This window comes from Sesamum indicum, linkage group LG11 (genome assembly GCF_026168435.1).
Source record: "Sesamum indicum cultivar Baizhima isolate 11 linkage group LG11, ASM2616843v1, whole genome shotgun sequence".
NCBI classification, from domain to species: Eukaryota; Viridiplantae; Streptophyta; class Magnoliopsida; order Lamiales; family Pedaliaceae; genus Sesamum; species Sesamum indicum.
The window spans coordinates 10,188,484-10,409,082 of NC_142667.1; the positions used below are offsets into that span (position 1 = coordinate 10,188,484).

The window sequence follows — 220,599 nt, forward strand, 5'->3', positions numbered from 1 at the left end:
AATTATAAATATATTATATTTATATTAAATTATTTTAAATTTTATCAAATTGGATTCAAAAATTATTATTAAATTAAAGGAAAAAAACACACACGCACACATGGGGAGCCGATCATACTACACCAGCAACGGTCCCACTTGGAGCCCTCCGCCATTGGCGCAGGCCACCTCGTCATCATCAGCATATATAAAGAGCCAGTCTTTGTTTTTCCCTCTTTTGATCAATGAATTGCAGAGCACCTCCCCACCTACGCGCTTTCTTCCTTTTCCATTGCTCTCCGTCTTTCCACAGTCCCCGCAATCTCTCGTTCTCTCTCTCTTCTTGATCCTCTCTCCCTCTGTCTACTGGCTGTTCAGGAGAACTGAAGCGCAGTGTTTTTTTCTTTTGCTAAATTGCTTGGAAGTGTTCTTTTTGGGGGGGAAATGAGTTACATCGGAATTCTGAGTTGGCCCTAAGGATGATCACGCGCGCGCACGCAGACTCACACACAGACACATGTTCATATGTATATATATTGCTTTTTTTTTTTTTTTTGGGATTCATTGGTTCGGTTTTTGCTGGGATTATAGTTGAGATGTGGATATTTTTTCGTTGGTCTAGTTATTCCTGGGAATAAGGGGAGTCTGCTGTTGCTTATGGTAATTTGTTGTTGTTGTTGCGAAACTAGGCAGGTATTGTGAGAGCAAAATCTAGAAGGACAGTTTCTGCAGCAAAGTCATATTCGTTATCCACCATGGCACCTGTAAGTTCAAACGCATGCACATAGGCCATTTGTCCTTGTATTTGGGCTATCATGGTATGGGTACTGCTAAAAGAATAGGTTTTATGGAAGTGCATACTAGAGTGAAACGAACAATTAGCTTTATTAGTTTGGCTGACTGGATCTGGATTTGCTAACACTATGTCAAGCAGGATCTACAGAGTGCTGGGAGTGTTAAGCAGCAAATAGCAAAGCTGTTTGAAGAGTCGCTGAGGACTACTGTTCCTGATGAGGGAGACGTAGAGCCTGCAATTGCTCCCTGCCAAAATCCTAAATTTGGTGACTACCAATGGTATGAAAATCTGGTACTATCCTGACAATGGCAGTAATCTTGGCATTGTTACTTTTAGAAGCTACAAGCTTCTTGCATTAGAAATGTATAAGACTCTCTCATGAATTTGCTTGCTGACAGATAGAACTGTTTCATTTGGTGCAGCAATAATGCCATGGGCTTATGGTCAAGAGTTAAAGGCAAGGGTACCCAATTCAAAGGTCCCCAACTCGTTGGGCAGGTAGTTATCTTTGCCCTAGCTTGTCTAATGACTCAATTTTCTTTTTCCTTGTAGATATGAATCAGGGCTTCCATTGACAATTGATACAGATTGACATGTATTCCCATTTTTAGGCCATTATGAATAATCTTCCTCCATCAGAAATGATAGAGTCCTGCACTATAGCTGGACCTGGCTTTGTAAACATCATATTATCGAAGCATTGGATTGCCAAGGTATTTATCTTATTAGTTCTATGTGTGTTCGGAACATCCATATATTGTGAGATGCTTTGGGTTCATATATATCTAAGGATTGCTTTTGCTGTTATAGAGTATCCAAAAGATGCTTGTCCATACTATTGAAACTTGGGCATCTGAGATTCCTGTTAAAAGAGCAGTGGTGGATTTCTCTTCACCAAACATAGCTAAAGAAATGCATGTTGGTAATTTGAGGTCGACCATTATTGGGGACACTCTGGCCCGAATGCTGGAGTTTTCAAAAGTTGAGGTTCTTCGCAGAAACCACGTCGGAGACTGGGGCACTCAGGTAAACACAATCCCCTGAGAATTCAATTTGTGGTTGCTATTAAAAGCATATGTTCCTTTGCTTGTGCTACTGGTGAAGCCGAATGGTTGATCTCCTTGGCATCCTTAATGTAATTGTATTTTTTACAAGTAAATATATTTTTATTATTATAATAAAGCATACAAGTGGCACAAAGAGGTAAAACCAAGCAAGACCTGATCAGTGATCACTCAGCTCATATCAAATGAACTTGATTTCTTAATGCGGAACATAAGAAAAAAATAAATAAATAAACAATTTTTTGCTTCCAAAAAGGTTCTCCGATCTCCAAATTCTATGTGATAGGCACAGAAGGTCTTACATTGTCTCTGCTTTTATAGCTTAGGAACAACTCACTTTCCACCAAAAAAATGATTCTGCAACAGAAGTAGACAGTATCCCTGTGATTTGAAATGCATCAAAATGAGGATCTTGATTTTACAACCCACCTTCCTAGTGCATCAGTAAAACATGCATCACCCTGGTTTTTTTCTGCAAGCATAACATATTTCAGCATGAGCGCTTCTCCTTTGGGATGATGATAGCACCTCTACCTGCAAACCACACAAAAATGCAATCTTGTTGACAGCCGAATACCCAAATTAATTTCCTTGGAACAAATTCCTTGGCGGTCTTAATTAAAGGGAACTGGTCTCTTGCTTTGTCTTTCCGTTGTCTTCCATACAATTCTTGCCTAGTAGAGCTTCCTTAACAGCACTTGAACATATAGATATCCTGATTATTGACAGCCTTGTTAGAATTATTTAAATCTCGCTATATGTTTTGATCTGAAGCTCTCTATGCTAGACAATGCAACTTGATTCACTTAGTATGAGGAGCTGGGTAAATGTGCAATGTAAAAAGCGATCATTTCAAATACCGTATTGAGCCTTTTTGCTTGCCAATGCAAATCCATCAGAGATTTTTATAATTCCTCACCGCGTCTACTGTATGCCGATACAAACACCTAGAAAGGCAAAAACAATAGTGGTCTCTCCTGGAAAGGGTCGTACTCTTTTCAGCTGATAACACCTCCCTGTGAAGCATGCTCCTCAGTCTAAATGGTATACATTTGAAGTCCCTTATCTATAGGCTTGATGAGTGTCGAAGTCACCAAAAATAATTCTTACTACACTTGTGATAGTGGGAGTAGGGTCGATCCACAGGGATTGGTTTTAAGTTAATTTCTTATTAGAAAAATAGAAAATAATGGGGAAGGTTGTTGATGAAAAGGAGTAATTGGAAACTAAATAATTAAAAATATCTGGTAAAAATATGAGAGAGAGATTTTCCGGTTAAGGCTAGGATCATGCTTGATTCTTGTGAGTTGATCATTGATGCAAGAATAACACATGTATGGACAAATAAACCAGTTATGGTCGTTGGTACGACCTAACAACCTCACCTTTCCTTACCTTTTCGTTAGCCAAGGTACGACCGTTGGCTAGATCTCTAATTAACAGACAACCTTGGAAACGTTCATAAGATTTAATCTATTAACAGCATTAAGAATTAAAAAGGCCTGATTCTAATCAACAAACTCCTACGAGGACAATTCGTTTAAACTAGATCATGCATTCCCCATAACATAATTAAATACTGTGACATAACTAATCATGCTACGTTGCCACTAAGTATTGAACTAAATAAACAATTACACGGATTTATAAAATTCAATTAGCTAAGCAAACCTTCTTGATAATGAACAACCGGCCGAATCATTCATAAATCAGACGTTTGTAATTAAAGCACAGAGAATAACATGAATATTTGTTTGACAAGTGTAGAACGCAGATTAAATCTCACAACATAACGGGAATCAAGCAATCACCATACCTTAACCAGAAAATAGAGAATTTAGCCGGACATATTAATGGAAGAACACACTATAAAGTGGAATTCCATTAATTCCGGTAGTAAAATAAAATAAAAGAGAAGAGATGAACAGAGAATTCTATAGAGTTCTAAGATAAAAACTGAATCATTTCTAATGAAGAGATCCCCCCTATTTATAATAAAAGTCTCTTACGAATCTAGACGTAGTGGGGGGATAGATACGTGATAAACTCTAAAAAGGTGAATAGATTACAAAAGATAAGCTTAAAAGAATCCTTTTTAAATCTAAACACTTGATTCCTTTATCTCTTGGGGAAATCGCTCGTGCTTATCCTTATCCCGAGTTGACTACTTCATTAAGCGTGGGCGCGCTTTGTCAATTTTGCAGAAATTTTCTTGTAATCTTCCTTTTTTGCTGAATATGCAATAAAATCACATAATTAGGAATATTTTGGATTAAAAAGGAAGATTAAATTGCTATAAAATCATTATAATTGCAGAGTTATCAAGGCTATACTTAAATGATCAGATTGTAAACCTGACCTACCATATTACCCATCATTTGTAAGATACACTTAGAGATTATGAAATCAATATGTTGTCATGATTTGTGAGGTGTTTTCTTTTTATCAACAGTTCTGCGTTGCACTTCCTTTCCTTTTGGTTCTTTGAAGCACCACTGAAATGGACGTCTTTGACTTGCTTTTGTATCTACGTTAGCTGCAAAATCCAATTATGCGGATGGTCTTGTCAGAATAACAGAAGACGAAGATTTACGTGGTTCAATCATATGGCCTATGTCTACGAGACAAATGCCCAAAGGCTAAATTATCTTATTCTCTCTTAATTTGAGGATATAAACCCCCACCTATTTATATAGGTGAATTACATATGTCAATAATGAAAATGGAGGAAATCTCTCTGAAATCAAATTATTTAAATATCACAAGAATCACTTAGATATTCTTTTTCTTATGATCTTTAATATGCTCCAAGAAATTTTATCTATGATCAGTATTTTAAAATGAATTTCCCATTTTCTCAATTATATAGTGCAACCTGCTTATAATATGTTTCATGTTTTGCAGTTTGGCATGTTAATTGAGTACCTTTTTGAGAAATTTCCTTCTGGGGAGGTTTCCGGTGATCAAGCCATTGGAGATCTTCAGGTGAGGAAATAACTTCATGCATCCTTTAGTTCTTGTTGATGTTCACACTTGCTTTCGTTAATTATCTTATTAGTTAGAGTTGGACTGAATGGGCTTGATATTGCTTTCCTTATCTACTCGATATTGCTTTCCTCATTCATCTTTGTTTGGAAGACTCAGTTCAGTAAAAGCATCACCAACCCATACTAGTTGGTTCCAGGAAGTATTACTGCATGCACATATTAGGTTTCATAAAGTGCTCTCTAATATGACCACTGCATGTTGTTTAATATTGAGTTTGGATATAAATTCTGTCAATTTTTGTCTAGATTTCTAAAACATAATTACCTATCTCGGATATCTATTTTATTGTCGTTAGAACAGTGTATTATCACCTCATCATGATATTGATTGGGGTTAATAGCGCTGAAGAACTTTTATAATCAGATCTTGTACTTTGAGCTATTTGGATGATGTTTACGCTAGTTCTATACTTTATTTATTTATTTAGAATTATTCCTTTTACCACACTTCGCCAAATTCAATTAGAAGTCTTGCAGAAAGAGCCTCCTTTGACTTGGTCTTTCCTTTTTCAGGCATTCTACAAGGCCTCAAAGCAGAGATTTGATAGTGATCCTGCGTTTAAGGAGAGGGCCCAAAGGGCGGTAGTCAGTCTTCAGGTGAATAAAATGAGAGGTTATATTTTTCATTCTTTCCTATGTTAAAGCTTCTAACAAAGATTCCCATTTGGCTTTGATAAATGAAACAATCAGTTCTACATATCTAACTTGCCAAATGGTTAAATAAGTCTACACTTTTTTGTAATTCCTCTATTTAACCATGATGCTATGTATTCTGCCTCTTATAGGGTGGGGAAGAGAAGTATAGGAAGGCATGGGCAGAAATCTGTGAAATAAGCAGGAGAGGATATGAAAGTGTTTATCAGCGGCTTGGAGTTCAATTAGAGGAAAAGGTGCTCCCAGTTGCTTCTTTAAATTCTACATAGAAACTTGATATTAGTTTATCAGCAGCTTGCACATCTCCAAATGAGGCATGACATATCTCATTCCATGATGATACAATTCAACAAAATAAAGCTTGTGCAAAGATAAATTAGCATTTTGAATAATCACAATTGAAATCTTATTTCTCCAATTAAATCCAATTCAATAAATTCATAAGGTATAGAGCATCTATAATTCCAAACATGTATTAGAGGTACAAAGCCACCAATTAACACACCCCAATATTTACATACCTTGGGAGTATTTTCAGTGACCTTGTAAAAGATGGTAGATATTTCAGATGGTGGATGAATAAAAACTCAAGATCCCAAGCACCAGCATCAGAAGAAACACTTTCTCTCAACTGCATTTTGTTTTGCTTGCTAGTTAAATTAGCCACAGAACTCGTAGAAATATAGACTGAAGTAACGTCAAGTTCGAGTTGATTCCTGGTAGGTATCTGACCTTTAGAACAATTTACCTTTCATTATTTGCTCCTATAATTATTTGTTATAAGTTCTAAACCCAGTTACCTTGTATGTAGTATATGTCCTCTTGTGTCCATATCTAGTCGTGGTTTTAAAAGCTTATGTTGTAATTTATACCTTTGCTTACAATTATGCTACACTCTCTAAAGTTCTTCTCTCCAGGGGGAGAGCTTTTACAATCCATATATCCCAAGGGTTGTGGAATTGCTAAATGAAAAGGGATTAATCGAAGAAAGTGAAGGTGCTCGTGTAATCTTTATCAAAGGGAAAAAGATACCGCTTATTGTTGTAAAGAAGGATGGTGGCTACAACTATGCTTCAACTGATCTTGCGGCCTTATGGTATTTTCTAAAATGTTTACTGTTCACTTATGTGTCATATAGTTCCTTTTAAATTTATCAGTAACTATCCTTATGTTGATGATCAGTAAACTAACGGGCCTTGCTCTTAGTATTCTATCACTCTTTTGAAAATTTTAGTTAATCCATAGATCATCAGCTCTTTTAGTCAATAGGGTAGAGATATTGGATCATTGGTGATGATGGTGTCTTCTCACCATATAGAAGCTCATTTGTGCCATTAATACCTGATATGTTATCCTATAATTGGTATGACAAGTTGCGGCAATTTTGTATTCACTTTCATTATATGGTCGGAAACAATTGACTTTCAGTTAAAATCGCTAATCCTTATGCCTAGGTATCGACTATATGAGGAGAAGGCAGAATGGATTATATATGTTACTGATGTTGGGCAACGGGAGCACTTTGAAATGGTTTTTACTGTAAGTTCTTCTTTTCTATCTATATGCAATGTTTGTTTCCACATTTTTTCAAGTGTTTCTCTGCTAGAGGCTGCATCCTTTTCATCCCAATTTCAGGCTGCCAAACAAGCTGGTTGGTTGCCAGCTGAAGATAATAAGTACCCTAAAGCTAGCCATGTTGGTTTTGGGCTCGTTTTAGGAGAGGATGGAAAGCGATTTCGAACTCGCAGTACTGAGACTGTCAAATTGGTCGATTTACTTGATGAAGCCAAAAATCGATGTAGAGAAGCCCTAGTTCAAAGAGGTAACATGATGATTACTTAATAACTGCAAGTTCCTAGCCAGAGAATCTTTTAATTACTACCATATTTCGGATTTAGTTAGCATGGATGTTAATATCTAATTTCAACATTCTAAATATCAAAGCAATTTAAATCTTCGTAGGTAAGTCTGAAGAGTGGACTGCAGAAGAACTCGACAAAACTGCTGAGGCAGTAGGTTATGGAGCTGTCAAGTAAGTTCCTTGTTTGATTGTCTTCTGAGGTTTAAGAAAATAGAAACGTGGTGCCGCACTCATTTAAGGAAACTTATATTCAAGAATTCAAATTGTTGACTGGTGACTATTTTTATGCCCACATTGTTTGCTTGTATGAAAACACCATTTAGCGCTGCATCCAAAATTTCCTTCTGAGCAGCATTATTGTTCAAGTCATGGAACAGTCACGCTGCTTGCAGGGGAACGTGAAAGATCCACACCTTTCTTTTGTATTTTGCTTTAAACTTAGAATAAAGGTTTATTAAGAAAAAATATCTTCAGTTGCTACAAAGCTACCAATTTACCATGTCTTGACTGGTTCTTTAGATCGACATAATACAAAGTGGACCAGCCTTTTGTAATCCCAATCCTAAAAGAAACCACTGAGTCACATAATTAGCATAAGAATTATATCAAAACAATTCAATTTTTATTCAACTCTATGGAATTAAGGCTTAGTTTGACTGGTTAGAAAAAGAATGAGGTCATTCCCAGCATTGGCATGTCCTGTTGACTGAAGTATATGGCAAGAAACTTTTATGGTTATATATTTTTGTGAGGGATCTGGAACTGTGTCCAGGAGTACGTTGCTTACACTTAAAGAGTTGATAGAGACATCTTTTAACTGTCATTCTTTATTTTCTTCAGCACGTATGGTTCTCCATTTGCCCCCTGGCTGGCTAACAAATTATGTGTTTTTCTCTTGATAAACAGATATGCAGATTTGAAGAACAATAGATCGACCAACTACACATTCAGTTTTGATCAAATGCTTAATGACAAGGTCATTATGGATTTTGATCGTATATTCAGTGTGAATGCAAAAGTATCTTCTTTTGTATTTGCCAAGTCCTTTTTTCTTTACGTTCTATTACCTTTATATTTAACCTTCTTTATTATAATGCAATAATTTGTCTCTTGTCATGGCTGCTGAACATTGTTGTCAGCTGGTTCTTGATTGTGCTGGCTGTTTCTCTAGTCAATTTCATTCCAACAGGAAAAATCCTGTTTAACATGCCTTCACTTGGTACCATAGTTTAATGCAATGTATTGTGGTAGGAAATCTATTTTACCATAATGTCTTTACACTTTGTTACCTTCATGGATTTTTGAGCAGGGAAATACTGCTGTGTACTTGCTATATGCACATGCTCGAATATGCTCAATCATCAGGAGATCGGGTAAAGATATAGAAGAGTTGAAGAAGGTAAACAGTCATTCTCTGTTGATTAGTGATCTGTTATCAGTGGAATGCCTTTCGGTTTTTTACTATGCCTTAAACTCTATAGGTGATCTTTCTCGAAGGACTTCTTAATGATCACATGCAAGTATACTATTTTACCTACTATTTTCTTGGCAATTAACGTTTTCGCATTATGTGATCTAGAGTTGGTGTAATGTCCGTTCGCGAATATCTTTATCTTTTTTATATCTTGGGCGCCACTTACATTCTTTTTTTTATAGAAGAAAGTACTGAGAGTTTGGTGAATAAAAAGCCACTGTAGAGTTGGTCAATCTGGTGTCCGACGGTTTTTCAATGAGACATTTTCCAATCTAAAGGAGAGATTGTGTTGAATGTCGGATTGAATCTTGAGTATGTGTAGTTATCATTTCCTCATGAATCTGTCTACTGGTTCTATTAAGACTACGACTTAGGTCATAAGGTAGCTTCTCTCCGTCCCTGTGAGGTTAATGTTGTGTGCAAGTATCGTAAAAATGTTGGTGCCATAGCTCCGTACTCTTGGCTATAAGGCAGTGATAGTTGAGGCAATATATGGAAGACAGTCAAATTGTATTAGTACGCGATTTGCATTTTCGTACGAATTCATGCGTACATGTGACAGATTGGAACCATGGAGTTGGATCATCCGGATGAACGGGTCTTAGGACTTCATTTGCTCCAATTTCTGGAGGTATACATTCATTTTAACTTTTTGTGACTATCTGGGTAGCTCCTCGAATATGCCTTGGTTATTTATAGGGTAAATTACAACGATCTTCCCTGAAGTTTCGCATAATAACGAATACCCACTCGTTGTTTGGAAAATTACTAATACCCTCCTGATTTTAACGGCCGTCTAACAATTAACCCAATTTGTTATGTTTCCATCCATTTTTATGGTGAACTGACCAAAATGCCTTTATGAATTAAAAATTATTATTTTATTTATTTTTTAAAATTTTCTATTTTGTTTTGGACTAAGTGGATAATTTTTTAAAAAAAATTCATCCACCTTGTTCGATTTTTTTTATAAGTTTTTAATTTTAAAAAAAATAAAATAATACAGTAAGGATAAAGTTTACGATTTCATACTTCCATCCAAAGATTACATAATTTCTACAAACATCAGGGAAGTATTAGTAATTTTCATACAATAAGGAGATATTCGTAATTATGACAAACCTCAGGGGAGTTTATTGTAATTTTTCTTTATTTATATTGTAAGTTATGTTCTTTTTAGTTATTATGCTCTTGTTCTTTACCTTTTCAGATCGTGGAAGAGGCATGCACCAATCTTTTACCAAATATACTGTGTGAATATCTGTATAATTTGTCTGAAGACTTCACAAGATTCTATACCAATTGTCAGGTACGAGATTATGTTTAGTATGCACATAAAAATGAAAAAATAAAAAGTTGAATTTAAGGCAAAATATTCAATCATTTTGCTATATGGAATCAATTTATTGCTTGAAAAGAGTGGATTAAGAGTCAATTGCCTGCTTGTAGTGATAGCAACCTCACCAACTCTTAGTATAGCTTTGTTTTACCTGCATAAAGACATTAAATCGTTAAAGTAGTTATGTCCAAACTAGTATGAGTTATTTAGAAACACAGGTAGCTGAACATGACAAAATTCCTTTACGTTTTCTCCTTTTCCTTCTGAAACCTAATGAAAAAAGAATACATGTTCGCTTTAAATTCTTGTTTTCAGACGAGAACTAACCAAAATGTACAAATAAAACCACCTTTGCGTTTGTTAATCAATCAACAGGGAAGTGCTAAAACCTACTTTAAGTTTTAACTTTTAAGGTGTTGAGGTCTCTCTGAACCTTCACGAGGATGCCAGATCCACTCATTGGACATTAATAAGTATGTGGTGACAGAATGACACCAAAAGTTGTATAAATGTTCTTTTCCTCTATATAACTTTGGATTAATGGGGAAAGAAGTCTGTCATTTATGGGCATCTGTTCAAAACATTTAAACTTTTTCGAAGATAAAAGCAACTAGGGTAATTCATAGAGCTATAGGAAGATGATTTTTTTTTTCCATGAGAAAGCAACAATGCTGATGCATCTTTGAAACAGTGAGTTGTATCAAATAACCTAAAACCCTCAAAATGCACTTTATGACTATTACTCTTCCATGGCCTGCCTGGTTTACTGATGCTGTTGCACTTGCAAATTGGTCTTGTCGAGTGTTATTCTGGAACAGTTTGAAGATTTCTCCTTCTATTACACGGTTTTTTTGTCAGTACTTTTGGTATTTTAAGTTCTCTAATCTTGGAGTTATTAGTTCGGACTAATGGAAGAACACGTAAAGGGTATGATGAAAGTCGAGTTTTGATGAGAAAGAGAATGGAAACCGGTAACCTGTGGTGACCAATACGACACATTTTATCATCCTATCTTTTCATTGTCATCTGTTATTATCTTAAGTCTAAGTTCCTTTGATGATAAAGAAATGGGAATAAGTTCCTCTTGTGTGTTCGTGTTTAGCAGTTCTTCTATCCATAAGTTCCAATTACATGCCAGATTTTCAATGTTAGAATAGTATTATCATCTAATTGCGTCTACTTGAAACGAATGGACCTATCATATTATGGTTCTGGTAATGCAGTTTGCTCAAGAGTTTATTTGTGCAGGTTGTGGGCTCAGCAGAGGAGACGAGCAGACTGCTACTTTGTGAGGCAACAGCCATTGTCATGAGAAAATGCTTCTATTTGCTAGGAATCACCCCTGTTTACAAAATCTGACCTATTATTTTACACTATCATTACCAACTTACATTTTTAAACCAAAAAAATCTGATACAAATCAAATAGGTCAGTATATTGTATATAAATACTTGTAAATTATATTAATATGAATATCAATTTATTTTATAAAATTATTATTATTCTTTTGTTATGTCCTTGCCCTCCGTCTTGCCTCCCGCATGGCCGCTTCCCTCCCTCCCTCGCTGCATACTCTCCCTCTGCCACCCTTTCTTGGTGTGGCGCGGCACGACCGATCACCCCCCCCCCCCCCCTTCTCTCTGTGTCGTGTGCGATAGCTGCTAGTACAGTAAATAATATGTATAAGTGTGTATGGATACGTCTATATATAAGGGTTAATTACACTTAAACTCCTATACAAATATCAAATTATACTTTCCTTTTAAACAAGTTTTAAAATTATACTTATATCTCTTTTGAAAATTTATTGTTTACACCCGATCTCTTTTTATTAGGGGTTGGACAAAAAATGCTAACTTTAGCAAAAAAAAATTCATAAATTTTCATTTTACATCACATTTTAACATTCTCATGCAATAATTTTTGTACTTATAAGGAAAAGAATATAATAATGTTATCTCACTCCATATATGTATTACATTTACTTTTTTATAAGTACAAAAATATACATAGAACTGTTAAATAAGGGCAAAATTAAAAATTCATATATATATATATATATATATAAATATATTTTTTATTTGCTAGCAACAACAATTTTCATCTAAATCCTAATGGGAAAGGATTAGGTGTAAATGAATTTTTTTTAAAAGGAGTGCAAGTGTAATTTTAAATTTTTTTGAGAGAAAATATAATTACACATTTTTAGATGAGGTTTAAGTATAATTAATCCTATATATAATTTTAAATATGAATCGGTGATCTAAATAATTTAGGAACAGTTGGTTTGTATATACGAGAATGTCAATCATAGATTTATACAAATAAGATTCAATGGTTCATAAATTAAAAGCAAACAAATACCTTTGTCGATTAATAAATATTTATGTTCTACATCTTTATTATATTAGAACAAAATTATTACTTAAAATTCATTTTTTGAGGGGACTTATTTGACTATTAATATAAGTGTTTAACAATGAATTCTTTTTAATATATATATATATATATATATATATTGAAAAATAAAGATGGTCAAAGAATTTTGAAATAATGAAAATAAATAATCTTTTTAACCGAGTATGAAAATGAAAGTAAAATGATTAAAATAAAGATAAAATATATTGATTGATATTTATGCAACATTTTCTTTAGTATATTCATTATTTTATATTTTAATAGCTAATGGTAAAACGGCTATTACAATGAAAGATAATAGAAAAAAAAATTCAAATTGGTATCAAAATAATATTAATAATAAAAATTGAGTATCATTAAATTATTTATAATTGCTTGAATACGAAAATAATATTAAAGACAAAACTCGACTATCAGAATAATTTTCTTTTTGTTAAAAAAGTACCCCATGTTATAAGTAGTAATATTACCACATACATCACTTTGAAATATTTCATAAATTCTTTTTTCATTTTTTTTCCCAAACTCTTTGTCAAGTTCAATTTAAAAAAATGAAAATAAAATAAATAGTTGATCAAAATTGACAACAATTGACATTGTTAAATGATTAAAGAAATAGATACTTGTGCATAAATAAATATGATGAATGATACTTTTGTTAATAAATATCTTGCCAACTAAATGAGTTACTTTAGATATCTCACATCTCAAATAAACAATAACAAGTACAAGCATTTCCAACTTTTCTTTTATTCCCGATGTGATTCACTTAATATGTTCAATTCTTTACTTAAATGAGACAAATTTGAACCTAATTGCAAATGTAGAGCTGGTTACTTTATATGAATATACCACAAAATGACGATAGCTGATGATAATACTTGACTCAACAAAGACTGAATTTACTAATATGATAGTGGAACTAAAATGACCGAAACAAGTGCTATCTCAACTTGTTTCGACAAAAAGAATGCATTTCTTTGCACTTGCTTTTGTGTACAGTTTAATCCTTAAATATAAATATTAAAATCGAGGCATTGAGACGCAGTTATAATTAACTTGTGATTTACACACATTTCTGAATTTCAACCATAATTCCATTCTTAAATTGTATGCTTTATCTCAGCAATAATAAAATATAGACTCTTGGAGTATTTAATGATTTCCTGAAGAATTTCAATCGTACAGTACCTAACTCAACAGATTATTATTAAATTTCATCCAACGAAGTATACTGAGGACATCCATTTTCTACTAAAATCAATATATGATGAAGCAAACTTGTCTACTTCAAATTAAACCAAAACTGACAAATACCTCACAAGATTTTCACCAACAGAAACAACAATGAAACTACGATTAATCTTTTTTTCCTTATACACTATTTCTGAAGTAAATAATATAGACTCTGGAGCATTACATGCCTTGAGCCACTGCTGATTATACAGAAAATGAGCTTAATAAAGCAATAGCTCATAGAAGTATCGGCTTGAGAATTTGGTTTATTCTTGAGACATGATAACGGACACATATCATTAGTAAGTAATATGACCCAAAATGTTCACAAGTTTACGACAAAATATGTAGGAGGCTTGAGTTTGTTTTATGTAAAGATAGAGTACATACAACAGCTGATACAGTATATGGAAGAACTTACACTTGGACCCCCGTTAAGAAACATGATTATCTTGGAAAATTCACTGGTGGCTCCAAGCTGCCAACCAAAATGCTGAGATCAATATCTTTGTCTTCAAACTTCTTGATAAAAGGGTGGCTCTGCCAGTACCAGTGTGTTGTTAGTTAAAGATTGGTGAAGCATGGGTACAGACAAAGTATGTTGAACATAAACTAACCAGTAGTTCCAAAGATGAAGGCCTGTCTCTGGGATCCTTCTGTATGCTGCACATCCAAAAACCAATGCATAAATAGGATGATGCTTGAGGAAAAATAGCTTACCAGAAAATGAAGGAGAATTAAAGAGTTGTGAATCATTTTCTATAGTGGTCCTAGCTTTCAAGTTAATTTACTTAGCAGAAGAACCACAAGAGAATCATTATCAACAAGTCGGAACATTCGTGCTAAGAAAGAATCATTCATAGGTGTCAGACAACCGAACTTAGACATTGTCAGTTTTCATGGCATGGCTACTTTTGATGAATGAAAAGAAGAACTAAATTAATGAACAGTAAGGAAAATGGAAAAAAGAATTTTCCATCTCTGTCCAGCTGAACTCCAAAGCTTTCTAATACTTTCTCTTTTTCGTACTTTACTCTCCCATTCTTCAAAGCAAGTTCATCTTTTAGCTTGATCAAACTTTAATATTTAAAATAGAGATCCAGCAATATGCATCCAAACTAAAAGGAAATTATCATTTTTCTTTCTTCACTTGTTTTCATCAAATATGACCTAACAATGTAAAAGGTTATTGGGTGCATATCAATTCCTGAAATAATTTTGGCAAAGAGGAAAACAGCAACCCATCCCCTAGAGCTCCTATAACTGTAGAGGGCAGACACTTGGACTCATAGTCATGGAACATAATGCTTCTCTCTCAAGATAAGAAAACTGCTATATTCCATACCAGGCTGAAACAAATGAACAGAATTCTGGAGAGAATTGATCGGGTGGAGCAGAAGGAGGGGGACTTCCAACAATAGCCTGCAAAAGCTCATAGAAGCCCGGTCCACTTTGTTGATCTTCTGATTTCATGTAAGGAAAGCGCCCAATGGCGCATTCAAGAATTACCATGCCCAGACTCCAAATATCACTTTTATAGTCATAGGTGCTTCCACTGATTCTTTCAGGCTACAGAAAGTTTCAGATGGGAAAGATCTGGTTAGGCATCAGTGTTATTTCTTGCTCTTACATGATTTTGTTACGAATGATCCAGAGTCCATAATTAAAAATTAAAAGAAAGGCAAAGCAGTTCTTGTTATATGATGCTGAAGATGACAATTTATACTCACTGCCATGTAATTGTAAGTCCCAACAAATGTGTCCCTTTGGCCCATAGAGTTCGCCAGCATTGCACTAACACCAAAATCTGTTATTTTTACTTCCCCTCTGTGGTTGACTAGCAGGTTCGAAGGCTTTATGTCTCTATGTATTACATGTCTTTCGTGATGCAAATAAACTAGGCCTTGTAAAACCTGAAGTCAAAAAAAAGTTCATTGAGAATTGAAGGAACTGAAAGAATTATGGATTTAACTAATCTGAGATCATACAGTGAGAAACTGACAAACCTGTTTGCAAACAACAGCAAGATAAGGTTCAAGGATTGTCTTAACTTGTCTGATTACATCAACCAGTGATCCACGATCCATGTATTCAAATACAAGAGATATAGCTCCATTATGATAGAACGAATGGTAGCAAACTACAACATTTGGGCATTGTGATGCTTGATTTATTTTAAGCTCCTGAACAATTTGTTTGCGGATCTCCTCCTGTATATTCATTTGGATAACCTGTGGCAACACAAAACAAAATTCCCAAAAAAAGACTGAAAAAGAGCAACTATTTCTTATCTAAGAACACTAAAAACTTACAGAAGTTATTGAGTATTCAGGTTAAATAAATAAATGTAAGCTGACCTACTCAATGATTGAGCACTAACCTTCAAGGCAAATAATGTTCCGACCCATTTGTGGCGAACAAGTTGAACGACACCACCGCTTCCCTTGCCTATGACTTTGATGGTCTCAAGATCTTCCAACGAGAATTGAAGGTCAATCTCCTTCCCTTCTGATGGCTATATAGTAAGCCCCAAAAATGCAGGAGTAAAAGGGGGGGGGGGGGGAGCAAGACCAGTTAGCTCCAGTCTTACAGTAGATCTAATCTAATTTGACTTCAAAAAACTTTTATGCAGTCTCAACATGTATGACCAAAATAATAGCATGCTACAAGATATTGCTATCTCATTTTGTTATTTGCCGTAAGCCATACAGACGTGTTTCAGTTGCAAAAGTCTAGGCATAGATTGATGGCCTAATACAGATTCTTACTTTATGAGCAGTACCCTATGCCACACTACATGGACAGATAGGTTAAGGTTCAAGTACAAGGAAGTCAACAAGCACAACAGACAGGTTAAGGTTGAAGTACAAGGAAGTCAACAAGCACATCGTTCCATGAATCAATCAAACAATGTTGCTCACACAGAGGTAAGTTGTGACAATATTTTGACTGAGTATTGGACAAAAAGTTGTAAGCAAAGTATCAGGGCGGAGAATCTCCATCGAAACACCATGGAAGTGGAGTAGACACTTCTTGCTAAGCTAGGGCTTAGGAAATTAGGAAAGAGCATAGAAGTCCTAATATCCAGTCAAGATAATTGCAAAATCACAAACCAGAATAAGGAACACCACAAAAAGGTACTTCCCTAGTTTAAATCACCATTCCAAATGTTCTTCAGCAGAGAAAAAATATATATATATCATGTTGCTATGTCTTATCAGTCATCTACTCATGTGTATTCATTCTTCTTCCTAATCAAACCGAAAAGCAGAAGGTGGTCTTTTTGCATAGACTCAACTGCTACAATGCACGAACAACCACAATCACCAACTCTATAGGCATTTTACCAGCTGACATTATAACTAGGGATCTTCGATTATTCATGGGGTTGAAAAATTATAAATATTAAAAGAATACTGGACTGAGCATCCGTCAAGTTATTTCGTTTAAATTGGAGCCATTTTTCTCAGAAATTTAGTAGGTCTACTTACAGATAAAATTGGGGCCAAGTTGGAATACGCTAAACATTGATTAAAATTTAAATTAAACTTCCCTAATCTTCTGCTACAAAAGTCAGCCTAATTGAAGCAACAGGCCACCAGCACTCTGCACTTTCATTTCAAACAACGAAAACAAACAAAACAAGGAACTTACAAGGGATTCATTCTCGTCAGAAACCAATCGGAGCCCTTTCAGATTCAAAAGTAAATCCCCATCATGAAACGTTCCACTCGCCGTCCTGCGTCACAAAAATCAGCAAAAGATCATGGAAAATATATCGAAAGAGAAAATTTTCCCAACAGAAATAAAGGGGGGGTATTTTTTTTAAGGGTTTAAATACAGGAAAGTAGAGATTGGGGAATTCTGAGCTGGAACAGAAAGCTTGAGCTCCTTGAGAGGTTTCTTGATCTTCATGATTTCGTCTCCTTCTTCTAGCGGAGATAGGGTTCCTCCGTGTGAATGCTGTGCTGATGAGGAGCACAAAAGTTGAAGAGATTCAAATGTAAATGACCGCCAAACAGTACACTCAATCAACGAATTGAAATACAATCTCACTCCGCCCCGAGACCCGCCCCGGATTAAAACACCATTCATTTTTTGCTTTTCATTTGCTTTTTTTGTCTTCGACTAATTGAGAGGAATGGTTGGTAAGTCAAGACAGTTCGCGAGCTTATTTTAAGTTTGACTTGAGCTTCTAACGAGCTCGAGCTCATCATATCGGTCCGCGATTTTTTTCTATTTTTTATAATTTTTTTATGTATTTTTATATGTTTAATTTCATATTCAATACTTTATCAACTTTATATTCAAAATTAACCATATATTATAGTTATTAATTAATATCATATATTTTAATTTTAAATAATAATAAATTATGGTACTTTCATCTATACATTTAATTTTTATACAACAAACAAGCTTAATCAATAATTTAGTAAATTTTATATTTTTCAAATAATTATTTAATATGAGACATAAAATATTTGTAATCTCTTATACTTTTGCGAATTGATAAGTCCTAACAATTAACTTATATTTTTTTATATTTATATACGAGTTTTATATTTATACCAAGATATATAGTAGGCAATCTATTTTATTACTTATAAATTTATGTTGAAATTTAGTAATTTTTATAAATTAATTTAATAATAGTAATAATAATAATGACGACGATGATGATGATGGTTGAACAATTTTAGTTTTTTTTATTGTTCTTTTATTATATATATAGTGAAATCAATCACTATCTTGTGTTTTCTATTTCATTTCATGAATTCGATAAAATTTGTTTGTTTTTGTAAATGGTTAGTTAATTATCAATAAATTAATTTAAATTTTTAAATAAATGCGTTTAGATTTACAATTAAAGCAAGGTGTTAAATGAGCTCGAGCTCATCACACATAATTCGAGCTCGAGCTGAACTTGAGCTCGACTGATTTACACCCCTAATTGAGATTGATTCTTTTGACTAATATAATAAAAAAATGATTAAGAAATATTTTATTCACTTCAAATAATCAAATTTATTGTTTTTATTCTTTTGAATTTGTATTGTAAATGTAAGTTTAATTTGAGTTCATATTTTAACAACACGATACATATTTAAATCTTTTAAGCCAAAGTATTTTCATAACATGATATAATTGTTTAAACACTAATATTGAACTAAAAAAAATTTGTGTAAGAATTTCAATCCCATTTATTTAATTTATGAATTTACCCTGATATAAGATATCAAATGATTAAGTTATCCTTTATAGAAAAAAACAATAATTAAAAATAAAACAATTTATCCTAATATTTTCAGTTTTCAATAATAAAATTACATTTGTCATCCTATGTAAAGAAGGGTTGGATTACTGCAGCAGAAAAGAGAGGTAGGTGTATAGTTTTCTACCAAAAATTGGAATTCCATTGATTGTCCTGCAGAGAGAGCTAACTATTTAGCTTGAGCTCTAATGGTTGTGAATATATGAAGCGAGTCCCAAACTAATTATTCCACTCATCTATGAAAAAGATAAACATTGGGTTGTGAGACAAAATAAGAAAAAACCCTACTATTCCATCACTGCAACTCCACCCACAGCTTTGATTTTCTCTATGATATTGTTTGCCTCATCTTTCGTGATCTGTTGCTTAAGAATGACTGGTACTTTCTCAACCAAATCTTTGGCTTCCTTCAATCCTAGATCTGTGAAGGACCGAATCTCTTTGATCACCTTTAGTTTTGCACCAGCATCAAATTTCTCTAACTTCACATCAAAAGTGGTTTTCTCAGCTTTTTTCTCCTCAGCTTTAGAAGATCCAGCACGTGCCCCGACTTGGGAACCCAAATCTATTCCTTCAACGGAAATAGACTGCAACACAGGATGCATTACCTTATCCCTCAGTGCTGGGCCGATTTGCATTCGCTCTTCTGGAGGCAGGGATGCAATTTTTTCAGCAAGCTGAACAATCTTGTCCGAAGGTGGAGGTCTCGGTCCATATGGATCATAGAAAGCAGGGTATTTGTATCTCTTTGGCTTGGCTTTGGGATCTCTCGGAACAAAGTCAGGTTGAAAACACCGATGTTGTAAAAAGTTGGTATTTCTGCATAGGGTGGGGCAAGAACAAGCAATTCGACACATGGTACCTATTTTCATGGTTTGTGGATTAGTAGTAATGATGAGCCAGGAACAACCACCAATGGCCTGACAGCAGCAAGATTATATATTTGTAGCACTCAGTGCAAATGAGTAGCGTACCCACACCAATCTATCATCACCAGCAATCTTTGCTTTTCGCACCAACTTTCCACTTGAAAGGGGAAACAAAGAGACAAAGCAAGAGACATCATATACTTTGACCAACTTAACAAAGATAATTGGAAAATAAAGAAAGAGATCGCAAATGGGGAAGAAAATATAGGGAAACAACATAATATACTGGATACAAAACATTTTGAAAAAATCACATGCTTCTTCGTTGATATTTGCAAACACTTATCATAGAAATAACACGATTTCAAAATGAAAGATGAACAAACGGAGCCTCACCTAAAGAAGTGGACTTGTGAATATTAATGACCTTAAGGGAGTAACTTTATCTACTTTCTCAGTACCAACTTTCTCCACAATTGCTCAGCCCATGAAAACACAACCTTCTTTAGGCCCTATTCTCAGAACGCAACCTAACACAAACTATAACAACAATATGCTCACCAAAATAATAACCTGATAAGCAAAATAATAAGAAGTCCTAACCATTTTGGAATGAGTTCATATTCTAATAACATTGCTTCCTACATGGGACGAATTAATATTAACATTTAGACACATAAGAAGTGAGGTTCTACCACATATATAGTTTATGATACCTCAATAAAAAAATTGAAATTTTTGTGAGGAACAAATAGTTTCAGACTTTCAGCATAATAAAAACTTGTATTAAAGAATTAGGTGATCACTTAACTTCACTTGATGAAACCGTAATCATCCATCCATGTCAAAATAGAAAAGATGACAATAATTTAAAACTGGCATCGAATGCAATCAACATAAATTTTTGGCGAAAAAAATTGCATATTTGTGTGTGTTTGTGCACGTGTGTGTATATATACATATATAAACTTATACATCACCATAGCATTTTAGTTAGCTTCATACGTAATCCACTAAAGAACTAGCTTCATACATTTTCCTTTCCATAGTTTTCCTTACATAGATTGTGATAATTTGTCATGTTTTCTGCATATACAAGAATTCCAAACGACAAAGCAATAGAAGACATTCACTACGGAATCAAACAATTTTTTATTTTGTCGTGATTTTCTAATATTATCAGCAAATACTACTTAATTCAGATAGGTTTGCAAGCTAATAATCTACCTGATTCACTAGAAGGGCTACTGAAAATAGCAGGTGCATATTGCTTGAGACCACTGAGAGAGACTAGAAATTTGGCCAACAATTTGAAGTGGTTAAGATAATAGTCTCATGAAGGAGGATTAACAAAAATTGAGAACAAAAAAACAGACTTAACTATGACTAAAGACTTTATTAGGAGTAATGTGAACAAATAACACTTTCCGATGTGGTGTATCTGATAACATCCTCGTTATCAAAATACAGGTAAAAAATTCAGAGATGACACTCTTACAAAAGTATTAAATGCAGAAATAGATGACTTAAGTGTCATACGAGATGGTGATCACTTGTTTCTTGTGCCAAACCTATGGTGAGATATAGATAGTGGTGGGTTGAGTGATATCAAAGACTACGTGACATGGACATGCATAAACCGAAGGTAGAAGTTATAGTTCAAGAGAAACTGAAGGAACCGAAATGAACTAGATAAACCATATACCATACAACATATTAATTTGACACTCTATTATAGAGGGTAATTCTGTATTCTTTCAATTAAATCTTCCAATCCTTCTTTATTCACTCATGAGGATTCTGTCTCCTCTGAAATTGTATAGCATCTTCATAAAAAGCAATTATTCATCATAAATATCGCGCGACACTTCTGCATGTTTATTTGTGAACAGAGCAACTGCACAAGTTCACTTCTTCCCATTATAATAAGATTAAGCAAATGCCACTCACTTGCCTCCATTATCAAAAACTTTCTCATGTCAATAACACTGTAGCAGCTTTCAACAATTATTCTCCACTTGCTGACCATCAATAAAACGAAATAACAGAGACATCCTTCTCATGATGCATTCAACGAATCAACACAAAAGGGGGAAAAAAAGAAAAAGAAGCATGACCAATATATTCACCCCCTGCACTTAGTTGGACAATGTCAAGAAACACCAAAAAACTTAACTGGAGATCAATGAAATATATCTTCTTTCTGCATAGTGCCTAGCATCTTAAAATAAGCTGATCAACTTGAGTCAAAAGAAGTTGAACAAACCTAAAGCACTTCATATTAGTTGAACAAGGGAAAAGAATAACTTCGACGCTTAATTACACACATCTGTTTGGCAATAGGACAGAGTGAACTAAGAGATCCCACACATTCCCAGCGAACACTAAGCTCATTGAAAATTTCATACACAACGTTTGAATATCACATAAAGAATCAGTTTCAATCCAATACCATATTATCTGCAATTCGTTTGACAAATGATAATATACAACTGCCTATACTCTAATATCATGAACAAAACACTAGCGCAAGCTACTAAATCCAATCGTGACAAATACAAAAGCATAAATTATTTTGCATCTAGTTTATATAACCTCTAATTCGAAGAATGGAAGTCAGACTGAAAACGGGTTGGACTAGATGCTTACCTTGGAACTGATTTGTTCTTAGTGCTGCGGTCAATGAATGAAGCCAGGGGCTCGATGGTGGCTATGGCTGAGACGGCGCTATCGGCGGCGATGACGGTGATGACGGCTAAGGTAGAAGAGAAGTGGATGACGAGAAATGGAAGGTATAAACTTTTTGCTGGGAAGGAGGGTTTTTGTGTTTTTTAATTGATATTTTCTATTTAATTTTTATTTTGATAAATTGCATAACTCCCCCTATTTTTTAGAAAAATAGCACGAAACCCCCTATTGGCAAAAAAATCCCCTATATTGTTCAAAAGGCAGCAAATTCCCTTTTTGTTAAAAATTAACGAAGAATGCATTTCACACATCGAAAATGAGAGTGAATTTCTTTTATATATTTTATATTTACAAATATCTTTTTTACCCCTTTATTTTATATATAAGAGAAAATTACTATTTTAGTTTAAACATATTTTAATAAATTATATATAATTGATTAATTTTAATATTATTTAGTTTTGATATATTTAATAAATTATATTAACTAAACATTAAAATACCTAAAATATATGTAATTTTAAATTATGTAAAATACATTTCTTTCAAATTTTGAAAAATTAAATTACATTTACTCATTTTTTCAAAAATAAAATTTTCAAATTCAAATTTGTTTTATATGTATATATTTATATACAAATTTATATAAAATAAAAACTAAAACAAAAAAGGAAAACTGTCGTCTTCCCCATGCTTCCAGCTAGCGCCACTACCTTCCCCGATCGCCTTTCCCCACCGCCTCGCCATGGATCCGTCGCCCATTTTACCTGTGGACGGCGACGATGTTTATATATATATTATGTATAACTGTATATAGATATAGTAATGTACATATATACACACATAACTATAAGTATATATAATATAAAATATATATTTAAAATAATTTAAATTTTGGACCGTTCATTTTTATCTAGTGAAGATCAATGATCATTGTCATAAGGGCATAACGGTTAATTTTTTTAAAAATTTAACACTATTAATCCTAATTAACAGAGGGGGAGCGTGCATTATTTTAGAAAACATAGATATTTTATTTACCTATAAAATTACCGCAAGGGATTTTTAGCTAAAAAACTAAAATATGGTGGATTTTATGTAATTTACCCAAATATTTTAGATAATTAGAGACCGTAGTAAAAGGAATGTTTAAATGCATAAAAAACCACTAAAAAAACCTTCACTGTTTTAAAATAAAAAAAATTAATAATCTATTTTGTTAAATATTGCTCAATCTCCTACCTTCATTAAATATAACTAAGGTTGTTAGTATTTTTATAAAATAAATGTTATGTCCTTAGCGATAAATAAAATTTTAGTCAATTTTCTTAGGGCGGTGATAATTTTGGTCCAGGACCAACCAAAATGGTGAATTAACACAATAATTTTTAAAAAATGGCGACTTAAGGACAAAAACTCCAACTTAGCTGGAATCATGCACATGGCGCGCATGTGACCCCCTAAATTTGAGGATTTCTCCAAATTTATGGTGAATTGGCATACATGATGAAATTTTTTAGCTTATACTTATGTGGCAAGTCGAAACAAATTAGGACAGTCTACGAGTATGAGTTGAGGGTAAGGTTGAAAGATGAATGAATTGGTTGCAGGAGAGAATTGGTTGAAAACATAAATAAACCATGAGAAAATGCTCGTAGTGAGGATATGAAGTGGTGGTGGTGTCCATCGGAGTAGGTAAGGTTGATGGTGATTGGCGAAGAGAGAGGCGGGATAATAATGTGAAGTCGTGAATGAGGAGATGAATTGAGAAATAGCAATATGGTAACCAAAATGGATGGGTAGAGGCTCAAAATGGTCATTGTGAGGTGAAAATTATTTTCGTGGTGGTCTGACAGAAAATGGAGTTTAGAAGGTGGCGAATCGACAACGAGGAAAAAAAAAGAGAGTTTAGGATTAGGCTGAAAATTGTTGGTCGCTAATAAGTGCACGTCTTTAGTCTAATGATGACACGTGGGGTGGAGTTGAGGCCACCTGTGGACGGCGAGGTAGAGGGTGGTGAACTTGGCTGGAAGGTCGCTGAAAAAAAAAATTAGACTCCGACTGTCAGCAATAATAATAGAGACTGCAGTTAGTGAGATGGTGGTGGTGGTAGGAATAAAATGAAATTAAAATAAAATAGGTGATTTGGCAAGCATGGTGAAGTGATAATAGTGATATGTTTTATTTTAATATGTTACTATTATCTCGTCAGAAAAATCAAATTATTTTAATCCATACAGTCAAAACTCACTGAAATAATAAAAAATCCCCAATTTAAATAGGCCACACGCGACGCACATAGTGCATTCCAATCAAATTAGGACAAATCGGATTAAAATTGACACATTTAGTTGAATTATCGTCCTTAATCGTTATTTTAAAATGATTTTGGGCCAGAGGTGCTAAGGCCTCTAAGAAATTTAACCAAAATTGCATGTTTACTTTATTATATAGTATTTCGTATTTTAATAACTGTTAAATTTGTATTGATTATACGAGAGTCGAATTTAATCAATTAATATTAACTGATGATCTTAATTTTATAAAAAAACTAATTATTAATATAAATAAAATCAAACACCCCACTCCTCCTCCTGCCACGGCGCCCCAACCAATCCTCCCTCGCCCACCCCTTGGCACCGCGGCCCACACCCACGGCCCCCTTAGTCGCCGTCGCCTCGGAATTTGGGCGGTGAATTTGTTTTTTTATCTTTTACTTTTGGAATTCTTTTGTGATTTTGTTTGGATGAAAAAGTGCTTTTCTTGGCCTTCAAATGTCCTGTTTGTTAACTGCTGCCCCTCTTCTTTGCTGTAGTTAGATTGATAAGTTTGAAGGGCCATTTTTATTTGGGTCTGTAAGGGAAGAATTAAGTCAGTCTTAACATTTTTAAACTTTTCAGGTGAATAGCTTGTTAGGGTTCACAATGGTGGGTGCATCTTCTGCACAAACTTCGCTTAAAGATTACCTGAAAAAGTACACGACTCAGGATGATGAGGAGAAGAAAAAGAAGAAGAAAAGGAGAAAATTTAAACCTGATGCTGGTGGAATTCTTGTGGTGGATGAAGATCCCATTTGGCAGAAGCCGGTTAAACTCGATGAAGAAGAACAAAATTCAGCAGGTTACTGAAATTATGTTTTTTTGGTTATAGAATACTTCACATTCTCGAATTTGGCTCAATCATATGAAGTGCTTACAGATGAAGAGACGCCTCAAGTTGATGAAGATATTGAAGTCAAGCGCATGAGGAGATTGGAGCAACTGAGGTCTAGACGCCCTTTTGGTGCAATTTCTGAGGATGGAAGTGGCTGGGTGTCGGTGTCCGATGCTCCTAATAATGTGAAACCAGAATACCAAAATTCTGATATTTCTCCACCTCGCAAGAGGAGGCTACGGAATGATACTCCGTCTCCAAGACCTGAACAACAATGCGATGTTCCAGCAGAGGCTGATTTGTCTCCACCACGACAGTCCCGCAAGCATTGCCAGAGTCCTCCTCCAAATGACACAAGAACATCCCCGTCTCATGGTGGTCGGACTGCGCGGTTTGATACACCTTCACCTGAGTCATATGTGGAAGCTTCAGCATCTGATAGAGTCACAGATTTGTCCCCACTTCGACGGCAACGAAGAGATAAGGATGAGTCACCTAAACCTGATAGAATACCTTCACATCCTAAGGCCGCGGATTCAGATATTTCTCCTCCTCGACGCGGTCATCATGGCTCTAGATATCAGAATGATACACGTGCGTCTTCGAAAGCAGATCTTTCTCCTCCTAGGAAGGTCAAGAATGATAGATCAGGTTCCATTGTCTCTGCAAGGAAGTCAATTCGCGACTTGGATGACTATGACACAGTTGACCCCGGTCCTTCAGTGTCTGACCTTTCTCCTCCGAGGAAGAGGCGGAAAGAATCACCAGTTTTGATACATCGACCGAAAACTGGATTAGTTTCTGGTGCAGATATTAAAGATGATAATGATAAAAAGAAAAAAGAAGACTGGTTGAGGTAACTATCTAGTCTTCCTTAGCATGCACCTTATCACCCCCTTCGTACCCCACTTCACAACACCTTTCATTACCACATTGAGTCCTTCTACCTATCTCTCCGCTGTCCTTCATTATACGCTTAATGCTATTGGTTCATCTCCTTTAATAGTTATGCAAAGCAATTTTCTTAACTTATATCTGCTCTGGTTTGTAAGTCCAAGTGCTTTATTAAGATAATTAGACTTGCTAGTTAATATTAGCATTTGGTCATATAGTCTAAAGTTTAATAGGTTCTTTAAAATTTGATGTTTGTTGCATTTTCTTGAATTAAGTTTTCTTTAACAGTTTGGTCTTATGTATATTGCTTGTTTTCTCATTTCTTCATTTCATTGAGGTGCTAAAAAAAAGTCAATGGTATATGTTATTGCAGGTTTAAAGAGATGGATCCTTCCATGAGTGGTCGAGCTGCTGAACCTATATACCGCAATAAGACAACTGGTCCGCGAAAAGTCTTTATCATCTTTTCTATTTTATGTTAACCAAGAAAGTAATTGTATCCCCTCTGTTTCATGCACCAGGGGAACGTATGTCAAAGGAGGAGTTTCTGAAGTCTCAGAAGAAAGAATTGAAGAAAGAAGAGAAGCCCAAGGTGCCTTTGATTCTCTCATGCACTTAAGATGTTTTGAATAATTTTGCAGAAACTTGGCATCCTTTTTCATCTGATGATCTTCTCCGGTCCTCTGTGTTCCTGATCTTCCTTCCCCACACTTCTTGCTTTCTCGGTCAGCTTTTTATTCTTTTTCTTTGCCCTTGTGGATGGAATTACAAGGGGAAAGAAAACCCAACCTAGAATTTTGTGGTTACCAAATTGAAATCTGCCAGTAGTAGCAACTCAAAATCTCGTAAATGTCTACCCATTTCTACTATCTGATGGCTAGCAAATGTCTCGTAAAAGGAGGCCTGATAAATGTTGTCTTTTGCATTAGTTGTTTGTGGATGATTTTAATTGATCCTATTGCTAATAAAGTTAGTAGCTCTATAGTCATTTTCCCGAGTTAATGCCATCCCAGTTGTCTTTCCTAATTTAGCTTAGACAGTTATCACAGTGGACAGGTTCTCTTTCAGAGTTCCTCTAACCATTTTATTAGTCTCGGCCAAGTTTCTGCGGTATTGTGTTAGTGACAGGAATTGCAATTCTTAGTGTAACGGATGCATAGAAAGTTGTATTAGAGGTTTGATGTGAAGTCTGAGATTTCCCAGTATCTGGTTTGCCAGACCTACCAAGAAATAAAAAATAAATTTTATTTAATCATATAGATTGATTTATTGTTACTGTGTAATGTTCACCGCTAAGTTCTCACCATAGTATTGATTTATGACTGATGTTTTGCATTCAGGAAATAAAACTGGAATGGGGCAAAGGGCTGGCTCAAAAGCGGGAAGCTGAAGCTAGATTGCAAGAGATAGAAAAGGAGAAGTATAAACCATTTGCTCGCGGCAGGTAATTCTTAATAGTAAATAGGAAAATAATTCACAGCCGTGCTAGTTTAGAATATGATGGGAATCACAAAGAAATTTTGCTGAATCTGGAATGCACTAATTCAGGTTTTCTGCACTCATTGATGATTCCTTTTATCTTCTATATACATCTCCTGAGGTTTTTAGACTTGTGGCATTCTGGAAATATGTAAAGAAAATCAGTTTGGGAAACATGCACAAAGGGAATAGATAAAGGGAACAATGTGCATTGTGGAGCTACTTGGTTGAAATAATTGAAATTTGGTTATAGTGAATAATGTGTTTACTTGGTTTGTGAATTTTTGTATTTAATGTCCAACATTTGTTGGGAAGTGCTATACCGATTGACTTGTAATATGGTTGATCTAATATTACCTTTTCCAAAACCTTTCAAGCATCAAAACACAATCTCTGATGCACGTGGTGACTCTATAATAAGACTGAGTTGGTTATAGGGAAATGAGCTGTCAAAAGGTGAAAAAAACAAGATAAAACACACTCATCAATGTTTGGTTTTGTGTTTTCGCATTTCCCAAGACAAGATAAAACACACTCAATGTTTGTTTTTGTGTTTTTACGCCTTATCAGTGTGTTTTTTTGTAATAATTTTCTAAATTCATTGATATAGCAATCCTGTTTATGTGCTTAAATTGATCGTTCTCCCTTTTTTGAGAATTTCTTTTGTAACGTTCTCATTTGTAGAATGGATTTCATATGTTGTGAATTCTCTAGTGCAGGGATGACCCTGATCTTGATGCTATGCTGAAGGAAAGACTTCGATGGGGTGATCCCATGGCACATTTAGTCAAGGCAAGTTGCCTATTTGCTTTATTCTAGTGATGAGTATCTAGAACTTTAGCTTATCTTCGTTTTATTTAACTTAGTGTACTTGACTTCTTAACTGAAATTTACATGTCGCGGTTTTGATTTCCACACCATATGGGCTTTTGCTCCCTCCAGCTCTCTAAATTTATCTGCCAAAATTTCAGAAAAAGCATTTGGAGCCAGTTCTTCCAGACTTAGGTGATAACGAGAAGATGAAAGAGTCCGGCTTCATAATTCCCCAGGAGATCCCAAGTCACAGCTGGATAAGAAGAGGACTGGATGCGGCACCAAACCGCTATGGGATCAGACCAGGCAGACACTGGGATGGTGTGGACCGCAGCAATGGTAAGCTCGTTCCCTAACATTTATTCAATGCTTTTTTTCTTTTCTATTATGAGCATTTTATGCAATCTCTCTATGCTGGTTGTCGTCTCTGTTCTTGCTATTTTGATGCCCACAGCGTCTTTGTCTTGAATCATAAACATGAGAAGATCGGACGAGCAGCACCCAGTAACGTCTAATTAAAAATGCGTCACATAGTTTATTCTGCCACTAAGAAACAATCTTTGTTTGTTCTTCTTGTAGGATATGAGAAGGAACTGTTTAAACGGATGAATGAAAAAAGAGCTACAGAGAGAGAAGCATATCTGTGGTCTGTTTCTGACATGTGACTTTATCAAGCAATTCGGATACTCTGACGAACATATGGTAGATGCTCGACGTTTTATCACATAGAATGTTAGCGGGGGAGCGTCCATGGTCGAGTTTTCACTTTAAAGGCCTTTGGCGTTGCTTTTCTTTTAACTCTTACAGATTGAGTTGACCATGTTCCTTTATTGCTTTATAAATCTTAATGTGAAACGAGAATATGTTTGAATTAATTAATGTGATTATAGTTTATATAAATTGTGGTGTCAAATTAATATATTTTCGATAAGCATACCTATAAACAAACATATTTTTATTTTAATTAGTGTTTCAGAAACTGAAAACTCAAAACGAAATCATAAAAATCGATTGTTATTGAAAATAAAAATTATTAAAAATTATAATTACAATTCTTATTTATTTTTTAAAAGTAAAATAATAAAATAGTATACAATTAATTAATAAATATAAAATATATAAAAAGTAATATTTCGACAATTCAGTATGATTTATTAAACAAAAACTACACACTGAAATTAACATCAAATATCAAAATTCTAAAAGGAAAAAATTTTTTAATACCAAATTGAATTTATCAGTGAGTTTTGATTTGGATTTGATATTGAGTTGTGAAAAGTCCTGCAGCCGACCCATTGCAAGGCTTGGGTCGTTTAGATGGAGCCCGAATTGATCCAACCAACTAGCGGAAACGGGTTTGACAGAGAGAAGGTTCTGGGTACTCGGAGTCCGACAAAACTACTCCCACTGCCATTTCGTCTCAATTTCCCGATTCATCCAACAGCTAAAACCGGCCCTTATTGTTTTCGTTTCTTTCTTCTTCATCAAGCAATTCTTCTTCCTATTCTCTTCTCGTTGCATATCTATATCTACAAATTGAGTTATCAGTTGAAGATCGTTTAGTTTGATTGTTTTTTTTTTTCAATCCAGTTGCTTTTCCGGATTCGCCATGTCTTCCCCTGCTGAGTAATTTTCTATCTCTCCCGCGTGCTTTGTTTATGTAGTATTGTGTTTTATGCTTCTGATTACGATGCGTTATTGCGTGTCTTTTGGTGCGTTGGAGTAGGTTGCGTGTCCCAGGAGTGGGTACCTCGTGATTGACTAGTTTATTTCTCATTTTTTGTGTTTGGCTGTGAGGTTATAGTTCTGCCACGGGTTTTCGGAGATGAATGTTATGAGGAATGAGATTTGTTCTTTTGCGAGATGTTAATATTGATTTGAATTTCGTGATTTAAGACTTGAGAGATTGACCTAGATGTGATGTTCAATATGCCGTATTACAGTTATTAATGATTTGGTTAACTCCGCAATTTTGAGGATGTTTTGGAAATTGACAGAAAGGTTGAAGTGAAGAATATAGTTTACATAAATGTGTGTGGAGAAAGGGCAAGGGTGTGTATGGGGTATTCTATGAGTGATATGCAGGCTAGTTATTCATGAGTGATTCATCAGCCAATCTCTCCTCTCTCCTCTTAGAGGGGAAACCATTTGTGGATACTTTTTGGTTCAAATTTCTAGACTTCAATGCTATTTTTTGTATTTTAGTATACACTTGTTACTGCTTATTTGGCATGCATTAAAGATGTATCTCGAGTAATTGATGTGAAGGAATTTGTATGACACTGGAGGGAGCACCATGGTTGGTGTAAATTCAACTTGTGGAAAATGGTGATGCTAGAGTTGCAATCTAGAATCTTCTGTCCATAAAGGGAAGTGTGGCAGATTATCACGTGCTGCAGATAGGAGGGGGGAATGAAACTTTGTGGTTGATCCTCAAGGAAAGAGTCTACCCATATATGGATGTAAAATAACCATAATTCAGTAAGTTGGGGAAAGGCAATATGGCAAATAATCATGTGGAACAGTTGCAAGGGACATCTAGAGTCACTTTAATCAACACGGTTTCAGTTACTGGCTTACTCTGCATGCTAATTTGACTAGTATTTGAAGTATGGTATTCAGTCAAGCTTCAAACTTTATTTTCAGTTGGGTGAAAACCTGACAATGACTTTTTCCACGATTGACGCTAATGCTGTTATATTTTGCAATACACCCTTACCAAAAGTATGAACTCTTCAAAGTATACTTGTTGATAGATAATGGCCATATTTAAGAATAATTTTATTGGAGCTGCATGTCTATATCCTTATGTAGATCTTATTTCTCTGTTTCATGTTATTTATGAAACTAGTATCTTACTTTCTACAAATTTCAATTCATTCTGACTGGTATAGGATCGTGGTAATGGTTCATGAATGTCACATATATTTGGTTTTAGAAGTAAGCTTTCTATCATCTGTTGATTTCCTATCTTCATCCGTCTCTCTTTACAGATACTATAAGTCTCTTCCACCTATAACTAAAGCTTATGGGACTGCGTGCTTCTTGGTCACCGTTGCATGTCAACTTGGGATACTCAGCCCTGGACTAATTGCACATGTGCCTTACTTATCAATCTTTCATTTCCAGGTAAAGTTTAACTTCTGGCTGCAATCCTGAATGCTTGTAAATGCATATATAGAAGCAACATCTCATTGAAGTAGCTTTCCGTTATTCTTCTGTTGTTTGAAAGTGGATATCGTCCTTACCATTCATATTAACTTTTGAATTTGAATCTTTCATGTCAATGGAGACAAAATAATAGTCCTTCTGATTGTTTCTTGGAATCTTCTAATTTCGGCTTTTTGTGAAGTTAGCACAAATGTACCAATTCTACTAATAAGTTTGTTAGAGTTTTCCTTATGTTTCAGTTATCCCGTCGTGTTGGCACTGTTTGCAGATGCCACAGGAAAGAGAATCTTTACCTAGAAAAGCTTGTAGGAGAAGTTGGAGAGTGTGCATGTTTCGAGGAAGGTATGTTAGGGAGAAGAGAACCTGTTTGCCATTTCATGACCTCAAAAAATCTGCTGTTTCAGAGCATTCATTAGTCAATGTCCAGCAGTTTTACATGTGATGGCCTCACCTTGTGTCCAGTCCACTTCTACTCCAACTGCGAATGCCCAATCACACCCTTATCGGGAAACAATTAATTTAAGAATAAAAACATAACTTAAGAACAAAGATGTGGAGATACTAAGGTGTGAAACTTTTAAGTTATCGATTAATGCTATTGTAACTGTGGGCACATGAATATGTGGTTAAGTATGTTGACTTAATTGTATGATGTTTTGGTTTTGGAAAACCACATAAGATTAGCACCTTAAGTGATCTTTTTCATTTTAAGTGGATTCTGTCCTTGTCCTATTAAAGGGGACAAAAGTTGCCTTAGCAAGATCACAATTTTGGAGGATCAACTAATTATTGATCGAACAGCAACTGGAAGGGCTAGGTATTTTGACATGGGGTTCATGGCGACTCGACTAACTTGGAACCTTGCCTACATTTCCTTCATGCCATTCAACCCAAAGATACAAGCTATATTTGGCTCAGTGGAGACAAGACAACAGAGTTGATATTAGTTCAAAATAGGGATTTTCGAGAGGAACATTATCTGAATCAATGATTGAAGACTTTGGATTATGTCTTGACAGACTATATTGCTAGATGAGCTACACATTGAGGTAAATAAATGTTTTGGTATATTAACTAAGAAATTTGGATGGTAGTTCAGAATAGATACTCCTTGAGAGACTTATGCAAGAGGTGCATATACTTTTTGGGAATATAACAGGTGTAGACTTTGAGAGACCTATGTGTGGTCTTTCTTATTTGCTCCTTATATTCAAAGAAGGAAAACCAAGATAACATTTTATGCGAACAAGTCCGTTGCTTCTGATATTTGATACAAATTTAAATTTTAATATGAACAGAACATAGAAATATAACAATGGGCAGAGAGAGAATAGCTGACCATACACTTGAAAGCTATCATCCTCTCTATTACTTGTAACCTAATTTGAAGGAAATTATATCAGCATTTGCCTTAGCGAAGGGAAAGTATGCGATGGTGGTTCTTTCCTTGTTATATGTCTACACATAGGACTGCAGAACGAGGTTGCACTCAGTGTGTCTACGTTCATTTTTAGGCTGTTGACAATCGCTCCTAAACTGACATGAAAACTCCAGATCCAAGATTTTTGCAATTACTGGTGGGCCTGTCAAGCAGGAAATAGTGGATTGAAGAATGTGTAGTTGTGGTGAATCAGGGGAAAGGAGGCCCAAGATGCTTCACTCTTATGGCTGATTGTGGTCCTAAAAGGTTCAAGCACGTGCTAAGAAAAATGAAAATATTGAAATATATTTGTTTGAAAGCGACTAGAGCTGGGTGACTTCTTGATTTTAGAAAGCTTAAGTTATGTTCTTTTGGCAAGTTGTGGTGGTCTCTCTGTGAAAGAGACTATTTTGTCTTCCTCGAATATCTTGCTTACAGGGGATCGATTATAAAGCATTTGCGAAAATACTTGATATTATGTCAAAGAAAGTTTTGCAATTTGCATTTCATAAAATGCATATTCATGAAGTTCATCTCATATGAGGTTTGCAAGATTTTTGATTCTCTGTCTCGTCCTCTATTTTCCTTTTCCTATCCCCTGAATGTCTCTTTATTTGAGAACAATAAAGGACAAATGATTGAAAACTTATTTATCAAAATTAGTTTTGGAATAGATACTTTGTTTGAGTGTTCTTTGTTTTGCAAAATGTACATTCTCTGATACTGTTCCAATCTTGTCTTCAGGTGTGGCGACTGATTACCAACTTCTTTTTTCTTGGAAAGTTTTCTATCAATTTCGGGATTCGCCTCCTGATGATGTACGTTACACTAAATCCTGATTAGGTCTTGACGTGATCAATGTTTTAAATTTGATTCCTAGATTTTGCCACTGAAAGTTTGGAACTGCTGAAATTTACTTTGCGGACTTTTATCATTACTTATTGTTTCCACAGAGCAAGATATGGAGTTCAACTGGAAAATGGACCTTTCCAGAGACGCACAGCTGATTTCTTATGGATGATGTTGTTTGGTGCTTTCTCTCTATTGGTATGTAAGACTGCATCTGGCTGTGCATGTGCTATATTTGTTTGCATGCCGTGTTACTTTTCTGTAGATTTATGTTTAAATTTTAAAGCATGGCAATTCATATGTGATATGCTCAAGCTTTTATATCTGAGATATTCTTTTCCTCAGTAAAAGGTTTGTTAAAATGACTTATACTAGTGTTTTTTCCCTCAATATATCTGCTTCCATTATGTCTTCTAACATTTGTGATTATTGATTCCTGTATCATATCGTAATCTTCAGATTTGCCCTACTCTTTTAGAAGTATTTTCATGGCTAATGTTGGTGTGCTTTGTTATTTCATCTTGCTTATGGTTCCTCCCTTACCTGCTTGTTTAGGTTTTATCTTCCATACCCTACTTCTGGTCGCCGTTTCTAGGGATATCTCTTGTTTTCATGCTTCTATATCTCTGGAGCAGAGAGTACCCAAATGCCACCATCAACATATATGGTCTTGTGGCTCTTAAGGTACTTTACCCCCTTATTGGATTCTGATCTTCTAATTGGTTCTTAAGGGATTAAGGTTTTGGTTTTAATGACAATCTTGTCTTCCTCAGGCATTTTATTTGCCATGGGCAATGCTCTGCTTAGATGTCATCTTTGGTTCTCCAATTGTACCAGATCTATTGGGTATTGTAGCTGGCCACCTTTATTATTTCCTAACAGTGTTGCATCCGCTTGCTGGTGGGAGGAACATATTGCGGACGCCTGCGTTGATGTATCCTTTTATTTAACTTCTCGGTTTCGTATATATCCAAAGTAAACATAAACATGCATATGCCCATGCTTGTGCTAGCTTGCTTGTTTACAGGTGTAGCGCTTCTCATATGGGGAATGTTTCCATCATCTGATGATTTGTCTTAGGCATTTATCTTCCTGGGAGATTCGATGCGACAAGAAAATGTCATGCCTAATTTTGGTTTCTGTTTATCTGAACCTGTTAACCCCAAATATCCCACATCTAAGCAGCAAAATATAAAACAATGATTCTGAATTCTCTCTGAAACAGTTGCTGGTTGCGTTCCTTAATTGGTGTTCTTAGACATAAACTAGTTGCGAGGTGGAGAATTGGTGCTCCAGTCAACAATGTACCTCAGCCTGACAGAACCTCTGGTGTGGCATTCAGAGGAAGATCTTATCGGCTTGGTGGTTGAAAGTTCTTTACCAACTCTTCAGCACTACAGGAAGTTTTATTGTGTATGTTGATGCACATATTCTGGAAACTGCTGCCTGCAAAAACGGTGAGCATTTTGAGCCAGCAAAGTCAGACGTATGCCCAAATTTGGTATCTGAGTAGCAGATACCTTGACTTTTATTCAGTACTTGATTTTCAAGGAAACAAATCATACAATAGAAATGTCCAGGTTAGACTAATGCATTTTATATGGGGATAAATGTATCTGGTAAGACTCCCAGAAATGGGTATATATCATTTGTGGGCAAACAGCCCGACTGGGAGCTCTGATAGTGTTCCTTGAGGATAATCTGACGATTTTCACTTTCTGTTCAGCAAGCCAAGATTGCTTTTGGCTACAGGGAACTAGGGATAATGATTTTGGCCGGTCTGGCCTCGAGTGACGTAAAACCCTTGAACATTTATGTTAAGTTTTTTCTGAACACCGTAAATACTCCTCTTTTATTACTGAAAAAATGAAATGTTACCAGAGTAAGTTGAAGTTCCGGGCTGGGGGAAGCTTGTAGGACGTAAGAAAAGAGATGAAGAAGTTTAGGCAGATATCCCACTCTATGCTTCGAAAAGATGATGATGCTCCTCGTTATGCAAAAAGGTCTCTCATTCCGTTTGCCTTGCAACGAAAGATGTGTCTTATCTCTTGGAATTTTGTCAAATTCTTTTGGATTGCAGTAACCCTGTGTGATGATTCACGCTCCTGCAAATAGTATATATTGCATTTTGGAGTCATAAATGCAAGAGTTATTCCATTTTTCTTACTTTAGCCGTATTGTCAGTGTGTATTTTGAAGATCCAATCAGAATTACCTTTATCGTCTCTGAATTCTGATAATACTTGCACAACTTGCTTTACCCGGGCTCCCAGTGGCCCACCTATCAGTATTAGTTTGAAGAGCTTTTTGGTGGAGCTTTGCATTTGCTGTTTATGTTTGCATAAAATTTTTGAGTTTGTATAAATGAATTTCAAAATTAGAAAAATATAGGCAAACAAATTGGAAATAGAATTAAATTGAAAGAAATTATGTCCTGATTGCGATCCAAGAGTTGGAAACTTATTTATGGATGTGTATGAGTATGTTGTATGTTATTGTTCTCGTTCTATAGGATTCTTTTTATAGGCATGAGTTAGGGCTTTGGCGCTAAAACCGCTATTTGAGAGTATTGGTTGACCTAAAAACAAAGACTTTGCTGGGGTATCCCTAGCTAAAGTCTTTCAAGGTTTGTTCGGGTTTTAGAATAAACTAGATTACTCTGAAGAGCTAGATTCATATAGGCATAATGACATTTACTTGTGGACGAGTCGTGTGTTAGGATATGTACACGAATGAGTAGGTTAAAATCTCACCCAAAAAGTATGTTGATTCCTCTAACTTTTGAAGTTAAAGACAAGCCCAAACAACTTAAAAAGCATGCCAAGCAGCTATCTAAATCGACATGGGTTTGGGGGAAGGATTGGCTCAACCTGGAAGGCCTCAGCAAGTAAGGGACATGTGTTGACCGTGTAGGAAGGCACTTGGGTTAGTTGGCGCCAATGTGGCCAAGAAAGGTGAAAAAAGCTGGTATCATGTCTCTCTAATGGATAGGATACATGGCAGAAGTTGAGGGAGACTTGAGATCCCCTCTACTACATAATAATTGTCTCCCTAGAAAGCAGGAGACATATTGTAGAAGTTGAGATGACCTGTCCCAACATAACACCTACTTTTTTGGAATTTGCCTCTGTCATACTTTGTCCATTGAATGCGTATAAATAACAAGTCAAAGCACCAAAAAAATTGTAACTTTACACACATTGAACTGTACTCTGCAATTTTTCTTACTTATATATTTTTTATTATAGTATTCTAGTTTTATGAATAACTTGAGTGTTGGAATACTAATATTTGGTTTGTAGGTTTTCTTGATTAGGACACAACTCATTGGACTTGAACGTTTTTGGTCGTATGATTTGGCACCATTTGGGAACACATTAAGATTTTAGGAGCATGGATTTTATAAAAGCATCAAACTAGAGTGGATAGAGTTATCCCAACTGGTAGTAAAGACGTGTGCCGGGCCCCCTGACAGGAGGTAGCTCCTAGTGCACTTTCTCTCAAAGGATTAGTGGCTGCTGCAGACCAGATAAACTGAGCAATTCACTCAAGGGCCTGCAAAATGAGACCATAATCCTTGATGAATTTTCTATATTAATATGTCAACTCCAAGTATCTCCTCAACCCTTTACATGTCATATAATTGGGAATAGGCCATGACTTCATGCAATCAACCTTACTAGGGTTAGTGGAATTGATTCTATCTCAATAGTTGAAGAGTAGTAACAATGTAAATGTTGAGACCAGGTCTTACAGTGAATTAGAATGTCTCCAAATAAAACCAATGTGAATTTCCTCAACTGTGGTGCAAAGACCATATTCATTAATGATTGGAATTCATAGTGGCCTTAGTAAGTGAGAGTACTATGCAATTCATCCAAAATCTCATCTATAATGCTTATGGAAAAATTGTATTTCCAAGTTATTTGGTTCAATTCAAATACCTGTAATCGACTGGTCTCCAAGTCCGATCCTTCTTCTTGACAAGCAAAATAGGCGAACCAAAAGGACTCTGCCTGTGCCTAATAATCCTAATTAACATCGAGCATGCCCTTAACTATGGTCTCAACATCCCCTTTCTCAACATAATTGTGCCTGTATCTTCTTAGGCATAGCATCAAATTTCAAAAGCATCCCTCTATGTTACAGGTTCTTCTTCAAATCAAACAAAGAAACTCAATCTACTCCTGATTCATAATAAGCCATGTTGTTGAAACTCTTGCTCTATCAACTGTTGTGCTCTAAACTAGAGAGATTGAGAAAGTGGTGCCAACTAACAAGAACAAGGGCTATTTGTTTATTGTAATTTACGATATAAAAATAGAAAGATATATTTTTATTCACAAACCGTAGATTTCTCAAGTTATTTTGTGGAGGATGCTTTCTTCTTCCTCCAGTTAAGAGTCACTGCAACAGAGGGTCCGGGCGAAGGGCGATGGCCATGCGGGGAAGGAGCCTGGGCACCGGCGATGAGAAGGCAGACTGGCGGCGGTACTCGACGGAGGAGGAGGGGTCATTTCTTGTTTTTCCTTATTATTTTTAATTTTTATAACTATTTATTGTAAATTTAAAAATAGGGGATAACAAATAATAATTATTAACTTAAAAAAATTCTGTTAGTATTATAAATTTATAATAATTGTAATTAATTCATTAACATGTAAAATATAATTTCATGGTTCAACTATTAAAACTGTAATTAATACGATTTTAATTTAAAACCTATTAATTGAGTTCATAAATATATATTTTTTTCTGTAAACTTAAATTAAAAATTGGTATAACAAAAAACATTTATATAAGTCATATTACTTTTCCCCAAAATATTACCCAAATACCTCTTTTGCTTTTTGGTAATTTAAGAAATACCTTATAAAATCAATATTAAAATTTGACCAGGTTAATAAGGGTACTTTTGGATGTTTCAAGGATTTTTTGATAACATCATCATGTTTCAGTATGGAGGAGATGTATGTGTAATTAATTAAAAAAATAAAAGTAATTTGTATAAATCTAAAAATATAAATATAATTATTTATATTCTAAAAAAAGCAAATCACATTGAAAAGCTCATTGCATATATAATAAATTATCAAAATTTCCTTGAAGTGAGATATAATTATTAAAACACTCCTTCTAGGCCTGTCGATGGGTTTATATTACATTACTCGAACCCAATAAATATTCATACTTATTATTTATATATTTTACTCGAATTTTATTTCTAGAATACTCACGGAGCCTACTATTCTATACCAAATAATTGGATTTGATTTGGGTCTTGCACATATTAAAATGAATGAAATAACTATACATGTTTCTTTGTTATGTTATCATCAAAACATATTACTAATTAATTAAAAATATTTCGTGAACTTGTGATTGAAAAGAATAAATTAAAAGCAATTTGAATATATTTTTGTTTTGAAGTTCACCGTTCTTGCCAGAAAAATACATATTCATCTCACGCGGCCTTTTAAAATTGGGGTTACTATTCCTATTGCCTCATTTTTATTAGTATTTTTGTTCTTCAATTTTTTAAAATAACATTTTGGTTCTATATTTCTTTAATTTTCGTGACTTTTGTCCTTCTTCTCGACGGGAAAAAGGAGTAAATTAAAAAGTTAAAATTAAAAAAATGAAAACGCTAAGAAATATAAATTGCGGGACCAATTGTACATTTAACCATAATTTTATTACGATTGGACTGAAAAATAAATTAAATTATTTTTAAAATACAAAATGATTTAGTAAAGTTGTGAAGAAAAAGGTAATGTAATTGTGAATAAAGAAAAGTGGGTGTAGAAAATGTCTTGTTGGACTAAAACAGCATTATCACATATATACTTACTACAGAATAGTGATTGGTTGGTTCAGAGAAATAGGGATTTTGATGAGTTATGTATATATGGTTTGGCTGAAATATAGGTGGAGTTGAATGGAGAGGAATAGAAGCGTTTATGGAGGGTCCGGAGAGGATGCACTGTGCCTCATCACTCACTCTTTCAAATACTCCCTTTCTCCAACACTACTCCACCACAAGAACCATTTCATATTCTCTCTCTCTCTCTCTCTCTGGAACTTGGGGAAAATACACAAAAAAGTAAAGCAAGAAAATGTCTTGGCAAACGTACGTTGATGAACATTTGATGTGTGATATCGAGGGGCATGCCGGCCTCCGCCTCTCCAGCGCTGCCATCATGGGACACGACGGCTCCATCTGGGCTCAGAGCTCCGCCTTTCCTGCGGTGATCTTTCTTCTTTTTCTTCATGTGTGTGTGTGTGATCAGTTACGTGTTTATATATGATGAAGGTGATCTGTGTAGGGAGTACATGGATTGATGTAGTTTATTCATTACATGATTGATTTGGATTTGGATTTGGCTAAGGTTGATGAGTGTGTTTGCAGCTGAAGCCAGATGAGATCACTGGAATACAGACTGACTTCAACGAGCCCGGGCATCTGGCGCCGACAGGCCTGTTCATTGCTGGAACAAAATACATGGTCATCCAAGGAGAACCCAATGCTGTCATTCGTGGAAAGAAGGTACTAATCTCTCTCTCTCTCTCTCTCACTGGCCGAATCCTATACTAAGCACTTGCCATATGATTAGTTCAGATTTTGGCACCATGAAAGTGGGATGTATAAATGAATTGATGTTGGCAGGGATCTGGAGGGATTACTATAAAGAAGACAGGTCAAGCAATGGTGTTTGGGCTGTATGAGGAGCCAGTGACACCAGGACAATGCAACATGGTTGTTGAGAGGCTTGCTGATTATCTCATCGACCAAGGCCTTTAGACTCAATTCATTTTTTTCTTTCTGAAATTTTGCATCTTTTTAGTTTATGTTGTTGATTTTTTATGATATGTGCACGAGTTAGGCCGTGTCTTCTTCTACATATCTTCATCTCTTCAAGAGAATAATAAAGAGAAGAATAAATTCTCTGTTTTTAAGTTGCTTACAAATTTAACCTCTCTTCCTTTTATCCTCTTTTAATTTAAGTTCCACAATGGGTTTAATAAAAAATAATAGCAATTTACCCCATACGTTCATTTTGAAGAATATATGGGTAAATTGCTATATTTTTAAAAATATAGGGAGATAAAATATTATTTTTTTATTTATTTACAATATCATAAGGGAGTTACTTGTATTTTTCCTAAAAATATTTTTATATCTTCTATCCTAATTAATGATCTGATATGGGAAATACTTCCCTTAAAATACGTTATCATTGTACAATCTCTAAAGATACGAGCTCTCCAATATTATTATCAAATACTGAAATAAATTTGTACGGTACTTAAATTTATTGAAACTAGCAACTCATTTCTTTAACATAATTTGTAAATTTATTTATTTAATTAATTATTCCTTTTCACTGTAAAAAATGGCGGCAAAGGGTGACAAAAGTTTGAGGTGGTAGTAGGTTTTCTTGAACAAGGTCGGAAGAATCAGATTATGGATGGAAAAGAGTAGTTATGTTGGCTTTCGACATAGTTGGATGGGCAAATCTGTCACACAATAAAAAATAATTTTTTGTCTTGTTTTATTTTTTATTTTTTCTAAGGCTTTACCGCAATGACATAGTTGACATTTCATACTTTCAGGCTATTTTTTCAGACGAATGGTTAACTTTTTTGGCAAAATTGCACACTTAGTCCAATAAGATAGATTTGTTTGAAAAATAGCTTTGTGAATTTTGTAAAATAGTCCCACATTTAGTTAAAATAGACAAAATGAGGATAAAATGGTTGCAAAGTTGGTCGTGCTCATCTTCTACCACTAAAGCATAATGACAAAAGGCACGTGAGAAACACGTTCGCACGTGCCCGTTAGTCAGTTGAAGGGAGGGAAAACTCTTAGCCAAAATTGCAAACTTAGTCTGGTAGGATAAACCCATTCCAAATATAGTCTTGCACTTCTTGGATTTCTGAACTAAAGACTCAAGTAATTAAATTGTTCCTCCAAGCCATAATTTTGTCCTGATTTTGCATATTTTAACGGAAGATAGGACTATATTTAAATATTCGTAAAGCTCAACACTATTTTTGAAATGTGTTTATCCTATGGACTAAGTTTGCAATTTTGCCAGAGTTTTTTTCCCTCCCTTCGACCGACTAACAGGCACATGTTTGATCTTGTATTCCTTTTGCCATTATATTTCAATGATAGAAAATGACTCTACATAAAATACTGGATTTAGAACGAAAATTTTAGAATGGGTACCATCTATTACAGATTGGAATGGTTTTTGTACGTTTTTGTAACATATCACTAATGCTGACATCATCTAGCCCTTATGTTAAATTTTCTTATTTTTGTAATGGGTAATGTGTTGCAACACCCATTCCAAAATTTTTAAAAAAGTGAATATATGTAAATCCATTCAAAATAAATGTTGTTCAAAATGTGGAATACTATTTGGAATGACCAGTATTGTGTTGGAACGACAAGTAATATTTATGTTAAGTATATATATTATTAGTGGCAAGAAATATTTTGTAATTTATTGCTCGAAGTATAATTATATATATATATGTGTATGTATAGTGATAATCATGTTAAAACAATTGAGGAGATAGATGTATGAGAAAAACCTGCTAGGGAGGGCGAGTCTTAGGCCGGAGTCTCAGGATGGTTTTAATACTTTCACAAAATGGGCCAAGTGCCAATGTGGACATGAACGGCAAGAAGATTAAGTGTCCGCGTCGGAAGTACAAAAACAAAAGGTTTAAAACACCAGACAACGTAAATTTTGACTTTTGTATAAGAAAATTTATACCAAAATATTATAATTGGACTTCTCATGATGAGAATAGGGTGCAAGATTACTTTACACCTACTAATGGTGATCTAGACTTGCTAGATGAGCTCACGTCTGAGCAACAAAAATAGTAATGGAGATTGATCGAATAAGCGTATTAGAAAAAGCAACGATCCAGTTCGGATATATTGACACACAAGGGGTTCAAACACCCTACCACAATGTCATTGTAATTTCAGCTACTAAACCCAATTACAGCGTGTAGAAAATCTTTGTAAATTATTGTAGCCCAGCAGATATTAATATCAAAGACAAATAGTGAAATTAAAAAAAAAAAAAAGAAAAGATAGGTTGTTAAGTACATTAATATTATTTACTATCTAATGTTATTTTTAAAATATTAATAATTTTTTATGACACAAATATAACGTCATTGATTCGGCTACGATTGACCCAACAATTGAACCAGTGACTCATAACCCACTTAATTTGTCAATTCAATAAACGGTTGGAATTACAAAACATTGTTGGGACAATTTATATATACTAGCTGTTGTGGCATGTACTTTTTACATGCATACAATTAATAATTTTTCACGTTTTAAAATATATTATAAATAAGAGTCAAATATATAAATCAATACATTGTATTAATAAAAGAAAAAATATAGTAATTTTTCAATTAATGTAAATTTTAAAAAGTTGAATAAGTTAGTTATTTTATTATAAAGGGCATTTTTGACTTCACAAAAAATTGGTGTGGAGGTGTTGTTAACCGTCGTTTGTGAGTGCGGAAGGATTTTTCGTATTATATTAGTATTAGATATATATAATATTTGTAGTTATAAACAAAATATGTGTAATTTATTTATACTTACATATAATTCATAAATTTAATACTTTTATAAAATAAAATAATGATATAAATAGTTTATAAATGCTTTTAATGTTTATATAAGTAATACACATTTTTAAAAATATTAATATTTTAATACCTAAAACATGCATATATATAAATTGACAAAAAGAATGTTAATCTTTCAATAATATCATTATCTCATTTATAAAGTTATGGTAATATTATTTAAAAATAATATATTTTTTTTAATATTTTAAAAATATTAAACAGGTCCATCAGGTTCGACTCAGTGCGAGTCGGGTCTGGGATAGGGGCGGGTCCGGGTCCAAAAATTTCTTTGGCTGGGCAAGTCTCAAGACAAATTGGTTGGACAAAGTTGCCCAATTCCATAAATAATAATATAGTTTTAATTATATATTAGTATTTTTAATATTAAATCATTATTTTCAAACTAAATATATATTTAGTCCAAATATTTTGGGAAAGACTAATGGTCAACACTAAGTTTAATCATTTTAGAAAACTTGAAAGTCAAAATTGATGACGTCCAAACATGGAGTACCAAAAGTAATTTAGTGACTAACTATGAAGACCAAAAGTGAAATTATCCCTGTTCAATTCTCACGGTCAAAAGTAAAAAATCATTACAGATACGAATTAGCCACGATTATCAGCCGTTGATTTTACAACGAGGCCACACAGCTAAAGATCATGACAAATATTATATACATAGCTGAAAATATGGCAAATATTGAGTAATCGTGGTAAAATATTGTTTTACTATGATTTTAAGCTGTAGTGATTTATCTATATTTAACTATAAATAAAAAAAAAGGCCTCCACGCTTACGAACGACGTTTAATTACATCCCCGCGCCAATTTTTTGTGAAGTCGAAAATGCCTTTCAACTGATAAACAAACTAACTTATTCAACTCTTTAAATTTTACCCTAGTTGATAAATTCATTTTCTTTTCTTTCTTGCTTTTTTTTTTAATGTAATGTATCGATATATATTTTACTCTTACTTATAGTACATCTTAAAGTGTAAAAAAATATTTATTATATACACACAAAAATAACACGCTACAATGACTAATATAAAAAAAAAAATTTTCACACGAACAAACAACGGTTGGTGACGCCAATGCACCAATTTTTAAATATAATAATTATAACTCTAATTAAATAATTTTAGAAATTAATTGGAATTACTGTTTTTTTTTTTTTTTTAACGAAAGTGGCTCTACATCATTTTAAGATCACTACACCGATTTTTTTTATTGTGCCGATAATCCCATATATAAAGTTAGTTATCTTTTGTTTCTTTCTTTCTTTTTGAAATTTGATTTATTTATAAAAAAATATTTATTATGTGTATATAAAAATAACGTATCATTATATGATTTTTTTTTTTATTCGCACCAATTTTTTCTTTTTATATTTCTAATAAGATCCAGATCGAATTCTTTGTCCATTTTCAGATAAACCGATTAGACGATCGATCTGATTAAATTTAAAAGCATTGATTGAGAGAGCTGTGGAATTGGGAACAGAATTAACTGTCAACAGTGCTTCGTTGCAGTCATAAATGATTGGTTTTTAGAACATAATCTTTGGGTAATCAAATTAATTATTCTTGTAATTAAGAAAAATAATTGTAATAGTCCTTCAACCGACAGCCTCAAATCCTCTACTTAGGATTCTATCCATAATACAGGTTTGTGTCTGCTTTCATGACAATATCTTCACAACGCTGAATAACTAATAAAAACTTTATATAAAAATGTCCAATTATGCTGTGATTGTCGTTTCCATGTATATTAAATACGTACAATATCTTAGGGTTAATTAAACTTAAATCCCATCTTACAGAAATATGGTTAGTGTTTTTCTTTATTTATTTATTTAGGTTTTAAAGCAATTTTGGTTCTGTATCTTTAGCATTTTTTTTATCAGGTCCTATATCTTTTTGGCCTGCCAATTTGGTCCTTTATCTTTTAAATCTGTGCAATTTTGATCCTTTAGCCAGATTAGGACACCTTCTATTGGAAAAATCGTTATAGTCCATACACATGCTCTTAGTTTTGCCCAACATGCTTCTAAAATGAAATTAAGTCCTCATAATTTCGTACGTTTTTTCGACCGCCTTGTTCCCAGGTATTCCAAGCCCTCGATTTTATGGTCTTTCCTAACCATACTACCGTGATTGATGGTTCGCAGGTATTTGGCTCCTTTAGCAACAAATGGTACAATCCTATTTCGTTTCCTACTTTAGGACGTAGAAGACACTCTAATATACTCCTCTTTTCTTGTCCTACAACTAGAATTTCATAGTCTACTATTTCTAGCATGCATTTATATCTACCAACAACAAGTTGCTGCAAATGATATAAGTTAGAAGAAAAATATTTTTCTTTCTCAATGATGTCAAATATAACTTTTATTTCTTTCCATCCTTCAAGACATCTAAGTTTTACGTTATCTACCCTAATTTCTTCAGGAGTTAAAAAGTATTTAATAACTCTTTCTCCTTCTCTTTGTAGCATGTGATCCTATCTTTCGAAAAGGACATTCTACTACTAAACACAATTCTAGAACTAAGTGTTCGGTCTAAAACTTGGTGAATTTTATAACGGTATCGACACCACCTATTCTAGTTGAGTCCAGTCTCCGCCTGCTACCAACAACCCTCACTTATTTTTTGTTTTTTGTTCCTGTCATCAAAAGAAATATAATTTTTTAGTATGATTAATTATAATAGTTAAAAATAAAAAATTGTGGTGAATACTAATTAATTACAATAGCTGGCCAATATATATTACTACAATTATATACTCTAGCCATAGTTAAAGTTGATCAATCATTGTTAAAATTTAAGTTTTCGCGTCGATTTTGTTTGATTATGATAAATGATATTATAGCTATGATGAAGTGATTAGTGGTTTAGAGAATAATCATTTTCTTTTTGGAGTGTATTATTTTCAATGCTATCTATTAGCTTTAATTTTTGACTTTATCATTTTTAAAGTTTAATTTTATTGTTCTATTTCAATTCCTCTGTTAACTTTTCAACAAAAAAATTCACCAAAATTCAATCTTTTTATTTTTTCTAAGGGTAAAATGGTGTATTGAAGTTTGAATTTTGCACTTTAGTACCTGTAGACATTTATAATGAACATAATTTGTGGGTAAAATGGTGACTTTTTTGCCAAAAAATTGGTTGAGAGATTGGAATGGAATAAAATATGAACTTTATGATGATAAGATTAAGAAATGAGGTTGAGAGGCTAAATGATTTTAAATACAAACTTAAAAGATTATTTATGATGCTACCCTATATATTTAGTATGCGAAATTACGGTTTTAGTCTCGTATGATATGAGTTTCAACATTTTTAATTCTATATTTCTGAAATTTTTGAATAATTTCAAAATTGAGAAAATTCAACGGTTTCTAGTCCCATAATTTCCATAAAGCATATGACTAAATGTGTCGAATTTTCTCGATTTTAGGACCATTTTAAAAATTCAGTAAAATAGAGAACTAAATGTGTCGAATTTTTATAATATTCGAACTATTTTAAAATTCTCATAAAGTAAAAGACTAAAAATATTGAATCCCTATCCTATGGGATTAAAAGTATAATTTTTTGCTAATTCAGTACCTTCTTATGTTTCCTTTTTTTTTTTTCTTTTTTAATTTTTGACTTCTCAATCATCTTAAGGCCTATTGCACCCAACTCATTGAAAAAATAAAAATAAAAAACTTAAAAAAGATGCAAAAAAAAAAGAATAATTACATAAAATAAGAAATAATAATAACAATAATAATAATAATAATAATAAAGATAATTCTTGACATGTTGTGTGTCGTTAATGTTATTCAAGAAAGTCATAATTCGAAATAAAACTCCAATTTCTAATTGGACGCCAACATTACATATGACATGTCCAGATTTATGCCACACTAAGTTGCAAATTGAATAATTCCCATCCCTCAAATCTCATAATTATTTATTTATCATATGTAAATATAATTATGATTTAGGCGCTGACCAATAATTACATAAAACTTATATAATACTTGGCCCAAAAAAAAAAAAACAATTCTTTAAATATTTTATTCTGTAAAGAAAAGGACAAAATAAAATTGGAAAAAGGGACAGTGTCAGGTGGAAAAGGTGTTTTTAAATATTTAAAATTGTTGTGAGTTAAGTAACTGACAATTAATTATGTAATTGGTGAGAATTAATGAAAATAAAAAGCAATAAATATTAGAATATGGAATTTGAAAGGGAAGGAGTGCAGTTTGTGCTGATTTGGTGTTGGCAAAACTTGAGCCAAAAATCACACCACCAACCAATCATTTGTTAGGGATATTAGTTTATTTTTAAGAGTGAGTTATATTTGCATTATCTGAGGTTAGATTTAATTACAACATCGATTCTTATTTTTTTTTCTTAAAAAAAATTAAAGTTACACTTTCTGTGGGATGTTAGTATAGTGTATTTCAGGAGATGTATATGTGTGAAGTCATGCCACTCAATAGGGGTATAATTGTAATTGCAACTGCAAATATCCAGGGGTGTATTGGAGATTTTGCAAAGTTTAGAGGGTGTTTTGTATAATTTACACCTAACCTTACAGGGTATGGATGTAATTTATTCTTTAATGAAATCTCGAGAAAGAAATTTATTTTCTATGTTAATATGTAAAATTGATCAAGATTCGTAATTTATGTAATAAATATCGATGTAGGGATCATATATACCTCTAAAATAATTAAAATGCACTCAGGTGTCATTAAAGTAATAAAACACTCCAAAAATCTATCCTATTTTCGCTCTGGGTTATTTGACGTAAAGCCGATCTGATGATATCATCGAGCTTTTACGATTGTTTGAGTTCAATGAGTAAAACTAAGCTCGTTTAATCCGCTTAAACTTCTAAAGATAGGTTCAAAAACAAAGAGATGAAAGTCCAGAAAAGCGAACAACAAAGATTTGATCTGGTACTCGATATAGGCACTTCAAAACATTTATGTTCCAACAAAGATTTGTTCAATGAATACACCGAGACAACATATGAAAAAGGTGCTTTCGCGGACAACTCTTCCATCGCCGAAATTTATGGTATAGAATACATCTTTCTTAAATTTATCTTTATAAAAATTTTAATTTTAAATGATGTGTTACATATACCTTCATTACATAGAACCTTAACTTTTGATAGTCTTCCAAGTAAGGTTGGTGGTTAACTTACCTGCAAAATAACAAGATTGTCACTTTAATGACATGTTGGGTATTTCCAAAATCAAGAAAACTTTTAGAGGACAAAAAAAAAAAAGCATAAATTAAGTTTTAATGACATATTGGGTATTCTATACTTTTTGCAACTACACCTAAGTTAAATTACATCGACACCCCTCAAATTGTCTAATTATAATTTTATAAAAAATAAAAAATATTTATATAATTAAGCCGAAATTCAATTAATTTGGAAAATAGAAAACATAAATACTTTAGTGATAGCGCCGTCATTCAACAGACGAATGGATAATGCAAAGGCTCCTGAGTCACTGTCCTGACAGCGCTACGTCAGAATCGATTTCTTCTACAAATATCTGCAGCCAAACACAGCATAATTCAGCTTCAGAATTATAAAGTAATTTTTAAATAAAATTTTAAAAAAAAAAATTGGAGCTGGAAATATATGCAGTGGTAAGTGGCAACGTGGTGCCAGCCGTAGTTGAGCTGTTTGGCTGAACAGTTTTTCGCAACCAAATCGCTCTATTTTGTCGTGACCTATAAAGTTTGCAGCATAGTATTTCTGCCCAAATGCAATGTTTCCTGATCAGAGTGCTCTAATTGTAAATAGTTAACGTGGAAAAAAAAATATAATTTTGGGATAATAATTAGTGTAATTATACATAAATTTTTAATATATTACGTGGAACCAAATATATAATTCCTGATCAGAGTATTCTTTCTTCAAGATTTAGTGTAATTATACTTAAATTTTTTATAGTTTAAAAAATTACATTTAATTTATTTTCGTCTAAGAAATTAGTTTTTTCGTTAGTTGAAATTCACCGAATTTGCTGATATTAACAAAAAAAAAATCAGAAAAAAAATATTTACCCACGATTGGCTTTTTCACTGACTTATAGTATGTCATAATTTTTTTTTTATGATCAAATTAATACTTATACGTCTTCACGTATTAGTACATGTGAGTAGGTATATCGTCACAATTATAAAGGTAGTTTAGTCTAAAAAATTTATTTGACCTGCAATAAGTTAGTGATAAGTCAACCGAATGTAAATATTAATTTTCATTCAAGTTCTTTTTGTTCGTATCAACAAATTAAGTAAATTTTGATTAATGGGGGGATTTATTTGTTAGATGAAAACATACCTCAGGAGTTTTAAATGTAATTTTTTAAATTATAAAAAATTTATATATAATTATACCAATTTTAGAGAATGAGAACGTAACTATCCCTAATTTTGTATGATCTGGTCAAACTAGACTATAATAACTTTTAGGTGATCTTCAATTTTTTTTTTTATACTTAAATAGGTAAAAGAGACCGTGGCTCCGAATTAATTAATTAATTAAATTGTTCAACTCCCAATAATATGAGACCTGGTCTACTTTAATAATGATTGCTATTTTATTCTAATAATAATTACTTATTAATTATATATTTAATGTTAATAATTGATATATATTAGTTATTAATTTAGAAGGAACAATTAATTATTGAATAAATACAATAATCACTAATATATAATTAATAAACCATAATCCAACAAAAATTTCGTAATTATGGGATAAAATAGTTTAAATAATTCCTTGAAAATTTGACCATAAAATAATTTCTCACTTGTCCGAACTTATTGTTGCAAATTAAAAAAAAAAAAAAAAATCTGGAACATGGCAATGGAGTTTTGTTTGACTAATAAGATTGAGGCTTTAAGTCCTATCATCATGAATGTATGTCTATTTTTAAAATAATTTATTTTTATTTTTTGTCTTGTAATCTTATTTGATTGTATCCGTTAATTTGAATTATTGATTAATATATCGAGTCAATCTTAGAATTTGAATGTATGGAACTTTTTTAGAAAAAAAAAGAAAAAGAATTTGAATGTATAAAAGATGTAAGAAACTTATTAATGTAAAAAAAGATAAAATTACACTTTTAATCTCATTGGACGGGGTTCAATATATTTAGTCCTCTATTTTATGAGATTTTTAAAATGGTTCAAAGATTGGAAAAGTTCGACATGTTTAGTCTTCAGTGGTTTCAAATTGAAAAATTTTGACAATTTAATTCTTTATTTTGCGTGATTTATGGGACTAAATGTTTGTCGAATTTTTTTAATTTTAAAAAATTCGTAAAACATAAATTTAATTGTACGAATTTTTTCAATTTTGAAACTATTTGAAAATTTTATAAAGTTTAAGGACTAAAATGTTAAGGATGAAAAGTGTCATTTCGGAAAAAAAGAAAAAGAAGGAAGAGTATGAGAAACTGGCAATTTTTAATATCGTGGCGAGATATTCACGACACACTTCCTTCTTAAGACTAACAAACCAACCAGCAGAAAATCATTTTGCCGAGACAGAAAACACGAAACAGCCACCCCTCCCTCCCCCCCAGCTCCTAATCAAAAGCCGACGTCGTTCAATTCCCATATCCTCAAGCTCTCTCTCTCCCGCTGTCCTCCTTTATCCAACCACCATTTTCAACTGATCAAAACCCACAGCTATTAATTCTCGCACAGTTATGGATCCATGCCCCTTCGTCCGTCTGATCGTAGAATCACTAGCCCTCAAACTCCCCTCCGCCACCAGGCCCGCCGGTTCAGGCGTTCACCCTTCCGCCACCCCCTGCTACGCCAAACTCAAGATCTACAACTTCCCTTCACAAACCGCTCTCCTCCCGCTCTGCAGCGCCGCCGCAGCCGGCCCACCGGAATCTTCCACGTTCGCCCCCGGGTTCCACCTCGACCCAGAAGCCATCCGCAGCCTCTCATGCAGGCCCGCCGTCACGCTCAAAATCTCGGTCTTCACGGGTCGCATGGGGCGCACTTGTGGGGTCACGTGCGGAAAGCTGCTCGGCTCCGTTAAGGTGTCTGTCAACCTTGGTCATGCTCAGACGAGGGCGTGCGTGTATCAGAACGGGTGGATGAAGCTCGGCGGGGAAGGCGGCGGCGGCGAGCCGGTGGCGATTCTGCACATGATAGTACGGTCTGAACCGGATCCCCGGTTCGTGTTCCAGTTCGGCGGTGAGCCGGAGTGTAGCCCGGTTGTATTCCAGATTCAGGGGAACATAAGGCAGCCGGTTTTCAGCTGCAAGTTCAGTGCTGAACGGAGTAACAGGTTACGGTGAGTCATAATCATTATCATGCACGCACCCACCGCGCATTTTTAGCGAATGATTTGCATTCTTGTGCTAACGTAGGCCATGGCGATAGAGAGTTTGCTTGCATAATTGGACGTAGGACCCACCCAATAATTTGGAGGACAAATTTAAATATTTTATTTTGATATTAAGAACAACAATCATTAATTAATATTAGCTAAGTAAGAATTCTCGTTGTTTTCTATGGAAAAAAAAATAAAAGAACTGAGCTGTATTTAAGAAGCAATAGCGAAAATTCTTGCTAAAATAGGTTTGGTCGAATAAAATCAATTACAAAATAAGTATATTCCATCTATTATGTTATTGGTCATATTTTCTGAACACTATAATAATCACACTATAAGTATATTGCACTTGCAATATCAGTCGTTCACCTTTGGTCTAGTTGGGACTGAGCTAGAATTTTTTGAAATAATATATACATATATATGTGTATATAAGATGAGCTGTGCATGATTTGGAGTTGATATGCATGTAAATTGCTTGGAGGGATGTTAATGTGTCTTTACGTTGGCTGATCAGTACACAGAACATGTGAATTGGTCACATGACCTTTGAGTAATTAAGGATCAAAAGTTAGAAACAGAAATAGAAAGAAAAAGAATCTGGCTACATTCTTGCTTTTTTTTTTTTTTTTACTTTTAAGTCATTGGAGTTGTGGTAATTCAGATTTATTCTAATTACGTAAAGGATTTAGAGAAAGAATTATAAAAAATGTCTTCTTATACAAGGAATTTTAAAATTTATTAATATTTTACAAAATATAATTTAAAATAAGAATCAAAAGATTTGAATTCCCATAATGTAAGTGAAAAATGTCTGCGACTTTCGTTTGACATTCTTGATAATTGCAATATTCATAAATAAATTTTGGTTGCTCTTCACTATGACTTACCTTTCATTATGTATATAGCATTCTTACTTGAGTTTATAATTAGCCTCATCATTTTACTATGTAAAGCTAAGGGGAGATTGCATTTTTCGTCCCATATTTTAATTTTAATACACCGAATTTTAGAAAAGAGTTCCATAACATGCAAAAGTCTAATTTTCAATTTTTGTATATATGAACTTCCATTAAGAAATTGGTATAGAAATCGTGTGCAAGTCATGTAGCCATTATCGTTTTAGAATGGACAGCAAACGGCCACTTGACTTGCAACAAGTTTTTTCCAGCAATTCCTTAAGCAAGAAAACTGAAAGTACTATACCAAGTCTAAATTATGCAACAAAAAATACAATTTCAGCATAAAACCAATTACCTCCTCCATTAGACTGTGGCGTTTACTTCTTTTTTTCTTTCTCAAAAGGGTTTTTCGAACTATTAGTATTTAACCTGAATACTTTTGTTGTTATGGGACAGAAAGAAAAGACAAGACATATAAAATCTTGGTAAAAAGGGATTAACTGAACCATGTTATAAGGAAGAGTAATTAAGCTACAATTAAAGGATTTAATTATTTTTAATTCAGGTCCATCAGCACCTTGCTTCAGCCGTATCTCCTAATTAATCTGCTGTTGGGATCTGCTGATTTGGTCAAACAGACAAATAATCAGCTCATCTGCTTACTTTACTATCCTCACAACCACCCTTGATTCCCTTTGCATGTGCAGAAGATTTTGTCTTAATCTTAATTATGATTAAGCTTCTTGTTTATATGTTTATATGAGCATAAGACTGATTATTTGTTCTTATTTACTAGTCCACGATCTTACGCTCGACGAATGTGCAAATTAAATTAGATTCGATCATATTCAATTGATCACTTTCTTTTAAACTGTACACTCTGACTGCACGGTGGGTGTTTTTATTGAGTGTGTTGAGTTCGGTTTAGATAATTAAGAATTTATTGAGAGATGACAAAACTACCCCTGAGACATTTGGTAGTTGTTGTTAGGTAGTGGCTATGATAGACCAAATGGCTATGTAGGATGAAACTCCTAGTATCAACGATTATAAGATGTTGTAAAGTGTTTAATAACTTTTGAAAAAAACAGGTAAAATTACACTTTTATTTCTGCAATTTTAGGTCATTAGCACTTTTGGTTCTGTCACATTTAGTCATTTTTTGATGAATTTAGTCCTGAACATATCACATTTAGTCATTTGATCATTTGATCATTTTTTTTTCAAATTTAGTCCTGCTAATCTTGGTTACCGGACTAAAAATCAGATTTATATTATTACAGTGTGAAGGGGACCAAAATTGTCAACACAGGACTAAATTTGTCAAAAAAGGACCAAATGTTATATGTTCAGAACTAATTCATCAAAAAAGGACTAAACGTGTAAGTCGAGTAAGTTATAGGACCAAAAGTATTAATCACCTAAAGTTAAGGACAAAAAGTGTAATTTTACCAAAATAAATTATAAGATTTCAAATAAAATTTTAGGAGTTTCCAACTTATTTTCCAAATTGTAACAAATTAGTTCATTTTTCTTTGAATTTATTATAAATTTATGGTTGGTAACGTGTTATAAATTGAATGATTTTATTTTATCCAACACTTGAATAGTTTTTGCTTTTACGACTTGGCCAAATCCTCATAATAGTATAGACATTGCATACATGATGTACAATGATCTGAAGCAAACTTCTTGTTACTCAAAATCAGATCTCTCCCGTCAGATTTCAACATCAACAATAGAGGGTGGATGAGGACCTTTGCTGGGGAGAAAGGCAGAGTCGGAAGGGAGCGCAAAGGGTGGATGATAATAGTATATGACCTATCCGGCTCGGCCGTTGCGGCTGCCTCTATGATCACCCCATTTGTCCCGTCCCCAGGCTCCGATCGTGTTTCACGCTCAAACCCCGGTGCTTGGCTCATCCTCCGCCCCAACGGGGTCTCCATCAGCAGTTGGAAGCCGTGGGGTCGTCTTGAGGCGTGGCGTGAGCGAGGGCCAGTAGACGGACTCGGTTACAAGTTTGAGCTCATAACTAACAACGGCCTCACTAGCGGAGTTCCCATTGCCGAAGGAACGATGAACATTAAAAAAGGTGGTAGGTTTTGTATTGATAACTCAAGAAAAGACTCAGCGTTGAGTTTCTTGTCCCCGGTTCGAGGGTTTGTGATGGGATCGAGTGTGGAAGGTGAAGGAAAAGTGAGTAAGCCCGTCGTTCAAGTAGGCGTGCAGCACGTGACGTGCACTGCCGATGCTGCCCTATTTGTTGCGCTCTCGGCTGCCGTAGACCTTAGCATGGATGCCTGCCGACTGTTCTCACACAAACTCAGGAAGGAGTTTAGCAACGACGAGCAAGAATTTTTGCCCTAAAACGATGTGGGCAAGTCTCAGAATCGCTGTTGAAAATCATTGACGATGCGTAGACAATTTTCTCTATCGCGTTTTATGGGAGTTTTCTATGTTGAAGGTTTGATCTACTAAGCTGATACAGATTTGGCCTTCATGTGAAGATGTCATATTCTTTTATATTCTTTATTCTTTGGTGAAAATTTATTTATTTTTTCCAACTCTTTTGTAGTTTATATCAACTTTTCTTCAAGTGTATTAAATTGATGTATCACAGGCTGACATTGTACAGATATGGAAAAAAAGGAGTGTTTGTTTTCTAATATTAATTTATTTTTTCATTAATTATAGATTAGACTCACAAGTTAAGGAACCTTATGCGGAGTATTTTCTTTCTTTCTTTATTTTTTAAGTTTTTGTTTAGTTTGGTGTATGGATAGAAGCTTGGTTGTGTATATATTTGCAATATGAGTTGAAGATATTGTGTAATGTGGAAGTGATTTGGTCAGATGACAAAAATTACTATTTATTGAACTAAAATTAATGGTGGAATCCATTTTACTTTTAAAGGATAAATACCATTATAAATATAGTTCAAAAGTGCAACATGTATTTAACCAATAGATTGGATTTGCAGATATCTAAGCATATATAAACCACCAATAACAAAAATTAAAGACATAATTACACTGTCCACTCGTTTTGGTATAATTTAAAAAATTACTTTTATTTATTTATTTTCATCCAAAAATATTTGCGACCAAAATTCCCTTATACCTTCACATTCTAATATATGTAAGAACCAGACATCAATCTTATAAAGATATATCGGTTAGAAAATATTTATTTGATCTATAATAAGTCTATAAGTCAATCATGGATAAACATATAAATTTAAATTCAATTTTTCTTATGATGTCAACAATATCTATAAATTTTACTAAGAAATAAATTTATTTATTGGACAAAAATAAATATTAAAAATATTAAATTTAATTTTTTAAATTATAGAAATTAACGCATAACATTGAATTTTAGAAAAAAAATCATATAACTATCCCAAAATTAAAAAAAAAATGGAAAGACACCTTTTCCAATCAACGGTAATGAAGTTTTCCCAAAATTTTTCTAGTACACATGTTCGTGTCTTTTGTTTTAAGGAAAAAGTACTCCTTGTTTAATGTTGCTCTATTTGTAAGGGAGTAGTACTCTTTATTTATGACTCTGCTAAAAATTTCAGGTAGGTAGTTCTCCCACCTATAATTATTTTTGTGCATTTTAATATAGAAAGACAGTTGACTCCGAAAAATTCTCCACATCTGGGATGATTTTTGTTAAAAAAAAAAAAAAAGAATTTCCCAAACCTTTTCTCGATTTAAATCCATCTCTTTAAATCAAGAATTTCCCAAACCTGCGGGTAGAGAAGGGCACAGGCCTAGGCAAATCTTGGAGTAAATGCACAGGGCCACCAATTCACTGTCTCTTCACGTGTGTGTAGTGGAACCTATCAGGGAAAGCTTCACCACTTGAATGTGCATTAAAATAATAAAATATCTACTAAAATTGTTATATCATAACTTCCTATTATATGTGATTTTTATTTTTAATTTAATTTATTTTAATTTTTGAAAGAAAAAAAATACGTATCAATTATTTATTAATATGACACCAATATACGGCATAAATTATAATAAAAAATTCCTAAAAAAGATATAGTTTCTGTACATATTCAGCATCACATTTGAGATGCTATATAAAGCAACCTTATACTGAACCTTAATTTATTCGGACAAAATGTGATTGGATTTGCATTATTAATATCATAACATTCTATTTATCTCAAATTTTGTTTATTTTTTACAAAATCCCAAATATAATTTTGGAAAATTGCTTTATCAATTAAACTAATGATGTGGTACGGAAAACAACACTTTTCATCTCATATTTTAGGATCCGTATATTTTCCGTCTCATTAGTTATGAAATTTTCATTAATCATGTAATACGTTACAAACTCTTTTTACTTTTAGTCATTTTATTAAATTCCGTTACTATTTTAATAGAAAATCTCAAAATACCATGTACCGACAACATATGACAGAATGACTCAAAAATAATAATTTTTATAATTTATGGGACCAGTAATAAAAAACTCGTAACTCATAAAATAAAAAACTATAGACCTAAACTAGGGGACGAGAAATGCAATTTCCCCTGCACGACACCATTAATTTTCAATAGTAATTCTATTCATCATTATTTATCAGAATAATAATTCAAAAAGTTGTACAAAACTTGACAACTTTGTCTGTTTTGGACTAAAGAAGTTGAATGTGACTGAACAGCAGCAGGAAGTGATCCAACTTCCGAGCACATGGCAATGCTAACACAACCAAAATATACTACATAAAATAATTGTCTATTTCAGGTACCATCTTATCCAAATTAGATGACCTAAATTTTGGGACTTACCCATGCAATGAAAAACAAATTATATGGCAAACTCCAGATCATTTTTACTTCCCTTAAATTACATACAACCAATAATTCTAACCTGTTATCCTCCAAATAGGTCATGGGGTTGTGGTAATTTGTGCCCCTAACAATGTCCCACAAACGAAAGGCCTAGCTGAAGGAATTCTGAGGCAACTGAGTCCACCTCCAGGAACCGCTGAGCAATCTGGCTCAGGCCTCTGCATCTCCTTTCCCGGAATGCAGTTCATGGAGAAATCAAATCCCACATTTCTGAAGAACAAATTGTCACAATCTTGGCTGAGCCCGGAAAAGAAATTGGCCGCAACTGTCAAATTCAGGAGCCTCCTCAAAGAACAAACCAAGTCGGGCAACTCCCCAGACAGCTTGTTGTGTGCAACGTTGAGAACTTCGATTGCGCCCAGACAAGATAAAGAGTCTGGCAAATGGCCCATCAATGAATTTGAGCTCACGTCCAAGACTTGCAGATCGGCCCACATGCCTACTCCTTGAGGTATGCATCCGGTGAGCTGGTTGTTGAGGAACAAGATTTCCTTTATGCCCATGTAGCCCAGGCTGAAAGGGATGGTCCCTGTGAACCTGTTGTTGGCCAGGTTAATCACGGAGGCTGGAGAATTGCCTAGATTCTGAGGGAGTTCGCCGTCGAACAGGTTGTTGTTCAGGAAGATTGCGTCGAGTTTCTTGTCGAACAGATCGTCAGGGATTGGGCCTGAAAAGCTGTTGAATCTGAGGTCTAAATAGACAAGATTTGGAATGTAAACAACTGTTGCGGGGAAAGCCCCGGAGAAATGGTTGTTGCTGAGGTCCAATTCAGTCAAAGACGACAGTTCCCTGAACGACAAAGGGACACTCCCTGAAAACCTGTTGCTGTTGAGGTGAAAAATAGACAAATCAGTGAGAAGAGAGAGTTCTTTGACAAGGATTCCTTGCAAATTGGCGTGGTTGAGATCTATGGCCGCCACAACTTCACCCGCTGGATTTCCCATGAAATCTCGAGAATCCGAACAAAAAACCCCTTTGTAAGAGCAAACATTTGGACCAACCCACGACTTGGTAACTCCAAGTGGATCATCTGTAATGACAGATTTCCAGGCCTGGAGAGCAGTATAAGCCCTGGAAGCAGTGGGGGTAGACGGAGTGTTGATTCCTCCACCAATCCACACACCTCCGCCCCCGCCTATGCCGCCGCCGACCCCAATGCCCACGCCGCCACCAACGATGACCGCAGCTTCAGTTGCGATGACGGGGAGGAGAAATGCCAGAACCCAGCAATTCCCCATGCTCTATTCAGTGAAAACCGAAGCTTTTCACCTCTATGATGGGCTTGCTCGAAAGATTTGTGTGTGAATTAGGTTGGTGCATTGATGAGTGAAGCTGGTGAGATTAATGTGTTTTATATGCAATTTATTGCTTTCATAGAATTGGTTTGTTTGAGTTCAGTGCTGATAAAGTGAGAAAGTAAAACAATAGTTGTCTTCACACCTCATTTACTACTTTGTGGTCTTCTTTAGTTTTCAATTTTTTTTTTTATATGGTTTTGATTTTTTTGAATGGAATATCTAATTTGGAGGTACAATCATTAATAAATATTTTTCTGAGTTTCATTTTCTACATTTGAATATTATACTTAATTAATAATAATATTTCATTAATTTATTTTTTTCCTAAAAGTAATATCCAAAATGCATTGCATCCATAGAGAAGTTGAATTTGCATTCTCAGATTTTTAAAAATTAAAATTTCTGAAACTATATCTAAGTTTCATAATCAAATTTAAATATCTCGATTAGATGAAAAAATATATTTTTGACGATGAAAGTTTTGATTCCTTAGGACTTGACTATTAACATAAGTTATTTAATAATGAATTTTTCTACATATGTTGAGAGATAATGACAGTAGAAAGCATCAAATTTTGACAATCAAATATGAAATTTAAAGTCAATTGGTTCAAATAAATATATATAGATACATAGGTAGAAATTTGTGTAATTTCTTTTGTGATATTTATTATTTTTTATTTTAATATCTAAGGGCAAAATTATCATTATATAAAAAAAAATGAAAAAAAATAAATTAAAAAAAATCTATATTGTGTACCAAAGTGATATTAATGATAAAATTCGGGTACTGATTAAGTCATTTATAATTATTCATGTACCAAAGTGATATTAATTACAAATTTTTGCCCATTGGACAATTTTTAAATTTCTTAATTGATGTTAAGAATGAGGTAAGTTTTGAAATTTAATTACGAACTGAAACCAACGGGACAAGCTCAGTAAGTAACTAATTTGCAAACACTCTCATTGCCACATTACTCTGTACCTTATTCAAATATTTTCTTTATTTCGCTTTTTGGTTCTTGAATATTTCGTATTTATTATTTCTTTAATCTTTCCGAATCATTACCAGCTTAAGCAATGAAGTGCTAACCCTTATTTTATAAGTTAGTCCCTCAAAAATTTTAGAATCTTCAATCAGGTCTTTAGATATTTTATGATGCTGTTGAAATCGAGTATGTGTTACAACTGTCAAGTTGAATTAGGGAAAAATACAATTTTAGTTTTGTAAGTTAGAGTAGTTGGCAATTATGGTCCTATTCAAATTAAAATTTGTATTTTAGTCCTGTAACTCTAATATTACGCCCATCCCTCGAGATTTTATATAATTACGCGTAGTCTCCATGTCATATCAAAATTTTGGCTAATTTTGCATTTTTTTGTGGATTAATGTGCCAATGTTGTTAAATTGCAAAACATATTTGGTCGAAGACGAAAAATTATAATTTTGATTCGATAACTATAAGTGTCACCCGCTTTTGTCGTGTTGAAATTTAATTTGTCAATAAAATCCTATAATTTTAAAAATATATATAGATATATATATGTTGCAAATCAAGAACAAAATCGATCAAAATTGCAATTTTGCTTGGAATTTGGGATTCTAATAAGGCGCACATTTCAAAGTGTGGCCAAATTACAATTTTCGAAGTTTTCTTTACTTAAATGAGCCAAGCTTTTTAAATTGCAATTAAGTGTATATACACTAAGCTCGGCCCAAAAAAATATAATTTTAGTTCTGTAAATTACAGAATGACAATTTTAATTTTATTATTAAAATTTATAATTTAGCCCTATAATTTAATTTGGGACAATTTAGTCTTTTCCAACCAATTTGATGGGAAAATGACATGCCATCAGTTAGGTTTGCACCTAAATTGGGGGCTTTCAGTGAATTTTGATGATGTGACAGTTTAAATTATAACTTTTAATTACAATTTTAGTCATGTATTTTTAAAGGATTGACAACTTTGGTCCACTCTTTCGTAAGACCTCTTAATTTGATTACTCACTCCAGTTCCAAACTCTTAATTTTTAGTATTTCTACCAATCATACTTAGATGATTTATAGGTATTTAGCACTTTTAGCAACAAATACAGTAAGATGTATACAATACACCAAGATTCAGTATAAAATACCTATAAAAAGTGATTGAGAATAACTATTTATTATCATCATGACTAAATCATAACACCTTTATACACAACTTTTTTTTTGTCAATAATTCTTGCTAGTGTCATTATTGCCACACAATAAAAATTCATATTACTTAATACATATAATTAATAACATTAATTGCCACTTGAATTGTTGTTTCCAATCTTTTTTTTTTTTAATATTATTGTTGCTTTTGTCAATATAATAAGATATAATTTATTAGTGATAATTTTAAAATTATTACTAAGAATATGTATTAAATGAAAATAATTTTTTTATCTTGTTTACAATATAATTATTATAATGACAGAACATATATTGTCATTATAAATAATTAATGACATATTTATAATGTTAAATTAGTGATAATACAAATACAGCGACAAAAATAATCATTGACATTAAATCGTCACTATAAATGTGTCATTAATTATTGTTAGTGAAACTTTATGCACAATTGTTTTTCATTTTTCTTGTCAATGGTACTTTTCACAATATAGTTATGACTATTAGAACAATAACATTTATTACTGTAATAAAATAAAAAAATTATCGCTAAATATAATTAGTGATGATATTAAGATAATAATGTGATACTTTTTGTTGCCAATCTTTTCTTTTGTTTTACTATTTGTCCCTCTCTTTTTTTTTATATATATATATATTTTAGAATTCGTTGGTTCAAGTGAGAGAAAAAAGGAAACGAAGGAGGGAGGGACAGTGAAAGGAGGAGGGGGTGAGGAAGAATAAATAGTTTTCCTTCAAGTTGTTTGGTATGATTGGAAGGTGAGTAAATTTAAAAAACTTCCTCTTATTTGATACGGAGAAAACAGATTGGAAAAGAAAAATTAATTTTTATAATTTTACTGAATAACTCTTAATTTTATTTTATATAAAAAAAATAAATAAATTAATAATATATTAATATAATGTAAACAAATATCATAAGGATTATATATATATATATATATATTAGTAGCGATTTTGACAACGGTTTATGTTAGTTTCAAAAGTAAATGTCAAAATATATTTGAAGTTAACATATGCTTGGGATTTTTAATTTGAATTGATATTTCTCCTTTTATATATATATATAAATGAAGAAATATCCTCATATAGAAAAAAACTAATTTACCTTTTTGTGCTTTTTAAAATACAACAATTTATCCATTATATTTTTTAAAATAAAATAATTTACTTCCTAAGTAAATTGCTTCATTTTAAAGTGTAAAGAGAAACAAATTACTAATTTTTTTATCAATAAAAATAATTTCCTCATTTATAATATCATACGAATAAATTGCATATAAAAATGAAAGTTCCATTCTAAGATAAAAATCCAGATTGTGAAAAGGTACATAAACACCAAATTGTAGCAAAATGCTGAGTTCAAAGTCAGATTTGCATTAATGATTTTCTGAGTTCTGAGCTTCTAAGATTAATTGGTTATTGCTGGATTGTAGGTACGTCACATCGGTGATTTGGAGGGAACTCCATCACTCTATCAATAATATTTTAATCTAATAATTAAGATTAATATTACATGATTTAATTTAAATTCTATCAAGTATATGTTTATTTATTAATTAATATGATCAATTTGTTGAAGATGTGGGCTTATTTTAATTTATTTGTTTATTAATTTATTATTATATAATTTTATGAATTGAATTGATGTATTGATCAATTTATAAATATTAATATAATTACATATTACTATTTTTTTCGGGGAACGGTAAGTTGCATAAATAAAATAAAAGAAAGAAAAATAAAGTTCAATCATCTAGCGGTGTATTCCTTGATCGGCCAAGGGATTCCCACAGTCTAACAAGATAATGATCGATGTGATCATGTGAAACTATGAATACACTATCTAAAAAGCCTCAACTATTACTAATGCCATGGTGGTAGGTGTTTGTTCGGTGTGCTTTAAGAGTCTGTGGTTGCTCTTCTTCCAAAGGAGGTTAATAAATGGCGTAGTGTCTGTATTCCCGTCTCTGGTCTCACGCCCCTAGGTGTATCTTCTGCATCAGCTAGCAATTGTAGAGCATCAAACGAGTCAGACACAGCAATTGCCTTGCCTTTTTCCTCACGACTCAACATTCTTTCTCGAGAAAGCTCTTGTTCCTCTCTGCGGTTGTTGTCTCCTTGTGCGACAGGGGTACTTGGAGTCTCAGATACGATAGGCTGCTGATTAATATCTCCACATGAGTTATTCTTGTCTTTCTCCACAGCCTTACCCGATTCAGCTATGGGCGGCTGCACTCGTGTCTTCTGCATATAAATATTGACTGGCGGTTTCGGTACTTTCATGGAGGGGCAATCCTTCGTGGCATGTCCGAGACTCATGCAAGTGGTGCATTTAGGGGGGTAGCCACTCGTATTCTACGTCAACCTTGCAAGCAATTTCTCCACCTTCCTCTGTTGGCGACATAATAACCAAATGCTTCGGGAGTTTGGTATTGATGTCAAGCATGACACATACACGAGCGAAATCCAGTCTCGTGCATGCGCGTGTGATCGCATCCGGATAAAGAGATCGTCCAATGCCACTTGCCACCGTACTTAAGCCATCATTAGTCCACAATTCAACTGGCAAGTGTCGAAGTTTAACCCAAATTGGGACTTGGGTATGTTTCAGCTTATGTAAGACCATGCCTGGCTCCCATTTCTGCAACACGATTGGTTGTCTTTGGAACAACCATGGTCCACCCTCTATAACTTCTTCCATTTAGCAGGACTAGAATAACTGAAAAAGTCCATTACTATAAATGATCGTTTAGCAGCGGTTCATAGCATTAGAAACTAGGTGAATATTGACGTAAACATTTAGACTCCAAGTTCAATACAGGTATAAGCCTTCCATCATCTGTCTCATGACCTTAATTTAGAGCTTGGAATAGCACGTCAATTCTCATTCTTAACTAGATAACTATACTTCATACTTCAAATACAGTTACTCTATTGATCTCATAATTCCTATACAACAAATATAAGTAATTGAAAATTGAACTTCAGACTTATTTGAAAAGTTGATAATGTGAAATGGTTACCAAATTACTATTGCATTTTTTCATTCAACTAGTAAAGGTGCACGTGCGTTGGGTTAGACAATTAAAATTTATCTTTTTTTTGTTATTTTTTTAAAAAAGATAATTATAAGATTTTAATGAATTCTTTGACTGTTAGAAATTACTTTTTAACATTTTTTTTAACGCGTCGGTAATTTTGTTGAAAATTTAGAAGTCACACAATTTGTAGCTAAAATGGCATTTTTTTCAGTGGCATGCATGCATCTGAAATTGAGCGTTAAGCGGTGAGAAAATTCTAGTCAGGACCTGGTTCAGTCGAACTTGAATCAATCATATGACAAGTGTAATATAGTTGTTGTGTGATTGATGTACATTTAGAAAAAGTGATCAATCACATAGCAAGTATAATACACTTACTTTATAATTAATTTGATTCAGTCAAATCTGGTCCTGCTAATACTTTATCACCATTCAACTAGATTTCAAAAGAGGCTCATTTTCAATATAACTCATCCAAGAAACAAACTAGCATCCACTTGAACCATGATACACATTGATAAAAATTATTAACTTGTAAGGACGAAAAAGTAATTTAACATATATGAGGCACACATTAAACAAATACAACCCACCACACCATATAACTTCCAACACTACTATAAATATCAAAATATTAATTTTTTAAGAGAGGATACTATTCATTGATTGTGACTTTTTTTCTTGAAAACAGCACCTCTCTCGAAATCGTATTTCACCATGTGTAATTGTGCCGTGGTAAAAATTTTCAATTTTATCCCTTAGTAAAAAACATCGACCACATCAAACCGGTTAAAAGTAAATAATAACTCTGGCATGAAAGTTAACGATGTTTTCCTGAAGATACTCAGCAGGATCGGTAATGTTAAAATCAGATCCAAATGATGAAGCACCACATGAAACAATGGTTGAATCTGAATTTACAATAACTCGTCTTTTCTTAAACTCAGCATTTATTAACCCACTACAAGGCGTTGAGCCCAGCAATAAATAGTACACACTACCTAACAACAATTTTCCCAAATATAATAATAAAATTACATAACAGTTGTCCCAAATATAATGATATCGTATTAAACAACAATTGTCCCAAATACCACTACAAAATAATTTATTAAAATTATTTATAAATTTGAAAAAAAATAGAAAAAAAAATAACTCTATTGTACCTAATTGTGTAAGACGAAATATTAACATTCATGTTACAACTAAATTGAATTGTATAAAAATAAAAATAAAAAAATGTTAAATATTTACTAAGAAAAAAATACAATAATCGAATAATATTTACAGGCCAGTTGTTGTTATCAACCATCAATACAGTGACTCATTCGATCGAGCCATCTGATTTTAGATTTGATGTTAGATATGATTATATATTACTTTACTTGAAGTATAAAACTAATTTGAATAACAGATGTCTTATTGGGAATTTATCTTAGTAGTGAACCCATAAAAAAATACAATTATACAGCGGAATACAAATCAATATAACAAGAATCACAGATTATAAGGAACAGTGAGGAAAAACAACAACGATAGATAATTTCGGCTCAGGAAGTCGGATCCGATGGGGAAGCCCACAACTATAAAGGCTGGCAACCCAACCACCTATTGCTCAAACCTACCAACTAACCCATGCCACCAAGGCACCATTAAACTAGTCAGGTTTACCTATCTCTTTTATTTTTTCCTCACTTATTTCTTCTTCTTTCTTTTTTTTTTATAAATAGAGAGAAGCCATTAATGATGGTGCAAAAAATCGAGAAAGAGGGAAAAATACGAGAAGGGTGAATAAATTTGGCCAAGAAAAAAGAATAAGAGTGCGAAGGTTTCAGTCATTTAAAAATGGGAATCGGGTCGGGTAATGGGTGCATCAGGTCAGTAGGTTGGGTCAGGTCTTCTATGTGGTGGGTTGGGGCTGTGGGCTTGGGCGTATCGAATTTGGTCCTAGGTCAATTTTCCAACATATCCCCCCTTGGACGAGGACCCGAGAAAGGGAACATAATCTAAAGAATGGATCCGAATCATCATCGCCAATTTTGCCTGCAAAAAAGGAGATGTAGCAACCAATGCAAATTGATATAAACAAGAGTAAAATATCAATAGATAATATTTTCACATAGCAGATAAACTTGAACACAACAGGATTTACAGATATCATAAATAAGTATTATGTAGCAATCACAGAATTGCACAAAGAAAAAAAAATGCAAAAATTGCACAAATCGAAAAAGAATAATTTTATTGGTCACCAAAAGAAAAAGAACCCGAAGGCTCTAATACCATTGTTGGGAGTTTATCCTCACAGTGAGCCCACAATGAAATACAACTATTACAGCAGAATACAGACCAATATAACAAAGATTACAGATTAATAGGAACAGTGAGAAAAAACAGCAACGACAAATAATTCTGGCTCAGGGAACCGGATCCGATGGGGAAATCCACAGCCACAAAGGCTACCAACCCAACTATCGGTTGCTCAAACTCATCAAGGGATTACAGCCACCACGGCACACACACGACCACCAAGGCACCATCAAACCACTCAGGTTTGCCCATCTCTTTTAATTTTTTTTCTCACTTGTTTCTCTTTTTTTTTTCTTCATGAAAGTAGTGTATAAATAGAAAGAAGCCATTGATGATGGCGAAAAATATCAAGAAAGAAGCAAGAATACGAGAAGGATAAATAAATTCGGCCAAGGAAAAATAATAAGAATGCGAAAGGTTTCAGTCATCTAAAAATGGAAACAGGGTCGGGTAATGGGTGGATCAGGTCAGTGGTCTGGTCAGGCCTTCCAGGTGGTGGGTTGGGGCTGTGGGCTTGGGCCTAACCGAATTTGATCCTTGGCTAATTTTTCAACATGTCTATATATCGTATTTGAAAAATTAGACTATTATTAACAGACGAAAAAGAATGCATTTTAGAACAAAATTTAAGAATGCATTAAACCCCAACTCTTGTAGGAAATTTGATGAAGAAAATAGAAAATAATTTTTCAGAATAAATGACATGGAACATGAAACATTGCGTGACACAGATTTTCCTCGATGGCTACTTGCTCATGTAAGTAATAGATTTGTTTCAATTATGTAAATAATAGCAAATCCAAGAATATATTACCTTATCAAGTATTATTTCCTTCGTAGATTCGAGATACTCGTAATGAAATTGACGACATCATAAGAAAGTTGGCTCATGGCCCCAGTCAGCGAGTTTCCGGCTATAAAGGATACTTTGTTGATTGACCTAAATTCCACACTTTGAAGTATGGACATTTTAAAGAAATATCAAATTATAGTGTATGTGTTTTTTGGACTACCTACAATGAATATGAAGTGGATTACTATGAAAAACTGAAATAATTAATTTATTTATTTATTAGTCATAGCATATCCTAATCATCAATCATCAATGCAACCTAACTATTTTCTGATTAAATATAAAACTAGATCAGGCTCGTGGATATGCTACATAAAAATGCTCCTATCCATTAATTATATCATTTAATATTCTCTAACAAAACCCAAGTATCCATAAAAATGACAAAAACTTTATAGGGGAACCACACCCACAACGTTAGTGTTGTTTCTTCATCATCTTTTGAAATTAACGGTGTTAAGTAGAGACACGTCGGAAGGACATGTTTTGATTGAGATTCAATACTATTACTGCTTCTATGATTGTTGTATGCAAATGAGTATGATTACATCCACAAGAAAATGTGAACATTTTTCCATTCTAAATGACTTATTGAATTAGACATTATCGAATTTTTTAAATGTTATAATTATATCTTTGTGATTATTATGATTTGCTACATAAAGAGATTTTATAATGTACTTTGGAATTTGTAACCAATAAACAAAGACATAACTTATAGAGAGGGCAAAAGAAAATAATAATTGTGTCACCCTCTTATTTAGTTATACATCAATACAAATTTCACATAATAAAAAAAAACATGAAATATCACTGCCCTTGTCTCTTACACAAATATGTCTTTCTACGCACTGTGAGTGGTATGAAACAAAGTACACACCCATACGATGGTATCAATTAATATGCATAAAGTAACTTGGGCCAAATTATTAATTTATTGCGGGGGCAATAAAAACTTTGGAGGGTTAACAACCACCACTTAAGACACAAAGAACTTCCGACGGTATTTTTCCTCTGCAAAATGATTGAACTCAGCCTCATTTGATCTTGTTTTTCTTTCCAAAATCTTACCACTTGTGTCAGTTATAGTGTTCAATACAGTAATTGAACATTGACAACCACCACTTACAGCACAAGAGCTTTAGGCGGAATTTTTTCCTCTCCAAAATAATTAAGCATGGCCTCATCTGATCTTGTTTCTCCTCCCAAACTCTTACCACTTGTGTCAATTACAACGTTTGATGCAGTAGTTGGATATTGCCAACCACCAATTAGAGCACAAAGAGTTTTTGGAGGTATCATGTTTTTTCCCAAAAAGACTAGAATTGGCCAGATTTTGGTTTATTTCTAGAAGATGCCGAGCATCACCTTTACAAGAAAAGTTGATAGCTAACAACATTGTTAGTTGGTTGAATCGTAGTACAACTGAATTGTGACTAAATTAATGAATACATTAGCAAGCTATGTAAAAGTATATCTTGTTCAAGGTTAAGTACAAAAATCAATAGGATTGAATATACTGTGGAATGAATTTTGTTTAGCATTGTGTACATGTTGGAAAACTGAAATAATTAACATATTTTTTAGTCATAGCCTAATCATCAATCGTCAGTTCAGCCTAGCTACTTTCTTATTAAATATAAGACTTGATCAATCGCGTGGTTGTGCTGCATATAAAAAATGCTCTCATCCATTCATTATATTATTTGATATTCTCCAACAAATATCCTACTATCTATAAATTAAATGGCTGTTGTTGTGTGAAAATTCTCATAGTTTGATGTAACTTTGAATAAATATTTTAATGTCCGTTTTATGAACGCAACAACTTGGTTTTGAAAAAAAATTTATTGCATGATCATAACCGCAACATTGGTGTTGTTGCTTCATCATCGTTTCAAAATAACTGTGTTAAATAGAGATACATCAACAGTAAATGTTCTAGTAGAGATTCAATACTATTACGCCTTCTATGATTGTTGTCTCTTAATTACCTATGCACACGAGTATGATTACAACCACAAGAAAAAAAAATATATATACTAAATTTCTATTCAAAAAATGAATGTGTTAAGTAAAGACACATCGAAAGAACATGTTCTAAAGGAGATTCAATACTATTACGCCTTCTATGATTGTTATCTCCTAATTACCTATGCAACACGAGTATGATTACAACTAAAAGAAAAAAAATATACTATATTTCCGTCCAAAATGACTTATTAGACATTAGGGGAGATTTAAGGTTTTTCCACAAAAACTCATCGAATTATCATGAACTATAATATAATTCACCATTAATATGTAATTTTGCAATATATATCCTTTATCTAGTGTTTCAATATCGTGTAGCAACAACATGAACTTCTAAGCATGGTCTTCATCATTTTCATGCATTATGAATATATTATTATGATATCGGATTCTTTGAATGTTATAATTATATCTTTGTGACTATTAGAATTTGCTACATAAAAAGGTTTTATAAATGTATTTTGAAATTTGTGACGAATAAATAAAGACATAACTTATAGAAAGAGCAAAAGAAAATAATAATTGTGCCACCCTTTTATTTAGTTATACAAATTTCACATAATAAAGAAAACATGAAACATCACTGCCTCTGTCTCTTACACAACTGTGTCTTTCTACGCACCGATGAGTTGCATGAACCATGTGCACACGCCGTAAATGGTATTAATTAGTGTGCCTAAGGTAACTTGGGCCAAATTGTTAATTTATTTGAGGGCGCAAAAAGTTGGAGGTTTAACAACCACCACTTAGAGCACAAAGAGCTTCCGTTGGTATTTTTTTCTCTCCAAAATGATTGAGGTCGACCTTATTTGAGCTTTTTTCTCCTTTCAGATTTTCAGCACTTGTGTCAATTTCAGCATTCGATACAGTAACTGAACGTTCACAACCACCACTAAGAGCACAAAGAGCTTCCGGCGGTATTTTTTCTTCTGCAAAATGTTTGAGCTCGGCCTCATTTGAACTTATTTCTCCTTCAAAATTCTCAGGACTTGTGTCAATTTTAGCGTTTGATACAGTAACTGAATGTTCACAACCACCACTTAGAGCACAAAGAGCTTCCGGCGGTATTTTTTCCTCTCCAAAATGATTGAGCTCGACCCCATTTGAACTTGTTTCTCCTTCAAAATTCTCAGGACTTGTGTCAATTTTAGCGTTTGATACAGTAACTGAATGTTCACAACCACCACTTAGAGCACAAAGAGCTTCCGGCGGTATTTTTTCCTCTCCAAAATGATTGAGCTCGACCCCATTTGAACTTGTTTCTCCTTCAAAATTCTCAGGACTTGTGTCAATTTTAGCGTTTGATACAGTAACTGAATGTTCACAACCACCACTTAGAGCACAAAGAGCTTCCGGCGGTATTTTTTCCTCCCAAAAATGATTGAGTTCGACCCCATTTGAACTTGTTTCTCCTTCCAAATTCTCAGCACTTGTGTCAATTTTAGCGTTTAATACAGTAACTGAATGTTCACAACCATCACTTAGAGCACAAAGAGCTTCTGGAGGTATCTTTTCTCCCCAAAAAATACTAGGATTGGCTAGATTTTGGTTTATTTCTAGAAGATGCCGACCATCACCTTTACAAGAAAAGTTGATAAATAACAATATTATTAGAAAAATAAAGTCCCTGAGACAAGCCATATGTGAGTTGATCATTTTCCAAAAAACAAGAAAACTACACTGGCTAAATTTTGCGAACAGTATGTTTATATAGAGGAAATGAAGCTTTAGGTTTTCAGATCCAACAACCTACATTCGACGTGTCTACGCTGTGCCATCTATAGTTAGTTGAATCGTAGTACAACTGAATTGTGACTAAATTGATGAACACATTAGCAAGCTATGTAAGAATATATCTTGTTCAAGGTTAGGCACCAAAATTGATAGGATTGTGATAAGGGTAGAATTACCAAAAGACGAAAATACCCCTCATTAAGGGTAAAAGAGGTATTTTAATTCAAAGTATGCCTTCAAGCCTAAAAACCCGCAACAGCTGGAAATCCACATGCGAGATCTACGGCTAGGATCTTGGAGACATATCCCCCATGCGATCCGAACACTAGAATAACAATGGGACGTCCGATGGGAAGCTTGGGGGCCTAGGATTGTGACACGTATCCCTACCCATGTCCAATATCAACATTATAAATACTATATGTCTGATTCATTGAGGTAACTTTACATTCAATCACTTTACCAGTTATTTTAGCTCGCATATATCTATTTCGATCCCCTATTGACTTCGGCGTTGGAGGGTCTTCGTTGGGGACGAACTCGACAAGTCAAAGTTTTTTTCTTTGATCCTCAAGTCCCGTTGAAGGTTCGCTTGGGGACATGGCTTGATTGAGATCGTTGGACCGGGTCATATTATTCAGATGGATCAGATTGAATACACTTTAGAATGAATTTTGTTTAGCACTGAGATCATATCGGAAAACTGAAATAATTAATATATTTTTTAGTCATAGCATATCCTAATCACCAATGCAGCCTAGCTACTTTCTCATTGACTAAAAGACTAGATCAGGCTCGTGGATTTGCTAAATAAAAATGCCCTCATCCATTAATTATATCATTTAATATTCTCCGACAAATATCCAACTATCTGCTTTGAATTAAATGGTTGTTATTGTGTAAAAATCCTTGTTGTTTGAAGTAACTTTGATAAAAAAAAAAATAAATAAAAAAATTTAATGTTCATTTTATGAAAACGTATCAACTTGGTTTCGACAAAAACTTTATTGGCCGACCACAACCACAACATTGGTGTTGTTGTTGCATCATCTTTTGAAAACAACTGTTTTAACTAGAGACACATCGAAAGAACATGTTTTGGAGGAGATTTAATACTATTACGTTTTCTATGATTGTTATCTCTTAATTACCTATGCACAGAGAGAGGAATACAACCAAAAGAAAAATATATATTATTTTTTCGTTCAAAAATGACTGTGTTAAGTAGAGACACATCCAAAGAATATGTTCTGATGGAGATTCAATAATAGTACGCCTTCTATGCTTGTTGTCTCTTAATTATCTATGCACACGACTACAATTACAACCTCAAGAAAAATATATACTATTTTTCCGTTCAAAATGACTTATTGGATAGAATTTCAATATAAATAAAGATGACCTAGATGGTTCTACCAAAACTTACAGAATTGCAAATTGAGAAGCCATCGTCCATTTTATAGTAGTAAAAGCTCAAAGCTAGTTAAAATGAAAGTTCAAAAGCGAAATACACTGTATAAGGCTAAAATAGGCAAATAAGTAGAATAATACAAACCAAATCACAAACTTTTGGGTAAATTACAACAACCTCTATTGATGCTTGACATAAATACAAATATCTCCTCACTGTTTGAAAAATTACAAACACCCCCTTGATTTTAACGTCCGTCTAACAACAAGAGCATTTCCTTAAGTTTTCATCCGATTATTATGGTGAACTGACCGAAATCTCATTTTGCATTATAATTTATAATTTTATATATATATTATAATTTTTTAAAATATTTTTGTGAACTAATATTCCCTCTAGATTATTCATTTTGCCCATCCGCAAATGGTTTTATATTTTCTCAAATACTTTTTTATTTTTTAAAAGAATACAACAAGGATAAAATAGTAATGCCCACTTCACCGTCTAGAGGTTACATAATCATTTTTTATTTGAGGGGTATTTATAATTTTTCAAATAACAAAAAAATATTTGTAATTATACCAAACCTCATTATAGGTAATTGTAATTTACCCCAAACTTTATGAAAAACTAAATTTGTAGTTAGACGAAAGGACATAAAAATCAAAAGGAGGAGAAAAATTCAGCTGAGAGGACAGAGAGACGAGCAATTCACAACCAACAACAAGCGCTAAATTGAAGATACCAACACAAGTTGCATATCCTACCGTGCATCTCTAATCAATGACTAACTATTTTGCTTCTTTTATATGATTTATAACATTCTAACCACAAAAGCTTGTATGAAGTTGTTTACAGTTTTTTTATTTAAATCAATTTAATTTAATATATGGATAATTACACTTTTCTCTTTTGAGATTTGATATAATTACACGTACATTTCTTGTGGTTTGAAAAATTACACCTAGTACTCCTCAAGTTTGTTTTCGTATAACAAATAAGTCTTTTCATTAGTCATAATTCACTGAATTTGCTGATATAAAAAAAATTAGTATTTACCTTCGATTTATTTATTGTTAATTTATTGCATGTCAAAATAATTTTTTTTCGACTAAACTATCCTTTTAATTGTGAAAATATACATCATCATATGCATTAATGCGAGAAGACATATGGGGTGTATTTGGTTATAAAAATATTTATTTGACTCATAATAAATCAGTAATACATCAATCGGAGGTAAGTATAAATATTTTTTTTTTTTGTTAATATCAGCAAATTCGATGAATTTTGATTAATGGAAGAACTTATTTGTTAGACGAAAATAAACCTCAGGAATGCTAGATGTAATTTTTCAAACTACAAAAAATTTAAATGTAATTACACCACACCTTAGGCGGAGGGAGTGTAATTATCTATATATATATAATATGAGATTGGAGCTAAATCTCATGAGAAATGGGAAACCCAACCTCATAACTCGTCCGCTAATAATATATACTAGTTGAATGTGGCACATTTGATGCATGTGCATTTAAAAATTATAATAATTAAATATTATTTAATAAAAAAAATTGTAGTAGAAAAAAGATAATATGAAAACAAATAAATAATTTCGCAAAAGAATATCTAATGTAAGAAAAAGAGAAAAAAATATTAACTAAAATAAATAACTATTTAAAAAAATAGTTTTTACCACTTGTAGATAATAGGGGGAAAAAAGGAAAGAAAAAAAGCATGCCAAAAACAAGAAAGATACTAAAGAGATACTCTCAATTGAATTTCAACTTTATAATGTTGAAAATCGACAACTTATTATTTTTTTATTTTATTCTATTGCATGTGGAAAATAAGTCTTCTACGACCACACAGATCCCCTATTACACTTAGGGTTCATTTGGTTTAACTGAGAGGAAAAAGGAAGTGGAAGGGGGAGGGAAAGTGAAAGAGAAGGGAAAGAATAATAGTTTTCCTTTAAGTTGTTTGATATGATAAGTGGGGGAGTAAATCTCAAATACTTTCCCTTATTAATTTGGTACGAGGAAAATAGATTGAGAAGAAAAGATAATTTTTGTAATTTTACTAAATAATTATGCACTTCATTTTGTATTAGAAATAAATAAATTAATATTATACTAATATAATTTTACTATATCAAAAAATTAAAAATTTTATTAATAAAAATACCTATCAAATAAGAATAAAAATATTTTTTATCGATAAAAATATTCACCGAAATGAGTATTGTTTAAACTATTTAGTTTAAATAAACAAATATTACTAACAAGATTGTTTACCTAATTGTTGACTTCGATGCAGTAGTTTTTCAATGATTTTGTTATATTTTTTCCGACTATTATGTACGGTATTATTAGCAGGAAGGAAAAGAAAAATTGGAAGAAAATTATATATGGATGGATAGATATGGGTAATATAGCAAATAAAAATAACAACGGTACTTTTTTATCTTTTAGGCCTTATACTTTCAAATTGGGCGGAAACAAAATTGGACACTTGAGAGGTTTCATATATATCGGGTTTTACTTCACCTCCATCTCTCCCCTCTTACCAAACAACAAATTATCTCTTATATGTTCATTTTTACTTTCAGTTCTCTTATATTCCCACTTTTTACCCCAACCAAACACACTCTTAATTCCCTTCCTAGTAGACGTAATGCAAACAAGATTATCCTTCTCTTTTTGGGTGAAGAACAATTTATTCTTCTGTAAATTTGTAAATAAACAAATTATCTTCCTATTAAAAAGAAAATAGCAATTTACTTCCTAAATTTTTTAAGTCCCATCTTTGGTACTGCTTATTCCTGTGATTCGCGGGAGATTTAACTCTAATTAAGATGAAAAGCTTCATTAACCACTTATCTTGTCCTTAATTAAAATTAATAAATCCTAATGCATAAACTAGGGGAAAAAATATTTTTAGTTCCATAATTTAAAGTATTTTTACTTTTGATCTCATTAACCACGGGATTCTCACTTTTGGTCTAATAACTTTTAAAAAGTAGCAGTTTTTTGCCTCCTGACACCTTTTCGTTAGATATTTAATGAAAATGGTACATGGTCGTTAAGTGCATAGGACTGAAAGTGCTAATTTTTCAAAGTTATGAAACCAAAAGTGTAAAGATTTTAACTGCCATGTGCTAAACACGTGGTATTTTTTGTTAAAATATATAACGAAAATGTGTTGTGAAACCAAAAGTGTTAAATTTTAAATATTACAAGATCAAAAGTGAAAATTCCATTATCAATAGAAATCAAATAAAAATACCCTGAATTACAAGACAAGAAGTATCATTTCAGCCTAAATTAAAACATTGTGGAAAAAAGAAAAAATTTTTCCTATAACTTTGGTTTGAATTCATTTTGGTCCTTTATCTTTGGTACTATTAAATGTAGTCCTTTATCTGTCAATTTTTAATAGATTTGGTCCTTCAGTCTAATTTATAACTCTTTTGCCCTTTTGATGATAAAGGCTAATAGTCCATCCTAATGCTCTTATATAATATAAACAAATATTTTTTCAATAAACATAACTCTTGTACCACTCTAGGCGAGCATGAGCTACAAAATACAAAATAAATGGATATATATGGACTAAAATTGCTCTTGAAAAGTTGTGTTGGGGTAAAGTTGTCCGAAATTGGATCAAAAAATTAAAATTATGCAATTTTAAAAATTACTAAATTAAAATTAAAATGGATAAATTTAAAAGACTAAAATTAATCACAAATAAACTTAAAGCATTAAACAAATAATTTTTCCCAAACATTTTTAATTGGGCTGATCTTTTCCCTTGATTTCCCCAGAAACTACGATGAAGCTGCATGTAGATTTGCTTTTTACTACATGCACGCCCACACCTCTCTCTCGTTAAGTAAAGCATATATATATATATATATATATATATATATATATCTTAAAGAATTGGAGGGAAAGGAAAAGTTGGAATCTCGAATAGAATAATTGAAGCAGTACCAAAGATGGCACTTACCTATGACAAATTCTTATTCGAATTAGGTTTAGTTAAATCAAATCAATTACAAAGCAAGTGTATCATACTTACTATGTGATTGGTCATTTTCTTTAAACTACACACCAATCATATGACAAGTATATTGCACCTGCCATATAATTAATTCAAAATTTAATCAAATTGGATCCGAACTAAAATTTACCTATACTAGCTAGTACCAGAAAAGCTTAGATCAACATAAAATACCACTCGTAGTAAATAGGATAATACTTGAATTTTGTAATGAATTGAGCCAAACCTAGTCAGACTAGATTTTTTATTCTAAATTCTACTGCATTTCATATTAAAATAACATATACACGTCGCATTTACAAATATTATGTTATTTATTTATTTAAAAAAAATATACACGTAGTAGGTGTATATTAATTAAAATTGAAGTCAATTGTAATTACAGAATTTGAATTAGAAAAATCAGGCTGAACCCTAATTTTGATCGGGGGTTGGCTTTCTCTTTTTCATTTTGTTATGTAATCATATTAATTTTATAATTTCAATTATAGAACTTTCTTAGTTTTTAAAACATAATACAAATTAACGAGACATTTAAAATTTAATTTCGAGGGGCTATCGTATATACACCACAATGTATATACAGCGTATATACGATCGATGTTCTGATTTTCTTGAACAACAGTGTAGCAAGGCCCCAACGTTAATTATCGAAGACGACTTAGCTATTAGTTAACGTGCCAACCTCTTGTGAGCCGGTTCTTGTTTACGTAGGCAAATATTCAGTTGATAAATCATTGTGTTTATTTACCTAATTGTTAAGATATATATATATATATATATATTAAATAATTTTCTTTTCTAACAAAATTTAATTTTTTAGATGAGATGATCGTTTAATATGGCGTCAAGTCAGATTAACTAGAAGTTTCGGATTTGAAACTCAATGGGCCTTTTTTTTTTTTTGTTTTTTTACTGAAGCCGTTTGTGCCTAGGCAGGGGGTTGGTGGACCCCTACCCGTTTATTCATCCCAAAAGCTCCTGTACAAAGCTATAAGCAATAAATTAGGAATACTTACTCCCTATACACATTAATTACTCCATAATATCTAAAATAACAGTCATTTAACGCGAAAATTGAGAAAGTATTTATAGAGAAGGGTTTTACATAAAAGTTTATATAAGAGTAGGGACGAAGTGTTAAGATACTAATATTAAATTATTTGCCTTTTCTAATGAGCTTAAACTTTTACAATACCCAAATGCTTTCTTTTTGACTTTACTTAATAAAGAAGATTACGTAGTCATCTTCTAAGAATCTTCACCTGAGAAATTTGAGCAATAAAATTCAATGCAGCCTTAGTCGTAAAATCCCACATGAAATATTCATGCATGGTGTTATATTTAAAAAAATAAAATGACAAAAAATACTAACATCAACACGAGAAAATTATCTATTTTGATTTTTTGGTCTACGTCGATCCATAAACACTCGTCATATTTATACTCTCTTAATATGATATATTTTATAAAAAAGAAGTATGTATTTATTTATATATATATAGATGAGTTATGAATGAGATAAATAAAATAAGTCAACTATAAAATTTTGAGCATCACAATAAATTCATATTTAAATAGATACATTCTTTTAATTATTTCAAAAAATCTCGTCTTTATTTCTTTCCCAACATATAAAAAAATGAGTTTAGTGCAATTTACCTCCTTATAATATTAAAAACGAGCAAATCATCCTCCTACGAAAAAAATAATAATTTATTTCACTGTGTTTTTTAAAATATTTTTAAAAATATTGAGATAAATTACTTTTTTTTATTATAATGCTATAATTTGTTTATTTGCAATACTACATAAGAATTACTTATATTTTTCCTTATAAAAAATTCTTATTCAAACGCAAATTTCATCAAATCTATTTAATTACTAATAGACTCTTGAAGCTCATTCAAGAATTTCTCCAATTCCTAAACCCAAATACATGTATGGAAAAGAAATCGAAAGCAGTTAAAGTCATCTATAGATGTATAATTAATTCAGCGTTTTTACAATTCAAAAATTCCAAGTTTCCGTTCGTATATTGTGTCCCTAGGAAGTACGATAAATGGCCCTAGCTAGAGAATGCTACCCCCCCCCCCCCAACCCCACCCCACCCCACCAAAAAATAAAAAATAATAAGAATAATTAAACATATATATATAGTGTATCTATCTTCTATATATGTATGTGTGTATATAAAGATGATATAGTAATGATGACAAGGGTGACGATTTTCATGCAGGATGGTTTTATGCTTTGTGGGTGTTTGTCCCCCGACCTTCTCGTGTTTGTCAGACTAAGCAAGCACAAGCAGGCAGCAGCCTTTTCTTGCCTCTCTACTTTCCCTTTCTTTTCCGCTTTTCAACGCTTCTTTGCTTGCTTTTCCAACATGGGTTTTGCTCAACACTTACTTCGGTTTAACCCTTACAATATGGGACCTGGACCTGATCCTCAACCTCAGCCAATAATTCGGACAAGAGATATGGAAATCGGACAACAATGATACGTATATATATGCATGCATGCTCCCTTGTCACCTTATTCTTCGGAATGAAGTCAAGCCGGAGGAGGAGGGCTTCAAGTAGGTAGCAATGATGAAGGAAATTATGACTGTCTGTGGGGAACTTGTCCCTTTTGCTTCGTATATAGCTAGTCCTCTACTTCTTTTATACTATATGGATGTGGGGGACACTCTAATTCATATTGGGTTTGGTCGAACTAGTTGACGAGTTAATTATATTGTAAGTGCAATTCACTTGTCGTGCGATGTGATGTACCGTTCAGTAAAAATGATTAATTATATGACAAGTGTATCATATCTGCTCTGCAATTAATTGGTTCGTCGAACCTGATTTGAGTAAGAATTTTCGATTTATATGACTTTTGCAACTATCCATGATGATCCGGGTTGTCAGGGTCTGCCCAGAAAGTGGAGTACTTCAACCATTCTGCTTCATGTGGGTTTGTAATGGATGATGATTCCTGCAAACCAAATTCATATATATGCAGGATTAGGTCTTTTTAGTCTACTCAGTATAATTTTATACATTGAAAAAAAAAAAAAGGTATTGGCTACAATATTAGCGGCTATATAAAAATCATGATAAATGACTATTATTAACTAGGGTTGAATAAAATTGATGCAAAAAATTAACTTTTCCACCATGAAAAAATTTGGTAAAAAAATTTGTCATGGCAAATGTTCTAGCCACTATTGCAAAAATCACGGCCAACAACCGTTACGTAGCTGTGGTGAATTACTATTTGTTACGATTATTTGTTATTAATCATGATAATTAGTCGTAGTTGAATATTATAATTTTATAGTAATATATTAGTTTTGACATCACTAGTTCGACCATAATTCACCAAACAATTGAACTAGTAACCCATGACTCAATCAAGCATCATAACGTAATTTCTCCAATATTACCAATAAAAGTTGTTCTTCAAGATTATAAGAAGAAAAACAAAAGAAGAAACTACAGAATTTTTTTTGGTACCACAACTATACATTATTTACTATACTCACCGTCAATTTTTCTTTAATTTTTTTTTATGAATGTTTTTTTCTTAAAAAAGAATCATCAAGAGTAAAGTAGTAATTCCACCTCACTATCTACGGGTTATATAATCATTTTTCATTTTGAGAAGGATATTAATAATTTTATAAATGGTGTAAAATATTTTTAATCAATTATGTCAAACATGATAAAAGACAGCTACTTTACCCATATAATAACTACATACTTGTTGTTAAGTAGAGACATATATATAAGGGTATAGCTTTAATTTCCTCAAACTTGATAATATTGGGTTGTGAGAAGTGCTGGAATTCTATCTCACAAAATAATCATTTTAAAAACAGCCTTTGAAAAGATTTTTAGGTGCATCAATTTCATCACTTTTGTTGTTCAAAAAGTAGAGTAAAGGAGGATTCTATTGGTTCCTGCGGCCGCTCCCACAATCGGCGGCTTTTAGTTTTGTTGAAAATTTTAATTTAAATTGAATTGGATTAAATTTGAACAAATTAATTATAAAATAAATATAATATATTTATTGTGTGATTGACGTGCAGAATAAAGAAGTGGGACCAATCACCACTAGATATAATATATATGTTTTGGCTTAAATATATTTTTGGTATTAAATATTGGCACTTTGATATTTTTATCTTTTATCTTTCTAGGATTACAAAATAATCTTGTAACTTTTTTATATTTCACAATTTTGGTCTTTTCAAAAATATAATTCGTCAGAATAAATCATGTGCGCCTCACATGGTTCATTTAAACTAAAATTTTTTATTCTAATTAGTTCATTTTTGTCAATATGGATCGATGAAATTTTTTAACAAAACATGACGTGGCACATGATTTATTCTGACAATTTCTACAAAATTCAACGTCGGAATGACCAAAATTACAAAATCTATAGGACTATTTTGCAACCCTAAAAAGATAAAGGATAAATGCCGAAAATTACAGAACTAAAAATATATTTAAGCCCATATGTTTTTTGCTTATTTTAATATACGTATGGAATCACTAGAAAAAAAAATTACTATTGGCTACAATTTTAATAGCTATTGACTAAAACTAAGTTAAATCATTTTTATTGACCATGGTTAAAAGAACTTGATGCAGAAACATATATTTTCCACCAAGAAAAAGTTATTTGTCATGGCAAAAATTTTAGCCACCCTCGCAGATATCATGGCCAACAACCATTTGCATGGTCATGGTCAGTGATTATTTACTACGACTATTTACTTTTAATTATGGCAATTAGTCATGATTAAATGTTGTATTTTTTTGTAGTAAACATAAAATTAAAATATAATAATAATTGTAAACTAAAGTGAATATTCCTATATATATCTTTTCGTATCCGATACATGTTAAAATTAATTTAGGACTATAATTTATTCTCCCAATTTTGCAAGATCCTTTGTTGAAGAAAAATGTGAACTAAACACACTAGATTGGACAAAGAACCATAATATTATCGCCTATGATCTTGTAAATAAGTAAATTATCCTCAAATAAAAAAAATATAACAATTTATTCCCTTGTATTTTTTAAAATAGAACAATTTACTCCCCTATATTTTAAAAAAATAAGAAGTAAATTATTAATTTTTTTTCATAAGGGAGTAATTTGGTCATTTGCAATATCATAGAGGTTACCAGCATGTTTCCCTTAATTAATATAATACATCACTATGAAATAAAATCAATGTACAAATATAAGTTTCGACAATGGTTAATTAATATTTGCCATAGCCTATAGAATCGAAGGCTAGTAACTAATTGTAGGGGTGCTCACGGTGTGGTTTTGATTTTTTTAAACTTATTTTCAAATCGAATTTCCATTGGTGATTTTATAAAATAATTTTTTTTATTGTCACTTTTAAAACCAAAATCAAAGGTGTTGTTTCGGGGGGTTGAGGGCAGTTTGGCGGTTTTAATACTTATAACAAAAATAAGACGTTGAAACTAATAAAAATTAATAAATAAAACAAGTGTTTGTATGTAGCAAAAAAAAAAAACCAATATTTCGCACTATAGACCACCAACACCCTCCATAAATTTAAGTAGATTAAAACATAAGATCATATATATTAATCCAATAAAAAAATACTTAATCCAACAAAGACCAATGGTCAATTTTAAAGAGAACAGATATAAAAGATAAAAGGACAAAAAAAGAAACCGGTAAGGCGGAAAAGATAGTAGAGGAAAAAGGGAAGAAAAAAATAGAGGAGAAAAAATGAATGAAAAATTGGGACAGTCATTAAATGGGCTTAAAACTTGAATGGAGTTAAATAATTAAACATTACGTCGTAATGTGCATCTTTGATAATATATGAATTTTGAGATTATATAATTCAAATATAATATTCTTTTAAAAAATTAATTATGTGCGGTTCGATTTTTGGCGATCTTTTTAAGCTCTAAATTAAAACCAAACCAATATTACGGTGCAATTTTACTCTAAATTTAGAATTATGGTTTGAAACATAAATCACAAAAAAAAATTTGATTCGTGCGACTTTGGGCAGTTTTAATATTTCTTTTATTACTCCTAATCAATTATTATATAACTGTGGTTAATCGGTAATATTCATCGTAATTTTTTACTTTCAACCATAATAACGAATCATAATAAATAATTATATTTATTGCGGCGTTTGCATATGTATATATGGGTTCCATTTATGGAGAGAGGAGGTATGCATTTCATGGTCAAAAAAGTAGATAATTGTGATACTTACTTGTTTGGGGGCAGTTGAGGTGCAGCCCATGATGAGTTCCTCCAATCCAGAAGCAGACCTTCCCCCAATTTTATGATGCTGTTCCTGCTGCTGCTGCTGCTGCTGCTGTCCGAAGATAATAAATAGTGTTCATTGCAAACAAAACAATAAGAACACAATCATCGTTTTCATCATGTAATGTCTGCAAAAGACAGGATTTCCAATGTGTAATATATATACATATTTGTGGCTGGTCTAAACCCATTTTTTTTCACATCCTAACTAACCAAGCAATTTAAGAAAAAATATGTTAAACATAAAACTTCGACCATTTTATGCATCGGATCAGCTTGGGGTCCACTACATACTGATGATCGGATATGGATGTTGTTTTTGTAATTATATAGGTTTTATTGTATTTTAATATTATGTAATTATAGTAATTTAATATTTCAATTATGTAACTTATTAGAGTAATAATTCAGTCCTTCAATTTTTAGTTTCCACGATTTAAGAATAAAATTGGCAAGAGTTTCAAAGTTGTCAGTTTTCGGCCAGCTTTGGAAATTTCGATCAATTGTATCCTAAAATATTACGAAAATTAAATATATATACGACGAAATTGATACCTTAGTAAGTTAAATAATCAAAATATCAAAAGACAATAATCACGGGACTAAAATTGTATTGAAGATCGATCTAAAACTTTTAAAATCTTAATTTTATAATTAACTTTTAGTTAACTCAACGCACAGTGCTACATGTTTGGTGCCTTCATTACGTTCTGGGAAAATCTAGTCGGATCGGGTTTAATCAGATCTAAATAAATAACATGATAAATGTATTAGATAAAAAGTATATTATATTTTTGTGATTAATTCCGTTCGACGCTTGAGTTTCAAGGAAAGGCGCAAGCTTTCATTTACTAAACAAGATCTTTTCTTCCTTAATTTATCTTAGTATTAAATGTCCAAGAAAATTACGGGTAGGGTTTGGATTAACACACATATATACATACGTACCTGAAAATTTTCATCCGGGAGCAAGATTCCTGGGACATGGAAGGAGTGATCATCATCAAGAATATTAATGGAGCCGGTGTGATGGAGGGGTACTGGCTGAGAGACAACAGTCGAGATGGATTCCGAAGGTCTGCTGATATGGAATGCCGCTGCCGGAATCCGGTGGTGATGCTGTGGGATGTTACTCACGTGATGCTGTCCCATTTCACGCACTTCGCACGTGCCTGCTGCCCCTTGCTGTGCTTCCCTTGCAACTGAAGCCTCCCCAATATTCCCACCCTGCAACTATTAATCATCAAAAGATCAGCCGGGCTAGCTGGCCAGTCCTTTATCAAACACCTTGCACCTCATCTTTTTTCATTTTTTAAAAACTCAATTTGTTGATTTAATTTGGTGACTGATAGTCTCTGATCACAGCCTACGCCGGCTGTTACTGTCAAGCAAGCCGGCCATTACTTTCATGCTTTATCAAGAAGCAATACCGCACGCAGACACTGTTATTTTATGTATTTCTTCAAGTGTTCTCCATTACCTGATCACCAAAGGCTTTCCCGAATGGGAGAAAGCTGAAACTATCGATAGCGGTAGTGCCGTAACTTGAGATATGAGGAACAGCATTGGCAGCAACAGCAGTGGAGAATTGATGATGATGATGATGATGATCATCTCTTTGAGGGATGATTATTTCTTTTGAGGAACAGCTCCCACTTCCACTCTCTATCCGGCCTTTCGGATCGCTAGCTCCCTCTACAGGATTAGCACCGATGCTGTTCTTGTCAGACCAGTTGCATTGCCTGGGCTGAGTCTGGTAGAAGATCTTGGAAACCACAAGCTCCCCCTCTTTCTCCTCCTCATGCTGCCCTAAATGGTATTGGTGCATAACCCAATTCGTTTTCTCGGGCTTTCGATTTTTCCCAAAGTTCGTGTACAACACCAGGATTTTCTTGCACCCCTTGTGCTTGCCATTCACCATCACAGGCCTGGTTTTGCCCGTCTTGTGCCACCGCGTTTCACCCCCTTGCATATCACAGTATTCCGTCTGGATTTTCCTCCTCTTTCTCGTACCGGTGGTGTACGCTTTAGACGGCCTGTGGAAGAAGTGCCTGCTCAATCCATCTCTTGTTACTCCTGGAGGAAACGGACAACGTGTTAATTTAGTGAAGGAAAATCCTTATCTAGCTAGACCAATATTAGTCGGATCGAGCCAGCCACACATAACAAATTCAATGCACTTATCATGTGATTGCTTCGAGTCTAGTCAGATCCTGTTGGGAAGCTGCAAATTGTTGCACCAAGAAAATTGACGAGGGAGGAGGAGATGATAAAGAAAACCCTAATCGAAACAATGATTTTCCTTACAACTTGTGGATCTATATATATATTCTTTCATCAAGAAAAGGGCATAGTAAGACCTAACTTGTTGAATATTTGTATGCAGAAAATGAGAAGAAGGGGTTGGAGTAGGTGTGACCTGGAAGCTTTTCAGGATGGGTGTAGCAAATCCCATCTTCACCTTCAATAGTAGGAATGAACTCATCTATCAAAGGATGCGACTTTGATTGTTTTCCTTCTACTTTTGCTGCAAGATGTTCTATCAGCTCCTGGTCCGTCGGGTCGAACTTCACTCCCGCCGGCAGCCCTACCCAATCCTGCAACCAAATTCCATCAAAATAACAACTTCAAACCACTAACTACACATGATAATTAAAACCTTAAAATCCGGAAAAGGGAATTATATGTATAGAGGAATTACAGACACACACACACAAACACATATATATATATATGTGTGTGTGTGTGTGTGTGTGTGTGCGTGTTCCGGCAGCAAGCATAATCCTTATCTTATGTTCGATTCTTCCTTGTCAAAATCTTGCAAGTGAAGCCAAGAATATTTTCATATGCAAAAAAGGATCCTCACCGGTTTTCCCTCGAGCTTCTGTCCACAACTAGGGCACTGTTTGGATCCACATAGTTGATGCTCCTCAAGCTTCGCATCGATGAGATCAGAAGTACTGCTGACGAACCCCATCTGACTACTACTCTTATTCATGGCTCAAATTAAACAAACAGCTCCTCTTTTTCTCCACCGTGTATCTATCTATCTATCTCTATATATATATATATATATCCAACTTTAAAGAACCTGAATCCCCAGCTTCTTGTACATCCCCATATACAAAAGCTAGCTAGCTACTCTATATCTCTAGAGAGCAGCAGCTCGCATATATCAAGAAGATCTTCACTTATGTACAAAGATTCTGAGTAAAGTGAGAAGGTTTACAGCACTGTGCATGGTCATGAAGGGGCAATGAATCTTGAAACATATGTCGAACCATAAACAAGTGCAAATATGAAGTTTACAATCAGCGAGATGAACCGGGAGAGATTATTGATTCATATATATTACCAAAATTCAACCTTAGCCCGGAATTCTTTTTGAACAAAAATCAAGGCTCAACGAGGGAACCATAGACAAACTTCATGTGATGGGGGTGGGAGGAGAGAGAGAGAGGGGAGGAGGAAGAAGAAACCAAAGAGGTGGGATTCAGCTATAAAACCTCTGCTTTAACCATGGAACCAAAAAAAAACACTAGAATTCCATTCACTTTAACTGAGATAAAGGAAATTAAAGGTAACCCAGAACCCACCTTTAATTCTTTGCTAATTTCACACTGTGTGTGTTTGTGTGTGTGTGTGTGTGAGAGAGAGAGAGAGAGAGTTGGTTTTTGTTTATATTCTACTTGGAAAAAAACATTATTAAAAATCTGGGTGTGTAAAGGGGACTATAGTATATATAGCTATCTCTCTCGCTCACACACCTTTGTGTGTGTGTTTTTGACTGGTAAAGCAAAAGCTAGCACACTGACTTAGCTGTTACTTAGGCAAATACTCAAAAGCCACAGCAAACACCGAACTGTTCTTTTGTAATTAATTAGTACAATTAGCCCATCCTTCAAACATATATATATATACCAGTTCCATGATTGACATCACATCAACAAAATGAGCTACGTATATATCTTAAATAATTTTTTTTTATTTTTAATTTTTCAATATGTTGGTTGATAATCATGTATACTTGACCTGTATATATAAGAATATAAAAAATAGAAAAACATCATATTTTTTAAATGGTAAATATATAATTATATCAGAATTTAAATAAATAAAATAATACTCTCGATTCAATTAATACACTAATATTTGATTTATTCATCAATACAATTTAAAAATAAATAACATAAATTATATCTCAGAAAAAGACCATTTGTCTATTCGATAATTAATATATTAATATTCGATTGTCTTCACTCTTGTAAATCATTAGGTCATATAAGACATATATATATATATATATATATATTTGGGAAAATTGTAATTCTAGTGCTGTAATTTAGGGGGTGGCATTTTTAGTTCTGTATAAATTAATTTTTTTCAATTTAGTTTTATAACTTTACAGTTTTGACAAATTTATATTTTTCAGTCAATTTGACCTAAAATTGTAATTTACTTGCAATTTTAGTCTTGTAAATAAATTTATGAAGGACCAAAAATGTCAACTCTGTCAAATTATAGGACTTAAAATGCCAACGCTCTAAATTTATGAAGGACCAAAAATGCCAACTCTCTTAAGTTATTTTGCCAATGCTCCCTAAGTTACGGGACTAAAATTGCAATTTCATTGGGTCATATGTAAGTCACATACAATTTTCTGACCAAATTGACTGGCAAATGATGAAAATTGTCAAATTTTTAAAGTTACAGGACAAAATTACAAAAATCAATTAGTATAGGATCAAAATTGTCATCTTCATAAGTTACGGGACTAAATTGCTCTTTCCTCTCTCTCTATATATAGATATAGATATATACATAATTAATACATAGATAAACATTTATTTGGTTTGATTTGACATATATAGGTACGACGCTTTCAACCCAAAAGTTTTAATTAAAGTTAAATATTGATTTATTGATTAACAATTAATCAATTAGTGGCATTCTAGCTAACCCATGAAACATGACGTACAAGAGAATATTAATACAGTGAACAAAATTAAGAACTTAAATTTAGATATATATATATATATATATCCCTAATATTAAATTTTACACCTTCAAATATTTTTTCTTAAAACCCAAGACGGGAATACAATTTTGGTTCAATTTTTTAGTGGCGATGGCACTTTTAGTCTAGGAGTATTTTAAAATAACGATTAAGGACAATAATTTTCAAAAAAGTGTCCATTTTAATCCAATTTGCCCTAATTTGGCTGGAATTCGTCACGTGCGGCCTATTTAAATTGGGAATTTCACACTTGTCCAACCACCTTTGTTGATCTGGATATTTTTTAAAAAAAAATAAAGTCTTATGTGCAAGTTGATATGATAAAAAAATTACATCACCTCTGCCACCTCCCCAATACTTAATTTATATAAATAATATATACAAAAATAAAATTATCTACATATATATCTGAATAATAAAAAAAATATTTAAACATTTAAATTGATAAATTAAATTAAATCACCATAAAAAAATTAATTTGTAAATTATAGTTTAGTTTGAATATATTTTAATATATTACATTACTTAAAATAAAAAAATATTTAATTAATGTTTCGATATATGTATTTAAAATAAACATTTAATACTTTTTTATGTATTTAAAATAAACATTTAATACTTTTTTAATTAAAAAATTAAATAAAATTTCTTAACCCTCTTGTTTATATTTTCTTAAACACTATAAAAAAGTAATTTTCAAATTCATTTAATTACTAAAATTAATTTTAAAATAATAATTAAAAAAAATGAATGAGGCCGCGGTGGCGCGACGCCCCCAATCTAGGCAACAGTGTTGTCATCCCCCTCTATTTCCAATTTGGGCAACGCCGCATCGCCCCGATCTAGAATCGACGAAGCGACGCGATGTCGCCCAATCAAGAAATAGAGGGCGACGACGAGGTTTTAATTATTTTTTTATAATTAATTTAAGTAATTGAAAGAATTAATTTTTAAAAAGTTTAAGAAAAATATTTACAAGAATGTTAAGAAATTTGATTTGTTTTTTTAATTAAAAAAGTATTTAAATTTTATTTTAAATACAAGTATTGTAAATTTATGTAAATATTTTTATTTTAAAAATATAATTTATTAAAATTATATTCAAAATTTAAATTAAACTTTTAGTTAAATACTTTTTTTATATTTAAATATTTAAATAATTTTATTTTTGAATATATTATTTATATAAGTTAAGTATTAGGGAGGTGACAAAGGTGATGTGGGGGGGTTTTTACCACGTCATTCTTTCCACATAAGAATTTTTTTTAAAAAAAAAAATATCTAGATCAACAACAGTTGTTGGGTAAGTGTGAAACCCCCAATTGGATAGATCACGTGTGGTGCACATAATGAATTCCGACTAAATTTAGGTTAAATTGGGCTAAATTTGGCAGGTCTAGGAAATGAGTCTAATCCAGCAAGATGAGTCATCATACAACAGAGATAGCACATTAGTGAAATCGTTCACAAGGATAACACATCATACTACACGATCTCTAAGTAATCAGATTGGAATTAAACTCTTTAATTTAGTCAGCAGGTAACAAATTGCCGGATTATTGGACAAGATGAGCAAGCGTAAGTCAAAAGGTCATAATTCTTTCCAGATAACTCAAATCCTAAATTAATTTTTTTATTTAGCTTAAATGTTCAACTATCCAACAATATATCAAGTGCCGTAACTATTCTTTGAATCTTGCTCTACAGACGTCGATAAATTGGCACTCTGTGTAGACACTTCGGATAAATTTATTTTACCCCGCCAAAAAGAAAAATATAATTTCTCATGTTGCAACTTAAAAAATCATGGTTAGTCAAGACTATTTATCACAATAAAATAAAATTAGTACGAGAACTTTAATTTTGATCATGACCAACATTTATCATGATTTTAGCTATGATTAGAATGTTTGCCATGATTTTTAACTATGACTAATATTTTAGCATCACTTGCATAAAGCAACGACTAATATCTATTGTGTAGTCATGATTAATTTGTACTCATCACAATTTTCTTTGAACATTATATAAATCGTGATAAAAAATTTAACATTTTTATCATTTTTTTCTAGTACAAACTTGAATTTTGTATAATTATGTATGACGGAGAAATTGATAATTTCTTCAAAATTCATCTCAAAATCACCTTTAATAAATATTTGCCATGATTTTAACTATAGTTAAAATACTTATTATTATTTTTTTACTGTGGCTAATATTTTAACTCCGCTTGTAGAATTAACTGTCAATAGCCTTTATGTAGCTGTAATTAATTAGTATTCGCACACTTTCACTTTTAACATTAATAATCAGTCATTATAAAAAATAATATTTGGCATGTATGTGTTCACTTACTAACGATTACGGTAATCTCACTTTAAGGATAATATTTTACATTTTATCTGATTTTTAGTCCCCTCATTAAATAATTGACGAAAACATCCACGTGCATGGGACTCACGTGATTGTTAAGTCGACGTTTTGGACGGAAAAGAGATATGTGCCTCTTATAGAAAAAACTCATTTTCTATCCCGTGACTTAGTTCTTACTCACATTTGGTCCAAATGATTCATGATTTTTACTTTAAGGACAATAACTTAAGATTGTTCTCACTTTTCCTCCTACCATTAAGTATTTGATTGAAATGATCATGGACGAGCTCGAGTCTGGGAAGAAAGTTCTATAGCCGTGATAATATAACAAGAGGGTGTGAGTTTTTTTTATTTAGCTAAAATGAAGCAATTTACCTCCCTGCCTAAGGAGGTAAATTGCTTCAATTTTAAAAGTATGGGAAGGTAAATCGTTACATTTTGAAAAACAACGGAAGGTAAATTGCTATATTATTTTTTATAAAAGAGTTATTTGCCTATTTTTCATAACATGAGTAGATAAATTGCAATTTATCAATTTCCCTCCAAAACATTAGGCATAATGTTACCAAAGTTGGCACATCCTAGCACCAATTGGCAAAAAAAAATCAGGATTTTTCTAAAATTTCCAATTGCTTTGCCGGATTTTCGATTGCTTCGTGGTACGTTACTCACAGGACGACGGTCGCCATCCCACTTAACATACATGACTAGATTTATAATTTTACATTAATTGAGATTCTTAATGACCACTTTAAAGCGAGAATCTAATTTGCCATAATTCTCACTTTTCTCAAACACACGTTACCACTGCAGTAACATATGATACTTGTTTTTGCATAAATTGACTCACTTGTTGAAATTATATTTCTAGTATAAGAAGCTCAACTCTCACAAGTTTGGGAAGACCCAAATGGTGTTAGCCCCAATTTTGTTATTTTTCCTCTCTTGCTAAAAGTTGCAGTTTTAATCCCTCAAAAAACAAAGTATTGCTTCTAATTCCCTCCAACATTCCCCAACTTAATGGCAAAAACGGTGTCACGTGATAGTTTTTATCAAATATAACGATAAATTAAAAAAAAATCATAAGTTATCGTCCTTAAAATGAAAATAGTGCTAAGTTATAGGACCAAAAATAAGATTTTCCTGTGAGAGACGCACGCCAAAAGCTCACTTGACGGCCATGCGAGACATTTTCATTAATTATGTAACAGTCGGACTAAAAGTGAGATAAAATATAAGATATTGTCCTTAAAGTAAATTTTCGAATTATTGGACCAAAAGATAGCAGGGCCTAAGCTATTGGATAAAAATGATATTTTTTTCAAGAAAATATATATAGGGTAAATTACAACAAGTTCCTCAAAGGTTTGGTAGAATTACAAATCCCCTTTGTTATTAGAAAAATTATCAATATCCTCGTGAGTTTAACGTTCGTCTACCAACTAGTCAATCCGTTAATCTTTGTTAGTTTTTCATCTATTTTATATTGTGAACTGACCAAAATGCCCTTGTAAACTACGAATATTATTTTTAAATTTTTTTGAAATTTTCTTTATGAGTTTTTTTATAAGTTTTTAATATTTATAAAAAGAAAAAAGTACAACAACGGCAAAGTTGACAATTAGAGACTCTCATCCAATAATTATATAATTTCATCAAATATTGAATGTATTAGTAATTTTTCAAATAACGAGTGAATATTTATAATTATATCAAACATCATGAAAGTTAATTATAATTTATCCAAAAATATATATATATATAAAGAAATTAGGAAAATGATAGGAATTCACATGGGGTTTGAGCAGGTGGAGTGCTGATCATGATTCCTTTACCATGAATGGGGGAGTAAGGGTAATGTAGCTTGATATGCAAGGTAACTGAGCACCAATATTTTCCTTTTATGAGTAAGTTACAGTACACTTATGGGCCATTCATCACTACTGTCCCTCCCATATTTAGAGGGTGAACTGGATTATATTTTTTTAAAATATATAAAAACCATATATTTAGAGTTTAAAAGACACCAAATTGAATTTAAAGAATAAGTTATTTAAATATTTGGGATAAAATAATTATTAATTACAATTTTAATAGCTATGGACTAAAATCGTGGTAAATAATTTTTATTGTCTATGGTTATTGAAAAACATAGATTTCTACTAAGAAAAAGTTAATTGTCATAACTAGAAGCCATGGTAAAAATATTTATCATGACTTTTAGCCACTCTTGCAGGTACAGAGCCAACAACCATTGCATGACCATTATTAATGACTATTTTATTTTTAATCATGACAATTGACCATGATTAAATATTGTGTTTTCCGCAGTGTAAGTCAGAGAGCCTTACAAAAACTAAACTGATATACATTACGTAAAATATTAAATGTACAAAAATACCCTTATTTTTCTTTACTCAACACATCTCATATACCTATAACTGTGATTTCTTTTAAAATATGTTGACTATCAGCATTTAATTTCTATTTTTCTTAAAAAATATTTGTATATAAATGTATCGAGTAAAATGCATTTTACCTCATGTGATACAAGAAAAATGAGCAAAAAATCCTGTAAAAAAAATTTAGCAGATTACCCTCTGTGTTTTAAAAAATATAGCAAATTACCTAATGTCTAAATTGTTACGGGATTATAATTTGCTTCATTTTTTAAAATACATGGGAGCAATTTATTTTTTATTTTCCAAAATACAGAAAGGTACGTAATTTACTTAAAAAAAAAATTCACATGAAAGTTTTTACTAATTTCTCATATTATAAGGGAGTGAATTGCATTTAACTCATCTCTTAATTCTACACTACAAGAAAACAGGGTATCAGAGATGGACAGTTTCGTCTCTAAATTTTCGTGTCTGATACTCTATTTTCTTGTAGTGCTAGGAGAGTGTCATTGTCTAAGTATGTTGAGTTAACAGGACTATATATACCTGTAATTAGGCAACTAGATGAGCTAAATTTGAAGCATTTATGTCTGTAATAATTTATTCCCTATAGGGTCAAAGAATAAATGATGAAGCCCCCCACAAGAATGTTGTCAGACAACATATTTCCATGATTCTATGTTTTTTCATGCAATAATTTCCAACCATTTAAACATCAACAATAATTCTAATCCAATCATATATATATATATATATGTTAAATTCGTTTGTCTCTAACTTTATTAATTTTTTGAGGCTAATTTTTACAATTTATTATTGATTAAATTAAACGTATTAAATTTTCATCAACTATTCTAATTTTAATCAATGATGAAATATATTGAACACAATACCTATTGCAAACGTAAAGAAGAAAAGTATGATTTTTCGTTAGGTTTAATTATCACAAATTCGCAACGGCTATACAATAACTGTTAGCATTATTTTTAATTGCTAGTAAAGTTAAAATATTAGCTACAGCTAAAAATAATAATATGTATTTTTATTATAGGTAAAATCACAGAAAATAGTGATTACTTGTGATTAAAACTTGCATTTTTTACATAGAATTTATTTGATGATAGTAAATAATATTGATTTAATATAATTTTTAATTTATTGTAGAAAATAATTTCGTACAATTCTCTTGAATATAATATATATATATATGTACTAATTTAAAAAGAAAACCCCTTCTACACTCACAAATGAAATTTTGTGATACCATGGTACTAATATTTAAATATGACCATTATATTTCTAATCAAATTATTTTAAAAATTAATTATAATCATTATTTTTTTAAAAAAAAAAAAGTAACTCCACATTATTTTAACATTAATATACTACTTTTTTTAATTGTATCTAAAATATAAAAAATTATTTATTATATACACACAGGAATTACATACCATTTGAACTGATCTACTATAAAAATGAGACTATATATCAATATCATCACATCATATATAATAATATTATATCTTTGCTTTATACAACATCATTATTTGTACATCCAACAACGAACATATCCATATCCGATGTGGGAGGACTTTAATTCGACCTCTCTTTTTGCATAGAAAAGGTATTAGCTACAGAATCAAATTAGAAGCAACTGACCAACCCAATCTACCTGTGGAGCCCCCACATAAATCTTAAGATTCTTGTTTTTTTTTTTCTTAAATATAGTTAGACTCCTTTTAAAATATAAAACTATATTTTTTTAATAAATTTTTAAAATTATATTTAAACTTTTTTCAAGAATTTTTCATTTACAATCGAACCTCTTTTGTTATGTTTTGTACGAAAAATGCTGACGTCGAAAAATAAAAATTGCATAAACTTCTAATTTTATGCCTCATTCAGTATTTTATATAAATATATGACTAGTTTTTTTCATTCGTCAATGATTACTATTTATCCAATAACAATAATTCGGGAACAACTTTTATTATAAATTTCATCCTTTTAACTTTATGTATTATTAAATTTACCTCTTTACAAGTATAAAGATATTATGATATTTTTGTTAATAAATTATATGGGGTGTCAAATAATGAGTGTAATAAGATTTATGTAATTTTTTTTATTACTGTTAATATTTTTCGTCCAAATATTAAAAGAAATGGTACAAGTGTTTGAAGTTTTCTTTAGAAAAACATATAATTTCATAATTTTAAAGGGCTCTTTTACTTTGTATGACGGGATTAAGATAAGATAGATAACTTTATGATTTCAATCATGCCTTTATCGCAATCAATGACGGGCCAACCAAATTAATATCGAGCTTATACTAAATGAAATAAATAAAAAATAGATCTTAATTGATAGGAATATTAAAACCAATACCTTTTAGTAAAGGAGGCCGAAGGGACTTAAGCATGATTAACTCTTTTTTTTTTAATTTATATGTACACATCAATCTAGTAGATATTCCATATGTCCCTATATGTGATCTTCTTGGCATTCTGTGCATTGCTTTTCATACCCACTTCTTTTCTACTATACTCCGTCCGTGTCTCTGAAACACATGGGCCAGACGTAGGACATGGACGAGAAACCCCCTACTCATGGGCCGAGACTCTTTGGGACCGACTAGGCTATTTCATCATTAGGGCCACTTAAACCTATTACTCAATTCCTAGATTTAGGGGCTTCAAGTTTCTATTATTTTTTATGCCCCTCAAATATCTTTTATTTAAGGATAAATTACAATAATTTTTTCTAATATTTAGTATATAATTAAGAACTTTTTTTTGTATTTGAAAAATTACTAATATCCTCATAATTTAACGAATATTTAACAATTTGCCCAATTTGTTAGGTTTTCATTTATTTATAGTAAAATGACTAAAATGTTCTTGTGGATTAAAAATTATAATTTTATTTATTTTTTTAAATTTTTTTCATCCATTCTGTTTGATTTTTTTTATAAGTTTAAAATTTATAAATAAATTACTGTAAGGGCAAAGTTAACAATTACATACTTCCATCCAAGGATTACATAATTTCATTAGATATCAGGAGTATATTTATAATTCTTCAAAAGAAGATGGGGTATTCGTAATGCAAAATCTTAGGGGAGATCGTTGTAATATACCCTTTATTTAAAGCTCAAAATTAGGGAGGTGGCGGCCCCATCGAGTAGCCTAACATATTTGATTTTGCTGGCTATGAGCAATGTATCGAGCCCATGACGTCTGCATTTTGCCTATCTTGGCAAGCCAAAAAATTAGCCCAATTCAATTAGGTGAGTTAGCATACAATAAGGATGACATATTATGTGCATCATTGACATCATAAGTTATGTCATATATGAAAATCTATAACTTGTTACACATAGGCCGGCTGAAAACAACTCATCAAGCAGTAGGTCAATAGATTTCTAGATTCTCAGGTGATTATTGATTAGGCAAGACTCGGTGAAAATGTCATATCTTTGTCCAGATAAGTCTAAATTTTGAACCATTTTTTTCTTTTTTTTGTTAGTTAGCTAACATGTGCACCTTCTTAATAGTGTATGATTTTTTCTAACTACCCTTCAAATCTTGTTCTGCAAATGCTTATAAATTGAGGTTTTGTACAACCACTCTGGTAACTAAAAATCTCTCGTACTCTTATTATCATTTCCTCTCACGTTTTAGCTACTTTCAAACTTAATTTTGCACTCCATATAAAATTTTTTACTCTGTCGTATTGAATTATTACTGTCACATTATTTTAAGTTTTCCCTTTAAAAATTTAATAAAATTTTTCACCTTAAAATCAAAATGCTAATATCTATTTTATAGGTTGATCCCCTATTAATTTAAAATTTTCATGAAAAATTTTCAGTATTATGGTATTGCTGAATTTTAGTATGCATCAAATTTACTAATTAATACTTATTTATAAAAGTTGAACTTCACACAAACACTCTTGTAATTACAAATAAAAAGCATGAGGAAGATTTTTTTTTAAATATTTTTTTTTTGAGGAAGACTACTTCCTTTCGCACGTGTAGAGCACAGGTTGAAAGTACTCACGTGTGGAGATCCTCATGCGCCGTTCTCCCCACATACAGTCTTCTCTCCTCTTCTTTCGTGCAGTCTCTGCATCCCCCAGCGCTCTCCCCGTCTCCACTGCCCCGCCCCGCCCCCCCAAGAGACACAATCAAACAACATTTGCCTTTTGAATTAACCGATCGACAATCAATTTCAGTATGTACAGAACGGCGGTTTCTCGAGTCAGAGCTCTCAAGGTATGTAATCATCTCTAGTTCTCCCTCTTAACCCTAGCCTCTAGTCTCCACACCACAAGCACACACTCACGCAGGCACTTACTCGCTGATTGATTCTGTGCGCGTATTTGTGTTTATATTTATCTTTGTTGTCTGTGCGCACGATTCTGTTCTTTAGATCTAATGGCTGCTCATCAATGAGTTGCGTATTTTAATTTGTCAGTGGTTATTATTTTTGTGTGGCTGGAAATTTACAATAACAAAAGCTGCTGCCTTGTATGAAAAAATTAGATCTTTATTGTTTATGCTTAACTTAAGCTCGGGGAATAGAATGAAATTTTTCTGTAGGAGCATTTTTCATCAGTGTCGTTTTATATGTGCTGATAAAAATGCTGCTTGCTATAGCAATTTCTTTCAGTTCGGTTTTATATTTGCTGATAAAAACTGCTTGCTATAGCAATCCAATCATTTTAATTACGATACTTGATTCTGAGCATTGTGTTGCTGCTAACAAAGTGATAAATGCCTTATAGGAGTATTTATTTTCTATATGGCTTCCTTTTCATTGAATTAATGCTGCTTAGGATAAGAATCGGATCTTTAGTTGCCTGTGGAGGTTGGGGACTTTTGGCTGTAAGGATAGGTGTTTTTATTTTATGGTTTTAGAGCATAAAATTGTAATTAAGACCCTAAAATAAGTTTATTGGTAATATAAAACTTTGCATTCAGATGGCAGCACATAACTTACAAAAAGAATGGACAGCATAGCAGTGAATCCACATCAAAAGTGTTAATGATTATAATGAAATGGCTATATAATATTCTTGAATGATTTGTGTCTCGATACTCGACAAGAGAGTGTAGTTGTCTATTAACAAAGATCAATTGACTGGGTTCCTTTTATCTCAGGGCCGAACAGGATACAGGGGATTGGCTAGATATGCAAGTACAAGTGCTATTGCAACCAAGTCATCATCAGGAAGTCTTTTTGGTTGGCTGACGGGTGAGAAGTCGTCTTCGCTTCCACCTCTAGATTTCCCACTTAACGATGTTGTTCTTCCCCCTCCATTGCCGGACTACGTTGAGCCTGCAAAGACCAAGATAACCACTCTTCCAAATGGTCTCAAAATTGCCTCTGAAACATCAGCGGTAGGAAATGATTTTATGCTTTGTTTTTTCTGTTAAAGGAATAATTATTATTGTTATATTTGTAAAGCATGTGTTGATTGGTTAATCTTGTTTATCAGAACCCTGCAGCTTCAATAGGGTTATATGTTGATTGTGGCTCAATATATGAAACTCCAGCTTCATATGGGGCCACACATCTCTTGGAGCGTATGGCCTTCAAAAGTACCACTAACCGGAGCCACCTGCGTATTGTACGGGAGGTTGAGGCAATTGGTGGCAATGTAACTGCATCAGTCTCTCGGGAGCATATGAGCTACACCTATGATGCACTCAAGTCCTATGTTCCTCAAATGGTTGAGCTTCTTATTGACAGTGTTAGAAATCCGGCTTTCTTGGATTGGGAAGTTAGTGAACAGGTATATCTTTTCGTCTTTTTCTCAGGAAATGATACTTATACTTCCTTTGCCATTTGGTTATTGAAATAAGATTTTATGATGCCCTCTTTACAGCTCCATAAGGTGAGCGCTGAAATCAATGAATGGTCAAAAAATCCTCAGCACCTGCTTTTGGAGGCTATTCATGCAACTGGTTATTCTGGTCCCTACGCAAATGCTCTTGTGGCTTCAGAATCTGCACTTGGCAGATTGAATAGCAGTGTTTTGGAGGAGTTTGTTGCTGTAAGTTTCAAGAAACATAAATCTTTTCAGTTCTAAGTTCTAACACTTTCTTTTCTGAATGCATGGCCTTGTTGGTAATCTTTAGATCTTTTTTTCAGTGCACTGTCATACCATTATTTAGATATCACTATGAAATTGTCTATAACGTGGTATAGGAAAACTACACTGCTCCTAGGATGGTCCTTGCAGCATCAGGTGTTGACCATGACAAACTTCTAGAATATGCAGAACCACTTCTATCCGATCTGCCTAAAGTTTCTCGACCTTCAGAGCCAAAGCCAATTTATATAGGAGGTGATTTTCGTCGTCAAGGTGATTCAGGGGTGTGTATCATAAGTATCCCACTTCACATTTTGATATGTTTCCTGCCTGCTTTGTGAATGTTGATTTGGAAATTCTGGAATTATATAATTTTCCCATTTTGTCATCAGATAACTCACTTTGCTCTTGCCTTCGAACTTCCTGGTGGCTGGGTTAAGGAGAAAGATGCCATAACATTGACTGTTCTTCAGGTTTGCTTATTCACTTTTTATTCCTGTTTTTAATTGTTAGTATAAACCCCTTCATGAATTTGTTCCTTCTGAACAAATGAGAAACTGGAAGTCTTTTGCTTTATTTCTATTTTCTATCTATTCATTTGTCCAAGTAAATGCTCGTTTACTTTGTTTAATTGCCATCTGGTTTCTGTTTTTTTTCCCCCCTAATTTGTATCTCATCTTGTAAGAAGGTGCTGACTGTAATTATGTCATAGATGCTTATGGGAGGAGGTGGATCTTTCTCTGCTGGTGGTCCTGGAAAGGGGATGTACTCAAGATTATGTAAGTTGTATTATTAAATTGTTAACCAAATGAGTAACTCAACTCATGCATTACATGCATATTCTATTTGGTTATGTTTTAAACCACGTCAGGTTTAATTCTCACTGTAAGGATTTTAAAGAAGCATCTACTCAAAAAATGGCATAATGTAACATTACATCTTTTAATTTGTTAGCCCATGCTTTTATGTCTTCACAAGTCCTAATTCAATATAGTTTTTTTCTGTTTTACATTTTGGTGTTGGATAAATTTTGTTATAAATAGATTTATCATCTGGTGTTATTTTTAATTGATACACAGATCTTCGTGTCCTGAACGAGCATCCTCAGATACAGTCCTTTTCTGCATTTAACAGCATTTACAATCATACTGGATTATTTGGAATTCAAGCTACCACAGTAAGGAAGTTTTTAAATTCACACGTACTTTTAAACTTTAAAGAGCTTTTTTATATGAATTGCTTGGGGTGGCTATATTGCAATATTGTTTGGGCAAATCCAGACTCTTTACTTGTGTTTTCATTTTCAGTTTTCAGTGGCAAATATGTGTTTTCAACTTTGTTTAAGATTTCGTGTGAAAATGAGAATGCGTTCGGATTAGTTATGAAATTGTGTTTTATATTGAACAGTGATGTTAAATCAATATACTTTTTAAAAGAATACGTATAAATAGCCATGTTTTCACTTTAATTACTGATTCAAAAACTGGAAATGAAAACACAAACAAACAGGTGCATGTTTCTATGTTCTTTTAGCTGAGTCATTGTACTATATCCTTCTTTTGGCAGTTTCTCTTGTTTCATGTTTAGTTGGTGATGGTTTACCAAAAAACTGATGCAGTTCAGTAAACATTTAAAATGGCACTTTGATGTATGTCTGGTTATGCATTGCCATGTGTCTTGTCTGAGCAGAAGGGGCTGTACCGCAATGACTGGGTGATGAATTGATCTTGAGATACTTATTAAACCTAGACAAATTGTTGGATGGGCAAGAGAAAGGGGAGATGTTTACCATTGCTAGAAGCGGAGATGTTGACAGTTGCCCATTGCTAGAAGCAATCATTAGTGAAATAAGAGTAACAGCCAGAGGAGCACCTCTGATTGTGGAAGACCTTAGGACTAATGAAAACAGAAACGTGTTTCTCTATAGGCTAAAAGACCAGGGTGTCTAGTTTCATCTATTAGACACAGGGTTATAACTGACAATAGAAACGAGAGAATAGAAAGTGAGGTTTTGGCTGAGACCTAGAGCCGATGTTAATTCAGGAAGCATAAGACTCGGCAAGAATAGGAAAAACAACTTCTTGCTCTCTAACATTATTATTAATCTCAAAAGATCTTTTTGTACTAGAATATCCAAATAAATCCTAAAAGGTCTTGAACATGATCAGTAGCCATGTTAATTCATTAATATGTTTGTGGACAGCTATATTATCTTTGTTATTATGTTTATATTCCTCCATAATGCTTATAAGTAAGAAATTGTCTTAGATAAAAAGATTATAGATAACACTGACTGAGTACAGTTATCACTTGTAGAGATTAAGAATTCTGATCTCCCTAAGTTGTTTCTAATCATTGTTCAGCCAACTTGGAGAGGTGCATATTGGGGTTTCACTTCTCATCTATGATATAAATAAAAGTTGGATTGGTATTAATAGTTTTGTTGACTGGATTGATGTCAGACTTGAGTTGTTAAACTTTCAACGTTTCAATGTCAACTCCACACCATATTATCAAATTGTTATTTCCTCCTAGAGTTTCTCAGTATATTACATTGTCAATTTGCACAATTGTTTCTTATACACCCATGTGTCTTACAATGAGGTGGACATATATGATACCTCTGTAACTCAAAAGCAAATTGTGATCATATTCAGCATGTCTGACTGTATGACCTGTTTTCAGAATTATGAAACAAGATTTTGGATTGTGACAAATGTTCATCCACGCTTTCTCCCCAATAGCATTTCAGTTCAATCAGTATTTTTTCTTAATATCTGTACATTAGTTGTAAGAGGCCATCACATGAATACTGATTATCCTTTTTATGTCATGGTTATACATCTCATGGTCATGGTTGATGCTCATAGAATTTTTTTGGAGTTTGAGGTGATCGGAATGACTAGGGAACTTAATTGCATAATGAATATTGAAGTTCATAGTGGTTTTTCACTTGCTCAATTTGCAAAGATTCTCCTGTCAAGTTGAAGGTGATGAAACCATTCCTTTTAATTCAGGGATCTGATTTTGCACCACATGCTATTGATATAGCTGTTAGAGAACTCGTTGCAGTTGCAACTCCAGGAGAAGGTTTTACCTCTAACCTTATTAAATATTTGTCTTTTAATTCAGCTGCTTTTCATAGTTTGTCTATTTTTTCTGGTGACTGTTGATCCTGAAAGCTGTAGGCCCGATGATTATTATGCATCATATATTTCAGTTTCATCTTTCCTTTTGACTACTTGAGTGTATTGAAGCTATACCTTCTCCATTTTGGGTGATTTAGAATCTTTTATTTCATTTGAGCTAAATCAAAACTTTGCTAAACATATAGATCTTCTCATCCAGTTTGTTTGATGCTTTTGTTTTTCTGCTGAATTTGCTGAACTTGTTAGCCCCCTCATTTTGATTTTGCAGTTGATCAGGTACAACTAAATCGTGCAAAACAATCAACAAAGTCTGCCATTTTGATGAACCTCGAATCAAGAGTATGAATTTTGCCCATGCATCATATGTTGTTGTATTCTTATTCCAGAAATTCTAAAATCATTACTCTGAAGTTTTCTTGCAATAGAAGTGAATGATTTTCTTATTATGTATGCACTTGGTTTTTCCTATTCACTGTTTCGGTTGTCATTGCAGATGGTTGCATCAGAAGACATAGGTAAACAAATTTTGACATATGGAGAGAGGTGCGTCCACTATGAGTCTTTTACTTGAGAATTACTTTTTAGTGATTATGGACGGAAACTGCTATGGGATTTGTGAGGATGTTCTTCTTGAATCATTTAGAAGAGCGTCCACTATGTTCAAATAGTTCCTTTCATACTAAAGTTAATTGAAATTTTGTAACTACTACAAGTTATGCATATCAGCACACACGAAAAGAGAAAAAGAAGAAACAAGAAATGATGATAAAAAATATAAGAAAATGGAGGAAAAAGAATCCAAGCATTTGACATATAAACAGTATCCTAGTACATTTCAAGCTAAAAATCAAGTGCAAATTTTTCATCTTTCTTGTTCCTTTAATACCTATTTTAAGTGTTTAAAAAAAATTAGGTGCATAAAGAACAAGTGAACTAAAAGGCAAGCCATCAAAGAAGAGCCATTTATTTAGCATGAACGATCAAAAGTGACTTGAGACTCAAGAAATAATGTGATGGTTCTGAAGGGACATTGAAAGGGTTAGGACAATGGTAGATGATAAAAAGTCTGACCAAAAGTAGCAGATATTGCTTGCTTGATGAAATGATTTGCACTAATGTGATCATGAAGAATGAAAGAGGGGTTAAGTTTTGAAAATACATCTTGAGATGCATCTGCACGTTTGATGTTTCTATTTTTATGGATAATTATAATGCCTCCACTGAGGTGTCTGTCTGTCTAATTACACATAGACTTCCTGAGGTTTATAAAATTGCATCTAGTATCATTAGTTATTATCTAACAAATTTTTGTGACCCAACTGAAGTCAACACAAAAATTGAATGAAAATCGAATTTTACCCTTGAGTTGACTAATTTAATTATTTGATAATTACATAAATCTCCATTAAAGTTTGAACTAAATGCAGATTCACCCCTCTAAACTCCAAAGTTACACATGCCTTTACAAATATTTATCATCATCCTACAAATAGTCTTAACGTTTTGCAATACTATCAGCATCATTATTTTAGTAATGATAAACCTTAAATTAATTATTAGTCTAAATTTACAAAAGTTTCTCTAAAAGTTTGACTATGTTTAAACTAATTTGAAACTTATTCGATTTATACCTATCTTAAAGATTTACTGTTACTAACTTGTGATAAAAAATTTAATATCATATCTCATAAAAATTATTAGAAAATTCTAAATTACTGCAATCAAAATTATTTTGAATCTAATTCTGATTGAATAAATCATTTATATTTTAATCCTTTTATCTTGTTTTGAATAAATCTTTTAACTTATTTTTTATAAAGAAAGTAACAGAAAAATGAAAAAGAAAAATAGAAAAGGAAGAGAATCCCTCACTAGTTTATTTTTTTATGGTATAATGATTAATATGATTTCTAGTATTTATATTTAATTACTTGTGTAATACTGATGTTAAGAGATATTAAGGTATGAGTATATAATTTACATATGCAAATATGCTGAGCTTTAAAGAGGCGAGCGTTGCGCCATGGCTCCGGGGCACATTTGCGCCATGACGCATCGTCCGCCTTTATGAACTATGGTGGGTTATATGCTAAGCCCTTAATTCTCCAATTATGTCATGAGTTCAAACCTTACTGAAGGAAGCAAAGCTAGCCATGTTATACAGGTGTATTATAGGTTGGCAGTGGCCATCCCATATTGCTTGAGGAAATTAGGTTTAGTGTATTTAGTATGTTGGTGGGCTACAACAACCAAGTTGCGCAATATCTCGATGAGTTTTTGGGGAAGTAACATGATGGTTAGGTTTCTTTAGTTTCTTGGGAGAAAGAAAATAGAAAATTTTCAGTCTACGAAATCTTTAGTTAGCTCTTTTAGTATTTCCTCTGTCAATTTAACCCGTTTTTCTTGAGCTAATAACTAAATTAATTTATGCTAGAGCCAGGATTAATTGTAATTTATTCTTTGGATTCTGAAACAGTGCAATTGGGTTTCTTTTCAATGTGACAAAACTTTTAGATTTGTACTTGCTTTCTGGAGGCATAACTACTAATATCGGTGTTAGATTTCTCTGTGTAGCTGAAATTTTGAAAGCTCAGAGGTCATTAACCTGACGATAAAATGGCTACTTTCTTTTGCATCTATAGGAAACCCGTGGAGCATTTCTTGAAGGCTGTTGACGAAGTTACAGCGCAAGATATTGCTAAAATTGCACAAAAGCTTTTATCATCTCCCCTCACAATGGCATCTTATGGCGATGGTAATTAATTTCTCCTAAAGACTTGATGTATCTCGCAGCATATGATTTGTTTATATCCTATTTCTCATCGCCCTTTCATTCTGCAGTGCTTCATCTGCCAAGCTATGATGCAGTTTGCAGCAGATTCCATTCAAAATGAAGTTATTCTTGTCTTGCTCTGATCTGAAACCGTCCCTGACTTCCCGTATTTAGGGCCATTTGAAATTGTTGAGCTGCTTTTTTACGGAATAGATAGAAATAAGATGAGTTGAATGCTTAACATGACAAATAATTGGTGAAATACTTGGCAAGAAGCACTTCAATACCTGATTCATTGTATGTTTTGTAATTTAGCATGAAATTTTTGGGGCTTCAAACTTCTCTTGGTTTTGTCATTGCTGAAGTCGTCGTAATGGAAACATTGAATTTTGCTGCCCTCTCTTTGGCTTATTTATTTGCAAGCTTGCCGTCAACTCTGGTGAAAAGATAGTCAGCCTGGACTTGCCTCCACTTCAAACACCCATGACGATGAGTCTTCTGCTTGTGGACTGTTCTTATATGGAATCTGCATTTGAATGCTCGTAATTAGATGTCCACATACTTTTGCACCTGTGGGTTGTGGATATGGCAGAAACTGTAATAATAGCCTGTGTTTTATGGTTGGTACCTTTCACATTGTTTCAACTTTCTGTTGTCACCAGATGCTACATTACATATTTCGTTAAGGTTGATCATATGCAGACTTGACTGAGTGCCCCTGAAATTCTCTGCGATTGTTTCCAACTTATATGCAAACATTTATGGTATCTTCTAAAATCGTTGTCTTGTGATACTTTTTGATTGTATTGGTTATTAGTTTATCTAGGTAATTTTCTAAGTACATCTATTGGTTATATTTAATCTAAATCTAAATATTCTTTTCTATTTGTCTATATATTATATACATAAATGCATTCTACTATTGTAAGAGTATGAGAATCGCGTAATATTTTATATATATTAACTTTTGTAAAAAACAAAAATATCTCTATTGAAGAGTTGGTAAAATATTAAACTGGTAGACCTCTAGTTAATTTTTTATAATATTTAATTTTTGTAGAATACAATATAGAATTCTATAAATTTAGGATTGAAAAAAAAGAATAAAATACTTACATAGATTTTATTTATACAAATTCTAGTTTACATGGAATGAAAAAGAAAAAGAACAAAGACTAAAGTGTGCAATTCAATTCATGTGGGGTTAACTAACTATTCTCTTTCTCCGACTTTTTTAGCTATTTCCAGCAAAAGAAACAACATGCTAATTAAATGAAACGAGCTAATAATTTTAATTAAAATAGTAGTATAAAAGATGACTATGATTTCGCAATGCATATTTTATTAAGTACGACAATAAGTATGTTGAATACAATTTCATACTACATTGAATACAAGTACAACACATGGATGCTTTTTACGAGCAAAAATGTGAATAAAAATATTATTACTTTATCGTTTTTCCAAAACTTAAAAATGCAATTCTTTTATTTTATTCAAAATTATATCGATTTTATCAATATAAATGACACAACAAATGAAAAGAATTGTTGTTAAGAGTATAAAATGAGGGAGTAAATATGTCGATGAGAAATTGTTGTGCAAACAAACGCGAAATTGAACAAAAGTTATGATGAAAAGCCAAATTCATTTTTATTGAACTATGACATATTTTCAATATATATTTTATGTTTCTTAACATTCTTATGAAAACAAAGCATTTCTGCATAAGATATTAGTAAAGTATCAAATAAGTATGATTACTGGACTCACCATTCAACACTCCAAAGAATTTGAATTCCAAAAGAAACAAAATAATTGCATTAGAGAAAATCAAAAAACACATAATAACTATGCAATTTAATGGAGGAACCATAATATTGTTATATTATTATTATTTGATAAAAACTATGGGACCTATCAATCTAATTTTTCTAAATCAAATCGAGTTTAATAAAAGATAAAAAAATAAACAAATTTTGATAAATTTTTATTTCATTATCTTGTTATCATTAATAATTGATTTTATATCCAAGTAAATTGGCAATTAATATTATCTTCTCTTTCACTAACTACGTTGCTCAGTGGATGCTTTTTAGTTTTGAACTTTTGATGTGATAGGATATTTATATAAAAAAAATAATCAGGCGAGTTATATATATAAATATTAAGAAAACTCCATACACAGTTCTAGAAGCTATTTTACAGTTTTTAAAAATATTTTTGAAAGAGTTTTTTAGAGCTCGTGACCACTCCATTAAGATTAATCTTCATCATTCACTCGAGGAGACCAAACATATAAATATTGAATATGAGTTCATTTAACAATCTAGTTTTGGTATCAAATTTTTCTCACCAAAATCTTTTACTTATTTGTTTTATTTTTGCAAATCTACGTACCGGCATAGAGAAAATATTAGTAATTTGCGTTAAAAAAATATTATTATAAAACAAGAGTAAATTCCAATAAAAACCACACTTCACGCACAATGCATGTATGTTTTCCTAGTAAATTAGAATACCTTTTTTACTATAATCATAAGTTCTTTTTATATGTTAAGGCGATATTTATAATGAAACAATGTGAAATTGAAGAATAAATTGGCGAAGCTACTCAAGGAGGATGACTATATAGATGCCCCGATGGAGGGGTCTGAAGCCGCCATGCTGAGGGGGTAAGGATCCGACGGAGAGGAAGAGGTATTGCCTAACACGCAGAAGAGGATCCAACATGTTGTGCAGTGAAAAAGACGAAGTGGGGAGAAGGATTCGTGTTATAGGTGATAAAAAAAAATTAAAATTACTCAAATCGTTTGAAATAAATTGAATCGAATTGTTTTTTATAATTTATCCTTAAATACAATTCTTAATTTAGAATAAAATCGTATTGCATATATATCATAACAAACTTACATAGTGTTCTTAAAATAGAATATAATACTACTATATTGAACAATTCTCAAACATGAACCACATTTCGTACATATAACAATTCTCAAATAGGGACCATATTTTATACATATAATAATTTTATAAAAATTAATCAGAACATAATATCCTAAAATAGAATATAATACTATTAAAAGAATATAATAGAATACTTAACAAAATATAATAGCAATCATAAACAGTCTAATCCACATCATTAACAGAATATAACAACAATCATTAATAGAATATAATCCACATTGCACAAACAAATATCGTCTTGCAAAAGCCCAGATCCTAACATGTTAAACAATCTAAACAATAAAGACAAAAAAAAAAAAGTGAGAGAAATAATACTGTCTCTCTCTCTTTTTTTTTTTGTTAAACCCACACTGGCATCCACAGACACATGCTGTCAATAGATTTTGAACCTAATATTTTCATAATAAAATGTTGAGCCCCAAATCATTGGGTGCCTCCTAAGAGACAATACTATCATTGTCTTGCACAAACCCAAATCCCAAAATTTCTCTTTTGTTTGTCTTTATATCATACTTGCAATAAATAACTAAGCATCACTTGACACACAAACTAAAAAAAAATACATAAAACAACACGAGATTTTATGTTCAAAATTTTTTTAAAAAAATACAACAAAAAGTACAAATCCTACCTTCGTTCAGCACAAAAAGTATAAATTCCTAACTCAGTCTCAGATTGCTTCCACTCTAACAATAGAAAACCATAAACAAAAGGATACGAACCACAAAGAATTTAAAAACTTAACGGAAAGTAGAAAACCTACCTCTGCTACCTTTCTCCCTTTGATTCTATCGGTATCCTTCCAAATTTAACGGACAAATTCGACTTTTCTATCTAAATAACATAAGCCCCTTAAGAACTAAGGTCTTTTCAGATTTTCTCTCAAAAAAAATTGAAATAAGGCTCCGGTCTAAACCTAGCGAAACATCTCCACATATATATGAAGGGGTATTTTAATCATTACATTTAAAAATACATTTCTATTGATTGGGAAATAATGTGATTCATTGTTGAGAACGTAGGGTTGAAATTTAAATTTTATTTTTCATAAGAAAATTTTTAAACATTTAGCATATATCAGAATAAAATGAGTTTAACCCTTTTTGTGTATGTATGAAATCAACCCTAAATGAAAAATGATAAGGAAGTTTATATAATTTGTTTCTCCTTTCGTATTCTTTTTTACCCTCTCCCCTCTATTTAATTTTATTGTTCCTCACAAATTTCAACATATTGACTGTAAACGCATGAAATACATGAATACAGCCACATTTTATTTATTTAATTTTTTTAAAAAAAAAGGCAGTATAACACTTGTAACTAAAATTATGTAATTAAAGTTGCATATCTACACAAGTACTGAGCAAATTTTCGCCAATTCCACACACATTGAGTGTACGATAACAGCTAGTTTTGATTAACTTTTCACCTCAGATAGATCTTTAAACCCTTGGGCAACTATAGACATTGTGTAACATTTGTCGTTCACTCAGGAAATGGAGAACACAGACAAAGCTAGCCACAGTCTTATTCATTAAGATAATAAAACCAGTTTGCAGCCACTCCAGAAGCAGCAGCCGTAGCCAAGATATTTCTGGAGTAGGCATCAAGCATGCAAAACATTAAGCCGTAGAGAAAGCACAAAAACATTCAATTTTCCCAGTACAACTTCAGCAATGAAAAACCAAGATAATTTTGAAACCGCAAAATTTTAACATGCTAAATTACAAAGCATACAATGAATCAGGCATGAAAGTGCTTCTTGCCAAGTATTTCACCAATTATTGGTCATGTTGAGCATTCAACTCTTCTTATTTCCATCTAATACTTCAAAGGGCAAGCTCAACAATTTCAAATGGCCCCAAATACAGGACATCGGTGAAGGTTTCTTATCAGAGCAAGCGAACGATTACTTCATTTTGAATGGAATCTGCTGCTAACAGCATCATAGCTTGGCAGATGAAGCACTGCAGATTGAGAGCACATGAGAAATAAAGGATGCTGATAAACCATATGCTCCAGGAAACATTAAAGAATCTTTTAGGAGAAATTAGTTACCATCGCCATAAGACGCCATTGTGAGGGGAGACGATAAAAGCTTTTGTGCAATTTTAGCAAGATCTTGTGCTGTAACTTCGTCAACAGCCTTCAAGAAATGCTCCACAGGTTTCCTATAGATGCAAAAGAAAGTAGCCATTTTATTGTCAGCTTAATGACCTCTGAACTTGCAAATTCTCAGCTAAACAGAGAAATCTAACACAAGTAGTGGAGTTATGCCCCCGGAAGAGCAAAGTACAAGCCAAAAAATTTCAAATTGAGAACTCAAATCTTTCAGAATTCAAAGCATAAATTACTTATTAGCTCAATAAAAATAGGTAAAAAAAAAACTGGGGAATAGCTGACAAATGATGTCATTCAGTGAAAAGTTTTCTATGTTCTTTCTTCTACAGGTTTTTGTTTTTTCCTTTTTTCATTTTTTGGGGAATGAAAGCTTAGGACAGGTTAAACCTGGTCTTGACTCTTGATCAACCCAAATTTTCAAATTGAGAAGAAACTCCAATGCCTATATCTCTCAGAATTCAAAGAACAAATTAGTTATTCACTCAATAAAATTAGGTCAAAATAACGGGGTATAGCTAACAAAAGATGTCATCCGGTGAAAAGTTTTCTATGTTCTTTCTTCCACAGGGTTTCGTCTTTTTCTGTTTTCATTTTTTGGGGAATGAAAGGTTAGATTGGGTTAGACCTGGTCTTGATCAACCCAACAAAGGAAACCTAACCACCACAAAATGTTTCTCGGGCAAAAGTTCATCGAGGCTTTGTCTAACTTGATCACCATAAGCCCATCTACGCATTAAATATGTTAAATCCAATCTCCAGTTCTCCACTAGATCAAGTATTATAGGCCGGCAACCACCAACCTACAATACACCCACATATAGTTGCGAGCTCTATGTCCTCAATTAGGTGTGTACTCATGACATAAGTGGGGCACTAGGGGCTAAACCGTTAAACCAAGTTAAATAAAAACATACACATCAAATGTGAAATAGACCTCCGTCATATCTGAATTTTACTTACTGATAACCCCCCCTTTCCCCGGTTGGCACTTTCTCTTTATGATATACTAGGTAAAAGTTTTCTTGAGCACTTAAAAATAGATACTAAGTGGCAATCATGACGAATAAAGATGCACATAATTTAGTTTTACAGGTATTATTATATTGTTATAGGCCAAACGCTGGGATTCTTTTTCCTCCATTTTCTTATATAGGTTATCATTTACTTTTCCTTTTGTTCTTTTTTCCTTTTTGTGTGTGTTGAAGTACATAATTTGAACTAGTTACAAAGTTATTTCTGTTAACGCTTAGTATGAAGGGAACTATTAGAACATAGTGGACACTCTTTTGAAGGATTGATAAAGAACATCCTCTCACAAATCCATTTGCACTTTCCATTCATAATCACTACCAAGTAATTCTCAAGTAAAGAGGACGCACCTCTCTCCATACGTCAAAATTTGTTTACCTATGTCTTCCGATGCAACCATCTGCAATGAAACCAAAAACAGTGAATAAGATAAATTACAAGCATAGAAAGAAATGTACTCACTTTTAATGCAAGAAAACTGCTGAATTATTATCTCAAACTTTCTGGAATAAGATTTAAAAGCCATATGATGTAAGGGCAAAATTTCATACTCTGGATTCAAGGTTCATCAAAATGGCAGACTTTGTCGATTGTTTTGCACGATTTAGTTGTACCTGGTCAACTGCAACACCAAAATGAGGGGCTAACAAGTTGAGGAAATTTAGCAGAAAAACAAAAGCATCAAGCAAACTGGATAAGCAGATCTATATTACCAAATGTTTGATTTAGCTCACAAATGAAATGTAAATTTAATCGAATCCCTGGAAAGGGAGAAGGTACAGCTAGAATACATTAAAGCAATCGCATATGAAAAATAAAATGTTTATATGATGCATAGTAATAGTAGCAACTATTCAAAAACTTTCAGGATCATCAGTCACCAGAAACCAATAAAAAAACTGCGAAAAGCAACTGATTTAAAGACAAATATTCAGTAAGGTCTTTACCTTCTCCGGGAGTCGCAACTGCAATGAGCTCTTTAACAGCTACATCAATAGCATGGATTGCAAAATCAGACCCCTGAATTCAAGGAAGTGGTTTTGTCACCTTCAAAGTTTGACAGGAGAATATTTTGCAAAATTGGCAAGTGAAAAATCACTCTGAACTTCAATATACAGTATGCACATGTTCCCTACTTGTTTTGGTCATCTCAAACACAATATTTTCTGAGCACCAACTATTAGATGTATCACCATGACAAAAAAGTAATTGTCAGTATTCATGTGATGGCGTCTTTATAGCTAAGCTAGAGATATTAAGAAAAGATATTGATTTAATTGAAATGCTTTTGGCAGTAAAAACATGAATAAACAATTGACATAATTTAAGATATTGTTTCATAATTCTTGAAAACAGGCAGAATTGTGTGTTACAGAGGTATCAGATATATCCACACAGTTTAAAATAGATGGTGCATCAGAAACAATGATAATAGACAATGAAAAATATGGAGAAACTCTCACAAGAACCAAACTAATTAATAATACAGCGTATCCACACATTGGCAGTTTAAGGGAAAGCGACCGAACAGCATCTCAAGTTTGACAATGATCAGTCAGAACAACTATTAATATTGACCAACTTTGATTTATCTCAGATCAGAAGTGAAACTCCAATATGCACATGAACATCCCCTAGTTGGCTGAAAGATGATTGCTCATTTCAGTAATGATTGCTTCTAGAATGGGTAACAGTCAACATCTCCCCTTTCTCTTGCTCATCCAGAAATTTCCCCAGGTTTAATAGTTTTCTTTGATCAATCCATCACCCACCATTATGGTACAGCCCCTCGTCTTCAAAATTATTAAGTCCACGTCAATGCATCATCAGACATACATCAAAGTGCCATGCTAATGTTTAAAATTTAAGCTCCATCAATTTCTTTATGAAACATCAGTACATCACCAGTTAAAAATAAAACAAAAGAAAATGCCAAAAGTATGATACAGTACAATGAGTCCACTAAAAAAATAGAAACATATAGATCAAGAAAAAATTGCAGTATTAGCAACCACAAACAATATATATACAAAAGCCCTTCAAAGTTCAAAAGTATGTGCAAATTGAAAAACTTCCTTACAGTGGTAGCTTGAATTCCAAATAATCCAGTATGATTATAAATGCTGCTAAATGCAGAAAAAGCCTGAATCTGAGGATGCTCGTTCAGGACACGGAGATCTGCATATGAGTTAAACATAACAACACATGATAAATCTGTTTATAATAAAATTTATCCAGCACAAAGAGTAAAACAGAAAAACACTATGCTGAATTGGACTTAAGAAGACATTAAAGCATGGGTTAAAACTTAGAAGATAAAGTCTTAAGTTGTGCCATTTCTTAAGTAGGGAATTAAACGTGACGTGCAGTTAAAACACAATTAAAGTGGTTATGCATGTTATGCATGAGTTGCTTTACTCATTTAGTTTAACAGTATCATAATACAACTTACATAATCTTGAGTACATCCCCTTTCCAGGACCACCAGCTGAGAAAGATCCACCTCCCCCCATAAGCATCTATGACATAATCAACATCAGTATCTTCTTAAGGAATGAGGTTCAGTTCAAAATTAAGAAACAACAGATGGCCAGAAGGCAGTAAAACAAAGTAAACAAGCATTACTTGATAGAAAGTAGACATTTATGCAAAAGAGTTTTTCAAAAGTCTTATTTGTTCAGAAGTAACAAATCATGAAGGGGTGTTAGTAATTATCCAAAAACAGAGATAAACAAGTGAATAAGGAAACCTGGAGAACAGTCAATGTAATAGCATCTTTTTCCTTAACCCAGCCGCCAGGAAGTTCAAATGCAAGAGCGAAGTGAGTCATCTGATTACAAATTGGGAATATTATATAATGCCAAAGTTTACAAACCAACATTCATTCAGGAAACAAATCAAAATGTGATCTGGGATATTTATGATACGCACCCCGGCATCACCTTGACGACGAAAATCGCCTCCAGTATAAATTGGCTTTGGCTCCGAAGGTCGAGAAACTTTAGGAAGATCAGAGAGAAGTGGCTCCGCATATTCTAAAAGTTTATCATGGTCAACACCTGATGCTGCAAGGACCATCCTAGGAGCAGTATAGTTTTCCTAAACCACAACATAGACAATTATAAGTGATAATGATACCGAATCAATGGGAAAAAAATTCTAAAGATGAACAACTGCACCGCAGCTTCAGAAAAGAAAGTGTTGCAACTGAAACAAAAAGATTTATTTCTTGAGACTAACGGAAACAAACTCCTCCAAAACTGTGCTATTCAAACTGCCAAGTGCAGATTCTGAAGCCAAAAGAGCATTTGCGTAGGGACCAGAGTAACCAGTTGAATGAATAGCCTCCAAAAGCAGGTGCTGAGGATTTTTTGACAATTCACTGATCTCTGCGTTCACCTTATGGACCTGCAAAGAGGGCATCACAAAATTTTATTGCAATTCTCAAATAGGAAAGAAAGACTAAATATGTCTTCCCAAGAAAAGAAGAAAAGATATACCTGTTCACTAACTTCCCAGTCCAAGAAAGCTGGATTTCTAACACAGTCAATAAGAAGCTCTACCATTTGAGGAACATAGGACTTCAGTGCATCGTAGGTGTAACTCATATGCTCCCGAGAGACTGATGCAGTTACATTGCCACCAATTGCCTCAACTTCTCGTACGATACGCAGGTGGCTCCGGTTAGTGGTACTTTTGAAGGCCATACGCTCCAAAAGATGTGTGGCCCCATATGAAGCTGGAGTTTCATGGATTGAGCCACAATCGACATATAACCCAATTGAAGCTGCAGGGTTCTGATGAAGATAAGCAAGCTTAATCAATCAATACATTCTTTACTAAAATAACAATAATAATTATTCCTATAACAGTGAAAAGAAAAACATAAAATCATCCCCTACCGCTGAAGGTTCAGACGCAACTTTTAGACCATTCGGAAGAGTGGTTATCTTGGTCTTTCCAGGCTCAACATAGTCCGGCAATGGAGGGGGCAGAACAACATCCTTAAGTGGGAAATCTAGAGGTGGAAGCGAAGACGACTTCTCACCGGTCAGCCAACCAAAAAGACCTCCTGATGATGACTTGGTTGCAATAGCACTTGTACTCGCATATCTAGCTAATCCCCTGTATCCTGTTCGGCCCTGAGATAAACAAATCCAATCCGTAGAGCTTCATTAGTAGACGACAGCATACAAACTCTTCTCAAGTACTATTTGAGGCACTGATCATTCAAGAAAATCATACAGCCACTTCAATATAATCATTAACAGTTTTGACAGGGATTCACTGCTATGCAGCCATTCTTTTAATGCTAACCATTATATGACCATCATAAACTAATTTTGTGGACTTAATTACAATTTCATGTCCTAAAAATGTAAAGTAAAAACACCAACTCGTACAGCGCAAAGTTCCCACCTTCACGGGCAACTAAAGATTCGATTCTTATACTAAGCAACATTAATTGAATAAAAAGTGAAGCCGCATAGAAAAATAGACACTCTTATCAGGCATTCATCACTTTGTTAGCAGCTCCACAATGCTTAGAATCAAGTATCCTGATAAAAATGATTCTATGCTACAGCAAGCAGCATTCTTATTACAACATATAAAACCACACTGAAGGAAGAATGCTCCTACCAGACAATGTTCATTTTAAGCTTAAGCTAACCATCGATAATAAAGATCAAATTTTCTTACAAGCGACGGTATTTTCCATCAAAACTTTGCAGCCGCGCGAAAATTCAGATAACCACTAACATATTAAAACACGATAGTCCTCGTTGAGCAGCCATCAGATCTAAATAATAGAATCATGCGCACAGAAAACGAAGATATATATAGACCTAAATACCAATAGAAAATCAATCAGTTCGTACATGTTCTACGCGAGTGCGAGTGTGAGTGTGAGTGCGAGTGCGAGTGCGTGTGGTGAGGGGATAGAAGCTAGGGTTAAGAGGATTAGAGATGATTGCGTACCTTGAGAGCCCTGACTCTTGACGCCGCCGTTCTATACATACTAAAAATGCTATGGCCAATCGGTGAATTCAAAAGGGAAATGTGGTTTTTGTGTGTGTTCGGAGAGAGAGAGAGAAAGGGCTGAGAACTACAGAGAGTGCAGGAAGAGGGAAGAAGAGGAGGAGAGAACGGCGAATGAAGATCCCCACACGTGAGAACGCTGGCCTCGACCTGGGCTTTACACGAGCGAAAGAATGTAATCTTCCTTAGGCTTTTTCATTTTATCTCTTTGATAAATTGTATAAAACTTTTCTGTATTATTTTATTTTACCTAAAATTTTTCTTATATTATAAAAATAGACAAACAATTTCTATATTTTTTGAAATGTTGCACACTCTAAAAAATAAATTTAATTATATTAAAATTTGTGTTAAATTATCCCTTATACCCTTTTTATAATTATTATTGAACTTCAATTATTAAAAAATAAATGATTTAGCTTTTAAATAATTTAAAGTAAATATTTTTAATATGTAATTATATATACACTATGTATACATAATATAATATATATATATATATAAAGACACACGTAACGAAGGCCGTCTAGAGTCGTCGTTACTCAGACTTATTCTCCTTTTGACGATGAGGAGACAGAGAAGGAGACGGCAAAAAAATATATCATTCTTGAATTTTTAAAAAAAGTTATAAAAATAATTTAAGTTTTTCAACAATATAAAAATAATAAAAATATATCAAAATTTTAGTGTAAATAATAGTTTTAATTTAAATATTATTTTTACAGTAAATAATATAACTTAAAAAATTGATATAATTTTTTGGTATGTTGATATTTAATTAGTACATTTTATAAATAAGTATATAATTTATTGAATATATTTAAACTAAATATATTATTATAAGTGACTTTTATTCATATTCATATAAATTTTTAATTTAAAAAGTGAGTTTTAGTATATTAATTTTTGTATATTGATTTGTTAATTTAAAACTAAATAATAATTAATCAATCAACAATATATGATTTATTAAAATATATTTAAACTAAAATATTAATTTTCTCTTACATATCAAAAAAGAGGTAAAATAGACTTTTGCAATTATAAAATAATATCAAAAGGTATTAAAGAATAAATACACACATTTTTGGCGTGTGACATGCACTCTTTGTTAATTTCTAACATAAAGTGAGTATTTTGCTGCCTTTTTCATAACACGAGACGGGGGATTTATCTAAAAAAAATAATATGGGGAGGTTTCATGCTATTTCACCAAAACAGAGGGGCTGCTATGCAATTTATCCTTTTTCTTTTTGCTTTTCATTTTCTCCAAACTTTGTTATGAGTTTTCAATTTTGAATTAAAACTTGAGATCCCATAGAAATGAAATATTAGGTTGTAATATTTTCTTTTACTATTTTTAAATTGTCATTTGATTGCTCTTAGCAATATTTTAAGAAAAGTAATTACTAAGGTCTGATAATTTATAATTCTATTTTTTTTATGCAAGTAAGAATCGCTCGTTTGAATAATCACGAAGTTTTTGGATCAAATCCTTTCAGGCCTGAAAAAGGGAATTCGTAAAAAAAAAAAATATTAGTACACCGACATTCGAGTCAGTAATACAGTCACAGAAAGTTAAAATTAAAAGAAATAAGGTATCAATGAGTGCTTAGGAGATGACAAAAGAATATGATTATTAAAATGCTCTAGCAATGTGTTTGTACGTGTGTTTGTGCAAAAGAGGCTTTCCCTTAACCGAGGGGGAAAGCCTAACTTTTATAGCCATAATCTCCCAGTGGATGAAAAAGTGTAATCCCTGAAGACTTGGATCAACAGTTATTATGGATAAGTCTCCTCAAAATCTGAAAGTCGTTAATAAAGATTTCAAAAAGTCCGGCTAGGAGGAGTTTTGATTGGATAAGTCACGAGTTCCTAAGAGGTAGTTGGGGCGCATGCAATACTTATCATTATCTTTTTATACTTGTCACAACCTACGTAGACATCTATTCTCATTTGGAAAGAATGATCTTCCACCACTTGAGAACGTGGCTAGCATGGCGACGAAGTCAGCTCCGAGCCCCCTGGGCCAATAGGCGTTTGATCATGGCCCACTCTTCCACAAATCCATATTCGAGTATCTGGATCATGGAGGCTACTCCATATCAAGCCCCGGACATCTCAAGATTTTCTATTAGGCTTGTGCATAAAGTGAGCCTCTATGTTGGTCAAGCCTATATTTCCAATGGGTGCATCTTTAAGCCACCATTATTTGATATTATAGTATCACATAATTTACTAAAATCTAGCATAAAATTTTCAACTTAAAAAATATATAATTTTTGGAATCCGTCCCAAACACACACGATTCAACATTTTCTATGTGGTCCATTTTTCATTCATACATGTGAATCCATTTTGGGTTGAAAAAGATTTTCAAACCTAATCTTTTGGGCTCAACCCAAACCCTACTCTATATAGCCTTGTTTGGTTTCATTTCATTTTCAATTTTTTTCAATATTTGAAACAGTAATGAAAGTAAAACACTATTTGTTAGACTAATTCTTATTTGAAATATTTTACCATCATTCTCATCATAGTCATAATTTTTTTATGTAATTACATACATATAAGATTTTCAATTTTAATTTTACCAATTAATTGAAATTGTGGATTGCATCACGATTTAGAGTTGTGGATGCCGTCGACGATTCCGTTTTTTTCTTTTAAAAAAATTATATTTATTAATTAAAAAATGTTAATTATAATCAATAATAAAGTTATAAATGTATTAATTAAAAAAATTATAATCACCTATTACAAATATGACAATAATTATAAATTTTAAAAATGCCAGTCCGTCCCACAATTGCAATTGGTGGCATTGTCGGCGAGGTCTTCTTATTTCCGCATCCACATTCTATATTGACTTATTTTCTTCATAATCATCATTACTAGCATTAATATGCAATCGACTTGATGATGTTGCAAAATCAGATTCTACATAATCACAATATGTACTAAATGATGAAAATGAAATTGGTGAAATATTATATCCTGGTGCATCTGGTTGCTTAATGCTACGGTCAAGATTAATATATGCAAAATAAGCTTTTGCATGGCTTAAAACGTATGGAGCTGATTGAAACCAATCATCTTATTGTGGCGATTGAGATATGTAGTAATATTGAGGTGTACACTATTGAAGGACTAGCTATACACTCCCCAACATTTTCACGTTCAGTCGAACTAGTAGGCATTGGATTGCAACTTCTCCTTTGTCTATAGGCTCGAATGACGTTGCATTTTGTGGTTGTGTGATGAACTCAACAAGATTTTAAAATTTTATTCTCGAATCGGTCCACCAATTGACTGTATCCTTCCATACCCTACAGTTTAGGACGACAACTTAATTGAAGGAATTATAGTTATTCAATCCGAAATATATATATATATATATATAAACTTATAAACACATCCATCATATATATAGATGGGAAAAAGAAAGACATAAGAATACTCTTAAAATGATAGTCAAATGCTAATATTGTTTCGTTGTAGTAAAAATAAAAAATACTTTAAAAAACAAATAAAATTGAATATTTAAATTAAAATTACTCATTCAAATTATCTTTTCAATGAAAGATAGATAAGCATTTAAAATAAGCTCACCTAAACACTCTTTAGCCGACCTTCTTAAGCACGTTGGTGGTTTGCGTACAATGTGTGTGTTCAAAATCAAGCATTCAACCCATCGTTTTCACTTGGAAAAATCCCATATGCTAAATATGCAAATTTCCAGAAAAACATGTTGACCGGACCAGTGCTTGGACCAGAATATTCTATGGGAATTTAATATTATTCGTTTGCTTTAGCATAATAAATCAGGTGAATAGTAATTTACTTCCATGTGATATTGAAAATGAATACATTATTCTTTTATGAAAAAAATATAGCAATATATCCCCCTATACTTTTTAAAATAAAACAATATACCTTCTTATACAGGGAGGTAAATTGCTTTATTTTTAAAATTATAGGGGGATAAATCGTTGTATTTTAAAAAATAAAGGGAGGTAAATCGCTATTTATTTTTTCATAAGGGGGTAATTTGCTTATTTGCGATATCACAAGGGGTTGTCTGTATTTTTCCAATAATAAATCTATGTGTAGTTGATAGAATACACATATTTATGAACACATGCTATGCGTATGTAAAATTTAAATTTTTATTGTATTTATTTACTTGAGTAAAAAAGTTGAATAATTAATCTACATTGATAAAAGAAATTAACTTTAAATGTTGTAAGAAAAGTTGATAGAACTGATTACTTAAAGAGACCATTATTTATGAAAAATATATAAATAAAATAAGAGTATATTAGAAAATCAATATTTTTGTTTTTGTTGAAGTAGGTATTTTAAAATCTTGAAATTTATTAAATAGGGCAAATTACAACGATCTCCGTTTGACATAATTATGAATATCTCCTCATTATTTGAAAAACTATCAATACCCTCCCGATTGTAATGGTCATATAATAATTAGCTCATTTTATTAGTTTTCATTAGTTCTTCATCCATTTTTTGTGGTACGGTGCATTGACTAAAATGTCCTTGTGAACTAAAATTATAAATTTATTTATTTTTAAAATTTTTGATTTTTTATTGATTAAGTGGAATATCTTTCTATAATTTTTTAATTTTTTTCATCCACTCCATTATTTGTTTTATTTTTTTTCAAAAAAAAGTACAGTAAGGGCCTAATCGATAATTTCATACCTCAATTAAAAATGATTTTACCCCCCCCCCCCCGACCCACCCACTCACCCACCCCATTAAAAATTGAAAATGTGAACTTTTGGCAAATGAGAGAAGAAAACAAATTACAATTTATAGTTTTCATGGGTTCGTGTACTTGGATTGTAAGCTCTTGATTTATTTCCCATCACTTATTAATTAAATTTGGATCTATTTCAATAAAATATATCTTAGGATAAGTAAATTTATTATTTAAAATTATTTTTATTTATTCTGTGCCCTAAAAAAATAGAATCCTAATATCTGAACATTAGATCAAAATTTACTCATTAAACTTGCAGAACAACAATCGATGATCGTTGCAAAATTGTGATTAAATGAAATTCACCATAATTTTATCTTTTAATCATAATAATTAACGGAAGTGAAAATTATATTTCTTAAAATATTGTATGCTACGCTACATAATTCAACGTCACATATACTCTTCCCATCAACCTATATTTTAATTTAATTAATGATTATTTAACCAAGGTCAACCTTGTCCTACCACTAATGTTCTTTTGAAATAAAATTAAATAATAGAATCTAGAAATCTAAATAAAACATTCAACATTTCTAGAAACACCACTCAACTTACTTCATGAAATCATAATTACACCAAGCAAATATTTTCCTTTTCCTAAAGTTAAAACTATTTTTAATAAAATAATTATACTTAATATTATTAACTTAGAATTACCATTTAATAATATTATTTTGAATATATATACGACTTAAATCTTTTTTTCTTTAATTAACCCCCGTAAATTTTTCTATACAGGTAAGAAATGTCCCTCATGAACAAGTTCAATATTTATGAATTTAAGTTTCAATAATATGTAGGTATTTATTTCATTTTATATAAATTTATTATAATTTATGTCATTGTTCTTTACTATTAATGTATTAATATGGTGTATTGCTGATAAATCGATTGAGGTATTAATATAATCATTGCAAAAGAATAAAAAAGAAAAAAAATATTTGTCGTGCAATAAGTTCTCTTTTGAAAAAATAGAGTAAATTACAATTTACTTTTCTAACGTTTGTTATAATTATTATAAATACCCATCGTTATTTAAAAATTTAAAAATACATTAAAAAAATTAATGATCGTGTAACAAATATTCTCACATAATAGTTATAGGAGTAACTTTTAGATAATAATTAATTTTAAAGAAGTATTTATAATTTTTTTAAATAATAAAAAATATTATAATTATGATAAATCTCATAAGGGCAACGTCATTATCTAAACTTTTTAAAAAACGAGCAACGAGACTCCATCATTTTCAAAGTTTTGGGCCGTGTTTGTTATTTTTATTTATTTAGGGAGACTTTGTATATACTAATATTTTAGGGGAGTAAAATGCAATTAACCGCTGATCAGCATGTTGTCCTAGACTTGGACATCAACGTATAACCGCGAAAATTCCGTTTGGCAGATGCCGTTTCCCTTTCTCCATCTGGATGAAGTTTCCACTCGCTTTCGGTTTTCCATTCAGCTGTGAGCTCCATGTTTGCTTGAACTACTCGAGAGACCGTTGCCGCCTGTTTTCCTATTTCAACTCAACCCATATAAATATACAAAGGATAACTTACCAGAATCAAACTGAACTTGTCCGTAAACTATCCGATTTAGTTATGTAGTTTGAATCTGGAAAGAAGTATATATTTATTAGGATTCTACTTCGGTTGTAAGCTTATAAATATATGAGCCCAACTCTTGGCTGGAAAAGATATTAGCGAACAGACGTTCTTGTTCAAACTTGAAAACTTCGTAATCTACAGATCGAGAAAACTTGGGCGGGCTGCCAAGTTTTGACTTCAATCATCAGCAGGTGTTTCGCACATACATATATACAGATAAATAGATATTGCGTTTGGAGCAGACTACTTGCGGACTGCAAATCGATGGGGTCGCTGTGTAATGGAACTGATGGTGGTGCTGTATACACAGCCGTGCCGAGGTCGCGCTCCGGCGGCGCTGAGGGAAACGGTGAATACTCAAAATCAGGAAACGGGTTTGCCAAGTTGGCGCCTATGGAGCAGGAGAGCGCTTCGAAGACTAAAAACGTGACTTCCGGATTTGGTTATGTTCTAGAGGACGTGCCACATCTGTCTGACTACATTCCTGATCTTCCTGTATGTCTCTCTCTCTCTCCCCCCTCCCCACCTTCCACACTCCAAGTATCGTTCTTTGTGAGTTTGTATAGTGTTTGAAGTATGCGTAGGAATGTTGTTTATGTTACGTACTCTGTTTCATCTTCTTTCCAATTCCCTGTTCTTGATCCCCTATACGACCACAATTTTGGTAGGAGGTTAGTGTAATGTGGATGCGATTAACTCAATTCTAACAACTTGCATTATGCTTTGAAATTATGGAATCCCAGAACCGTTATGATTAAACTGGCTTTGTTATGTGTCTGGCATATGTGTTTCTGTTGCAAGAAAATTTCCGACTATTGATATGCTACCAATACCTACTAATCAGCGTAATGCAGTCTTCAACTAAAGATCCTTCAGGACGTATCGTTTCTTTAACTTTCTTCTTGTTTTTCTCCGTGACAGACTTATCCCAATCCGTTGCAAGACCATCCTGCATACTCAGTTGTTAGGTAAGTTGCTTCAGTTCATGTCAGTTTTTCTGTAGTTCTTCAGGATATTGTGGTATGAGAATCAGTAGCGAAGACGTTGGCTAATGGAGCTTGATTAATTCTTCTACCAGGCGGTATTTTGTCGATGTGGATGACACAGTTGCACAAAAGGTCAGTCCTGTCTACCAATATTAACTTCTAGAAAATAAAAGTTTTCTTTTCAAATTCCTTTCTACTTGTTCTTGCAAGAACTTTTATTAAGGGGACATGCACCGTTTGTTGTAGTACAAATTTGTAGTTCTTACAATGCTAAATGCTAAAGACTAAACGGGGTTTGAGGAGGAGGTGCCTGGAACTCCTTTCCTAGCATGTATCGAATTGGAGTTAGGGGGGACTGTGAAATGTTTATTTTCAATAAAGAAAACGGCCCCTTAATTTGTTAAGCCCTGGTTTTTCTCTCTGATCTTGCAAACTGTATGGATCTGGCAATTTGCATGCATGTGTGCAGTTTTGTATCATAGTTGGAGTCTGATGTCCCCTTTTCGCCTATAGATTGTTGTTCGCAAGGATAGTCCAAGAGGAGCTCATTTTCGACGTGCTGGTCCTCGCCAAAGAGTAAGTAGACATTTATAGTATGTCTCTGTTTCTGCTCGCAATGGCCTTCATGTATTGGGAATCTAAGAAAGTGCACTTTTCAGGTTTATTATGAGTCTGACGATGTGCGTGCTTGCATTGTCACCTGTGGAGGCTTATGCCCTGGTCTCAATACAGTTATCAGGGAAATAGTATGCGGTCTACATCATATGTACGGCGTAACAAGTGTTGTCGGAATAGATGTAAGTGAATGCATTATCGTGTCTCTATGGTTACATCAAGCTGAGCATTTCATTGTTTTAGACTTATCGCTTTTCTCATGGAGAAAAAGTCGTAATAACTTGTTTATAATTCAAGAATGGGAAATAGCATCTGATTAGGAGGAAAATGATCTTCTGAACACTAAGTTTGCTGCCACATTGCTTGATCAAGTAGCCCAAAAATGTTTAGAACATCGCAACCACTAGAAATGTGAAGAGTTTACATTATAAGACGCTTTTCTGCAACTGAAAACATAAAGGAAGAACGAAAGACGGATAAAATTGAAAATCTAGTTATTGTTTTAGTGATGTACTGATGGAGAGGTATGGAGATATTCATTAATTCAAAAAGTTATAGTTTGTTGAATAAGTTTCTTCAGATTTCCAAAAGTTACTTCCCAAAGTATGTACTGTTGGTTATATTTGTTCTCTATATATGTTCAGAGAAACATAAGTAAATACCTGCTAATTGGCTACATACTTTTTGTAGGGAGGATATCGAGGCTTTTACTCTAGAAACACCATCTCTTTAACACCAAACACTGTCAACGACATTCACAAACGTGGCGGGACGATCCTAGGGACATCTCGAGGTGGGCATAACACTAAAAAGATAGTTGACTGCATTCAAGACCGTGGAATCAATCAGGTACACCTAAATTTATATTGGATATTATTGTCGAGAGTCATAGGATTCAGGTGAGCAACTTGGTGCTAATTTTGCATTGTTGGCTGTCCTTCAGGTCTACATAATAGGAGGAGATGGAACCCAGAAAGGAGCATCAGCAATCTTTGAGGTATTGTTTTGGTTCAACTGAACATGTTTTTCCTCATTATCTACACAAACTTTACAGTGAAATTTTAATTCATCAGTTCTAGTCTTCTTACTGAAGTAATCATGTCGAAAATATTTTATTACTGTCCTACAGGAGATCAGAAGACGCGGGCTTAAGGTTGCAGTTGTTGGAATACCGAAAACAATAGATAATGACATTCCGGTACTTACTCTTTGAGCACAACAACTGCATACATCCGACTGAGATATTGCTTTAATTCCTCCAAACTATGCAATACTAACTAAACCCTCTTATGCCGACTTGTCCTCTGCTGCAGGTGATAGACAAGTCCTTTGGTTTTGATTCGGCTGTTGAGGAAGCCCAGCGTGCCATTAATGCAGCACATGTTGAAGCTACAAGCACCGAGAATGGAATTGGTCTTGTCAAGTTAATGGGGAGATATAGCGGTACATTTTTCTACCATTTTCTGTCAGTATACAAAATACTATTGTAACATGCTTTTCAGAAAACGACATTGTTGTTCGATTCCATGGAGAACTCATTGATGGTTATTCTTATTAGCAATCACTGCTTGTTCATCACACAGTGTGAGTTTTTCGTCAAATTACGTTTGTTTACACTAAGTGCCATGGCGGTGCTGCAGGCTTTATCGCTATGTATGCTACCCTTGCTAGCCGAGATGTCGACTGCTGCCTCATTCCAGAGTCACCTTTCTATCTTGAAGGAGCTGGTGGACTTCTTGAATACATTGAGAAGAGAATTAAAGAAAATGGGCATATGGTGATTGTCATAGCTGAAGGGGCAGGGCAGGAGCTACTTTCTGAGAGTGCGGAACTGCAAAATCAACAAGATGCTTCGGGAAACAAGCTTCTCCAAGACGTTGGACTGTGGATATCACAAAAGATCAAGGTTGGATCACTTTCTTCCCTTTTTTTTGGGCGTTGAGCCTAATGAAAACCATAATTCAGAGATGAAATGGTAAATGGTTGCTTTTGATTTGCAGGATTATTTCTCCAAGGGAAAAAAGATGGCAATTAATCTCAAATACATAGGTTTGTGCTAAGCAAATCCTGCACTTTTGTGACAGATCAATGACCTGAAACTCAAGACAGTTCTCTAACATGATATTGATTCTTTTTTTTCGTTTTTCTCACAGATCCAACATATATGATCCGGGCTATTCCTAGCAATGCGTCCGACAATGTCTACTGCACGCTTCTTGCTCAAAGTGCGGTTCACGGAGCAATGGCTGGATACACATCTTTCACTGTAGGACCTGTAAATGGGAGACATGCGTATATACCCTTCCATGTGAGTAAATCACTACTTCAAAGCTCCCACTTCTCTAAAACATAGAGCAAATACAAATACACTGATTTCTGGGTGAATCTTTGGGAATATTTCATTTCTTGACTAATAATATGTGGAGGCCTTCATCTTTTCTCAAATCCTCTCACCACTTGACCGCGCCATGTTCAACTAGTGTAGCATCATCTTTTTGTTCTTTTTTATTTTTTAAGGAGGACTTGAACCTCTGACTTATCTTTCGCAAGAACAGCCACTATATCATCCCTGTCTTTCTGCTCTTAAAATGCTGTATTGTTACAGATGCTGGTTTTTGAAAGCGTTTCGTTTTCATATATACGTCTCTTGTATTTTCACCAGAAAACAGTGGACCTACGCTCCCACTTCAGTACTTTTGCTGGGAGAATTTTGTTTTAGGAATCATTATGTTTACGTTCTCGTTTCAAAAAACTATGTTTGTTCCATTAGTTCCCTTCTTGATAATGAAATTCAAATTGTGAATGCAGAGAATCACTGAGAGGCAGAACAAGGTTGTGATCACAGATAGAATGTGGGCGAGGCTTCTCTTGTCGACGAACCAGCCCAGTTTCTTCAGTAAGAACGGCGTTATTCAAGCTAGCAACGAGAACGAACCACTCTCAGAACTGTTGGATGATGGCTTTGCATACAGTTCAGTAATGAACAACGATTTTACGTGCTAAACGACAATGCTCTAGTAAAAGTCAGAGATTCGGATACATCTTCAATTAGCTTTCTTAGGAAGTAGTCACACTGCAGCAGTTGCATGTCTAGTAGTGTAAATTTATAGCCACCATTGATATAGCTAAGAGAAGGACTTCACAAAGGTTCTTCAGATTCTTGATGTAATGCAATATTTTGCAACATCAATTCTTAATTCTTTTACCTCATACTGATCAAACTTTCGAGCTGTTTCTGAAAGGAGGCTTCCACAATTGTCGTTCGTTAAGCCTTGGGCCGTTTTTATCGTACTTCAGAAGTGAATTTCCATTACCATATAATAGGGGCAGTGAAATCACGGTTCAAAACGTCTTTACGAAAGTCAGATATTCCCAACAAGGACTGCAGCTTCTGCACTGAGAGAATGAAGTTGCAGTTATATATATAGATATATGGTCTAATGACCATTGCCATAGTGACTGTTCCTGCTGTTGCTGGTTATAGAATGCATCTCTTCATTCACTCAAAAAGTCCATATATAAAACCAAATAATTGATTTCTGGCTAAAAGATTGACTTCTTATTAGATTAAGAGGTTTCATGAGTTGATATTTTTAGTAGAAAAATTTTGTGTAGATTGTTTAAATAGGTAATTAATGATGATGATAATGATTTTGCTTTTTCACGAATTAAAGTTTTGGAGAAAAATGTTCTTTATATTAAAAAAGTATAAGCTATTATCTTAAAACTAGGGATAATTAATTAGTAATATTTTTTGTTGATATCATAACAAAAAAAAACATGCATAATTATTTTATTCATTTTAGTATGTATAAGATCTAACGGGTAAAACTCATACCGGTCCCAATTAATTGAATATATGACAGCTACAAATATTTCTTGAATATGGGGTCCTCTAGAATAATACCCACCCATCGACATGCCTAGAGTGTGTCATTGCCATCCCATAATATATCCATATAAAATGGTGAGCTCTATGTCCTCCAACTTGATCACTATGAATCCATCAGCACATCGGTCAGCAGAATCAGACCTTTATTAGGTTAAGCATTATAGACCCACCACCACCACCACAAACACTACATCATGAGTGAAGTTTAAATCCATCATATTCAAGTAAAGAATTGAACATTTGGCCGTCATATCACCACAATTGGTATAGAAAGTTAGTAGTTCAAAACATTAACAACAATTTTAATGGGTTCGGGTTAGTGAACTTAAAATAGTTAATGGAACACACGTTGGTGTATTTATTTATTTATTTTAAAAGAAAATTAAATTACGTTGTATTTGGATTGAATATGCAATCTACATTATCGATGTGGGGGCTATCTCAAAATTTCGGGAGTTTACACAAATGCCCAATTTGAAGTCGGATATGTACGGACTTATGACAACCATGCGGTCGTTCTTGGATCAATTTTTTCCATGTGAAATTGTACAACTTGAAATATCTATAAATACTAGCCATCCATGTCCCAAGTAATTGTTAACACCCTAAGGACTCTTGCAACCTTCATATTCTTCTTCTTACAACCTTGCTGACTTAAGTATCAGAGGTCTATAACTAGAACCGTCTAGGTGTGGTTTTTTATAATTTCTTGTTTTGCAAGTCAAGTCACAAGCTTCTAAATTGATTTAAACATGTTTAGATTGTTTTCTTATTTAAATCAGAGACCCATATGGATTTTTTAATTTTGAATTCAATCATGCAAATATTCATTCCGCAAATTATTTGTCAAATGATATCTTTTTTAAACCTTTTGCTTTTTAACTTTGAATTTGCACCTAAAAGACTACAATTTTTCGAACTTACCTTTGTGGATATTTTGAATATAATTTTATTGGAAAAATATACGACCCTTTTTCCAAATTTGTCCATTTTTTATGAAAAATAAATTATATATTTTAATTCATTCATACTTTATTATTAAAGAAAAGCACCAATTTTGTGTCTTTTTTTTTGTGGTATGTCAATTTTGTGTCCAATACCAGTATGAGATGTAACAATAAAATAAATAAAATACACAAAAAATAAATATTGTTCAGTATCACTGAAAAATATATATATATAAATGTTAAAATACACAAAAAATAAATATTGTTCATTATTACCGAATATATATATATATATATATATATAAATGTTGGGCGAGGGCTATATACAAATTGTTCAAGGTTTTGCAGCAAATTCAAATTAAGTAAAAGTTCAGGGGCCAGAAGTGAATATCACGTTAATTTAAGAACCAAGGACTATGAAATTCCGAATCTTGAATCTGCAATTTCTTCATATCGACAGAAGTAGACGGTTGGAAGAAGTGGTGAAGGAAAGAGGCGATCGACATGGGAATAAGATTCGTACTAATGGTGAACAAGCAAGGCCAGACCCGTCTAGCACAATACTATGAGTACCTAAACCTTGAGGAACGGCGCACTCTTGAAGGTGAAATTGTGCGCAAATGCCTTGCCCGCACTGAGCAACAGGTCCCCGTCGCTCTCTTCTCGTTGTCCCTCTGTATATATTTGACGTCATTTGGGTTTTATCCGTGTTCTGAATTATTGGGTTCGCTGATTGATTTGCTTCTCTTAGCAAAGTAGGTTGATTGCTGGAAATTTGTGATTTAATGCTTGGTTCTATGGGGTTGAGAAAACGCATTCGGATTATGCTATATGTTTCTTAAATATGTGCGTATAATTTAGATAAGAAATTCTTTTACAAAGAAGTTGATCGAAAAGGTATTTGACAGTACTTGGACGTAATCAAATTGTTAGCTACATCTGATGATGTAACTTAGAGTCTTAGTGCCTGATTGACGCTTGATCCATCTGAGATGCACTTTATGGGCTTCTTGATTGTGTTGAGGGTGATACAAGTAAACCTTATAGCGCAGTTTGCAGCCACTTAATTGGTATTCATAAGACGCTGAAATTTGAACTCATTCATGTCTAAATAGCATTTTTGGGTCTTAATATTGCCTTGTTTATAGAGAGTTCCGAGATGCTTGGTTAAAGTGCGGGCCTTGGTTTTACTTTCTGAAATATGTGCTGTAAGATGTTGGACTTCCTTGCATATTTTCCTCCACTGGAGTCCTTCAGAAAATAATTACCAGGTTCAGTGGCATTTTTGGTTTTGCAAATAAAGTTTGGGTTGATCTGCTTGCAGTAATTTCACTTTACAGCTGCCTGGGAATTAATTAAAAGTGCTCTGCTCATATCGTGAAGGGGTATAAAGTTGTCATCTTCTAATGTTACTTTCAAGTTGCAAACTTACAGTGAATGTGTTCTCTTTAGTCAGTGGAAATGTAGTTAAAATCTAGATCCTGTGTTATTATACGCTAATGGTCTTGCATTTCTTATGCTCATTGGGAACTACACGTCCATCTATATTTACCCTGTTTGCATCTTCCTATTACTTCTGTTTCTTCACTTAGATTGTGGAAAATGTTGACATTTTAAAGAAATAAATATACTCTTCCCTGTCAAATAAACAATATAGTTATTTTTTTTGTACATGCTATATTCAATACTTGCTAGCTTATCTTTTTCCTACTATGCTGAACAGTGTTCATTTGTTGAGCATCGGAACTACAAAGTCGTGTACAGGCGATATGCATCATTATTTTTCCTTGTTGGAGTGGACAATGAAGAAGTAAGTCATACTTCTCTTAATGGAAAATCTCTGACAGCTTATATTTGCTAGATTTTGCAATTCTTTCTTCCATAGTCTGATTGGACAACTCTGCTGTGTAAAAGAACACTGCATGACAAATTTTGGTTCATTAATCCTATATCATGTCTGAAGAGCTCACTGAGTTCTGCTCTTGCAGTAATCTTTTCACTATTTTAGTTCTTAAGACATGTTGCCAAAAAGGAAAACAAACAATAAAATAGGTTCCAACATATTGTACATAAGGTTTAAACTTCATTTGGTGCTAGTTAAAGTTTATCTTATTTCCAGCTTCTTTGGCTGATGGTCAGGAACAAGATTGTGTATGCTGATGCAGCTATATCTCATATTGAGTCAACCATGCAGAAGTAAATCATTGGGCGTGTCTCTGATGGACGACCCTTCATGATATATGTTGCTCGACTTCCTGTTTTTACTTCAGCGAACAGTTAGACTTGCATATTGATGGGACTGTATCTTTTATGCATAAAAAAATTGGAATTTTGCATTTTTCCTAAACTAACTCATTGATCATGAATGAAGGTGTTGCTTGCTTCATCTAGGCCTGATGAAGTGATAGTCCTTCACTATATTGTTCTTAACTCATAAATACTAACAGATATATAGGAAAGAAGAAAAAGAAGTTTCTTGAATATTGTGACTAAGGTTTGCCTTTATAACTGTGGGCTTTGGAAAATCTGGTGTTTTCTTGTTAGTTTGGTGAAGTAACTTATATGTGTTGTTAATAATTGGAAACTGTTCTGTTAATTAATTCTTCCATATTTTGGACGTTTACACAAGTTTACATGTAATTAAAAGTTGCATAATGTATCGGCAGGAAATTCACGTAGTTTCGTACTGAGAGAAGAGTGTTGGAAGTGTTACCATACTGCTGTTACCATATCAAAAGCATGCCCCTCAATCTAAACAAATTCTTTCAGGTACAACAGCAGATGATTTTGATGGTTTAGATCATATGTGTAGAGAGGACATGGTTCGTTCATTGAGGGGCAATGATTGAATATTGCAAACTGAGGAATTTGAACTTTGGTCATGACCAGCATAGAAATAAATACATGAAACAGATTTCAAATTATGTTCAGAGTTTTGAAGGGGAAATTAAGGATTGTTAGAGGCTTATCTACAAATGAATCAAGTTGACTTGGGGAGAGAGCTCTTTCAGTTTATTGGTTGATTAGAGTGCATCATGATATGACCTAAAAATTAGGAGTGGGAATAGTTAGTTGTTGGAACTGAATGAGATGAATTATAGTCTTAATGCAGCTTGTTTTTGGGGTCTTTAGAGCTTATAGTTCTGTGTTAGAATTTGTTGATTGGCTTTCCACCAAAGGTAGAGAAAATTTATGTTACTATTGGAGTAATGAATTGGGAACAATGATCCAGTTGAGATATTAGTGGGTGGATGATCAAGAATAGGACTTGAGAGAGGAGAATTTTCCTCATCGAATTAGCATGTGATGATGATAAAGTTTTTTCTTTAACTTGAAACAAGCACTGGTTAAGAGACAATTATGGAGGTCGATAAGACATCTTTTATGATTAATGGACAACGTTAGTGGAATGAACATATGGGCACTTCTGCAGCACTAGATAAACATAGTTATATGATCTTGTGGAAAACCAAAACCAAGTCATAATAGATTACATTTGTCTGATACTGGGATATCACAGTATAAGATTTTTGGATTAAACACATTTTGTACCTCTGAAGTATGCATGTACTCTCATTCATCCCCGTAAAGTATGCAAGGTAACAAAAACACCACCCGACGAAATAATTCAGCATTGATAGGACAAAAATGCCCTTTACCCTCTAAAATTTTTATTTTACTCCCTAAAGTATGTGTTAATAAAAAATCTCCCCCAAAACTACTTTTAGTGATTTTAAAGTTTTACTCAAATTTTATTTAAAAAATAATGTTTGAAATCTATATTTTGGTATAAGTTATATAATACAAAAAATATTTACAAGCTCAATATATGGTAAATTATTTATGTTAAAAAATACACGTAAATATGTGTAAATCGTGATGTAACTATATACATTATGTGTATAATTTTATAAAAAAAGCATGTTATATAGCTTATATACTTTATATTCAATTACATGTGCACATAATTAAAATATCTCATATCATTACTCCAAAATTATAGAATAGTATAGATTAATTATATGTATAGATTTGCATATTTTACAGTACATGTATATTTTGATATAATATTTTAAAATACAATGACAAGTTTTTTCTAAAAAAAGCTCAATATATATAACAACACAAAGCAAAAATTATGTAATTCTTTTAACAGTTATGTTATAAATATAAGGATTATAGTTTATACAAATTCTATACTAATTATAAAAATCATAAAGTTTCGGTAATATTTATTTTAAATAATTTTTTTATAATAATCTAAATTATGTTTTTGGGGAATTATTGCAATAAGCATATTTTAAGGGGTGTAGATAATAAGGGCATTTCGTCACAAAAAAATTGGTCCATTACTATGAGGGGGTATTTTGTTACTTTTTATAATTTAGGGGAGTACATGCAACTGCATGCATACTTCAGGGGTGCAAAGTGTATTTAACCCTAGATTTTATTTCAATGGATATCAGAATCTCTTCCATTGTTGTATCTCTCACATATCTATACACCTATGTATGGGTGATATTGTAATTGTAATGATAAGAGGAATAACATGATTAGGTCGGATGGCCAAACGCCATATTTGTTTTCTTCTCTCTTCACTTTGTCCAAAATTTGACGTGGTAATACAGCAAGTTTTTATCTTGCTTCGACTTTGCTTCTATATTTTAATAGCAAAATGTTGATTCTGTGCATAATATTCTTGTTTACACTTTAATTATAACGATTGTGGCTTTTTCCATATTAAATTGCAAAATGTGTCATTTTTTGTCGTTTTCGTCTCATTATGGATCTTCAACCATCAAATGGAGTATACAAGGTTTACTCAAAGCCCTTATATACAATTTTAATGTTGATAAAAATTCATCTAGCTTGGAAAAGTGTCCCTTTGCTCAACTTATTTTTTTTTACTTATGTTTAGGTGATGACTGAATTATTGAGGCAGGATAATATAACTTGATAGAAGATTGGGATTATTTGTCCAATATTTTGAGTTTAATAGCAAGAATGTGATGTTGAGTTCACATAAAAAATTTGCATCTACTCTATGAGCATTGATTTTGATTAAAGTACTCATGTGGTTGAAATAGCCAAAGATGAATTGAACTGAAACCTCATTCTAATTATTGACAATGTGGGTTATCAGAAGTTCTGCTACTTGTTGGATTTGAAAGTTATTTTTTCAGTAGAATTTGTCACCAATAGACATAGTTTATTCACTTGAAACTACAAGTATTTGAGGGCCTTGTAATTAATTTATCACTTGCACAAGGAGTTAATTCTCAGAATATTGCATTGTTTCGGGTTCAGTCAATATAGTTGTGGTCTGACAACATGCTGCTCCTAATGCTTGGTAGCCTTTTAGTGGATGTACTATTAGATGGAAAGCTGCTGGTTCTTTTTTCTCCCCGTCAGTTCATGAAAATTAGTTTCCTTCTAATCATAAATCTTGTAGTTATTGCTTGATTAAATTCTTGGGTTTCTGTTGGCCGTTGTTGCAGAATGAGCTTGCCATCTTGGAATTTATACACCTGCTAGTTGAAACTATGGATCGTCATTTTGGCAATGTGGTAAGTCACTGATCAGAGAACAGTCAAATGGAACCTTGTTGTCTCCACATTTCAAAGTTTTCTGTTTTCTGATTCTGCAGTGTGAGCTGGACATCATGTTTCATTTGGAGAAAGCACACTTCATGCTGGAGGAAATGGTCATGAATGGTTGTATTGTTGAGACCAGCAAGTCCAACATCCTCTCTCCAATACAGCTGATGGACAAAGCATCATAGGATGTAAAATTTGATGAATTCAGAAGTTCTGGACATTGGTTTGTGGGTTGTATTTGTATCATGTATCTCTGTAAGTTCTTTGGTTTCAGCAAAGCAGGATATTTGTCTTGTTATGATGAAGCTGTATTCTTGTCTATGCTGTTATTTAGTGTAGAAGCATAATCATTAAGAAATGAAGGGGGCCTCAACGTGGTAGAATAACTTTTTCTCAGATGTATGGTCTTGGTTACTTACAGGTTGAACTTCAAAAATGGTCAATAGTACGTCAATATTTCGTTTCTTTGCACATAATTCTCCTGGCTTTATGGATCTTTGTACAAATCCATCATTCAATACCTCTACTCATTTCAGTTGCTGTATATTGCAAGTGAAGCCAACTTGGCTGGAGCCTACAGGCAGCTTCTGGCCGTTTGGTTTTGTTTCATTTTTATTTTCAGTTTCCAGCATTTGCGTACTCTGCCTATTCTGTGTGGGACATTCAAAAGATTAATGACTGCATGGTACATACAACCACATTGAACATTATTCACTGTATCAAGAATCAGGCAGTTTTAAGCCTTTCCCCAGCTCTCTGCTTCAGAGTCTTTGAGGAGTAACACAGTGGCTGAAGCCCGTAGCGAAGGATCCCAGCTACTACACCAGCATCCATGTATATATATTTACGAATGCCTAAATTTTACTAAGCTAACAACATTGTCTCATTGCATAAAACAATAAACAATCATGTGTTTTAAGGAAGTGGAGCATCAGATAGCTGCCGGCCAGCCGCCTTTCCTAGGATCACTGACAGCAGTTAGTATTCCATGGAACACATTCTCATTTTTCACTTTTCGGCCCAAATACTCCACTCTGTTTGTAAGATTTTGGACAACAAGCTGACATATTGCACCCCCTGCTTTTGCCCGCAGTTGATGGCCCCTTTCTCTCAAGAATTGCTTTCTCTCTTCAGAAAGTTCGATGTGTTCTCCATCGACTACTGTCCAGTTTTCGTACGAGACGACGTTTGGTATTAACTGCACAGTGTTGGAAAGAATAAGATTGTTTTTGGGTCCCATAATGGCAGTCAAGAGAGGGTATTAACTTATCAAATTAGTGTACCCGGTGGTAGATTCTTGCATTCTGAACAGCTGCTAAAGGCTCCATGCCCAAGATAAAATGGTTTATAAATACCTGGACCACTGCAGGAATAATGTTTAGACCACCACTGCCGCCGATAACCCCAGCTAACTGATTGTCCTGTAAATGGTACAAATGTCGTGTAATCATCCATAAGCTGAAGTTGTTTATGATGTAGTCTTGTTGTAAATAAAGAAGGTCAAAAGTTTTAGGAAAATGACGGTTAAACCAAATCAATCACATGACAAGTACATCACTCTTGTTAAACTGTTTACCAATCAGTAAGTGAGTGTAACTAATGTGCCATATGATCGGCTTGGCTTTCACGAACTTGGTGAGAACTAGAATTTTCCCTGTTGGGAAAAGTCAATGCAACCATACCTTGAGGACAATTATAGGGTTCATGGAAGATAAGGGTCTCTTGTTTGGCCTAATAAAATTAGGCGGAGCTGGAGGGAGCTTGTCCGGGGATATATCAGTTGGTATGGAGAAATCATCCATTTCATTATTGAGAATGATACCGGTGGAAGGGGAGAGCACCCCACCTCCGAAAGCATAGTTCACTGTCGTTGTCATTGATACAGCATTTCGATCTGAATCTACAACACAAAAGTGGCTAGTTCCGTGATCTCTAAGTTGACTCCATCTGAAAGGAAAAACTATATGCTTAAGAATCATTTTAGAGAAATAATCAGATAGTGAGGTTGGATGGACAAACCTAGGCATATAATATTCAGGAGGGAATGTGGTGTTGTCGAATATCCTTTCTCGAATCCTCTTAGCAAAAGAAGGGGAAAGCATCTCGGACACAGTTTGAGTGACATCAACAAAACGAGGATCTCCAAGGTTCATCCGAACAGCAAACATGTGTTTCAGCGCTTCAATCAGACGATGCAAGCCTAAAGGACCTGCAGCAGCATCTCGACTTCCATAACTATCTAAGATATTCAGGACCTGTGCAGAGTAATTTGGATCAATTACAATTCTTGCTCTTTGCAGTTGAGTTGAGTTAAAATCTAACAAAATAGACGACGCACCAGAGCAAGCCCAACTGTTCCACTAGAAGGAGGCGGCATTCCTAATATTTTATACCCCATTGCATCTACAACGACTGCATCTGCGACATTTACTCTGTAGTTCCTTAGATCCTCCATCGACAATATTCCACCTGCTTTTTTCACATCTTCTATCAGTTTTTCACCAACTGTTCCGTTATAAAAGGCTTCCGGTCCCTGTTCTGCTACTGCCTCTAAGCTTTTCCCAAGCTCCACATTGTAGCATGTATCACCAGTTTTTAACAGTTTCCCATTTGGGGCATAGACTTGACGTAGGCCAGGGTCAGCCATTATCTTTTTTGCATTTTCAGCAATACTTGCTCCAAGGTAGGCACGCACTGTGAACCCGTCTTTTGCAAGTTTAATGGCAGGTTCAAACAAAGTCCTCCAACGCATACGCCCGTATTTCAACCAAGCTGTATGAAGCCCGGCTAACTCACCGGGAACACCCATCGACAGAGCACCCTGATACTTGGCTCCCGCATTCTTTTCATACATGTTCTACACAACAATATATACACATAGCATCAGTCTGCAATCTGTTATTTCATCCGTTGTAAGAAGCTTTGCAAATTGAAATTTTACACAAACAAAAACTAAATTTGCTGTGTCTCCTCAGTATGTATGTTATATACTGAGTCGATGTCCTTCACAACTTGAACTTGATTAAGGAGCAGCAAATAGTTTCGACCAAACTACTCTAGTCCAGCCAATTGATTATTCTTGATTTCTTGTGGAATTTAATCACATGGCAGAGTTTGAGGAGACAGGCAAAAAACAGTGAACCTGGGAAGCAGCTGCTGGAGCAGTTTCCCTCATATCAATAGCAAGAGCACCTGGGGTTGCTGAAGATCGAATGACCATAAATGCCCCACCTCCAATTCCACTTGACATCGGACCAACAACCCCAAGGCACAGTGCTGTTGCAACAGCGGCATCAACAGCATGCCCGCCTTTTTCGAGTACAGTCACGCCAATTTCAGAGCAACGGCCATCATCAGCAGCAACAACTGCTTGCTCCGACTCAACAACATCACTATTACTAACTGGAAATCTGCCTCTGGACTTCTGATCATTTCTTCCCTCCAAGAAGTTCAAGTCCCCTCTTAGAGCAAGGCCTGGAACAACTCAAACACTGAGCTTAAGAATTAAGGTGCCAATCTGATCCGTAACGTGCATGATCATGTTATCCACACATCTAGTTAGATTTATCATTTATTTTTCTTATGATTTGACTGAATTAAATTCCAATTCACCCACATAGACAATTGCTGCTTGCTAAACATAATCCTCTTTCGAATTGAGATATGCATGTTAAGACCAAAGACATAATCCTCTTTTCATTAAACTGACCATTATGGTGATATCGCTACACATACACATAATCAAGATTCACATTGATTCCTGTATCACTGAAAACAACTTCCCTGGGATTGATGAAGTTAATCTTTCCAGTGCCAAGAAATAATATATTGTTTAATGTTTTCTCTCCTAAAATTGATTTGACTTTCTTGATATCAGGGATAGATTAAAATCTGCAGGCAGAAAGATGGATGATCTCTAGTTAGTAGGTAAAATTCTTGAGCCCATATGGTAAAAATCCATAAAATTTAATTTTGTTCCAAAAAATGGCAGAATTTACACTTCGTTCTTTAATCCGAAGAACCTTGTCCCTCACTGTCTGAAACCCATCAACACATCCATAATGTAGATCTTTCTCCTTTCTTTTTCCTCTCCTTTTTTGTCCCTTTTGGTGAACCAGCAGAAATCCAAGAAACCTCGAATTTCAGAAAAGATCAAGAAAAAGACAAAATAAAAAAGAACAAGTAAGACTCACAAGATATGGCTACAAGTGCAAGAAATAGCAACCACAAAGCTCTGCTCCACCTTCTCTTTCTGCTGGAATTCCCATCACTTCCCAGCAGTGAAGCTTCATATCCCTCTTGCCCCATAAATCGCGACAAACCAGAACACTTCTCTCTCTCTCTCTCTCTCACACACACACACACACGCACACGGATAAAGACACACACTAAAGAGTGGGTGTCTGCATACGGTATACGTATGTCACTGTTCTTGAGAATTTTTCTTTCTGAATTGCAGGCTGCAGGCTTCTGTCACACACAATAATAATAATATCATCAGTCACAGTGATAAGGTGCATTTTGTATGAGGAATGTATATTGAGGATTAGTTGTCAGGGTGTGCGGGATCTTCGCTGCGGGAAAAAAGAGGAAGGAATCTTTCTCCAAAATTGTTTGATTGACATTACAAAATATCTGAGCTCACCTGAATCTGCACCACTCTCTCACTCTCTGCCCTGCACTTACTGTATACAAATTAGTCAATAACATAAAATATAGGGAGAATTACACTTTTCTTCTCTAAATTTAATGTAATTACAAATAAGTCTTTTATAGTATGAAAAATCACATTTAGTATTTTTTATATTAACAAAAAAAAATTGAATAAAAATTAATATTTAGTCTCGATTGACTTATTATTAATTTATTACAAATCAAATAAATAATTTTATGATCAAGTTACCCTCATACGTTTTCATGCATTAATGAATGTAACTAAGTATATTTTCACTGTTATAAGGATAATTTAGTCGAAAAAAATTATTTAACATGCAATAAACCAGTAATAAGTTAATCTTGGTTAAACATAAATATTCGTTCAGTTTTTTTTTTTTTTTTGTTAATATCAGCAAATTCAGTGAATTTTGAGTAACGAATAGATTTATTTGTTAAAAAAAAATAAACCTAAAAATTGCTAGATATAAACTATAAAAAATTTATGCGTATTTACACCACCTAAAGAAAGGAGAGTGTAATTATTCCTATTATATATTTGGCTTTTGGTTTTCTACAAGAGAAAAAAAGGAATTTAGTGAAAAATACTTTTGGCTTTTGGCTTTTGGCCTACCACGTTAACCATATGTTCTTTTAAAAAATTTCAATTTTGGCCCAGGATTATATAATTAATTATAAAATAATTAAATATGAGAGAATTCATTTTAGTATAATTAATTTTATAAAAAATAATTATAATATTTCTGTTCAAAATTTAATTAGTTATATAAATATATTTATTAATTCATAATTACTATTTTTTTTGAGTTATTTTATAATACAATATCATCACCAGTAGTTCCTGTCTTTTATAAGATATGCTTTTACTATATTGTTTGTTATTATTATTCAAAATATCATTATTGTTAATTTTTAGTCTAATTATTGAGATTAGTACGCGAGTGTTTTTTTTCTAAAGAATTGATGATCTGATGTGGATTATGGCTTTTTGAAAATTACTCAAAAGTTGTTCCAAATAATGGGTTCTTGAACTTAAGAGCTCTTTTCTTAAGCAGTTGATTTATTTTATTTTATTTTTATTTTGTAGATCATTATGTTATTCTTTTTTTCTGAATGAAATTCGGTATTTTCTCTGGGTTTCTTGCAGAATTACTGATCGTACTTCTTTAACATTCTCTTTGCAATTTGTTTATTAAATTGTTGAGCTTATTGTCCTTCTTTTTATGTACATTATTCACTGTTTTTGTAACATAAAATATTACTGTTCTAATTTGCACCAACAAAAAATACAAAGGTTTGATTTGCTTTTATATATCGGTATTATTAATCAAAACTCGCATACGAGCAGAATACTAAAACTTATAGGCAATTTGGCAAGAAGATAGCATCCAAGATTATTCACAGTGGTGGAAACTATTTCGACTCTATTATGTATTTATTTATTTGTGAGTAGAATGTTAAGAGAGGAAAAACAGAAGTTTGTGAGGGAAAAAAAAAATGTGAAGCAGTGGGTTGAGACAATTAAATAAGTTGCAATTATGTGGGGTTACTAAAATTAATTGAAATTTCTATTCTACCTAACTTTTTTTTTTTTTAAAGAAAGGAATAAATAAAAGAGTACAACAAAAGAATTTATTTAATGCATGGTTAAAGTCACCTGCGTAGTATATTAGTAGCAGACGTCGTCATTAACTCACCTTACTTATAGCTGAAGAGCCCAATTAATCATAAGTCTCATATACTAAAGGTCTACAATTTTTTTTGTAATAATTAATTGTCGGTCGCTATCTATTAATTTATTGTCGTACAAATTTTTAAATACCTATATTTTTAAAAAAATTGGTCATAATAGTAATTTTAATTTATTTTAATAATCTCATAATTATATATATATATATATATATTGTTTCTCTCAACCCACTTCTCTATGTTTCCCTCTCACATTCTTCATGTTTTTTTTTTACTCACAAGCTTTTATCTTTTTAATAAATCCACAATTACAGTTTATCTTTTTTTGGTCTTGCACCGTACTTTATATTTAGTTCTTCTCACAAACTTCTTTCTTTCTGCTCATCTTATACTACGTTTATATTTTTTCATAATCCCAAACTATGATTCTTTTCTATATACTTACAGGGACTGTCCGACAACTACTAGTGATATTAAAAATAGAACGCACTGCCTCCATCTTAAATTTGAATACAACTTTGAAGGTGCAACGACAATAATGTCCTTGACTATGTTAAGCCACCGTTCAGATTTAAGTTAACAAACCAATGACTTATATTTAATTTGATCTAAACATATAGTCCAAATTGAATTTTATTTTTCTATGCAAATATATTTATTTTACAAAAAATACTAATTAAATATTTATAAATAAAAATAATATTTTTGAAATTATCAAATGGTCCAATTTCTATATAATCAATTATCCAGATTTATATATAATGAACGGTCCAGATTTAGAGAGATTATTTTATATATAAAGTATATATGATATTAAATATTATATATAAAAAAATAGAGAAAAATTCATAAGTTTAAACTTGTTCATAAAGCTCGAACCATAAATTTGCTGTCTATGCAATTCCAAGAAGAAGTTTAAATTTATTTGGTGGGCCCATATAGTAGTTGAGTTTGAGGGATGATTTGAATTTAACAATGCCCTCAGCATAGGCTTTCATAGCTCCACTCCAAAGCTTTATTAAATTTCTCTGTACCTGAAAATGACTGATTAGAAGATTTGCTATGTATGTGTCTTATTTTATGTGAGTATTTATTTTATTTTATATGAATTTTTATAATGTATTTATTATTTTTAATTATATTTAAATTGATGTATTTCTTAATTTAGGAACAGGTTTATATAATTATGTACACAATTACTACTTAAAAGAAAAAGGAAAAGCTCTTCTATGATTCCAGCTAATTTGGCCTTCCTCCAACAACTACAACAAAAACCCCTCACAAAATTGAAGTTATAACAGAAATTTAATGATAAAATAACATAGCAAATTGTAGCAGATGAGGTCTAGTTTAGTTGGCGAAATTGAGGCCTCATGATCTTAGAGGTTACGGTTTCGAACCCTGTCTTATGACGTGGAATGTTGTGTATACTGAATAGTTTGCGTGTTGTTTCTAATGTAATATAGTAGGTATAGGTCATTAGGAATGATTTTGTAATCAATTTATTTCAATTAATAATAGTTACTAATTCAGAAAATTTGTTGGTAACTGGAAACGTTAGGTATGTTTGTTTTTAGTTTGTTGCTACCTGACTTGGCACAAAATCGGAATACGTAAATTAAACTTAGACACTAAATCAAACCTTCTGAGTTGATGGAGAATTCCATGTACGAAAATGAAGTTGCTAAAACAACATCACTAATGATGCGATCAGACAACGACTAATAAACCAATAGCAACTTTTATGAAGTTGACATAACACCAACTAAATTAATTGGAGAAATGTAAAGATAAATGATTGGTAATGTAGTGTCAAAATTGATGTGGGTGAACTCAATTGGCTTGCTTATGTTATGCCTCTGACTTCACCCTGCTTTTCTTTTTTATTTGAATTACCTTTTCATTTTATTTTAAAGAACTAATAATTGCAGCAATCTGGTAAAAAATTGTTTATTAAACAAAAAATTGCTGGACATATTCACAACGCAAATCTGGTAAGAAAGTTGAGTCAATTACATTCTTTTGGAGCCTTATGTACATACATCTCCCTTCCTGCCCACTATTCAATAAAATTTGGGAGCAAGGAGAATGAGAATGCAGGTTATTTTCTGATTTTTTGTGTGTTTAAGGACATTGTAATGCTCTTCAGGACTGCCAGAAAACGTTGGGCTCACTGCTGTATAATGTCTTATCCTGAATCTCAAGATTAGCGACATGGCAATCGATCAGCCGTGCTTGGAGAATTTTACAGAAGATAAGTCCACAAGGCAGCATCCACCAACCATTTTCATCCCTGCACCAATTGTCCGAAACCCCATCAAGTTTCACGCTACAGAAGGTTGACATGGCTATTGACGAAAAACGTAAAATGTTCTTACATGCTAAAGTTCCAGGATTGGAAGGTTGCATGTTTTTCGCTTGATGAAGAATGGGTCTTGAAATGAACAAGTCCACATATGAAGGCGACAACCTGCTCAGCGTAATCAGGAAAACAAATAAATGCTAAAATTTCATAATTCAAGAGTGACTTTGAGGCCCCATAGCCCCATTAAAATCACACGAGACAGTTAAAACTGAGGAAGAATCTGAAAATGGATGGCAAAGCACAGAAAGAGAACCCATTTTGTCATAACATGAAGGCTTAACTTTTCAACAGATATAATACATTATTTTACTTTTATTTTTTATTTTTGGGTGTTTTGGTTGAGATCAATTACACATCCACTTCAGGCTCCTCCCCGCTCACTCACTAACAGTTAATCTTCACCTCAAGGTCACATTATACCATCAGTACCAGAATTGTTACTCCTAATTGACCAGTCTATACATACACCGAGAAGCATTGCTTAACTTTCGTCTAAATGTATTAGAAAGCTGTCATATCTATTCCTTATCATTTATTAACTTAAATAGGCGAGAAGCAGGCAATTCTGCAAAAAAGAAAAGCCGCACAAAACTTATATTTTGGACATAAAGAAGAATTACCATATACCAGTCATATAAGAAGGCACCAAAAGACTAGTTCCATTTCATTGGTCTATTCCATATACATAATTTCATAAAAAATATGAAGTAGAGGATGCAAGACAATTGTTCTTATGAGTAAGTCATACAAGATATTTACTCATAGCAATAAAAAGTTCTGCTTCCCACTGTCAGTTTGCCATTGGCCTCACTAAATAATGGAAATATAATCCGAGTTTCACAAGATATGTACCTTATTGAATGTTTGGGAGTGCCTTATTCTCCCTGTACAAGCAGTACAACTCACTGGCACTTGGTATGCTACACAACTATGCCCAATGTAAAAGGAACAATGGTACTGAGAGAAGAAAGAGTTCTCTTTCCTTTCATTTCCACCAACTTTTTATTTTATTTTTCGTGAACTCTGAGGCACACATGTAAACCCCTCCTCCTGGACTAAAATTGCTTTAAATGCAAGTTGTTCTTTCCTTTCATATTCTATTAAAAAAGCTGAGAGGAAAAGTAATCCAAGTGTTGAGATTTAGGGAGATTCTACCTGACAAACTTAGGCAGACTTGATAAGTGCTCCAGTGGCTTGTTATAATTTGTACACTTCCTACAAGTGGTGGCTAACCAGGTACAAATAACTTAATGTAGTATCTATGAGGGTCAACTAAAGCAAAAACAAGAAAAGAAACATTGCAGAATTCTTGGTTAATTGCAACTTAAGAGCTCATTTTTGTTATGATAGTATATAAGAACCTAAAATTTTGGGTATTTCTCCTAAATGCTTTCGTAAAAGAAATTAACTTAGAAGTTTATGAGTAAAAACCTTTATATACAGGAGAAAACAAAGAGCATCCAGAATTTCTACTTACAACATTAATCACTGAGATTATGTTCCACAAAGCATATACACGTGCAAGTCCAGCTGATCGCCTAGGTCCATGACTAAATAATGCATTGATCCCAGCTGGAAATGGGAGAAGTATGCCAAGAGGAGGAATAAACAAAACCAAGAAGACATCCAGCAACGATATGGAATAAAGCTGAAGCATAAGAAGCAAAACTAAGCTAAAATCTCCCAGGAGAAGTATTGAGATGATTAAACCAACAAGATCCTGCAATACCCAAAACGGCAAGAGAGAAGGAAAAGAATCTCAGTGTCAACGTATGCGTACTTTGATTAACAACAAATTACATTCAGTGCAGTAGACTACAATCAAATTTACCTGATGGCAAACTGGCTTTATGTTACGAATTATGTAGTAGATAGGATAACAAAATGTTAATCTGTCGTCAAGTTTTTGTAGGTTCTTAGCATGTAAAACTTCTCCAGGTATCCTCTTCTGCATCATTCCATGTTCACTGACTCTAACAAGATCTAAAGCTTTTTTCCAGCGACTAGCAGGCAAACTGCACGTTACACCCAGAAAAGACGCAGAATAGAGAGAGAGAGAGAGAGAGAGAGAGAGAGAGAGAGAGAAAGTGGGGCAAAGTCATCAATTAGCAGTATCTGATGATCTTTAAGGAACACAAGAAAGTAACTTTACCGTGGCTGCTTCTGATGTAATAAGGACCTGTCTGGTGCTTGACCGGATGAGCGGGAACTTTCATCCTCTATGGCACACACCACAAGTCCAAATTGGCAATATCCACTAGCTGAAGGTTGAAAGCGCGTCAAATCAACACGTACACCATGAGCACGTAATATTCTGTTTGCATGTGTCTCAAGCCAGCGGATAACTGGATTAAAAGTTGTTCGTAGATGTCCACGACGGGCTAAACGTAGTTGCGCATTAAGACCAGCCACTAGTCGATACCAAATGGTTGGGGGGATGGACTGCAATTGGAAATAAAGGAACACTAGATGGGACCTCCATGGAGCAGTACAAGCTGATATAGATTACAAGTTAAACTTATAACAAGTAGTATCTTAATGAGTCGACAGCCAAACCTGACTCATTAGGCTGGTTAGAATGTTATCACTGTGAAGAGAGAAGGGAACCATGTAAGATCCATCTCCTCCAAACACTAAAGACATTGGAAATCTTTGATGAAGCCGAGGAGGAAGGTCATCCCTCTTCTCATCGCCGCCCAGGAAGAAATCCACATAAGCTAGCATTAAATCAGAAGTTGCAGCAACCTGTGGTATGAACAGAATCATTGGAGTAATTGGGATAAAATGTAAACCAATATTCCAAGTAGAAGCTGTGGAGTCATGTACAAGCAATCTTTTTCTAGTGAATTCCAAGGATGAAATATTGTACGAAAGCCCGAATCACCAGAACATTACATGGCACTAAAATCAACTTGATAATACAATCTAGGAAAATTGGGCTTGGTAACACAAGACGCTGCAGTCTATTGCTTATACAGCAAGTTACTTGATTCATAAAACGAAGCTTTATGTTTCCTGAAGGCCATCATGTATCATTTAGGCATGCAAAGGAAACATGTGCAAGTAAATACCAACACATTAGTGGTTTTTGCATTCATGTATGTTCTTTGGCAAACTTTATACCGGCAGGTAGTGCAGTTAAATTTATTTTTTATTCTGGGATTTACTAAACTGAATGACAAGATGAGATTATGTTGTCTTTGAAGTACTATTAATCACGGGCAAACTAATTATTTCCATGCTTCAATTGAGCTAATCAAATCAATTCTTGCACCTCAAGAAATTAATTCTGTTACTTGTCCATGTTTGCCAATTAGATGTAAGTTGACCTCTCTCCTAGTGGTATGCATAGAGGAGCTCCCAAAGAACCAAGAGAGGAACAATCTTACAAGAAAACTAGAAAGAGATTGTGGAAGGTATTCTCACAATTTCACAACTTACTAGAGAGAGATTAAAGAAGGTCTCAATCAAGTTTTCTCATTTCTTTACTTTCAAGTAGACAGAGATTGAGAAAGGACTCAACTACATTCTAAATAAGCAAGAATGCCTAGTTATATTTCCCAGGTCCAATCCATGGCCAAACTTATACCACACCATACCTTCAGCCCTTCGTAGAGAGCTCGTGAACGGCAAGAGCGCAAGCAAGCATGATCATATTCTGAACGGACGTATTCACGTAGGTGCTGTACTTTTTCCTTCCGACGCCACTGCAGCCAAGACCATGCAACTGGATAGGCAATAACACAGAGGATGCCATATACAGATCCTTCCCACCACTCGTAAGAAGCTAATGCATTTATCTCATCAACAAATATGTTGAATGCATCCTCATATCTATCACCAAAACAAGGTAACAAGGTGCATCAATATGTGTCTAATCTCCATACTGAGGAGGTCAATCATGACATCTTAGGCTCCAGTGAATTAATCGATATACCAATAATTGTCATCCACTCTTGTTGACAAGTATTCGAATTCTTTATGAAAAATGGAAATTCATCATAGTTAACAAATGAATGTTAAATATCGAATTAATAATAGAGATCATACACTATATCTTTCACTTCTTTTGGAGGGGAATGAGGGAGATGCCAAGGCTCACTGAAAGTATTAGCCCCCAGAAAGTACATGCGATGGACGTGGGTTTCCGATTCTTCAGTTCTGTTAGTTTCCAAAACCTAAACCAAAAAGGAATGGTCTCGTAAAGAAAATAAGCCAATTTTTGTATATTGACATTGACAAAAGAAGCAGCATAAATCGAGAACCTCATTTAGCGACTCTAGAAAAGGAAATGAGCGATCAATTGTGGAGGCACGCTGGTTTGGCACTAGACCTGGCAATTCATCTCCACCAGCAAATTTCATCCTGGCAACACTAAGAACAAGTGCCAAAAGGATGAGGAAACTTAATAGTATGAAACCAAATAACCATGGCCCTCCAAAAGTGTATATCAGTTCTTCAAGGGCAGTATAACAATGAGGCATATGATATCTGTCAGATATACACTTGTATGGACATGGTGCTTCCGTGACGCCTCCTGTAAAGTAAACGATCATTAAGGGTAAGAAAGATTCCACAAAAGAGTAAATAAGTGCAATTGTATGTGACGCGATCTTGGGAGGATTCCAAAGACATTGATAACATTACAGATAATTAAGAAATCAGTTATTCTTCAAATTTTATGGTAGGTGTATGACTAGATAGAAAGTGGGTTCTAGAAAGCTGGCAAACTAAAACAAAACTTCTAAGTACCTCGAACAGCAACATATATAGCGCGACGGGGAAGCTCATTAGCCAGGCAATCACGACAAAGGGCTCTATTAGACCCCGTCATATTCTTATATGTCCCAAGTGGGCATTCCTGCATTTTACACATGCATTAGAAGATGATGACATTTTTAGATCATATCAGAATGAATCACCCCTGTCGGGAACACGAAGAGGTCATGAAAATATAGAAGAATGACCGACCATAAAACAGAATTAAGATGCAACGATTTACATAAAATTACATACTGCACCAATCATGTAATCATTTATGCAAGTCACTTCAGAAGAGTAAGCTTAATTCTGATTATTTTGGTCTCTTCACAGAAAATTCTAATTTTATTCTGCAACTTGCATAAATAATTAGTGTCTCCTAATTGCTAATTTCAAGAGTAAGTTTAGGTAAAAATAGTTGTGAAGTGAATAAACTCTTAACTTACCTAGATTTCTACTTCACCTGAAAATGAAGACTAGTGGTATGCCTATGAACTCCTAAAAGGACATAAGATAACATTTGAGCACATAATACATACATATATATCAAAACTGCAAGTAAAAGTTGGTTTATGAACCATATAGCAGGAATACCTGTGACCCCTAATTGATAAGAAGTATTTGACTATAAAGTCCCATCAAACAAGAAAATGAACACACTGAAGCATATACAGCAGTTACCTCACAAAATATTCCATAGAGACCCTTTGGACAGGCTTTTCCGCTCAGAGTACCATTCTCACCTTGTCGCCCAAGATCTCTACCAATCCCTCCTCTGCAATTCCATCATCAGAAGCAGAGTGTGAGAAGTTAAAGAGCATGAAAAAATGTACTGAACATGGGAATTTATTCGGCACAATGCTAAAAAGGTAACTCAAAAGTCCTCAACTGTTTTGCAAATGATATTATCTAGAATACTGTATGTCTGTTGTACACAGCCAAGAACTACCACGGGATTGTCTCCCAAGTGTCGGTTTATATCATTTTCCTTCCACTTCTATGATATTCTAAGTTTGTGTCCTTCTTTCTTGGGTGAAACCATCTCTGTAGGTTCAAGTAAGATCTATGCTTTTTCCTTAGGCACCCTGCTACTATTTTGGCACGACCGCGTGAACTGTTTTCAGGTTGATAAATTAGGAAATTATGCGTGGGTTATATCCATTTCATTTTTGGTCCTAGGGCCGCACCCTGATTCCGTGACTGGTATTTTTCCCTGCTTCAGATATGCTTTTATTTTCTATTCCAAATTTAATGCCTTTTGTCCTTTGGGACCTGCTCATTTCAGTCAACCTAGTTGTTAACATTTCAGAGAACGTTCGTAAATGTAGGTCGTGAGGCTGTGTCTTATTACATCTCTATCTCTAATTTTACTATTATAAAAGCAAGAAAAAGAATATCTTTACATTTTGTATGTCCATATAATAATTTCATTCTAAATTGTATTCCTGTCAGTTAATATTATTATTTTAAATGTTAATTTCATATTATTTGTAATACTTCGAAGTATTGAAATTAAATTTATTTTGTGATAAAATTTTAATATTTCATAGAATTGTATAAGGTTTCCTATAGAATGACTAAATTCCTAATAACTAATTTGGATGCATGCATATGCATTTATTTAAAAAAATATAAATATACTTAATAACATAACTATAAAAAAATTACATTTTGCTAGGGATATTATCTAGCATAAAATCATAATTTCATCATATTGAAAGAATTCATCACAAGCATCTCACACATAAGCCTTCACATTATGCGCAATTTGAGATAATGTGACAAAATTTGATTTCTTCACATATATATTTGTGAAAAAAACAATTTCCTTTCAAATAAATGGTGTAAGTGATGATTATATCCTGGTATAAAATATTTTCCTTTCTCATAATAAAGTTTTTCCTCGCCAAAATGAAAATATGCTATTAAATGTGACCAAAATTGTAACAAAACATGACCATAATTTTCTCACATAGAATTATCCAAAATTAATTTTTAAAAAAAAATTCAAAAGTTGAATGTAACTCAAAAGTTTTTTTAAAAATATATAATTTTTAAATTTTAGATATGACTTGAAATATTCATATTACTTTAAATGAAAATACTTAAATAAGTGAAAATATATATAGTTCGCTTTTCAAAACTTTTTCCCCCTCTCATGGATCATGTAAAAAAAATAACATATGACACTTAATTCAAAAAACTATGAAAACTTACTTCAATGAGAGCTTGAATCGAAATGTTTAAACTTACTTGGTGGAAAACTAATGCATTTGTTTCCTATTCTCCTTGTTTTCTTAGGTTCTGTTCTATGCATTACTTAAGGCACTCACATAATAAGTATGTAATAATATTATATTTATAGTAAATACCAAAATAATAAAGCAAATTGTTAACAACAAAACGAGTATAAAATAAAATGTGAGAATTAACACAACACAATTTCCAAAAATTTGACAAGATTTAAACTTATATTGTTGATAATCACTCATATTTGGATTTTGTGTATAAGTGAAGATGCTGAACATTGTTATGAATTTGAAAATTTACTTCAACATTAAATTGAAAATAACAAGTTTAACAAGTTTTATGATGCGAATTGCCAAAAATAGATAATTGATTCATGATATAAACAAATATAATTGTGCTGCATGGATATTAACTTTTTAAGTATTAGATGTATAAAGTATAAATATAATGTATAAGTTCTATTATATTTTGATTTAATAAGACGTATTATTTGATCAAAGATGTACTAATAGATAAAATTTAATTATTCATGAACTTAAAATTAATCATGAAAGAATTATAATAGTGGACATCTAGCTAGCTAGGTTAGATAAGAGAATTTAAAAATTAAATATTATCTTCATAAATTCAAAAAACATCATAATATGACTACACGCATATTATTCTCCTCAGACCATTAAAAACTCATAACCTTAATTGACTTATTACTAATTTATTGCAGATTAAATAAATATTTTTATGATCAGATTACCTTTATACATCTTCATAAGTTAATGCATGTGAGGAAGTATATCTTTACCGTCGTAAGGGTAACTTAATGAGATAAAATTTGTTTGACAGTAATAAGTCAATCGACGCTACATATCAAATTTCAATTTTTTTATTAATATCAATAAATTCAGTGAATTTGACTAATAGAGGGACCATATTTGTTAGACGGAAGCAAACTTCATGGTACTAGATATAATTTTTCAAGCCACAAGGGCTTTACGTATAATTACACCAAACGTTAGGGGAGTGGAGTGTAATTATCCCAAATATTAATATTCTTTTGTAGCAATTAGAAAGATATATAACCTAAACAAACGTAAAATTTATTAGTGGAAAACTTAGCTACTAAAGAAAAATTGACAAGCAAGGTCAACAAATTATTCTAAGAAGGATATATGTCAAACAAATTTAAATAAATATAGTACTTCTACATATGTATATGTAATATATCCATGTACATAAATATATGAAGTAATGCTGGAAAAATCCAAAGTACAACCCTTGATATTGAAAAATTAAAATAAGTATAAATGTGTTGAGTACATAAATTTTAGACCTTAACTATGATTATAGTTCTACTGAATATATGTGAATTATGTATCAGAAGAATAAAAGTATTCCTATAGAATATATATGAAAAATATATTAATCTAAGAAACTAAAAGTGTTTGCAATACCAGTGAAATTTTATTGCAATTAATTCATATTTTCTGTCAAAATAATTAAAATACTTTTGAAATGTATTTAACACTAATAGTGTCATTAATTCATAGTTTTGGTCAAAGTAATAAAAATAAATTCAAATTGTGTTTAACATTAATAATGATGAACTTAAAAAATTTTAAAAATTATTTGCAGCACGTGCAACGTGCGTTCATATTACTAATAATATGTGTGCGTATAACGTATTATCCAAATATCATCCAGTCATTATCATAATATAAAAATAACATAGAAAATAAAGATACTTGAAGAAAATAGACATGGGATCTAAGGTATAAACTGTCTCCATAAAATAAAACCAAACATGACCTTCTTCATTTTCACCCATTCCCAACCAAGAGCACAAATCGAACATGCTTACAGTCCAAAATTCATTTCCTAATACCCATTTTGCCCAAAATTCTCCCAAAAAAACCAAAGAGACCCTGAGTCTCAAAGTCATCAAGTCATCATGAGTGGGACTATATCTTTTAACACTATAATAGAACAGGTAACTGAGTTTTTTAAATTGATGGTTGCTTGTTACTTGAAAATCTTTGGAGGTCCATTTACCCATTTCTAGGCGCTCCTATACCACTTAGGACCTGTGATAATGCTTCAATGCATTATATCATATTCTTAGCTGCGAAAGCTCCTTATAGATGACCTTTTAAGTTGCAACACATTCTAGGACTTAAACTTCGACACAAGAAATATACTTGTATTACCAAATGCTAAGTGGTCTATAGGCAAACAAACCTGACACTGATAGTTCCTTTAACAATGGCCATTGGCATGTATTCATCTCCAACAGGAATGTCTGACCAATGGAAGTGAATCCTTCCACCACCTCCACCACCGCAGTTAGGGCTTCCATGTCCTCCAGAGGTCGAGATGGTAGCAGTATCAGAGAGGATAAAATTATGGATAAACAGAAGAATAGTTCCTCCAGATCCACCCCCTGGACCTACATCTGAAACAACCCCACCATCCTTCCCTCCAACATATTTTCCATAACTTTCTCCATCAGCTTTAATATCACCATGTGCAACTAATTTCAACAAAGAGTGCTCTAGTGAACCCATCACTGTTTGAGGAAACAATTCAAAATACATTAGTAAGCAAGCTAGCAGAAACTGCGGATTAAAATCTTTCCGGAGGTTAATGAATGAGGAACAAGAAAAGAAATGGTGACTGTCAAGTTTTATTCATAAAATGAATGACCTCCAACTCAAACATTAAAGTCATAATCTTCCCAATCTTTAGACAATAAGGAGCATCCCTGAACTTCTAACGACAGACATGCAATTCCATGTGATCAGGCTGCCGAGTAACAATCAGCAGTATGTTGTAAATAAGTGTTTTTATGCTAATTGAATGATGCATGTCAACAGATGAAAACATGCATGACTGAAGAAGAGAGTAAAAAATAAGTTATTGGAAACACAAGTACAAAATCATGATCCACCAAAACAAAATGGAGAATAATGCTACATAAAAAGAATTAAGGGTTTTGGCAAAAACTGTAAAAGTCAACTGCTACCTGTAATAAGGCAAGACAAGACTCATAAAAATGGTAGTTCAAAAATAAATTCTTGCAAATGAACCTCAAGTTGCCCTTCATGATCAAGCAAACTGAGAAGACTGCTACTTTGTTGTAAAGAATCAAGAGTTTTGGCCAAAATTTTCCAAAGCATATAACAGGTATCTTACCTTTCGTAATGGAACAAGAGTGAAGCCATGAATTCTAACTTGTATCAAATACATTCAGACAGTTGTGAATTCACATGAATAATTGAAAAGAGACAATGGAAAGACACACAACATTTACTCCCTTCTCATCCTAAAACATTACAAAAAAGAGCACTCAATAAACTGGCACATGCTAAACGCATTGTTTTGAGGGCTTACCAATAACACCACCACCAGCAGTTGCACCAGACAGACTCTCGTTCCCACTTCCACTGCCAAGTTCACAAGGCAACTCAGCATCCCCATATGCAATACCACCACTGATATAAGTTCCCCCATAATACGCATCCCCTCCTCTACCACCATGTCCAGCACCACTACTGAGACCATTAGGCAGACGTGCCCCATGACCCAACCCACCTGTGCAGCCTGTATCCTTCCAAGTTAAAATTTCAGATCTTGGACAGTGCTTATAATGATTTGCAAAATTGGAAGCACCAAGATGGTGAGGAAATTATGAAATAAATTTGGCAGGAAAACAAACTAAATAGATTTTAGAAAGTTTGATACAAATGCAAATGAACTGGAAGTCATAGCATTCATTCACCACTTCGAGGAACAACCTCATTTGTTGTCAAGGGATAAATAGAAGCATCTAGTAGATGAAAATAACGTACCCAGTCCTGATGCACTTATTACACCAGAAGACTCCACAACCACAGTTCTGACCAAATGAAAATGGACAACAGAACCTTCTATGGAGCCTTCAACAATAATGTCCTCAACTCGACATATCTGCAAAACAAAAGTAGCTTAACCCAACAATAAAGGGGCAAATGTGACACAGGAGTAAAGAACACACACTACTATGACCAATATTAAGAACTTCTAACCAAAGAAACTCCTCAGAGTGTTGAATCTGAGTATTGGAACACCTGGAGAGTGAAGGACAATGATGCATTCACATTGCAGTCCTCTGGTGGATGAAGCAGTTCAACAGGGCAATACTTCTGCTTGCAATAGAGTCTTGGAGCCCTACATCGTCAAATCCATTATAATTAAGTGTATGAGTACAAGTTGATCAAGCGTACAGTATTTAAGCACTTACATGGCATTATCACTCGCATTTTCTAAGGGACCTCGCAAAACTGATCCAGGACCAACCTTCATGAGAAAAGCAGTAATAAACATGAGTTGGTAAAGGTTGTAACCACACTCTATTGAAGACGGTGGATTACCAACAGTTATTCAAAAGCATCTATAATCATCTTAAGTATGACAAAAACTCAATTCATTAATTTGATTTCACAATTAGAAAATAATTAATTTCTGCTAATAAGGGACTTCACAAAGAATGTTCGAGTTCATTATGAAAGCCATCCCATCTAAAGGCTCGGTTATAAGAGAGAAGGGGCATTTAATATGTAATGGCTCAACTGCAGGTCAAAGTATTTTGCCTAGGTCAGGCGCTTGATGTTTTCACAAATGGGCGGCAGAGAGACTTGAACTCCACGTCCTCCTCTCTCCACACTCCAATAATACAAAAGCCTGAGCTTGTGAGCGAGGACAAAAGTCCACTTTCAACCTCTTTGACAATACAAATAAGATGACGAGACATGGTAGGATAAACTAGTTCCATATTTGGTTTGAACCAAGATCTTTTGGGTAATCTACACCCTTTTATCAAACAACAGCAGAGAATATGCTTGACGATGCCTTGCACTAATATGTGATGCAATTAAAATCCGAGTGGGGTTCAGTGGAATGATGCTCAACTCTTTCGTAAAGTGGCCTTATGTATTCAGAATAGTGTATAAAAGTACTTTTCAGTTCCAGGAAAACACGAGATCTGAGGAAGTTGTTTGTACTCTCATAGCATAAGTTTTTTCATCAAAGACCATTTTTATGTAACAAAAAGAATAACATTTTCTTCAGAATCAAACAGTTAGAATTGATGTTTACAGATGTGTATTTAATAGCTGGACCAAGAATTGAATCAGATCAAACAAGAGAACCAACCCCCAAAAGAAAACATGTTCAGGTTAAAACAGCAAGCAATATTCTTTAATGAACAACATGAGTTTAAGAGTTCTGTCCACATTTTTGCATAATCACCACCATTGTCAGATGTTTAAAGTGAGTGGCTTTTGAGTAAAATTTAATGTAAATGCTCTAGCCTATCCTCAAAAATGCTACATAAGAGTAGTAGAAACACCGTGGAAACTATTATATAGATATTGACCAGGCAGATTTTCAGTTTCTTATATGATGTTTGGCTGACAGGGATTGTGGGAAAAACTGTTGATGGAAATATCAAATGAAGCCCAATCGTCTGGCATCTCAGAGGGAAAGCATGTGTTAAAAGAAGTGAGGAGCTTTACACTGATGGCATAAAATAAAGACAAAACCAAATGCTGAGCTTCAATAATATCGCCTGGCCCTGACAAGTTCAATGACCCTTGTCCATGAAGCCCCAAATTGGCAGTTGAATGTATCATTGATGATCCCTGGGAGACATTAGTATCAAATAATAAGTCATAGCAAAAATGACCAATCTTATGAAATAAAGACAGTTGATATAGAACAATTACCTTAAGAACTACTAAATTGCTGGCTTCAAGCAAAGAAGTAGCGACAATTGCATCACTATCACCAGCTATAAGCATTTTGGAATTCAACATCAGGTGGATTTTGACAGACATTCGCAACGCCCCATAGACCTAAAAGTAATTCCATGATGATCATGCCACTAAACTGAAAAAGAAGTGACATTAACAAGTATAATAAGTCCATCTCATCAGCAGCGGGCAACACTAAAAGCTTAACTAGAAGTTCATCTGTTGTTCTATAAAGGACTTGATAAGAAGCTCCTGTACAAAATAACTCGGACTGCACCTTCCCTGCTTTGGTAAGATGAGACAAAAGACAGAGTGCATGCTGGTTCCTAGACCCAGGCATCAATGGCCCAAGAAGATCACACAATTTTTAAGTAAAAATAATTGTTTGAATGCTATTCTACATAGAATTGATGTACTAGTGCCATAGTTGTAAGGACCCCAAAATTTTACTAGATACACAAGCCTATCATTTTATTTTGTTTTACTTTCTCTAACCTCTGTAAAGCGCTCACAGTAGCAACAGCAGGCAGGTATTGGAGTCTAGGCCTATGATATCGAAGCGTTATTGTCATATGCCAGTAACTAGACTGGTCATTACTGTTCAGTCTTTTACAGAACAATGTGAGTAATGGTAGTTTGAAAGAAGGCGTTCCTGAGGACATGAGCAAATTTTCAGACTCATGCAGACCCTTCACTGGTATCAGGCCCCTTTTTAGGCAGTAAAAAATCCTGTCATCCACAAAATGGCAATCGTAGTATCACAATATGAATCTTCCCTTCATATGATCCACCCAGGGAGTAGATTTGCTCAATTTTCATTTATGCACAATATCTCATGAATCGAATTTGACAATCGTACCTATTTGGAATGAATTCTCAAGCATTTTCATTCCAAATACTCGATCTGCCCCATGCCCTAGAAGCACTCTTATTGCTTTATCTCCTGCATGTCCTAAGAGAGCATAACGTAAAGGAAGAAGCCTAGAATGGTTGGCAAAAGTATCCTTACATTTTATCTCATTACAGTCTCATTAGTACTTTAAATGCCTTCCTCCTCAAGGTCTAGATCATGGATCTAGCAAGATCCTTAGAATTGTCATCAAATGTATGATGAGCTCTTTCTCACAGATATACAATCTCCCAGGTCCATGTCATGTGAAACACTAAAGGTCCAAGTGGGAAAAGTTCGCCTTATTCTCATGAAAAAGATCCTGAAATTCAGCAGAAGCGTGTCCAAGATAACCCGTGACCATGACCCACGGGTTATCAGAAATCCGATTGACATCCAATTTACAGAATCGCAGTGAGTCTAACCCATGACCCATGGGTTATGAGATGTGTGGTGGTAGGAGAGCCCCCAACTTAGCTGCTGATTTAAAATGTTATGTGGAGCCACCTTATTTCCTTGTAATTATTTGAGAAGTTTGGTGGGAATAGTATTAAGAAGGAAAGAAAAAGAGTTTGATGGTATGAGGATTCTTTTCCTCATACGGAAGGAGAAACAACTTTTTGCTAGAGGCAATTCTGAAAATCATGCTCAAGCGCAAAGAGAAGACGACGAGACAAGTGGAGAAATTGATCTGGCGCTAGAGCGACAGCCGTTCAAGCCCGACTTTCTATTCCATGAGTTTTTCTGAATTTTCTTCCCTGTGTTCAACTTAGTTAAAATGAACTTACTTTTTGCTAAGGCTTTTGGGAAGACAATGTTTTAATTATTTTACCAGATTAATCTACAGCTTTGTTTTCGAATTTCCACGAGTTATTGTGCTTATTATTATAATTTGAGAGTTTATGATGTGAATTGAATAATATGTAGACATATATAGACACGATTCATCTAGTTGCATAGGTTTTTAATAGATATGCATTATTATAAGGAGGAATCCACTAATTCCTAGATAGTATTAGGTTGGTATAGCCCCGAAAAGTATATTGGATTAACTTGGGAAGAACCTCAATATCTGAAAACACTTGTTTGTTAGATTAATTGCTTGTTAGATTAATCTGTTAGTTCTGCATTCATTAGATCAATTAGGTGGATTCATAGCCTTAGCATCTCATTCACTCTTGAAATCTTCTCCAACGCATTTGTTCGCTTATTCTTTTCACTTGCTAGTAATATATAGACATTTTGCCAATCAGTAATACCCATGCACCCACCTAAGGAATTGCATCAAACCTGGAGACCAGAGTATGAGTATCTTAAGCGTGACCTTAGAGTTACATCCACCTATCCTTTCTTTGCACATAAATGAAGGTGCCTAGTTCTCTCAGCTAGGCTTAGTACTTGAGTTTCCTTGTCACATGTTGGTAACTTTTAAGAACGCAAATTAAGAGTGTGTTACATACACCCATCATCCAATAACAGAAGTCAGAACATTAAAGGGGGCACAGTATCTTCTATAAAAGATCTCATGGCTTAAGCATTCAAACACCAAACAGAAATAAAGAAAACTAGAGTACCCAATTTGACTTGACTTCAAAACAGTTTGGCTGGGATTTGATTATAGGCATGGGTGTAACTGGATGGCATGTGAATTATCTGAATTAGAACTTCAGACACTCAACAGAAAGGTGTCTTCATACAAAACTCCAAAACTAGTCCATAGTATTGTAAATATACTTGAAGTAATGCACCAATAAATTTTGTAATTGAAAATTGATAAATATGAGTACATAGTGGTAGCTCGTAATAACTGACATGCAATATCTACCAAGCAGAGGTGTTTCCTATAAGTTGTTCCCTTTCCTGTCAGATAAAGCTTACTAATCTTTTTAGCAAATAAAGATAATAAAAAGATATACTGATACTTTTATGAGGTGGTGAAAATTCTCTTCCATTTACAAGGATCCAACATGAGGATGGTATTGTGCCACTGTCATGTCAATGAGGAGGTATTAATCTGATTTCTTGAGCAACTTAAGCCCAGAACTAAATTGGCATACATGAGAAGGAAGTTGAGAGGTGAGGCAATCAAAAACAGTATGTTAAGCTATAACTCCAACTCCCTTCCCTCCACCAGAAATAGAAAACAACATATAAGAGAAGAAAAACAAAAAGTAGTACCAAGCATGCAAAGAGAAGAGAATAAGATCAAGATATATAACCTCCCTGCTCCCCAATAACTAAAATATATGAACAAGGCAAACAAAAATGATAGGAACTTGCCTTTACTATCGAGTCACTCATTAGAAGTTCTTCAGCCATCAGTTCAAACTCCGACAAAGCATAATGTACGAGCCCAAAGCTCAGAACTGCTCCACACGATAAACTAAGTTGTCCTCTAACCTATCATTAAGGTACATATAAGAGTTAAACATGAACATATGTCTGGATGATCAGATATGGAATACTTCTATACAAGATCAGAAACTAAGAATACATAATATTAGTTATGCAAGTCAACACAAGACATAATCAGCTGTATCCAAGATAAATAATGAAAGACAAAAAGAATTAGAAGTAACCTTGCAGACCATCAGATGGCTACCACAAATTGCAAAAGAATTGTCCAGATGCAGTTGAAATGTTTAGGCTGTGACTTTCAAGATTTTTAGACACTAACATAAATTCTAAAAAATGAAAGCACACACAGTTGTGAATATAGATTGAGAGGATCAAAAATTAACAAGAAGAAACAGAATTAGGAGAAACTGCAAAGCAGCAAGAAAGACAATAAACCTTAGAGCTCAAAGAGAATCACATTGTAATGACGTTTTAAATTCCTTTAATACAAGAATCCAATGGAAAAAGCATCAATTTTTTTCAGATTCCTTGCAACCAAACTCTGCTTCTATCTTATACCTGGCTTAATATATCAAGACAGGACTTCTGAAATTATTATAACAGTTAAACAGCTTTAAAATGTATTTCAAACAATGTTGTGAAGTGCAAAGTTGACAAGGCTAGTGTCTCCAATACGCATTGAGGCACAAGTGATCCAGAAAGATACATTGACTGCAAGACAAAATTTTGTCTCAAGGATTGAGGTGATAACTCAGATACAAAAGATAGTATTTGCACATCACATTGTGATTACCCAATTACATGCTAACAGTGAATTGAGATGTTGCATTATGTTTATGACTAAGGTAATTCATGTATTCAAAATATTTATTTTATCTCTGTAAGTACAACAGGAACTGAATTAGCTCCTCTGATAGAACATAGCTGAAAAATTTTAGTGCATCATAGAATTCACATCCCAAAAGTGCATCTCTTGGTATCCTTCTGAATAATTCATAACTATCATGTTTTCTTATATTTAGTGAACAAATTTCTGAAGTCATTTTGTCTCTGGCTCTCAAAGTAAAGAAAACAAAACTCAAAGCACTGGTGCCTGAAACTTAGCTCTCGTACTAACACCTTTGCTTTTCAGAAAGACAGTTACTGCCACATATATCAATTAAGAAAACATACAAACATGAAAACCAGGAATTACTTAGAAAAAATATGTTGGGGACTGAGATTGTTTACTTAATGACCTGAACACGACTCCATAATAAAGGAACAATAGCTTTAGCACGATTCTGAATGTAAACATTTGTCCAGAGTGGCTGATTCGGAAATTGTAAAAGAAGTGTATCAGTATCCGTTGACAAATTTTGATTGTTGATGATAAGTCTTCGAGGAACAGCATCAAATAATGTTCCAGCAGCACCTGCATTCATGGGACAGCCAAAGCTGCTTCCTCCTGTCACAATTTGGACAAAAGTTTAGCCATAGGGTTACTGGCACATAGAACCACTAAATACTGGAAGGAAGCAAAATTATAACAAAATAATGATATATTCGAGTTCCTAAAGACACTTAAAGCACCTCAGAATGCATGCCAAGCAAAAACCCATACCCAAGTAAATCATAGATTATGAAGGCAAATGCCTGACATATGTGCCTGAAAGAAAGGGGAAGATAAATATACAGCAGTAGGAAAATTGTTCTTTTACAAAAAATCTCCAGTGGAAAGACAAGGTAAAGGTGTATCATATGGGAGCATCTTAGGTGCAAAGGCAACAGAGATGCCTAATTGTGTAATCTCTAAAAGGTGCTGTCCTTCAACCCAACAACAAGATGAGGTGGCTAAAAAAAAAAACTTGCACCCTCTTGATATTTTCCAGACCCTTTTATTATAGTCGTCTGTGCCTTCTTGATTCTGGTCTGAAGCTCTCTCCACAGTTGCTTACCACATTATCAAATTACCCTCTCCTGCTTTAAACCATATCTCTCCATTCACTCCGTTATTTGGTCATGCACCACATTATTTCAATCTTAGTACCTTTGGTTGTATATTATGTTCATCTTCCCGCACATCAATGCACAAAACTAATGTTGCAATCAGTTAAATGTGCTTTTATAGGATATTCTTTAAACCAGAAAGGTTTTCTTTGCTACGATATGATCCAGATCTACGTCGTATTCGAATATCTAGAAATGTGATCTTTCTAGAAAATCAAAATTCTATTCCTCCACTTACCAAGATCATATTTTTCTCTGTTCTATATTACCCTTGCTTACCAACTCTCCTGCATATTCTTCATCTCCAAAACCTCTCTTGGTATATCAGCGACACAACTCGACCATTAAAAATCAGCCTACCACGACAAAAAGCCCCTCAAGTTGATTTCCTCACTGTTGATCATGTTTCAGCAACTGTACTTGCCACCTGCATACTAGGTACCTAGATTTATAGGCCCCCAACCAAGTATGGGTTTCCAACTCCTGTATCCTCATAGCCACTCTATCCTCTATTTCCATTCCCTCATCTTATAAACAGGCAATGGAGCATGAGCGTTGGAGGCGAGCTATTTAACCAAACTTCTTACACCTGAAGACAACCAGACCTGGGATGTTGCAACACTTTCCCCATCTGTGAAACCTCTTGGCAGTAAGTTTGTTTTTTTATATCAAGCTTAGCTCCAATGGATCTATATGAGTTCCACAAGACTCAGTTGGTGGTGTTGGGAACAGACAAGAGAATGGCCTCAAGTACGATGAGACCATCGCACCAGTAACCAAGATGACCACTGCGCACACCACATTAGTCCTTGCTGCATCTCAGTCATGGCCTTTGCTTCAAATGGATGTCAAAAACACATTCTTGCACAGTGATCTCAAGGAAGAAGTTTACATCCTTTTTATGGTTTGATGCAAGCACTGAGAGTATGGTTTGAAAAGTTTTGTTCACCCCTCATTAGCCTTTCATTTACTTTACAGCAAATATAGTTTATCTCTTTTCTACAATAGACATCTAAAGTCATAGTTATTCTCCTTGGTTATGTGGATAATATCATTGCTGGTTCCCAGACAGAGACCATTATTCAGATTCAGAAGTTGTTACATTCAGCACACCTACTTCTTGGGGTTATAGACGCATCATAGATCTCAAGGTATCTTCTTGAATCAGCACAAGTATATTAAGATCTGGTCCAATTAGCTGGACTCACTGGTAAAAATTGCTGATACCCCAATGGAAATTAATGTGAAACATCAACGAGATGAAGGCTAGCTTCTCAAAGATCCTACTTTATATAGGAAGCTAGTTGATAGTCTTATCTATCTAATTATTACCGTACAGGATAACTCTTATTTCGTCCATACCATTAGCAAATTCATGCAATCTCCTTGGCATCTTCATGTGTCAGCAGCTTGATGCATCACTTGGTAAATTCTTGGCACACCAAACAATGGCCTATTCTACCCTACTGGTTCTTCGCTTCAGCTACAAGCCTATAGTATGCTGATTGGGCTGGCTACCTGGACACTAGGAAATTTACTATTAGATGGTGTATGTTTCTTGGTGGTGCTCACATCTCATGGAAATACAAAAAGCAAAACTATGTATGTACGTCGTCTACTGAGGCGGAATAACGTGCCATGTCCGCCGCATGTTCCGAGGTCCTTTGGCTATGTGGTATCCTTATGGACTTGGTTTTTCACAAGCTCAATCAACTCCAAGACATGCTGAAAACATTAGTGTCATCCCAATTACTGCCAAACCTGTTATAAAGAAGCCAATGACAACCAGTTTATCACCCTCCCACATATTCCCACCAATCTACAAATTGCAGATATCTTAACTAAATCCATGACAAGCCAGTGCCAAAATATCCTTATTGTCAAATTGATGCTTGTAGATTTACCAGCATCAAATTGAAGGTGGATGTCAATAGAATCAGCTGGTCACTTAAGACAACATATTGCATGCCTAGTACAGCTCCATTTATAGCTAGATCTCTAGCAAATTTCACGCCTTGAACAGCTCCATTTGCAGCAGATTTCAAGCCTAACTCTTTATCTATATTTCATGTATATTGTATTCTGTAGGATATGCTAGTGGTAGCTATCTTTAGTTCTATAGGCTAATAATAAGCGTGTATTCCTGATATATAATGAGATTTCCTACTTGTAGAACATACTTTTCTGCTCAAAATATTCGAAAATTTTTCCAAAGAATTGATCCCTAACTTCCTTTGCTGATCGTTTTCCCAAAGATATTTTGTATGATTGGCAGATTTACTTAAAAGTATCCGCCACTTAGGAAACCAGCTTAAATTCCAATCTCCTTCTAATGGTGATCTGAGATCCACTTTAAGCACGATAGTTACACAGCATAAATATTTTTCTTTTCTATACTAATGCTCAAGTTATGAGTAAAAATTACTAGTGTTAAACTTCATTTTGTAACAGGTCTCACCATGTACCAGGAATATGGGATCATCATGCCTGCTAAAAACATTGACAGAAACTCTTCCACCACCTCCCCCAGCAAATCCATTACCTCCAGAAGCACATATTTTGCCACTTCCTGTCCTGCACGTCACAGAAGAAGTCAGTCACAATATGATTGTGGCCATGAAACAAGATGGAAAAGAAACGACAAGATAACCTGAAAAGCTCACTAATAAACTACCATATGATTAGTCTAAAAAGCAGAACTCCCACATAAAACAAGTAAGAGATAAACTTGGATGTTCAATACAGCAAGGTCATGCTCTATTATTAAGTTCTATTTGCCAGCATTTGGTAATTCCTTAGAATATCCTGGTTGAATGGCCGGCAATGAATTTTCCGTAAAATAGACTCCATACAAGAACTGAGAAATTAAGTGAAATTTTTAAATGGGATGATTAGAAAAGCTTTCCCTGAGTCTTGGTCTAATTAAAGGTAGACCGCCTCAAGTTTCCAGAATTACATCGACCTCACCTAACATCTAGGGAAAGAGTTAGAGCCAGCTAGAAAACTTAATGGAAGTCCACTCTACCATCAGCATTACTATACTGTGAGATTGGAAAGCTCTAATCCCCCTTTATTTGTCCAAATTTTCAAAGATATCCCATGATATTTATCTAAGTATACACTAAATCCCCACACATAGGTAAATTTGACAGTAAATTTCCTTGAAGTTTTAGTATTTAATGTTTTGAAATGATATTCTTCAGCAAAAGTAAGCAAATTTCAATGTTTTAATTAAATAATCTCATTCACTTTTATTTACTGCTAATTGCTAACTGCTAAGGATAATGTTTTACTTGAATTTTACCACGTTGAGCATGATTCGACTCGCATGCCATACCTTTGAATTTTATCTACACAACGGCCTCATGTATGCCATTCAATTGTGAAGCATTCTGACACTTGAAGAAATGTACTCCAAGACTTAATTTGTTAGATTGAAGAAAGGAGATGAAAGGTTTTTCAGTCCATACATTAATGGAATTTTCATTTTTTAGTAAGGAATATTTGTTAGTATGAGTTAGCCTGAGTAAATATTTATGCTGGTTTGAGCCTACGTTCAATAAACCCGATGATATTTTGACCTCGAAAGAGTTAAGCTCCGAACATGAGGCCCAAAATGATATGAAAGGCATTACCAAGATTAGTTTTAATTGAAAATGACACTTTTGTGTGGTATTCAAAAAGCGACCAACGGTAGCTCTATTATACCCAAAAACACATATGTTGCAGCTACTCATCCTCTTCTTTCTGTCACTTTTAAGAGAAAAAAAGGGGCTTTGTGCTAACTCCTGGCTTTCTTGTTATACTCCGCTTGTTGCACTCTTATCTAATATATTCAACTATCCTGCTTGTACAACCTATTATTCTTTGGTTTTGTAAGATTATTCCTTACCTTCCTCTGAGCTCCTAGACAACATATCTTAATCATTGCTTAAGAACTGATCAAGAGAAGGATCCATTAACAGGTATTGATGCAGATTCATAGGTTGACTTGGCTATCCATAAGTGAAGTTGATCGTGAATTTGGTCCAGAGTTATTAAAGGGGGTTTGCATATGTAAGAAGATCCAAGGATAATGCTTTATTGGTAACACATAAGTAATTACATTGGCCAAGAACTCAGTCTTCTGCTAATGGAGCAAGTCAAGGATACAAACTTCTAACTGGAGTCCAGAATAGGATTGAGGTAGCAAAAAGTCAAGCTTGGAATCACTGACATTGTTACCGAGCTTCTCCACAGAAGTTGTGAATGCTCTCAGTCCAATAAATTTAATACAGGAATAGAATACATCTAAATCAATATACATAGATTGATTTTCAGGTAGATGCATGCTTGACTTCTCATTGAAGGAACTCAATTTATTGTTTTGATTACAAGCAAAGAGAATGAAGTTCTTCAGATGAACACAGATTTTGTCATACACAAAAGAGTGTTTAGCTTTATGGATCTCTTGAAAATTCATAAACGGCTATCTTCAAGATGCGAATTGAGCACTTATAGATCTAGTAGAATGCATCTATTCTCATTACTAAGAAATATACAAACTTCCTGCATTCTGCTTGACCCCGCATCCAGCAGCACTCATATCAGACTTAAGTATTTTGTGATCTAAGTAACATAATGTTCGGATAAACTCAATGCATAAGTCCACGGATGACTCAAACTGATCAGAGACTTGAAGTATTTAAGTTATGTTGTGCTAGCACATATTCATCAGTTCAACAACTAAAAAACAGTTGAAACCACAAAGACAAGAAAATTTCTTCAACATATGAGTTAACTTTACACAATGATAGGAAGTTCAGAAGTAACCAATGCATAAGTTCACACATAAGACAAAGTGACCAGATACTTAAAGTATTTACTTTATGCAATGGTAGGAGATATGATCAAGTCAACAACTTAAAAACATTAAAACCATAAAGACAAGACAATTCTACGACATATAAGTTCACTTTTCAGATACCAGGAGAGAAATAAGGGTGAACTTGGTACATTACATTTTCTGTGAGATGATGTAAATGCTGCCGCCAGAGCCCCCTCCACCCTTGATTCCGCCATCCCCTCCATCAGCCAAAAGCTGTCCACGCACGTCTGCAATATGCTTCACCTCCAACCAAATCCTTCCGCCCCCTATCCCTCCAAAATCCTCCTCTTTATTAGTAGTCCCACCTTTACTGCCATAACTCCAAGGCTTATCCAAAGACTCCCAAGAATATGCATCGCCGCCCCAAACGTCTTCTGGCAGCTTCTTATTATCCATGACACAGCTAGCACCCCTTCCACCATGTCCCGCACCGCCACCCTGAGCATCGTCAGGCGTTCCTGTCTGTGGGTCGGGCAGCACACCAGCTCTCGCTGTCACATTGATCACAGAACCCCCAAACAAGCTCGCATTCCCAGATACTATATAAACCGACCCGGCAACAATTTGAGCAAACGAGTTCAATCTCAATTCACCCGTTATATTAATCTCAATCGAACAACCCAATTTGGGGCAGGTCAAAGCGACCCCCTGGAGAACAAAAAGATTGCCCCTGCCTTCAATATAAACGTCATCTGTGAAATTCAAGCTGTAACCGAGCTCACATGTGGTGTTGAGTGAACCAATGCCCTTCAAATCCACGCATGAGACGGACGGGGGGTGCGGTGGCGGAGACGGCGGAGGGGGAGACGGCGGCGAGTAATCGCCCCTGAAAAGTTTGGTTGCATAATCGTACTCTATGATGGAAAAATCATTCTTGGACGCAAAAGCTAGTGAATCTAGGCCCGACAAGAAAAGGAAACAAGAAAAATAAAGAAAAAAGGAAAATGGGGTGGCCATGAAAGCTCATCAGAGAATTGAAAATTCAGAGCATCTGGGAAAATGTGAATTGTTCGTCCAGGTATGGTATATGTATGTGTATGCGTGTACTCGATGCGTGTGAGTTTGCATGAACGTGTAGGTGGAGAGCCAGTAGAGGCGAGAGGGGAACAGGTGGAGAGAATGCGAGGAGTTCGGGAATTACCTCCGATTTTCATTTTCATCCAACAATGTCCACGTCTATTCCCCTTTAATGTGCATTACGCACCCTCAAAATATGTCTATTTACCACATCACACCGTAAACTATAAAAATAGCACTTTTCACCCTATAAAACTCCTAGAAATTGGCAATTACACCCTTTAGCTTTTTTCGTCCAAAAGCATTTTTCATCAATTTACTCTAAAAATTAATCTACTACGCTCCTCCTGGTCTACACCATAACAGTTATCTGGTTGTAATAATTATATATTATTAAACTCTATCTATCTGTATTATTTTTATTAAGACAGTGTATTTTTACACTAGTTAAAAAATTAATCTAAATACTATAACAAAAGAATGTTTAATCATTAAGGTTGCTTTTATTTGGGTTATCAGGTTGGATGAGATTTTTAGTATAGTTAGTAGGCCGTTTATATTACGAAATGGGGTCTGAATTGGAGTGAAAGTTGCTGCTTTACTGTAAAATCTTTATATATAACTCAACCCGTCTAAACTAATTTACTATATAATTATGTCATTCACTTAATTATGAACCTTTCTTCACAGTTGTTGTGAGTATTATGAGGTTCATTATTGAAGTTTATCATTTTTTTAGATTTACTTGTATTATCTATTTAATTAATTTAATGTGATATTTCTTAGCCAGTTGCAGTCTCCCAATTAAGTGGATGTAATCATGGATTATTATTTTTTTTATTGCCATTATTTGGATGCCTATACTTTTATTGCTTCGTAACTAATTTATGATTTTTTTCACTATGGTATCTAGAATAAGTCTATGTATTCACGCTTAAATTTGCACGTCCACATCTCTCCCTATTCATCACCAGGAAAAGAAAAAAATAATAATAAATTAGTCAACAAATAAAAAGGTAAAAAGTTCTCTCTTCATACAAGACAGTATTTTCCTAATTGTGTCTTTCGAACATGTTTTCTCAACAGAAAAGTATACATAAGAGTTGCATGACCGACGCTTCTAGAAATTCATGTCAACTAACTTATAATTCAAACTCGTTACTCAATATTTTGAAATAGATACTGCTATATTATCGTGTATCATCTATATTGCAAACGTCGTTCTCTTTTGATGCATGCCCTTCACTAGGACAATCACTTCCCTATTTCCTTTGAAGACGTCAGATGGTATGATTGAATCATTTTTTTCATGCAGTTTTTATAAGTTTTTTATTTTCCACTTGTTTTATTTCATTATCTGAGTTTTGTTTATTTCTTTTAGCTTTTGGATCGATATGGATGTCCGAAAAATATACAGTAAAATAATTTACTAAGTCAAATATGATAGAAAAAATAAAGTAGAGGAATTTGCATCTCTGACAAATTAGTGAAATAGTTCTCTTTGGAGAAACTTATTGCTAAAAGAAATACAAGAGGATACAGATAACCAATCATTAGACACTTTTTAGGGTGAAATTGCTATTTTATAATTTAAGAAGTCAAAATTCCAATTAGACCTACTCTGAGGGTGCATAGTGCAAATTAGCCCTTTTTTGTCACCGAAAAGGAAAGAAAGTAACAGCAATGGAAAGCTTGGTTGCACTTTCGAGTCTGGACCCCACCTACTTACATCTTTGGATTATGTTTGGTGGTTTTTTTTAATTGTTATTTTTTTTATTTTTTAAAATATTGACTTTGTCAATTGTGACATTTTTATCGAATAATTTGCAGTTTTTATATTTTTACGTAATTAGAAATCAATCCAGAAAATGATTTAATAAATTAATAAAATAAATATTTTCTTTAAGTCTCGATTATATAATTCAAAATTGATTTTAAATGGTGTGAAAATCAATTTATGTTTATCTTTTATCACATCAGTTTTTAAACGCAAAATCAAAATTATTTAGGCTTTGTTTGGTTTTATGTTTTTGCTTTTTCCAAAACAAGATAAAACATACTTAATGTTTGTTTTAGTATTTTTTTACACTTTATCTGTGTGTTTTTTTATTTTTTAACTTTGTATATAATATATATATACACTTATATATATAATACATAAAAGAGGTATGATTTACAATAAACATTGATTTTTGTCTCCCAAATACCAACATCAAACCTGCAACACTTATTTTAAAATATTTTAAATTATCTCAAAACACAAATCCAAATATATCATCTATTACACACACTTATCTCTATTTTTCTCTCTCGATCTCCAAAATACAAAACAAAATACTCAAACTACATATCTAAACACTATGTTAGATATCTCCTTTAAGTGTCTTCAATGGTTTCTATATATACTTTATTATTTACTGAGAGTACTTTTTTTTGTATCTCATTTAATTTTAATCTGTCATTTATTTTTAAATTAATTATTATTTTTTAATTCTTTCATTTATCACGATTTTTCATAATTATCTTTTGGTAGTTTATTTTTTTCCTCATGCATATTTTGAATTCTCCAAGCCGAGGATGCCAACAGCTCCTTTCCTACCGATTGTGGTGGTGCGCAACCGCCAACTGAGGATGTTGCAACCCCAGCCAGCCAACGAGCTACCACCAGAGCCATTAGATTAGGATTTTCCTTGGTAATTTTAATTTATTCGCATTGTAAAATGTATAATTTTTTTTAAATTAATTATTATTTTATTGTACAAATTCTGATCTCCAAATATTTATTTTTCATAAAATACTAAAAAAATTAAAACAATTTAATAAAAAAACATAATAAATATTTGGGACGGATATGGGGACGACAACTGTCAGACATACAGTCCTCATCACATATTATGTCTCATACTAATGTGGGAAGGATTTTGAGACAACATCGGTCGAAAATTACTATAGAATTTTTGGGACGATAATTGTGACAAATTCCGTCACATATTCCATTCCAAATTTATTTTAGTTCTCAAAATAATTTGAGGCGATTTTCGATGACTTTTCCATCACAAAATCTATGTCGCAATGTTTCCCACTAATTTTTGGACAAACTTTTCAAATGATTTGACAATTATATATAAGATTTTCTACCCAGAGGCCGTAGAAAATTCTCTAGTTTTATCCTTCCATCTGAAATTTCATCCTAAATCAAGCATTAATTTTTTATCCTTTAAACAAATTTTCCAACAACAATTACCAGACCATCCAAAAATCAATACAAGTATTCCGACGACAATGCTTTTTCATCAAAATTTTTAAGTGGATATTACTATTTTATCCTCGTTGATTTTTTTGAAAAAATAAAAAATATTTTAAAATGTGTAAAAATTTTTAAGAGTGGATAAAATAAATAATTCATAAAATTATTTTATAATATATATAATTATAATTTATACTCCAAAAGAGTATTTTTCATCTTTTTTTAATTAACGAGAGATTTTACGTTCAAACTCAAATTCCCCACCGCTATCTCCATTGTAATAAAAAAGAAAATGGAGAGTGAAAATATGAAGTAACAAAAGGAGATGAACAATTACACCGATACAAAGAAAATGATTACTACGAAAATAAAAAAAAAATTACAAATACTGCGAAGGGAAAAAAGAAAAAATAATAAAATAAAATATCTGACCATCCAACCAATGTATATACATTTAATCCTCTGATCCCCAACCACAATCATCTTTTAATGTATTAATTTTTGTTGATCGATGGATGTTGTTCTTCCCTGTCCTCAATTTGCGAATGTATTTACCATTTCAGCTTTGCTGGGAAATACTGCAATAAATTAAAGTTTTTTATATTAGAAAAACAACAAAAATTGACTAGGAGTATATATATGTATATATATTTATTTAATAAAAATTACCAACAAAAAAAAAATATTTACTTACCTTTTCAATGAGGGAGAGGTAGTACGGCTTCACTTTGTCAACATCGACCCGAACTTTGCTCTTGCTGTATAGATCGTATTTGCTGCACATTTGAATAATTACTTTAAGTTATGTAACGCTCAAATAATAATGAAAATGATGTAAAATCTACGTTTATATGGAAAAGGGTATATATAAATATATATATATATATTATTTATTAATATTTACTTGAATATCTGCAGCCACTTCAAGTTCTCTTTATCCTCCTCATTCATCAAGTGTGTGTAAGCTCCAGCTCTGTGCAAGGCTGCATTGATGGAACCATCACATATTAGGCTAACATATCTTTGAGTTAGGCAAAATTGTAATTTCAGTTCGATAAGTATAAGGGGCGGTAATTTTAGTCTCGTATGAATTCATTTTAGTAATTTTTTCATGTAAAAAATTTTGCATTAATGACAAAAATAGTCGAAATATACTGAAATGCCCAGAAAAGGGCACTTTTCAGACCATTTTGATCATCAATGGCCAAAATTTAAAATTACAGAACTAAAATTACCACCTCCTCTTACATACAGGACTAAAATTATAATTTTTTCTTAAGAGTAATAATTAATTAAAAGAATCCTAAGTTCTTACGATAGAACGAGTGGTAACGGACGATGAACAATGCAGCTGAAGGTAGAGTAGTCCCGTTTTCCTTAGCCACCTACGAGTATCAATCACAAAGTTTTGGATTAATTGTTGATTCCAAATAGCAAAAAGTCACTAAATCACCAATTTTTTTACTATGTAAACTTACCAAGTACATATAGTCGTCGTGCCCCCACGACATGACAACGTTCTCTAGGCCACATCCTTCTTCGTAAATCCCATTCTTGGTGTTGTATGCAGGATTGTGAGTGTCGGAATTGTCCTTGAAGTACTGAAATTTGCATGGATATATGTTGTTACCCAAATTAACATAAGTTGCTAATTTTATTACATTAACATGGGATTTATATCAAGAAAACTAGCTATATTTTTGGATATTGTCTATTAATTTACCTTGTGGTGAACAATGGACTCATCAAATGCACATCCAAGAGGGAATGTATCACCAACAACAGCCCATTGGGGCAACCCTCCAAAGCTAGGAAGAAGCAGCACTTTTCCAAGATCTGCAGTCCATATGCAAAATAAGATTACAATTACGATAATATCCAAATAATCACAACCCTTCATGTATATAGAACTGTATATGATACCGTGGATGAGGGCAGTCAAATGCAGCCAATCCTCATGGGGGTAATCCTTTCTGATGGCCTCTGCAGTTTGCAGCAAGTGCTCAATCTGGGGTTCATCCAAATCAGGATCGCTGTCATCTACCACATCGTTCAGCAATTCGCAGCATTCCCAAATGCTCATCTCCACTCTATCAAGTTTTCCGTACTTTTCCCTCATCTTCTTCACCTGCATTGCATTCAAAATTAGCCAAATCCCAATCTCTAAAAACTATCTTACAACTTCACTTGCTTGTTTAATCTAATCAAACACTTTTCCACTTACAAAGTCATACGTCTGATTGATGTGGTTCAGTCGGTAGAACTCCTCAACAGTCTTTTGTCTCTCGCTTTCCGCATTGTAATCTCTTTATAAAATTTCAACAAACATGTAAGTCGTTTTCTATAGCATATGGTTCATTTACACTCAAATTTAATCAATGTTTCAGTATATGAATAATTTAAATCAACAAATACGTTCAAATGAGACCAAAAAATAATAAACAAACTACTATCGAAGTAGACATACAATTATTAAAATAATAAACATGAATGTGGGACCCGAACTCAACCTTACCAATTCAGTAAGAAAGTAGTATTCTAGTTCCAATTTGAGATATTTTGACATATGTAGGATGTAGTTGAAAGGAACATACCTAAAGGAGTGGCCAAATGAGTTGATTTCTGGGGCTTCAAATCCAACTTGTGGTTCCAATTTGGGAAGGGCAAATCCTCCATCCAAGATAAGTTCATTTGTGTCAGAAGGGATTTTCTTGGCATCCACTTGTAAGCCTAAAAAAATAAAAGAAAAAATCAATGTATCATGTACTATTATTATTATTAAACAAAATGTATATAAAATTTTGAATCGATCGATACAACTCGACAATTATAAAAAAAATGGGTATAATTCGAAATCTGTCAACAAAAACTAAAGAAAAAACAACAGAATCATCGTCTTAATAATAACGACTCATTTATCATACAAAAGTTTCTAACGTGTGTTGGACATGCGTTGAATCGCAAATGATATTTTGAATATATTCCAAGAAAAAGAAATGAAAAATTGAAAATTACCAAGATCAGGCTGCTCAATAGCAATAGTCATCTTCTCAAAAGAAAAAAGATTGATAGCAACAAGGACAAGGGGACAAAGAAATGTATATAACTTGTGAATATATGTTGTAGAAATGCGATGATGGGGTGTGGGAAAATGGAGGGTATTTATAGGGGGTTAAAAAAGTCCTTAATTGACAATTGAAATATCTCAAGTCCTCAACTGTAAATCTATTTCAAGTCCTCAACTGAAAATATGCACTTCTGTCTTAGCTGTTTTTTGCTGCTTCTATCCCCAAGGAACCGCTCAAACTTGGACCACTATTTTGATCTTCTCTGGACACTCCCTTTTAGCGCGTGCACTTCACGACGCTTGAATATGCAGGACACTAGGAAGGACTTTGTGGACACGCGCTCGTTTGAGAGTAGGGAAAATTGGAAGAAAATAGGTGATGAGTCAGCTGAACGTGTACGTCGGTATTATCTATATCTGAGAGAGAGCAGAAACGGGGGTCCCAGTGACGCGGAACACAGTCATATCCTACGCCCTTCACGTTTTCTTTATTACCTACGGATTTCGACGGCTGAGCTGTGAATCACCAACCCCATCCAGTATGCTTAGCCGACGTCCACCCTTGCGCCACGTCATCTCCCCTCATTTCCCCACCGCTCAGAATAATTAATTCCAGGTTAATTTGATTAACACGCTATTCTGTACTTGTAATCGTACTCAAAGCAGGTGGAGAAGTAATATTAATTTCCAGCGCTTTTCAAATGTTTGACTCATATTTTCCAACTAATTGTAGGCCTAAAATCGTGTTTTGTTGAGTTAGAAATACAATTTTCAGATTTTAGCATATTCTATAAAATATTCCTATAGAGATCATAGATTGTATTTGGATCGATTAATTTGAAATCCATAATTTTGCATCTGTAATAATAAATTTCTTGAATTTGTTCGAATAATTCCAAATTTACATTTTTTTAATATTTCGTCTTTATATTTGAACTATAATTTATTGAACATTTATGAATTTTAAATTATTTAAATAGTAACCATCCACATATTTGGTTCGAATTCAAATTCATCAATTCAAATGTATCTTGGCGATATTTTGAGAGAAATCTACATTTTTACTTAATTTTGTTTGAAAAATTAAATTTGTTCTTTCAATTTTTATGTTTGTCGTTCATATTTTACTCGTAGGTCCCACAAACAACTGCGAGCTTGTAAGCTGGTCGACGTCTCTTTTCTCTAACAATGCGTATTTTCAAAACAAAATTGTGAATCTTATACGAATTAAAAAAAAAAATAATACATTATACAGTGGAGCGTCAGTGGCGTTGCGCACCACATAAATATTGAAATTGAAAATTTTAGTAATTTAACATTATAGAAAAAGAGAATCTATATAACAAGTAAATTAAATTAAAATATTAAAGAGGTGGAATTCGTAATCAATCAAGTAATTTTATTAGAACTGCAAAAATGCCCTTCATGAGATCGTGAAGCTGGTGGCATTACGGGGAAAATAAATAAATTACAATAAACTTTTTTAAAGATTATCGTAACTATGAATATTCTTTTATTATTAACAAATTACAAATACCCTACTAATGTTCGATATAATTATGTAATCATTAAATGAAAGTTTAAATTATCAACTTTATCCTTACAGTAAAATAAAAATATTATAAAAAAAATGAGACGAAGTGGACGAAAATTTTTAAAATTCGTAAACAAAAAATTTATTCAATTAACCATAAAATTTTCTTAAAACAATAAGTAGGATTATAATTCATAATTCACAGGACTTTTAGTCAGTTCCAAGTAAAAAAATGGATGAAAATTTAATGAAGACTAATGAATTTGGCTAATTATTAGCCGATTATTAAAATTAAAGATAACAGTATTTTTTAAAATAATAAAAAATATTTATAATTAAGTCAAATATTAAGAAAATTCGTTATAATTTAGCGCCAAATATATATATATATATATGTTGGTGAAAAAATCTAAAAATTTCATTACTGTACTAGAAGTGAAGTGCAGGGCGGAAATATCTTGAAAACTGTTCATTACAACTCTGGAGTTGTGGTGTGACGTGAAACCACGTTTCAACCAATAAAATGTCCAAATACTACAAGAATCTGCATATATTTTTTTTTCGATATGGTATAATTATAAATACATTATTATTCTATAAAAAAATATAAATACCTTTTAATTTTAATTTTCGTGCAACAACAATCTTATTACATTAGTCTCTATTAGAATTTTTCATCTAATTTTTATAGTAAATTATTCAAAATATCGAATAATGAGTTATACTTTTATATATTTTCTAAAAATATTTATAATATTTTTGTGAACTAATATTCTCTATAAATATTTATTATATTTTTTAATATTTAAAAAATAAAAAATTTCAACAAATGTGAAATAGTAATTTTCACATCACCGTCTAAGAGCTACATAATTATTTTCAAGAAAAATACATGCTACATTCCTGTGATATGGGTAATATTGGGGTGTTAGAAAGGGGAGGGGGTTTGTTGGGGTGGGCATTGGGGAAAAGAGTTGGCCGAGGGTGGGGAGGGGAGGGAGGTGGGGCTGGGCATGGGGAAGAGGGGGTTTAATTTTATTAATTTTTTTTAAAATAATATTTTATAATTTGTAATTTATAATATACAATTGAAAATTGATTGAATCTAGACATTTAATTGTTTATAAATCTGACGGATGAGATGAATACACTAGATCCAATGACTTTTATGCCAACAAAAAAGATGCAATGATTATTGAAATAAGAAATAAAATATAATAGCAAGGATATAATGATTATTTAATAAAAAATTAACACCGTTAAGTGATTTCAATAGAGAGGGGGCAAGTAAGTATGTTTAGGAAATCAGACGGGTTATTTTGCTTATTTTTAAAACATAAGAGAATTTTTAACTGAATTTTTAATACTCAGAGGAATTTTATGCAATTTGGTCTAATTTATAATACATACAAATATTTATTAAAAAATAAACATACTATTTTATATATAATATGTATTATTTTTTATAATATAGACATTTTTATTTAAAATAAAAAACAAAAAAAAACTACCCCTTACCCACCCACCCACAAACCAGCCCCCGCCCCTAAACTTGCCACCGCTCATCCCCTTCCCCCTCTCCTCCATGCCACTGCCCTCCTCCCACTCCCTCTCCCCTCCCCGTAGCCATTGCCGTCTCCTTCCCCCACGCCATCGCTTCCCCTCTCCCCTCCCCTGTCGCCGCATCCCCCTCCCTTTCCCCCTCCACTGCCTCTCCTTTCCCCTCCCTCCGCTGCCTTTGTCCTTCCATCTTCCCTTCCACGTCGACGTCGTCTTACCTTTCCCCTCCATTTTTTTCCCCCTTCTTTCTTTGTGCCGTCTCCATTGCCGGCCCCTCCCCCTCGTGCCCACCGCCCTCTCCGTTCTTCTGCGCTCATCGTCGCTGTTCTCTTTATCTCTCTCTCTCTCTCCATATATATATAACTATTAATTATATGTTTTTATATATATTCATTTATGTATTTGTTAAAAATTATAATCCTCAATTGAAATAAATCAAAATCTAGGCTGTGGATTTACTAATTCAATTTGGACCTAAAATTCAAATTAGATCCAACGATTATTAAATAAGGTTATAAATATAATTTTATAATTAAAAATTAAAAAAAATATATGAATTAAACGAACTTGCTTGAGAGGTGTAATTGCTCTATTTTTCTTTTCACAGGAGTAATTTGTTATTTTTCTTTCAGGAGGTAATTTGCTCATTTCATATAATATAGGGGATATATGCATTTAACTCAATTATTTTTAAATAGTAAAAAAATATTTATAATTATATAAAATTTTTAAAAAAATTAACTGCAATTTACCCTTACATTTAGTACCTACTCAATATTGTTCCGATCTTGACTTTTATTGCAAACTTAAAAGATTAATTTATCAATAGGATATGCGAACAGATACGTACATACAAAGATCTTTGATAAAGACAACTTCATTATCCACCTCAAATAGGATGTTAAGTCCATTGATTGAAAACCATATTTTCCTACAACTTGGGATATATAAATATATGTTCCACCTTCTTCACTTGAACAAAGGAAGAAATAAAATAAAATATAAGGGGCTACTGTAATTTATTTTATCTTTTACAAATGAGAAAATTATTCTCTTATAAAAAAAATAGTAATTTATCTTCTATGTTATTGAAAATGAAGTAATTTACCTTCATGTCAAGGGCGGTAAATTATTTCATTTTAAATAATATAGGGGGGTAAATTGTTATATTTCAAAAATACAGGGGTGTAAATTGCTATTTTTTTCATGGGGGTAAAATAAAATATAAGGGTTTAATGCAATTTATCCCTATACAAATGAGCAAATTGCTCCTTTATGAGGAAAAAAAAGTAATTTATCTCCCTGTGTTATTTAAAATGAAACGATTTACCTGGGTAAGAGAGGTAAATTATTGCATTTTAAAAAATATAGTGGGATAAATTATTTTTTTTATATAAAGAGATAATTTGTTTATTCGCAATATCACAAAAAATTTATTGTGTTTTTCTCAAAATATAAGTGTCGGACACATTTTTATTTTGCTATACACACTACAAAAAAGGCGGGATTTGACATGGATCCAGCAGACCGTTCAAAAGCCAGTTCCATATTGGAGCGAGTATTGGAACATAATAGGAACGGACCTTGGTAGATGACGTCATGATCCCCATTTTTTATGTGTTATTTTTTTGGAACGATCAAACCATGCCAATATTTTTATTCATTTGCAGTTGGAGCGGGTTGAGGGCGACTGAGGTAGCGTAAGTACCTTACTAATATTTTCTCAAAAAAATAAATTTTGGTTAAAAGTACTAATGATTTTATTTGTTTTGCAGAAGACGTTCCAGAAACTGATAAAGCATCATCAACCTCAATTTATCGCCGATAACCACCATCACCCCACTGTATCGAATGCTTCGGTGGTGATGGCCTAACAGTAAATCTGGTTGACTGCAGTCGGGAGCAAGAACAAGGGTCATGTAACTAGCCTTGGTTTAGAGGCCCAATTCTCCAATCAAACCTATACAACACCATTGTCACCCCCCACCGGCACAACCAAATCCAGCCATGTTGAGGGAGATGCAGGCCAACTCCACGACTTTTGGACCGCGACAGCCGACCGCCTCCACTAAGCACAGCCTCCGACAGAACTGTTCCAAAATTGTTTTAACATCCGATTCAAATTAATTCCGTCAAATTCAAATTATTCCAAAGGAGATTTTTTTTTTTTTCTTTTGGTGGTAGTGACAGTCTGATCTTTGTTGTAACTTTCTGATATTATTTGCCATTCACATTAAAAGTTTGCAAGTTGGCCTATTTTTTTGTTTTTATTATTTATATATTAGTATTATTTTGTTTTATTGGGGTTTGCAAGTTGGCCTAGTTGGGATATTTTCATATTTCATGTGTGTCTTTGTCTACACATATATGTAACCGACATGTAAAATATGTGGCGCGTATTTGTCAACGTTTGAAATTATTTTCTTACATATATTGTGATATTTAGGTAATTCCAATGAATTAATACATGCGTTATTGAATATAATAGTTATTTGTGTACAATGATTCGATATTATACATGAATATATTTAATTAGTTATAAAGCATTGATTGATGCATGAATATAATCAATGAAACATATATGAATTCATTTATTTTCAATACATATGTACTAAATTTGCTGAATTTAAAAAGGCCCTCTTTTAACTAATAAAATATTAATTTATCGATAAATTAATATCTCTCTAAATTAATAAAAATTCATGGTGCCAAAGTTATTAATTTATAGAGTTTTTACTGTATAATGTAATTTTGAGGGAAAAAATATTATAATCATGATTCCAGGTTGAGTTTAAAACTTCAACTAGATGATTGGCCCTTCTTGGGTTTAATGATATTTAATCAATCAAATGTTATTTTGGTTAATTATATTTGGACCTTTAGAAAATGTGAATTTACATGTTCTTTTATGAAGTTTAAAAATTATACTTATACCTCTTCTGAAAATTCTCAACCGACCTCTCACTTAGAGTTTGGACGAAAAATACTAACATCAATAAAAAATATTTATAAAACTTTAATTTTACCCCTCATTTAAAAATGCAGAAAAAATAGTTACTTGCTGCTTCCAACAACTTGATCAAATTGAATACGAGGTCTTTGTTGGCGCCCTTTTAGGGTGACGTGTGGAATTCAAGTGACATGGCACCTTGCTGATTGGGCCCTGGGCGGTACAAGTACTGTGCTGGAGATCTTTGTTGTTTGAGAATGATGTTCAAGTCACTAGGGTTTGAATCTGTTGGGTTGAGAGAACGAGAGCCTGAATCTTTAATTTGATTTTTGAAAATTGTTTAATAAGGATATAAAAAATATATATAGAAACAAAAGGTATAATAATTATAATTACATTTTATATAATTCTTTAAAATTGAGGGGTCTATTTATAGCCCGTAGTTTTATGATATAACATAATCGTTTAAAGTTCAATTTATAATTACTAACAATAACAATTTTAATATTGTGGCTTAACATTTTATTACTAACAACTTTCTTTCTTCTTGAAATACTCATCAGGAGTGACCAACAAAATCATCGGACCGTCCAATCAATCAGACCAACATGAACTGTATCGTAATTAACGGGCTAAAGGAGAGTTGGGTTGATCTTAGACTAATATAAAATACCAGAATTCAATAATCAAATCCCTTTTTATAATTAGTTGAAATATGAATTTTCATAAAACTTATTTTTTCTATGTTGTAAGTCTGTAATTCATAAAATTACAATACATTGAAAACTCATACGTTAGTCAATGATTCGTACTGATATAGTTTATATTGCAGAATATGTTTTAAAATTTTCGAGAGACTCATAGAATGATTGTAACTAATTTATTTGGCATGTATATTTTTATTTGTGACTTTTAGTATATGTGTTTTGAGTTTAAAAATTTTATGTATTTAATTAGGATAATTGAACTTTGAAATTTATTTATTATACATGTAATTGACTTTATACTAAAGACTGCACAACCTTTCCCAATCCAATTAGATTGCAAAGTGCGGTGGATGACTGTCGAACTGGACTTGGATTAAAATTTTTAAAATAAAAAATATTTGTTAAGCCAAAAAATTACTTAAATTGATCCAACCTGTATCGCGACTCTAGTACTCATATAAATTTTATCAAATATGAGATGAATAATTTTTTTTTCCAAAAATAATTATAAAAAATTAATTCAAATGACACAGTATTTGCATTAAGAAAAATAACTTTAAACCGTTCATCCATTCTAATATAAAATAGAAAATCACTCCTCACTAACAACTGACAGTTTATAACACTAAAATATCAAATTTTTAATTTGTAATTATACCCTAAAATATTAATTATCAACATAATAATTTATTTATTTTAAATAGTCCACCTTATTATTTGACCAGCAATACCATATGTCATCCATATTTATTCATATTAATCATTTGATCCACTTCAATTATACATAATTAAAAATATTACAACTATTGCACGCCATAGTGGCTAGTTTATAATAAAATTTTTTGCTCAAATCAAATTTAATTAAACAAAATCAATTACAGAACAAGTGAATACACTTGATATGTGTGATTGGTCACTTTTTTAAAATTATACACTAATCACATGATAAATATATTACAGTTAGGACTCATTTACTTAGCGTGATGAGAATTAAGTGGTACAGATAACTTTTGAATTCCAATTCAGCCATAACGGCCTGCAATAGCGGGTTTTATTATTAATATCGAGCTAATTTAAAATAAATAAATAATTAAAAATGATAAAAATAATTTTATTATATAATTAATTTACATTTAATGAATAGAATTAGAGTTTCCCATTCACAATAAAGCAAACGGTGGAGTAAACGAAAGCTGACAATCAGTTTGGTGCAGAAGTGGGCCCACGCTGGAGGTGCATGGAAGAATTTCAGCTTCGGTTGCCTCAATTTCTGCGGCTGACGTGGTTCCTTTGCTTTAATCTCTCCAACCGCATTGTCACCACTCACCTAAACTTCAAATTACATTTTTGCCCCTCCAGTTCTGGGCATGTCGTACACTTGGCAAGCTCCCGCATTTGTCTGCTTCTGTACGTGGAAATGTGCTTTTGTCCATTTAGGACCTTCTCGGGGTAAAACTGTCATTCTATTTAAATATTTTCTCCTCTTTTCCATTTTTATCCCTCAATTTATACTACGGCTGAGTGCGGGTTTAGGGGATCTTGACTCTCACTTAGAGCGCGTGGCTCTTCACCTCTTTGCAACTCCTCTTTCTTTTTTATACCACTAGACTTTTGTCCAAATTACTATGCCAATATTTACCATTTATTAATTTATTCTTGATTTATTTATTACATCAATTACTGAAAATTTAAATTAACTCTAAACAATAAATAAAGTTAAAATTTGAACGCATACATATAGAGTTTTTTATATTTGTAGTTACGTGAGACACGCGTGTTGAAATTTCAAATAAATAAAAAAAAGAATAAACTTTTTTGAATTTCAAAATGACAATTATGGATGTTTCTGCAAGTAACGACTCATCGTCATTGCTAACGGGTCCAAAATAGAAAAAGTTAAAAATACTTGTTAGTCATGTCGGTAATTGATTGATACAGATAACGTGTGCCTGCACATTCGAATCAAGGAAAAAAGGTCAAGACCGATGAGTTTGCAGCGCGTTCAAAATCCTATAAATGTTGGTAACGATCTTGAATTCGTCACACAACAATCATTAGTCACACATAGTGTTCTGATTGTGTCGAACTTACACACAACATCAATCATATCTAATATTCAATGATGTCATATCGAACAAAATCCGTTATAATAATTGTTCTTCAATGAAATAAAAATAAAATGACCCCGTAATAAATTTACAATACATAATCGATAATAACAATTCTTTATTCTCTAGCTGACATTAAATTTATTTTTTAAAAATATATCCCATTTATCTTGAGTATATCACTCTTCTTATTATTTTGGGTAAATTACAGCTACTTTTTATGTGATTTGGTATAATTATAAATACCTTCTAGATCATCTTTTGAACTGTCCAAAATGTCATTTTAAAATATAAATTATAATTTTTTTTATATATTTTTTTCAAAATTTTTAAAATAATTATATAAACTAATATACTCTATAGATTATTTACTTCACCAAGATTTTTTTTTAACATCTTTTCAAACTTTTTAAAAAAGGAAATTACAACCGTAAAGCAACAAATTCTATCTTACTGTCTAGAAACATCTACATAATTATTTTTTATATAAAAAATTAAAATATTTATAATTATATCAAACCTGATATCAATAATTCTCCCAAATGCTCCAAAACAAGGCTCCATTCTCTACTCCAAAATTTTCAAACATCCATTCCATTAAAATTGTGTGAATTCAGGCGCGTGACGCAAACATTCTCCCTTTTTCTAAAACCATAATTTGAGGTCAACAGCCAATTCAGACAACTCTTGCCTATAAATAGGGAACCCGCCATGCACTTCTTTCCCCACTCCATCACTTCTTCACTCTCTTTTAGCTTCTCAGCACCCAACCATGACTGTCATCATTCATGGTAAAACCAATCCTCCTCATCATCCTTTCTACATTTCTATTTTCAAACGTTTAGCTATGTATCTTGATTCAAATTTGTTGTATTTGATTGCTGTTTGCTGAAATTCTGTTCGAAAATATTATATTTTACGTCCCACAAGTTAGTAGTTTTGTGATTTCAGTCCCATTATTTTTCGCATTTCGTAACTTCAGAAAAATTGCAATCTTAGTCACAAGTTTTAGTTTTGTAAAATTTATGATGGAAGCATACCACGGAATAAGCTCCCTCAAGTCTCGAGGGGGCGTTGCTGATGATTCTGTCAAAAAATTAATGAAATTAATACTTGGGACTAAGATTATGATTTTTTTGGAGTTACGGGACGCGATATTGTGAGTTCAAAAATAATAGGATCAAAATAGAGGACGTAAAATACAATTTCTCCCTCCAATCCATCAATCTATTTTTTTTTTTGAATAATATGTTCATCGATAATCTCAACTCTTAATTACGTTGAGATTCATTTTAACCTAATATGGCTCACATACAGCCAGTAACTTGAGTTCACTTGTCATGTGATTAATTTATATACACAACGCTAATATTCTGCTTGTGATATACATTCATATTTATCGTTTTTACCAAGTTCTTTTACTAATTGACGTTAGATCCTTTATTCTACGGGAGCGACGACGAAGCCGACGAGCTCTTCCTGCCGGAGGTTGTAGAGGAACAAGCACCGCCACAGGAGGAGGAGGAGAAGCGTGAAATAGCCATTGTTGAAGTTGGCTTCTTCGCCCCTGAAAACAATGCTTTTGGCAATTCGTTCAGGTTCATATGCATTAATTAATTATATATTAATGTACTTATATATATTTTTTACAGTGATTAATTAAACACTCATTAATCAATGTTTAATTTCTTGGTTTAATGCATTATATATATATAGGAACTACCAGCAAGAGAGCCTGAGGAGGATTATCGTGGAGGAATTCTACAGGAAAAATCACACCTTCCAGACCTATGATTTTGTAATAATAATAATTAATCTTTATAAATATATTATATATATATATATATATATATTCAAGCATGAAAAATAATTTATATATAAAATTAAATTTTTATATTTGTTTAATTGAATGATAAATAAGAAAGATAAAATTAATAACCAATCAAAATTAATAAAACAAATTTACTTTAAATGTATATGCGATTAATTAATTTCATTATAAAAAATATGGAAGAAAAATGACATTTTAGACAATTTATATATTTTTGTGATCCAAAGTAGTCATTACAGCAGTCTCCGATTCAATAATATTTATACAGATACATAGATTTTATCAAAAAATTATAATCTTTTTTTTGTTATATTTAAAATTAATTAAAAGGCGATGGCAAAGAAAGAAGAACATGGGAGATTGAATAAGGGAGTGATGAGCATATGGGAGTGTTGCGAACTGCTGAATGAGTACGTAGACGAAAGTGATCTCGATTCGGACGAACCCCCGATGGAGCATCTTCTCCAGACTGCCGAAGCTATCAGGAGGGACTATCCCCATCAAGATTGGCTTCATCTCACTGCACTCCTTCATGGTATTTTAATTTAATGAATACACACACCACATACTTACACATCTTAAATAATGGGATTAATTAAATTTACTCTCTATATAGAAATGTAATTAATTTCTCATGCATGCAAATTACATAATTAAGCTTCATTGTACGTACTGTATTTTTTCGTGCAAGTATCGGAAAATACTTATCCAAATCAGGTACTGATAATTGATTATGAGAATTAATATGCGTACGTAATTTTTTTTTCCGAGCCCTTTATTTATTTTTAATTAAAAATATTTTTAAATTAATAATATATATAATATACTTGTGATTGATGCAGATTTGGGTAAGGTTCTTTTGCATCCAGCATTTGGAGGGGAGCCCCAATGGTGTGTTGTTGGTATGTTAATTGATCATCTCTCTATTTTTTAATTTTCCCTATTAATTAATGATGTTAGGGTAAATCACATCGGCACACCAAAGGTTAGATTTAATTACATAAATATTCTCTTATTTTTATAAAATTATAAATACATCCCTGAAGAGGTATTAATGTAAATTATAATTACGATCTCAAGAGACGAACTTGTAATTTTTCAAAAAATATGGAATATTTATGTAATTAAATTTAATATAAAAAAGTGTCGATATAATTGACTGTAAATGCTAATAAATTAGTTTTTCAGGTGATACTTTCCCTCTGGGGTGTGCATTTAGTGAGGCTATAGTCCACCACAAGGTACAAATTATATACATTGAATATTTTGCAATAATTGTATTAATTAATTAATTAATTATATAGTCTACAGAAAATTTTATTTTAATTACTTAATTATACCTTAATTAAATGGTGAAACTGATTAATAATTATTAAAACCTGCAGTTTTTCATACAAAATCCAGATAGTCGCAACCCCGAGTACAACACCAAATTGGGTATCTACATAGACAACTGTGGGCTTGAGAATGTCACCATGTCATGGGGCCATGATGAGTACATGTACTTGGTAATTGTTAATTAACTACTTTAATTAATTATACTTAGCACTAATTAATTTTATTAATCTCACCATTAATTAATTAATTATCGTTAATTAATGTATAATAACAGGTAGCAAAGGGCAATAACACCACTCTCCCACCCGCTGCACTCTTCATCATCCGGTACCACTCATTCTACGGTGAGTTAATTATTATTATTAGAGTAAATTACATCGACGTCCCTAAGATTATGTCTAATTATATAGATATTCCCCACTCTTTATAAAATTATAAGTACACTCTTGGAAGGTTTTGTGTGGGGTTTTCTTTTTTTATCACAGTTTACAATGTTAAAGAAATGTACTTGTAATTTTTCAAATGATAAGGGGTATTTGTGTAATTACACTTAATTTTAATTTTTTTTATGTTAATCGATGGATATATAAATAGCTCTGCATCAAGGAGGAGCTTACACTTACCTCATGAACAACGAGGACAAAGAGATGCTCGAGTGGCTGCATGTCTTCAAGTAAGCATCCATAACTACATACACGCACGTAAATGTCTTTTATATCTGTGCATGATTTAAATTTTTGTGTAATAATAAATAGGTTTGAAGGTATTTCAGTAAATGTATATTTTTTCAAGTATAGTTAAGTTATTTCAAACCCCTCAATACAGATTTATAACAATTAAATTTACATATACATTATGTGCAATCGTTTTGGTGAGACAGAAAGTACGATCTTTACAGTAAGAGCAGAGTGAGAATCAACCAGGAGGAAGTAAAGCCCTACTATCTTTCCCTCATCGAGAAGGTCCAATCCACGTCTATTGAATTAATTATAATTAATATATATTTTTTTTTCTACTCCAAAATTTTGATATATATATGTGCAGTATTTTCCGGCGAGGCTGAGGTGGTGATCATCAAGGGTAGTCATGATGAAGATGGAGGCAAGAAGTTTGAATGAATTAGTACAATAAAACATGCATGGCGTACCTACAAATAATGCATATTGAGGTTGCAAGTCAGAGGCTTACTGCATGCCGTGCATGTCTTGTGCTTTATCTTTTTCAACTGTTGTAATGTAATCATCATTCATCAGTCTGTTTTGTGAAATGAAATGTTTGAACCCATATATGCACTAAGGGCTGATCTCATCCTAAGATAATTTGAGCTTCAAAAATTAAAATAAACTATCTAGAGAAATTTTGTCATCAAGAAATTAACAAAAATTTCTCAGCAACAAGATTAAGAAAAAGATTAAAAACTTTAATTTCAATCAACTAAATTAAACCATAAAATATAAAATAAATCAAATCAAATTAAGTTAATCTTTATAAACAAAAATATAAGAAAATTAAATATTAAATACTAACTTTTGTGTTTCCTAAGTCTATTTACCCTCTTCTTGTGATATTTTAGGAAAATTAAAGAAGATTTGAAAATAATTTTTTGTTGGGTGGGAAGAAGATTTGAATAAAGAATAAAAGTAAGTTTTTTTTTTTTTTTTTCAAGTGTATGGTATCCGATCAAGTAGTTCAGTTGGGGAGCCCTACTTGAAACCCGACTCAATTAACTTGACATCCATTTTTTTAGAAAAAGAATACAATAAAGATCATCTCAAGGCGGGAAAAGGTGCGTTTTCCCCCCCTTTTAATGCTTTGTTCGTCCATACTAACATCTAATTTAATGGTAAGGACAAAACATGTTGAAAATATAACAGTTTGAGGACTAATAATATTAAGCCTGAAAGTTTAAGAACCAAAATCACAATAAATGATTAAGTATAGGGATCAAAATTATATATTTTTTTTACACAAAATCGATGTGGCGATCCATAATCATTCGGATTGAATTTTTTCTATTTCAATTCATTTTACTTCTTTTATTTTAATTAATATATACATATATATATATATATAAAGCACATACAGAGACTATATTGTTTATTTATTTAAAAAAATATTTTATATACGCGATATTTATATTTTAAATAAAATAAAATAAGATTATTAATTTCGTGGATTATTTCTTCGATTGGGAAAAACTGATAACTGAATTAAGATTTTTCTGATTATTAATGCAATGTCGGAACCCTTTTCCCTCATCAAACCATGAAATAGTTAGCCCCCTTCAAGCAAACGGATTTCTCAGCCTCAAACGTCAAACCGTCTTCAGTTTTCTCCTCCGAAATCGCCGTTGCTCAGGCCGCGTGAAGCCGATTCTAGTGGCAGTGATAACTTGGAACATTGGAACGATTTCGTCATCCGGCCGCAATCGGGCTAACTGTGATGCTCAGAGCACTACTTTGGAGGTCTGCTGTTGGGCAATGCACCGCGGGTGCTCCTTTTTCCCAGTTAATGTTGTGTGTAAGTTCTTTTATTGTTATATACCAATGTTATGTGCTTCGGTGACTTTCTTAGCTTTATTGTTTTGTTTACATTTTTAGCCGTCTTTGCTGTCTTTATGTTGCAGAGAGGAATGCACAGTAGGAATAAGAAGGCGATGGAGTTCATAGCCAAAGGGTATAGTGCTTTGCAGGAAGTTGATCGAGTTATTGATTATTGTGAACTTAATGACAAGCGTCTCATCCCTTTACTTAGGGTAATTTTCATGCTTGAATACGAAATTTAGATAATCGAATTCTGTTATTATCATATTTCTGGCACCATGATCCCTTTTATTACATTTCTTGAAATTAGATTGGGGTTTCTGGATGTGCTGGAATGGTCAACTCGTAGTTGGTCAGATTTCAGTAGAATATGGAGTAATTGTGTAGAGGTCATGGCTTGATTTGGTACTTAGATTAATTCTTGATACATGATCGTTGATCCTATAGTATTGTGATCCTATAGTTTGTATATCCACTTTTTTTGAATCATGTGGATTGTTTTGTGTAATGGATTTTCATTGAATCATTTGAGACTGTTATGAGTAAGCTTATGGACTAGCTGAAATGCTTGACCGGTTATCTGCTAACATATTAAACAAGTTCCAATCTCTTACTGGATAAACTCTACTGAAATGCATGTCTATTGTGCTCGTGGTTTTTTGTTTTTTGTTTTCTTATTTATTATAATTTATTTACCTGTTTCTTCTTTGTGTGACTTGTGTTACTTGCTGATGAATCCCATGTATATTTATGAGGTCACAATGTTGGATTCTTCTCATTTTACAGAGAATTGGCAAGCTTGCTCTGATCTAATATTTGATCCATGATTGAATAAGACTGCACTTAGGTGATAATTGATATAGACCTGAAATTATTGCGTTCTTTTTGTTTCTTAGGCTATTGCTTGAGCTTTTGTTGTAGATTAAGTCTTTCTATAGCAATTTTCTCTTGATTTAGGAAGTTTTAGAAGGTAAATGTTATTTTGTTAATTGGGTTCCAGAGGGCGCATCATCTAATTTCCCCTCTGCCTCCACAACTTTGTTATAGTGGTTTAAGTTTTCTTTACCTAACGGCATATCTGGTTTATTTATTATCCCAAAGTAAATCTTACATGTCCTGGTTTTTTTTATGCCTAATTGTTCCAGCAACATTCTTTGTTTTGGTTCCTGTTGTCAGGCAGCAAAAGAACAGTTTGAGTTGGCCCTGGAAGCTGACAACTCGAACACTCATGCTAGGTATTGGTTATCCAAACTGCACCTCAAATACCATGTCCCCGGTGCAAACAAAGCAGTGTAAGTAGCAACATACTTTCCTGATGTATCTAGTGATGTTTCTATTTGACTTATTGGGTGGGCGAAAATGTTACATTTGTTAATGTTGTTCAGTACTTTGTTCGAACTCCTTATATTTGTTTACCCTTACTCATCATAACAGAGGGGCTGCTTTGCTAGTGGAAGCTGCTGAGATGGGTGATCCAGATGCACAGTATGAACTTGGCTGCCGCTTAAGAGTTGAGGTTAGACATCTAGTAAACCAAGGAGTCTTGTGTTGGTTGAAACCCTCTATTGCCACTTTGTGGAGCTAAAATTACTTCGCAGATTTTAACCGTATTAGTGCGAAGCTAAAAATAATAATCTTCTATTACCACAAACTCATCCTTTTCAAGTACAATGAAAATGAAACAAGTTATACGTGCAAATATCAATAATTGATAACATCTGTTAGTGTATATATATATGTGTGTGTGTGTATAGATAGATAGATATGTATATCTCTAGACATTTCGACCGCAATAAGTTGCAAGCAGAACAATAACAAAGAATAGTCTTGTCTAGAACTGGTGTTACTTTAACTTGCTCCATCTATGTTTTAATTATAAATAAATTGTCATATGCTTAACATAATAAAATAATATAAATTAACATTATCAAATAATATAATATTTCTTATGTATATTATATTTCAAGTATTAGAATGTCAATAGTAGGAATATGGTATAAAATTCATTTTCAACTCATTCGATTTGTCACCTTGTAACGTCATTTCATTTTATGGATTTGATCAATTTTCATTGAAAATTAAAGAGTAGAAATATTATGGAAGATGAGAACTAAAATAAATTTTTCAGAAAATATTAGAATAATTTCTTTTTATATTTTGCATTTTAAATTTGACCCATATTTTGACAAATATAAAAAAACTAGCCCCCATCCCCAGAAATGTATTCGAAGCTCCTGTGGAGTTATCTGCTTTGTATCTGTTCTTTGCTCTTTCAATTTTTGAATACTCCATAGGTATATTTGATGCATATTCTACCTCTATTTGAGATGTATTGATATCCACTACAACGTATTTAATATTATAATATATTGCCCTTTTAGTAGTACCCATGCATCATAGGTAGGAACCAACTTGGTACTTTTGACATTAAACTATTGTAATCTCTCCCACATAGATTCATCTTTATTCATATGTCGCTGCTGGACTCTGAGCTCTAGTACTTCTTTTCTGGAATTCTTGTCAAACGAAGTCTCTGACAGTCTCATGGGATTTTCACCTTTCAAAACGTATTTATTGGTTATGGTTTTTTCGCCACAACCGCACCATCTTCATGTCCACCTTCCTTTTGAATTTCTGAAACGCATATTAGAATTGATTGAAACATAGTTCGTGGAAAGATGGTGGTGTCTGTAGAAAGATTTTAAAGTAGTATTTTAATCTTTTGCTCAAGAGAACTTTAACTGCAATTTTAATTCTGTTGAGAAAGTAATGTTGCTTATATTTTTGGTCATTTCTTTATCTTGTTCAACAGAGAAATTTTTGTTCTTCATATTTTGGCAGAATGATTATGTTCAATCTGATCAACAAGCATTTTATTATCTGGAGAAGGCAGTGGACCAGGTACTTTCTGATGGCTCGTAGAAGATACTGTATTCTTTAGTGTCATGCTGGAACATATGGTGGATGAGACCTTACTAGAACTTGTCATTTTAGTTGCATCCTGGTGCTCTCTACCTCTTGGGAGCTGTGTATTTGAGTGGGGATTGTGTGAAGCAAGACATTTCGTCTGCATTATGGTGTTTCCACAGAGCATCTGAGAAGGTAGTCAAAACCTATGCTTGTTGAGATATAACTGGTCTTGGTACAGAAATAGGGTTGTCAAATTCAACTGCTTGCTACTACATCTCAGCAAAAAGTTGTGGAAAGAATTTGATGGCTTATGATTCCTCGTTGTTTAGCTGTTAGATTTGTCATATTGTTCTAGTAAGAAACGTTGCATCAAATAACATTCTCTCTTTGATTTCATTTAGGGCCATGCTGGTGCTGCCATTGCCTATGGATCACTTCTTCTTAGAGGTTAGTTCTTTCCCATGGAAAGCCGCAATTTGTTTTCAAATGTTCAAGAATTATGTAATGTTTGAGGAACTTGGATTTTGATGGATATTAACGCATTAGCTCCTGCTCTGATTGCTGGTAAAAATGGGCGAAAAAGAATGAACTGTTGAATAGCTGAAGAAATATGCGTATCTTAACTTAATAGGAACGATGGTGGATTTCTATTTCATTAATATCTTCGTCCATCCCCTTCTTTTTTCTATGGTAAGGTTCTGCTATGTGCATTGCCCATACCTATGTGTTACGTACTTGTACACCGTATGTCTACCATTGATGCTCGTATTTCCCTTTTAATGTCCTCAAATAATGTTCCATTTGCTTAGATAAGACTTTTCTCCTGAAGTCTACTCACTTAAAAGTAATGTTGTAACCCATTCTCTCAACCATTGAATTGATGTTAACTTTTAAGGTAAATTACAACTTCCCTTGAGGTTTGGCATAATTAAGAATACTCTTTCGTTGTTTGCAAAATTATAAATACCTTCACGATATTTGATGAAATTATGTAACCCTTGGATGGAGGTATGAATTTGTCAATTTTGCCCTTACTGTATTTTTTATTTTTATTTTTTGAAAAAAATTGTAAAAAAATCTTACGGGGTGGATGGGAACAATTGAAAATTATAAAAAAAATCCATTTAGTCCATAAAAAAAATATTTTTTTTAAATAAATAAAATTGTAGTTCTTAGTCTATAATGGCATTTTGATTTTATGTAGCTACTTGTCCTTCCCTTTGCAGTTGATTTTATGTGTAGAAACCACAAACATGATCATCTTTCAGGTTTCTTTGTCACTTATTGATTTGACATTTTTGTTACAAATGGTCTAGGTGTTCAACTTCCTGAAACACTTACCAAGTTCAATGTAAAGAAAGGATTCTCAAACAGAAAATCAAGGAAGGATGCTGCAAGTCCAGAGTCTAATCCCGTTGAGTTGGCGAGACAACAATTTGAAATTGCTGCCAATGCAGGATGTGATCTTGGCTTGAAATGGTTACAACGACTGGAGAAGGAAGAGAAAAACCTGCTGAGTTCTTAATGTATTATCAGAACATTGTGGGCGGATGCCCTTCAAGTCATGCATAAGGTTAGATTACAAATCTGCTTCTGACGATCGTATAATCTTGCTAGATAGCCCATGAATCGTGGAATGAATTTCTACTAATTCTTTTTGAAATAGTTTAACTAATTTAAAAAAATTCATGACGAACATCAACTTTACAGAGGTAAAGTGCGCATTCCACGGTTGCCATTGTCCGGTTATTTATTTTTTGTTCTTTCTGGTATAATATCAGAATGAAAAATTGTGTTAGGCACTCCTAATAACTATGTAGGAAGCTCACTAGTCATGCTAAGATTTATAAGTTTTTAAAGAAGCTATTCATTCAATAACCAAAAGTGTTGAATAATGTGTACTTATAGGCTTATATGGAAGATAAACACTGGATTGGCTAGGCTAATTAAGTCGAATCATATTTAAGTATGGCCGTTGGTTGATGGATCTATCCAAACTCATGACGTTCAAGCTTAATAAAAGTGAGTCAATGTTACTTAAGTTACATTCACGCTATACAAAGTTACTTTCGCCACAAATAATTCATTCACGCTATAAAAGTGACTTTTATATACACAGAATAAATTCACAAAAAAAGGCAACTCCCAAAGCTTTTTGCTATGATGAACTTCTACTACCATAAGTTCCACCTCTTCATTGACATCAAACCTCAAGATTTTGATATTATATTCTAAATTACCTCGTAATTCTCCACAAATTAGGAGAAGATTGCATATCTAATTCAAGAACAAGTTCCATCTCTTGGATTGACGTTTAGAGGGTGATTGTTATGTGGGAATGAAATGGATATTCCCAAGTTCATTTTGACATCTATGATTGGTATGCTTTAGGTATAAGAATACTTATTTTTTTAGATAAGGGATTGCCATTTCCTCTCTCAACATGTTGGGAATGAAAGTTATTTTATCTTTTTTTTGTTGTTGGTATTGGATTAATATTTAGTTTTAATTGTGGTTAAATTTAAGTACTTCTTGTGTCTAGTATTGAAAAATAATTATGTATGTATGGTAATAAAAAAGTGATATTTAATTATTTTACTCATTCAAAGTATTTCTCACTTGGTATTGAATAAATAATGGTAGATGTGAATATGAGAACGATATAACGAATTATGACAAAAAGTTACTAATAAGAACGAATTTGTATGCTAGAAATTGCTTATCTTAGAAAATCGTCCTTTGCTTGAGGGGGCTGAACTTAGTTTTATAGCTGAAGTTTCCCAGTGATGAGGGAGTTTGGTAGGAGTGTTTAAAGTTCGGTTAAACTGGTCGAATTGAATCGATCGTATTTTTATTTTTTTTTCCTTTGAAAAGTTTTAGTTTTCGATTCGGTTTTTTTGGTCATACCGAACAGAATCAAAAATCAAATTTTTTTTATTATTAATTATATTATATTATATTTATATATTAATATTATAATATAAAATATAACTAAAAGTAAAAGAGAAAGGAAAGATCAAAGAATAAAAATGCAGACACAGTAACAGAGTGCTCTTCTCGACTTCTCTTCTCCTTCGCCACTGATCCACTCTCTCCACTCTCCACGTCCAGTGGCAGCGAGTCTCTCTCCTGCGATTTAGGCTTCGTTGTTTGTCTTCTTCGTTCTCAGGTAATTTTTCTTTCTTTGTTAGTAGAAAAAATTCAAGAAATTTGACTTACAAATCTTACTTTCAAGGTGTTTGAAGAAATGCCTGATTCAAAATTTTTGAAATTTTGATTTGTATTCATAAATATTCTTTTATGATACATTTTATTTTTTAAATTTTGATATTTTGGTACATGTATATCTGGATAAAATTGAAAAAATACCAAAATTATTTATATACATATTTAAACAAGAATGGTTTTTTTAACCAAAAAATTGAACCGGTTTCGGTTAAAATTGAACCTAACCTATTGGGTTCCATTTTTTAAAATCGAACCGAAAATTCGATTCAATTAACCGCACTAAACACCCCTAGAGTTTGGCCTCTGAGGAGGTCAAGGAGGTGGTGTGGCTAGTGGATAAGGAAGGCCTAGGATGCCCTTTCGTGTTTTTCTGGACTTTGGGTTTTTTGGGTTGGTTGTTGAGCTGAGAACTAGATTTGACTTTGAGCTTTCTATTTGTAATCATATCATAGTTTGTGGGAGTGTTTGCAAAAATTTTTGCTTTTAGAGAAGTGAGTTTTGTAAAAAAAGTGGAAAGTTGTGGTAGAATCAAAAGTGGGTAGCGTTTGTATAAGAGTCAAAAACAGATAAAAGCTAAATTAGATAATATTTAGAGAAAAATCACTTCTAAAATAAACTTAATTGATGAAAGACCATTTTCTCTTTATGTGTTAAAAAGATATTATTTTTAACTTGTTGTTTGTCAGTAATAATTATTTTTTGAAAAAAATCATAAATTTATTTCGATCAGTATTTCATATTTATATTTTTAAAAATATTAAAGAATATTTTTAATTTAATAATGCTCCACTAAGCAATATAATTGTTGATTCATGCACAAGAATTAAACTTGCATGGCTGAAAAAATATTATTTTATTAATTAATCAAATAATAATATGTGAATGAAATAATATAATTAGATAATATAGCACATATAAAAAACTTAAAATATTAAATATGTGCAAGTGTAAATTTAATTATTGTGAAATTTTAAATTAATATTTAAAAACTTCGATATCAACTTTAAATATATAATTTTAAAAATAAATTAAAAATAGTAAAGTTGAATTAAGATTAGGGTAAAATACACTTTACCCTCTTGAACTATTCGTTATGTAACATTTAGCCCCTAAACTAACAAATATAACACTTATCCGCTATAATTAGATTTTCGGATAATATTAACCTTATATTATATATTTATATTTGGTTCAAAGAAATTTTTTTTATAATAAAATAAAATATAATTAATGAGTTGACATTCCAAACACTTCAAAAAAAATTTTTTTTTAAACCAGAAGGTGAAATCCACTTTTTTAAAAGCGTTGGCAAACACTTCCTATATTGGTTAACTTAATTTCTATTCTTTAGTTTTCTTTTATTTATTTTCATATTTTATTGAAGTTAAATTTTTTAAATTTTACTTCTGCTTATTATACTAAATTACTCAAATGCATAACTTATGAACTTAAACTAAAATTCGATATATTAAAAATAGAAAAACAAAAAAATTGGATACCCAAAGTTTGGATTTTTGAGTAGCCGTATGAGGATGGGATAAGTAGTCAAAAGTAGTGTATCTAAAACCCTCCGATATCTGACATGATGTGACTTCCAAACCCTGATTCTGACCTTCACAATTGGTCGCTGCCTGTCCTCTTCTTTTGCAACGACCAGACCCCAAAATCCAACTATTAATTGTAGAGAATATATATGTGTATGTATTACAACTACACTATTTATTAACAAAAAGATTCTTCCAATCATCACGGTTGCTAGAATACGTATCGTTTACAATATTCTTAATCTGAAAATAATTATTCTCTATTAATTAATTTGCTACTTTCAAAATTAATTAAGCATGGAATAATGGATGGTGGTTTGATGGCTACATGATATGATATGATATTGGATTCAAATTATACTACATCTTTATAAAATCGGATAATCATATCATTCTTTCGTGAGATTTGATATAATTATATGATTTAAGAAATTATATTTAGTATCCTTTAGGTTTGCTTCCGTTGGTCAATTCCACTGAATTTGTTGATATTAATAAAAAAAATTGAATGAAAATTGATGTTATTTTCAATTGACATGCTAGTGACTTATTACAGATCAAACAATTTATTTCCGACTAAGCTACCATTATAACAGTGAAAATATACCTCATCACATGCATTAATGCGTGAAGACATATAAGGGTAATTTGACCATAAAAGAATTTATTTGAACTGCAATAAATCAGTAATAAATCAATTGAGGATAAATATAGATTTTTATCCATTTTTTGTTATTCGACGAATTTTGACTAATGGAGGAGCTTATTTGTTGGGCAAAAGCAAACTTCAAGAGTGCAATACGTAATTTCCCAAACCTCAAGGAGTCTACGTGCAATTACAACAAACCTCATGAAAAGATTATCCCTTATATAATATATGCACATCACGTTTATAATTATTATAATTTTATTTTATTTAAAATTTTATACACATATGATATATATTAAATAAATAAAATATGTAACATAATTAACAATAAAAGAATATATTATACCACCAATTAATAAACCAATCATTTTGTGCATGTGGGGAGAGTGACAAAGGAATCACTCTGCACAGCCAGATAGAACGTGCAGCCACTACTGGCCGTCCACGTGTCCCCCATCGACGGCGCTAACATGGGTCTGGGACCCTTTATGATCAGCTGTGACAGAGAGGATTCTCTTCCTCCGCCTCCATTGATTTGAAGATGCTAATACTATATAACTTCCATTCTTCTATATATATATATATTGCTTCGAAGTATACAGAGAAGAGTAGAGCAAATTGTGTCAGGATTTTCATCAATTTCTGTTTTTTGGAAGAAAATGGAGATTCCGAGATTGTTGGTTCTGGTCGCAGTTTTTGCTCTTCTTTCACTACTCCTGGTTGTTCCTTCCGTCAATGCTCAAGTCTCCGCGCCAGCTCCTGCTCCTTCAAGCGATGGTATCTTCTATTCTCCCTTCTTCTTTTGCAAAAATCTGATTCTCTGTTTGGATCGAAGGATTTGAGGTATTGCGATTTTGAAATTTGAAGTGATGGATACGAATCTGAGTTGTTGAGATTTGTTTGGGTAATTTTGGTTTAATGACGGATTCTACGTCTTTTCACACTCATTTGAATGAGCTGTTTTCTCTAGTTTGCATTTCAAACCTCAATTTCAAAACCCTACAGCAAATCCAATTCCCTGAATCCAAACGTTTCTTCTTTTTTCTTTTGAACATATGTATATCTACTTCAATGAAGGTTTTGAATTCGAATTTCTTTTTAATTTTTGTTTTCTTTTGGGGTGTGTGTGAGTACAGGGGTAGCGATTGATCAAGGAATAGCATATGTGTTGATGCTGGTTGCTTTGGCTGTCACCTACATTCTTCATTGATGCATTTGAGTGAAAGCTTATTCTTTCTCAAGTTGATGAGTTGATTCGTTCTGTATATGTTCGCCAATTGACAGATCTTGTTTTTTTGGATTTGTTCTTGTTTATTCCTTCCTTCCTTCCCCATCTTCTCTACACATTTAGCTGTCGCTCCCACGTAAATTTTGTAGTTGGTGACGGAGTCACTTTGAGTATCCACTATCCGTCTACATGCCCTCCAAATAAAGAAAGGCTAAATTGTTGATATTAATTAATTTTAAATTCACAAACAGTATCATTTTTTTAATAAATTATCATTACGCCTTTTAAAACTATAATTATAATTATAAATACATTTCTCATTATTAGCAAAAGTTTTCGTAAATATCTCCTAAAGTACGCTATACTGTCACTTCTTAAGGGAGTGTATCTATGGTTTCGTAAAAGATATAGAATATTTATATATTTAGATATAATTTTTTTTTAGGTAAAGTAAATTCCGTAGATGAAATAAATCTGTGTACAATCGGGGATAGGCATGCTACCGCTATGTACAACTTAACCAATAGCAAGCCAAGAACAAAAATACAAACAAATTAGACTAAGCTTACCATGCTATCTTCCATAATCTATACAAAATCGAGGCTTGCAAACTCGGTTGCAGATCCTCACTAACAATCTGAAGCCGTACTTTGCTCTAGGATACTCCAAGCTGATCTATCAGGAGACATGGACTTTCCTTGGAACCTTCGTTGGTTTCTCTCTAGCCATATATTGTACACAACCGAGGCCAAAAGTGATCGATAAGATGCATTGATGAAACGTTGTTTGCCTCCATCGCAACACACCTTACTGCCACTAATCATATGGCCATTGGAAACTAACCTCTTGCTTAAGGATACGGATGCAACGTGTGGAGTAGTCACATTGAAAGAAGAGGTGCATGCGCACGAGTCTCAATCATCTGATCATTAGATAACTCACAATTCTTGTTATCAAGCTGACATCAGATTTTGCCTAGCGTGAAAAGCCGCTCCAGAATTGCTAGCCACTAGATCGATGAAGGTGTGTCTAGCAATTTTGAAGGTGCCGAACTCCACAGGACCTTAGAAGTTGGTGGATTGAACTAAGAATATGTTGCTGCAGTGGTGAAACAGCCTGAATTCCCCTTCCATATAATCAAGTCATCGCCTAGAGTAATGTTTTAGTGGTGAACCCGCCTGAATTCTCCTTACGTCTAGTATCCATCATATTTATTTCCATCTAATAAATATAAATCTAGTTGAAATTTACGGAATTTATTATTGATATCAGCAAAAAAAAAAAAAAGAAATTAAATAAAATTTTATATTTACCTGCAATTGACTTATTGCACCTCAAATAGATCTTTTCTCAAACCACCCTTATACATCTTCATATGCTAATGCATGTGAGGACGTACATCTTCATCCTCATAAGGATAGTTTGGTCATAATCAGTATGGATATAAATAATATTTTTCTAGTACAAGTAGAGTATTACTTACTCATATGAAGGTCTACTCCGATTTGCACGTAGTGTTGGTATCAATTAAGCCTCCTAACTATAAGATATACATTTATTTACTTGAATTAATTATTTGAACAAAATTGCACTTATGTATGATGCAGTTATGTTGGTTTTGTATATTTTAAGTCAAACTTCAAATTACTTTTAAATGGAAGAAAAAATAATTTAAATTATTATTTAGAAAAGTAAGTGAAATATTTAACTTTTTATTAAGGGCAGACTCCTAAAACTAACTGCCCTTAATTATACTTTTTTTCTGTTAACAAAGAACCATCTTTTTTTAGTAATTAATTGTATTAATAATTATTATTTATACAAATCTAAAAAAAATCAATTTTATTCATTAATTTTTTTATTTAATTAAATAAATATAATAAAATTTTAAATGATGTATACTTCTATTGCATCACATGTGCCCAATAAAAGTTAAATTAGGTAAAGAATCAATATAACATATAAGTGCTTGTTTGGTGCTTACATGTTCATAAGAGACAACCCCAGAATGATAAATTATTGAAACTCTATATATTTTTTTACACGCATGCACCTCAAATGTACGCACATACCTAAAATTCAAACACTAACCTCGCATAAAAAATTCTTATGTCCGCAACTATTAGGTTGCCCCACAAAGACGAACAATTTGAATGGGTATTCAATCGTGTAGGATATGTATTGGGTATAAAAACATAGCTATGGGTACAAATTCTGATAGAGCAGTACCGATCCATTGACGAGCCTACAGCTTCGCATTTAACATATTTTTCATGCTATGATAGATGAACACACTTGCTCAACCCCGAAATCAGAAAAATAGTACTTTATTTTGCACATGTGGATGAGAATCAATTGAATTAACCCAACATTGAACGTCACCCGCTTACACTTACTAAACTATCCTGCCTACTGCCTACCCTATCATGCAGCTTTTTTCTCATAATGGGAATAGCTACTGCAACTTACATGCATACGTGCTGCATTCAGGATTGTAGATTGCACACTTTTTACTTCACCTACATATAATCACCACAACTCAGCTCTGCGCCAGTGATATCACGACATCTAGATGAATTTGCCAATTCCATCAACAGCATTTCAACGCCAGAAAATATACATTGAGCATAACAATTTGGAACTAGCGTTCCAACCAATTGCAAGATCCCTATGTTACATTTCATCTATCCGGTGATTGGTCGATCGACTGCTTCAGTTACAGATGCCAAGGTTATGGACTAAATTAGTTCTACAGGTAAACTTAAAGTGCCATTTCTGCTTGCAGAGCAGCAAGTTCGTCTTCCTCCTGTGTCCGTTTCTGAGGGGCGGGGCGAGTAGGTACTCTGCCTGATGGAACCTGCACGGAAGCAGCAGGGGCCGTAGTTGCAGGCTGAAGAAGCTGTTCCTCCAACTCTGCACCTTCCAATTCTTCAAGCTCAGCCTCCAATTCATCCTGCAGTGGGCCAAAAGAAACATTTAGACAGATCAATGTGGAAAATATAGATGCAAATAAAGTTTCAGGTATATGAAAAAACAGACAGAAAGCAAGAACCTCATCAAAGTCGGCTGCTGCACCAATTGGTGTAGCCAGTGCTTCCTGTATCTGCTTCATGTTCTCTGTTTGTTCATTTATCTCATCCATTGTCTTGTCCACATCGTCAATATTTCTATGTAGAATAAGCCGTTTGAAAGAGACTGGTTAAGGGATAAGTGAAGATTGAAAGTTTTAACACAAACTGTGCATAAACCAATAGATCAAGAGCTAGAGAGATTTTGAAGAACTGGAAATGGTTTTCATAGTATAAGCCAACTACTTACGTGACTTTCTGCATTGCTTTCATTGCAGCTGCTCCACTTCTCAGCGCATCAACAGTTTCAGTAGTAGCTTTTGCACCTTCTAACATTATATGAACACGATAAATGAAGAGAACAAGCATTGAACACGATAAATGAAGAAGGAATCTATCAGAAGAAATTGGCTGGAAACAAAATAGGCCTTCATTCTCATGCAAACATAAACATCAAGCTGACCTGGTCGTGTATGCGCAGTTGAAAATTGGCAAGCTGCCCAATCTGTTCTTCATAGAGTCTTTTTCTCTTCAAACACTGTATGGCCGCTGCACAATATGTTTTTCTAGCATCAGTCAAGCAATAATTCATATAAAACCTCACCATACTAAGTTAACTAACCAAGGAGACACCAAAATTAAAGTGACAAGATTTTTTAGTTAAAATAACTAAACTAATTTCCACCTGTGCTAAAATTAATGAAGTCCAACGATTTCCTAACCTCTCGGGGGTCTCTCTAGTCGCGGTACAACACAATAAATGAATGCTATATGTAGAGCCATAAAGAAAATTTGGCCTAGCTATATACTAAATACCATTATTTGCTGTTGGCAAAATCAGTTAAAAATAAGGGAGGCAAGCAGGCAGTTAAGCGTACCAAAAGAAATGCTCGAAATACGCAACTAACAGCAAAGTTGTAAGTTCAAGTAAAAATTGGAGCCCAGATCAATGACCAGATTCAAAGATGAAACAAGGATTCCAGTGTGCTCAGCGGCAAGTGAAACTAGATGAAGCTAAACCTCGATAGTAAAATGAAGTTTCACTCTGTACCCATAGGTCAATGTAAAAAATAGCGATACCAACCAACCCTAAGGCAAAGATTACAGAAATGTGGACATATATTTGCACACTTTGTAGCAAAACATTTTCCAAGAATAACTTCATATCCCAGGCTACTCTACTGATGCTAGAACAGCTGAACCAATAGCTAACGATGGAAACAACATGTTTTTAAAAATGGAATGACAGGAATGAAGGAAAACAGTCGTATGGTATAATGAGGAGCAGAATGCCTGACTGAAAGATACGACCATACCTCTCTTGTTCTTCGCTTTGGTATATTCTTTGGCCTTCTCAACCTCAGCAGATGCTTTTTTCTGAAGAACGCCTTCCTTCTTCTCAAGCATCTCAAGAGTCTAGACAAGGGAAAGAATCAAATATTAAGACAGCTAGAACAATCAATCTTACCATCAAAACATTTAACCAAACTACAACAACACAGCTTTATTGTCAACACAAAAGGGCATAAAAGGTACAGTTGTCAGCTCCATCCATACATAGCAATATGCACCGTTCAAGCACAAAGTTAATTTGATAAACCTGTAAACATGAGTCATGCAACAAAGCTAATTTTTTCACCCTTCAAACTACAGACACAAAAGAAACACAGAGTACTAAATTATGTCGTGCCGCTACCTTCATACTTCAGATATTGCTCTCAGGTCGAATATTTCATTTTCCTGTTTCTCTTAGTGGACAAGCCTGGTGTAGTCTGCTCCCATCAATGATATTTGAACTTTTCTCTTGTTAAATCATAGATTTCTAAATGGAAGAGAAGGGCATCTCCCTTGTCCAAATTGACTATCTCCAACAGAAAATGATGTATTTAATGTGAAAGCTCAACAAAGCGATAGTTGAGGGGAAGAGTGGGCTCTATCAGGACGTAGTGCATCCAACAGATGCTTAGATTGAGAAATACAATCTTGAACATGTTCACCAGAGGACATGTTTCCACAAGTTGCAATGAGGGGTGAAAATCCAAAGTCTTTGGCAATGAGACTCATGAACTAAATCATACACTAGCCTCTTTCCTCTCAAAGAAATTTTCAGAAGATCAAAGTTCATGTAAAATATTAGCCAGTATCATCTGAGGCAGCTGCCTGTAAAACCAAATTAAACTTAATAATGAATAGGTAAGCAACCAGGACCCGAAAAGCTATCTACTATTGTAAAAGGGTCAAAATTAACTTCCCCTATCTAAACAGAGACAATGATCAAGAGATAAACACAAAACTAGGATTATGTCAGCAACTTTCACAGTTCACTTAGAAAAAATCTAAATAGCCGAATAAAAAAGAGTAATCCATACCCGTGAACGTATATAACACAAATCCGTTCAATAAAAACATATGCACAAAAAATATGCAAGAAATACAAACAATATACCTCGTTTAATTTGTCTAGGGTGGCGAGAGCATTTGCCTCTTGCTTAGGTTTCCCCAGAAGCCTAGCAATCATCTTTGCCTCAATGAAATTACTGATTCAACCACAGTATTTTCACCTCTTCAATTATCCTAGTATAACCAGTAGACTGTAATCAGACATCAAAAAATACAATCAGCATACACGTCACACGGCAAACTAGTTCTGAACTCCACCCCCCAATTTTCATAACAATTAAATGGGAAACAAAAACCATCAAAATCTACAACAAGAACTTAAAATTGATGACAATACCTACGCCAATGAAAGCAGTCCACCTGAATCAGTGATTGCCGATTGGAACGAATGAGACTAGTGAACGAAAACTAGCGCAGTTGCTAATTTAGGGCAGTGAAAACGGATAATTTTAGAAGGTGGGAGGAAGAAAGAGAAGGCGTGTTTGGTTTTTTGTTATTTTTTCTTCTTTTTAAAAGATTTTTGGTTTACTTAAGCGCGTCTGTTAACTCAAATAGGACAAATATTTGAATATACTAACGGTACACAGTACACTTGGTATATATGTAAAAATATTTAAAATTTTTAAATAATTGATATTTTTTCTGATCGAGTTGATTATGAATTATGGTATTAGCTAAACTCACTAATGGACGGACATTACCCAAATTCAGATTCATTATAATAGTCACTACTCAAATTCGGACCCATTAGTTTATATTAAACCCAAATTCGAACCCATACCCAAAATACTTATCTCAATGGATATGGGTCTGGGTTCAGACCCTAATACACCCACAAGTATGGGTATTGAATGGATAAAATGTAATATTTTAAAAATTCATAAATATCTATTAACTTAAAATCATTGAATTGGTATATTTTTATAAATATTGATTAGCTTTACTTAACATCTAAAATCCTTAAATTTTAGACATAATTTATTAATTTTTTTATGTATTGATATTTTGAGATTATTTTTTTTATGTATTGATATTTTGAGAAAAATTGTAAGAGTTTTTTCATTTGTAAACATTTATCTGCACCACTCTCATTTCAACTAGACCACAAAACCTTAGATTGGCCTCTTGAAGCAGAGTTCTTACCGCTGTTTGGTGACCCCTCCTATTCAGGCCACAGACAATCCATACAGATATGTCAATCAATGGAAGTTCCTCCAGCTGGCTGCTGCTGCCAGAGCTTCAAAAGCTTTGTAAACCACGATCTCTTTCTCCTCAGTACCATCTGCCTTCTCCACCTCATACAACCCTAAAGGTGGAAGCTTGGTGTTCTCTCTCTTGACTCCAAACCATGCAAATCTTTCAATGTTCTTAGAGCTAGTAGGAAGTTGTCTCCTCCACCATAGCTCTCTTTTCCACATCATCCACCACTTATGTGTTTGAGTCAACAATCGTTGACTTTGCCTCATGGCCAGGTTTCTTAAAAAATACATTCAGTGACTCCCTTTTAGCTTGAGAAGCTATCGGGCATGAAGTTGTAGCATGGCCTAATGCTTGACATTTGGTGCACTTAGGGGGGATTCAATCGTATTCAACATCCACTTTGATAAGATAATCCCTAGCATCAGTCTATGGTACCAATATGACCATGTGCTTTAGTAGTGGGGAATACATAGTGCAAACGCAGGCATAAGCCAGATGACCACAACTAGTGATTACATTTTGATAAAGTGGTCTCCTGACTCCATTTACAACCAGGCTCAATCCCTCATTCATCCAGAATTCCACAGGTAAGTTCTTTAATCAAATCCACACCAAGACTTGTGTGTGTATGTGTTTTTCCTATTAACCATGTCCGTTTCCCATTTCTATAGGACCATCTGGATATCCCTGAAACAATCAAGGCGTCTTTAATGACTTCATACTTGCAACTGCAATCTTAAATTGTATGAAGTAAAAATCATTGAATGCGGCTATAACATTTTGCACATCATGCCAAGAGGACCTAGCAAATGACTAAAAATGAGAAAAACAAGACTTCTTCCCAAAGAAGTAGCCTTGGCCATGCATGACCACCTCCTAGCCCCTTGTTCCACCAAGTCAATAGAGGGTCGCACAATGATCTCCCTATTTTGTCGTTTAAGCTCAATAAATTGCAATGTTCGCCTAGCTCACAAAACAATAAGCAATGTTATCTAGTACAACCAAGCTCCTTGGCTAGGTGTTAAGTTTGATGTTTCCAACGTAGATGCTCTGATCGGTCTCCCTTTTAGATTTACCCTTGTCATCTTTGCTGAGGCCTCCAAGAGTAGTCATCTGCTCACTAATGGGGTTTTCCCATCATGGTGCATGCCATGACCTACTTCCTTCCCTATATCCACAAATACCAGTCTACGACTGCCAAAAAGTTAGGATTCATATCCATACAACCACCGTCAAGTTTTTGCAAGCCCCCAGGGTCTTGCACCAACTCTAACACCTGCACAGGAAGAACTGGTAGGGGCGTGGTTGCCCCCGTCTCATTGTCACTAAACTTAACCTCCCACTCTTCACGCAGTCTATCAAGAATACCAAAAAAATCCACGTCCTGATGATCAATCACAAGCTACACTAGAGTCAGGAACTACATAAAGTTAAACATATTGGGAATCTCCTCCTCCCCGTCCTATCACTATCCTCACTAGCTTCCTTCGCCTTCTGATTGGAGCCGCATCATCCGCGCTGCTACTAGGGCAATTGTGTGGTACCATAGTTGTGTGTGTAGTGTGGGAGAGAGAAGAGAGAGAGTTCAAATCAGTCATGGCTCTTCGGGGTATAACATAATAATAGTAATAATACTTATGGTAAAATACACTTTGTCCTCACAAATTATTCTTGATGTAATATTTACCCCTCTAAACTAACAAATGTAATACCTACACCCTATAATTAAATTTTTGAATAATATTGTCCTTATATTGTATATATGGTTCAAAGAATTTCTTTTTCTAACAATTTTACGTTTTAAGTTTAATTAAAATTCTCTTAATTGAAAAAAGTATCTTTTAATTATAATAAAATAATACATAATTAGTGAACTAAATAGTTTTAATTTTTATTATATTTCATAGATTCAAAGTTAAGTAATAAATAAGTACAAAAAGAAATACACAAAAATTCATGAAAATTTTTATTAATTTGATACTAAAATTATTAATAAAATGCACTTTCCCCCCTGAACTATTCTTAATATTTTCTTTAAAAGTATGATAAAATATTTATATTTATTTATTTCTAAAAATATTTATTTTTGGTTAAGCATATATATATATTTGTCAATTTTTTTAAAAAAACATATATGAATTGTTGGTTGTATTATATTCATTGAGTATCTACTATATTTATTTTAATTTATTTTCCACTTTAATTTAAATTCTTTCTTTATTAAAAAAAATAATTAATAAATAATTTGGTGATGATTTAATGTGCAAAATACTAGAATATATTGAGAATAATATAATTATTCAAAGCATGAGGGGCACTTTTGTCCAACCAAGAAGGTGAGTGTTATATTTGTTAATTTAGGAGGCAACTATTAAATCAAGATTAGTTTAAGAGACAAAAAATGTATTTTATCCTAATATTTATGTGTTTGTGAAACAAAAAAAAAGTTTTATACACAATAATATATTTTTTATTTATCATAACAGAATCAAGAGATATATTTGTACTAGTGTTGTCAATGCACATTCGATATGCATGCATAATTTAAAATTTTATTATACTTTGTGTCAAATTAAATTAAAATTTAAAAACAAAATAAATAATTAATTGAAATTGATAAAATAAATTAATATTAAATATGCATGAATATAAAATTATTCAAAGAGTTAGCTGATTAAAGAAATGAATATCTTATAAATAATTAAATATATTTAAAGGTATTTTTTTCAATAAACATTTTATCAACCAACTTAACTCTACGGGCTCATTTTTTTAATATATACATATATATAAGTAAATTATACATTAACTTAGCCTTCTCTCTTTTTTCTCCCCATTACGTTTTTTAGATGATAAAATTTATTGACATCCTTTAATGTTAGATTCAAATACACAAACAGTTACTCTCATTTGCCAAATTAAAAATATAGCCTTTGGGGTATAATTGTTCCCTCCTTTTGGAGTAAAAGCTGAGATGCACTATACTTACACCTTTTAAGAAATGTATCTACAATTTTACAAAAAAGTATAAAGTATTTATGTAATCGAACATAAATTTAAAAAATATCAATATAATTTATCCTTTCTTAAAGGATTAGTTAAAAAGCCGATTCCCATACGGTCGTAAAAGAAGCCCTCCTGTTTTCAAACTTTAGTCATTACAAATCGCTTACCGTTGGGCCTAATCGTGCTAGGAAGATGACTTCTGATCCAACGTAACATTACTCAATCCTGTACGGATTGGGGCTTTATAGTGTTGGGAGACGATCTTTATAGGGACGACGCCTGGATTGGGTTCGTTATATTCTAAGGTCCCATTGTCCTTGTAGGTCTGTTTGCAATATGTTCGTCGCTTTTGGAAGGGCCTCAACGAAATACTGGGAAGAAAATTGCTCGGGAGAGTGCTACGCTGGGCTGTTAGATTTCGGAGTTGGGTTTGCAGATCAGGTATTTAGAGAATCATAGTGCATTGTTTTGGACAACAAAGATAGCATTTTGTGTCCAAGATGAACTTCTAAACAGTACCTGTAAGGTTTGATTTTTTCTAACAAATAAATTTATTTATTAATTAAAATTTGTTAAATTTATTAATATTAACAAAAAATCGAACAAAAATCTACATTTGCCTCCAATTCACCCAGAATTCATCCCTTTCAGAAATGTGATGGCATTGTTACTTCAATTTGGCCATCCCCTTTTTTGGTTACATCAAGGATAATAACATCATTTCACATCTACACTATTGTCATACGATAAAAATAACATGTGATTAGTTTTTATTCGACCTCTGTAATCAATTTATTAAACTGACTACAATTCGTCCCGGCTATTCTCTATCATACTTCTAATTTCAATTTATCTTATAATGTTTTCGATAACATCATCAAAACACATGAAAATATTTTGGGAAAGCTTCTACAAAAGTTCATCAAACATACATCAGACGACGGCTCAACGATAAATATCAAGAGAGAGGGAGCAAAGATCAGAAGTATACTCTGCTCTCCTTCTCAAGCAGATTCTTGCAACTTATACCATTAAGTGCAAGCAATCACTGAGAGTCAGTGCAAATTGACAAGCTATGTGATTTATTATTTGATGAGCTAAACAAACAGTAAATGATTACTGATTTGGGCCAAGGAATTCCATCCGGCGCAGAATGCAGTTTTTCCAGGTTTCAGGAGCTGTAGCATTCAGCCCACCAGAGACCTGAATTTTGAGCAAGGGGAAAACTTTTTCCACTTGAGAAATAACATACATACAACACTATGGACCCATTGAATCTCATCTATGCAGCAATCAAATACCACATAAACTATGAAACACAAACACAACTCAAATTTTCTTGTCTCAGTTTGAGTAATTAAATAGTAAATAACTGACAAGACATCAATGACTTCAACACCGCTGATCATCTAAAACTAGATAATAAGACAGCTGGTTGACATAAAAAATCGCATCCGATCTACCCAGAGGTTCTAAGGCAATACACTGACTACACAAACAGCAAGCCAGATCGATCATCACTCAGTTATGTAATGACCACTATATTTAAGGCCTCCAGTGAGAAGTCCAATGGAACTTAATACCAGAAAAATATAGCTGAATTAAAGATTTCTTAACTTCAATTTCGAAATTAACAACTCGATTATGCTCCACAATATGCAGTAAATATATCAAAATCCAAAAACAACTGCAAAAACAGCTCAATCCATGACCTAGAAACACTATAGCATCATAGAAGAAACAGTCAATCCAGGTCTGAAATTCTTGTTCACCTACAGAAACTAGAGGTCCTTCCACTCTACTTCTCAGATGAGTTTGGTCCCCTCTTCTTCCCGAAGCCAACAACTGCAACAAATACACAAATGCAAAACCAACAACACATATTACAAACAGGTTAACTCAAACATAACTTCAATCAAAAGAACTTTCCTCAATATGCTCAGATAATGTACACGATAGAAACAGACAACCAAACACACCCAAAAAGGGAAAAAGAAAAGACGTTTGAATGAACTTCTTTCCTCTCAAGATTTTCAAGTTCTAAAATTCACGTCCCTCAAAAAGGCATTTTACCAAAAAAAAAAAAAAGAAAGAAAAAACAAGAACAGCTTAATATGATGTAGGTACATACATTACATAAACTCATGGAAACCAAAAAGAGGGATAACAAGTTACCGGCAGTGACGAAACGGCGGTTGTACTGCATCCGCTTGTGGGCACGGCCGCGGGGCTTCTTCTTCTTATCCTGCTTCGCCACCTTGGGGGTCTGCCCTCTCACCTTTCCGGCACGAGCCAATGAACCGTGTACCTTACCTGCGAATTCATTCCCCAATTACAACCCAAACCTAATCGAATCAAACCCCTAAATTGACAGTGACCCAGATCATAATTACCCATGACTGATTGATTTCTCCGAAACGGCGAGGATCTTCAGTTGCCGGGAGTCAAATTGGAGCTTCAGAGAAAACAGTTCTAGGGTTAGGGTTTCTCAACATCTTATAGGTTTCTTAATGGGCTTCTAACTTCTAGATGGGCCTTTCAGAATAAACATTTCTTGGATTTTTTAAATAGCCCAATTAGTTTGTTTTCATGTACAGGCCCAATACAGCAATTATTTCTTTGCATTTATTTTAACGAGCCATAGTGGCATGCATGCATGCATATTTTTATTTATATTTTTTAAATACATTTTATATAAGAATAATATATATAAACCAACATATTATATTTTAAAAAATAAATAAATAAATATAAATTAATTTGAGAATATTATCTACACAAAAAAATTGGGTATCGCAGTGTCAAAAATTATTGTTTATTATTAAAAAAATATTTTTTCTTTTTCTATATTTATATAAATATATAGATGGAAAAAAGAATTTAAATAGTTCTGGTTGAAAAATATATAAGAAATATTTTTGATAATTTAAAAAATTAATATTGTAATATAAGTAACTGTTAAGTAAAAATGAGATTTTTTTTATTAGTATAGATACACGATATAAGTGTACATAAATCTTCTCTACGCGATTCACCCGCTCAAGTTGCATTTAGCTGCCCGCAACCCATTATTTTTGGGTCTGATACCTTATTTAACTACGACTTGCCTGCTACATCTGTACGATATATTACACATACATAATAATAAAAATAATAATAATAATAATAATTACATAGTATATTTTTTTTATTTATTTTCTTTAAAAGTCAATGATTTTTCGGTTCTTATATTTTTCTCATATTCAAAATGATTTGCTATAATAGTAATCACTTTGTTCTTGAATTTTTAATTTGAACTTTTATTTTTGTCAAACAGACAACGCTAGATTTAGGTTCAAAACCTCAATATCCTATATATTTGATATCATATTTTTAAATTCCAAATCTAAAGGGTACCTTTTAAAACATATTATAAGATGTTTGAAAACTTATAAAATGCAAGAAAGTGTTTGATAACTTTTTTTAGAAAAAAAAATTATAAGGTTTAAAAATAAGTTATTAGAAGCTTATAAGCTTTTCGGGGGAAAAAAGTAATGAGTTATCAACTTATTTATAAGATCTTATCAATTTACTTAGATTAATTACAAAATTTATGGTAACAGTACTTTATATACTCTAAAATTTTGTTTTATAAATTCTAAAAACATCTTATATAACATATTAGCTTATAATCACTTAATATATATATGAAATCTGGCTATGCCCTCCCCCTCCTATGTTCTTCTATGGATATGTTTATATGTATATGCTTCCTCTTACTTCATAAAATGACTAAGTATGTTCTTCTTTGGATATTTATATGTTATAAAAATGCTTTTCTTTGATGATTTAATGGTTCTGAATATGCTTCCTGTTTTCGTAGCTTGAAATGGTTTATTAGTCTGTGTTGTAATAAGTTAGATCACATTTTAGAGTTATAAAGTCGACAAGATCTCTTATGCTTGCGCCACTTGTCTTTAATCTTAGATAAGAAGCGAGCGTTGGGTCTTTCAGGTCAGATTATCGTCCAAAGGGAACGATCGGGAGTGAAGATGAAAGTTGTGGCAACTACAGGGCCAGAGGTAGCTTGTGTTTGAGGGAGGGGCCGAGAGTGTGTTGGATTACTCCTCCATTTTCTTTACTTTGTCACTCTTTGCCTTTTTGCCGTCTAAGCAAACCAAACTCTTACGATTCACAAAACATTACACTCTCAATCTTAGTGTAACAATTGTGTATCTTTTTACTTGGATTAAAATTCTATGATTTTTCTTCTAAAGAGCATAGATCCTCGTACGTTCATCAACCACAATCTAATATAATAAAGGGGTAATTTTATCTTTAAATATTTGATCTTGAGTTTATTTTAAAATAGAAAGGCAGTGTGCATCATTTTTAGAAGGATACGAGTCTTTTTTTTAATCTTCTCTTCTCAACAAAGAGATTTTGAATACAAACCAAATTATTAAAATACTTGAATTTTTTCAATTTAGCTGATTATTTCATTTACTAAAGTTAGATTTTATTAAAATTTGGAATAAGATGTATTTAAAAGATGAACAACTATTATCGCATATTTAAGAGATGATGGAAAAAAAACATGGATTAGTGAAAAGATTTGATCCTTTAAATAATTTTGCCGAGTTTAAATGCTTGTCCTTCAAGTTTACTTGCGGCTTGCCCAATAACGTTGAACGTTGTCCACGTGTCGACCTTCCATTGGACAGGAGTGAGCAAGGAAAGCTCCCGGGTCGAGATTCTTTCAAATCTAGAGAATCAATTGGAGGACCCGATTCACTGGAATTTCCTTGTTAACGCCCGCTATAAATTACCCCCCGCGATTATCTCTAGGGTTTATTGCAATTACTAGATTTCCCCCAAAATACACCAGAGGCAAAACGAAAATGTCTGTGGATTCTGCGCCGCCGGCGTTGGATGGCCTCACTCTGACCGAATCCGTACAGGAGGCGCAATTCTCTCAACGTGTCCCGATCCAGTCTATCTTGGGCCGCTCCGACAAGGGCGCCGGGTTGGCCGGCCAGAAGGTCCGGATTGGCGGATGGGTCAAGACTGGGCGCGAGGCGGATAAGGGTAGATTCGCCTTTCTCGAGGTGAATGATGGGTCTTGCCCGGGGAATTTGCAGGTGATTGTAAAAGCCGAGCTTTACAAGCTGAGCGACGTCGTTTCCACCGGGACCTGCGTCCATGTGGAGGGATTGCTGAAGTCGCCGCCGGAAGGTGTGAAGCAGAGGATTGAGCTCGAGGTGGAGAGGGTTATTGATGTCGGGACTGTGGATGCCGCCAAGTATCCGTTGCCGAAGACGAAATTGACGCTTGAGTTTCTCAGGGATGTTGTGCACCTTCGCTCCAGGACCAATACTGTATGAATCCTCGTCCTTTTCCCTTCTGTTGACTCGACAATTGTGTGTTTGTCTGCGGATGTATGTAATATACTCGGGAATTTGTATCTAATCGGTTTCGGGAATTGGGAGGTAGCAAATGGAATGTACCTGAGTTTGAGGTTTGCCAGTTTTACTGGAAATTCTTGTTTTGGAGTTCATTTTCATTTTTTTCCTGCGATTTTATGCCCATTGGTTGGAATGCTGTCCAGATTCTTATAGTGTTATTAGAAAGTAAGGTCTAGGATTTAGCAAAGGAAAAGCAAAATCATTGAGAATATGAAGGAAAATGTATTCTTTTCAGGATATTTACTAACATCTTTTATAATTTTGAAATGAGTGCTTGCTTTGTTGGATACGAAATGAGAGTAAATTTCATATTTATGTTTACATTTCTTCAAGAAGTCCTAGTGGATCCAAGCAAGAGTTTATATTTACTAGGAGTTTCAATGTGGTCAATTACTCATTTTCAATAGTTTGCTGCTTTGCTTGGTGGTAATATTATGTGATGAGCTAACGGATCCCATTCTCCTAACTATACACCCTTTTAGTGTGTAAAATGCTTATATTAAACAATGTTATGCTGATTTTTTGTGAGGTTTCCTGTTATACATTTTACTAGATTATGATTTAACATGTGTTGAATAACAAAGAAGTGGAAATGGAAACACTAAGTGGAATGTTGTTGATTTGGTTGGTATTTTAAGTTTACAGTGTCTTCTACTTATGAATTTGACTCTTTAAGATTCCTTTATTTGGAAATCCATGAAGGTTTTTCATTTTTGGATTATAAGTGCAATTTCATACTTAATGCCAATGTGTAAGATTGATAGATGGAGAACTTATTATGAATTAGTTCTGCTTGGGGGCTGACCCTGGTCCCTGTCCAGTAAAGGTGATGAAGCTTGTTCTATTGCTATTCTATATGTGATGGTGTTAGCTGGACTGCTGAAATAAAGCTGAAAAAAACGTCGCTAGATTGTTATGTCTGATGTGATCTCTAATATGCATGTAAAAGAATTTTCAAAGTTTCTTTCCCTTAATGCACTTGTCCCTAATTCTCCTCATTGGAATAAAATTTTCTTTTGGTCATGTAGATTTCTGCAGTTGCTAGAATCCGAAATGCCTTGGCATATGCTACTCACACATTTTTCCAGAAGCATGGTTTCCTTTATGTGCATACTCCTATTATCACAACCAGTGATTGTGAGGGTGCTGGGGAGATGTTTCAAGTCACAACAATAATCAGTGAGGCAGAAAAATTAGAAAAGGAGCTAAAAGAGAACCCTCCTCCTTCAGAATCTGACGTAGACGCTGCTGAACTTGTTGTCAAGGAGAAAGGGGAAGCAGTAGCCAAGCTTAAGTCTGCTAAAGCAAGAAAGGAGGAAATTGTTGCTGCTGTTGCTGAGCTTACGAAGGCTAAGGAGAACCTCTCAAAGCTACAAGAAAGATATAAGTTGGCGGAGAGATGTAAGCTTGGTGGTGGCATTCCAAAGAAGGATGGAAAAATTGATTATGCTGAGGACTTTTTCGCCAGGCAAGCATTTTTAACTGTATCAGGACAACTGCAGGTTGAAACATATGCTTGTGCGCTCAGTAGTGTGTATACCTTTGGGCCAACATTTCGAGCAGAAAACTCGCATACTTCAAGACATCTTGCTGAATTCTGGATGGTGGAACCTGAGATAGCATTTGCTGATATACAGGTGTGCTGATCGTAGGCTTTTCTATTTATTTGTACATAATATGAAAAAGAAGGCAATTCAACTTTTTGCCTATCATGCAATATTCCACCCCTTGAGAAACACAGGAATGTTCTTATAGGGATAAATCTACGCGCACTGAAAACTTTTCTCTGCTCTATAATGACTAATTGTGTAAAATCTGTCTGGGTGCAACATATCCTCACTTTGCTATGACCCAGCTTCAGTGGGAGTGTTACTGATTTTTTCCTATTCTTTTGGATAGGATTTCTTGAGTTAAATCTACTTGTTCTGTACTTTGTCAATCAGATTCTTTTTCCTCATCTATAGCTACAGAGAAAAGATGAGATTACTAATGCATATTTATCTGGAAATCAACACTGAACAACCATTGTGTTGCTACCCTATTCCCAGGAATATGTAAAGTTTATTATTGGCCATTATTTCCCTTTTTAAATTCTTCTGAATATGCTCTGGTATAGCAAATAACAGTGTTGACACTTTTGTAGGATGATATGAACTGTGCGGAAGCATATGTCAGGTTTCTTTGTCAGTGGTTGCTTGACCATTGCTATGATGATATGGAGTTCATGACCAAATTTATTGATAAAACTGCCATCCAACGACTTGAAATGGTGGCAAAATCCAAGTTTCACAGAGTCACTTACACTGAGGCAGTTGCCATTCTTGAGGAAGCAGCAAAAGTGAGGAAATTTGAGAATAAAGTAGAATGGGGGATTGATTTAGCTTCTGAACATGAAAGGTAAATTGCCATATCTTCTATCCATCATCTTCAATTCATCAACTCATAGTTTATACATGATTGATTTCACAAACTATCATAACAGATACCTGACTGAAGAGAAGTTCAAAGCACCTGTTATTGTCTATAACTATCCAAAAGCAATCAAAGCTTTCTATATGAAGGTCAATGAAGACAATAAAACTGTTGCAGCAATGGATGTGCTTGTACCTAAGGTAGGCTCTTATTATTCTCTCTCCTTTTCTCCCCTTCTCTCTATAACACATTATTTTTGCAAGTAGATTGAAATCTTATGGGTAATTCTTTGATAAGCTTGTTATGAATTTTCAATAATTTGACTACTTGTGTTTGCTAGGTGGGGGAACTTATTGGCGGTAGCCAAAGGGAAGAGAATTATGAGGTTCTGAAGCAAAGGTAAGAAAAACCTCGTTAACTTTTCCCAAATTCAATTAGTTGCGGAAGGAAGAATCCTAATGAATCGTATTTAGCTAAGGGTGTTTACTTTCTTTTATATTTTAGGATATTGGACATGGGTCTTCCTCTTGAGCCATATGAGTGGTATCTTGACCTTCGACGATATGGGACGGTGAAGCACAGTGGGTTTGGCCTTGGGTTTGAACGGATGATTCTCTTTGCTACAGGCATAGAGAACATAAGAGATGTCATTCCTTTCCCCAGATACCCTGGGAGAGCAGATCTTTGAAATCCGCATTTGTCACTTGTGAAATCTTAGCACTAAATATTAGTCTTACAACCTTGCATTGTGGAAACAGTCTATACACCACAAGGTTTTGAATATGGAAATCATGATAGAAATCTGTTTAAAGTCTTATAACGGACCCCGTTGCCTTTGGGGTTTTTTCTTAATGATTGTTTTCTATTTCAAAGTCCAATCTTAAATTATTGTTAATGAAGTGGTCACGACGTATACAATCTACCATGTGTCTGAAACATGTAATATTACTGTCAATGACTACGAGACTTGGATGGGTCTACCATGAATGATCCTAGATGATTCTAAGTGAAAAATTGGTAGATCGTGAATTGTGGACTGGCAAAGTAAATTTTTGTTGATTATTGATGAGACCTGTTTAAAGCAGCCCGCGAAGTTGCACAAACCAGAGAGAAGGAATGAAGCTGAAAAAGCTATAGGCAAGGTTCCCCATTAAAAGCAAGGGTGTCTGTCATGAGACGTCAAAAGTGTTCATCCTTCTGTAGGGATTTTCTTGTAAATGCTACCTAAACTTAGTAGATTAGGTCGAATTAGTTAATGCTCATTTCGGATTTTTTAAGAGTTTTGTTCCATGGTTTATATTTCAGAGTGCAACTTACAAGAAAACTTGCATAAATATATACATATATATATTTATATATATTTCGGAGTGCCTTGCTCATTTTCTCATAACTTTTTAACAGGTTTATTCTCATTGGAATTTTGCATCTTCTCTGCATCCACGGACTAAGTTACTCATTTCGTATTTCCCTTGCATGCTGCTTTATCATTGCCAAACCCAACTTGATATTGTGGTGGTAACTTGGAATTTCGACACAGGCTTTAATTATCTGTCTGCAATGGTTCAAGCTCGAGCTCACGTCCTGCTATTGGAAAGCAAAAATATCATTACCTGCTCCGCCTAACAAGGATCTTCATGGAATGCGCCAACATCATTTTTCTTGGATGGACACTAACAATAACATGGTTCTTGTGCAATACGTGCGAGTCTTCAGATGTTCCCATAGAAAATGGTTTAGAGTTTGGATGCTCAGGCAGAGGATCGAGAAAACCAACTTACAAGGATCCCCTATCTAGTACTTCAAAACACGCCAGCAAGAATGATTTAATAACTTGCATTGCATCCTGAACATAGATGCTCAAGTTCAGAAAAGCTAGGGGGCCTAACATCTGGGGTCAATGCCTCACAGAAATGAAAAACTTTTGGGAAAAAGAACACTAACACATCGCTCTTACATTGTGAATTAATCCTCATCATCAATTATCTTGGTACCTAGCCCCTTCAACCCTTCCGAAGGAATTTCTGCAACAGTAACGAGAGAATACAACTCTTCTTTAGCATCCTCATCATCATTCCTCTTCCGAGCAATTCGGACTCGGACCCGCCTTGGGACACTTCGGATACCCCTGCTCCAGATGTACTTGTTGAGTTTCACATCCACTCTAACATCAGCAGTTCCCATGGCTTTCTGTGCAAATAGTCTGATCTCTTTGATAGCTTTTGGAGCCTTCTTCTTAAAGGTGCTATCATGAAAAGAATACAACAATTACTTCAATTTCAGAAACCACCATCACATTCCTGTCATTATATAGTAATGAAACATCATACACGAAAAATTGCAATTTTAGTGAATCTCCATAGATCAACAGTCACTGCAGGGGAGGAAGCATGATATTGTGTTAGAAGCGACAGAACACTAAAGAGGGCAATCTAGAGGTTCTAAGCAAACAACTCGAATGAAATCACATAAGAAAAGGCCTGCACATATTCGCTGTCACACTCTTCAAACCAAGAGTAAACACAATTTTAGAATTTTAAGAATGCCCCTCATTGATAGATTGACCAAAACAAAAGGTACTGCAGAATTGGGACAACTTTCGATTCAGAATCACCATGAACACAAGAAAAAGCTATTCTGCACCTGACTTGAAAATATAAACACCATTGCAAGAGTCTGCATGCAAGCTGTGATTGGGAAAACTTTATAGCTTTGGCTATATTATATGTAAAAGGAGAATCATACTCAATCAGGAACCTCTAGCTAAAACTAGGTATCTCAACTAGAGTTCCAATGAACTAATGAACTCGACCAATACCCGAAGAAAATGGATCCCATGGGGGAAGAGAGCAAATGCCAGAACTTCGAAATAAGAGACCCACATTTCCATTGAAGTCCTCAAAGTTACACCGACAATCACTCATGGTTTACATCTCCTAACCTACAATTCATTTCCCTTGGAAAATTACAAGTCTTCACCCTCATCTATAAGCAACACATTAATTCAAGCACATTGACAGTGGCCTCTAAGCCAGACAACCTAGGAACCCAAATAGCTTTCTTTGACTTAAAAAATAACCAAACAAAGCAAGTACTTGAATGTGTGCAAGAGAAACAACCAAGTTGTTACAAGAACAAGTAAGAGATATAAAATGCTCTAACCATGGGATCTAAATACCCAAGAAAACATAAGTACGGATTAAGAGAAGTTATTAATAAGAGAAGTGCGTGCATGTGTATGCCTACCAGCCATGTAATCTCTTGTGGAGGTTTATGGTATACTCCCGAGTAACCACTTCTTCTTTTCTTCCCTTTGCGTTCTCAACCATTTTCTCCCTCTACCTCTCCCGTTCCTTTCACAACCTGCACTCACAGAAATTAATGCAAATTAACACAAAACAGAACCTTATATAATCCCTTCAGATAAGCTGTGTGCTTGTTTGTTTGTGTGTGTGTGTGTGTGTGTGAGAGAGAGAGAGAGAGAGAGAGAGAGACCCGAAGGTGAAGGTGGAAGAGTTTGAGATAGAGCTGAACAATAAAGTAGGAAACGGCTTGACTTTGAGCCAGCAGGGAATTAAAACCCTAGTGGCAGGTGCTGTAATTATTGTTTATTAGAGGGGTAGAAATGGTTATAGAAAATTCTTTTCAGAATTCTACATCATTATTGGCTTTGTATTTTTACTATTTAGCTTAACGACTTGTTTTTTGTCAAAAACTACCTGCAGAGTAGGAGGGGGGATTTTCCAGGTTTCTTCCCATCTCATTTGGTTTGATGAATTTATATATGAGATAAATATTCTAAAATAGAAATTCATGTAAAATAAAATAAAATTTGTCAATGTTAAATCAAATATAAATTAAAATAGAGTTAAGGATTTTCAATTTTTTTTAATTTTAAATGATCAGATGAAATTCAAACCCATAATTAGGGATGGTAATGCGTTCGAGTTGGAGCCGGAACGGAACCCATTCATTTATTTGGAAAAGGGAGGAGGGGGGATGCACAATTTATTATGTACGAAATTATAGATATTTTGTTGGCTTATAAGAATAAGCATCAAACCAATTTAAAATACAGAGCAAAAATATTTTCATTTGCTTGTTTCTAAAAATTATTTTATTGTTAGACTTAGTAGAAAATTGAGAGTTTTAATTTATTTCAATTCAAAGAATAAAAATAATATAGATAGAAATTCATTATTTTGGAACGACGAGAATGTAAAACTCAATTCTCACAAACAACGTATATTTTGTTGTGTTGTAGATCCCTCAAGTTAGTTTTCTTTTCTTTCATTTTATATGTATTTCTTTCTCTTTTTTCTGTAAAATATAATGTGTTGATATATATATATATATCTATCTTATTTTTATATATAATATATTTCAAGTGTGTCACAAGTGCTAGTAGTTATTGGATTATTATTTTATTGAGGTCTACTTATTGAAATGTGAGTTGGATCGATTTCTTAAAGCCAACATGTGAGTTCAGATAGCACGTAATAAACAAACAATATTAATAGCTCGGAGAAGAAAAACTTGACAAGAAAAACTCAGATCCTGGAGTGAAAAATGTTGATTCCACAAATGAAATGTAAAGGGTAAATTACATTTTTGGTCCCTAAATATTAACAATTTTTATTCACTTTTGATCGGCTGAGTCAAATTGATCGTCAAAACTAAGCGTGTCTGGTTACACATCCGTGTTGCATTACACAATGGGCCGTGCAACACTCAGTCCTGTGCTTATGTTGTCCCAAGCATAAGGGCCGAAACAGAAGGATAGAAAATGGAATATCTACTACTCTTTCTTGTGTTGGCTATTTATTCCTCCTCCAAGATAAAATGGTGAAAAATGTGACTGGACCATCTTGAGCCACATCCATCCATGATTTTATGAATGAAAAAGAGAACAGCTTCACATTAGTACAATGATGAGAGCAATTAGAGTTTAGTGTTCATCTCTAAAGGAATGCTACAGTAATAATAATTGG

At 33.3% G+C, this 220,599-nt stretch overlaps 22 protein-coding genes across 34 annotated transcripts; 11 read left to right on the plus strand and 11 right to left on the minus strand.

Annotated features, from left to right (window-relative positions):
* Positions 1–205: 205 nt before the first annotated feature.
* Positions 206–11,727, plus strand: LOC105173560 (arginine--tRNA ligase, cytoplasmic). Of its 4 annotated transcripts, none has more exons than XM_011095346.3 (18): positions 206–506; positions 669–743; positions 911–1,053; positions 1,198–1,273; positions 1,387–1,488; positions 1,586–1,801; positions 4,744–4,824; positions 5,400–5,483; positions 5,672–5,776; positions 6,458–6,636; positions 6,995–7,079; positions 7,176–7,362; positions 7,503–7,572; positions 8,308–8,377; positions 8,711–8,800; positions 9,438–9,506; positions 10,086–10,184; positions 11,463–11,727. In XM_011095346.3, exons 1-18 carry the CDS (start codon positions 459–461, stop codon positions 11,571–11,573), a joined length of 1,890 nt encoding a protein of 629 aa, XP_011093648.1. In that variant the 5' UTR covers positions 206–458; the 3' UTR covers positions 11,574–11,727. The 4 variants fall into 4 exon arrangements, with proteins under 4 accessions (XP_011093648.1, XP_011093649.1, XP_011093650.1 ...); XM_011095347.3 differs by having other exon boundaries at positions 914–1,053; XM_011095348.3 differs by having other exon boundaries at positions 673–743.
* A 2,401-nt stretch (positions 11,728–14,128) lies between these two features.
* On the minus strand, positions 14,129–18,000 carry MKK6 (MAP kinase kinase 6). The gene is made up of 8 exons (XM_011095350.3): positions 17,710–18,000; positions 17,523–17,607; positions 16,249–16,383; positions 15,875–16,099; positions 15,599–15,781; positions 15,214–15,437; positions 14,486–14,531; positions 14,129–14,408 (listed from the first exon to the last, which is right to left on the minus strand). The coding sequence occupies exons 1-8, from the start codon at positions 17,961–17,963 to the stop codon at positions 14,316–14,318; spliced, it is 1,245 nt and encodes a 414-aa protein (XP_011093652.1). The 5' UTR covers positions 17,964–18,000; the 3' UTR covers positions 14,129–14,315.
* Positions 18,001–19,146: 1,146 nt separating this feature from the next.
* Positions 19,147–22,821, minus strand: LOC105173563 (uncharacterized). 3 transcript variants are annotated; one of them, XM_020697993.2, is made up of 3 exons: positions 22,662–22,820; positions 20,409–20,542; positions 19,147–20,169 (listed from the first exon to the last, which is right to left on the minus strand). In XM_020697993.2, exon 3 carries the CDS (start codon positions 20,013–20,015, stop codon positions 19,431–19,433), a length of 585 nt encoding a protein of 194 aa, XP_020553652.1. In that variant the 5' UTR covers positions 20,016–20,169; positions 20,409–20,542; positions 22,662–22,820; the 3' UTR covers positions 19,147–19,430. The 3 variants fall into 3 exon arrangements, with proteins under 3 accessions (XP_020553652.1, XP_020553651.1, XP_011093653.1); XM_020697992.2 differs by having other exon boundaries at positions 20,409–20,552; XM_011095351.3 differs by lacking the exon at positions 20,409–20,542 and having other exon boundaries at positions 22,662–22,821.
* Positions 22,822–25,238: 2,417 nt separating this feature from the next.
* Positions 25,239–29,939, plus strand: LOC105173817 (uncharacterized). 3 transcript variants are annotated; one of them, XM_088875463.1, is made up of 9 exons: positions 25,239–25,392; positions 25,601–25,820; positions 25,899–26,709; positions 27,121–27,188; positions 27,269–27,339; positions 28,088–28,191; positions 28,946–29,018; positions 29,198–29,378; positions 29,619–29,939. In XM_088875463.1, the coding sequence occupies exons 2-9, from the start codon at positions 25,625–25,627 to the stop codon at positions 29,702–29,704; spliced, it is 1,590 nt and encodes a 529-aa protein (XP_088731589.1). In that variant the 5' UTR covers positions 25,239–25,392; positions 25,601–25,624; the 3' UTR covers positions 29,705–29,939. The 3 variants fall into 3 exon arrangements, with proteins under 3 accessions (XP_088731589.1, XP_088731591.1, XP_088731590.1); XM_088875464.1 differs by lacking the exon at positions 25,239–25,392 and having other exon boundaries at positions 25,401–25,820; XM_088875465.1 differs by lacking the exons at positions 29,198–29,378; positions 29,619–29,939 and having other exon boundaries at positions 28,941–29,018.
* Positions 29,940–30,278: 339 nt separating this feature from the next.
* DER1 (DERLIN-1) lies at positions 30,279–36,321 on the plus strand. Its single transcript, XM_011095352.3, has 7 exons — positions 30,279–30,665; positions 32,033–32,168; positions 34,375–34,448; positions 34,584–34,677; positions 35,035–35,163; positions 35,253–35,413; positions 35,738–36,321. The coding sequence occupies exons 1-7, from the start codon at positions 30,649–30,651 to the stop codon at positions 35,847–35,849; spliced, it is 723 nt and encodes a 240-aa protein (XP_011093654.1). The 5' UTR covers positions 30,279–30,648; the 3' UTR covers positions 35,850–36,321.
* A 3,992-nt stretch (positions 36,322–40,313) lies between these two features.
* LOC105173565 (profilin-3) lies at positions 40,314–41,436 on the plus strand. The gene is made up of 3 exons (XM_011095353.3): positions 40,314–40,726; positions 40,888–41,025; positions 41,146–41,436. The coding sequence occupies exons 1-3, from the start codon at positions 40,595–40,597 to the stop codon at positions 41,278–41,280; spliced, it is 405 nt and encodes a 134-aa protein (XP_011093655.1). The 5' UTR covers positions 40,314–40,594; the 3' UTR covers positions 41,281–41,436.
* A 10,282-nt stretch (positions 41,437–51,718) lies between these two features.
* LOC105173566 (DUF1005 family protein (DUF1005)) lies at positions 51,719–56,140 on the plus strand. Its single transcript, XM_011095355.3, has 2 exons — positions 51,719–52,505; positions 55,159–56,140. Exons 1-2 carry the CDS (start codon positions 51,904–51,906, stop codon positions 55,814–55,816), a joined length of 1,260 nt encoding a protein of 419 aa, XP_011093657.1. The 5' UTR covers positions 51,719–51,903; the 3' UTR covers positions 55,817–56,140.
* Positions 56,141–57,092: 952 nt separating this feature from the next.
* LOC105173567 (uncharacterized) lies at positions 57,093–59,841 on the minus strand. The gene is made up of 2 exons (XM_020697640.2): positions 58,346–59,841; positions 57,093–57,296 (listed from the first exon to the last, which is right to left on the minus strand). The coding sequence occupies exon 1, from the start codon at positions 59,562–59,564 to the stop codon at positions 58,365–58,367; it is 1,200 nt and encodes a 399-aa protein (XP_020553299.1). The 5' UTR covers positions 59,565–59,841; the 3' UTR covers positions 57,093–57,296; positions 58,346–58,364.
* Positions 59,842–79,387: 19,546 nt separating this feature from the next.
* LOC105173568 (NAC domain-containing protein 75) lies at positions 79,388–87,222 on the minus strand. 4 transcript variants are annotated; one of them, XM_088875234.1, is made up of 6 exons: positions 86,456–87,222; positions 86,009–86,186; positions 85,070–85,665; positions 84,538–84,816; positions 83,537–83,638; positions 79,388–80,242 (listed from the first exon to the last, which is right to left on the minus strand). In XM_088875234.1, the coding sequence occupies exons 1-6, from the start codon at positions 86,585–86,587 to the stop codon at positions 80,150–80,152; spliced, it is 1,380 nt and encodes a 459-aa protein (XP_088731360.1). In that variant the 5' UTR covers positions 86,588–87,222; the 3' UTR covers positions 79,388–80,149. The 4 variants fall into 4 exon arrangements, with proteins under 4 accessions (XP_088731360.1, XP_011093660.1, XP_020553357.1 ...); XM_011095358.3 differs by having other exon boundaries at positions 79,389–80,242; positions 83,537–83,641; positions 86,456–87,221; XM_020697698.2 differs by having other exon boundaries at positions 79,389–80,242; positions 84,538–84,822; positions 86,456–87,220.
* Positions 87,223–97,468: 10,246 nt separating this feature from the next.
* LOC105173569 (mitochondrial-processing peptidase subunit alpha) lies at positions 97,469–106,129 on the plus strand. The gene is made up of 13 exons (XM_011095359.3): positions 97,469–97,660; positions 98,549–98,788; positions 98,887–99,183; positions 99,277–99,444; positions 99,600–99,767; positions 99,876–99,956; positions 100,196–100,262; positions 100,563–100,660; positions 102,501–102,573; positions 102,901–102,971; positions 103,126–103,175; positions 105,275–105,387; positions 105,474–106,129. Exons 1-13 carry the CDS (start codon positions 97,622–97,624, stop codon positions 105,524–105,526), a joined length of 1,518 nt encoding a protein of 505 aa, XP_011093661.1. The 5' UTR covers positions 97,469–97,621; the 3' UTR covers positions 105,527–106,129.
* A 3,915-nt stretch (positions 106,130–110,044) lies between these two features.
* Positions 110,045–116,727, minus strand: LOC105173570 (mitochondrial-processing peptidase subunit alpha). Its single transcript, XM_011095360.3, has 13 exons — positions 116,506–116,727; positions 115,428–115,667; positions 115,026–115,322; positions 114,766–114,933; positions 114,457–114,624; positions 114,275–114,355; positions 113,978–114,044; positions 113,606–113,703; positions 112,473–112,545; positions 112,077–112,147; positions 111,876–111,925; positions 110,434–110,546; positions 110,045–110,342 (listed from the first exon to the last, which is right to left on the minus strand). The coding sequence occupies exons 1-13, from the start codon at positions 116,542–116,544 to the stop codon at positions 110,290–110,292; spliced, it is 1,518 nt and encodes a 505-aa protein (XP_011093662.1). The 5' UTR covers positions 116,545–116,727; the 3' UTR covers positions 110,045–110,289.
* A 6,053-nt stretch (positions 116,728–122,780) lies between these two features.
* LOC105173571 (ATP-dependent 6-phosphofructokinase 6) lies at positions 122,781–127,769 on the plus strand. Its single transcript, XM_011095361.3, has 13 exons — positions 122,781–123,453; positions 123,880–123,926; positions 124,037–124,076; positions 124,458–124,520; positions 124,604–124,741; positions 125,250–125,408; positions 125,503–125,556; positions 125,689–125,757; positions 125,873–126,002; positions 126,200–126,465; positions 126,560–126,608; positions 126,713–126,867; positions 127,368–127,769. Exons 1-13 carry the CDS (start codon positions 123,223–123,225, stop codon positions 127,560–127,562), a joined length of 1,596 nt encoding a protein of 531 aa, XP_011093663.1. The 5' UTR covers positions 122,781–123,222; the 3' UTR covers positions 127,563–127,769.
* Positions 127,770–129,818: 2,049 nt separating this feature from the next.
* On the plus strand, positions 129,819–135,471 carry LOC105173572 (SNARE-like superfamily protein). The gene is made up of 4 exons (XM_011095362.3): positions 129,819–130,043; positions 131,122–131,208; positions 134,897–134,965; positions 135,046–135,471. Exons 1-4 carry the CDS (start codon positions 129,903–129,905, stop codon positions 135,178–135,180), a joined length of 432 nt encoding a protein of 143 aa, XP_011093664.1. The 5' UTR covers positions 129,819–129,902; the 3' UTR covers positions 135,181–135,471.
* A 195-nt stretch (positions 135,472–135,666) lies between these two features.
* Positions 135,667–139,712, minus strand: LOC105173574 (glutathione hydrolase 3). Of its 2 annotated transcripts, XM_011095364.3 has the most exons (8): positions 139,641–139,712; positions 139,189–139,465; positions 138,138–138,469; positions 137,334–137,852; positions 137,015–137,250; positions 136,678–136,942; positions 136,279–136,416; positions 135,667–136,193 (listed from the first exon to the last, which is right to left on the minus strand). In XM_011095364.3, exons 2-8 carry the CDS (start codon positions 139,301–139,303, stop codon positions 135,927–135,929), a joined length of 1,872 nt encoding a protein of 623 aa, XP_011093666.2. In that variant the 5' UTR covers positions 139,304–139,465; positions 139,641–139,712; the 3' UTR covers positions 135,667–135,926. The 2 variants fall into 2 exon arrangements, with proteins under 2 accessions (XP_011093666.2, XP_011093665.2); XM_011095363.3 differs by lacking the exon at positions 139,641–139,712 and having other exon boundaries at positions 139,189–139,629.
* Positions 139,713–143,294: 3,582 nt separating this feature from the next.
* On the minus strand, positions 143,295–167,767 carry LOC105173575 (uncharacterized). Its single transcript, XM_088875362.1, has 22 exons — positions 166,754–167,767; positions 164,212–164,327; positions 161,003–161,211; positions 159,687–159,806; positions 156,491–156,619; positions 156,281–156,406; positions 155,008–155,063; positions 154,835–154,934; positions 154,577–154,694; positions 154,119–154,328; positions 152,967–153,294; positions 149,166–149,259; positions 148,476–148,584; positions 147,989–148,260; positions 147,774–147,901; positions 147,323–147,557; positions 146,280–146,468; positions 145,876–146,165; positions 145,555–145,738; positions 145,201–145,443; positions 143,737–143,828; positions 143,295–143,651 (listed from the first exon to the last, which is right to left on the minus strand). The coding sequence occupies exons 1-22, from the start codon at positions 167,575–167,577 to the stop codon at positions 143,504–143,506; spliced, it is 4,320 nt and encodes a 1,439-aa protein (XP_088731488.1). The 5' UTR covers positions 167,578–167,767; the 3' UTR covers positions 143,295–143,503.
* A 3,450-nt stretch (positions 167,768–171,217) lies between these two features.
* Positions 171,218–174,058, minus strand: MIOX2 (myo-inositol oxygenase 2). The gene is made up of 10 exons (XM_011095367.3): positions 173,900–174,058; positions 173,479–173,614; positions 173,109–173,190; positions 172,808–173,012; positions 172,608–172,720; positions 172,363–172,485; positions 172,200–172,269; positions 171,789–171,867; positions 171,579–171,660; positions 171,218–171,462 (listed from the first exon to the last, which is right to left on the minus strand). The coding sequence occupies exons 1-10, from the start codon at positions 173,928–173,930 to the stop codon at positions 171,436–171,438; spliced, it is 948 nt and encodes a 315-aa protein (XP_011093669.1). The 5' UTR covers positions 173,931–174,058; the 3' UTR covers positions 171,218–171,435.
* A 9,434-nt stretch (positions 174,059–183,492) lies between these two features.
* On the plus strand, positions 183,493–187,265 carry LOC105173577 (inositol oxygenase 1). Its single transcript, XM_011095368.3, has 11 exons — positions 183,493–183,601; positions 184,246–184,408; positions 184,527–184,608; positions 184,972–185,176; positions 185,484–185,543; positions 185,830–185,882; positions 186,027–186,149; positions 186,254–186,323; positions 186,574–186,652; positions 186,860–186,941; positions 187,024–187,265. Exons 1-11 carry the CDS (start codon positions 183,583–183,585, stop codon positions 187,048–187,050), a joined length of 963 nt encoding a protein of 320 aa, XP_011093670.1. The 5' UTR covers positions 183,493–183,582; the 3' UTR covers positions 187,051–187,265.
* Positions 187,266–188,186: 921 nt separating this feature from the next.
* Positions 188,187–193,128, plus strand: LOC105173578 (binding protein). 2 transcript variants are annotated; one of them, XM_011095369.3, is made up of 8 exons: positions 188,189–188,499; positions 188,606–188,734; positions 189,699–189,814; positions 189,957–190,038; positions 191,364–191,423; positions 191,517–191,624; positions 191,834–191,879; positions 192,749–193,128. In XM_011095369.3, the coding sequence occupies exons 1-8, from the start codon at positions 188,422–188,424 to the stop codon at positions 192,955–192,957; spliced, it is 828 nt and encodes a 275-aa protein (XP_011093671.1). In that variant the 5' UTR covers positions 188,189–188,421; the 3' UTR covers positions 192,958–193,128. The 2 variants fall into 2 exon arrangements, with proteins under 2 accessions (XP_011093672.1, XP_011093671.1); XM_011095370.3 differs by lacking the exon at positions 191,517–191,624 and having other exon boundaries at positions 188,187–188,499.
* A 7,526-nt stretch (positions 193,129–200,654) lies between these two features.
* LOC105173580 (vacuolar protein sorting-associated protein 32 homolog 2) lies at positions 200,655–204,059 on the minus strand. The gene is made up of 7 exons (XM_011095371.3): positions 203,887–204,059; positions 203,596–203,740; positions 202,466–202,565; positions 201,611–201,698; positions 201,400–201,489; positions 201,134–201,248; positions 200,655–201,034 (listed from the first exon to the last, which is right to left on the minus strand). Exons 2-7 carry the CDS (start codon positions 203,665–203,667, stop codon positions 200,843–200,845), a joined length of 657 nt encoding a protein of 218 aa, XP_011093673.1. The 5' UTR covers positions 203,668–203,740; positions 203,887–204,059; the 3' UTR covers positions 200,655–200,842.
* Positions 204,060–209,335: 5,276 nt separating this feature from the next.
* On the minus strand, positions 209,336–210,286 carry LOC105173581 (Ribosomal protein S30 family protein). The gene is made up of 3 exons (XM_011095372.3): positions 210,149–210,286; positions 209,931–210,068; positions 209,336–209,600 (listed from the first exon to the last, which is right to left on the minus strand). The coding sequence occupies exons 1-3, from the start codon at positions 210,150–210,152 to the stop codon at positions 209,554–209,556; spliced, it is 189 nt and encodes a 62-aa protein (XP_011093674.1). The 5' UTR covers positions 210,153–210,286; the 3' UTR covers positions 209,336–209,553.
* A 2,245-nt stretch (positions 210,287–212,531) lies between these two features.
* Positions 212,532–216,463, plus strand: LOC105173582 (asparagine--tRNA ligase, cytoplasmic 3). Its single transcript, XM_011095373.3, has 6 exons — positions 212,532–213,112; positions 214,228–214,836; positions 215,343–215,596; positions 215,682–215,811; positions 215,952–216,010; positions 216,116–216,463. The coding sequence occupies exons 1-6, from the start codon at positions 212,636–212,638 to the stop codon at positions 216,297–216,299; spliced, it is 1,713 nt and encodes a 570-aa protein (XP_011093675.1). The 5' UTR covers positions 212,532–212,635; the 3' UTR covers positions 216,300–216,463.
* Positions 216,464–217,426: 963 nt separating this feature from the next.
* LOC105173584 (large ribosomal subunit protein eL31) lies at positions 217,427–219,218 on the minus strand. Its single transcript, XM_011095374.3, has 3 exons — positions 219,104–219,218; positions 218,855–218,971; positions 217,427–217,853 (listed from the first exon to the last, which is right to left on the minus strand). The coding sequence occupies exons 2-3, from the start codon at positions 218,935–218,937 to the stop codon at positions 217,574–217,576; spliced, it is 363 nt and encodes a 120-aa protein (XP_011093676.1). The 5' UTR covers positions 218,938–218,971; positions 219,104–219,218; the 3' UTR covers positions 217,427–217,573.
* Between the last annotated feature and the right edge of the window lie 1,381 nt (positions 219,219–220,599).

Coding starts and splice junctions, on each gene's coding strand:
- LOC105173584 (XM_011095374.3), bottom strand. CDS start 218,937: ATGGTTGAGAACGCAAAGGGAAGAAAAGAAGAAGTGGTTACTCGGGAG. Junction 217,854..218,854: donor CACAAGAGATTACATGGCTG/GTAGGCATACAC, acceptor TTTTCATGATAG/CACCTTTAAGAAGAAGGCTC.
- LOC105173567 (XM_020697640.2), bottom strand. CDS start 59,564: ATGGGGAATTGCTGGGTTCTGGCATTTCTCCTCCCCGTCATCGCAACT.
- MIOX2 (XM_011095367.3), bottom strand. CDS start 173,930: ATGACTATTGCTATTGAGCAGCCTGATCTTG. Junction 173,615..173,899: donor TATTGAGCAGCCTGATCTTG/GTAATTTTCAAT, acceptor TTATTTTTTTAG/GCTTACAAGTGGATGCCAAG. Junction 172,486..172,607: donor AGTCCATTGTTCACCACAAG/GTAAATTAATAG, acceptor TGCAAATTTCAG/TACTTCAAGGACAATTCCGA.
- LOC105173581 (XM_011095372.3), bottom strand. Junction 209,601..209,930: donor CCGCCGTTTCGTCACTGCCG/GTAACTTGTTAT, acceptor TATTTGTTGCAG/TTGTTGGCTTCGGGAAGAAG.
- LOC105173572 (XM_011095362.3), top strand. CDS start 129,903: ATGGGAATAAGATTCGTACTAATGGTGAACAAGCAAGGCCAGACCCGT. Junction 130,044..131,121: donor TTGCCCGCACTGAGCAACAG/GTCCCCGTCGCT, acceptor TATGCTGAACAG/TGTTCATTTGTTGAGCATCG. Junction 131,209..134,896: donor TTGGAGTGGACAATGAAGAA/GTAAGTCATACT, acceptor CCGTTGTTGCAG/AATGAGCTTGCCATCTTGGA.
- LOC105173570 (XM_011095360.3), bottom strand. CDS start 116,544: ATGTATAGAACGGCGGCGTCAAGAGTCAGGGCTCTCAAG. Junction 114,045..114,274: donor TTACATTGACTGTTCTCCAG/GTTTCCTTATTC, acceptor ATTATGTCATAG/ATGCTTATGGGGGGAGGTGG. Junction 112,546..113,605: donor TTGGAATTCAAGCTACCACT/GTAAGGAAGTTT, acceptor CCTTGAATTCAG/GGGTCTGATTTTGCAATCCA.
- DER1 (XM_011095352.3), top strand. Junction 34,678..35,034: donor TTGGTGCTTTCTCTCTATTG/GTATGTAAGACT, acceptor CTGCTTGTTTAG/GTTTTATCTTCCATACCCTA. Junction 35,164..35,252: donor ATGGTCTTGTGGCTCTTAAG/GTACTTTACCCC, acceptor TGTCTTCCTCAG/GCATTTTATTTGCCATGGGC.
- LOC105173560 (XM_011095346.3), top strand. CDS start 459: ATGATCACGCGCGCGCACGCAGACTCACACACAGACACATGTTCATAT. Junction 507..668: donor ACACAGACACATGTTCATAT/GTATATATATTG, acceptor TTGCGAAACTAG/GCAGGTATTGTGAGAGCAAA. Junction 6,637..6,994: donor ACTGATCTTGCGGCCTTATG/GTATTTTCTAAA, acceptor CCTTATGCCTAG/GTATCGACTATATGAGGAGA.
- LOC105173565 (XM_011095353.3), top strand. CDS start 40,595: ATGTCTTGGCAAACGTACGTTGATGAACATTTGATGTGTGATATCGAG. Junction 40,727..40,887: donor AGAGCTCCGCCTTTCCTGCG/GTGATCTTTCTT, acceptor GTGTGTTTGCAG/CTGAAGCCAGATGAGATCAC. Junction 41,026..41,145: donor CTGTCATTCGTGGAAAGAAG/GTACTAATCTCT, acceptor TGATGTTGGCAG/GGATCTGGAGGGATTACTAT.
- LOC105173580 (XM_011095371.3), bottom strand. CDS start 203,667: ATGATTGCTAGGCTTCTGGGGAAACCTAAGCAAGAGGCAAATGCTCTC. Junction 201,699..202,465: donor CAAAGCGAAGAACAAGAGAG/GTATGGTCGTAT, acceptor CATATTGTGCAG/CGGCCATACAGTGTTTGAAG. Junction 201,249..201,399: donor AAAGCAATGCAGAAAGTCAC/GTAAGTAGTTGG, acceptor TATTCTACATAG/AAATATTGACGATGTGGACA.
- LOC105173817 (XM_088875463.1), top strand. CDS start 25,625: ATGGTGGGTGCATCTTCTGCACAAACTTCGCTTAAAGATTACCTGAAA. Junction 26,710..27,120: donor AAAAAAGAAGACTGGTTGAG/GTAACTATCTAG, acceptor ATGTTATTGCAG/GTTTAAAGAGATGGATCCTT. Junction 28,192..28,945: donor AAACCATTTGCTCGCGGCAG/GTAATTCTTAAT, acceptor TCTCTAGTGCAG/GGATGACCCTGATCTTGATG.
- LOC105173574 (XM_011095364.3), bottom strand. CDS start 139,303: ATGGGGCAAGAGGGATATGAAGCTTCACTGCTGGGAAGTGATGGGAAT. Junction 136,943..137,014: donor CCTGAATATTATATGCCTAG/GTTTGTCCATCC, acceptor TTTTCCTTTCAG/ATGGAGTCAACTTAGAGATC. Junction 136,194..136,278: donor ATGCAAGAATCTACCACCGG/GTACACTAATTT, acceptor AACACTGTGCAG/TTAATACCAAACGTCGTCTC.
- LOC105173568 (XM_011095357.3), bottom strand. CDS start 86,587: ATGAATAAGAGTAGTAGTCAGATGGGGTTCGTCAGCAGTACTTCTGAT. Junction 84,823..85,069: donor GGAAAGCCTTTGGTGATCAG/GTAATGGAGAAC, acceptor GATGATTAATAG/TTGCAGGGTGGGAATATTGG. Junction 83,642..84,537: donor TCCCGGATGAAAATTTTCAG/GTACGTATGTAT, acceptor ATCTTCGGACAG/CAGCAGCAGCAGCAGCAGCA.
- LOC105173566 (XM_011095355.3), top strand. CDS start 51,904: ATGGATCCATGCCCCTTCGTCCGTCTGATCGTAGAATCACTAGCCCTC. Junction 52,506..55,158: donor GAACGGAGTAACAGGTTACG/GTGAGTCATAAT, acceptor ACTCAAAATCAG/ATCTCTCCCGTCAGATTTCA.
- LOC105173569 (XM_011095359.3), top strand. CDS start 97,622: ATGTACAGAACGGCGGTTTCTCGAGTCAGAGCTCTCAAG. Junction 97,661..98,548: donor CTCGAGTCAGAGCTCTCAAG/GTATGTAATCAT, acceptor CTTTTATCTCAG/GGCCGAACAGGATACAGGGG. Junction 99,445..99,599: donor TTTTGGAGGAGTTTGTTGCT/GTAAGTTTCAAG, acceptor AACGTGGTATAG/GAAAACTACACTGCTCCTAG.
- LOC105173575 (XM_088875362.1), bottom strand. CDS start 167,577: ATGGCCACCCCATTTTCCTTTTTTCTTTATTTTTCTTGTTTCCTTTTC. Junction 154,935..155,007: donor AATGCGAGTGATAATGCCAT/GTAAGTGCTTAA, acceptor TTGACGATGTAG/GGCTCCAAGACTCTATTGCA. Junction 149,260..152,966: donor AAAGGAACTATCAGTGTCAG/GTTTGTTTGCCT, acceptor ATGGAATTGCAG/AGGAGGGATTGGTAGAGATC.
- LOC105173563 (XM_011095351.3), bottom strand. CDS start 20,015: ATGAAAATAGGTACCATGTGTCGAATTGCTTGTTCTTGCCCCACCCTA.
- LOC105173577 (XM_011095368.3), top strand. Junction 184,409..184,526: donor GCTTTTGGCAATTCGTTCAG/GTTCATATGCAT, acceptor ATATATATATAG/GAACTACCAGCAAGAGAGCC. Junction 185,883..186,026: donor AGGCTATAGTCCACCACAAG/GTACAAATTATA, acceptor TAAAACCTGCAG/TTTTTCATACAAAATCCAGA.
- LOC105173582 (XM_011095373.3), top strand. CDS start 212,636: ATGTCTGTGGATTCTGCGCCGCCGGCGTTGGATGGCCTCACTCTGACC. Junction 213,113..214,227: donor TTCGCTCCAGGACCAATACT/GTATGAATCCTC, acceptor TTGGTCATGTAG/ATTTCTGCAGTTGCTAGAAT. Junction 214,837..215,342: donor TAGCATTTGCTGATATACAG/GTGTGCTGATCG, acceptor ACACTTTTGTAG/GATGATATGAACTGTGCGGA.
- MKK6 (XM_011095350.3), bottom strand. CDS start 17,963: ATGAATGGTGTTTTAATCCGGGGCGGGTCTCGGGGCGGAGTGAGATTG. Junction 16,100..16,248: donor GAACATTATTTGCCTTGAAG/GTTAGTGCTCAA, acceptor GTGTTGCCACAG/GTTATCCAAATGAATATACA. Junction 14,532..15,213: donor TGTTCATTTGTTTCAGCCTG/GTATGGAATATA, acceptor TTGGATGTGCAG/CATACAGAAGGATCCCAGAG.
- LOC105173571 (XM_011095361.3), top strand. CDS start 123,223: ATGGGGTCGCTGTGTAATGGAACTGATGGTGGTGCTGTATACACAGCC. Junction 125,409..125,502: donor AAGACCGTGGAATCAATCAG/GTACACCTAAAT, acceptor GCTGTCCTTCAG/GTCTACATAATAGGAGGAGA. Junction 126,609..126,712: donor AATTAATCTCAAATACATAG/GTTTGTGCTAAG, acceptor TTTTTCTCACAG/ATCCAACATATATGATCCGG.
- LOC105173578 (XM_011095369.3), top strand. CDS start 188,422: ATGCTCAGAGCACTACTTTGGAGGTCTGCTGTTGGGCAATGCACCGCG. Junction 188,735..189,698: donor GTCTCATCCCTTTACTTAGG/GTAATTTTCATG, acceptor TCCTGTTGTCAG/GCAGCAAAAGAACAGTTTGA. Junction 191,880..192,748: donor TGGATCACTTCTTCTTAGAG/GTTAGTTCTTTC, acceptor CAAATGGTCTAG/GTGTTCAACTTCCTGAAACA.